This window comes from Caloenas nicobarica, chromosome 1, assembly GCF_036013445.1.
Source record: "Caloenas nicobarica isolate bCalNic1 chromosome 1, bCalNic1.hap1, whole genome shotgun sequence".
NCBI classification, from domain to species: domain Eukaryota; kingdom Metazoa; phylum Chordata; class Aves; order Columbiformes; family Columbidae; genus Caloenas; species Caloenas nicobarica.
The window spans coordinates 16,270,425-16,558,782 of NC_088245.1; the positions used below are offsets into that span (position 1 = coordinate 16,270,425).

Genomic DNA, 288,358 nt, shown 5'->3' on the forward strand with positions numbered 1-288,358 from the left:
AATTACGCTCAAAACATCTTGCAATTTTCACAGAAATAAAAAGTAATTAACAGCTTGCCATAGTGTTCTCATTACCTAAGTTCAGGACTCTTTTAGGGCTAGGATTTTAATTGGAAAATGATTGGAAAGCTTTCCCTTAAGAACTATTATTTTTTTTTTCTTTTTATCTCTCTCTTACATAAACAGATTTTATAGTATTTGTTTGTGATCCCACTGCTGGGGAAAACAGTTACATCTTTGCTTTATTGGAGTCAAACAAAGACAGCTAGGAGAGCTGCAAAAACCTGTACATTTTCATGATTAAACTGTTTAAAATTACCCATCAGCATGTGTAATTACTTTGTTTATCTTAGTATACATTTGTTTTGAAAATATATTAAGGGTACTAGCCAAGTACTTCTAGATAGAGCCTAAGCTTTGTATGCCATTAAATCAAAATGAGAGGGAATTTTTCTAACCCACCTTATTTTATGTTATTCTTCCTGGACTCTTAATTTCTTTGTAAAGCAAAATTTTACTGTAGTGAAGACTTACAAATGCTAAGTAATACTTTTGAAATAGCATAACGTTAATATTTACCAAAATCTTTATAAACACAAATATATTAAAATTTTAGGTGACAAAGCTGAAGCATGATGGCATGTTCAGCTTGGGAAGTTCTACTTATTCCTTGTGGAACTAGGGGACAGGTCATTACTGACCCTGCTCATATTAAAATTGCTTTTGGTTTGATGCAAAATCATGTTTTGGTGAAGTAACATTGTGGGCTTAAAGCTGGTGGAAATCTTGATAATCTTGAGCTTGATAAAAAGAACTGGCATTGCATTAGGGGCTTTGGGTGACAGTGTGCTAGAACTATCCAACTTTGGGAAACTGGGATGTTTTGGCAATTGAAATCAGCTGAAAGAAGAGAAGAAACTTGGAAAAGATTTGGTTTCTTGGAAGTGTTGACTATGGTTTTATCTCCTTGTAGGTGCAAATTGAGAATGTCTAGGTAATCAAGTGTATCACTCAAACACTTTCACTGTGAATTCATCATATTGAGCCACACTTTTCTATTTTCCTGTGTTCTTGTGAGAGCAGTTTTTAAAAGCACACAATAATTTAATCCTTGAGATAGCAGAGGATCCAGGGCTCTTGACAAGCCAGTGGACTCATTAAGACAATAGCAGATCACACTAATGAGTGGGGCACCAGCTGCCAAGTGCTGCGGCACCTGGTGCTGGAGGTGTGCATGGGATGGAGATTGCCTTTCATCAGATTTCAGCTCCTTATAAAATTGGTCTCACAGATCACTTGGGGGGTTTGTGCACTGCAAGGACCGTGCTTATGGCACCAAAACAGGCAACATGTTTTCAGACCCCATTACCTTTCTTGCTGCTGAAGAAGCACTGCACCGACCTAGAAACACTTTAGGTCGCTGTCATGGAGGCATCCCAAATATAAGTTTAGGTGGACTAGCACTCAGATAACATAAGATAGAGGTTTGGATATTAGGTTAGGAAATTATTTGGGGTGCAGCGAAATAAGAATGAGGATCCACAGCGTGCATACACGCACTCACAAGAAAAACAAACCAGAGCCCTCTCTGCCCTGTTTTGCTCGTAAAAGATAAACACTGGCCTACTGCAGCCAGGACTTTACACTCATCTGGCCCAGACGAGGAATTTACACTTGCCTACCAGGCAAGGACTTATTAAAGCATATATTCAGTAATTTATCACTCACCCACACACAGAGGTGAGGCGCTCCCCATCCCGGGAGGTTACCTCAGATGGCTTCTCTGTCTAAGGGGAGGGACTCGGGCAGCACGGCAGACCCGCAGCTCTGAGGAGACCACACAAAGGGAAGTCTCTGGCGGGAACCCCGTTTATAGTCTGCTCAGATCTGACTGTGGGCATTCCAGAAGCTTCTCGGCTTCTCTACACCCCGCCCCCCGAGTGTGGGCCTTCGAGAAGCTTCTCGGCTTCTCTGGGCTGTGGGTGCTCTTGGCCCCTCCTGTGCTGATGACCCTGCCCAGCGACTCTGGGTCTCACAAAGAGCCGTCAGCTGCCCCATTGAAGGCCCCAGTTCTGAGAGGGGTGATGGGCAGCTACCAGTGCAACCGCCACACCAGTTCTCAGGGCGTGGGGGGGGAAAGTGCAACTGCCAACACAGTCGCTATGATAAAACATTGCTTACCTAGGGGGATAAAGAATGGGAATTTGAGCCTTAACCTTTAAATGACATAAATTTTTTAAAAAATTATATTTTTATTATTTATTTTTCCACCCCCTTCAAGAGTCATTGAGTCACTCTTAGCCTTTGAAAGGAGCCCAAAGTTGCCCAGGATTACACAATCCTGGGGAAAAAAAAAAACAACGCAGTGAGAAGAGGAAGCATCTACTTTGCAAGTTAGTGCAGGGATGGCATCTTAAAAGTATTTTTCTCTGAGGTGTGAGTATCTGTCTGATGGTAGTGCTCAGAGCCAGGTACCTCAGAGTAGGATTCCTTTACTTGCCAAACTAACCTGTAATGAAACAACAGATTTATCACAAATAGAAGAGTTGACTGATAGGCAAGTGGTTTTGTTTCTCAAACTGACTTCACCAGGACAGCAAAGAAAACAAAAGATTCTTAATATTTTGTTTTATAGTATCTTCAGATCAACTGTCATTACTTTTTATGAGGAGGAGTAAGAGGTTTTCCGTTTGGGAAAATAGTTATGTATTTTTTTAGCATTTATTTAAAAAAAGAAAACTGAAAGCAAAAGTCCTTCTGAGCTGTTGCACTTGTTGCAAGAATTGACATGTGAATGATACTGTAGAATGGGTTGAACCCCACTGAATACAGATAGCTGGGGACTCCCACCCAGACACACCTCCAAGGTGCATGTGGGGTGTTTCAGTGTTGGGCTGGTTAAAATAACACTAATTTTGCTGCCTGGCTGTACTGGGCGTTGCAGGACGTATTGTCAGCTTCCTCCATACTGTCCCACCAGTGGAAGGAAGCTCTCAGTTTGTAACTGAAGCTCTTCAATCTCATTCAATGAGAAGCAGACAGGTCAAGTCCTGGTACACATCTACGCAATTTGTACCAACACAAAACTAAGAGAATTCCAGGTGATAACTTTTAATCTGTGGTTCCTTAAGTGAATTTGCACTTTGCCAATTGTGAAACTACCTATTAGCCAAGCCTTATTTGTCCTGTTAGGGTTAAAAGGCAGATTTTATTGTGACGTAGAGCACAGAAGGTATACTGCCTGAGCAATGAGCTGAGGAAAGCATCGTTATCATTACCAATTGCACTATTTGCATAGAAGATATCATTCCGTTTGGGTGAGTAAACAGAGATATTTCTGAACTGACTTGGACATAATTTTTGTAAGATATCATTTGGCTTGCAATAGTCTTATCTGCATCAACAATTGCAGCTGAAATTTGAACCATGTATCTTAAACAGACATTGGATTTCTGTATCTGTTGAATCTGAAGCTGTCACCATTCTAAACATTGTTATAGCCTTTTTTTTTGAATTGTGGTTGAATTCTGACCATTGTAAAAACAACCACTTCTGAGTAGATATAATTACAAGATTCCTAAATTTGGCTGCTTGACTCGCTCCTGTTTGCATTTTTGGGGGCTTTTTCTGTTTCCTTGGAAATTCAGGATTTCTGACTATTGCAACCTGAAATGTTTCTGGTGAATCTTGTCTCAGGTGTCACTTTTGAATAAGTGAATGGAAATAAATTTAAAAATTGACCTTCTGTTGTGAAACATTCCAGTACTTGTGGACATGTTACGTATGTTATGTTTAGAACGATGGGTTAAATATCAAAAGGAAAGCTACACTTTTCTATTTGAGGTGTTTTGCCATCAATTTAAGGTCTGGTTCAGGGATATTAAAAATATATGCACGGATGGATTTTTAGTTGCATACCATACAAGATGAAACTTGTTCTTTTGCAATGGGACTTGTTGGACAAGGAACAGCAAGGTGCTTATGATACATTAACACAAAATATTCTGAAATACAGTATTTCTTTCAGATGATTTTTGATTGCATGATTTAACTAATAGTCTCTTGGATCCTATGTAAATATTATTCTTGTCAGATCAAATTCAAATCATTTATAGTCACACTGATTTTTGGTTGTTGCTGTTAGGTTCAAGTGTTATCAACAAATTGTAAATCTGCTAAATGAATCATACTGTCAGAGCTCGGAGTGTGGCAGTTGTTATTCCTCAGACTTAGGTCAATTGCACACAATTACTTTTGCTGATGTACAGGTTATCTTGAACAATCCAATTAGATATTCAATTTTCATATTGTCATCCACTTGTAGCAGACAGAAAACTACCCATTTTTAGCATCTCATTCTATTATTACAAGATATTTTTACTGGACACACAAGAAGAAATATTAAAAGAAAAATGTATTGAAAGTATGTACTGAATATGTATGTATATGGATGTACTGAAATTTAGGTTCTAGTTCATTCCTTCCTTTCTTCCTCCTGTTCCCTGTCCTACACAGTTTCTGGTAGATGTTTTGATAAGACTTGTACAGTTTTTCTCAAAACCCTGTGATTTACAGCCATGCAAGCATCTCTCTTGTGGTCTTTTCTTCTGTCTTAACAAGCAGCATAGAGCCCTTATTTTCTTGGTGAATTGCATCTGTTCTGTAGTAGATGAGGAACTGGTAGAAAAATGGCTGGAGTAGTTACGAAGGTAAGAAAAAGCCAAAACAGATGAGTTATTCTACTATGACCAGTATTCCATGTTCCATATTATTTTCTTTCAGCTGTTACGTTGCTTTGCTGCTTTCAGTGTTCCTAAACCATTGCATTGAGAGGCACAAATGCACAAAACCCAGGTGTGACCTTACACCTGTCTCCATTAATGTGTAGCATAGACCTGGCTTTAGACCTGTCTCTATTAGTGTGTAGAATAACTTTATCATATTTTCTTTGCAACTCCTGCTGTCAAACTTATTTCTTAATAGCATTCTTTAGAGGTCTAAAATTCAAGTAATCTAAAACAACTGTCAGTGGCAGAAGAAAATCTATTAAACAACAGCAGGTGAAAATCTGAGAGCTGTCTTACGCTAAATGTTACCCACATCAGTTGGTATACCAGAAGTGTGAAACCTGGTTTTGAATCATCTTGCAGTCTTGATTAGAATTTTTTTCTTCTTTTTCTCATGTACTAATCTGTTCTGGACTGAGATGGAAAACACTTATGCTACACACAATTCCTCTACATTTAAACTAACTCAGGCTATGACTGTGCATTAAAAAGTAGGCAATGAAAATATTCTGTTTTCTTTGGTTTGCCATTCTAACTTAAATTTCTGAAAAGCTGACTGCTCTCTCACTAGCAAGCTAGCTTTTAAAAAAACTTTTGCTTTCTTGCATGACCATTTATGCAGCTTTATATGCTTAATTCATGTCTGCTATTCTTAAATGCCATGTGATTAAAATAGAGCCTTGAGTCTTTCTCAAAGCTAGTTGCTAACATCTGACAAATACCACAGTAGTGCGTAAATATAAAATGACTGGATTAACAGAATGTTAGTACCAAGAAACCTTGTGAAAGATGATTGAGAACCAAACTGTTTGCCACACTAAGCATTGTTCTGTCAGGACTTATGTCCACCTCTTGGTGACTAAACACACTTTCTTTCAGGACTGATCATTAACAGTCATTCCAAAGCTGGGTTTGCAGATGTGGCCACTATAACAACAGTAGAAAACAACTTCAGTAATAACTAACAGTATAGGCAACTTGGGTGGGCTTCCTGGGCAATTTGAAATAAATAATAACATTGGATTAAGGATCTAGGTTCTGTTTATTTACATTTTATTTCAGAGATTAGCTTTCCTTTGACTCTATCTTTATTACCTTTTATAGCATGTGTGCTTTATGAGATTTATAAAAGTTAGTGTTTTGTAAACATTACCAGAGTGTGAAATATAAATTCAGTTCAATATAGAATGTATTTATAATACATTACAATGTTTATAAACATATTTCTGTGACTCCAAATTCAGTTAAAAAGCCAGTCAAGTCTCTGGGCTCAAAGGAGATGCATCAGAGCATGAGCTGTCCTTATGAACTTGCAAATATGGTTGCATTAGGCTGAGCTAATCTCTGCTGAGGCGAATGAGCACCAGACTTGGAATACTAAAAGTAGCTTCTGGCCATAGCCTGTGGTTCAGCCAGGGAGAAATCGAGGTGGGAGAGGGCTATGGAAAAGTATCACGACAGGATCAGATGGAAAGGAAAAAGCAAAATAGTTTCTGTAGTTCAGACAGCGTACTTATTTGGGGTTGACAGGCCTTGGACCTGTGGATACTAAGGCTGAAAAAGGAGAAACAACTACTAAAAATTAGGAGTCAGAGAAAGAAATTTAAAAGAACCAAAAATAAAACCAAAACAAACCTTGCTGGATGATGAAAGGACTCATGGAACAATGTAAGTTTCATCTTGTTTTTATGTTAAGTCTTTGCTGAAGGCCCTGAAGGAGGTAGACTTGGTTGAAGGACCGTGTCAGCCATGTGCTTATGCTTAAACAAAAGAGGGCAAAGAGAAACTGATGCAGCAAACTGAGGTGGGGAGCCAGCAATGCCAGATAGTATATTTGGGGTGATGTTGCTATAGAATATTTTACAGTGGGATTAACATATCTTTTATTACTGTGTGGTGTTTTTTTTTTTCTTGAGCAGAGTAGGCAACCCTGGATGTCAGTTCAGTCTGTTTTTCTCGTTTTACAGATTAATTTCCTTCATGTAGTAATTTCAAAAACTGTTGAGTTCAAGAAAGCCACAAGCAACTATTTGAGGACTCGCTATTTGCCCTAATGCAGTATTTTCTTGGGTACTAAAAAACCAAAAAGTAGTGTTTTGCAAAACAACCCTGAATACAAGTGTTGTTGTCATACTGTGTACATCGCTGGTCCGTGGTTGGCAAGCAAGGTCAATGTTGTAAGCATGGTGGTAGTGCTCATATGATACCCTGGAAGACATAAGACTACAGAAAGAGCCAAAGTGCACAGGGAAAAGCTGTATCTCTATTAATTTATGTATTTATTTTGTTATCTTTATCTGAACCAATTAAAAGAAAATTGAAGCTGGGCCCAACTATCTGACTATACCACTAAGCATCATGCTTTATTCTGTTTCAAAGTATGACCACTTAGAGACTCATGTTTTAGTGCCCTCTCCAGCACCCTGCACAAGTCAAATACATAATTATCCCCCTAATCCTGCTCTTTGCTGAGCTTGTACCCCAGGCATTTTGGTGACTTTTCTTTGTAGAGTCCCTGAACTTGGCTGTTAGGAGCATATTCCTCTTCCACCAGTTACGAATATCTCAGCTTGTTCCTCAAGGTCTGCACCAGCAAAGGCTTTGCCTGTTTAGTAGATGCTGCTGTAGGAATCAGTTGAAGCCTGATGGAAATCTCATGGACATCTCATTGGGTTTCCAAGAATCTGAGAAATGGCCTGTGGGGTCAGACCAGTCTCTGCTGGTGGCAATCCAAAATGCTGCTTAGGGAGAACACACAAATCTAGCTGCTTTCTGCCATCCGTTCCACTTGTACTCCTCGAATACCCACATTCACTGTGCAAGGAATGTTAGAGGGGAAAGTCTTGGTCTGTTCCTTTGGATCTTTTTATGGACCTGTTGTCCGTCAATTGGTACAATACCCACTCGAACCTTTTGCCTTCCTCTTATGGCAACAGATTCCACAAATTCAGTACAACCCATAAAAAAAGCAGTTTATACATTTTAAACCGGTCCCCTGCTATTTTCAGTGACCTATAGTTCTGGTTTTTGAAGGATTTGGTGGATAAGTTGCACATTTAACTTTTTCTCCCCCTTCATGATTTTGTAAGCTTTGCTTGCATGCCCCCTCAGCATTTTTAGTTCTCCTTGCAAGGCAGCTGATCTCTCCCTTTCACTCTAGTTGTCCTTCAGTGTTCCTTCCCTATCTCTGCTCTTTCCTTCCTGGGCTGTGGAAAGTGGGGCTGCAAATAGTGCTTGAGATGAGAGCTCAGCAAGGTTTTGCACAGAGGCAGAATGGTGCTGTGTGTCTTGCTTTACTGCCCTTCTGGGTACAGAAGACAAATGGCATCATCGGCTGTTCAGTGCTGTGATGTGCAGACCCATGTCCCAGCTGTTTTCCTTTTGCATCTTCCTGATCTTGAGGCCATGTCTTGATGGTGCTCCCCAGAGGTGCAATGAGCATAGGCTTCTGAAATGCCCTGGGGATGATTCTGACATTCTGTGATTTCTTGCTCCTTTTGGATAGCTGCAAATAGGGTTTTCTCCTCCTGCCAACTAGAGGTTGACTGCCCTTCCCCCGGGGATGGTTAGTGGTGATCCCCCATGGGTTATGTTAGCAGCGGAGTGGGGAAAGACGCCCCAGAATCCTGTTTGTGGTGGCTTTTGCCTGGTGGCTGCTCATGCTGCTGAGTGGGGAGGGAAATGTCTCATTTCTGGCAATAAGGATTTGACTATACATCAACTCCCACCATTTATTTTGATTTCCACATTTTCTTTCATGAAATGTTTAATTCCTTTGCATCACAGGCTGTTTTCCACATTAGCAATTCACTTTAATACCAACTTCTTTTGGAACTCTCAGATTTTGAGAAACAACTACTAAGGCTGAAATAGTTTACGTGACCAGAAAGTGAAACGTAAAGATACTCGGTCATTTCTGTGAGAATTTAATTAACATTTATCCACAAATGGCTATGGATAGTTTATTTAGAAAAACATCTTACTCCCAGAACCGTATTACTGCAAAGCTGGAATACACTTTTTAGTGGGGCTGATAAGGAGTCCCTGAGACTCTTTGTCCCAAATTGTCCTTTACATTCTTTCTCTCCCACTCCCTGCCAGGGTCCAAGTCTGATCATGTTGGAAGCACAGAGGCAGATTCTGGGAATGGTCCTTTCTGGCTGGGAAAACAGGCTGAGGTATCAGCTGGGTTGGGGGGCTTGTGCTGCTTTTTAGCAAGTGGTTATTTGAAAAGTTGTTATTCATTTCATTGCAGGGATCACTGTGGAATTTCAGCCTACATGAATGTGATGGGAAGAGAGGGTATGAATGCATCTTAAAATGCATTGATTTGGTGCCAGTTTCTTTTGAGGATAAATGCTCAGAAGCCGTGCCTGTACTGGACCCCATGTAGTACCTCTGTGACAACACTATTATTAATATTTTTCATGTCACTTCAGTTCTACATTTCTCAAGTGATGCTATAGTTCCTCTCAGTTTGACAGGCCTCTGCGTCTGCCAGGTAAAAAGTGTGCTCTTGCCAATTGCTACCTACTAGCCAGGTTGTAGCTCATGATCCTGGGCTACAGCACACCTGGACGGGGTGATAGTAGTTCCTTCACGGAGCATGTACACGAGGCTGCGCTGGGAGGGCAGTATGTACATTAGCATTCATTAGAACAATTACCCTTCTTTGCACAGGCATTTCTAGCCCCATATCAAACCCAGCCTTTGCTGTCTCAGGATCCTTTGCACACAAATGCTCATTAATACAGCAAATGGCAGAAGACCAGACAGTACTGGGTCTTGGAAGATGTACTGCAAAGGAGAAGCGTGCAGGAGCATCCGGGCCCTGCGATGAAGATGCCTGGCTGATGTACTGCATATGTCCTCATAAATGCCTCCATGGGACATTTGCCTGGAGGAGATCAAGCACTGGCTCCTGTAAGACATTTATGGGCTGCCCTCACCAGCAAGTCTTCCTGGGTTTCCAGGTGTCTGGGACTTACGGCACAGGCGCCTTGTTGCCTCTGTTTCTCTGGGTTCCCAATGTTCAGAAGGTGAGGCAGTTAGAAAGCAGTGTACTATTTTTGGATGAAATGGGCAACCTGTATCTTGTGTGGCATACTTAAGAGCAAGCAATCTTTGAGTTTTCTTGTTGGTATTTTCTCCCTTGAAGAAAAACATTACATTGAAAATGGGAGAAGAAACAAGGCTTGTCTTTTGTACCTGCTATTTCTCTTTGTGTAGGTCACTATTCACAAACTGCGGATGCGTTACTTGAGAGCCTGTTTTTCTTCCTGAGACGTTTTTGTAGCTACGTGATGTGAGCAGTGTTTGTTCTATGAGCCCTGTGCAAATGGTGGAAACATATACAAAGGCACAAGGGAGCATCGGGATGTGTGGTAGGTGTTGGGCCTACACCTGAGGCTGACAAGGACTAATTGTCACTAGTGGCTGCCTTTGGGAAGCTGGGCGAGCCTAACAAGTGTGTGAACTATAAGTTCAGGAAAGTGCTGGCTCCAAACAACTGGAGAGAATGTAAACAAGACAGTGTTTCTCTGTGAAATCACCTTGTTTGAGATGTTTGATAAACCATGCTCAATAGTAGAGAGTTAGAAATTACCCGCTATAAAAGGGATTGAACAACAGCAGAGCGCTATGATTTGAAATAGATTCTTCATCTTGTTTGCAAAAGCCAGATCTCTGTGCCCTCAGAACATGTTGTAAAATCTCCTTTAGGAGGTTAGGAAGAGGGTTTATGTACCGTGAAGGTGCTTTTGTTTGTATTCTGTGGGTAGAGTTCTCTGATGTCTGAGTGTTTATTACTGAGGAGTCTTTGCTGAAGTGCTGGCTGGACAGGAAGATAATCCCAGTGACTTCAGTGTAAATGCAATGCTTTGTATGTTCAAGCACTGAACGTTTTAAGCCATTTATTAAGGAATGCAGAGGAAGAGGACTGAAGATGGGAAGACTGGTATCAGCAATAGATGTAAGTTCTAAGGGCTGTTGCTGCCTTATCTTTAAGAAGCTGTCATAACTCTTCAGTTTATAACAGGGTTTTGATGTTCAGCAGGGGAGATGCACTGGGCTTCAGGAGTGTCTCTTCTGCGTCACACAGAATTCTGATCAGCATTTGGGGAGCTATAAGCTGTTAATTGCTATTTCCATTCTGTCTCTTTCAGTCCTCCTGATAATTTTAACAACTGCACAGGAACGCTCCATTTCACACAAGTGCTCAGCATCCCTTGTTCCCAGCCTACCAGCCGCAGCAGCTGTACTGAATGAGGCAGAGGAAAAGGATACTGTGTGGAAGAGGTCATCTTTAAGGCAAACGGTAAAGATTATAGGCATAGTGTATCCTTTTTACCCCTAAAGCCAAGCCAAATTTAGAAATAGGCCCTAAGTCTGTGCCCTTGGGTGCTGTTCTGAGCTGTCTCACTCCAGGCTCCTGGAAGCAGCTGGAGCTCCATACTGAGCTGCTGGCTGGTTGTTAGCACAGCACAGCTATTAATAGTTTTGAAGGCTGTCAGTTGTGGTGGTAGAGGTTCAAGGCTTCAAATATTAGTGCTGATGCCTGGTAACAAAAATGTTGCCTCTGAACTCAGTTGACTATTTTTTTACTCTTTTATTCAAAATAATTGTTTCAAATGATTAAGTGAAGCACACAAGAGAAGGACTTACAGTCAGGTGCCTTTTATTGGTCATGGCAGTGTGATATTCAATGTCATGAGCACACCATTTTTTCAATAGGACATTCAAACTGCTGGATAGATGCTCCAGAATACCTATTCAGGGCATGTCTTAACTACTTCACAGTTAAATAATATTATTTTAAATGTTTGTTATAAGTACCTACCAATCCACAACTTCTTGGCTATACTGACTCCCAACATATTTTCAGTGCTTTAATTCCTATGTAAGTGGTGGAGAAACATCTGTACATGAAGAAATATATCCATGTGCATTGAGTGAAAGCTGTGTCATTGCCTGTGATTAAAGCCAGAAAAAATAAGAAGCTGTAAAATAAATCTTCTAATATGAAATTTAAGAAGTACTATCTCTTAAGCTTTGCAAGTGATTGATGATGTTGTATAAATGCTTAGATGTGGGAATGAGAAGTGACAAACATCTCAGTGTTTTAGACAAAAGCATAATAGCTTGTAGGTGAAGTTTCCAGCTGGAAGCTGCAATCTGGTAGATGGGGATTTCCACAGGTGAGGTAAATTGGCTGGCATGCCTTGAAAATGAGATCAGGCAGCTTTCTAAAAAATGATTTTATTCTGTCCTTTGTAAAAAGTTGTTTGACTGCTCTGTGCAAGGAAGCCTGGAAGAGCAGAGTTGTCTCTCTGTCATTCGTTTATGAATTCTGTAACTAAGGATGCTCAGTGTACCCACCATACCTGCACATGGTGTGTGTTAACCATCCAGGACTTGAAAGTCTCAGGGCTTTGCATTCCAAATTAATTATGTGTAAATAACATTTCAGAGTTCCATGGCATTTCTTTTAGCTAACTACTTCACCTGACACTTCTCATTCTCCATATGTTGCAATTTTCAATCAGCTTTTAATGCTTTTTCATTTACTAATATTCTATAAATTTCATCAGCGGCATACACTTGGTTAGTTTTCTTTTTAAAGTCAAAATCCCCATAAGGCGTGGACAGATGTTGGTATTAAAATAGCAGCTGTGGCACCACATTCTTCTATTGAACCAAGAAGAAATGTGTTGTTAAGGGTTAGTAGTACTTTAGTATCAACATTATTAGACAGAAAGATTTAACTCTTAACATTTAAATTAACTCTTAATGTTAAATTACATTAGGTTAGGGTTAGGTTAATTTAACATTAACTCTTACAGTCAAAACTTCATAACCACTTTTCTTCAAATTGATGTTGCTGTTTTCCAAGCCTTGGATGCAATGGATGGCAGCACACAGGATCTATAGCAGTTTCTGCATTCAAAACCTCTTATGAAACAGTTTCTAGAACTTAGCTGATAAAACTGCTGACACACTTTTGTATTTGTTTTAGTAGCCTGGAATGCTGGAGGATATTAGGTTTATATTTGGCCTGTAGCATTTTGTTCAGGTAAAGCTGATCCCAAAAGAGATTGACTTGCATTGAGACATAGTCTTGTTCAATAATAAAAAGTGGTAAATTTAAAACCACTGGTCAGATGAACTTCAGTTATAGTTTTGTTTTGGTGTTGTGGTTTTTTTTTTTTTAAGACGAATAGATGGGTTCAAGCACCAGATCATAACAGCAAGAATGCATTCAGGCCACCCTAGAGAACATAATTGGTACCTTCATCAGCTGACTTCCGTTAGAGAAAGCCTATCATATGCTACAACTAAAGGAATGTGCACTTGAATTGCAAAAACCGTCTCCACTTTACTCACTGTTTCCTCCTCTCTTGATCCTGGCACTTTGAGTCTCATCTGAAGGATATTTCAGCAGTTCTTTTTCCAGCTATATTTGAGAATATATGACAAATAGGGCATAAAACAGGCCAGTTACACTTTTTTTTTCATCTTGTTCTTTTCGTTGTCAGGCCCTTGAGCACACTCCCCACTTCTGGGTTGTCTGCCTGTGCTCAAGGTTGGTGCTGACATGGCGCTTCTGTGTAACCCTGGTTTGGGTTAATTGTGTCCAGGTGAGTTGTGTGAGAAAGCTGTGAGAAGCAGCTCCTTCACTCTGGAGCTGCATTTCAGCTCAGAGCTCTGCCCTTGTTTGTGCCTGAGTTATGTTGCAGCCATGTCCAGGTACCCTGCATCTGACCGCTTGGCATCACCTTGAATCAGCATCATTATTATGAGCTTGTCTGGCCACCAGTGACTCTTTGCTGCCCTGGTTACTGCCTCACTGGACCTGATCCTGACCTGTTGACTTGATTTTCCTATTTAACCTTGGACCAGCCTTATTGCCATGGACTTGCCTGGTGGATCTGTGGATACTGTGGACCTTTGGCTGACTGTGATTACCATCATTCAACCTGCTTTGCTCATCTTGCTCAAGTCCTGTGGGACAGCACTCCTGGCAATGATGTTACTGCCTGTGCCTGCATTGCTGTCCCACTCTGGGCCAATCTCCCCTTCCCCAAGGATCTGTTGCTATAATTTTTCTCCCAGTGTAAGAGTAATACTTTCATTTCTAGTTTCCTTTGGTGAATGTCTATGATAACTTAATACTTTCCTTTAATGCAGTATCTTCTTTGGCCCATTATTGTATCCAAGTGTATTAATGGATGTTTCCAAGCTTCACTGAAAAGCCCAGAGCTCTTTTCTTGCTGAATAGCAGGTATGAGCAAATCTAAAGCTTTAAATATTTATACATGTAAGTTGAACCCCTTGAAGCCACTGCAACTGCTTGGTTGTGGTGTGTTTTTTTTTTTTTTTTTTAAGGATCAGTCTCCAAGATAAATTCATGTTGCAGAACACAGCTGGTGTGGCAGTTTGCTGTTGTAAGATCACTGCTTTCAACAGATGTAGTCCATTCTACTATGCAAACTTTTCACCCTGTTTCATCAAATATAGACAGTTTGGGGACACAACATTCTTCATGACTGAATCAAAAGGAATTAGTAAATTATTCTCCTGGCACAGGAAAATTTGAAGACCAACTGTTACCATCTTCAGGCATGGTACTAATAGAAGGTAGGTTATATTGCCTGTATGAAGTTGCAGTGTGATGAGTGGCTTACACTAAGTGCAGCAAAATTGAAGGCCATAAACCAAATAACAGTGCAGCCACACTACTAAAAAATTTGGGGATTAAGTGGTACCTGGGCTACCTGTTCAACATAGCTTCATTAGTGCGATATTCAGCACTACTTTAATAAAACCTCTGAATGACAAATTAGCCCAAGCAGAGCTCTGTGCTGGGGTGGCCAGGTGTACCCTGCTCTAGTTCAGGTACAGATGCCTGAAGCTGCAGCATGTGGTACAGATGTACTCTCACTTCTTCAGATGCCAGTGTTTCCCACTAGAAATAAGGCACAGTTATAACTTTGTTAGACTGCAGTTTGTCATTTGTTTCAGTCTGGATTTTTCCTGAAAACGTCAGCAAAATTTTCCAAAGAGTAAATGATGGAAGAAAGATGTTGATTTGACCATGTCAGTAACCAAATATCCAGTTCTTACAACCTTGGGACTGAGAAGACCAGCTATGTCTTTGCTTTGGACTCAGGAGATGATGATTGCTGGGGAGAAAAGAGGACTTTAAATCAGCTATCTATTTTGTGATTTCTAAAAAGACCCATTAAAACCTTCTGGGGGGAAAAATAGTTGAGAAAAAGATTTCAATAGAGACTTGTGAGAGATTCTCAGCTGCTTCAGAAAATGAACCTGCTGTGAGTATGCCTCAGTCTGGAAAGTCTGGCCTCAAGCAGGCATTTGTATTGCTCCTCAGCATCAGATCTGCTTTAGTGCTTCTCATAAACTCATTTGTTTTCTCAGAGGGTTGGAAAAAGTCTCCCTAGAATAGGAAGTCCATCCCTTTCATCAGCAAAGTTACTTGCAAAGAGACTTTAAATCAATGGTCTAGCTCACCAAGGCAACCAGCAATTAGAAAATAAGACCAGAACAGGGTGTTGATTCTTAATGTTGTATAAGAAAGGGAGAGTGAGCAGAGGTGCCCAGAGAACAGCGGAGTAACCACACAGGTATCTCAGCACCTGGAAGTACCACCCACAAGAGTTCCAGCTGGATACCTGATGACATAGGCAATGGAAGCAGGTCCCATCACAGGGTACCAAACCCAAACATCTTTGCCTGGGTCTGATAAGCAGTGATCCTAGGCAGCGTCAGGAAAAGGCTGATGGTGGCAGCTTTCATGGTAAGACCTGTGAGGAAAGAACATAGCTCACTCATGATCTTCCCCCATACAACAAATCAATGATCTATTTTACAAGGTTTATTTTCTTTCATTAGTAATTTTTTTTCCTTGGGGATTTCACACATCCAGGAGGATCCTCTCATCTCCTCTCTTACCCTAAGTCTCAGATACTTTGATCTCTGCTGATGAACCCTATTTCCTAAGCAGTTATGAGAATTTGAGGAATAACAATTATTTTGTTTTTTGTCCTTTCACGTAACTCCCAAATACCTGATGCAGAAATTTCAAATGGCAGGCACTGATACATTAGTACTACAGAAAGTTCCAGTGTAATTTGCGGTGCTACAGTGCCCTGCCTGTCTCTTCCCTGTTCCCTTTTTATGAATGAATTTGAGGTATCAGCATGCCTGTAAGAAATAATCCATCTCACAGCCTGTCTACTTCCCCTTCTTTTTCCCTGGTGGGCAATAAGGAGGACAGTGTAGCTAACATAACTGCAAACCCTGTTCGCATTATATGCCAGCTCCATTTTCTCTATCTCTAGTTTTGTCTAAACTATACACTTTCAGGGCAGAATCTGTTTTTTAATATTGCTGTTAGCTCAAAACCCTAACATTGTTTTGGGGCTCTGTTGGCCCCAAAGCACAAAGTAATATACACAGTGCATCAAGATTATTGGGGAAAATGGAAAGATCACTGTGGTGCTGAAGTAATTTTTTGTGTTCAACCAGAACTTGTCAGCACACCAGTTTGTGTGAAGTGTGCTACTTGGAGGAACAGGAGAAACAGCACTGTCAGAGAGGTCATTTCTGTGTGGGGAGCAGCAGAGAGCCTGGTCTGCAGCAACCAATGCACATCTGGCTCGGAAGAGGTGAGCTGTAGTCACGGGAAGGTGTTTGTTGTGAGGCTGATCCCTGTAGAGGAGTCAGAGCCCGGTTCACCACCATCTTCATGAGGGACAAGCCGATCCTGGCTCCAGCTGTGTGTCCATGAGGAATGGCAGCAGCTGCAGAAACCTGAGCCTTCCCCAGGTTGCTGGTCCCTTCCCCTCTCCCAGCAGCAAGGGAGGGCTGGGAACGGCAGGTTGGATGCGCGGGAAGGAGATTTGCTGTATGGCCACAGGCTGGGTGGGCTGCCCTCTGCAATGGGCTCTGAACCTCACACCCACACTAAGGGCTGGTGCAAGAGCATCCAAGTCTTTACCCACAGGTGGCCGCTGGGATAGTTCATCTGCTCCTGTGTGCTCCGTATTGGCCCTGAGAAAGAAGGTACATGGGCACTGGGCCAGCAACTGCAGCCTTCAGGCACAGGTTGAAACCTCAAGCTGGCAGGGCACTAATAAACGCTTTTCCTGGGGCAGGCTGCTAGCTGAGTTGGTGAAGGCTGGTGATGCTTAGAGAAAGAAGGTTCCAAGTAGAAGGGAAATCCCATCCATTCCTCTTGTCCCTGCCTCATAGAAAGGCAGGATTCGGGTACAAGTCTAGGGAGCAAGCAGCAGTGTTGTGCCTCGCAAAGGGCCCAGCTCACAAGAAGGCTTGAAAAGGATCCTGCCAGAGAATCATGTGCAGGTCTGGGGCTGACACTTGGAGGCAGATCTAAACACCACCCGTCTGGAATACATCTTCCTGCTAAGAAACCAAGTAAAGGTCTGTCCTACACTTCAGCAGAAGTTCCTCTTAACAAATGCCAGCGTGGCAGCTCTGTGATACACAGCTTCACCATCTGATTACAAGTGAATGTGATTGGGCTTTTAAAGCACTGTCAATCCCAATAGCAAGAGGAGGCATAGGGAGGGATTCTGCCACAAATGATTGCTTATTTACTCTTCTTATTTTTCTTCAAATACTATTGACGTTCAGACTTTTCTTGCCTTAAAAGCTGCTGCTTGTTGATTGATTCTCCTGACCTAACCCAACCTAACTGGAACCGGTGTCTGAAACTTAGAATTACACCTGTTTACTCACAATTTTTTTTCCCTCCCCATGTCTCTCAAGTAGTGAAGATGGAGAAAAAGGAAAGTTTCCACAAGCTTATTTATTTGTTTAATTCTGACTTTCCCCTACTGTACTTCAAGATTTTGCTTCCTCTGCCATTTTTATCCTCTTCTGTTTCTCTTCATCTTTTCTTCTCTCACACTTCTATTTTATGCTATCTAGCATGATGATATCACACTCTGGTTCTCTCCCACTCTTTGTTCTCTGAAAGCCAGTTTTGGAGAGCTTAGTGTAAGAATAAAATGACAATGAATGAATAAAACCACTTTCTTGTTTGTCACTGGTTCTGAGCAATAACCACCCCATTGCTCACAGAATTGTATTTTTAATAACAGTGGTAAATACGTTCACCAAATCATGTTCCTTGAAGATTTCTTATTCACTTAGATGTTCCACCTGTCTACTGTTAGAAAAATATTGACCACTTAAATTTCCACTTCTTTATTAGGTGTTTCCCTCTGAAATTAGTTATCGTAAGGATTAGCATACAGCTGCAGAATTGCAACAAATACAATTTAAGTTTAGTACTCTTCAGTGTTGAAAGAATACACATTTCAGCATAGCCAGGCCCTTCACACTTTCTTAATATGTTTACAGTCTGGTGGTCTTGTTGTGAAGAGTATCAGTCTCATTGCCCAACTCAAGATGTAATTTTTAAAAGTGTTCTGTTATCTCTCTGAGCCCTTACATTTACATACCTCCATGTTTGGCTGTGTTCCCCTAGGATGTATTCAGGATACCTGTACTATTGATGAACAGTAGGTCCCTGCCCTTTCCTTGTTAACTGCACACTTAGTGTCACCTACATGTGCCATTGTCAGAGCAAGAAGTGCATGTACCCTAAACTCCATCGCTGAATATTAAACCATCCTTATTACCTTGTATATTTCAAATTAACACATTAATGCATAAAATGCATATTGCTTTATTCTCTACTGACAATACCAAATGTTGCTTTCTGTAAGCCAAGACCTCACATTTAGTCTATATCACACGTGGGGCTACACCTCTCAGGGACCTAGCTGTTTTCTGTAATAAAGGCTTTAGTACAGGCAGCACGCCCAGCCACCTACATCAAGGCTGGTATTCATGCCTTTGACTTTAACCACAGAAGAAGTGCTGAGGCAGGAGCTACCGCTCCCTAGGTTGTCAGCAGTGGGGGTCTTCTGATCCGCTAACTAAAACAACGCTAGTGAGCAAACTTGAGTGCTGATCCCTAATAGATTGAAGTGCAAAATTTCAGTTCACTCCAGCCTTCATTTTGGAGCAAACCAACTGGACCTGAGACAAAGCCTGGGAATGGGCCTCATCCATGCACTCTCCTTCATCAGGTGGTCTGTAGCAAACCCCCACTATCGTGTCATCTGTCCCTTCCTTCCCTTTAATCCTGACCTATAAATTTTCAGTTGGCTCCTCATCTATCTGCCGATGGAATGCCATGCACTCCAGCTGGTCATTGACATCGAGGGTGACACCCCCTCTTCATCTCCCCTGCCTGTCCTTCCTAAAGAGCCTGTATCCTTCCACTACAGCACTCCAGTCACAGCAGCCGTACCCCATCACTTCTCTGTGATGCTAGTAACATCAGAGCCCTGCAGGTGTGTGCACATCTCTAACTCCTCTTGTTTATTTCTCCTGTTACATGTGTTTTCATAGAGACATTTATCTGCCGACCCATGTGATACCTCTAGGTATACCTTTTTACCTTACAACCCTTTATGTCCCTCACTAATTTCAGTTCCAGATGGGCTTTAGCCTCCAAGGTTTTACCCTTCAGTGCCTCAGCAGTGCCTTTTGCTCCTGCTTCTCCTTCCTGTATATTCCCTCTCTGTATTTTAGTTCATTAGGATGGTCCTTGTTTAGCCAAATGGGCTGTCAGCTGAAGTTTCCTATGTTCCTGCACAAGGGGATAGCTCATGCACAAGGTCTCAGAAAGTTCTCTTTAAAAACCAATTAGTTCTTCTGCGGACTCTTCCCCTTCATGGCTGCTTCCCACAGGCTATATCCTGAGCCAGTCAGTCTGCTCACTGAGTCCTAACTCTGCTGCTTGCCTTCCTGGCTCTCCTCCGCATCTGTCACCTTGTGGCTGCTGCACCCCGAGTGGTGCCCTGCGACCACCTTCACCCCCACTTCTTCCCTGCCCCTCAGCAGGTCAAGCCACCATTAAGCAGAAGGCTGTGACTGGCCCCCTCTTGCATTCATATTAGGAAAATGTCACCGTTGCGGGCTAAGAACCTCCTGAATTGCCTGCCTGATGCTGTGCTGCTCTTCCAGCAGGCAATCAGGTGGCTGCAATCCCCAGCAAGGAAAAGGGCTCTAAGTTGGAGACTCCTGCTTTGCAGAAAGCCTCAGCCCCTGCCTCCTTATGGTCTGCAGTGCACACCTATCACAACATCCTCAGGTTCCTCCTCACCCTGATCTGACCCAAAAACTCTCAGCAGACATGTCTCCAGTTTGATACTGGGGCACTGTGAAGTCAAAGAGCTACTTAACATAAAACACGTCACTTGCTCTCTTCTGCTTGTCATTCCTAAATATCCCGTATCTGTCCGTGGCCTCACTCCAGCCACGTGCACCACCCCACAAAGTCTCTGCCACCACTGTGCCCGGCAGTGCAGCTGCTCCTCCTTGTTGCTGGGCGCTGTGCATCACTGTGCGGGCACCAGAGGGAAGCCTTTGAATCCCTGCCTTTTTAATGCAAGCAAAAATGGGGTGGGACCCAATCTGCCTTATTTAGGCATATGATTTGTAGCTGTAAAGGGAAGCAGGAATTTTCCATCATTAATGAGAACAGCCTGGTACCTTGGAAGGCCTCTAGCAAGAGACCTCCATGAGTTTAACTCCCACCCCTCTTTTTTCACCTAGAACACCAAGTCAGAAGTGTCTCCTAGATAAGTCCAGGATCATGCAGTAGTGTCAGAGTGTGAGCAAGAGTCCCCACTGGACTCACAGGGGCTTTTCACAAATCAGTGCCATTTCTTTGTGGTGAGTATCAACAACTGTTTAACACTTCCTACTGATGGCATTTACCTTCCCATGAGATCAGCACATACTCGTATCGATTGCTTCGAAGGGGTCAAGAGTCACTATTAATACCATTTTCAGGAGTGTTTAATGTTATCTTTGAAAATATACCTGTGACACGTGTGATGCTTGTCAGGGAATTTGTTAACATTTCTAGATGGAGTTCCATCAAACATTTCACAGAGGACCTATTTTAAAAATATATCAGATTTTAATACTCACAGGCTAACAAAACAGATTTTAAAAAGATGTCTACCTACAGTGGTGGAAATAGGACTTTTGAAGTACAGATATAGAAAGAAATAAGCAAGGAGGCAAATAAAAGTCGCAGCTTGCTGCTGCTCCATCCAGTTACCCAGCCATGGAAAACACTGGTTTTCATCTTCCACATGCCAGGATGACATCCTGGCACATACCAGTCGACTTCAGTCACTCTCTGTACATATTTTGCCTTTGCACAGGGAATTCATGTGGTCCAATTTCCCTTTCAAACTTGCTTATCCCTCATTGTACAGTTCTCTCCAAAAAAACACCAAACAAGTTTTGACAGATTCACCATCTGTCAGATCCAGAGGGTACGACCATAATGAGTCAGTAACTGAATTCTTCCCAGTCTGTTTCCAATTTCATTTGCAACCTCAGATAAAGCAATTCTGTATAATAGTGTTCTGCTCAGAGGCAACGCAATGTCAGGGCTGACAGCAAAGCCAGCTTTTAACCTGCTGCTTAAAACATATGGTTTCCACTTCTTGGGACTTCAATTTGATGGCTAGATTTTACTTTGATGAGGTGAGAGCTTATAAAACCAGTGAGCTCATGCTGGGTCGGCCATTACTTTTCTAGGGATGCAGAATAGCGTGTAGTCCTACATAAGCCTAAAAGCCTTTCCAATTTATTTTTTGGTTTTATTTCTTTAAATGATGGACAACTGATGTGCTGGTCTTACATAATCCATAGAAGGATTTGGTTTAGAAGTACTGTCTACCTTTTAGAGAAATGGAGTCTGATAAATTAAATTTGTTTAGTGAGCAATAGAATTAAGGGGTTTTGCACGTGGTTCTCTTCTTCCTGCGTGTGTATTTCATGTACACCAGATAATAGGTGTCTGAAGAGAGGGTTACCCATTGCTCCCAGGAATCTGAGCTGACGGAGAGATGACCTGTTGTTCTGGGCGTATCTGCAGCACCGCAGGAGGCTTCTGTTTGCAGACAGACACCCAGCTCTGTGCTGACAGACGTTTGTTTGAAGACACGGTGTATCAAGTGCAGTGTTTCCCTGGTATCTTGCCGGTAGTGTGGTGCCAAGTCCTTGATTTTTATGCCGCCAGGTGTTGTAGCTGAGTAATTATAACTTTAATAGGGTAGTAGTGGCTTGATAAGGATTGTAACCTGGCAAACCATCTTTACAAGTATACAAATGCAAAAATTCAAAACTGTAAAATAACAAGTCTTTTCCCCCCGCCCCGCTCCATTTTGCACCATCCCTGGCTTTCAGCAGATGCTGGGCCTTGATTTTTAAAGCAGAGCACTGAAATGGGCTGCCCAAATCTCACCTGCAGAAGCCCACACAAGGGTTAGTGCACAGCTGTGAATCAGTTTAGTGGCTGCAGACCCAGCCAAGGCACACTCGATTTTGCACAAGCTCTTACACATGTCGCTGCTGACTCTACCAGAGGCTCTGTTTCAGTCAAATCTTGTTAGTTCTTTCTTTTGACAGCCAAAAGCAGAAAGAAACTGTTCTCCTGCCAAAAACTGACTCCCTGCTCTAAAGCATGAAAAAGCCAGAGATCTTAAAAACAGAGGGAAGAATTTAACTTTAAAACCCACGTGTTTCCTGCAATTGCATTTTCAATGGGTCTGAAGTGTGTTTGCTGGAATTCATGTATTTAGCATGAGTGAGCAGTTATGCAAAATGTGAGCTCACATGATGACTTTGGTGAAGTTACATGGGATTAACACAGCTGTGCTGCTGCCAGCTCTGCCCGTCAGGCACGGAAGGCATGGTCCCACGGCTTTGTCAGCTTCTGTCTGCATCGCCACCACCTGCACCCTCTGCCAGCGCTAATGCTGCAACTCTTCCTACTCGTTAAACAGTTTAGCTCTTAACACTTGGCCAGCAGGATTAAATGCACGGTGTCGGTACGTTCCTTACTAACAAATTCCGATGTTACATTCAATTTGAAAGGGTTTTACAGAGGAGGTCAATAGCGTTGCCCCAGTTCACAGATTCAGACGACCAAGGCAGGAGGTAAATAACCAGCAAAAAGCCACCCTGCAGGCCAGGGCAGCCAGGAAATAAAGTCCCACATAACAGTGGGACCCACAATCGAGGTGGGTGACTTTTGTTGAGCTATTGGAGTAAGGTCCGGTCGGGGTCTGTACGTATAAAGGAGAACCCAAAGCAAACAGTGGAAGGATTACAAACAACTAATGCATTTCATTTTTTGAGAGCTAAGGGATAGATACATTCAGATAAGTGAACAAAGCAACTCTGCCAAGATAGTGAAAATGGCTGGGGAAGGAAAGTTATATGGAAACTGGAAAATTATGGAATTTATCTAAAAGTATCTTCTTCCCAAAGAAACCAAAACACGTTGCAAGAATAGGAGGGACTCTGGAACAAAATGGAGTTTTAAGGCAATATACAGCTCAAATTTGTTTTAGTCTTAATATAAATTCCTATTTACAGATTTATTTATTTTTTTTAAACTAGCGTGTTCCTTATAGTCCTAGCCTTATATTACCAATACATATTCGCAAACTCAACAAACCAATGTGATCCAGGACCAGGGTTTGTGTCTTTTCAGAGGTACCTAACCATATTCCTTGGCACACTGATAATGTATAACTTTGTGCAGAGAAAAGGTTTCTGAACCTTGAGAACTGCGTGCAAACTTAAGAAACTTAGTGAACTATCAGTGAATAAAAAATCAGTGCTTTTCCAAGGTCTCAGATACTACCTAAGCTGCTACTATAATCAGGATTTGCTGCTCCTTTTTTGCATATTCAGCCAGGGGATCTCCCTCAGCCTAGCACAGTGTTATATCTCAACTTACATAGCAACTCTGCTTGTGGCAAAATAACGTGAGTGACAGGGCAGGTTGCTTACCACAGTTTAAGGTATCGTAACACTAAAGGACAGAAAATCAGTTAAGGAGCCTAAAAACACAAGAGGCTGCACACCGTATTGCTAACGCTCACACGAGGATAAGGCCGACATGCCTACCCCCACAGCATCGACTGAGATGGGAAGAATTATTGGTTTGGGGATTTGCTCCTTGTATTATTCTCTTTTTTAATGCAACCATGGCTTCATGTAAAGAACATAACCAGCACTGACAAAACTGGACCTTCTTCTGCCACAGAGTCAGGTTGTTTTCTGCCTCACTGTCCATCTAGCCCCATGGCTCTTGCATTCTTGTCTGCACAGCAACCCAGTTTCCTTTAACCTGTTTTTTTTTCCCCAGTTTAACCTACAATCTTCTTGTGAGACAAGAGATTTCAATCCTGCTGGCCCGAAGGAAATCTGTGACTCCGGTGAGGCTATCAGCCACCAGGCTGACACATGGGAGACCTGCTGCACCTGTACCTACACCTGGGCTGGACTGGAGATTTAGGCACTTGTCCCAAAAGGTGGGGTCGTTACCTGGTGTGCAGATACCAATTCACAAACAGGGTCAAGGTATTTGCTTTGTTGACAGTTCTGCACAGAAAAGGGTGCTGGGCGATCTCTTGCAAAGCCAGCACACTAGAAGCAAACCGAGTTATGTGTTCATACATTTTAACTCTTAGCCACTCCTAACATCTTGTACATATTTATGCCTCCTCAAAGTTAATTGGTCTAAGCTTTGCTCCCTTCGGTTTAAATGGTAAACATGAAATCTTCTATGCATGTTCAGTGAGTAGGGGTGGTCTCCTGGAGGTGGGTAGCCTTCGACGAGGAGGTGTGTTTTTGTATTAAAATGACTGTATAATAAGCATAGATCACCGAAGTTCACAATATACCACTAGTCCTTGCCAAATTTCATGGTTTGTTACTATGTGTGTCTTCTTCAAGATTTATCTCTGGGTTTGTCCTTCAAGTTCCTCTCATAAGTAGCCAATTCCTGTTCTGTTTGAATCATATTCTTTGTTTTATGGTCTGCTTTGGCCTTCTGTAAAACTCCACTAAACTTAACAGAGACATCACAGCTGCTTCTGAGTGCCAGCACAGGGACAGGAGCTACCCCTGCTGCTCAGGTCCGGGGCAGTTCTGGGCACACGCACAAAGCATTCAGTTTTCCTGAAGATGTTTTCTGATGTATGCCATGTATCAACAATATAAAAGTAGTGAAATCCTGTAATTATTCCTGCCGTCTGCTGAAACACAAAAAATTGAGTTTCTTAAAGCTGGACGAGTTCTTTGATCTAGTTCACATCACCTGGCAAACAATTGTGCAAAGGAAAAAACGAGGCAGAGCTGCAAACCTAAACAGTGATTCAATTAAACATTTAATCTTTTGGAAGCATAATGTCATACCTAAAATCCACCCAAATGTTTCTTTGGATCTGGCTGCCCTGTTTTAGGTTACTAATCATACCTACAACAATTTGCATTATGTGAAATCATTTATAAGCGAGCTTTTATCATTAAATCCAGTACTCCGGAGAGATGATCACAGTAATGAAAATCTAAACATAAACCAAACAAATCCTCCCTCTTTCTCATGAAGTCAGTCTTCAGTGTAACATGTCCCACAGCTGAACTTCTATGTTGTTTCTTCAGGGAATCCTTTTAAGAGATAATCTTGACAGCATGATCTGATGAGAAATTATGTCTGCAAGTGATTGTGTTGGGCCAGCAGTGGAAAAAACCCTTTTTGTCAGCTCTCCTGAGTCTCTATTAACTGTAACATACAGAATGCCTCCAGCTTCTCTCATGGTTGTTGAAAAGACAGGTTGTTTTTGTGACAGCCAGCTGTTGTGACAATATTCTATGAAAGCACTCCTTCTGGCTGGCGAGGGATTTGGTGTGAATGCTTTCTGTTTAATGCGCTACATCCCACGTTTTTTTGTTTGGGGCTTGCATTTAAAAAGTATTGACTGGTGTGCAAGTCTGGAGACCTCTGGAACATGACAGATCTCCCTCCTGTGGTGTTGCTGAAGCGTAAGCCAGTCTGCTCATGGGGACCTGCCAGACCTGAGGGGACAGCTTCTTGTAGCACAACAGAACTTCATTCCTGATGCCACAGCCTGGAACTGATTCCTGCTCTAGTGCTGGGTCAGGCCTTAACAGCCTGTACAGGAATACGGAATGCTCTGTGCCAGTCACACCATATCATCCAAATCTTGATTAAAACCAACTGAATATTAACGTGCTTAATTTTTACCTAGTTCAGGCTTCTCACATGCTCAAACGTGACCTATTTTATTTATAAATGCACTGGCACATCTGTCACTAACTAGATTAACTACTTAGACATTGTAATTCATTATGAATTATAATTCACTGTAGTAGCTACAGCTCACTGTTTTATTTAGTTGGTATTATCTGGACCACAGAGAATCAGCAGTTGCCAGCTTGCTCTGAGGCAAACCAGCACAGAGGCTGTGCACAGCCGGCTGCCTTGGACTTTGCTCCCTCTTCTAATTGTTAAATTCATGTGACTGTGACCGAGTACTGCTCACTAGGTGTGGGCAGAGAACAGCTGATCCAATTAATTACTGAAATTCTTCATCTGCTGGCTGGCCTTAGTACGACGATCTTGACAGAAGACTGCCATGTCAGAAGGAAAATTTTGTTTAGTATGTGCCATTATATATGCAATAAAGCACAAATTATGATATTTTGGTGTGACTTCTTTTTTTCCCCACACTTTGCATCGTAGCCGGAGGGCCCTGCCGCGCGCACCGGCGGGCACGGGCTCCCCGATTTCCCGGGAAATGGGGCATTTCCCGCCAGCCGCTCCCGCCAGCAGGCGGCGCCGCTGTCCCGCAGCCGCTGACAGATCCCCGGCGCTGCCCGCGCCGCAGCTTCGTCCTCATCCCGGTCACAAGCCCGAACAAAAATGCCCCAAGTCGGAATTATCAAACCGCTATGCTCCGCTTTAGGTATAAACACGAGAACGAGCTCCGAACTTCTCCTGTATCCGGTAACAAACCAGCGCGCCCGGAGCTGCCGCCCGCCTCCCGCGCTGCCGCCAGCCCGCCGCTTGCCAGCACCTCCCGGCAGGGCGGCGTCGCGGCGCTCCGTGCGCAGGCGCGGCTGCGACGCATGCGCGGCAGTGCCCGCCACGGCGGAGCAGGGAGGGCGCCCGCGGGGCCGCGCTCGCCGCTGTGCCCGCCCCCCGCTCCGCCCGGGCGCTGGGAGCGGCGGCGGCAACTTCCCCTCAAGTCTGCGCGGCGGCGGGGGGGACGATGCGACCCGGCTGAGCGCTGCCCGAGAGGGGCGGGCGGGGCGAGGCGAGGACAGGCGGCGCCTGCAGCAGCAGCAGCCGCCCCGCCGCTGTAGCCAGAGCCGCCCGGCAGCCTCCCGCCTCAGCCCGCTGCCTTCCCCCGGCCGGGGCAGGAGCCGCCGCGGCCGTCCCATGTCCCGCAAGGCCGGCGACAATGTGGAGTACACGCTGCGGAGCCTGAGCAACCTGATGGGCGAGAAGCGGCGGCGGCAGGCGGACGGGTCCGCCGGCTCGGGCGCGGCGGCGGCGGGCGAGCGGAGCCTCATCGCCGCCGAGTCGTGCTCCAGCCTGAACAGCGCGGCGTCGGGCGGCGAGCTGGAGCGGGCGGCGCGGCGGCAGTTCCAGCAGGACGAGACCCCCGGCTTCGTCTACGTGGTGTCGGTCTTCTCCGCCCTGGGGGGCTTCCTCTTCGGCTACGACACCGGCGTGGTGTCGGGGGCCCTGCTCCTGCTCAAGAGGGAGCTCAACCTGGACGCCCTCTGGCAGGAGCTGCTCGTCTCCAGCACGGTGGGCGCCGCCGCCCTCTCCGCGCTGGCCGGCGGCGTCCTCAACGGGCTGTGCGGCCGGCGCCCCTGCATCCTGCTGGCCAGCGGCCTCTTCACGGCGGGGGCCGGCGTGCTGGCGGCCGCCCGCGACAAGGAGACCCTGCTGGGGGGACGCGTGGTGGTGGGGCTGGGCATCGGTGAGTGCCGCGCCGCCCCGCCGCGCCCCTCCGGCCGCTGCAGCCCGAGCCCGGCTCCCGGGGCCGCCCGGCTCCTGCCCCGGGCGGGGAGGCGCTCCCCCAGAGGCAGGTGTGACCGAGCCGAAAACCCGCGCGTCCCCAGCCCGTTCATGTGAGGCAGCCCGCAGACGAAGGGCGAACAGTGGCCCGCGGGCTGCAAGTGCTGGGCATGTGTGACCGGGCTGCGGTCAGGACGGGGTCTGCGGGGAAAGGAAGAGTGTGTGTGTGTGTGCTCTGCCCGCTTGTTACTGGCAGGTGCTGGTGTCCGAGTTGTGCGCTTTCTGTACTAGAATGGTCTCGCATCCTTTCCCCAAATTCGTCCTTGGGGTGGTCTGTCAGCGCCAGCAGCCCCCACCGCGAGCTTTGCGTTTGGGAGGGTGCTGGGGAGTCGGGAGCGAGGAGATCATGCCTTTCTGAATCGTGAGTTCCCTGCACGTTTTTGCTTTTCATTGGGCACTTCAGGATTGCTTTTGGGGCAAAACAAGGTAGCAATCTCTCTGGTCAAATGAGACGACAGTTGCTTTGGAAGGCTTTAGTTTTCATTAATAGCATCCTGCAGAACAGAATGTGCATTGCTGTTCTCAGGTCGCCTTCCTACATGCATTGCATAACTTGCAAGCAGTAGGATCTGGTAAAACTTTATAGTTGTCCCAAAAAACTTGAAGTGATGAGGAGTGTTTCCTCTGATCGTTGAGACTGGTTTCTGTTCTGACTATGTTCTAACTATCCCCAGAATTTTGGTTCCTCTTTAGCTGCCATCCTGTCAGGATAATTTGAATTATACTCATCCAAGATGGGGCTATTTGAGGTTGTTCAGAGTACTTGGACTATAGTATGTATTTAAAAAAAAAAAAGGTAAATATTTCTTATTGTGATCTTGCAACTCTTCCTATCTAAAAGCATGAGGATAAATTGAGGATTAGACTTGTTTACCTTTACATAGCAAAGTTCTGTCAGCCATTGATTGATTCTTTGAATTCTCTGGCTTGTTATAGAAACACTTGCTGTGATGCAATCTGTGGTCTTATTAAGGAAAAAAAGTTAGTGAGTCATAATAAGGGCTGTCAGAAATAAAATTGACTCCATTCTTGAAAGTGCTTGTGCTGGTTTTCCTGTACAGTAAGGAATATCTTCAGGTTGCAGTTTTCCTGCCCCCAGTTAGGTGGTTGTTTATTTTTTACATGCTACCTATCTGCATTTTTTTTTTAATCAAGACCTCAGATTGCAGAATGTTGATAATGTTCATTGCAACGTTTAGCAGACAAGAAAACTAAATTTGACTATGAGGTGGCAGAACAGGTATCTTGATGGCAATATGTAGTACATATGTTTAGTGGTAAATGCTAAAAATACCAAATTTGATGTCTTTTTGTGTTGTAAAGCTGCTCATGTTCTTTGTCCGTCATAACTGGTTACATTGTCAGCTTCAGGGGAAGAGAGGAAAGGGATGGATGGATTGGTTGACTCTTGTCTATGTGTCTTGTAGAGAGATGCATAGACATGCTGGAATTGTCTTACAGTGGTGCAGATAAATGACATTGCTATTGTTGGAGGAGTATGAGACTTGGGGCTTAATGTAATTAATATATAAAAGACAGAAATGGAAATTTGGAGCTGAGGGTTGTTCTGTACAGCTGTGGATCTCTTGTGTGGTCGGGGAGAGAGATCTCCCCTTGCCCTCTTTCCACATTGGAGATAAAGCTGGTGGTTCTGCTGGAGACCTGAAGTAAGGACTGAGAAATGTTCTGAGGATTTTGGAGCAACAAAGACAGTAATGTATGTTTTAAAAGCTGATATTTTCTCCTGTTTATCAAAGGTTGCAGCTTATGGCCAGAAACAAAGCATTACCTTAAATTGCTGTGACTGAAGCATCACAAGAGGCTCCAAGAATCGCAGAATCCAATCCTAACAAGGTTTATTTTACAAAAGGAAAAAAAATGTTGTGGTTCAAAAGTGTTCTCACACAGCAAACCGCAACAGTCTCTACATTAAATCCCCCACCAGAGGGAGCCTGAATAATTTCGTGAAGGCATTAGAAATCCGTTGAACTTTTAACCAGTTTCTTCCCTTTCATCTCTTGGAGCCCTATGACTATCACTTTACTGCCCATAGTGAGCAAGAACTTCCAGCGTTGGTGTAAGGAGGTCTCTTGGTAATGTGACACTTCAGTGACAGTGCAAACTGCTGAGATGTAAGGGTGCGATGGTGTAGGGTTATGAAATGCTTTCCTACCTGCAAACTGGTATAAACTTAACTGTGTATGATTTTATACATTTTTGAAATCTCTTTCCCGTAACTCTGCCAACAGCACATCAAGAGATCTACTCCAGGAAGTTGTGTGTGCTGGCATTAAATAGATGAGTTACTGTGTTATGGGCAGTACTGTGGTGCTGTAAGAGCAGATGCAGGGATGGTGACCTGCGGGACTTCATTCTGCCCTCCCTGGTGCAGCGCAGATCTGTGTTAATTGTGTCCATGTGAGAAAACACCATTTTTCTCATGACTGTGATTTATAAAGGGCTACGGTTAAACTTTCAAGGATGAAAACTGGAGGATATATGCTGAAATGAGGAACATCTCTCCCTTGGCTGTCTCGTCTGCTTCTTACCATTTGCTGTAGAGCTGTTTTGAGATAGAAATATTCTCCTTTTCTCCCCAGCAATTGCAGAAGGAGATGTTTGTGGAAATAAAGACCTTCTCTCAAGGACAAGCCAAAGTCCTCTCTTATTGCAAATGTTGAATAGATTTTTATGGTTGGAAACAGTTTTGTCCTCCCTCCTCTCCCCTCAATGTACATACAAAATATAGAGAATGCAAAAAAAAAGGGAAACCACATTCAGCATGAACTTAGAATATGCTTGGATATTTTTGATAGTTCATGACAACGACAGGCAAGATGACTTAAGAATAAGGTTATGGCCATCATTCCTTCTCCCATACTGCCCCTTCCTGAGCAGCTCTTGTGTCCCTGACTCTTCAGGAATTTGGCTGAGCCTGGTGTCATGAATGCAGCGTTTGGACGGATATTCATTACAGCAAATGTGGGCAAAATCCAGACATTGAAGAAACTGGTTCATGTGCTTGGTAGTGCTTTGTGTGAGCTTAGCTTGGAAAAACAAAGCACATTTGGACCTTTTGCTTCTGATAATACTAAAGGCCTTGGACTGCTGCCAAAGGGTGACCAGCCACACTTGGTACGGGATTGAGGGCCAAGATAGGTTTGCCTTGTGTTGGCTGCTGTATTTCGCACGCTTGGCAGGAAAGCCAGGTTCTTCACTTGGCTCATCTTTGGTCTGTCCTACCAAAGCCTGAGGACAGGCCAGAACTGAAACTCCAAAGGTTAGAGCTAGGCATGGCCGTAGATGAAAGCCAGTTCTACTGAAACGCTACTGCCATGAGAAGGGAGGTGAAGAGTGAGCAAACTAAGTGCTGGGGTTAAACGCAGTAGAGACTAGACAGGGTAACAATGAATAGCTGTGTTTGCAAAGTCACTCCTTTCTTAGGCTGTAGTCAGTCCGATGTCCTGACTCCACAGTCACTTTGTCTGAACCCATTGGCCAGATGTGTTTCTGTGGCTCTCCAGTCTGCAATGGGAGCAGTTTATCCTTCCGTCATCTGAGGATGCTGGAGGTTGCAAACCTGCAGCTGATGTACGTGGGTGGTGTTGTGGTGTTCCAGGTAGTGTGTCATTCAGGTCCCTTTTTGAGAACATTTTTGTACCAGCTGTGGAAGGAAAGCTGTTTGAGCTACGCAGAGTTCAGGAAGTGACAGGATTAAGCTTGTTCTGTGGAGTTGATCGTTGATCTCTATCTTAATGTACAGTCATTAGCTGGATGATTAGATTCTCCTGTCTTGTTCAGCATGCAGACTAGATGGTGCTCATTGATGAGCAGCTCTTCAGTGTTTTGTTTTCTTGCTCAGTGTGTGGCTTGTGCGTTGCTTAATGCACACGCTCCCCAAGCCCCTGTGACAGCAGAGTCACTTCTCAGGGCCACTGCGTGGGCACACGCTCTGTTCCTGGGTCTGCAGTGCGATGGAGACCTGACTGGTTGGGCGCGTTATCTTCTCTCTGACCCCTGTTTTTGCTGGTATGGAATGTATCTTCACAATGTGAGCCTGCTGCTCAGTGCTTGCTTTGTACTCAAAATGTCTAAAGGGTTTTGTTTTGGTTTTTTTTTTTAACGGCTGTATTCAAATGTGACATATGTAGTGTTCCTGTAGCGTCTTTTTACTGCATATGTAGGTCATTTTTTCAGTAGAGGAAACAAGATTGTACATGGAATTAGGCAGGAGTGAAAAGTGCTGGCATATGGTTCAGGGCTTCCCTAGTGGGACTGGCTTCTACTGACAGTAAGGTCCAGTAGCAAATAACAAATAATCAAATTTAACCAAAGGACTAGCATCATGTAGTACCAGCTCTGTATTATCTTTCCAGTGGTTAAGTAAAGGTCTACTATATCAGTTGGACTACCGTGTATGCTTTGAAAATATTGGAAAATAACCAGTATGAATTGTTGCCTATTAAAGATGAAGATATGAATGCTGAGGGTTGGTTTTTTTTTTTTACTATAATATTGAGCTTTTTCAGGTGTTGTGTATTTCATCTTGGAGAAAATTACAGATTAATCTCTCCCCCTCAGCCTCCCATGGGAAGCTCTAAAGCTTCAGTCTGTTTTCATAAGTGACTGTCCACCATTTTTTTAAAGGAGTTTGTACCTTAGCACATTTTTGAGGGGAAGGTGACCCTCAGCACCCAAATATTCTATGCTGCTTCTGGCAGATGCTTCTGATTTTCAATCCAGAGATTCATAGGGTGTTTTTTCCTCCAGAGACAAAGGTTTGTTAGCATAAGCTTGCAGTGGGGATGGAGGGACAAAGAACCACGTTGTTTTAATCGACTCTTGTTCTGCCGCTGCTGATGTTACTGTGGGTGCTCGGGGCTGGGTCCCTGCATCTGAAGAGCTTAATCTGTTCTTGTGCAAAAGCATCTGGGAGGACACGTTATTTTCTGACTGGAGCTCTGATCATGCAGGGTACCGGGGTCCATGGAGATGAAAAACTGTATCTTCTGAAGTGCTGTGATTTTGTGTGCATTGGACAGGGTGCACAGTGCTCTGCTCAGTTCACCTTGAGTCAACAAGCACCCACTCCATTATTGTTTTGTCCGATGGCGTAATGTAAAACGATCAGCTATTTATACATAAATATTGCTACCTTTGGCAAATATTTAACGACCTTTTCAAAATAAAGTATTAAGCACACAGAGTTATACCTGATAGAATTTTTGGACTTGTGATTCTGGAAACTGTTTAAAGCCATAAGAGTGGTGTTTCCTTTTTTTTTTTTTTTTTTTTAACCTTTGGTTTGGGCTTTTTGCTAGTTTTTTTTGTTTAACTTTAAAAAAAAATCCTGTTATTCATAAACCTTGACGTTGATTTTCTGTCTCTAAAACATGGGAATCTTGTAAAATAGTTTTCCCTGTCCTTGGTCAAACTGTTCTCTCAAAACATGATTCCTGTTGTGTGTTAAGTATTTTTGTTCATTTTGGAAAAATTGCAATGCATCCAGTTCATATGTGACATAAAATTGAAACTTTCATGATCCTCTTACTCCTTATAAAAAGGCAATTTGAAGGAATCTTGCCACGTTAAACACGAGTGTTTGGTTACCCATCGTGAAAAATTCATGTGGGCACCATAGGTGGGCTTATTTTCAAAATGCTGCCGGAACAAGAGACCAGTGGCATCCACCGACCATGACGTTAAAGGCAGTGCATCATTTTCCTGGAACTCTTGGATTTGAGTGACTTGTTTGGGTGGAGCTTGTACCTGTCCCATCGGCAGAGGTGTGAGGCAGGACACCTGAGGACAGTCCAGGCAGCAGATTCGAGGTGTCAGCTGCTGCCTCTGCTGTGCACTGTCACACTATGCTCTTAATTTTTATTCTGAGCGTGCTAGGATGTACTTTGCCAATTGCATCCTGAGAGGCAAAGAAAAAAGTGAAAACACTGAAAGTACATCCTGAAAAGTTGTTTTTTTAAATTATGTTTTTTCCTTATCTCATTATCAGTAGACTTCAAGATAATTAATTATAGCAGCTGTATGCTCTTAAGTGTTTTTTAATAGAATATATTGTATTTCTAAATACATTAATTTCTTTTAAGATGTAACATTCTAAGAATCTTAGGGATTATTCCATGAAAGTGTGGTAAGCTTTTGGGTTGCAAATCCTATCGCAATCCTGAAAACTGATGATTTCTACTTAAGATGGCTGGACTCAAATAGGATGACTGTGGCTGTTCTGCATACTGGTACCATGGAGGTTTAATGGGCCTGATGGATAGCTTTGTTTGCAGAATTGTTTTACGAGTCTTCATTGGTGAATAATTGAGTTTTGGCATCTGACCTGTACAGTCAGTGTTGCTGGTGTGAAGAGGCTGGGTGGACTGGGACAGTCATTGGAGCTGCTTAAAGCCTAAAACCACTGGCCACTGAAAATCAGGCGAGCAGAGTTCTCCCTTTAGTTTCTTTTTGCAGTGGTTACGCCTGTGAACAAATAGCACGAGAATCTGTTATTTCATGTGTTGCGGAGATCCCGTGCAACACAGCTCTGGATGTAGTGTGTGGTCATTTCACTACTTTAGCTAAACTATCTTTCTGTAGGTCTTATGATGCAACTTGAATGCAAACTCGTCTAAAATGTATTTTGCTTATGATAATTGAAGAAATGAAGCTTTAAAAACCACACTTTCTTTCCATTTCTGATCTTCGTCTGATTTGTTGGGGGTTTTAGACCCGTGGTTTTATTAAAGATTTATTCAAGCAAATGCCTGTTCTGAAGGTGAGTTTTTTTGTAGGTGGTTTCTCAATCTGTTTGCGTGCCCAGTCACTGAAGCTGGGTTTTGTGATCAGGGGGTCTGTCCCCTGTTCCCTTGCACGTCCTTTACAGACGTGCTGCCAGCGTGGATGAACCGTCACGCCGTGACCTCGGAGCCCCCACGCGTCCGGCTGGCTGTGGGTCGGCAAACGTGTCCCTGCCTCCCCCTTGGTTCAGTCTCTTACTTGGCTAAACAGCAAGAGTGCCTGCCTCTTCTGCAGCTGGGGACAGACCTCCTTCTCATGTTCCTCCCCTTCGAGCAGCAAATCCGTGTTTGAAGTTCCACACATGCCCTAGGGATTGCTCCTGGGTTCACTTTCCTGGGAGTTCAGCCATCTCTTCGTGTGGCTGTTGGGTTAATGAGCTCAGACACTGAAGCAGTTGTGTGGTCTGAAAAAAAAAAAAAAAGGAAAAAATGTATGTTTTTTTATACATGCAGCTTTTAACCTTGGGCTTGTGCTTTACTTGTCCCTCAGAGGTCTTCTCCCTGCTCCCCTAGAGATGGGTCTTCCAGTTGTGTATATTCAGGAGCTGTCACCCCAGCTTCTCTACTTGAACTTTTCTTCCTCACTCCCTGATTTTTCCAGTGTAATTCAGCAAGGGAGCAGCTGTCTGGAGGATGTTTGCCCTCCGTGGCTAATCTGAAAGGCTTCTCGGCTCCCATTAGAGCTGATGTTTTCCAGAAGCACCTGGCACCAACCTTGGGGCTCATCCTTTGCTAGTAAGTGTCTCACATCAATGGACGCATTCTACTCCTGAGTGATGAGGCAATTTCAAGGCAAAAAAAAATTTCCAGGCAGTGTGGAAAACCCTGGCGGTACCTGATGCTTTTAGCACGTGGGCTGACAGGCACTCTGCAAGGCTGAACGGTCTGAAGGGAGAAGCGGGGTTTCCCTGGGAGGCAATTGCCTCAGGCTGCAAATCTAGAACTTTCTGGTCTCTTTTCAACACTGTGTTTTTGGGAAGGTCTGAGTTTTCACAGGTCTCATGCCAGCTGGTAGCATTGAGGAGCTCTCTGATCTAATCAGCCAGCCAAGCACGTACAGCTGTGTCCTGGGTTGTCTCTGAGGCAGTAATGAAGTGATTGTTGATCTCCAGATGATAGACACAAAAATGGAAGATGGCAGAAATGGTGGAGGACCTGCTGTGTAAACAAAAACATGTATCCAAAATTAGATTCACCTGGCTTTCACCCATATTTTCATAGTCTAGACAAAATTAAATAGCTTTAGAAAACTATACCATAAGTGGTAGCCCTAAGGCAAGAGTTTTCCAGCCTTCTCCCAGGAGTGGGAGTTTCTGCAGGCTAACCTTTTCTGTCTTGGACAGAAACAAGGAATTACAGCCCTTCTGTTTCCCCTTTCTTTTGTTCAGGACCCTCATGTGCATGGTTTTCTCAGCTGTTGCTTCTCTTGCAAGTTGTCAGGGAAGTAAAACCAATAATTGTGGGTTTAATGTACCTGTGGACATAATCACTTTGGGAAAGGAAAGTTATTTTCCTGCAGTTGGAAGGAAGTATTAGGGATGTCTTGGTGTTTAGCCACAGCTCTTCTGCTTTCCCATCATACTCTGGAAGCCCAAGGAAATGCTTTCCAAGTTGGAAAGAGCAGAAGAGCCACAGGTGGTATTGCCCATGCTGTGGGATGTGGAGTGCAGTTGGGAGCCAAAGTTCTAGTGTAGGTGAGGGAGGGTGGTGTATGAGGATCCCAACATCAGATGCCTTGAGTCAGAGCTAGCACTCCTTTGGGATCTGCTCGTCCAACTTGTGACAGTAGGAGAGAAACACTGCTTATGGTATTTTTTTGTGTGATTAAGGTTCAGGTCGATGTACTATATTTTTTTTTTTCTCCTCGCTGTATCAGGACTTAATCTGCCTGACTGTTATTTTGAACTTAATTTTCTGTTTGTAGCTGCCCACCTAGGAAGTTTCTTTTAATTTGTGAGGTTAAGGAGATAAAATCAAAGAGACTCACCGCTAAGCACTTGCTCTCTTGATTTGGTTCATTAATTTTTTTAGGGTTGTTAGTTGGAGCTATGATGGAGCCTGGGGAGAGTCTCACATCTGAGAAAGTCAGCGTGGTAACAGGTGAACTAAAGCACAGCGAGCATGGAGGAAGTACTGGTTAAGACCTAAGCTGTGTGTACTTTAGCAAATGTTTGCATATAAGCGACCTTTTTTGTTTGTTCTCACATCCTTGATTATTGAAACGAGTGAGGTCAGTAGTAGCTGTGTCGCACAGGAATGGGGAATCTGCCTGAGGGGAAAAGGCAAATCTGGTTTTATTCACCATGGAATTCAGCAGTTAACTCTTGGCTCATAGACTCCTGCATTAATCACAGGTGCTGCTGACCTCCCCAGTCCAATTGACCTTGGAACACCCTTCTATGAATGGAAAGCCGGAGCCACCTGGACAAGTTCAGGATCACGAAGAAAGGGGTGGAAAAGACTAAATGTTGTACATAGGCATTCATGATGTTTTAACCTAGGAATTCAGTCACTGCAGTAATATTTTCAGCTGAACACTGGGGTCTGGTTTTGTGCTATAGGTAGTTCTTGGGTAGGAGGAAAAATAAGGATGTAGATCCTTTCTCTTGTAATGATTGACTAGCATGTTCCTGGAAAAAAAATCATTGGTGCATATATCAGAAATCTGGGCGCACATTGAGTAGAGCATTACACAAATAATGTCAACTTCCAGTGAGTGGGAATGTACTAAATTATTTGAAAGCTTGGGTGAGAAGGTATGATTTATCTTAAAATCTAGACTTTGGGGCAGGGCACAATAGTTGCCTACACCTGTGTGCATCTCTGTCCTTCAGGTTTAGGGCTTCCCTCCTCTCCTGGCCCCAGTTTGCAGTTTTATTAGCTAGGGTAAACAAAATATTATCATGTTCAACAGTGTGCATGCTTCTGAAAAAGCTGTAATTTCAAGGCATAATTATTAGGTCAGGCTCCGTTGTTGTTTTGCTTGCTTTTGTGCCTGCTGATGGTGACTTTAAAGTAAAAAAAAAAAAAAAAAAAAATGCAGCTTGTGTTTTGACTTTGATTCTGCCTGTCCCCACCTGTTTCTGACTCTTCTTTCCCTGGAGCCCAAAGCTGTCTGTAGTATCAGTCTGCAGGGCCTCTCCCTGATTCAAAGTTAATTGCTTTGCCTGACACCCAAGTACTATCTGGGCGATTAATCATTATCCTCTTAGATGTGGAGTGCTCCCTTGCACAGGAGGAAACAGTGCTCTGAGCTTACAGCTCAGCAGTGCAGAGGAGGTTTTTCCTCAGAGCTCAAGACCAGCAGGCCTGTCTCCTCTGTAGTACCTGTTGTATCTTTAATAAGATCTGAGCCACCTGTTAGGGATATTTATGCTTAGCCTCTTCAGAAGTTAATGCTCAGTAATTCACCCTGTAATGGTGAAACTAAGAGACTGCATGTGTGTTTTCTAGTTTTCTTTACCTAGAATCTTAACCTGTTTATGGCTGGCTGAAAAAGCCTCTGCTCATGGTCGTATGTTCCCCTGTACACTTCATCCCTGGGTGCAGGTTTGTGTGTGCGACTTTCGGGTGGGTTGCTGAGGCACAAATCCCTATGGCTGTGTGGGGCTGGATGAGGACAAGCCTGGCCTGCCTGTCAGCCTCCTGTCTCAAGTTTTGTATTAATGCTGCTTTTCTTCCTAGAGGCTCTTTCCAGGATACGCAAAGTGAAACTGTGCGTGCTAGGTGTGATGGGGACTTCTTATGGAGCACTTTGTTAGTGTCAAACTATTCAGTGTTTCAATTTCTCTGACTGCAATGGCTTCTTATCCCCAAGTTTCCCCTCTGAGGGAGCTTCATTTGGACTGGGATGTAGGGAAACCACGCTCCTTGTGCTGGTGCAAAGGCGGCGAACTGGAAGTGTCAGTGATAAATTAGCGGTACTTGAACCTCAGCAACTCGTCTGCCACACGTTGGTGAGAGGGAATGTCTGATCAGGCCTCCTACACAGTCGTGTTGGAAAGTGGGAATTCAGACATCTGGAGAACTGTGTGTGTGCATGTGCAGGAAGAATTGAGTAATGAAATAAAATTATATTAGTGGATATTTTAATTAGGAGTTGTTGTTTTTGTGGTGAGAAAAAAAAAAGTGAGTGGCTATGTGAGAAGATGCTGTAAACCAATTGTGCTGCTTTCCAAGACGAGTACGTTTGGAATGGTTTCCACAGCTGTGCTCTGGAGAGCAGGAGAAGGTACAAAGAACTGCTTTGAGCTATAGAGCTGTTCTTTCTACTTCTTGAAGGTTTGGTGGTTGTGGTTGTTTTTTGTTCATTTGTTTTGTTTTTTTTTCTTTTAAATCAAGTGGGAATATATAGTTCTTGCCTCGACTCTTCTTCATTCTCTTTTTATCAAGTAGGGATGTATATTTCTTGGCTTAGGTAATGTGGACTTGTATGGTCTAACACCTGCACGGCTAACTGTTACAGTTCTCTTCTGTGCTGTGGCAGAGAGAGAACTTCAAGAGGTCGATCCAAGCATTCTCTCACCAGTTTTAAGCCAGCGTGATTCCACTGACATTAAGGCAGAATTGTTTTCTTTACCTCACAATCTTGATACACTACTAATTAGTACAGTACTTTACAGGAGGTAATTTACCAGGTAATTGTAGGTTCATATAAAATTTAAGTCTCTAAGGTAGAGATGGATGTTGCACTGAGCTACAACTGAAAAACACTTCATGCAGATTTGTTAGAGAAGTTTATAAGACTTATAAGCTGGTATTTGAAGATGACAGACATAATATTTCTTTGCTAATCCTTGTATTCATCTTCCATGATATTTTGCTTACAGCAATGCTCTGTTTCTTGCTTATATCAAATGATTCAATTAGTTGTAGTAAAACATAAAAATGCCCACATGTATACTCCTCAGCCTTGTAAAATTGTATTCCCGATGTAGCTGAATCATCCAGAAGCAGCGCATGGCTCTCTTTGGTTTGTATTTGTTGTACATTATCAGTACTAAAATACATGTATCCCTAAAGCAATAATAGGTTGAGAAGTATTTGGTCTGCTGTATCTCCATTTCACGGTTGCTCTGTGTGTTCTTTTGTTTGGATTTCTATTTGTCATGCATTATCAGTCACTAAAATACATACATCCCTGAAGCAATAACAGACTGAGAAGTGTCTGGTCTGCTGTATTTCACTTTCACAATTGCTCTGTGTGTTCTCTACTCTGCAAATTTGTGCTCTTACAGGATGTGTAGCCATTGGTTTTCGAAGTCACAGTAAATTTTGCCAGTGCAAAAACCAGCTTGGGTTACCCGTCCTAGGAGCTGGAACCCACACAGTTCGCTTGTGTGCTGTGAAAGCAGTAGTAGCAGGGACACTATTGTGTTCTTGTACTAGCAAGAAAAAAACATTATTTCATGCTGATACAAGGGGCTAGAGACATATAGCCTGGAACTCATCTTGCTGTAACATGAAGTTGGTTGTGTCATGCAGTCCTGTTGTCTCAAGGCTTATGTTAAGCCTTATGTTAAGATGAGTTAAATATACGTGTGCAGTTGTTTTACTTTGGCGCTCACACTGCAATTTCTGTGAATGGACCTAATAGTCTGATTTTCAGTTTCTCAGATAATTTCCTCTACAATGAAATCTTTTCTATCCCTCCTTGCTGTGTGTTTGGTCTTCAGACAGGCTGTACTGTTGGTGATAGTAGTCAGAGAAGCCTGGGCTCAGGGGAGCCTCATGTTCAGATTTACTGAAATGCTGGTAAATTATTTGTTACAAATTACAATTAATGGCTGTTACGTAGTTCCCACTGGGCTTTGTAACTGTAGATAATTCTACTTAACTGGAAGCGCAAGCCATGTGTTAATAGATAAATATATACAAGTTGTCACATACTTGTCACTGCACAGAAAAATAGGGTTGCCTAAAATCGACCCAACGCTATAAAGCATTTTTAGCATGTATCTCAGTGGAGTAATGTGGATTTAACTTCCAGAATGTAATCTGACATGCTGTATCGCTAGCCATGCTTATTGTTCAATTACTCCCACGAGCCTTTTCTGTTCCTTACAAGCCGTTGGCACAAGAGTCATTAAAGGACTTTGCTGCTAAATGCATTTAGTAATTTATACCTAAGCTTGAGTTTTCTGATATGGTATATTAAGACACTACTCAACGGGTCTATGCATTTTAGCAATTAAAAAGTCCTTTAAACTGAGAGAGCAATGTAAACTCAGAGTGAGCAGATGAATGTGGATGTGAACTCAACAGTATTTGAAAGGTGGACCGTGCTGCACCTGAAGATAATGAGCAATGGACATTTGAATTGCTGAAAGCACACGGTGCATTGGAAGCACTGTCTGGGGGAAGCTTTTCTAGCTGTTATATTACTGCAGTATGGTAGGTCCTGAGTATTCAGGAAGGGAATTCTGCTATGAAGGAGGCCGTCTTTGGTGCCATGAAGAGTAGCATTCTGCTAGAATAGAGGCTTCTTCCTGACCTCATCTACATATAAAGCAGTTGTCAACGTGTGCTTTGCAATGGATTGTAAAAATACTGTGGTTTTATTATTTTTCTTACTGCATACAAGTATAAATGGTACTAACTGGGCAGGTGGGAGTGGGTAGTGAGTAATTCAGAGAGCCAGTCACCTATGAGCTGTTTAGTGCTTTGTTGCTGGTTCCTGGTGCTTTATTAGAAGCTATCACAACTGCTTTCTTTCCTACTCACAGTTACTCTATTAGTGCTCAGTTTAATGATTCTTGTCCAGTAGGTGATTAATTCTGACTCGTGATGCTGCCCTCCTGAAGTACTGTCAGCAACCCTTACCTTTCGTTTTGGGAAATATGGAAGAGGATGTAGACCAGAGATGTTTTAAAAATGTAAATAAAAGTAATTCTTTTTACTTTTGAGTGAAAATTCAATTATATGTAGCTAGGTTCTACTGTAATTGATATTTCAATTAGATCTTGCTTTATGAAAACTTAATTAAAAGATCAGGTGAAATGTGACCAGATTATAGGGAAAACAAGATGGGAGACAGTAATTACTTTGTAGGGTTCCTTTGGCAAGAGTGCTGTAAGGATTCAGAGCTCTCTCCCCACTCTGCTGTTAGGATTTTCAGTTGTCCTCAAATACGAAAATTTCTTTATACATTTTCTCGTGAAAGTAGAGCAATGCTGTAAGTGCAGAACTTGCAAAGTTTGCATTTACAGAGAGGTTCTGCATTTAGTTGTTTTTCTTGGTGGTAGCTTGTGCATGAATCTTTTCACTTAAAACTGGAACCTGACATGAGAATGTTTTGTCATGTTGAAAGGGCTTCATTTTTAACTTTAAATCTTTCTTTTTTAAGGACAGAATCCCCTTCTTAGTGGGAGCAGATATGAAGGAGTTAAATTAACTGGAGGCTGTGTGTAGCAGCTGTGCCTCAGAGTATGAAAAAGCTGGGGCACTTAGAGGCTGGGAGGCAGCAAGCTCAAGCAGCAAAATATTTCATTGCCTGGTTAATCTTCCCACTTAAAGTGATTTATTGGAACTGGTGCAGTGCAAGCCACAGGAAAAGCAGATTTTATCTTAACAAAGATATTTCCTGCATCTATGTTAATTAGAACGAGACTGTCAGATATGTCATTTTAAATGCCAGCTCCTAATTCTTCTTAAAATTTCTTGTTTTCACTGTTCTATTATTGGATAGGGCCAGTGCAGCGGACTGCCGGATGAGAGAATCAGCGCAGTGTGCTGAGTTGCAGCAGCGTGTTTCGGATACCCGTCTTTATTTCCTTTTAATCCTAAGGTTGTCTGGAGTTACCAGGGTCTTATATCGGTTAAGGAGATTTACGGAGGACATCTCAGTGTTTGCCCAGCTTTCTGTGCAGGCTGACCTGCAGATCCTCCTCCGTCCTCGCCTGCCGATGTGCCTGGAGAAGGAAAAGGGCGCAGGAAGGAGCTCTTGGGGACACCTTGGGAGCCGCGCTCCTCTCACCCACGGTTCTTGCACCTGTTCGCTCTGAGCGTTGTCATTAATAAGGAGGTCTGCAAAGTAAAAGGTGGAGTAAAGCAGCCCTGCTAGCAGAATTACATCTGCTGTTTGGAAGTTGGCTGCCCATTGCAGTGCGTCTAGAGGACTGCAAGTTGTCAAAAGCCGAAAGTCATGAGAGCAGCATCTCCCAGGTTTTCCTGGCATCTTCTGTCCTCCACCCATCTCTTCCCTGAGGCCCTGAGACTTGCAGCATTGTTTTAGGAAGCTCTTTGACAGTCTGTTTCCCTGATAAAATTTAGCAGTAGCTTCTTCTCACCTGCAGCAGCCACCCACTCCCTGTTAGCTGAGACTTTCCTCAGCTTTTTGTCCCTTAGATGTCGGTAATGGAGTAGTTGATCTGTTCCTTTTTTCCCTTTAGCGCTTGACAGCTACTGTCTTGGGTTTTTTCCACAGATGCAGCAGCCTTATTCTTCACTTATAACAATTCTTTTTTGTCAGTATAAGCAACTGATGGAAGTAAATACACAGCAAAATAGGTTAAAGTACCCTTGTATCCTTTGACAGCTTGAGTATTACACCGTGAATCCTGCAGTTGTGACTGCTGATCCAGACTATTGCAAGTCATTTCTAGGGGTAAACCTACATGGCACGAAGTTCAGCAATGGTTTGTCCCTTTACTAAGGACAGAGTAGCGCAAGATCTGGCTGATTCAGGCTGAGAGTTGGGGTTGTTCAGCCTGGAGAAGAGAAGGCTTCGGGGAGACCTTATTGTGGCCTTTCAGTACTTAAAAGATGCCTATAAGAAAGATGGGGACAGAGTTTTTAGAAGAATGTGTTACGACATGACAAGGGGTGATGGTTTTAAACTAGAAGAGAGGACATTCAGACTAGACATGAGGAAATTTTTTACGATGAGGGTGGTGAAACACTGGCCCAGGTTTCCCAGAGAGGTGGTGGATGCCCCATCCCTGGAGACATCCAAGGCCAGACTGGATGGGGCTCTGATCAACCTGATCTAGTGGAAGATGTCCCTGCTCATGGCGGGGGGGTTGGACTAGATGAGCTTTGAGGGTCCCTTCCAACCCAAACCATTCTATGATTCTACAATCCTTATCCTAATAGTCAAAACCCTTTCTGAGACTTAACCACTTTCCTTGAGAGATCCCTATCTGGGATTTCTCCATAGGGTGTTCTCTTATTAGAGTTGCATTTCACTGGCACCAAGCAGCTGTTACCGAAATGGTGATGAAGAAACCCCAGACCATGGGGAGGAGGTGCACGGAAGCTAGACACCTAACCTGAGCTGCTTCTCATAAAGCAAAGAAATGTGCAGCACTTGGACTATGGACTCAAGATGCTGACTTAACCCCCTGTGCACTGGGAAACCCTTACTGTTCCTATCATACAAAACATGCATGCCATGGAAGGTATTTTGAGAAAGAAGTACTATACTCCTTTCCACCACCACCCCCGTCCTCCAATAGTGCAAATACAGACACCCTCTATTTTCCCATACGGTCAAAAAATGTGTTTTATTATCTCTACATGGATGGATCATTTCTGTTTGTAGACTCTTTTGTGTATGAAACCACTAGTAGAGAAGGAAAACGAGCACTAACTGCTACTCGTATATTTTAATTATAATGATAGTTAGACTTGCACTACTGTCATGAGCGCATTATAATGATATAATTGAAACTTTTTTTTTAAAATCAGGCTTTAGGCTACAGAAGACTTACAGGGCTTTTGTTTGTTTTTTTAGAGCAATAGTTATAACACCATATAACTGGTACCTGTCTTCCTACAAATCATGCTGTTTCTTGCACAAGTGGGTAACTAAATGTAGTAATTCATGTCAAAATATAGTTTTTTGCATTGACGGATGCAATGTATTTACCCGTTGCAAGCATAAAATCACTGGGACTGCGAATTAGACATCAGTATTTTTATGAATGGCTTTCCAGAATAGTGAATTAACACATTCAATGTTATTCCGTAGGTTTTATCTAAACTACTAAGTTTTCAATGAGATTAGTCTTTCTAGATTAGTTTTTTTTAATTAATAACAAGTGGTAGGTAAGAAAATGCGTTCTTCTGCTTGCCTTCATCTTAAGCTGTATGTTTGGAGTCAGTTTCTGGACTTCTGGTTAATGAAACCTAAAGCAGTTGACAGAAAAGTTAACCAGGTTAACCATTTTAATAATTGCACTTGTAGAAAGAGGCACTGTTAAAACCAAGTTACTTCTTGGTTGAAGAGGGCTTCCAGGTATGAGTTGAAGGTGTGCTTTTAGCTGAGCTGTAGTTCAGCTTCTAAAGCTTGTTTGTGTTTGTTTAGATATCACTTCTCTTAGAATTAGTTTAAGGTGGGTAAAGCATCACTGCAGTAGGACTAGGGAAGAAAAAAATGCTTTCTGAACAAAAGTGCAACATTGGAAAGGAGTATTCATTTTATGGGTAGCTTTCAAAACATTAACTTGTCCTCTGAAGATATAATTTCTCTGCACAGAACACCTTTTCTAATCCTTGAAGCATTCAACTGTTGTTCTGGGTTTTTTTGGTGTGTGGGGGTTTTGTGGTTTTTGTTTGTTTGTTTAAAACCATGTAAAGATTGCATGGTGTTTGTAATGCTGGCTTTCTAGCATATATGGATGGTTACGCAGATGAGACCTGCCAGATCTTTCAGGGTCATTATAAAACCAGACTTCCCTGCGGGGAATGGCTGTTTGCTTGGCTGGGTCAGCAGAAGGAGCTGGGTGGCCACTCTGTTAGTGCTTGGTGTGACCTCGAGTTCACGTCAGTCGCCAGATCAAATATCTCGAATGGGAAAGGGAGCAGCCGAGATGCAGATCAGCATCCTGCTCTGCTGCTGTGCTGGAAGGGGACGAGCCCCTGGCTGGGGAGTGACTCTTTGTCTTTGGCCGTGACTGCCCCACGACCTGGCCAGGTTCATCTGCCTGTTTTTCCCAGGTGTAAGCAAGCAGCACATACAGTGCATGGTCTACATATGCTAAGAATGTCTATAGCAAAGCACTGCTGCTGTATAAATTACTGTTTATTTGAACTAAAAGCTTCACTTTTGAAGTAGATTAAGTCATGCTTGTCTTAAGTGTTTGTACAAGCTGTCATGAAGAAAACTACTATGTTGTATTTATCATTTTCAAGTGAAAGAAAAATAAAATGTCCTTATTTTCTGAAGTGAGAAGCTTTTGCAATACAGTGAATATAAAGGTTGCATTGAGTAGTATAAAAATCTGTTACTTCATTCTTCCACAATAAAAGATCTTCCGCAGCTTCTAAGTTCACAGAATCTTTGCAAATAGTGCTTGATCAAAATGAATTCAAAACCAAAGAAATAGGACTTTTTACTAGTTGCTTTTGGTAGCTTTTTGTCACTATTAGGGCTGATTGTTTATCTTGTGTTGTTATAATGGTTCAGAAGTGCACTTCACAATTCCTGGTGCTTTTCAAGCAGAGGGAGCCATAGCAAATGCAGTACTGAAAATGAGGGATACTCCCTCCCCTGCATGCCTGTGCACACACATGTACTTCCTGAGAAATAATTTTTCCTATTTAGGCTTTCTCAAAAATGCTGTTCCAGAAATAATTCATCTGCTGCTGCCTGGATCACTTCAGAAAAGGAGAAAATCCATTTCAAGGTTGACCGTTGCTGAATGCAAATAGATAGCTGTGTAGGTGACCCAACAAAAGACTTCTCAAGTCTTTTGTTTATTGAAAATGTAGGTACAGGTTAGCAACCTATTACTTTTCTTACATATTTTGAAGAAAAACTAGAACTGATAAGCTAGCTTGATTAATTACCAGTTCAATTGTTACAGTTTTATTATGCTGCCTTTTGGCTGGATTTCTTTGAGGAATGATTCAGACAATTATTCTGAAGTAATGTGAAACAGGGTAAATCTTAAAGCGAGATCTGTGGGTAGATTTGGGCAGCATAAAGGGAGTAACTTGTTAAAAGAGATATGTGCTGGCCATAAAGACAGACTGAATATGGGTAACTAATTCTGGGTTACTGGGAAGTGTAAACTGTGATCTGACATCTGTAGTGCTAGATGTGCACTTATGCTTTGGACACTTGTGAAGATTTTGCTGCAAATTTTCTGAATGTTTAACTTGATTATTTTGTCTCTGGTTAATTAAATCCCACTCTTTCCTTCTGACTTTGCCACTCAAAATACATTTTCTCTTGACATGTTTGTGGATTGCTGTAACCTTGAACAATCTTAAAATAACATTGGCTAGAAGAAATGCTTTTTTTTTTTTTTTTAAATTCTCTTCCCATAATGAGCTGTTCTATGTATAGTACTGAGGCTGAGGTTGAATAGGACGCTACAGTTATCACTTAAAATAGTTACTTTCGTCTGACCTTAAAAAGTTTTGCAGTTCTGGTTGCTTTCATGTAAAATTCTGTTCCTACTGCTTGGCAGTTTTCCATAGAAGTATTTTTCCACCCTCTAGCTCTATTACTTACTCTTTTGGTGTCCATAGATTGCGGCATGTTTTGCATCCCACTCTACATTGGGGTGTTATTAATATTTGGCAGAACTGAATGCCTGCAGCTTTGACTGTGCATAATACTTCTTAATATACTGCGTGTGTGTTATTAAGATTCCTGCAAATTCTTTGTATGTTTTCAAGTTTTTGCTAGACTAAGTTTTCTTATAATAAACTGAGTAGAATAGGTTTTATTTTGATAAACTTTCTCACTCTAGCCTGTACATGGTAGGTTCTTGTCTATCTCGTCTCAAAAGTCATGGCTTGCTTACTTTTTCCCATTTCATAACCATCCAGTTTCCCAGTTAAAAAGATTCTCTGGCTTGCAGAATTTCAGTGTAGGAAGACAAGTACTGTGATAAATAGTCCCTTCTTGATTACCCAATTTGTTGAATATTCATGTCTCTCTACTGTAATTTGTGGTTTCCTTATGCTCTCCTTGCAAGATATTGCTCTGGAGATGTCAGAGAAAGGTCTTAGTGCTTTCATTATGCAGGAATTGTACTCTCTGTTGGCATCCTTATTTTTTATGAGTTGGGTTTGCATCTCTATCTTTTGATCATGGGAGAGTTTGAAACTTGAAATTATTGTTGTGTGTAATGCAGTTCACAAAGGCTAATGCTATCTTTTGTAGGGTTTGCATTTACAATATGACAGTTGTGGTTGCTTCTAGTGGACATAATTTGAGGTTCTTTTAGGTGAAGAAGAATTTTGTGTTCTTACTATTACATAGAACAGTGAAAAACCTTCTCGTGGTCAACAGAAGGAATTATTCATCCAGGCTTATTAAGATATGATTGTTCTATAAATCTGAAACAATAACAACTAGCGAGGAGCTTCATTTATTTTTCTTCATATGCTTTTGGCCTTGGACTCCTTCATGGTTGGATGCCACAGAGTAACATAGATTTCTGGCACTGATTATAATATTGGTCACTCTGGTTTGGGCTAGTGGCTAGATAGGGAAATACAGATCTGCAATTACCTAGTGTGTTAGATATTCAGCAGTGCAGGTTCCTTAACTACAGTGAACCAGCTCACTCTGATTTAATAAATTAGTGTTTAAATAAAATACAGGACTTTAACGAAGTCTGCTGACTGTGGACCCCCAATAATAGAGGGGATGCACCTAAATCTGTCTGATAATGGGGGCTTAGTGCTAGAGGTTTGTCCCACGGCCCTTACGGATTTCAGGGCTCTGCTGCAGCCGAGTACAGTTGTACCACTGCTAAGAGAGGGACTTCTACTAATCTGATGGAGGGGAGAGTGAAATGGGGACGTGTGCTGCCAGTCATCCTTGGAATAACTTGTGGTAACTACTTACAAACTACTGATAATGCCTTTGCTAGATACGTGCAGCGGGTGGAAATCCTAGGTGTTAGAGGGGACTTGAGCTTTCCCCTGACGTTCCGACTCAAAGCTGTTTCAATGAAGGTTTTAGCTTCATGTGCTGGAGAGGTGGCTGGTGCACTGGAACAGTGCTCAAACACGCTGCTTGCTCAAGTGCTTCTTATTAGCGTGTTTAATGAAACACTCCAATATCCTCTTAGGTTGGCTGTCATCACAGAACTGTTAACCGTAAGAACAGAGAGGGACTCCACAAGACTATGGAAAGACTTAATTTTTGTTTAGATTGAGCCATATAATTAAAATATGTTGTGGATTTGTCGGTAGAGGTGGCCCCTTGGTGCAGCTCCTGTATTTGTGTTCGTGAAAGCTCATGGTTTTTCAAAATAAATGTGCTTTGTAGTTAGAACGTATCCAGGTTGTCAGTGATGATAGACATTCTTCTCTCCACAAACTTCCTGAATGGATTCTTCTGTAGATTGACAGTAAAGAGTATACAATTATTGTGGAACTTGTCACTCCTTTCAAAAAGTTAACCAGTGTGTTGCCCTTATCCTCTTGAATATTACTACTCAGATATGAGCAACGTTCTAAAATTATCGGTTGGCAAGAATGCTGTTCTTGTCAGAAATAAAGTAAAAAGAGTATAATTTGTGGTAACACAACTGAAAGAAAATACTTGATGTAAGTCTCTTTGTCTGAATAATCTGATGTACTTCTGGGATCAGTAGTGTTTCAAGGCACTAAATTTAGATTGCATGTCCAGCATCCAAGATGTAAGAAGTTTTATCAGATTTCCTGCAAAGTTGCTGGAAGAAAACATGAGCCTGGTGTTCAGCTGTATCTTGACAAGTTTTCCCTGCCCTCTTTGGAATTTTGTGTTTAATTACAAAAACTAACCAAACAAAAAACCACCAACCAGCAACCAAACCTCAAATTCATATTCAAGCTTTCTTGTAGCATAACAACCTCTATTGAACTATTTATTAATATTTAATTCTCGATTCTTTTTGCTATAAACTTGCTTATTTAGCAGGTTGCCTCCACAAATCCTCCTATTCTGGAATGACTTGGTAAAGCTGCTTGGAATCCTTACAAGTGGTACAAACCACTTATGGGCAGCTTCTTAATGAAGTGAACTTTAAAGCTGGTTGCATTAAAGTTTAACATTGTAATGTAAATTTGATCTAACAAGTTCATTCTGAGATATAGTAAAAAAACCCCAAACTATTACCTTGGTTAAGTATTTCAGTACAGCTTTACGTGTTAGTGAGGAATGCCTCCTTCCCATGAGTATTCTCCTGAAAGGAAATGCTTCAGTAATTCCTGTTCCTGCCTGTTCATTTGGAACTCCTAACAGTACAGATTTCTGTCATGAGCTGTGACTGTTCTTTGTTGTTAATGTGATTAATGGCTCAGTTGCTGTACTCTGAAATAGGACCAGGGTTGTGGTTTGGTGGTTTGTTTTTTTTTTTTTGTGGTGATTATTTCACATCCGGTTTTTAGTTTCCAACTGGATGGTCGGGAGTCCTGTGGCAGTTCAGGCCAGTCTCAGTTCTCATACATAGTCCTGCCTATGGGCCAGTACAGGCTTTTAGGCTTTTGATCTTATAGCGAGCTCATTGTGTTTAAGGGAACTGAGGGTACAAACCCCTTTACGGGCAGGTGGATATCCTCCCAGCTGGTTGCTTTCCCTGGTTCACCTGGTGTTGACACAAAGCATGAGCTGGAGGGAAGGAGGGAGACAACCATGACACTAAGAGACCCCAGCTCCTGGATGTGCCTCCTTAGCGCTTCTAGTGAGCCATCAGTCCTCTTCATTCCTAAGCATGAAGGGCTGGCTGGGTTGTCTGAGTCTTTTTTTTAAAGTTACCCAATTCTTGTCACTTGTTTCTTGTGTTTATGGACCTTTAGGGTAGTAATCTAAATAGCAACAACAAAAAATTGTTAGGAATGTTTTTGCTGCTCCTGACACTGGTTATTGGTTGACACCAGTGAAATGACTGACATGTCCCTGCTACCTTAGACCTTTTTTTATTACGCTAGGAGTAAAAGTACATCTTGTTCAATTTTCTGTCTTCAGCTTTTGTTGCTCTTATATTAGATTGAGCGGGGAAAAATTTAATGAAATATAACAAGGGGAAATGTAGAGTCTTGCATCTGGGCAGGAACAACCCCAGGTTCCAGTACAGGTTGGGGAATGACCTATTAGAGAGCAGTGCAGGGGAAAGGGACCTGGGGGTCCTGGTGGACAGCAGGATGACCATGAGCCAGCACTGTGCCCTTGTGGCCAAGAAGGCCAATGGCATCCTGGAGTGTATTAGAAGGGGAGTGGTTAGTAGGTCGAGAGAGGTTCTCCTTCCCCTCTATTCTGCCCTGGTGAGACCTCATCTGGAATATTGTGTCCAGTTCTGGGCCCCTCAGTTCAAGAAGGATAGGGAACTGCTGGAGAGAGTCCAGCGCAGGGCCACAAAGATGATTAAGGGAGTGGAGCATCTCCCTTATGAGGAAAGGCTGAGGGAGCTGGGTCTCTTTAGCTTGGAGAAGAGGAGACTGAGGGGTGACCTCATTAATGTTTATAAATATATAAAGGGTGGGTGTCACGAGGATGGAGCCAGGCTCTTCTCAGTGACAACCAACAGTAAGACAAGGGGTAATGGGTTCAAGCTGGAACACAAGAGGTTCCACTTAAATGTGAGAAGAAACTTCTTCTCAGTGAGGGTGACGGAACACTGGAACAGGCTGCCCAGGGGGGTTGTGGATTCTCCTTCTCTGGAGACATTCAAAACCCGCCTGGACGCCTTCCTGTGTAACCTCACCTAGGTGTTCCTGCTCTGGCAGGGGGATTGGACTAGATGATCTTTCGAGGTCCCTTCCAATCCCTAACATTCTGTGATTCTGTGATTCTGTGATATTGTTTTTATGATGCACCTTCTGTCATGTCTGCTGGACACACGACTGGAGCTGTAGTGGAAGTCCTGGTCTTTACAGAAGACCTGCACCTGATCTTGAAATAAAGTCTTTAAAATTATTCCATCTCTCTAGTATTTATTCCCAAGTGCTTTTTATAAACAAGAACTTGGATTCCTTCATTAGTCCTTTTGTTTTGCTACATTAATATAATTTCTTAAAGTATATTTTTCGTTCTTCTAATTATCATAGGGGTTCTCCTTCATGAATTTTTTCTCTCTCCTGTCAGTAGGTTTGTGGACTTCATTCCTGAACTACTTAATGAATTCTTTATAATGCTTACATGTTCATACTGAAAATACCTTTCTGGATGGTAACAGGATTCTAAGATGCCTTTTCACACCTGCTTTCTATTGATTGTCTTAAAATTGAGCTGTGCACTGTCTTGTCTCTGCTTTCCAATGGTAAGTCTGCAGACTATGGTACCAACTCCAGCAATTAGTCTCCTAAGTGATCTTAAAAGTGAAAAAAACATTTAATATAATTATTTCAGTCCATTGTGTCATCTGTTGCTTCCTGTATAATAATTAGATGCATCTTGTGGTCTAAATTTAAGAAACCTTCTATAATATTTTTTCTGAACTATATTCTTTAATGAGGGCAGAAGGTTAATGCTGTGGTTACTTGAGTCGATGAGGACTGGGCTTGCCTGCTCTCTCCTCTCAGATTTCATAGCTGTGGTGCACGATGTAGAGCTTAAACTTTCTCTGACAGATTTCCAGTTAATTGTTTTCATTTTCTTTTCCTCACATCTTGTCACTTATCAGCTTTATTAGTTAGTAATATACTTGCCTGCAGCAAGAATCTTTTATTCGATGTGAGCAGTTTAACAGTGAGAGCATATTAGAAAATGTCATCTAAGTGTAAATGAAAGCATTCTCATATGAAAGATTAAGAAAAGATTACATTGCAGCCATATTTATTTTGCTAGGAAAGCTGTTCTTTGTTTTCAAATTTCTTTAACATCTATCTATTAAAATAACTACATAACTAAAGCTGGTTATGTGTTTTAGAGATATTTATAGTTTATTAACATTTAATGCCTTGCTTCTGACTATACCTTTTCACAAGAACTTTATTCTCCTGTGTTCTAATGTGTCTGAAATTCAATCACAGGATCATAGAATGTCCTGAGCTGGAAGGGACCCACAAGGATCATCAAGTCCAACTCCTGTCCCAGCATATGGCAACCCCACAGTTCACACCATGTGTCTGAGGGCCTTGTCCAGTCTCTTCTTGAACACCGTCAGACTTGGGGCTGTGACACCTCCCTGGGGAGCCTGTTCCAGTGTCCAGCACCCTCTGGGGGAAGAACCTTTTCCTAATGTCCAACCTGAACCTCCCCTGGCACATCTTCCTGCCATTGCCTTGGGTTCTGCCATTGGTCACTAAAGAGAAGAGATCAGCGCCTGCCTCCCCTCCTCCCCTTGTGAGGAAGCTGTAGCCACAATGACGTCTCCCCTCAGTCTCCTCTTCTCCAGGTTGAACAAACCAAGTGACTTCAGCTGCTCCTGATATAGCTTCTTCTCCAAACCCTTCACCAACCTTGTAGCCCTAAATTGAAATTAGAGTAGGAAAATCTGCAGAACATTGATGCATTCTAGGGCAATTGGAGGCAAATCTGTAATGTGAAAAACATTATAGAATTTTAGCACTTTAAGGAAATAACATTTATTATTTTTTTCCCCTCAATTTGATCTGTTTCAGAATAGCTTTTTTTACTCCTGGTGAGATAGATAGATATATACACACATATATACATATACATATATATATATATTTTTTTTTTTTCTTTTTAGAAACACCTTTGCTTTCTTCTGTGAATGCTTACTGGGTGGCAGCCAGTCAAACTGGGGAGACTTTCCTAAATTGCCGCCTGCCGTTTCCTGACACCTTCTGCCACACGCTGTGTCAGGCTCAGAGCAGCAATGTCTGCGTTGTGATATCTAAATGATAACTGGAAATACAGAACATAACTTTTTCTTCTGAACTGAGGTTTTCGTTTGGATGTTTTGAACCTGTAGGTTTTTGGAAACCCAGCAGAGGAAGTAAGTTCTCAGTACAAAGCCAAAAAGGCTGTTTTTTGACAGCAACATGGTGAAAAGTCTCCGGGTGAGAAAGCTGACATGGCAGTCGCGGATGATCAGGACCTAACTGAGCATGGTCCTGGGCAACCTGCTCTAGCTGACCCTGCTTGAACAGGGGTTGGACCATATGATCTCCACGTGTCCCTGTCAATCTAAACAATTCTGTGCGATTTTGAACTAATACTCTAACTCTTTAGGTTTTTCCTAGGAAATCATGTACTGCTCGTTGCAGGTTTGATAATAAAAAAACAGCTGAACGATGTTTGCTGAACGCTGGCGATAGCTGTTGGTTTGGTCATTGGAATGGCTCTGATTTTTCCATGCCCGAGATCCAGCTTTGGCTGGCATGTTTTGAACAAGGTTTCTCTGCAGCTACTGTGTAAAATCAGCCTGCATTACGAGCTGAATGGTGGGGTTGAATGTAGCTTTTTTTGCAGTGTATATTGGTTTTGGTTTTGCACATCTTTCTAACTGCTTTTCAGTAAAATCCACGTACAGATGTTGCCATCTTTACCTCTCAAGTTAGCTTCACTAGATGATTGTCTTTTTCAAAGACACCTTTTTGGGAGTATAAGTTATTTTTCTAAGGCTTTTAACGGTATCTGTGTTTGCAGGGCTTGGGGGGGAGGATGAATGCTAGGGGCTGACTTTAAATAGCTTCCAAGAGAAAGATGGAAAGCCAGTTTTGTCTTTGTGTCCCCTGAAAGACAGAAACACAACCATTTCCCCCCCCCCCCCCCTCTGTATTTATTGCAAGACCGTGTTCTGTTTCTATACCTGTTGGCTCCTCGTTGGAGGGCTCGGTCTCTCATTTCATTCATGCTGTTCTGCATTCAATCATCTTCTCTCATTTCCATGTTGCTCTTGCAAACAGCAGGGAGGGTGTTTATGGGCCAAATGATAAAATAGCCTCTGGCAAGCAGACTTTTAAAATTTATTTTCTTTTTTTTTTTTTTTAAATCCCCTTCCCCCCGAGTCTTTGAGGTACCATGGCTTTTTAGTGATGATTGGTCTTAATAGAGCAGCAGGGAGCAGAGAGTGAATAGCCTCAAGAAAACCCTCCGGAGGTACCAGCGTCTGCTCCACCAAGTCACAAATTGCCAAACCTGGTGATTATTAGCAGCTTGTTTCAGGTTTTAACAGGGGAATTACTCCATGCTCGTTTTGCTGCTGAGCTTTTCCCAAGCCTCTGCTGCCCATGGCAGGCTGAGGTCATGACACGGGGCTTTGGGTGGATGTCCTGGCAGGGGGAAGATGGCCACACTGCCGGGGGGGAGCCAGCATGAGGGTGTGAGGTGGCAGCCCCAGGGCAGAGGGGAGGCCGGGGAAGCAGGGGGACCGGTGTCCCCAGAGCAGGGCCCTGCAGGGGTCCGGCCCGTCCCCTCTGCCCCGGCCTGGGCCGCTGCCTCATACGGGGCCTCAGCAGCCTCTGCGTGCAGAAAGCGGACATGCTCCTATGCTTTCCCATAAAGGCTTTTCCCTTATATATCTGCTACCTATGTTGCTTTAATTGTGATTAGTGCAAATGCTGATGTGAAAGATGTGAGAGAAATATCCCTAATGGTGGCCTGCTTCTGTATCAAATATGCAAAGGGCTATTTGAATGCATTTTTTTCCATGGTGCATTCTGGTTGGCTTTGAAAAATCGTTGAATTTTTTTTTTTTTCCCTGACAGTTTTATGGTTTTTTTTTTTTTTTTTTAAATTCTGTGTGGGTTGCTCAGTCAGGAGGAGGAGGAGGCGCTGGCATGTCCTGGGAGGCTCTGCCAGGAACTGGGTTATCGCGCTGAGCGGCTGCTGCGACCGTTTACCTATCGTAACAAAAGGTCTTCCGATGCCATTTTATTATTAAACAATCTATATTCCTCGCTCCAGCTTTTGGAGGCTCCCAGCGGTTCTGTCAGGCTAACCTTGTTGCTAAAGATGATTTTGTGCTCAGTTCGGTGAGTCAGCCAGGCAGTGGGGTGCCCGCTGAAGCCTCCGCCATTTACTGATGAAGTGTTTTTTGCTGTGACGTGAGCCGGGAACCATGGCTGTGTTTCAGGGGCCATGTGCGCACTTTAGATGACCCTCTTTCTTGTTGAGGGTATGGTGCTGGCCTGGGGCCCTTGGTGTGGACGTGGTGGAGCTGCCCCAGGCTGGGAGGTGTGGCGTCTCTGCTGTGGCGTCTCCGCTGTGGCGTCTCTGCTGTGGCTTGGCTGTGCTCACCGTGCTCAAGTTGTATCTCCACTGGCTTCAGTCAAAATGTGATTTTGTGTGTGTGCTGCCAACGTACTTCCAGTTTTAAGTACAAAAGAAATTGCTGTTGGTTGTCACTGTTGGTTCTCTTAAGGAAACCGGCATATAAATTTCCGTTAAATGGGAGCATGACTTGGTTGGTGGCTTTGAACCACCAAAGCATGTACTTCACCCAGATCTGCTCTTCATACACCGTTGAACTCCTGTTTTTACAGCTTGTGTGTGTGCTGCACACAGGCATTTCTGTCTTTTGCACAAATGGCTCATTTAGAGACATCACAGAATTCGTAGGAAATACTGCCAGTGTTAAAACAGAATGAAAGGCAGCTGTGCTTTAGCTTCAGTCCTTGCTTCCTTGTGGTAGAGTTGTTAACACTGCATATGGAATACTTATAAATCAAGTCAAGAAACAATCGGTTCTATATAAAAATAATGATATTACACAAGAATAATAATGAGAATAATAATGCTTGACCTTGCTTTTTCTTGGAGGTGGAAACCATGCTGAAGTTCTGTTTGAACTCAGAGCTGTGAATTCGTGGCATCTTCAGTTAGTCACTTTGACTTACGTGTGCTTACTTGGATCATGGCATCTCTTTTTTTCAAAACTTTTTATTCTTAGTATATGTATTCTTAGTATGCAGTGTGAATTGAAGTGAATTATTTCTTGTATCATTACATCAAACCTTGAACTTGCAGTGCAGCTGCTAGGAACCACTGTATGTGCCCATTTGCTCTGGGTATGCCTCTAGAGTTAATTAGGTGCATTTTCTTTCTTTTCTTCTTTTGGAACCTGGAAATAAAATTCTTCCAGCTTGTTCCATTTAAATAGTATAATATTTTATGATGAAAAGGTGATATAGTATCTCTTTCAATTTTATAACCATAGTTTGATTTATTCTTGTAGGTGTAGCATCTATGACTGTGCCAGTGTATATCGCAGAAGTTGCTCCACCGCACTTAAGAGGCAGATTAGTCACCATTAACACTCTGTTCATCACTGGAGGGCAGTTTTTTGCAAGTGTCGTCGATGGACTCTTCAGCTACCTCGCGAAGGATGGATGGAGGTTTGTGAGTCTTCCTTGCTGAAAGCAAAACTGGCATGGTCGTGATTGGGTTGACAGCTATTATAATTCTTGTTGGTAAAACAGACTTTACATATAAAGTGGTAAAACTGTATACTGACATGGAACTTTAGTAATGAAGTCTTACTAAATGATATACACACTGCTTTCACTTAGGCTTACTGTTCACAGTATCCTTAGATTTTTTGAATTTACTAAACTTTAAAATGGATGAGCAATAAATATGCACTATTAAGCTTGAATGATTGTCGTGATGTTTATGAAAGTAGCTTGCCTTTTGCATTTAGAATAATTACATGCTGATTTTTCAAAAGGCATATTTCCAACAAGTATGATGCTGTATGCACAAAATAGAGGTGTATTTTGAATAATCTTAATCTGAGCAGTAGTAATCCAATCAGAATTAAAGTGAAGGGGATTGCAGCATAACTTTATATGGGTTATAGAACAACATGAATCTCTTTTACTCTACTTTCTGGATATTGTTTTCTTCCTGTAGGCATCACTGGGTGTTTCTGGATTGTAGCTTTATACCTACTATCTTGATAGTGGTATGTCATTTGAGAGAGAGATGAGAAATTTCAGTAGCTCAGTATTTCACTTGCAGTGCTGAGTTGAAAAAAATAATTAACAGAAATGTGTGGGAGGAATAACTTACACTATGCATCCTGACTTCTGGAAACCTGTGCTTAATGATGTGTGCTTTTCTCTTGAAACACTCTTGAGAAAGGGATGCATGTTGTTGTAGGGCCTTTGATTTCTGTTGCTACAGCCTGGAATAATTTTGCTATTTGAGAATCCTAATTTGAAGGAGCCTTCCCCACCCACAAAAGCTTGCAACATAAGTATAATTACATTTTCTGGCTTCTGATGGAGCTAAATAGGGATTTCTAGGTGCACTGACGTTTGTGGTTTAAGTTAGGAGCAATTAATTTGGGACTTGGTACACAGAAGAACTTGGAAGCTGATCTTTTTATAGTATGTAAAGAAATCTGCATTAAAACAAAAAGTTAATGTTTTCTTAATGAATCTGTGGTTTAATTTGTGCATGTCTGAAGATTCAAGAAGTTTGAAGGTTTTATTTTTGTCCATATGATTGCTTCCTTTGCCTCTTTTGTAAAAAGGTGTCGTATTTTGACCTTAAAAAGTCACTTCATGCTGATTTTGCTTAATTCTAATTTAATATTAAGTTTTAGCTCTGCTTTGTGCTTTCTGGAAATGCATTAGTTACTTTAGCTCAAATGGAAATAGCATTTCACATTTTTATGTGAAGCTTTTTATGACCTTTTCATTTTAATGCAGCTGTATTCGCTGGCAGACTATACGTCCACTCATGGAGAATGGAGAAACAGCCACCACTGAAAGAAAAAGTTAGTTTTATAGGATTGCTAATGCCTTTCTGCAGCTAAAGGAATGTGCTCAATTTTGAGAAGTAATAATGGCATGCAGTAATGCTTTTCTAGGTAAAATACAAACTAAAGTATTTGATCCCCGATGCCAATTATTCAATAGTTGCTTTATTATTTTAAATTAACATTTAGCCTAAATAATTTGCTAATGTAGCGGCTCCCTGTGCATAGGGCTGGGTGGGAGGAATAGACAAGTAAAGACATTCACTTAGAAATGGAACTATGAGTCACTGTTACTGTTAGAGGCGTTGTGCACTTTCTGGTTAGGCAGATTTTTTGAGTTCAGTTTTCCTCAGTGGTGAGGGATTCAGCTGGGGGAAGCTTTTGTGGATGTAAGTCTGTGGGTTTTTTCCTTTTAGTGGGCTGACACATAGGAGGTGAGGATGTGTTTGTAATCTGTGTGTTTCAGTAAATAATAGTGTAGTGGAAGAAAAATACAAGCTAAGAAACTATTGATCTTATTGGAGCTGTGGCTTTTGTTTAATTGTTCAGATAAACTAAGGTATTGCCTAGCATGAATTTTTTGCAGCTCAAAAGCAAACTTGTAGGCTTCTTCGGAAAAGATCAGTCAAAGAGCTAACAGTGTAGTATAGGATGTGTCAGTTTTCCAATCAAGTGGTGATGTAGGATTGACAAGTACAGTTGTATGTAAACAATAATTTAACTGAAAAATATCATTCCAGATTGTTACACACACATATTACCATCTTTTGATGTGTTACTTTGTAAATCTCTTTAGCTAAAGTGGACGATTAAGTGGAAGGCAATAGTCATTGTCAAATGTAGACTTCATATTTTTGTAAAACGCTGATGTTTTATATGCCACTATACCTTAAAAAGGAATGAGGCCCCCACCCACTGAAATGCTGCACAACTGCTCTCAGAACTTCTACATTGGTGTAACTTATTCTTCTGTTTGGAACAAAAAAATAAACTGCCCTGGTAAATTCAGGCCTTTTAACCTGTCTGAACTGAAATAATTAAAATCTAGAACCTGGGGACTGAGTAAGACTAAGAGGTTCAGTGTTTGATTGCAGCCGTGTGAGATGCTGAATTTGGAAAATCTCCAACAATGGGCATTTTCACTTTGCAAGACAACTTGTTCACAGTGTGAGTGACTGAACATCTGAAGAATTGTTTTCCCTCATCTTTGAGTTTTTCTTGTTGCAACTTGTGACTGTTGACTCTTGTCCTTCCACAGTGTACATCTAGGAAGAGTCTGTCTCCATCTTGTCTATGAGCTCCTTCTCAGCTGTGAAAGATGCAGTTAGATCTCCTCTTGATCATTTCTTTTTCTGGACAGCAGAAACCCCATTCTCTTGGCCCCTTCTATGTCATACGCTCCAGTTGTGCAACTGCCTTAGTGACCCGTTGCTATTCCTGATCTGTAGTTCTCTCTCATGTTGGTGTTCCCAGTCTTTGTCTTCCAGGTTCAGCACAGTGTGTTGAGTAGAGAGGAGAATTGTTTCTCTTAGCCTGCTGGCTCATGCTGGATAATTTTGCTAATGCGGTAATGCTACGTTTTATGTACATGCCAAGTACTGATCTGCCAGATTGAGCCAATCGAAGCTGTTGACGATGCATTGGGCAGAAATTGAGGCTGTGCTAGTGGTGAAGTGTCCAAGGGTTCTTAGCAGCAGTGCTGGAGCTGTTAATTGGCAATAGCGCGCTTGTCTGTCCTCAGCAAGTTTTCTGCAACCTGAGACTGAGCAGGGAAGAGCACAGGTGGTCAGTCACCTGGGAAGAGTGGCCAATGAACACATGGGGAGAAATCACAGATGTTCACTCCTGAGTCATCGCCTACAGGAAGGAAAATTACATCAGTTATTGTAGCTCTTAGTGACTGAATGGTGAAGTATTGGAGTGCTACAAAAAACAACAGGGAACTTTCCTTTTTCTCAGCTCTGCTTGCCCTTGGAAATGCTGAATATTAAATTAAAAGTAAACCAAAGAAAACAAACATTTAACCTGACTCTTATGTCAGGTTAGCTTTATAAACCCTGCTAATGCCATCCTAATAGTATTGCAGCAGTGTGTCTGAGAAGGAGAAATGTTACAGCAGACTTATTAAATTTCGTGCTGGATTTTTTCAAGTCTGCTAGACATCTGGCTTCAAATGCAAAGTCTTGTACTCTGTATAGGAAAGAACTATATTAGATTTCTGAAAGCTGGCTCGCTGCATGAAATGTCTAAAATTGCCTGCCCTAACTCTAAATTGGTTATATCAAAGTTGCTTGATGGGCAAATTGCAACAACTCTTGAACTGGCAATGGCTGTATGCTCTTAACGGAACATTTTCCTTCTGGCCTGCTCCTTGTACTCAACTTTGACCAGAAACATGTCAATTGGAAACTGACTTTAGTGACCAAGCACTTTCTGTACATTTCTTTTTTATCTTGCCTGTGATAAACAATCCAATAGAGTCCAACTGGTTGCCTTGACAGGCTGGATCAGGCTTTCGGGAGTGTCAATTGATTTTGCCTCCTAAGATGATTGCAGGTACCCAACTGCTTAGTTCTGGAGGCTCTGCTGCATCTAAGGGACTGAAGGGCTTTGGAGGAGCAGAAATTTAGTAATCTGAGTGTAAAGGACTAAATTTGTTTATTTAGATGCATTAAAAGATCCTTTTGCTTACAGTTTGACAGAATAAAGTGATTGTGTTTTTAATTTCTGTGGTTTTCTTCTACTGTTAAATTGAAATAGAAAAAGCTTTCTAAATAGCGCTCTAATGCAGATACTGAATATACAATTTGGTGAGCTTCAATGGTGAATGTGTAAAGGTGATTCTGCATACAGCTACCAAAATATTTGTGGAGAGAGAAGAGTACAGGAAGAAAGGAGGACATTAATGAATGAGAACATTAGTGTGAGGAATGAGAACATTAGTGAATTAGTGACGCTTGTTAGATGTGTTGGCTGAAGATAAATCAACTAATAATCTTTCCACAAGCTTTGTGTTTTGAATTTATTGTCTTCCATCTGCTTTTCTTTTTTTAACTAATGATGAGCTATGCCATTCTTAAAGTGTTAGAAAATAAGAGCCTTGCCCACAGATTTCTTTCTAGACCAAGATTTGCTTTTACAACCTTTTGAAAATTTTTGTTTTAGGAAGAACTTGAGGGCTCAGTTTGGGGATAGCAAGACTGGCCTGCATGCATGTTGTCCCAGGATGGCCATCCTCTTTGCATCACCTTTTACATGTTCTTCTCCCCATTCTCCCGTTTTCTGCCCTGTTCATGTTTTGTGGGTTTTTTTAAATTAAATTTACAAATGCCTCTAAGAAAGTATTTTTCCATTTTCATCCAAAATGCATTTAGACTTGACAAATACATTTGGTTTATTGCCCCGAAACAAGGTTTCCATTAATGGTTGTGCTCTCTTTCCTACTCTGTCAGCCATCTTCTTTCATAGTGTGCTTTATAAAAGCATCCAGGTGAGAGACTGCCGAATTGTCCATGAAAGCGTGCATCCTGGGGGCTGAGCAGAGAGCAGCAAATCTGCTTCATCTCCTGAGTAATGTCAAGGTGTGAACCTGTTTGAGTACAGGCTACCTCAGTATTCAGTCTGAGGGCTAGTTTCCGCAGGTGTTTTAATGATTATAACCACTGATGTGAAACCCACAGTAGCTGCAATAACGTACAGGTGACATGAGCACTGTTTAAAGTCTTTAACGGAAGTGAAAAAAATCTCAGCGAGGCACAAATGGGAAAAGGTCAGATTTAAAAAGCAGAACAAAATTATACATTGTTCTGCGATTTTTGTTATTCTTAGTGTTTCTTAGTGTTTATTAAAGTAATATAAAAATGTGAAGTGTATAGACCAGAAGGACACATGAAAGTTGGTGGTATGCTTGTCTTCCACAATCCTTTCCCCCCACTTTAGCTGGAAACAGTATCTGTGATAATTCTCTGAATAGCTAGCTAGCCTTAATGCTGTAACCCCCTGGCATCTAAAATGCAGTTTTGATTTAAAACCTAACATTGCAGCTGGCTGAAGATTTAAGAACAAACTCTCTAAAAGATGTGGTGTAAATTGCCATGGTGGTGAAATGAACTTTTTTCAGGTTTTCTGCTTCTAGTAAAAAATTTTCTAAAGTAAACCAGGTATTTCCTTACACAAGAGCCATATTCCTTGGTCAAGTGTGTCTGTGCATACATATTACTGACCAAATTAAGCATTTTTGATTAGCTGGTTTGGGGTGTGTGTGTGTTGTGGTGTTTGTTGTTATTTTTTTTCTTAATGTCTGTGAAACAGCAGGGTTTTGGCCTCATTTTTTCCATCAGCAGTATTCATTTGTTCTCTCTGCCTTTGCTTTCTCTTTTTGTTCATTCTTTTCTTGTATCTTCACCAAAGGATTTATCAGTTTCCAAACTACTGGATTGTTTCAGGGTTTTTATTTAGTCTGACTTAGTGTCCTCAGGACCAGTGGCTGTAGGGTCAGTGGTGGCAGAAGAGTCAACATGTCCATGAAGTTTCCTGGAATTGAAAGTGAGGGTCCTGTTTTCTAAAATAACTCGCAGAATATGATTCTTGCCTGCTTAATTTCTGATGATAAAGAATACGAGGAGGGCTTGATTTATAAATTATAGCTTGAGGAGCTGTAGCTACATCTTCTCACAGCATGTTTTTGTACCCAAATATTAGATATTTATTTATTTATTTATTTGCTTATTTCCAGGTACATGCTGGGCCTGTCAGCTGTTCCAGCAGTTATACAATTTCTTGGATTTCTGTTTCTTCCCGAAAGTCCCCGCTGGCTCATTCAGAAAGGCCAGACTCAGAGAGCACGGAGAATTCTGTCTCAAATGCGTGGCAACCAGGCAATCGATGAGGAGTATGACAGTATCAAAAACAACATTGAAGAAGAGGAAAAAGAAGTTGGGGCAGGTATGCTGAGTGCTTGTTGGCCTCTCTATCAATGAGGAGATAAAAATCAACAGAAATGTTGAAATCGTAGCCTGTAGGAACCTGGTGTTTTGCTTGGTCTTGTCCATTTTGCTATTTGAAATATTTCATGTACTGGCAGCTTCAAAAATGAACAGATGTTTCTACAATCCTACACTTTTAAATTAAGTTCTGATTTCTTAAGTGAGGAAAAAGTAAAGTTGTGTAAGTTTCTAAGTTTATACCTCCCACACTTACTGAGAATTGCACTCAAAAAATTACTCAGTTTAAGAATGCACATCGTGAAGACTGGAAATAAATGAAATAAAGTTTTGTTTCTTGCATCAATGGAAAAGGCCAAACAGATACTAGGGAAGTCAGAAGGCATTTTATATGCCTGAATTATCTAAAGGCTGTATTCTGGCCCACCATATTCTAGACAAGCAGTCTTTGGAGAGATCTACAAAACTAGACATGTGATTCTTTTTCAGTAAAGACAGTTTCTGAAAGGGAATAAGGCATCTAAATCTAGTACCTATTTTACTCTCTTGAATCCTTACGCCATAATTACTCAAGACTTTCTGTGTACTTATAAAGCAATATTATCATTCCATTGACTTTCTGTCCACTACATATTTTTCCTTTGCTTTGTCCTGGAAGTGTTAACATGTGAATCTCTACTAATTCAGGCTCATCTTAATTCTTGCTTCCTTACACACTGATGGGAGAATACTGTGTCTCCTTAGATCTGATGGAAGGAAAAATGAAAGTTATTTTATGTCTGTGTACATTGACACTTAACATCTTATAATACATAATCTTGTTGCCTCAAGGAGTTTGGCTTTGAGCCTTACAATAAATAATTAAGTATCTGGAAAAAGTCATTTGCTACATGGTAGAGAAGGGATTTTCAAAATATTAATCACTGGAGTGAAGTAGGGCTGGATTTTTTTTTTTTTTTTTTTCCTCCCGTTGTGCCTTTGAGACTTTGGGTACTTTTTTTTCCAGTTCTTCAGTTTAGGTGGGGGAAATGAAGTTCATTGAAGCTGATTGATAAAAAGCTGAAGAGGATGTTCTTGGAACAGCTTGGGTTTAAGAGTCCTGTGCTGAGGTTCCTGATCCAAATTAGGGATTGAGCTGTTCAATTATGTGGAGAGCTGCTTAATGTCTACTGTTAAAGTTTTTATGCTTTGTAGAAATAAAAGGAGCAGGTGTTTGACCCATCCAGTCTGTTATTTTTAGTCTCTGGGCTATAGGGTATGACCTTGTTTATCTCTCTTAAACCTTTCCTCATGCTGCAGTTTCACTGTAAGCTAAATATGGTGGTGTAAGACTGCTGTAGGGCTGACTCCAGCCCGGTTGTTAAATCGGTCTTCTGTACATTTGTAACTTGGACTGGCACACTAATGATGAGGTTGTTGGCTTTCTGGGATGTGTAGGTCTCTTGACTCCACCCGCACACCTGCCTGATAACTTATTGTATTCCTGGACTTTAGTTAAATCAAGCACATTCTTAGGAGAAATCTTGGTTATAGAGAATCAGTGTTTCCCTCTCAGGTAATCCACAGCTTCAGGGTTGTCACCAAAGAGCATTAAAAAATCAGGGTAGTTACAAGAATATGCTGTCTCACTTACTATAAATGCTTAGCAAATAGGCATTAGATAGTTATGTTCACTCTTGGTTTTGATTATAACTTGGTAATAATTGCACTTCCTCTCATTTAACCCAAAGTCTTCGTTGTTATAAAAAGGTATGTTGTGTGTCAGCATCAAGACGTACTTAATTTTTGTTACCTTTCTATGACTTACAGGTGGTTCCACACTAAAAACTGCAATGTCTTTTGTAACTCTTTCATCACCTTTTCTTGTCATGGAAATAATGAATCATGGGGGAACTTCATCTGTGTTGTTTAACCTGCTTTCTTAAAGGTTTGGTTTTATTGTCATAAAACCAGAGAAGTTAATTGCATTTTCCATGTGATCATTAAACAGCTTCTGTCTGGAAAATAATTAAAATGCCTTCAGCAGCAAACTTCTGTTTCAGAAGTCTTTTGTATCAATGTGAGATATCTGTTAAGCAAAGGATTCACATTTCTTTATCCTTTCCAATGCATTCAGCCAAATCACTGCTGCTGATACTGCTTAGCAGCTTATATTTTAGCATTTTCAGACCAGTATCAGGAAAAGGATATATCTTTTTGAAAAACACTTTCCCCATGGCTGGTTATGCAAATGACATTTTTTCTGGCAGTCATGAATACTGCTTTTGCATGCCCCGTTCTGCACTTGCAGTGTGACTTGGTGTTGTAACCTTGCATTTTGAGGAGGGAAACGGAGAGCATTGCATTCTGCAGTAACATTACCAAGAATCAGCATCTTTTAACATGCAAAAGGGAGCTGATGGTAGGAAGGACTGATGAGGAAGATGTTAGACGGAAGAAAGCTCCCGAAGAGTTGTGGGAGCTGTAGTTTATAGGTGCAAGGTGGCCTTCACCTTCAAATAGGCTGTGGATCCCCAGTGCTTGGCTCACGCTCTGAAGCCTTAGAGGAGAGAAAAGGGGAAAGAATGGTCAGAAGGAGTTTGCAACCAATGGGAGGATTAAAGACCTTGCTAGGAGAGGGTTTGGGAGTGATTCTTCATAGCAAAACATGTCTGACTTGCACTGCTGCTGAATTGTAGTTTTTACTACAGTTAAGGCAGAGGTTCTGTACTGCACATTAGTTAAAAACAGGCAATCAAATCATAGCAATTCAGGTAAGCACGGGTACCGTGGCTTAATACACAGGTATGGATGAAGTAACTAGTGCTCCTAAGTGAATTAGAGAGTGGGATTTGTCATGTTAACTCTAAAGAGAACACTGGAGTGAATTTAACAGTGATGGTTTGGTGCATAACAATAAAGCTATCTAGTATACCTTTTACAAAAGTCTTACCAGCTGCCAGTGTAGTGGTCATTTCAGACTGGGAAGAAATTGTTACAGCATCCAAGAGAGACTTTTAAATAGATCATTAATTTTCTATATGTTTGACAGCACTCTAGTGTTCAAAGCAAATCACAGAAGAGTGTCACTTTGTACTATCTTTTTGCATGGAAGCATCTGCAAACTGCCTGGCTTTTCCTCGTGCCTGTCTTGTAGCAATACTGAGCTGTGGTGTGCCAGGATGCCTGGTATTTCACGTGAAATCACTAGTGATGAGTATAGTACTAACTTAACATCTTGACGAAATGAACATCATTTGCATTAAGACTAGACATTTATTTTTGTATAGATGAAGGATGTGTAACCATGAATCATAATTACACTAGGAGAGCAATGTAATCTCCTCCAGCCCTATTTATCCCACATTTCTCTACCCTGTGAATTAGGGTTGAGACTCTTGACCTTGTCTGCCATGCCCGTGGACCTTTACATTTTATTATCTGTTCTTATGCATGTATATGTGTGAACTTCTGATCATGATTATGTCTTTTTTGCACATTATGGTTAGTAATTCTGGCCATGTAAAACTGCCGAGGCTCAGTGGTGCGTGGAACCGTGCTGCTTCTATGAACTTCACTGAGTGATTTAGAAAATCATTCATGACACTGTAATATTTTTTTTTAACCTACTGTTCTGTGGCTGTACCAGAATGTCATGTAATGAGCACTGCTTCTAGATCAGACATTTCCTTGTGTTTATTTTAATAAATTTTTTTTTCAATACTCTAGTTTTTTTTTGCACGAGACCAAGAAAAATATATCCATGCCACTCTTTCACTCCTCTAGGCCTGACTCACTTCTTTGCTATTGGATCCTATTGGATCAGTGAATCAGCCTCCTTTTTTAAGTTTTGTATTTCCCTGTTGGAGATAAACATTACATGATATAAAGGTAAAATTGCCTCATTACCCTTAGATTTGAGCTCATAAATTTACCTAATTAGCTATTAGTTAAAAGAGGATATTATCAGGCAGGAGATCTGGACCCTCAGTCCTTCTTGATTCCAGTATATTTCCATTTCTTGCACATTTTCTTCTTAAGTACTATTTTAACTTGTCAGTATTCCTGGCTTTGGCTGGAACCATTTGACACGCATCTTTCTAGGGAGATACTGGAATCTTTCACTGTTTTTATTCTTAATCATAATTCTCCCCTTGCTTTGGGGAGTCCCTTTTATCTTAGACCATTGCCCAACATGCCTGGTGTTGAAAAAGATATAGACATGCTTATTATTATTGCACATCACTGAAATCTTATTTAATGAAACTCTGTAATCCTGTAATGCTGTGCTAGGGCTGTGCAGAACTCTGAATAGTTCTGCTTCCAGGCACTCAAGTCCTTATTTGAAGTTAATTCCTCTTTTATACTAATAAGCGGCTGTTGTTATCGATAACCATGAAATTAGATGGAAGTCTTTGGGACAAAAGGAAACAAAGGCATTGGGCCAAGGTTTCATTGAAGAAAACACCAAATCCAATATGGTTGGTAGTCATGTCAGCCTGAAATTCTTGCTTTTGGCAATACCAAATGCCACGGTCAGCTGCAGGTGGGTTTTCCCTTTGGATTTTGTGGGAAGTGTGGCCAATGCAAGAGGTACTTGAAAGGCATGTCTTCATTTCATTCTTGTATTTTAACCATTTGACTTGTAGGATTTTTTCTTTGTCTGTTTCCTTAAGAACAAAAATTCTTCCTGTGTATGTCTTCACTAGAATTTGTTTTGAGTTGAACCCATAAAAAAGCACTCTTCTGGATACTTTGAAATTCATGGAATGCAGGCAAATAAAACATGGAGACATTTGATCCTGAGAAAGTACGCTAACTCAAGTCAGTGCACAATCAGATAACAAGAAAAAGCCTTCCAGAAAACTTGGCAAGGAATAGGGAAAGTATGAATTACTGTATTAAACAATTGATAAAGAGAGATAAGAAGACTTTTGGTTCTCATTTTATCCTTGAAGTCTTTCAAAAGGATGACTGATTCTTGCAAATATCACCTTTGAGAAATACAGTGTATAAAGAACAACTGCTTTTTTCTGCCTTGTACAGAAATATGACTGCTATATTTTGAAAATAATAGTTTTTCTGGTGTCTTAGAGCTCTGCTTATACATTCAGTTTGGGCACCTAACCATGATTTTGGGAACGCCTGCATACTTCAGGAATCCTGGTGTTAGCATGTTTATCTGCCAGGGCGTTTCGAGTCGACCTTGCTTCAGTGGCTTATGACCAAAACCAATCCCTTAATCTTTCACCTTGGTTTTAAATGTGCTGACATAAATTGAATGTTTATCTGGAAATGGTGGTTAATTGCCTGTCTGAAGATCAGATTCTTTCAGGTAGACTGCTTCAGATGTATGTTTTGGAACAAACTCTTCTTTGCCTGAAGTCCAGACAGATTTAGTGCATAGTAGTCCTAAAGTGCAAGAAAAAGTGAAGCTCTGTAAAACTTCATGTAAGTATAGGGAAGCACTGTGAGGCAGGAGAGTTTGGTTTGGTTTTGCTTCTTTTGACCACTTCAGAATCCCTGTGAAGTTTCTGGAAGTAAATTAACTTTCCATTGTCAGCGTTATTAGCTTTATATTGGTTCACAGCTTCTGAAGCCTACAGAAAATTCCAGCTACAAGTCTGGAAAATAAAAGAAAACGTGAAAGTCTTCATTCTATATCAGTTCAAAGACTAATTTGGACATAATGATTTTGACTTAAGCCAAATGGCATTATTCAGATACTGATGTTGAATTTGCTGCTATTCGTCAGAGGTCGCTTGTGGGACTACCTGTCTAGTGTACCAATACTAGTGCATCACTGAACATTCAGCTACTCCCTGTGCTTTGTTTAGGAGCGGGTATCTGTTTTGTGAAAACCCGTGTTTTGGAGTGGAAAAAAATATTGGAACCATAAGACCAGCGATTGACATTCTTGCATGAGAGAATACGTTCTTCTAAAGCAAACTGTGACTGAAGGAGAGGCTGTGAATTAGGATAGTATGTTTTGTTTGTCATGTTCAGAGGAATAGGAATTTGTAACTTGTGCTTAAAAAACCAAACAAATCCCTACAAACCCTACCCTTGCAAATTTAACTAGAATAGTTTATTTTTCTTTCGTAATCTGAACAGCCAAAATTAGACATTTTTGGCTGGTTGTCCAGGTGTTATCATTCATTTCATTTCATGTTTATTATCTGTTAGGGCTTGCTACAGTGCTTCAAATTTATAGAAACACAAACTACTTGGGTTTGGGGTTTTTTGTATTTAAACAAGCTAGTCCAACTGACGTGGACTAGATCAGTTCCTAGAAGCTATCGGCTTCTGGCACTGATTTCCATACCTTCTGGGCACTCAGTTCAGTTCTAGAAAGTGGTAAGCTAGACACGTCTTGGATTTTCTAGTAGTGCTTAGTTGTATAACTTGGCCTGTTATTAAAAGTCTGCTATATAATAGCATCAACATTAAACAGCATTTTTAACTGTAGACATTTACAATAGTTCCTTCCCAGTTAGTCGAGGGGAAAAACAAAAATAATGTGGTGTGTGGGGAGATTTTTAGAAAAACTGGACTGAAGATTCCTGGTGGAAGTGAATTCGAAGGACTTCTACGGAATATTCTTGGTCAAGAATATTCTCTCTGAGAGAGAGAAGCCTGTGTTGGTAAAAGTTAGCCGCAGGATTTTAATGTCAGGATAGGAGTGAAAGGGCAGAATAGATCTGCTGAAAGGAAAGCTGTGGCTGGAGGCGTGTGTCTGCGGGCCAGGCCTGCCCGCCATGGCGCTGGCTGAACCTCCTGCCCTGCTGCTCCGGCCTCTGCGGCATCAACAGCCCAGAGCACGACTCCCAGCCCGGCTCTCCAGTCTGTGGAGAGCAGGTTCTGCTGCAGGTGGGATGCCTGGAGCACGGTCAGCCCGCTTGTGTCAGAAAGTGGAAATATAATTTTGAATTTCTTGCGTGCGCTTGTGTGAGAGATGAGCACATGCTGCCTTCCCAACAGAATTTGCTCTTTGGGCCTTTGCTTTTTTTCTAACGTGCTTACACTGATGTACTTGTTTCTCATCTGAAATTTCGTATCTGCTTTTTTATTTAGATATACTGTGCTTAAGAAGTAATAAAATTATGGTGCCTCTAGAGCTGCTAATTGTATTCAAGAACTCAGTTAATTAAAAAAAAAAAAAAGGCCCTGTTCTCCATCATTTCCCTGCTGGATCCAGCATCTGCACTGAATACACAATTCTAAGCCCATCGCTCCCACTTGAGCTGCCTGTTTACATGCAGCGGGGATTCAGACAAAATATACAGTGTTGTGTGAAAATGTTAATGGGCATGGGGGAAAATTTTTTTTAGACTACTGAGGAATAATTATAACACTTCACTAAGCTTAGTAATATGATTCATTATTTAGCTCTGAAAGCAGGTTCCGTGGCAAAAATTGGAGATAATCTTGCAGCTTCTTTGGTCTCTGACCTTGTGAAGATGACTGGAAACTCTAAAATGGATTTAAGCTTTTTAATAGTAATATTTATATGTAAATGTCACAGACAAGTAGCTGAGCAAACTTTACCTATTGATCCCATTTTAGCCTTTTCAGCATAATCATTAAAATTAAAAAAAAAATTTTTGTTTTGCCTTCCCCCCCTCCTCGCTGCCTTTAAATTCCTATTGCTTTGCAGTGTGGTGAGAACAAGGTCAGTGCGGAGCTGACTTCTGCTGCTGCAGAACTTGGTCTGCCCATCAAATGTTTATGATTCTTCCAGAGCAGTAGATTTTCGTCGGCTCTGTGGCCAGGTGAATACAGTGTTTATACAGCGTGTTTAGATCGAAGCACTTTGTTAGCAGGAAGAAACCATTAGGGTGGGAAAATGGTTTTAAACATGGTTTGCACTTATTTCTTTTACGTAAAGCCATGTTCTGCTGCTGCAATCTAGTCAGGCTTTATTTTTTCTGGAGACCTTCACCAAGGTACTGTCTGTCTGATTTTTGTCCAATGCTCATCTTTTTGTCTTGTCTTTTGGAATAACAGCGTTGTGGGGTGTTTTTAATTTTTTTTTTTCTCAAGACATTTCATTCTTCTAGCGAACCTGAAGGATTTTGTTCAGAATAAGCAGCTATCCTTGCTCACCTCCTGATAGTTAATCCAAAGTATTCATACACTGAGCATTTCAGCAAATCTTGTCAAGGAATTTGAAGTCTGTCACAATTGGCATGCTGCCATGTGTGGATTGTGTTTTGTTTGCCTGAAGATGGATTTGAAAAAAAAAAAAAAAAAAAGAAAAAGAAAAACAAAAAAGGAAAGAATACTTTAATGTAGTTTGCTGCTGAGCATGGTTCTGCTGTGACTCCCAAACTATGTGAATGCTCCATTACATAAATATTCTTGAGCTTTCCTTGTGCTAAGAATGCAAGGTGTTGGGATTTCTTCCTTTTGAAAGTAACTCAAAAATTGCTTAGTACTTCCATGTTGATTACTTGACCACAATATGTATTTAAATCTAGTGCTTTTATCTAGGGGATAAGAAATAGTTTGCTTCTTTAATTCTGTTTGACTATAATTTTTACAACTGGTGAACTGGTTCAGAATTTTGTTTTGTTTGTAGTTTTTTCATCAGCAAAAAGTTAGAATTCTGCTTTCCTTTTTTATTATTTTTTTTAATTTAATGGTATTCCTTAGGCCATAGTGATGCTCAATAGTTGTAGAAGTGTGCTAGTCTTGCTATAGAGCCAGATCCCTAGGAAAGAGCTTCCTCCTCCTGTTACTTCACTCCAGAATGGGAAGGGTGAGCACCCACTTTTCCTTTCATCATCTGAATGAATGTGTCGGTGGGCTTACGCTTTTTGTGTGGTGTTTCTGCAAGTGAAGTACTTTCTAGGAAGTTTATTATACTATTTTTGTATTGTAAAATATTACTGCTTTCCTGGAAAATGTCCATGTAGATTAGAGGGGGTTTGTATGGTTGAAGCAAGTGCGTGTGTGCAAGATAACTAATGCTGCATGAATAATTCACAATGAATAATTTATGTAATTAATTGAGACTTTCTTTCTGCTTGTCAGTTGTCTGTAGAGAAACTGCCATTTCCTTAGACATATTTGGTTTGGAAGTGTTAAAATGCTTTGGAATTTTTCTATGTGAAGCTGTAACAAATGCATCACAAACTTGAAATTTTTAATATGAACTCTTTGGAAATAGTGGCTTTCACAAATATTAAACAGTATTTCTAGAAATACCTGTACAAATAAAGCTCTGAATAGCTCAATTAACAGAATAAGAACATTTTAAAGGAATCAATTAGACTGGTCCATTCCACCCATGTTATCAGGTTTCCCTTTTGCTAAAAACCACCGAATCGATCCCTCCCAACAAACAAAGAAAAATTGCCACTAACAACAATTCTTCACCAAAACCTAGTTGTCATTTTTGGCACCTTTTTTTTTTTTTTTTTCCTCCCCCAGGAAACCTCTATTCTGTTAAATGTCTTTTTCCTATGAGAAGAGGATCGCTCCGCTGCTCTAGTAGTGGTCAATTCGTGTATGTTGTTTTTTCTGTGAACATAGAGGTAAATGCGGCATTTATGGATAATAATGGTTTTAAACTTTTTTTTCTGATTCTGCACGTAGTTGAATATTTCTATTGAAAAAGAAATAATGTTTTCAAAAGCAGTATAGTTCAGTGTATACAGATATTCAAATATTTACCAGAAGTCATATGGAAAGTGTTATCTAGTGAAAGTAAGTTATGATGCAGCCACGGTGATTTAGGAATGAAGAAATTTTTTTTTTTTCCAATATTGTCAGTTACATTTAGAATTATTCTGTAAGTAAAGGTTCTGAGGGCTTGAAAAATTTTTCCTTTTCCCTGCCGTACTTAGTGAGCATCCAGTTCCCCCCTTATAGAGTTGAATTCAGGCCAATATTTAGTGTTGGCAAAGCTGGCACATTATTTTTCCCCCCTTCCTTTGGAAGGAGCTTGGAGAATTGCGAAGAAACTGCCAAGAGTTCAAGTTGCTGTATTGCTTGTAACTGCTTAAATACGTTTAATTGAACATGCTGCATGTTTATTTTGTCCTTTTATAGTGAAATGACAGGTTTTATCGTAGGTTATGAAACAAGCATCTTGCTGCAACAGGCGATAGCCGGGCTCTGCCGGCCGGTCTGCAGTGGTGGGCAGGGGCTGCTGGAAGCCCGTGGCATTTGTGGGTGTCTGTGTGCCCAAACCTCTGCCAACTGGGGCTGTGGAGACTTCCAGGCACCCCTATGTCTTTTAGAACAGTACTTTAGGACAGAAAGAGTGTAGATCTTTCTTTTGGTACTAAAACTGCATGAATATATTGGGTTTTTTATCAGCACTGGACATCTTTAATTTTTATGTGTGTTCTTGGCCTCAGTGGCTACAAAGAGAACAAAAATACCATTTTCTTTGGTGTATTTTGATCTTTTTGTCATCACTTACTGAACATGGAAAGGTTTAATTACAAATATGTAACAATATGGTGCATGACTGCTCTAAACGTTAAATTACTATTGAAGTGAAAGTCAGCTTAAGTGTGTTTGGAATTGGATTGATTTAAAAGCATAAATAATTTTAAAGTAATTCTGTCCTTTTGTGGCTATATAGAGTAGATTGCACTAGGTGTTTTTTCATTTAAATATAAACATATAAATATCTTACATAATACAAACTGCATGTGATTTTCATTGTAGCTGAGGTGGATGGAGCTCACTTGAGAGTGCAAGTATGGATATATAAATGCATAAATTATGTCTTCTGTAGTGTATAATATGGAAAGTAGACAATTGGATATGAGCCAGGAGACTTCCTTTTTAGTTAAAGCAAACATACGTTTCTATGGCGATAAAAGCAGATTTAAAATGTAGGTGGTTCTGACTGTTGCTAGTCTAAAATAAAGGTGGCAGTTGCAGAGTAGTTAATTTCATACCCAAAGGAAAACAAGATTTTTATTAAAGAAAAATGCATCTAGATTGCCCCATACTTAATTTTTTAATTGTAAGCTCTCTCTGTTATTTATTTTTCCCTTCCTTTAATTTCTCCTTCTTGCTTTTCACTCTGTGTGGCAAAAATAGGAGTCTGTGTATAAATGCTATAAAAATATTTTGTTATTATCAAGTCATTTAAACTTTAATGGTGATTTATATTACCTTCGCATCTTTCATATTTTGTTGGGACTTTACATTTTCAATGTTTCATTAAGTGATTATTATTTTTAGTAGTACTTAGAGACAAGAGAGTCTTACAACAGAAAATGAATTAAAGCGGCATTAACCAAAGAACATGAGGTTGATGGGGTGGGCAGGGGATAACAGGTGGCAAATAAATAGGGTTGAATATAGTGAGAAGTGTTTATCCTACTCTAATTACAGCCTAGTATAACAATGGACGAGGTCTGAGACACCATTTCATCTTTATATTGGATTGTAGAGCTTTACGTCCCTTTGAATCACATTCCCAGAAGAATGATCTGTTATAGAAGACCCAAATACCACCTATTCGTAAATGAGTGGCTTCAAATTAATCATCCTGCCCCCATCTGTCATACTCGATATCCTTCAAACTGTTTACTTTTCTTGGTCTCCAAATCTTCCCCAAATCAGTAAGATAGATGGGGCACCCTATTTCATATATAAGATGATGTTCTGCCGCCAAAATTTGCTGTTACTTGAGCACAGTATATCCATACGTAAAAACCAAATGGTATGTTTTTGGCCACTTGTACACTTTGCTTTGTTGTGCCATTCCCTGACAGAGACGGAGCTTGACAGGTACCCAAAATGTTTGTTCATTTGGCAGGATGGGAACACGTGGTACCAATCCAAGGTTGAAACAGGGTCTTTCAGTTGACCTTAATGTCAGATTTCATGAAATCATCTTCTGCAGCAACAGTCAAGATTTTCTTGAAGTTATAACCTGAGAATAATTAATGTGAAAATACCAACCTAAATTTGCAGAGGTTCTGGTATTATCTTTGAGCTGCACACTCATTTCCCTCATCACAGTGGACGCTCACTTGTTTGTCCTAGATAATTCAGATAATCAGTGTTACCTCCTCAGTGTCAAAGGTGAGAGATGATACACCATGAAAAGACGTGGGGTCTGTGCCAGCTGAGAACTGCTTGTGCTGCTGGGATGGGGGTTTGAGGGTTCCAGTTCCCATCGACAGGAGAGTCGAGACTTGAAAAAAAGGGCTTTGGGTGTCTGAGCTGCCAGGAGCCAATGAAGCTGTTGGTGTCCAATGCTTTATTAGGGAAAAACTGCCCAGTTTTATGTGATATAAATCTGTGTATAAATGTACCAAATTATGGTTAATGAATAATGTTGTAAGCCTAGAAGTAACACATGTACTCCAGGGCTGCATAATGATAATGTTTTGATTTAAAATATTTCTTGAGATGCTGTATTAGATGTAATGCCTTAAAATAAACAGACACATTTTTCAAATGTAGCTTAATTTATTCCTCGTTTGAATGCAACTGTGGTTTAATCCAGCAGTATTACAGATAGGATTTATTTTTTTGTTTTTTAGTTATTTTGAGGCAAACGATTTTGTATTTTTCAAATTCGAGAAGTCATCGCTCAGTTTAGCATTCTGTTCTCATCTGACAAACATTCCCTTCCATCTGCAGCCACTTGTCTGTGGTGCTGTGCGAGCCTGGTCCAAAATACAAAATATCAGCTGGTCTGTATAGTGCTGTTTTTGACAACCCCTGCCTAGACTGTGACTGATCGAGGTCAAGATATTCTGTGTTCAGGTGCAGGCAGATCCTTTAAAAATGTGAATTCTGGGTAACATTCACAGGTCTTTCATGAATGTAGCTGCATTTTACTAGACCGTGCAACTTGTAATGAGTGTGTTAGGAGATACTATGTAACAAAAAGACTTTAAAATAAGGGCCTCTAGTATGCTTTGAGTTTGTATTTTTTTTTTTTCTTCTCGTCAGCTGAAGCTGGTTTTCAAAGTCAACTGAGAGCTATTTTGAAAGGTAGTTTTAATAAGCTTGCACTCTTCTGCCCTGCTGATAAACTTCTGTCCCTTTCTTCTCTAACTCCAGGAGGGAGAAATTAACCTGAAAAACCTGTTATATGCTTTTTCTCAACTTGTATTTGGGAACCTCATGAATCTGAAGAGCGGACTTCAATTTTAGCTCAGCAGTTGCAAAGATATTTTCTTTTATCATGACTTGGATAATTAAAAAAAAATCCTCTGCCTCCTATGGTGTTTCTTAAATATATTAATTTTATTTGGTGGTAAAATTTCTCCTCTACACTCTTAATGTTTTTGCAAATTTGAATATCATTTTATACTGATACCAGTATTAGGCCAAATTTTTGCTTACATTTTGTAATAATGATATGGAGACATTAGTGTTATAGTCGACAAAATTTGTGAATTCTAATTGTAAGACATAACCATTGAAAAATACTGATCAATTTTTGTGTAAATCCAATATGATATCATACTCAAAAGTGTAGTATTTTGTTGCTATGGTGCTAAATACTGTAGTTTTTTTTTTCAGGATTTTTTGCAGCAGCTTATCATAATTGAATTGGCTACAAAAAAAAGTATCATCTACAATTTGAATTCCGTTGAGAATATAAACCTTGAATGACATATAAACAGTTTTTACCATATAAGTTGCCTTTAGGGTCAGAGTTGTAGTAATGCATTATATCCAAACTCTACTTGCAGAATAAACTTGGATTTAAAACTTAGATTTGTTTAGAAGTTTTTTACATGTACTTGTTCAATTGGAAAAAAAAATTCCAAGTGATTTATGTGAAGGATTTGATTATATGAAGTGCAGACTCTTACTTGTCTTTACAGAGAGTCCGAATGTTTTTTTTTTTATCAGTGATTCACTTTCCTGTGTAGCTACAGCAGAGAACATTGGGTGTAGCCAGTAAGGGCTGTATATATTTTTACTGTGTTATATCTCTTAGTAAAAATGTACAAGAAGATCTATTACTACAGTAACCGAACCAGTCCTGTAACAATACATCAGAAAACTTCTTATGTGCTTGGTAAAGTAACTTGGAATTGTGGGCTAGTGGTGATCCTGAAAACTAAAAAATTTTACCTTCTCTTCTTATTTTAAAAAAAGCATTTATTGTTGAACTGAAAAATTGCACGGTGTTCATGAACTGTTGGGAAGCATGGAGCCAAACTCCTTAAAAGCTCAAGCAAACCACTTTCTCTTATTTTCCTTCATTTGAAGTATTTTGGAGAGGGGGTTTATAAAACAGGCTGGAAATAAAGGCTTCAGTTCCTCTTATAACTCTTCCACTACTAAGATTATAGGTACTGGATACCCTATAGGCTTCACTGATGAGAAATCAAGGTCAACCTGCTATTTTACAGAAAGAATAGTTGAAGCAGTGTGACTTAATTTCTGGTAGGACTGAGAATAGACCCCCAGGTATCAAGTGCTTTGACTACAGCAGCTTTCTGAGACCTAATATAGTTCACATACTGTACATGTCACCTATGAAATGTGCTTACACCATTTACTATTCACTGTTACATGGCATCTTCTAGAGGCAATAAGTCTGCTGCTATGTGATTATTCTTATCTCATTGACTAAAGATGATACATGGACTCCAGTGTCTGCAGGCAGATAATTGCACAATTTTTTTGACGAACGAAATGTGTGTGTTGGTAACACCAAAAGAGCACTCAGCAGTAATGTTAGCAGGACGTGCAGAAGTGAAGAGAAGCATTCACACGTTTATGGAAATGCAAGAATTAAATTACCTGTAATTCTGGTTATGTGTTTGTGTAGTCCCACTAGGCCAATCTTGATTCAGCAGTAGCCAACAGCAAACATCTAGGAAAGAGCAGAAGACCATGAGCATGTATGATATTTTACCCCAGCACTCTTACAGTTTGTGATGATTTTTGAATTTATTATCCATTAAATTGTCTGGCCTGGCCGTGGACACTTTTAGTACCTTACACATACTTAACATAGATTAACTAAAGTGTAGAATGTAAGTGATGGTTTTAATTCTGTAACTTTTATTTTTTAAATTTAAGGGTTTTTTCTAGCTTTTCAGTAGATGTTCTTATGTATTTAGATGTGAAATTTTTTTAAGGTAGTAGCTAAATGTTCCAAAAGCTTACAGCAACTAATTCAGGGTTTTTTTGAACTGATTTTTTTTTTTTTTTTGGTAGGATTTACCCCGTCTTAACAAAGTTCTTTAACCATTTTCAGGAAGAGTATTTGTTGTTTTGCAATCTGATTGGGAAATGCCTCTATATAAAAAGTATGCACCTCTTGATTTCTGAATAACTTCATTTTCAAAATCCTTAATGCAATGAAGTCCTACTAATCTCATGTTACAGAGAGAGAGCAGGCAAAGGCTTTGCACCAAGTTTCCAAGGGCTGCATGAGGCTTGTGATGGGATTAAGTTCCTACAACTACCCCTGGCAATACTAGACCATCCTCAAAATGTTATGTTCAAGTACATGAGCATGTATATGCACCTTGAAGGGAGGGCAGAAGGTGCATGAGAGCCGTGGGTGGAAGCCCTTTAGAAGGTCCAAGTGTGGCTGTTGACAAAGCTGGCTTAATGCTGACGCTTCTGTCAAATGTACCCAAGTGGGTGCTGCTAAACCAAGCAACTGTTCAGGCTCTTATTCCATTGCTCATGCACCTTGGTCCTTGAATTGAGGTGATATTCTCTTGTATATCCTTGTTTGGAGGTGGGTCTGGGTAATTTCTGTGCAGGTAACCAACAAATTATCACTGAGTTGTGGTGGGATTCCAGAAGCCTGTGAGGAAGATTTCTGTGTGGCCTGTAGATCTCACATAAGTGTAGAAAATTCAGATAGTGTGGACAAGGGCTGTTACAGACATCTTCCTCAGATGGCATTACTCTTGTATTTGAAGCCTGGTGCTTCACTCATGCTCTCTGACAAGCCTGAGTGCTGTAATGCTTTACTCAAGTGCTTTAGAAACCCAACGCCGTCAGTGGAGACTGGTCCTGTGCTCTTGTGTGAGCTGAGCTGCCACATATGGACATGGTGACACTCTTACAGACTCTTTAAAAATTAATACTAAGCAACGCAAACAAAAAACCTAAGTAATGATCACCAAAAATAGCATTAGATAGCTAACTCAGTCAATGCATCCCCAAAGATGGATGCAGACAGGCAATCCACATGCATTACACCTTGACTGGTTCACATTTGTATTAAAAGCTTTCTAGTTAAAACAGGGGTCACAAGTTAATCCTGGATGCATGTTTAAGTACAGACCTTCTGAACGATGAGCTCTGGGGAACACTTGTCCTATAGCTTTTAGTTGGTTTGTATTTTCTTCATTTCTTTAAGCTGTTTTTATTACTACTTTGTGATCTACCATTGTTTTTTGATTTCTTTAATTCTTGTGATACTATAGGGATAGATACTTCTTGTTTCTTCTACTGTTTCAATAACAATGGCCAATAAATTAATTTCTACAAGGAATGCTCAGGAAAAATTGAACTGAGACTTGCTGCTCACAACTGCAGGTTTTGCTGTAGTTGAGAGAAATCAGAACTTGAAATTTTGCCCGTGCTTACTCTTCATATCTGTCACGTCAACCTGCCTTAAATGAATTTTCTTTTCTTTTATAGCTTATTTACTAAGAATGTCACATCCAGAAGGATACAGAGTCTTGTGCATTAGTCCTTGGAAACAGTGCCCTAAACTTTGCCTTTGTGTCAGCAGGAGGCAGTGATCACCTCTGGGGCTAGGATGGGTGTTTAATACTTTCTGTCACGGCATTATGCCATCAGGTAACATTTTCAGTAAAACAATTTCCATTAGTGTAGTGCATCGTATGTGACTGAGTGCTGCAATGGTGCATCTCAGCAACATCCTACTCCGAGTTAATGTACTTCCAAAAGATCAGTGTGGGCACTTTGTGCATGCTATGCCAGTGTTGCCACACTGGAATGAAAATCGAGCTTGGGCTTGTAGAAACCACAGCTGAAGTCTCCCCAGTGATTCTGAAAAGTCTAGTGTTATTAACTTCTTTCTTTGATGCCATACCCCTGGTATCATTGTGGTGCTCTTTGAGAAAGCAAGAGCAAGTAAACAAATAAACATTTGTTCTCCTGTTATTAACTGAAAAGCTGTTGTCACGCTGTAGTTCATTTTGGTTTCCTGCTTTTTGGTATCTACATGTCTTTGAGACTTGCATTCCAGCATATACCAAATGTGAACAGCCAAAAGTCACTGTTTCAGTGACAGATTCATGTGTTTATTATGTTCTTAAATGTTTCCTCCCATCCTTGTAAAATACGGGAAGATGTTGGAGATGCAGGTGTTAGATCTGCATCACAGAGCTTGAGATTGGAATAACTTGTGTTGTTTTTAGTGTAAAGACTTTACTTGTTCAAAAGTTATACGGTATGTTTGTGGAAAATTTACCATCTATACAATGTTTCTAGTTGGTCCTTGTGGTGCAGTGTCATATGGAGTTAGTGTCATCCATAAACTTTGAGATTATAAAGCAAATACCTGGCCTTTGGGAGGAACACAGTATTAGTAGAGCGTGGTGTTAGGAAGGGTGTTACTTCTGCTTATTTCTGATTTTTTTGTGTATTGTTGTTCAGACTGTTTCTTAGTCAATATATTCTCTGGTGATACAGTTTCTGTTTTCATAGCTGGTCAGGCTGAAAATTAATACTGGACTTGAATAATTTCAGCTAGTACTTATACTAGAGGCAAATGTCATTGACCATTGTTACATACCTTTTCTGGTGATAAGGACACAGAATAGCATAATGCTTTATGCCACTTATTTCTATTCTGTAAGCAGCTTGGACCTATGCAAAGCCATTTGGAAAAGTGCAAAAAGTAATATGGGTCAGCAGCTGCCTTAGATAAACAGATTTCTTGAATCAAGAGCAAGCAGTAGCATACTGCAATGGTCTGGTTTCCAAGCTTAGGAAAGGCAAGGCAAGGTAAGGAAAGGCAAAGACCCAATTTACATGAAATGGGACAGCAAATGCTGAGTAGAGGATTGTTCTCCTACAGCAGTACATGTTGGTAGAGCTTCGTGGGCTGAAGTGTCAGGATGGTTCAGTGTCACCTTGCACAGAAGAAAGGGCACGCTGGTGCTCATTGTGTATGCTGGTAGTCTGAAATGGTTACTCAAATGTTTATGTCACTTTTCTAGACAGAACTATATGTTTTTACTATTGTTATATCACATCGTCTGCTTTTGAGAGCTTGTCTCTACCCGAGGCCCAGGAAGAAGTGTGTCACATAGGTGACATTTGTGATCATTGTCTTTGTCCACTGAGAACAGAAAAACCTCCCTTTTTAAATCAGTGTCATTGCAATGCCATCTCTCAGACATGAATGGTGAAGTGAAATACTGCTCTTCTCAATCACAGAATTGAGTTGCTGTCCTTTATTGAGGAAGGTCACTTGTTTAAAATCTGAATTCCTGTATTGTAGCACAGTGGGGTGACTAATTTCTTCTAGACTTATACTTGTAGGTTAGTTTACAGAGCGAATTATCTGGAAGAATCAATGTTAAAAAAAAAAAGTTAAGCCTCTCTTCTCATGTAAATAGCGTTATGTATCACATCTTTGAAGGCTTGCACTTCCTCCATAAAATACTATTTCTCTATAGCTGTGGTGGAAACTGGTGGAAGATGTGAGCACACGAGTGAGCTGCGTGGCAGGGGGTTGCTGTGTGGTTTTGAGGTAAGCACTTGGCTTCACAGTAGCATGGGACAGCAGGACATCTGTAGAGAGCACCGAAGAAAAAGCAGTTGCCTGGCCCAGCTGCAAAGCTCCCAGGTGCTGGAGCCAGATCTACCCTCCTGTGTCCTTTTCCAGTAAGGGCAACATGTGTTCGTCTCCTTTGCTGGTGTGTGTGTGTGTGTGTGTGTTCACTCCTCTGGATCTGTTCGTCTCACACAACCTGCTGCCTCCCCAGCTCCTGCTGTTGTTTTTTTGAGTTTTGGGTGTTTCTTGCTGAATAGAAATGTTGCTGGGTCCCACATCATCACTGCTTCTCCCATTGCCTGTGATGGTGAGCTGTAGCCTGGCCTCAGTATTTCTCAAGGGAAACTTGTGTGCTTTCCTTTGACGATAAGTGATATTGAACCACTTTCTTTCTCATATGTTATTTTAAAGATACAGAATGTAGTGTGTAGTGTTCCTACAAAATGCTCCATTCAGTCACCCGGGTTTCAGTGTTACCCGGATGACCCTGTCACCCAGCTGGTGCCCACCATACACAGTGGCCCAGGCAGAAACAGCCACGGGTGAAAACTCCCATGGCTGGACTGGAAGTAAAAGAGCCAGTATGCAACTTCAGAGGTCTGCGACGTGCCTGGAAGTGCCAGCTCTAAGTCAGTGTGGCAGAGATCAGTTGTATTTTTGTGGCACAAATAAACAATTTCTCCTAAGCCCTCTCATCTGAGAGCAGCAAATAGTTTTCTTCGAAACTACCTCTTTCAGAAGTTAGTGGGTTTTTTTTTCTTTCAATAAATTACAACTAGACTTAGAACCACAGGTTTCTGCTTTTCTTTGTCCCAATTCAGTCCCGGCTCTTGCTCAGCTTCTTTAAATGTATTGTGGGTTTTTATTAATACTGCAAAGGATGGTTTGAAATATGGAAAAACATAAAAGTATGTAGTCTTCAGTCAGCTGCTATCAATTAAGCTCATCGTTATCTAAAGCCAATACAAAATCCCCTTCCTGCGGTGTTTCCAAGCAACCGGCACGGCCAGCGAGAGAAATGGGAGATGCGAAGGGGCTGGGACCTGGGAAAAGGTGACGGCGTCTGCAGAGGGAGCTGGGACACACTGCAGGTCCCTGCTGGGATGGGACACCTGCCTTCAGACCGGTGTTTAGGTGCTCAGAAGGTGTGTGCAGGTCGGTCCGAAGGAATGGCACTGTAGTCATGGAGCAGCAGAAAGTGAAGTAATTTGTACTTGACGTGAAGGCTCGTATCTGAAACTGCTACATTTAAAATGCACTTAAATAGTGGCCTTCCCCGAAGCTGGAAGTATGGAGGCACGTTGCAGTGACATTGATAAGTTAATCTCTTTGGTGTTCACATTGCTGTTGGCTTAGTAACAATAATGCGTGCCTAAATTTGTTCTTAATGGACATGATTTGGTTTTTATTTGAATTGAAAGCATACTTCCAGTTTCCAACAACTTTCCCTAGCAATATCGTAAACATTTCTTTAAACTGATATTTAAAAGTGAAAGCCAACTTATTCAACCTTTCCATACCTTTTCTGATGGATCTATTCTAAAATTACAAATTCTTTTTCCATCGTTGTGTGTCGGTTGTCTCTGAAAATCCAGGCTGCACGAAGAGGGCATAGAACGTAACCAGCTCTCAAAACTTGCCTTTGTTTTTCCCCTGCTCAATCACCCAGCCCCTGTGGTTTTTATCATTATTTACTAAGCTTGTGTAGTAAAAAGGTGTACAGCCCTACTGGAGGGAATAAGACCTTATAATTCTGTCAAGAAAAAAAAATTATTCTACACTAAAAAAAAAAATCTTATTTTTCTTGTCAATAGCCATCAACAATAATGGCAAAAGACATGATGTTATTCTCAGGTTTTAGACTGAACTTGCAAAACTAGGAAGGAGGGGGGGGTAAGACAGAAAAAAATAATAAAACTCAAACCCATAGGGAGCTGCTGCACAATTGAGTGCATTGTGCCAGAGTTACAGACACTGAATTAATTTTGTCCTGTATTTCTTCTAAATTAATTTTAAATAAAACATAATAGTTCATAGGAGCAGCTCATATTGCTTTTTTCCTAGTGTGCTTTAATGCAGAACCGTTCCAGTTGCTGACAGCTATAAAAGATGCACGGACTGCATCTGCATTAGCGTTCTGGCTGCAACCAGCAGCGTAGCTCTCCTGTGAGTCTCTTCTCGTCTCCTGTTGTCACCCCCACGTACTGTTTGTTCAGAGCGCAAAGTGGTGTTAGCACCCACGGAGTAGCTTCCTTCAGGGGAAGCTAAACCAGGGCCCTGCTCCAGGGCTGGATTCAGTGTGCTCAGGCTCTTTTGCAGATGCGAAGGTTCAAATCAATGATAGAGTCTCAGGGTAGCTTCTCACAGCCCATGCATGGCAAAGTTCTGCTTAGGGGTCTGGGCTAAGTCTAGTCTGGCATAAAATCTACAAATAGCATGTTGTGTAATTCTAGGGACCTCGTCTTGAAACAGCTTCAACCTGGTGATCCCTGCCTACTGCACTGCTTTACATGCTGAGATTCACATGGTCATACTGCTTCCTAACCTGCATGTTGCCTAGGGGAATTGATTTTCTTCGTAAATGAGTGAGCTTCTGTGTTAAAATAAGTTGTATAACTTAGAGTACGAGCATATTGTTAAAGATAACTGGATGCAGGAGCTTATGTGCATCCTCCCCTTAACCCTTGTTGAAACCAGCACTTTTCCAAGGTGGGGAGGACTTTGTAGCATTTTCTGTCCTTAATGAAACTACTTTTCTTTGTGGTGGAATTGATCTCAAAGTTTCTAATGCTATGGCCAGTGTTTCCTTCTAGCTTGCACTTAGTGTATTACACTAAGTATGAATTTAGAGTTGAGTGATTTTTGATAATGCAAATGATTCATTTGTGTTTTAGTGTGTCAGATGCAGAGATTAAGTCAGATGACTGTTGCATCTCAGCATTACTCTGCAAGTTATACTATATTTGATCTTAAGCATCAGCCATTTCCATAGCATAGAAGGTGGTCAAACCCTGGAACAGGCTTCCCAGAGAGGTGGTCGATGCCCCAGGCCTGTCAGTGTTTAAGAGGCATTTGGACAATGCCCTTAAAAACACGTTTTGGTCAGCCCTGAAGTGGTCAGGCAGTTGGACCAGATGACCATTGTAGGTCCCTTCCAACTGAAATCTAGTCTATTGTCTGCTGGTGTCCCTGTCCTAGCCATGTAGGTGCAGAATGCATATAGGTGTATATAGGTGGAGAATGCATATAGCTGTGTATAGATAGAGAATGGAACTGAATTAGTTTCTCAGATTAGCTTCACAGCCTGCATGATCAGAAGCAGTGATTTCTCTCAGTGACTAAGTGGCAGCTCATAGAAAGCCAGCAAATACATGGTCAGTGAATGGAGATACTTGGATATCCACCCTGAAATGTAGGTGGCGTAAACACTGCAGCTTTCTTCCAGCTTTGCTCTCCCTCTGTTTTTGTTTACCAGTTTCCCCCGGACTTCCTGCCCAAGAATTTCTCCTTTCAGCCTGCTTAATAGGTTGGTGACAGTTGGCAGAAGGCACAGTTGGGCAATGATGCTCTTACTGAAAAACATGAAAATATTTTCCTGGTATCCATATAAAGATGCAGATGCTTCTTCTATCTGACACTGAAAATTGACTTTCATTGTTTCCTGACCCAATCCAGTGCCAACCAGGCTGTTGTAACTCGTGATGGTATGAAGCTGTTTTGTTGATGCCTTCAGCTCGTCAGCCTCTGCATGCAGCCTGACAAATTCTAAATGGTGTAATTACCCTCTCCTTTTTTTTTTTTTTTTTTTTTTTTTGTAAACAAGCGAGAGGACTGATACTATTTCTATTCTTTTTAGAGCTTATCCTTGAAACACCTATTTTGCAGAACAAGTTATTTTGCCTCTGGAAAGCAGTTAAACACCCTGGTAAAGTAGCTCCTGTGCATTAGAGAGGACATGCATGTCTGGGTAAAATTCTGCCCCTTCTCTGTGCCACAGCCAATCTTTCTGGCTGATCATAGGTGGGAAGTCTGCAGTTGGCCCTGAAACCAGGAAAGTTACCTGAAATTCCATCCACAATAGTGTTATTTTTTACTTTCAAACCTAGGAGAACCAGGAGCTCCTGGGGAAACTGAAATGCAATTTAGTAACCACTAGTTGCTGAGTGCATTCTTCCACTGGGATGTTGTGAGCTGCTACCTGAAGTTTGTCTTGCATCATGTTTGCCTTTAGGTATTGCACGTCTGCTTGTGAAGCCCTGGGTAAGACTTCATATTGGTCCTAAAAACAGTTTCTTCCCTTAATATAGTTTAGACTCTTACTGCATTTAAGAAAGGAATTTGAGTCCTTTTTTTGGAAATAGTGTTACAGCTGAGAATGCTTGCTACATTGATGCAGGTTGTAATGTTAAGCTGAAACCTTAAAAATGTCAACAAAGTGGTAATGCAGATTGTTTTTTCCCACATATTATTTCTTAACTCCAACAGGTTTGGCCTGGAATGTGATCAGGCAAAAAAAATATTTAAGTAATGGGTTCTAGCAGCATCTTCCATGTGCAACAATTAGCCTAATGTGTAAAGTTTCTTGTATATTTTACATATAGAAGTATATTTATTGATTTACCTGTACATGCCCTGGTGCTGCTGGTTCTGTTTCCGTTATTGCTCTTTTGTGTCCCTGCACAAATGAGCATTAGGAAACAAAACTGGGAAGACACTGAACGTGTTCTCGTGCAGCATCTTTAGGGACAGCTGGGCTGATCTGAAAGCAGGTTGCTGGCACAGATATATAGGCCCAGGGATGTAGCTTCAGACAGTTAGTAGTGCCTACACAACTTGAAGAATCTAAGAGAGTTCGTTTTTAGTAGATGGTTGCATTGATTCTATTGTAATAGTGATTTTCTGTTATACTCTGGAGGATATATGTAGACCAGCTCAAAGGAAAGAATCGTTTTGATACCAATCCAGTTTTTACTCATTTTTTATTTAGTTTTCATTTGGCAGCTAGGACACGTCCCCTCATGTTCTTCAGTGCTGCAGGGCAGTTTGAGATGCACTGTGGGTTTTTGCCCTTGTTCGGAGCTGAAAACCCAAGTACCTGTGCACGGGGTAGGCTGAGCCCTGATGGATTCTGCCCTGTATTGAAAATAAACCCATAATTTTGGCAAAAGTCGGAAGCTTCCATTCCTTAAAATAGTGTAGAAGTGAATCAAAACCATGTCTGTCCTAGGTGATCTTCTGGTATAGAAACAGTTGTGCCCCATACCGATACCCAGTGCTCGATGTGTCCTGGGGCTCTGCAGCAGCCTGGCTCTTGCCTGCCGGCAGGACCTCTGTGGTACCTGGTGATGACAGTGGTGGTAGGGGCGAGGGACAGCTGTGACAGCTCCTGTGGGACTACAGCCTTGAGAACGCAGGAGGATGGACTCTGCTGGTTTGGCATTGCTGTCCTGGTACCTGAAAAATGGGGGAAAAAAATCAACCCTTGCCAAACAAACAAGTTCAAACAATCCCTACTCCCAAAACTTGCTGGATTTTTGGTAGCATCTCTCCACGAGAGCTTCCTGCCAGCACACCAGTGCTATCTGAAATTGCATCCCCTCACGTCCTGGCAGACAACAATGTGCCAGTGAAAATCTGTGCTGTGAACGTTATCTAAAACCTTCCCTTCATCTTTTGGCGTGCAAGAGCTTTTTTAGTACTTTGTTCCCCTCTGGGAAAAAATTGATATTATTCTGTGATAAACTGTGTTTCTTTTCCCATGATCATAGAGTCATAGAATCATTTCAGTTGGAAGACTGTCAGGATCATCGAGTCCAAGCATAACCTAACCTGATACCGTATCACATTCTGTGCAGAGAGCCAACGTTGTGGTCCCGAGCAGCTCACTAGATCACCTCTGTGAGTGACGCAGGCGTGTGCAATTTTCCTTTAACGTGGGACTTTTTGAATACAAATTCTGACCTGTCCTGGCCCAGGGTGTATTTGGAGATCAGTTGATCTTTGTACATCTTCTAGTGTTTGTGTAGTAGTTTGACTCCATAGTTGCATCAAAATGTGTAATGCTTGTGTGGGTTTGTTTGTTTGTTTGTTTGTTTTAATATTCCAGTTTTCGTGTGAGCCTCGCTTTTGTTCTTACTGGCTTGCAGGCCAAAGCTTGCTGTGCTTCTTCTCACCTACCACATTGAAACTTTTTTGCTTTTACTCTTAAAACAAGAAATCCTGATGCTCCTTTTCATTCCGAGAGAATAGTCCTCTTGCAAGATTTTTAGAAGTGGTATTTTAAAAGTATTGTTAGTATCTATTGCCAAAGAAAGAAACGTATATGTGTTGACATGGAAATGGCTCATATCGCTGCAGGTATCTGAGAAATGACCGTTCACTGAAATAGTTTGATTTTAATATGGTCAAACACGGTGATGGAAGGGAAATGTGCCCCTTCAAAATGGTGGCTCTGGTGGGGCTTGGCTTCACTCTTAATGGTTCCATTTTCCTTGTGTTATTGTGGCCACTTTCTCTAATTAGGACCAGCTGTAAGATGCTGCATAAGAAACACAGGTTGAAAACATGATATCTGTCCAAAACTTAAAAATTTCTCTTTAAAAGTTTAAAACAGGTGGAGTTCAGTAGGGGAGCACAAGAGGAGACTGAGATGCATCATAAATACCAGTTTTTTAATATATATACCCAGGTTAGTGTCTTCTGAACAATGGCTGTCATTTGGATATTGTACTTTCCTTTAGATGGTGGATTAACTCGATAAGGGTATAAAATCATCATAAAAATCTACTTCCTGGAATGCATGAAAACATCTCTCAGAACTTCTGTATCTTTTTGAAAAATGAGCCTGAGCTCTCTAAGTAATTTAATACAGTCTTGATGATCTTCCTTTCTATCTGCTGGATCTTTGAGGTTGCACAGAAACATTGTAAAGATTCTTGTCCTGCATGCTTTTGTCCTGTAGCGCATACTTAACTAGGGGAAAAGAGATCAAGCATTATCTTACACTCTACTGGATTTTCAACAGCTATTTAAAGAATTGTCCTTTAAAATATTTCATATTTACAAAGAAACTGCTAATAAACATGGCATTTAGGCAATGCCATTCTGCCTTCATTATGCTGAAAGTGATCAGAAGGATTTCCCTTTGGTGTAAGGCAAGCAGCATGCAGATTAGATGTACTCCATAGTACAGGAGAGACCTTGAACTGTCCATTAGGGAGTATTAATTCCATTTTTCCTAAAGCCAGCATCATGACATGGGAAGATACCTTTTGTCTGCTGGTTTGTGCAGCATTATAGTATTTTTCGTTTAAATTCCATTTTAACTGGAGCTTTCGTTCACCAAGTTAGTCACAGCTAATGATACAGGACATCTGTGTGTCGGATTTTGAAATCGCTTTTAAAAAATTATTTAATGAAAAATGATTTAATGAAAGCAAGGCCTACTGTATGTTCTCTGTTAATCAACAGGCAAAAATATTTCAGCTGTACAAATAATTGTACATAGATCCAGCTACTTATTGTCAGTCTCACTGACACTAGCAAGAATTACTCTTGCAGAACTATCTGAAGTTTATGCAGAGACAGTTTCTGTCATTTCTGGAAACCAGTAAGACTTCATGGTGAAGGGACATTAAACACGGTCAGTGCATCTTGCTGGAGGCATTTTGTTGCTGCCACTGACAGCATTATGAAATAAATCAAAAGAGGTTACTGATCTGATTCTCCATAGGCTTTCTTCTTTGTGCAAATAAACTGGTTCCGTGCTGGTTTTGCATTGATGCTAATTATTATATCTGATACAAAATTGTGAAGAATCATACCTTATTGTGAAGTACTTGATTATGTCTGAAACTCCAGAGTGGCTGGAATGTAAAAATTCACGTAAGCTGTATGTGAATCCTCCAGAAATAGGAAGATTTTAAAACTGTTATGAACATCAACTTTTTATAACCTTCAGTTCTCATGGTAAAACACTTCTTAGGATCATAGCCCAAGAAATTATCATCAGTTCTCTGCATTTTCAAATTGTAAATTATTACTAGTTCAGCCAGTGATAATACTTTAAGCAGGTGGCTGATTTGGAATCAAGCAGGCGGTTGCTCCAGTGAGATATAATTTGCAGTAGCAAAAACTTGGCCCTTTATCTCTGTCCTCTGGACCACAGACAAGAACCAAATGTCCACTACACTGTGGATTTTTCACACTTTGACAAAAATGGCCATACTGTGTCAGACAAAGTCTATCTCACTGCCATTCTGTCTCAATAGCGGCCAACACATGCTGGATGATAGCTGCGCTTTAGGCTTTGCATTTGCCATTTTATACGGCTCTTTTTCTGTCTTATCTTGAAACAACCATGGACTCTACTCACCTTCATTGTGTCACTTGATTTTATGAAACTTTTGTTACATTTCCATCACCTAATCCAGCTCCTTTCCTCCAGCTTGAAGGATGATGTACTTGATTTGTTGCTTTCATCTGTAGCTAAAGCAGAGGCTGATTATACTAACAAAGGCAGAATCACACTGAAGAGACTGTTAATATTAGTTTGTAGTGAATCCAAACATAACTACACTAATATGGTATAATCATATATGCATTTTAGTACCCAGGGGCCTAGTAAAGATAATATTAGCACTGCTGTATATTGGAACCGTTCCATTAATTTGGTTGTTCTTTTTGCCTTTTTCTCAGTCTTTCCTCACGTCTCCCATATTCCTTTTTTGAGACGAGGGGGAGAAAGCAAAGGGGACCAGAACTTCGTACAGCTCTTAACAATCTTAGAATTGCAGGATGGTTTGGGTTGGACAGGACCTCTAAAGATCATATAGTCCAACCCCCCTGCCATGGGCAGGGTCACCTTCCACTAGACCAGGTTGCTCACAGCCCCGTTCAGCCTGGCTTTCAATATTTCCAGGGATGGAGCATCCACAGCTTCTCTGGGCAGCCTGTTCCAGTGCCCCACAACCTCATGGTAAAGAATTTCTTCCTTATATCCAATCTAATCTACTCTTTTAGTTTTAAACCATTACCTATTGTCCTGTCACTGTGGTCCCTGGTAAAGTCTCTCCTCATCTATCTTGTAAGCCCCTTTTGTATATTGAAAGGCCACAATAAGGTCTCCTTTATTGCTGTGTCGTGGTTCATACCAGCTATGCGAGTTGTCAGTTGAGTATTTTCACTTGCTGGTTTCAATACTGATTTGTATTCTCTACAGAGGTTATAAATTCAGGCTAAAAACTGTCAGTCTAGTGTGATTGACAGGTTCTTGATTAATGAAGCCTAGGACTGAAATTACAAAAAGGGGTGGATGTGCTGTTGGTGATATGGAGATGGCTGAGTTTTACAGGATCTGTATGTAGGGATGTTTTTCAGTAACTGTTGCTTGAGATGACTGTGAAAATAGTACTATTAATACATATTGGAAAGCCAGTAAGGTTTTAATAGAAGTAGAATGAAATGCACTGTCACAAAGTGTTGTGATAATCTGTTAATTCCTAATATTTGGTTTGATGGAGTTTTTTTTACTATTTTGAAGGACTAGACTTAGTTTTTCGTGGGGTTGTAACAACTGCTACCAGTACAAATCTGAGAATGATGTAGGTTTCATGTAAGAATCATGTAGATGACCTCTCAAGGTTGTCTAATCTCATCCCTAATCAAAGCAGGACAAGTCAGAGCAGGGTTCTCCTGAACTTCTTCTGAAATTTTGACCATGACCTGTCTGCATCTCTATGGTGCAAAATAAACACACAACAACCTCACATCTGGTCCAAATTTTCTGCATTCTAACTTGTCCTGCCCCTGCACACCTCTGGGGCGCCTGGGTCTCTCTCTGGCCCTCTGCTAGGTGGCCTTCTCTGCTGAAAAACATGCTGCCGTTGAGTGGAAATGGTTGTCTTAGAGCCTCTTGTGTTTCTGGTGGAATATGGTTAACACTAACATGTAGTAAATTAGCTGATACTTTAAGATGTGATTTTAGGATGCAGTTCAGTGAAATGTTTAAGTGTGTATCTGTTCTTCTGTCTTCAGTGTAAATCAGCTTTGTGCTCAAGTTTAAATGCTTCAGTTTTTTTAAAAAAAATGTTGAAGCAGTTTCTTAAGGCTTATTATTTTTAGCTCCAAACTAGCCTGCTGTGCTGTCTTTTTTTTTTTTCTCCTCTCTGATAGCTTTGGAACACAACTGATCTGTACTAAAATTATATTGATTTCAAAACAGATTTTTAAAATCTGTTTAAATGTGGACCTCATCTCTGATTTAACTTTTTTCTTTACTTTTAATAAAGCTCTCATGCTAATGGCATCTGGATTTTCAAAAGTGAGAGGAGTTTTACAGGCTCCCTAGATAAACTGGGTTTTTTTAAACATTTTTAAGGTGATGGTCTAAACTAAATGTGCTATTAATAAAGTAAAAAAAGGAAGTGAACGTTCAACAGATTGTATCCAAAAGTTCCCATGGAGACTTCTTTTGTTGACCTCCAGGCTCCTTTCTTGGTTCTATTGAATTTCCTTTTTTCCCCTTCCTACTGGGAATGTGTCCCTGTATCTCATTCTTTTGGGCAAGGAGTAGAAATATATTTTTACTGTTAAACCACTGACTCAGGGCAGGAACACAGATATTTCACTTGGCAACAAGAGATAGAAGGGAAAAAAGATATGGCTAAAGTAATACTTTTTGGCAGAAAAAAATGCAAAAATATGTAAGGCTGGAAGTATGTTGCCCAGGAATTAAAATACAATATTTGTACAAGTATTAATACAGTAACAGCTGGGCAGATCAGCTCGAGAGTAGGTTACTGACTGGGTTGGAGGGAACTCTGAGTCATCAGCTTTTTTAATGCCCTTTTAATTGAAAAACAAGAGAAACAACAACACCAAAAAAAAAAAAAAAGGCACTTTTGAACTGTCCTGACTGCAATTTTATTCTAATTATCTTTCTTCAATTTGCAATGAAAGAAAAAAAGCTTTCCAATTCCAGATTGCTAAATGCTCTGCACTTCATCACTTGATGAGAGATGGAGTGGGAAGCTCTTGAGGCTGTTACAACACCTGGCTTATTTTGGTTGTGCCTGTGCAATGTTGGCTACATCATCTTATCTTTCCTCATTGGCTTTCTCCATCTTTAACTGAGGGTCACGTTCCCGTCTCCTGTGTAAAGCGGTTCTAGAGCAGCCTGTGAAAAGAAACGCTTGTTTGCTAAAACCACAGGGCAGCCTGCAGATATGCACAAGTCCACCTTAATACCTATTGCTTTATTTCCGAGGTGCCTGCCACAGCTGGAACAGGAGCACGGTGCAATCTGTGCTTTTCTCGATCCTTACCCCAGTTTTCCTATCAAAGAACCAGGTGAACCTCCTACTCCTCAGCTGGGATGGTCCTGCACCAGGATCTCTTTTCCACCCACACAGAACCTCATCTGTCCTTGTGGCCACTTCTCTCAGCTTCTGCTGGCATCATGTAAATGGCCATTCTTCTCTGTTTGCTATCAGTTCTGTCACGGTTTCTCCAGTTTTAAAGGACTTCATTACAGTAATTTCTGTTTTCTCTAAAGAACATGTCATACACAGCCAAAACACCCTCCTTTTTTGCTTCCCTACTTGTCGGTCCTTCTTGTCCTATTCAAAGGTATTCTTAACTGCTGCCGCCTTTGTGCAAGTACTCAGTCATCGATTTTCTGTCACCAAAGCTTTATATCAAAGAATGTGATATCAAGGGATTTTTTTTTCCCTTTTACAGATAAAAGAAAGTTGCTTTGTTTTCAGGATTCCCAAAAGACCAACCTAACTTGCTGTCAAAACAGAACAAAAAAATTATTTATTGTTAGTGTTTCTGTTCTCAGTGTGTGGATTAAAAAGATCATTTGGAGGGACCAGTTATTTCAAATCTAGGTTTCCTGTGCAAACAAAAAAAAACCTCTTTCAGTTCAACTAGGTGTGGAAAAACTTCTTGCACTACTTAACTTTCTAGAACCAAAACAGTTATGTCTAAATAGCTTTTATTTGCTTTTAGAGCAGGCTGTCTTGTTATACCGTTGGATGTATTTGCTGTGGAAAATTAAAAATGCTACAACTCAGTTATTAGGCAATCTGATGGTCTTTTCTCATTCTTGGCTGGTGGTTTTTTTTCATTCTTGGCTGATGGGGGGGCTATACTGTAAAAAAAACCAAAAAAACCAAAAAACCAAAAAAGACCAAAAAAAAAAAGACCGAAGCAAGCAACGCTTTGGAGCTTTCTCAGCAGATTAGAGAATTATGTGAGGTAGCAAGCTTCCTCTATTGTTGAGAGTCTACTTAGGTAAAATCGTTTTGTACCTACTGAGGATAAATAATGCAATTTTGATCTTAAAGCTACTTCTATTTTCTTGTGATTTGGTAAATTTTACAGAAAGAAATTGTGAAAATGAATGAAGTTGATACTTCAAGAAAATAATCATGTAATAGGCTTGGAGAGGGAAAGGGTGTTTGCTTTATTGTATCATTCATTTGCAGAAAGTAATAGCTGGGTCTAAGAGGAGAAGTCTTAGGCAGAGGAATGTTCTGCAGATGATACGGAGAAAGCTGGGCTGGAAGCTGCTGTTTTGTGAGGAAAGGCAAAACAGAGAAATGGCTCCTGTGTCTGTCTTCTGTTATCCAGAGCACTATCCACAAGTTTCTCTTTTTTGTCCCATTTCTAACTGTAGACTTGTTCTTTGAAGTTTTATCTGGATGGAAGAGAGGGTATTGACTGGCTCTGGGACAAGAATGGGTCTGAGAAACTGGTCTGAAGGTTCAGTTTAATTGATGAGTGAGTGTCTCATTGCTTGGCTGAGCCTTTTTGGAAATGCTCGTCCACAGCAAGAACACAAAATGCTGGCAAGAGCCCTATGTAGTTTTAAGCTGTTGCTCCAAGCTGTCACCTAGATTAGCTGGCAAAAGAATGTTTGAACCTGCAAATGACTTTGGCAGAGCCCCGTCTCGAACCATAGTTGCCTGGCTGTGGAATTTTGCCTGGTATTGTACTAATAATTTGAGGGATGGGGGGATCACAAGGTTTCCGAGCAGCAGATGTCTGCCTGCATTTGCTGTGAGATTTTTTAGGTTGGCTTTATGTCTATCTACAATGTTTTTATTCCCTTGGAAGTGTATGCAGTATGTTTTCAGAGGGAGATGCTGAAGCATCATTAATACCCATTCTTCTGCTTTTTAGCTTTTGTTACTTGAACTCCTTTTAGAACTAGGGTTTGTTTTGTCATTTTTTGAAAAGTCTCTCTATCTTTTAGTTGGCAGTGTGTTACACTACTATGATTGCCACACAATCCATTTTACCTACAGAAGAAAATCAAAATGCCTTACCAGCTGATTCCCATTTCTACGCCTAACTTGTGGGTTATGCCTACTAACACGAACAGCAGCTAAAACATAGGAAGCTGTCATTAAAAGTTTCAGAGATCCCCTCGTAAAATGTAACATTTTGAAAGCATCACTCGCTTTCAGAAGTAAAGGTTTGCAAGAACAGGTCTTCCCCACCCTATTTAGCTCAGTATAAGCTAATAAGGCTTTTTGGATGTGAAGCCGAACTTCCAAATTCTAGTTTTGCCTTTTGCTTGTAAGGATGAATGTCTTGTTATACAGACAGGTTAGACCGGGCTGAGAAGGAGCCAGTTAGACCATGATGATCCATTTCATGTATCACCACTACATGTAATGTTGCCTTCTACAACAGCATTGTCCTTGTTTTTCCAGCGTTCTTTATTGCTGCCGTTTGCACTCTCACTACAACAAGATTCAGCCGCCCTTTACTGCAGCAGATTTTGAACCCTTGTAAACATATGCATTAAGGAAATTTACTTCAGATAAAGTAATTACCTGAATCCACAGCACAAAAAGTCTGAGTAAATCTAGTCTCATTAAATTATTCATGACATTAGGAAGTCTCATCCTTCGACTTCATTTTTGTTCATAGATTAGAAGGAGGAAAGCAAACATCGCTGTGGTTTCTCAAGTTCAAATGAAGTGGTTCAAATGCAGGAATGTTTCCAATCTAGCAGAAAAGAAAGCAACAGCAATTAAGGCAGAAATTTCATTAACAAAAAATATTGACTTTTGGTGACAAATACCTGTTTTTTCCATTGTGGAAACTGCGGAATTTTTGCTGTTTGTTTGTATGTGGGTTGTTTGTGTGTGGTGTTGTGTGTTTTTTTGGTGATATATCTTTTGCATCATCTGTTTCCCTCTAGTTCAGTGAGCAATTAAGTTGCTCCACTTTTTAAAGATTTAGTGATTTTATTGTTTTGTGCTATTTTAATCTATTCTGATAACTAACAGCAGATTTAACGGTTATCAGAAGCTCCTGAAGTATACTTTCAGTTTTCAGAAGACTTATTTTCAAAAGAAAAATGTATTGAATTCTCAAAACTTGTTTTGTTTTTTATTTTTTAGATTAGACTCATTCTCTGTAAGCAACCATATTTTGCCTACAGTCGTTTAGTTTTAAGGTTGTAATATAACAGAAGATGGATGGCAGAATTGAAGACAGGAAAATGCAGACAAAATATAATTCGTTTTAGGGCTAGATAATTTTAATAAAACATTTCAAACTCATTTTCTGTTTTAAAAACAGCCACCTCGCAGTCAAAGTCCTTTGGGTTTTTTAGTGGAGTTTTTAAAGCTCATTTAATATAGAGATTAACAACTTCTTTTATTTCTTTCATTCAGTTTTTTGGTTTGTAAACCTGAAGGCTGTGAATTTTATGAAAGAAAATCCTTTAATTTCGTGTATGCCTATTGATATGTGCAGTTGCCATGGTACAGATTTGGAGTGAACCTTTAAAATCTCTGACTTGAACCAGTATGATGATTTTTAGCATCATTTTTCTGATCCAATTAATCAGAAGTCTGAAAAATTACAAGTACTGAATTTAGCTGAGTGGATGCTCTAAAAGTCTGAAGTTCTAAAGCAAAGGTCTGGACTTTACTACGTGGCGTTAAAGCTTCTGCAGGGCCCCCCTTCAGGCGTACAAACTGATTTGTGCGATGAAGTTTTGTTGAGAGTTCACGACTCCCTCTGAGTCACAAGCCATTGTCTGGGAGCAGCTGCTTTAATTTCTAGCTATTCAGTTTAATGCCTTCTTTCCAACTGTTTTGTACAATGCTGTATTTGAATAGAGTTTTATATAACTTCCATCAAATAGCTGAGTGGATCAGGAATTGTTCAAAACTTTGCATCAGTTCCTTAGGACGTTTCTGCTTTCTTTCCTGGCAGCCCCTGCTGCTAGGGGCAGAGTTCCAGCTTATTAAATAAGTGTAGTCATTGATGGTGGACTGCAAGCTTTAGGCTGATTGTAAGGTCCTGTGGAGATAAAGATGGATCTTGAACTCTGTTAAGGACTTTATAGGAAGTTTGTGAGGAACGGAGGGCATCTCATCTGCATTCAGCAGCCTGGGTTCGTGACAGATGCTGCAGTTGCCAGATAAAGGTTTTTAAGCCCAAAGGCTCCGTGCTCAGGTGTGGTGCCGAGTATGAAAACCCAAAGGCTGTTTTTGTGGGCTGAGGTTCATGGTTGCATTTGTTAGTAAATTTTCTTTGTGAAGCTTGGAGTTGAAGAGAAACCCAAGGATATGTCTGAGCTCCAGGTTGCTCCTAGCTGACAGCCAGGGCTGGTTTTGGCGTTTTGTCTGCCGAGATGATGCCGCTTTGACCACTGGACCCTTTGGTATACTTGTCTATCCAGTGATATCATGTGTCTTGCTTGAGAATATCTAATCAGATATATAGATTGGCTCTATTCACTGTGTTCAGTTTTGAGCTCCTCATCATAAGAAGGACATTTTGGTACTAGAGAGAGTTCAGAGAAGGGCGACAAAGCTGATGAGGGGCCTGGAGCACAAGTCTGATGAGGAGCGGCTGAGGGAACTGGGGTCTTTAGCCTGGAGAACAGGAGGCTGAGGGAAGAACTTATCGCTGTCTACAACTACCTGAAAGGAGGCTGTAGCATGGAGGAGGTTGGTCTCTTCTCCCAAGTAGCAAGTGATAAGACAAGAGGAAATGGCCTCAAGTTGCACCGGGGAGGTTTAGATTGAATATTAGGAAAAATATCTTTACAGAAAGGGCTGTCAGACATTGGAACAGGCTGCCCAGGGTGGTGGAGTCACCATCCCTGGAGGTGTTTAAAAGGTGCATAGACAAGGTTCTTAGGGACATGGTTTAGTGCTAGAGTTAGGTGATGATTGGACTTGATGATTCTGGTAGTGCTGTGGCTCTGTGGCAGGGCAGGTGGGACTGTCTGAATGTTAATGGTACTTGGGAACCACCTGGAAAATTTCTCAGGCTCCATTCTGCTGTTAATAGTAAAGAAGCAAAGTTAAGTGGTGATACAACTGAGATGTGAATTAGAAATACCACAATTTTTAAATGAAAATAGGTTTTTCTTGGCAGGTCTGATTATGATTCAATGAAGAAAATGTTATTTAAACCCCCTTCTTGAGTTCCCCTATTAAAACTATTCACAGATTTTCACCTTTCTGAAGTTGAAGCTCTGTGCATATGTAAATTGTTCTTCTCTAACAGATCTATATAGGTTTTTTATACTGAATCAATACATTTAATATTTTCTGTATTTCAAGAAAGACTTTGAAAATGTAAAAATGTAGATCCTCCTCACTTTTTCTTTTTATGGCGACTATTTTGACTATTGTGATCTGTATTAGGTATTCTGGGTGGGTGTACCAGATATTATAAGATGTATAAAACATAGAATTTTTCACCAGACTATGTTCTGCCCTAAACACCACGCTGGACAGAAACAAGTTCAAGTAAATAAGGGAGTCAAGTATCTTAAATTTTTGTCTGATATCATATAGATTCCTGTATTACCTTTTTTTTTCCTAAAATAGGATACTTTGAAAATTTAAAATTACCAGAGAAGAAAACTTTCTCTGTTTGCCAGAATGTTGGGTTTTTTTTTCTTCATTGAGAAACTGTTTTCTGCTTTTTGAATGCAGCCTCATACCATTGCTGCCAAAGATGTGGAAAAAAAAAAATTAAATTATGCTTCCTCTGTTGGCCTTACAGCTGTGCAGAAGATTTATCTCGTACCTTCAAATTATCCACACTTGCAACTGGTTTGTGGAAACTGGCTCTTTGGGGGCCAAGTGAGAACACTTTATCTGCAAGATCCAGATCTGGGCAGTGAATAATGGCATTTCTGAAATAAGCTCTCAATAATAGTGGGAACTTTTAGAAAGAAAACAATGATATTTTTGTGATAACTTTGAGTACATTCAGCTGCTGCAGATGTACAGCCTGTTAGTATGATAGAGGAGAGCTGTATGTTTGTCACCAGGAGTATACACTGCCTGCAAAAACAGTTTCATTTTTTTGCCTAGACTTCCTTAAAATCATCTTTGTGGTACAGTGTGGAAAAGCAGAACTGAAATGATTAAATTGTTAAAAAATAATTGAAATAATCCAAGTTTGTTTGGAAGTAACGTGCAAATCCTGTTATGCCTGGGAACATTGTCTTGATAACGATCACTTAAGAACGATTAAAGAACTATTACGTATTCTTTTGTTGTTTGTTTTTTCTTTTTTTTTCTTTTTTTTTTAAGCTGGACCTGTGATCTGCAGAATGCTAACATACCCTCCAACTCGAAGAGCCTTAATTGTGGGTTGTGGTCTGCAGATGTTTCAACAACTGTCAGGGATTAACACCGTCATGTATGTATTTACTGCTTGCTTCTCTTTATAAAATATAAGAAAAAGACAATTAGACTAACAGCAATTATAGATGGGCTTCTGGACAAAATCTGAAATGTGAAAAATTGAGTGTGAAAGCTGGAATGCTGGTTTGAAATTCAGATACTGACATATTTGGCATCTCAGAAAACTGGTACAAAACTAGTATATAGAGATGAGAATGTAAACTATACTCTGGGAGATGTTATTATATGTTAGGGTTTACGATCAAACCTACCTATGTCTAGATAAGAAAGTACACTTAGTTTGATTTTGTGTGCAAATAGATCTAAATACTGCGAGGGTTAGATTACTGACCATGTAGATGAGATGGAAAATTACTGTGAAGTGCTAAAGGAGGTAAGATGCTGAGGGAAGAAGCATTTCTCATTATTACATGGTTCTGTTACACGTATGAAGACTTTTTAGTAAACGCAAAAGTGAAGAACAATATATTGGGTGTTGTGATGAGCTCTCAGCTCACAAGAGGAATAGCTCTTGGTAAATGTGCCATGCACGAGACTTAGTTGAAGATTAAATTACTGTGAGCTACCCTACAAAGTAAATATAATGAATATGATTTCAATATTGTTTGAAGAGGAAGTGTAAAATACGTTGCAGTCACATTTTATGGAGAGAACTACATCTAAGAGAGCAAGCTTATTAGGAAATAGTTGAAAGGAATGGCCAAAAGGATAAAGCCTTTTGTGGTATTAAGAGCTACCATATTAAATGTTAGAGTAAATATCTGCCATCTGTCACAAGGAGGGGAAAAAATCCAAACTCGTTGTTGTTAAACTGCAAAGAAGAGAGATCTGTAAGAGGTAAAGAGAGACTTTATGAAGTAGAAATTGCAACCAAATGTGGGAAACAGGAGAAGGCATAACTGGTAAGTTATGTGTGAAAACCAAAAGATAGGCACAGAAGGAGCTTGGAGAAATTCTTCAGGCACATCAGAAGCAAGAGACCTTGTAGTCTTCAGGTCCAGTAAGGATCAAGATGGTGTGAGAACACTAGCAGAACAAAAATCTTTAGCAGTAAATCTTACAAAGACTCTTTTTGCATCTGTGTTAATTATGGACTGTACATGAATGTTCTTGCACTGTAGCTTATTTAAGATGTCTCAGATGGTCTGTTTCAAATTGAAGTGTTAGGGGAACAACTTTTAGAACAAGCTGATTAAAATGAGTAATAACAAATTGCTTGGACTAATCCGGGTTCACTCAACAGGTCTGGAGTAATTTGAATACATGATCACTGAATTTGGAAATGCTGCATAATCTGCGTGAAGCTACAGCCCAGAAAGTTTTGTTTCTGTCCTCATCAAAATTAATTAAAACTGTGATAGAATCAAATGAGAAGATATGTTTATAAATATGAAAAATGAACATGGACCTGAAGAATATAAAATAATAAAGAAGAGCCAACATGATTGTTGTAGACAAATTATAGCTTGCAGATTGGATGTGAGTTCGTGGTCACATTAGAACTATATGTCCCATATGAACTAACCATCCTAGTCCATGACAGCTGCTGCCAAAGTTTCTTGAAGAAACCAGAGGGTCACAAAAGTAAGAGAGAAGCCCTCTCAGGTTAATAACTTTATAAGATGGGAAAAATGAAGATAAGAATAAAAGATCAGTTATCGCAAGCCAAGAATAGACTCCCACTTGGATCCTTGTGGAGATTTTGCTGTTCTAATAAGTCCATGAGAGGGGCTAAACAGCAAAATAACAGCTTACAGTTGAACACCATTCATGACATTAAGACCCCCAAATCTGTGAACATGAACAGTTGTGGGAAGATAGTACAAGATAACAAATTAATAAAATGGCAGGTGTATTCACTATACAATATTATACAATAATTCTTGCCGGAGAGAACTGGCTAACTAACATGCACAGCATGTTAAATTGTTCCTACTCAAGAGGTCTTGAAGTTGCATTATAGTTCTGTACAAACATGATGACTTCCATGACCAATCTGCAGTAGTACGAACATTGCAGATGTCTTTTCTTTTAGTAAGGATAAACCAACTTATATATGGGGAGAGAGATACTTGTATTTAAACAAGATGTTTAGGACTCTGCAACTTGGAAGAGAAATGAGTTCAGAAATGTAAGAGGCGTATAAAGCTACTAATGTATGGAGAAGATGAAGAGAGCATGATTATTTATCATATTTTATAACACAGTTTTGATGACTTCTAGCTCTTACCCAGCAGTAGGCTTAAAATAAATATTTTTTCATGCGACACATAATTACATAGTAGAAGTCATTGCCAATGGATCTTACAGATGACAAATGCAGAAATAAGTTTAGAAGTTAATTAGGGAAACTTATATAATAAACATTATTTAATAAACATTATTAAAATGTTATTAAACACCATGTGGATGCAACCTCTAGCCATGGACAGTCACATCTTGGTTCTTACTACTTTGGGATGCCTTATTAGGCTAGAACAAAAACTTGACAGTTCACAAGGTTTATGATGTTGGTAGGTTGACTTTGTTTATTTTAAACTTCATGTGTTTTAAAATCTCAAACTCCTTTCTGTGTAGGAGGTTTTACAAATAGTTTGACCTAATTTGCTTGTGGATGTGTAGGAGGACAGAATTATAACCATAAACCATAGTTGAATCTTAGTTTTAAAATAAGAAAATGCCTATAATAAACACATGAAGGCACTCTTGTTAAGGGACTGGCTTGTAAACTAATTGCAATATCCATTTTTTTTATAATAAACCAGTGTAACTAAATTTTTAGTTATCGAGTATTCAAGACATTCTATGTAAGGACATTTTACAAATATAAGTAAGCAGCTGTCTGTTGATGGTTTGCTTACATAAAAATTGGTGATTGCTTTAAATGCAGTAATTAAATTGTACCTTAAGGAACTGTCATGTTGTATTAACTCTCTAAGTACTATTTTCCTCTCCATCATGTTTGGTTGTGTTTTTCTGTGATTGCTGTTTTGTTGCATCAAGAAAACAGACATTGGTTATGTTTCAGGTTGTAGGATTGCCTGGACTTGCCTTCAGTGGTTTTGTAAACTCATCTACCAAAAACAGTCACAAAAAATGTTTTGATGGTTCACTGTAAGTTTGGTGCAGCTGTGAATCTTCTTCCCTTGGTGTATGCCCTTTTCTAGGCCATAGGAGAAGAGGCTGATGGCCGTGACTTGCTGTTGCCCATCTTTCCCTGGCAGAGAATTTAGGCTTTGGTTGCCCTCTTTTTCCTTATGTATTTCCATGGGACTCATTCTACGCTGTGACCAGTTAACTTAACATGGCAGCATCCATGATGACTCCTGACTTGTTCTAATCTTCTGGCTTGAGGATTTCCACTATTTCTGCTGTAAAATAATTTGTTGAATCTTGTATTTAGCTGTAAGAAAGTGAGGCCTCCCAACATAAAGCCTCCCAACATAATCAAACCACAAGGCAGGAAAGTGAAATGAAAATATAGGGAAGAAAACAGTTGTAGAATGATTTAATACTTCCCCAAGTTATATAAGTAAATCTTCTATTTAAGAAAACAGGAGTTTGAATCAAAAAGTATGGGTGTTAGAGGTAGGAGGTTATAGGAGTGTTTCAGGGGTCTAAATATAATCACTGAGTGCACCCAGCAGTAGAAGAGATCATAAAAAGCAGAAGAATACCTACAAGAAACACATGAAGACAACAACACTCTAGACCTTCAATATGTAAGCGTTCAGAAATCTGTTATACATTTTCTGGTTAAAAATTGTATATCAGTAGTGAAGCCAATGAGAGCAACAAAGTCCATGTGTAGTTGGATTTCTCTTGAGGATGGGGAGAGGAAACCTAGAAGAACTTTTGTAAGAGTTCACGCTGTTGTGCAATAAACTGATCTAGATTATGCACAGGAATAGTTTCATATTGTGTTTGAATCAGCCACGTATGTGGGGAACATTCAGCCCCAAGGAACCAGAAACTCTCGTCATGAACAGGATGTTACTGAGCTGGTGAGAACAGCATGTGGAACAACCTCTGCATTGAGGAGGTGGATCTGATAGAGAAACAAAATGTAAAAATAGGCAAAGGAGATTGTGATTCTCACAGGAACAAATTCTAGCATGCTAAATTTAGTCAGTAAAAGAATAAAGCTCACTGACCTATAGCTTTGATTCCCTTTTTGCCTAAGAACAAGGGTACCAGTGCTTTTTGATAGAGTGCCTGAAGTAGAAAAAATGTTTCCTTTTGTCATGGCTTTTGCTGGTTTAACTGACCTGTAAAAGATAAAGTAATACAATTTTAGACGGATATCTCTCACATTGGTCTGAGCAGGTCTGAAATGGTTTAACTTTTCGGTTTCTTATCATCCTCATATTTTCTCATCTTGAAAAGTGAAGCTCACTGTTTAAAGCCTGAAGTCTCAACTCTGGCTGATAGGAGACTGAAAAAGGCCCTGTGGAGGAAGTTATATTCCAGGATAGCAGTTACTACAATTCAGCTTTTTAATAGTAACATATCCCAGAATTTTGTTAAAACAGTGATATGTAGATATTTTCAAGCCCACAGTGGCTCATAGTTAAAACTTAGGGGAGGAGGACTATTTTAAGGTAAAACTTTAAGCTAATTTTTCCATCAGGTTTTTTTTTTTTTAAAAAAAGGAAGTTAAAAAAAACTGACACATTTTCTGGGGTGTGGGAGGAAGAGAGAGCTTCGAGGATTCGACTATTTCAGATTGTTTGGTGAAAAACATCAACAGCGTATATCAATATTTTAGCTATATGCTCATGTTCCTGCAGGACTAGGACTTCTGAAAACACTCTCAGTACTGTGCAGCTTCATTGCAGTAAAAAAAAAAAAAAAAAAACAAACATGAGGAAGGAAGCTTTTGGAAAAAATCCGAAGTTATCTTGAATACTAAGCAGTAATTTAGCCGTGATTGGAGGGAGTTCAGTATTGTCTTGTCAAAGCTGCACGCAGGTCTTGTGGCTTGTGCTGGAGTTTCTGCTGCTCTTCTGGGGGCTCGCTAGTTCTGAGCTGGCGGCCATTCACTCAGGCTGCCTGCGCCCTCAGGACTGTAAATCTGAGATAAGATTGAAGAGACAGCTGTATCATCTTGATTGTTCTTATTCTCAGGAAACTTTAGGCAGACTCGATGAAAGCCAGACATAATATTTGGTTCTGCAGTTGAAACACTAAGCTGGATGCGATGCTAATTTCGTAATTTGTCATTATCTTTTCACATTGTGTTAGAAGAGCTTTCTGCGACAGAAGAGTGGTATAATGTGTCAACAGGGAGAGCTTATGGCCTTCAGCATTTTTGTTAAGCTTGTATTTTTCCTGGTGTATGTGATCTGTTATTCCTAGTTAATAAAATGTCTTTTTATTGTTAAGATATCCTCGCATCTCCTAAAAGTTAAGTGAATCCACATGTAAAATGTATTGGTGTCCGGATTTGGTCCACAGATGCTTTTGAGCTCTAGCAGTCTTGCTTTTTAATGTGTGCAAGCAAACAAAAGAACAAAAAGAATGAGATGATAAAAAGAAGCGTCTTTTTCCAGCTGGCAAGAAATAGGGAGTGGAAGAAAATACTATATGGAGAAGGAAAAAAGCTCAGAGTAATGGGAGAGAAGAAAAAGCTGGATAAAGGAGAGAAGGAAAAGACAAAAGAGGACAAGAGGAGGTTATGTAACAAGCAGGAATTGAAGGTTTGAAGATAAGACTATTAAAACAACATGAAAAGTGAACTAATATCGCATTGAATGTAAATGAGAGAATGAAAGAGAACAGGAGTGGTACTGGAAAGAAGCCAGGATACTTCTTAAGTTGAATAGAGGCTAGAGAGGAGTTCAATGGAAGCAAAGCACATTTCCCAAGAGGTTTAATTGCTGGGTCTATTGTGCAGTAGTTGCAGAGCTGGAACCCACAAGGAGCTGTAAAAACCTTCTGTTGCTGAAGCGAGTGTGGGGCAGCACGCGCCCCTCTGTCCCCCTGGGACCCAGCAGGGCTGGTACCAGCATTTGGAACTTCTGCTCCTGGTGGCGGCGGCCGCGACACGGACGTGTGATTTAACCCCAGAGGGATGGTGAAAGCTAAGACTGAGAAACTTGCCTTTGAATTCTGTTTTTTAATCTTTTTTTGAAATCAAATACTGAATAGGTAGCATAGGACAGTGACTGCTGAAAAACCTTTTATTTTTTTGAAGATCATTGAATAAATACCTTGTTTTGTGAATTACAGCACAAGTAATCTGAACCTTCTCTACTCCTTCAGCATCAGCAGCCATAGAGAGATTTATAATTAATGGATGAATGTATTTTAAAATATTATACCAGATTTATAATGAGTAAGTTAGTCATAGAAATGAGACTTTGCTAGATCATTGACTGTTAGCTTAGATATGGGAAAATAGTTGTTGAGATCTGTAAACAAAAGTTCAACTGGCAAAAAGTAATTGCGGTTCACATTTTTCTTATGGTTTGTATACAAACATTGGTTTTTAAGGTTGTATTCGTTTCTATTGTGTTCTCTGGCTGTGCATTTTAAAACAAAGTCAACAAAATCCACAAAGCATACTTCACTAAAAAAAAAAAAAACCAAACCCAAAACCAAACAAAATGAAATCCAAAATTTACACAATGCTACAATGTCATCCAAGTTGCGCAGCAGTTACCAAAGAGCAATATATCTTCTATTGTAGTCTCCATGTAGGTTTAAATTGGGCCAAAGCAATTACCAAGCAGGCTGCCGTTATTTCTTTGTTTTTGCATGGCCAGTAACTTGTCACTTCAGTTGTTCTTGAATATTCTCAGACCCAACTGTGCTTTAAGTCTGACTGAAGGAGGAACAATTACGTTAATGTTTTTTTCTGATATGAACTTTGTAATGTTGTCAAGATAATTTTAAGATGTCTTGGCAATTAACAAGTCTAATTTTCTCTGACTCCAGAAGATAAAGGCTGCTGCCTGCTTAGGTTTTCATCCTTCAGTATGCTTTTATGAGTAAACTGTACAGTTTATATCTTTCTCTTAATTTTTCCATTTTCCTCTTGGCTTTAGAAGATGTTCAATAAAACAAAAAGAAACCCTATATTGCAGGTGCACTTGCTTTTCAGATAATAATTCATTAAATATTTCATTAGTTTTTAATAAATCCTTCCAATAACTCTTTTTGGAGAAGTGATCCTTAGTTTTACCGTATTATCCTTCCCTCATATTGCATAAAGATTTATATAGTACTGCATGCAAACTCATAACGTGAAAAACTTTAATGGAGAAAAGAGATGTATCTTTGGACATATATAGTATATAGATGCTTTTTAGATAGACTGTAAATATTTTTGGAAAAACAACTAAATGGAAGTCTAGTTTAGTCAAGCACACTAGGAAAGGTGACTCTCCTGTTATACCAAATGCCTCTGTTATATATGCTCTACAGAAATAATGTGATTAACTTCTAACAGCTTGAGAGGAACACATTGTAGCTAATAAATCATTTCATATTACTCAATGTAAAACATTCTAAATGAGACTTTATGGAAGTCACCTGCTTCAGTTTCGTAGTACTTGAAGGAAAACGAAACCCTAGCTCTGGTATTTTGGAAGTTTTGCACATTCAGCAACCATTTTTCCATAGGCAGCGTACTATTATCGCAGCTGAGATTGTTTCTTTTAAAATAGTGTAATAGAAATTAAAAAACAAATTAAAAAAGCTCTGAAGAGCTGATACCAACTTGCCCTTATTGGACACTAGTTTCTTGCATAGAAAACAGCCTCTGCTGTAAGTTTTCCAAGCCCTGGAACAGAGATTTTTTTTTTTTTTTTTTTTTTAAATCTTTTTTTTCCTTTCTACTTCCCCCCAGTACATTGATGGGTCTGAACAGTTAGTTTCTTTGTGGACATCTTTCCACTTTAATTTGGAAAATTATCACACAGCCTAACGAGAGAAGCAGTGGGTTTGGAACTCTGAGCAAGGACAAACTCCGATTTGGAGATGAAAGTGTTGTGTGAAGCACAGGCCTCAGGCTGGGCCGGAGCGGTTTTCAAGCTGGTGGTTCAGGTGCTGGTGGGGCAGGTTAGAGAAAACTTAAACACCCTTTCATCAAATGCTGTCTGCAGGAGCCATGGGTAGCGTTTGTTATACAACAGCTGGGAAATGGCCGCGTTGGCAGAGTCAAACCTTTCCATTTCCTCTTTTTCTTTGCCTTCACCGCCTGCTTGGGGCTGGTGAAGGAGGAATTTGACCATGGTTTCTCCAGACCCTGCTCCGATGTTGTTTCTTCTTCTCAGTCATTAGAAAATACAGACGTGGGAAGCGAGTGCTGCCTGGGAAGGGGAGTGGGCATTAGTCAATCTGCTAGGAAGTGGCTGAAACAGAAATGTGTTGATGTCAGGATGCCAAGAGCAGCATCCAGGAACTTAAACCAAACAAGCAAACAAAACATTAGCTGGCTAAGGAAAACTACAGCAGGTCTGAGAAAAAAAATTAACTCTGTTCCACAGGGAGGAAGCAGGCTGCTGACTGCTTCCATCGTGAATTAGAATCGTAGAATAGTTTGGGTTGGAAGGAACCTGCAAAGGTCACCTGGTCCAACTCCCCTGCAATGAGCAGGAACATCTTCAACTAGATCAGGTTGCTCAGAGCCCTGTCCAGCCTGGCCTTGAATGTTTCCAGAGATGAGGCATCTACCACCTCTCTGGGCAAACCTGTTGCAGTGTTTTACTGCCCTCATTGTAAAAAATGTCTTCCTCATGTCTAGCCTGAGAATTAATGTGACCTGCACAAATCCTGACCGTGGTAGGAGGTTGGGGGTGGTAGTGAGTATTGGGATTTAGAGTCACCGAGAGGGGTGGGGAGAGAAAATAGCACATCATACTGCCAGATGTATTAAATAGTTCTAAACCTTATCCTTTGTTTTGATTTTGTACTTAGCCAGCAAACTGCAAGACTCAGTGATGTAGATGGATGCATCTTGTGCTTGAGGCACAAGGAGGCAGCTCAGTAAATGTGAAGATTTGTAAGGCTGCCACAATATTGCTCAAGTTTATGTATCTATTTGCTATGTTTTAAAGATAACTTCTGTGCTTTAACAGTTTTGTTTAAAGAGTGAAATGTTTTTCTTAAATATTCTTGTGTGTGCTTGTTGGAGATGGCCTACAAAACCCTGAGCAGTTTAAGGGTTTAATGGTTTAGCTCCAAAGTCTGTAATTTATCAGTTGAAATAACTGAGAGAGCGTGTTTAGGATACAAGAAAAACAGTAAGTCTGTATTAAAAACATGTCACCTTTGTATCGGTGTTGCTATCAGTAAAACCACACTATGTTAAGTTTCCAATTAAAAAATAACATTAAAAAAAGTGGATCTTTCTTCTCCTGTTGTGCTGACATGGTGTGATAGCCAGAAATTAATGCGAGTCAGTTTGTAAGTATAGATTTGTAATTCACTGTAAACCACAAAACCAGAAATCTGTGGCTTGGGTTATTTGGGCAATGCCATACAGCAAACTTCAAGGTTTCCTCTCAGGCTGAAGCTTCTCACTGCTAAGGCCAGTTCTCTGCGCATTTCATGTTCTTGTTCCTTTTGAAACAGAAAATCACAGCTTTAATCCAGTTAGTAAAAAAAAAAAATGCAAACCAAGCCGCTGAATCATGATGTAATTGTTAACTAGATTAAAGCTATAAAATGTTCATCTTATTTAAGAAGATGCTTGCTTTGTCAGTCTAACTAGGCAGAGCTTTTGGAAGATGGTTATTACACACACAGCCTTGTCCTAAGTATTGGAGATCAAAGAATGGGTAATTCAGATATAAAAGTTTTGAAGGTTTAAGTACCAGGAAGATTGGGAAGGTAGTTCAAGATGTTATGCAGTGAGAGTAACGAAATGAAATTAAGTAAAATCTAGAATGATTATCAGAGCATAGTTAGTACTTAGAGATATTAGACTGAGTGTCTTGAGGGAAGTAGGAAGCACTCCTTGTTTCTAATTGCTTAAACTGTTACAACAGTAGAGAATGTATTAGAAATAATGTATTTGGGTTTCTTTGGTGTTGGAATTAGTAGACATACAATAGAAGATGAATGTAAGTTTAAAAGAAAGGGCTGATTTCCTTTAAGTTAAACTTTTACACCCCATCTATCTTCTGATAATTCTCATAATCTATCCATTTATTATTAAAAAAAACCACACCAAAACTTAACAACCCTCCCCTAAAACCAAGACAAACTTAAAAAATCCTAGACCGCCAAACACATAAAACGATATTGAGGTGGTTGTTTATTTGCATTATAATTTTCTTCAGGTTTAAAAATAAACAACAAAATACCACCTCAAATTGCAGAGGAAGCAGGTTCAGGGTGCTGATGTGAGGTACTGGAATGAACCCTTAACTGTAGACTCTCATTCTGTTTTGAAACACTGGATTTTTTTTCTATTTCATAAATCTTTAAATATTAGTCTTTTGCTTGTTTTTCTGGTCCTGAACTCTGGTTTGGTTGTGGGAGTTTTGTGGGGGTTTTTTGTGGGTGGTTTTTTTGCTTGTTTGGTTTTTTTTTTTTTTTTTTTTTTTTCTTCCCCAAACCTGAACCTTTGACTCAATGCATTGGAAAACTACCACATTAAATTTTTTTTTTCTTGTCTTTTTTGAGTTCTGTCTCAGGTTATTGGCTAGAAGAAAATATACTGAAGAGTGGAATAGCGTGAGTGGAAGTAAACCTCATGGTATGATGGCAGCAAATTATTAGCCACATTCTGCACACATATACTAGAGGGTTTGCTTGACGCTTTGGTTCATTATTTTAAAAATCTTGCAGATGTATTAAAAAAGATTCTTCTGAGTGTTAACTAATACTTCAATAATAATAATAATAATAATAATAATAATAATAATTATTATTATAATTATAATTATAATAATAAAACAACAACCAAACACAAACCAATCAAAAAGAAACCAAACCCAAAACTACAACAACAAAACCCAAAGTCAAGTGTCTTTAGTAAATATAACATGTTCAAAAGACACATGTTCAAAGAACTGTATAGGAGCAAACGCACCAAGTTATTTTGAAGCAAATACTGCTATCTGTCTTCTCACTTGGGACCTGTTTTATTTTTAATGAAATCTGATCAGCAGGGATAATGTGCACAAGTGTATTATTTTTACCCCCAGTTTTTCATACAAATTAATGTAATCTTCAGTGGTAAACCAGCCAGAATGCTGAGACATTTGTATTAAAACGTTGGAAAACAACCAACAGTCCTACTGATGGTACTTTTTTTTGTTTTGTTTCACTCAAATGTGATTTTTTTTTGTATTGGTAACTGATAAAATCTGTTCTATAGTTCTTCAGATTGTAAAAGCATATTTAAAGAAAGACTGTCATTTTGGAGATAACTTAAAGCCAAAGTATTTATTTAAAGACATTTATTCTAACCAGTATTTTCTACCACTTCTTTTGATATTATTGAAGGATTTGTGTCTTTAACAGAAATTTTTCCCAATTTTTAAAATATTTTTTTTAATTTTTTTTTTGTATTTGGCTTCTACTCTCCCTTTTGGCTGTAGTGGAATCATAATACTGTTTGATTTCTATCTGTTGCCTTGGTAATAACTCCCATGTCACAAATCCGGGATGAACTGCGCTGCAGGGCCATACAGGAGGAACTGTGTGAACTGCATGGGTGGGAGCAAAGTCTTTGCTGAAATGTATGGATTGGGTTATTATCAATTATGGTAAAGCAATTACGTAAAGTAAAACGTCTTTATATATAGTGTATGTACAATGTAGCTGTTAAGTCAGTTAAATGCATCTCATTCATGTTGTTCGTATGTAAAGCCAAGTAATGACATGAAGTCAGAGCAGTGATATTTATAAATCTTTGGTCAGTGATTGCTGGAGGAAGTTCCCTAAATAGCAATACTGGTTGGCTTGTTGTTTGTTTTAATGTATTGTTTGTCTAGACAGCTCCTGGAGCAGAGTTTGGTCTCAACAGTTTCTCTTGTGCTATTACCTTTCTAATCATCTTGTGAAAATTCCTTTCTTCTGCAGTTAATGTTTAATATTAATCATTTTGTTGAACTGTACTTTTTCATTATCTCTAGCAAAGGCCATTTTAAAAAAATTTCGAGACCTATCAGGAAATCAGATATCAATCAGTGACCAATTGATTTTATTTTTTTTTCTTAAGGTACAGTAGAGTAGTAAGGGGAGAGGGTTTTGTTTGTAATGTAGGTTTGCTCACTTGTGAAAACACAGAAGTATGTATTATCCAAATATTGGACTGTTTTCTCAGCATAAGGAAGTGTTTCCTCCTTAGATGAAAAACAAGGAATATATAAATGTGAAACGGTTCAGAGCTCACAATGTAACCAGTCTCAAGACACAAAATTGAAGTATAAAAGGTCACCTGGTTAGATGCTGCCTGATTCAGCAACATGGACAACCTCAGTGAAATATATTACTGATCCCATTCAAACAGAGAGTAAGAGATACGATGCCCTTTAGGTCTGTTTATTCACCTTTACTTTAAGGGCATAGAAAATGGTTCTGTAAATTGGATTCTTTGGAGTCTGTCAATAAAAGTTAAGCCACCGCAGGCTAGACAAAATGCCTTGTGCCACAGAGGTTGAGAGAGACCAAAAAAAGGTTGAAAGGTTAGATGCAATGCAAAGACTTACCATGAACCAAAGTAGTCCAGAAATGGGTCATAAATAAAACCTGGTGGCATCTAAAGGCTAATCAAGACTTTTTACCATGGGCAGTCTGCAAAACAGAGATCACTATGGTCAAAATAACCCAGATGGAAGGTGTGGTATGGAGTACAGTAACCAAATCAAAAGAAAATAAGAAATTGCTGAAGAGACTCTTATTTCCTCAGTGCAGCAAGAAAGCAAGCTGTCTGTAAGGCCTGTGAGGAGAATGAGTAGCCATGGGCAGAGTCCAGGGAAGGAGTGGGATACACCTAGAATGTAATTTTTTTACAGTGGAAATAAAAACAGGATACAGGCTGATTTTTTTTCTGATGCATGTAGGAATGGAGAATGACTTATTAGTGAAATAGGACAGCTCTTAAGGGATACATTTACTCATTCCAAGTAATTTTCCTTTTGTGTTTCATATAATGGTAAGGAAATAATCATCGTTTTAAAACATTTATAGTTTGAAAATTATCAAATACATTACAGTAGTCTTTTCTATCTTATATGCTTTATTAGAGTTTTGAATAAGTAAAAATAGCAAGACTTAGCTCATTGTATTTTCCAGGCTATGCAGTCCTATTTTAAATGCTTATATCTTACAGCAAAAAATGATTTTTCGATGATTCTTGTCACGTTGTGGCAAATGAACTCAGGCACTGACGGAATTCTGAACAGAGACAGAAACAGAATTTCTTGTAGTAATCTATGCATATCAAAAATACGATTGACTATACTGAGATCTGGAACACAGGCTCTGCAAGATACCGCTCAGGTCTCCACAGGTATTTGGATCTTACTGCTAATTGATTTATGACATTCATTAACTTAAACTAGCTAGAAAATAATTTAAACAAATTATCTCATTATCAAATTCCTCCTCTCTCTGCAAACTCTGGTCTGGTCACATCCTTTTTAAGCATCTCTGCAAAAGGTTGTGCTGCCCAGCTGTGTCTTCAGTTGTGCTTGAGCAACTTTGGTGACTTTTCCTTGCACAGGTGTAACTGATGCCACCACCTGTGCACACTCTTCAATGCAGAAATGCATATTGACCAAGCAGTAGATATAGGTAAGCGGTTTGAGATGGTGGACTTGTGTCCAGTTTCAGAAATCTTAATTCCCTTAATGGTGCAATCTGCTACTGCAAACAACTGGGCGATTAGACAATGCTAGAGAGGGAAATAAAAAAGGCAGCATAGAAACAGAGAAGAAAAATGCATTACCTGAGATGGACAGAGCTTTAAATTGTACTGGAAAGCTTTTGTTGGTAAAAGAAATTAATTCCTTGATTAGAAGCTTAGTTCACTTGCCCTTCCTCTCAGCAGAACCTAAGAGCCGTATTGAGGTTTTTGCCTTTTGAAAACTGAACAAGTAGCTCTTGGTCATCTGCGCTAACACTTGAGCCCTCATTTCTGCTGTATCTTATTAGGATACATTGAAGCAAATGGTTATGTAAAAGAAAAGGTACTGTTACATGACTTCTTTCTCAGGGTGCTCTGAAAGCTGTTTTTTCTTTTGACCATGAAGAAGTAAAAAATATTTTTTATTTTCCTGAAGGAGTTATTCCTGAAAATGATTCAGCCGAAGGACAAATGAAATCAGTAGATTCCTGCAAGGAACATATTATCTTGCCTCCAGTCCTTCTTACAAGGACTGACAAACACCACACTGGTCTGCATGCTTGCAAGCAGCTTTAAGCATGTTATCTAACTCCAGCTAGCGATTTACTGCCCTTAAGTGACACGTTTTAGCTTCCTGTGGTGTGTTTGTAGTGTGCATATGACAATAGTTTTCACACAGTGATACGATTTCATACTTGTGAGCTTCTCTTGACTCAGGAGACTCATTTGGGCTATTAGCTTGGAAGAAATTGTAGTTTAGCTCATCTAAAGCTCTTGGCTCTTCCAGCATTCAGAGCTGTATGTGCAGGGTCACACAGGGTGGCTGGAGCCACAGGACTGTCATCGGCCGGGGCTGCTCCAAGGTCTGTTTTTCGTCTTCTCTTGCAGTATCAAAGCTGATCTGTGTCTCATCTTTTCAGTAAATCACCTTTTGGCTTTTGCTAACAACATAATCTTGCAGTGATTCCATGCTTGCTGCACAGTAAACTATTGTGTACAGAAGCACTGAAGTAAATTGACGTACACATTTTAACATTTTTATTGATGTAGACGTGTCTTAGGTTCTTTGCATAGTTTTTTAGTTTTTATTCTATCTAAATATAGTTATGAAGAGGTTATAAGCAACTGTTGTTTATGATATTTTTCTAAACTAGACATTCTCCGTAGAATTGAAATAATTTACTTATTTGGGGATTTATCCTGGTTTCATAAAAGACATTTTCCTTTCCTAACAGCAAGATTCTCTGTCTGGAACAAATTAACAGCCATCCAAGGAGTAATTTCTTCCTCCATTGCAGAAATTTCTTCCTCTGTGGTGGTGCTCTTCAGACTGACTGCCACAGTCACTGTCACAGACACTCCCCAGAGGTTTCAGATCAGAATCACAGCTGCTGCTCTGAGTCACAACTTCATCCTATCTGGTGGGGTTTCAGTGTTCATTAGACTAATTATATGATTAAGTACAGCAATGTGACATGGCTTGCCTGTTTGCTTTTGTTAGCGTTCTCAAAAATTCAAGTTATTGGCTATTTTCTGTGTCTAAATAAATGTTTGATTATATGCAAGATTTTAAACAAGCAGCTTTTTTCATGTTGTCATTGAAGTCAGAAAAAGTACGTTGCTGCCTGTTATAATCTTGCTTGAGCTGTATAGAGGTAACTAAACCCAGCAAAACCTGTGTTTGTGGAAAACAATGGCCAGACAGAATCCACTCTATACGGGTGCTCTTTCTCTGTGTAAAATTAGAGGTATTATGAGATGAGAGGGATGGAAGGGGGAGAATGGGAGCAAAATGTAGTGCTGCGATTAGTTGCTCTCCTTAATAAAGTAGAACAACACAAAGCACTGAATCTGCTGGTGCTTCATGATGGTGCTGTGGTTTTCACTTGCCAGAAAAGACTCCCCACCAGTTTGTCCTCACCCCTGCGTAGGTACCTTTGCTGCTTTTCCAGGTTTTTGAAGGAAGGTGCTGAGATAGACTCATCTTGTAATTCTTCTCAGGATAACAATACCTAACTATGTCATGTGTGTAAGTAATTATTGTTTATATGCATTATAAATCTAACAATGGATAAATGTTAAAATTATGTTAGTTCTTATGTATCCACAATTGTGTACATCATGTGTCTAAAATCTGTAGGCTTTTCCCTTCTCTGGGCAATTCTAGAAATTTGAGGAAAGGATGGGAAATTTTAGGTTAAAGATAAATGAGAAGTACGTTTAGTCTTTCTAGATAGAGAAAGGTTGAAGACATGACAGTTTTAAAAAAGTGTTGTTCAAGTATATAGAAATAGGTAGAATTCACTTTGTTTTATTTCTGCAATGTGTGGGTAGGAACACAAACATGTAAAATATTCATGTCTTACGTATTATTGATACTGACAAAGGTGTTTTGTGTGTTTAACTGCCTGCAGTGCTTGCAAATAAAACGTATTTACAAAATATATGTTAGACAGTGTAAACACAGGAATCTTAGTGACCACTGAGCCAACTTGAATGGATGGATGATAGTATGGCACTGTCTTCATTGAAGAAATCAGAGAGATGACACTGATGACTGATATAGCGTAGAGTTACTAGTGTTTGAAGAATATTGAAAAATTGTGTGACCAGGTGGCGAGGCGGCTTTAGAGCAAGTATTTATCTATCCATCACTGTTCAAGGGTTTTGACCCTGCAGTCTTCTAAACCCATGTTCTCTGTCCATCATGCTTGGAGACTGACTTGACTGAGAGCATGACCTTTGCTTCAGGAGATGCCACCTCACTTGTGGGATCAGATTTCCCCAGTAGCATTGAGGAAGGCTTGGTTTCTAATCCTCTGGCTAGATACTGGCTGCCAAAGGGCAATAATACATCAAATAGTAGTAATCTTCTGTTACTTGCCCAACAAAGTATACTATTTTTTCTGTGAATTATGCAGTAATTCATTTGATGTTCTTGTGACACCGCCTTTGAGGAAATTTTCTTTCATGGCATGTCTGCAAATATCTATGAAGAATAATGGAGAGAGGCATACTCTAATGCTAAAGGCTGCGATGATTTGCTATATGCATATTACAATTTGACATCATTTAAATGCTGTGAATTTTTTGAACTTGCAGCCTACATAGACAGGTCTTCCAGATAAGTAATGTTTAAGATTTTTTTCAATCTATTTTTCATATATGTTGTCTCTGATTTTTTCCATGCCACCCCATGTGAGAGTATAATTATCAAAAGCTAATATTCTTTCAGTATTCCTTGTTCAGAAACTGTATCATACACTTTTCTCTCATCTCAAAACTATACACGTTCTGATTTTCTCCAGTCTCCCATTATGTGGCAGTCCCTTTATGCCTGTAATATATGTCGACAACTCCCAGCTCAACAGTTGTTCCCATCAAATGCAGACTGTTGTGTCACTCAGATTTCTGAGTACCAGCCTGAGAGAAAGACTTGAATGAAAAGGCAGCTGGCTCAAGGTTTGTGTCCAGAGAAGACGTTTCCAAGCCTGGTAAGGGGCAGCAGCAGTCTAAAGCAAGAGCAGCATGTCAGCCTTATCCTTCAGGGGATGCCCAAATCTCCAGCATTCAAGGACAAAACATGTCTCCTTTTGGCTTCTCTCAGAAGTATTTCTGATCAAAATTGTTGTGAGCCGGTGAGAAGTGCGGCTTGCGTCTTTCCAACATCATGATGCCATGATGATCGAGGCTTTCAGCTCCTCTAAACTAGGCTGCTCCAGTGCGTTTTGATTGAGAACTGTATGTTGAGCTCTGGCTTATTCAACACAGGTCTCTGCCCGCTCAACTTGTCCCCATGGGCAGAGCAGCTTACTGTAGCCAGTAGACTAGGTGTAAAGAGCTTAACATAGCTTTATTCTTTGTAATTTCTCCATACTCCTTAAAGGACTAACTTGTCAGGTAGATACGCTGTGCAGTTGTACAGTTGACCACTCAGGAAAATTGATGTTTCCTTTCTCTGCTGTATCAGTCTTGCATTTCCCCGATGCAGGTGTTTTAGCTGTGTTATCTACTGAAAGCTATTCACCTTTCATTTCCTTTTCCCCTGCAATGCAAGTTTTCTCCTTGAACCTGGTGCTTAAAAAAAAAAAAAGGCAATCTTCTCAAAGCAAAATGTCCATGAGCAGTAGAGATGCATGGTGTTGGTGTGCTGACATTGTCACAAGTCAGGGACTACTGGTGCTTCCTCGTTATCTAGCCCCATCTGTCAGCACCCATTTGTTTTTTTGCCTTGTGTTTGCACTGCAAGCTTTCTGAGAGAGGTCATTTAATTGTTCTGTATTTGTACAGCACTTAGCACACCAAGTCCTTCCCAGTGGTGGAGACAGATATTTCAGTAATGCTGTCAACCTTTAGGAATGAGGCTATGTGATGTTTTGCTTCCGACAGTGTAATTTTGCAGACAGTTCTCTTCAAAGTAATTGTTTTTATGCCAGTGTGGAATCCAAAGATCTGGTTTCCCCCCTTCTCCTTCCCCCCTAATGTTCACTGATGGAAAACTTGCTCAGTCCTTATGCAGCCTTCCCTTCCAGGAGGAAGGTCGTAGCCTGGCACTGCCGAACGGTCACAGGCAGCAGTGTCTGCATGGGCCGTAAGTATCTCATTTCTCTAACAAAAGTAGTCTTTCTTTTTAAAGGAAAAAAACCCAAACAAACCACCTAGATAATCCTTTCTATCTATTACAATGAAAGGAGCTTTATTCATGATATATGACAACCCTTTTATTAAGTCAAGCTGAGATTTTTAAATTCTTTGTGAGAAAATGGTTAGATGTCACCCTTTTTTTTTTTTGCTTGTGCAAGAAGAATCTGGCAGTTGTAATGTCAGTGTTGGTGTTTGAGGGTACAATAGCTACCAGAACTTAACTTTGTAAGCCCAGAATGTTTGTATCTTATATTGCAGCATGCTTTATTTTACAGTGGAATATTTAAAGGAAGAACATACGTGACTGTTTAGTATTAGATTTGAGAATCTGACCATTCTGGTATGACAGTGATTTCCCAATCTCTCTAGTATGCTGTCTTAAGTTAAATACTATGCACTTCCTATAAAACCTTGGTAATCTGAGTTGTTTGCCAGACAGTGCTAAGTATGCCGGTAGCTGCAGAAGTGCCCTCGCTCTTATCTTCCAATGTTGAAACAATGTGCAAATCAACAAGTCAGTCTTCTTCAAAGAGCACCAGGCTTTTCCCTGCTCAGGAGCTGTGGGCCTGCTGAAGCCCCAGTGGCCACAGTGAGACGACAATAACAAGACCAAGTTTTGCGTGATGTGGAGAAGCGTGGAGAGCCCTGTCTGAGGCTGGAGGTCAGACTGAGAGGAAAAGGTAAAATTTTAAACAAAAAAACGCATTTTTAGTGCGTGTATTGTAGAACTAGAAAATAAAATAGCAACTTAGCTCTAAGAGATCACAGTTGCAGAAGTTTTATTTTAAGAAGTGTGTTAACATCTCTGTACTTCAAATATGTAACTCAAATATGGAAATAAAATATGTTGTTGCAGGTATGTGGTATTATTAGAAGCACTGTTACGAGGGGCAGTGAAACTGCACATGTGTAGGGAGGTCTTGCTACTGTATTTACATGTGTTGTTCTTCTCTTGGCAAGGATCCTCAAACAAACTTTGGTTTGAGAAAATCGGTCTGTGTCTGTCTTATACAGAGCTTGCTTTGGTTTATCCTGCTTGTTTTTCTTGATGTGTTAAGTAGATTCTGGGATGAAATTAAGACCAAATAAAAAGAGTGAAGACAAAGGCAGCGGTCAGCAGGGAAACTGGGCAGAAGCACAAGGAAGAGTTCAGATGAATAGTGGATTTTTAGCTGGTGTATCTGTTAACTTCTGTTATATTGGCAGGGGAAATATTCAGAACAAATAAGAACAGAAGCTGTATGTTATTAAATGTTTCTTTATATCAGGTAGCAAGCAACATACCATCAGATTTTTGAAGGATGTTTTATAGCCCACATTTTGCTAACTTTTTAGCGCTTTTTTTTCAGCTGGTCAGTGTTTGGTAGTGTCTTGGTTTTGGCTGGGATAGAGTTAATTTTTTCCTAGTAGTTGGATTTAGAATTAGAATAATGTTGATAATACACTGATGTTTTAAGTTGTTGTTAAGCAGTCAAGGACTTTTCAGCTTCTCGTGCCATGCCAGGTGCACAAGAAGCTGGGAGGGGCACAGCAAGGACAGCTGACCCCAACTGGCCAAAGGGATACTCCACACCATATGACATCATGCTCAGGGTATATTGTGGGGGAAGCTAGCTGGGGGAACCACTGCCCGGGAATGGGCTGAGCATCACCAGATGGTGAGCAATTGCATTGTGCATCACTCATATTATATATTCTACTAGTATTGGTGTTTCCTTTTCTGTCCTATTAAACTGTCTTTATCTTAACCCACAAGGTTTACCTGTTTTTCTGATTCTCTCCTCCATCCCACTGGGGGTGGGATTGAGTGAACAGCCATGTCGTGTTTCACTGCCTGATGGGTTAAACCATAACAGGCTGACTCTATGTGCGACTAATCTGTTGCCATCCATCTGAATGTACTTCTTAAAATCTTCTGAAACGCTCCAAATCACAAAAAGTGGGTTATGACAAAACAACAGCATTCAGATGGAATGAATGGGAATGCAGAGGTAACAAGAAGATCCAGATTTCCTATATGCATTCCCACTTTGCTCTGAGTAGGAATGAACAGGACAAAGGCAGCATCATCCCACTAGTCATTCAGAATCACCTGCTGGCAAATTTAGTTCTGACCTTAAAAAAAGAGAATGAGGGGAAAAAAGTAAATGAGTGGGAAGCTAAATTACTTGATCCTAATCCATACTGGCATTTACATCTAAAAAATGTAGCACACAGTTTCACAAGATGTAGTTTGCTCCAAATGTTTTAGACAATACTTGAGGAAGTTAATATGGCATGGACAATTGGTGCAAAATGTGGATTACCTCCAGTTGGGATTTTTCCCTCAAAAAGAGGAGAACCCTATTCATGAACAGCTTTGCTTGATGGGATTTTTACTCTTCCCTTGCCTCATATGTCAGGTGTGTCCACTCAGTGAACTGCTGCTGCTTTGTATTTTTGTAGATATCCATCTTCCATTTGCCTTTTACTTCTCCTTTTGTAAATGAAAACTTTTTTTCGGGACTGCTGATTTGAATGTCCTCAGGCAAGAAGACCTTTCCTTTGTGCCAGTGAAACTCATAGAATTTTCATTTATGTGATGGGTTTTCTCCTCTCAGTTTCACTGTTTCTGCCCCTCTGGGATTAATTTATCTTGGCCACGTTGAGAAGAAAAGGACTTTTATTCCAGTGCTGTTTCTAGACTCCTGCTTAGCAGGCCAGCAAAGCCAGTTCAATGAGGATACGTAGTCATAGTCCTCAATTGTCCGATGCAGAATATTTTGTGAAACAGTAAATGATATGTCTTGCACGCCGTGAAGGCAGTCATCTTCCATCAACGGGGCTGTCAGGCCAAGATGCAGGTTTTATTCAAGGCTGCTATTTCTAAAAGGACCCTTGGGGAGAATTTACTTTGTCTGAAAGATGATGCCTGTTGCCCTGTAATTGCTACTTCATTAAAATATTTCAGTTCAAATTATTATATGCCCCTAAGTTCTCTAGATACCTGTCATGAAAATTCTCAAACGTAAATTTTTGTTCAATGTGACATTTTCGAGCAAAATCCCAGTTGCAGGATTTAAATTAAAGTTGTCAAGAAGTCTGGCTTTCTTCAGAGACCTTAACAAGGTGCCTGATAACAGAACTTCATCCATGTTCTCACTTGAGTTTTCATACAGTTTTATTATTTCATCTTAATAAAACTTTCATTCTGATTTCCATGCAACCTGTTCTAATAAGAAACGAGGAATATTCACCAGATAGTCGGTTCAGTAGAACCTACTGGATGAAGTGTAAATATAAACCAAAAGGAGTTTGTTTAGACATTTCAGTCTACAAGCAGTAACACAGGTCATGGTAATAATAGTACTAAAGAGAAGAATCAAAGTTATTCTCTGCACTTTTGGTAATACATTTTTGCTGTTCATTTTCCTAGATTATAATCAAACAGGTAGAGTCATTACTCTTCTAAAAGTACTAGAGCTGAATTACCTTTGCCTGCACAAGAGAACTCTGGCGATACTACACCGTTTGGTATTTACTATGTTATTGACATAAAACCATGAAGGTTGTTCTAAACAAACCTTGTGTAGGTTGCCATGAGTTTTTACCCTTGGAGCGTGGTTGAGTGATGAAAAATCTGTATAAAAACCAATTTTTGTGTGAAACACAATTCATCATATGAACAAGGTGATGGCACAGTCATCTTCATTGTTCATTCTGTAGCATGCATTGTGTTGCATTTTACATACTTTACATTGTTTGGAAAAAAAAAAAAAAAGAAGAAAAAAGATAGCAATAACTAGTGTGTCATTTACTAGGAATCTTGAAAGTGTGCTTTTTTTTTTCTTCTCCACCCCAGTAACAGCTGAATCATAGCAAATTTCAGAAAGAGAGAGAACATTATGTCCATTAGCAGCAAGCTTTACTATTGGCATATGAACACAGGAAAACATAGAATTGTTTCATTAAATGGTGGGAAAACCAGGTAATTTTGTCATAACCAGCCTCAAACCTAATAAAATGTATTTGTATTACTGTTGAATTTTAAAGGCTTATTTGTGGATCAGGACAGTGCTGCACTAAGTCATGCAGGAGTATAGAGCAGAAGGACAGCTCTCGTTTTGAGAGATTACAGTTCAAAATTACAAATGAATGGTAGCTGAACACAGAAGGAGTGCAAGCAAATTAAAAAAAATATTTAAGTATGAAAAATAATTGGATAAAGTAAAATGGGATAAATAGGATACCATGATCAGACATCTTAGATTTAAGAAAGAAAAGATTTAAGAAAGAAAATCAAGCTGTAGACTAACCAAGTATTATTCTTTGAACAAATAAGTGGCTTTGCTGGAACAATAAATTGTTGAAAATTTCATTTATCTATTAAGTTTTAATTTCTTTTTTTCGCATGAAAAATTTTTAGTTCAGCTTTATTTCGAGAATAGCTGGGATTGCTCGAGGACCATAAGATGAGTAAAGGTCTAAGCAAAGATGATGTGACAGAAGGTTGTGAGAAAAGGAAAGACTAATTAATCTTGCCTTATGTAGTATTCTTGTTATAGACCTGGCTGCAAAAGGTTTCCTCTTGCTAATAAAATTGAAACAAAGTTAGAATTCATTGCTATTGCTGGTAAAGATGGGCTCAAAATCAGATGAGAGTTTGTAACTGCTAGAGGAGGATAGTTATGGAGCATAATTTAAGGTGGAGCTGAACTGATTTTACAAAGTATATTGTGGTTTCCTGCAATAGTGCAGGAATGATTTGGGAGTTTCATCTTCATCCTTTCTTTTAGATGAATATCAAGAATGGTAGAAATTATCTTCGCTTCTCTAAGATGTCCGATCGTGGAAACGACTGAGTAGCCTTTAGCTATTGAGTTAATTTGTGGTTAGGAGGACCATCTAGAGATCATTTGGTCCACTTTGCTGTTCCAAACAGAGCTACCTTCAAAGTTAGATGAGGTTGCTCAGGGTTTTACTAAGCTGAGATTTTAAAATCTTGAAGGATAGATTCAGCCTCCCCAGGTAACCTGGTTTGATACTTAACCACTTTTCATGGCAAAGAACATTTTTTTCCTGATTTTCAGTTGGAATTTCACTTCTTCCAGCTTGTGACAATTGTGACTGAGACTGACTCCATTAGTAGCCCCACTTAGGTTGTGGAAAATACCTGTGGTCTTTACAGACTACTGCTGACATGCAGTATCCCTTTCACCATGATCCTGTTCAGGACTCTGGTTTGGTTTGATGTGATCAGAAATCACATCTTTCATGTTTTAAAATGATGTTAGAGCTCAAAGAGGATAACTCCTTACAATAATATGCAGCAGGCTACCTGCTTTTCCCAGTTTTTATTTTCGACACTGTTAAATCTTGTTATTGCTGTAAATGTACACCTGATACGGTGGAGCAGAAGTAACATGGGAAATCCCAGGGTCCTGTCGTCATACTAAGGTATGTGTAATAAATCTTATAGCTCCGTATTCTGCTTAACTCCCACAGAGGCCCCTTGTTCTGTAACTAGCTGAGAATTGTGTAACCCGAGGTATTACTGTTTGGTACATTAAATTGATTTCCAGTAAAACAGTGCATTGGTGAATATAAAATAGAATCTGGATTGAGGTTATGGTTAGATTAATTTTTCATTAAATTGTGGAATTAATACACAATTACAGAAATGTAATTAGTCTTCCTCCTATCTTCTTTTCATTTCTTTAATTAAAAAGAACACCTTAGTTTTTTTTCACACTGCTTTTGTGATTAGTGTTTGCCAAGTGCAGGGCTTAGTGCTGATGTTACTACTGTCCCCTTGTGAAGTGTTTTTCAAGTGCTCCTCACTGGAGCACTTCAGTCCTAAAGTTTTGTTGAGGATTGTTGCGTGTTATCTTCAAAACAGAACCAGTCCCTCCAGCCATTCTTTGCAGAAGAGGCTCCTCATATGAAGTGGAAGATGATCTTGACAGTTCTCTGGTATTGGAGTCTGAAAGGCAGTGAAAGACAATTTTTAGCTTCTTAACAATTTAAGAGGAAGATCCAGATTTTGTTTCCATTGCTTTGAAAAACAACCTCACTCTTCACCTCCTCCTTTTCGAGATTGCTGCTGTTCAGCACATTCCTGAGCTGTGATGCAGACCTCCATGGGGTCCTTCTGGTGAGCATTGGGAGAACTGATCAACACCTACCTTTGTCTCCCTTCTCTTTTCCAGTTATTTTCAAGTACTATCCACATATGAATCTTCCTGTGAGAAGTGTGGAAAAGATACTCAAAAAGCTTTTGCAGAGGAGGAACAAATACGGAGGAATGAGATGACATTCACAGGGTTACAAAGTCATAGAACTGGGATTATAGCTTACATTTTTGATCTTGGCCTTGAGTTCACAGGATGAACTCTGAAGGACAGAGAACATAAATTGTATGTAGTCAAGCTGTCCTTGCATGTAGAATAATTGGTCTGAATAGTATAAGCTGCTGGGGATTTAAAACTTGGGAGCTTCATTAGCTGAAACAAGGAAATGGTAAACATGAAAGTGATCTTTACCCAGAGGCGACACAGGAAAACAGACAGCTGATATAGAAAGTATTTGTTTGAAGCAGTTAAACACAAATACCATTCTGTATCTATCCTCTGCTAGGTGTTCACAAGTGATTGTTTCAGAGAGAAGTTAAAATGTTGTTTCTAAAGGTACTCTTAAAAATATCTAGCATAGAATCTTTTAATCTGTTTACTGACTTTGTGGTAGAAATTTTCATGCAATTCTATCTTAAACTTATATGTATTTTCTAGCAGCTTCACTGAATTTTAAATTCAAAGTATATGTAAATATTATACATAACATATAGCGGTAAACGGTGCATGCGCACTTAATGCTGAACTGTATACATAGTATAAACAGTAAGTTCTCTCCTATGTGGTTAAATCATATATAAGAACATTTAATAACTTGTCTATATAAATTTAGAACAAATTGCCCTATTGAATAGAAGTATACAGTGTATAACACACTCTAGAGATTATCAAACAAATCTGTTGCCCAGTATGTGGTTCATAGATTAAAAGGCTACTACAAATCTATTGCCTATCATATGGTTCATAGATTAAAAGGCTACTATTCTGCACTGTGGAGAATCTAACTCTTTATTACATTAGCCTTTAATTCTTTATTTTATTAGTCTTCACAGTGCTTTGTATAGCTCTAATAATTTTGATGTCGTGCTAATTGCTACGTTTTGTATTGAAGAAAAGGGCAATTTTGTCCTTTTAAACAGGTAGCACATTCACAACACTCTGCTTCCATTGTGCAGGCCATGTTGAAACATACATTCCCAAAATAGCCATTCAGTGCTTTTCTAAGTACAGATTTATTTTTCATGGTGCATTAGAAACGTAGTGGAGTCCTCTGCTAGAGGTCTATTTCGTAGCTGCTTTAACTTTCTCATTGGATCCAAAGAGTGGTGATAATTTTGCTTAGTCTTTATGAATGGCAACTGGTGCAGAAGTCACAAACTTCACAGCAGTGGCGAAACACGATTGCACTCACATAACAATGAAGAAAGTACGAGCTAAAAGCTAAATCCGTGGAGCAATGAGTAAATTCACTTTGCTCAGGTAAAATTCCCGAGGTCTTCACCTAGAACGTGAGTGGACTGAGGTGTCTGTGAGCGGCTTTCACAAGGGCTGGGGACTTGACCAGAGGACCAGCAAGCCATGCTGTAGGAGGTGGCAACGGGAGAAATAGCTCCCTCTGGAGCGGGGCGATACCTGCCTCCTCTTGCATTTTCAGCCATCGATCTCCTAGAGCAAGGTGCCTAAGTGAGGGGAGGTCTTTCTCAAAAGAAGGCAGAGGAGTTGCCTTAAGGTGCAGCAGGGCTTGGTGATTTGGGCACCCAGCGCGTCAGGTGAGGCACACTTGTTGAAAGGAGCTCAGCTTGTGCAAGTGATTCTCTAGATTTGGTACTAAAACCTTGTTCTGAGTCTTTCCATCTGATGGTGTTACATTCTTGTATTGACATTTTTGGACTGGGAATTAGAATCCAGTTTTTCTCAGCTCTGCTGTGAGTAGAGCATCCCCACAAAGCATATTCAGGGCACGGAGTGAAACAACGTGAGTAGGAAGAGGTCTGACTTGAGAATCTCAGGTCAGAGCATCAGAATGTGAGACTGATGCTTTGTTTATTGACAGAAAAGCAGAACTGCGTACTTGGGATACTTGCAGATCACTTTGTAGTAAATGAAAGGCAAAGAACTAATCCGTTCAGGCAATTTCTACTGTTGAAAGTGAAGAGAAAATTTCAAAAGCAGCAGCTCGATGCTGCATTCAGGTGGATTAATCATTCAAACAACCAGAAATCAAACCCTTTGGTTTTCTGATTGTCATTTATATGCTATGTTAAAATTACTTCTACAGTTTTAAACATCCTGAACATGAAACGAAAAAAAATCTGTGTACATTGGTGATATTGCTCTAAGGAATTTTTTCGGTCTGCCATGATTTTTTCCTTTCTCTGATGGAACAGATGGGACGAAAGACAACAGAAAAGACTGTGTGTAATAGAAGCAGACACTGCCAAATTAATATTCACACTGCACGCCTTTAAGTTTGCTGTGCAATTAATTTTGTTTTCTAAGGAAGGAGAAAATACAAGTCTGTTGAGATCTACTCTAAGTGCAGTGTATGTCTGAAATGTATTGCAAGGGTAATTTTTGATTATATGAATATTAAAACCTGAGATTGGATTTAGAAATCTCAATTAAATCCCTACAAGTGAGTGGCATGAATTTGAAAGACACTGAACGGTTGCCATTTCTTGGTATTTGGTGCCAGAAACATCTAAAAATATGCATTTCTTAATGCAGATTTAGAGTGGTCAGTTGAGGTTGCCAACTTAGAATGTTTTTGCCAAAACCAGTGCTCCAAAAAAGGATCTCATCTGCCACCACAAATAATGAGCTCAGATGGTGTCATTCCAGAATTACTCTTTTGGGTTTGTTTTTTTAAACAGTCCTGAAATTACTGTTGATAATGTGGCTGCATCTGTGCGTTTGAGCCTGGGGAAGACTTTTGTGCCAGTTATTTCCCACAACTATTTTATTTTTTTTTCTTACATAGGACATATGCTTGAAATTGTTACTAGTAAGGGCATTGTGCCCGGTAGTGACTGCAGCTATGGCATACTCATACGCACATATGCATGTTGTTATTCCTCATTGCTCATCATGGGGTTTTCCCTGAGTGACTGTGGAATTGGTGCCAGTAGATTTTTTTTTTTCTTAATATGGTGCCGTAATAGACTTATTCAGAATGAGAAGAAAATTTATATTTACTGCAAGTAGGCTTCCACCATTTATTCCAGCATCATTGGGGGGTGTGTCAGGGTCACCACAGCTGCCCTGGCTCTGTCAGACTCACCTCACAGATGAGCTTTGACTTTCTCATTTCTGCTGTTCTTTGTCCAACCTTATGTCCCCAGCAAAAAATTCTGCTATTGGTTATATCTTTCTCTGTTTTCTGTTCTTTTAATTGCTGGAATCCCTCAACAGTCAGTTGTCTCAGTAGCCTAACTTCTGGTTAAATTAGTTTATTTCCCTGGTGCATCCTCTTGCCTTTCCAGAAGTGCAGCCTGCTGTCTGGCTTGAAACTTGCTCTTCTAGGGGAACAGGGATGTTTTATTCAAGTATTTGAAACCTGATCCAAAGAAATCCAAAGCTTTTAAGACAGCAGAGGACTTTCTGTTGGTTTGGAGCTGTCTAGCGGCTCCATTCTTAAGAGCAGCGTTGTCTCTGGCCGCTTGGCTTTGACAACGGTGGCATTGGGACAAGTAGGAAGGAGCTGAAGGGCAGCTGCAGACTTCCTGGGTTTTAAAATTGACAGTAGCGCGTAGTTCAGCAACCTAAGAAAGGAGGCTTGACAGAGCAGTTAATGATTGAGTTCTATAAAATAGGCAAGACTCGGATTTAAAAGTTGTTAGGACATCTGTATTAGAATGTCAGTCAGTATCTTAAAATAAAGAAACATATAGCTTGATAGCCAGAAGGCTTTCTTATATCTCTATTCAGTTGCTCTTGGTGATCAGAAGATACTACGATGACCTATTCATTATTTTAGACCAATTTTGTGGAATGGATTCTTAGTAATAATTCATTGCAATTATTCTCGTGCGTTGAGCTCTAAAAATGCTAAGCTGTGCAAGATAAACATTATTAATGCAACATCTTCTAATTGAAATTGAAAAGGATAGAATAGTAATAAGATTTCACATATGAATTAGTATTTGTAGTGTCGCTGGAATATTAACTAGTTTTTATATGCCATAGACAAATTATTTTGATAATTTGTATTATATCAATATGGAAATAAAGTTCTGTATGTGAAAGACTGAGTATTTAGTAAGTTACAGATTTGGGAGATTCACAAAGATCTTTTTCCTGGTTTTGTGTGGACATTTAAAACTCTGTAAACTTTAAATTTGTAATAGTATGTTGTCTGTAAGTGAACTTGCTCATTTAAAATAGAATAAAGTGTGGTTTCATGGAAGGAAGTATTTTTCTTTACTCTCCTATGCTTAGCTGTGGAGCTTTCATAAGATACCCCTTACTTAAAAATACAAGAATCGGGGGAGTGAAGGAGGGGATTGTGGGGTTTGTTTGCTTGCAAGGTGGAGAAGGTTGGTTGTTTTTTAAATCACATTTTTAAAAAGTTGTTAAGTGAACAGCAGGAGTACAAGATGAAGCATCTAGAAACGTGGATTTATCAGAAATAATGTACTCTGTGCAGAAAATGTTAGAGATATCATTTGTGGGCTATTAATCCTAGCTAATCACTCTGAACTAGCTGCGTTCTCCCGGGTAGTTGTGCAGGGCTCGTGTCCTTCTGCAGGAAGATAGCTGTGTGTATAGTCGTGAATTTGTTGCTGAAGGGAGCGGTGGGGCTAATGCTCTCAGGATTGAGTCACGTATCTTTGCCATGAAAAGGGCTATTTTTAAATGGACATTTTAATGGAGTTCCCATTTGTATATGTTGAAATTATTATTCTAAATACATATGTGTGTTTTTCTATGTTTATAATTAGGAAAACTGTAAACAAAGCTCAGGTACTCCAGTGGAAGGTGATGTTATGGTACCTTTAAGCAGTTTTTTCAGTGCTGTCTAATAACATGTGAAATGGTTTCCCCAGGGAGCTCCACCAACGGGGTTACTCAAAGATGTCCTAAAGCTCCACAGAGCGTATGTGGGGAATCTGACCCTGCTGGGGGAATAAAAGAACTATATTTTGAAGATGTACTATCTGAAAAGAGGCGCTGGCAAACTGAATAACACTGCATTGCTGTGCATGAAAAAAATACGTTTTTTTCTTAACTGAAGAATGGCTGAAAGATCAGATCCTGTAAGGAACACTGAAATTATATTTTTTTAATACTTCATAGTGCATTTATTAACGTATGATTTTCTTTCTGCCTGCCCAGAAGGGAAGCTTGGGACAATGAGCATGATTCTGTTCAGATATTAAACCATGGTTGGAAAGTTGGGGCTTAATTGTGATGTTATCTTTTTTGCTTACTATTCGTAAGCAAAAATTAGAAGTAGTACATTTTTTCCCAAAAGACAAATAAATATTTAGCACAGACACTTACTCTTTCTTGAAAAAGCATCCCTGAACATGGTTCAAAAGAAAGCTTGTTTCATTTTTTTTCATTACTTTTCAAGATCCCATAACTCCCAAGTTGCTAACTCCTGGCTCTTAGAGTGAGACTATCGTGTACGGAGTCCCTTTGTTTGCTGCTGGCCTTGGCTTAAACAAAGGGACTGCTTGATTTTTTTTAATGCTACATACATTTAGCAAGTCTGTTGATTTTAATGAGGGCTGATTTCATTTTTTGGGATTCCAGACAGCTTATGGCAGGCATTAGCGCTTTCCAGCATTAGAATGCCCTGGAATATGAAACAATTTAAACTAAACTGAAGTTGTAAGAATAAGTGGATAACTGAGCAAGGTATATTTTGCGAAACACCTGGAGGATTTTCTTTCCCTGCTTTATACTTATTAATTTGCAGAGAGCACTTATCTGCAGTGAGACTCTGCAGTGTCATCATTATGCTGCAGGTAGTTCTGGTGGGTAACTGTTAATGGTCGTCTGTCACCCTCCTCTTCCCAAAAGCCTCCCTCATCTTCATTTATGAAATAGGGATCATAATGGTGATTTTCTTTCATAAATGTTCTATTGAAGAGTTAGGCACTTGTTTTCAGTGTCTTCATTGAATATATAAGGTGAAAAAGTTGACATTACTTTGCTTTTTGTTGCAGTGCTGAGCATATAGGTGTTACCGATTCCAGCCTGTTCTGTGCTAGAAACTTCATCTCTGTTTTGGGACGAGGAGGAGGATGGTCAAGACTTTATTCCTTCCAGTGCTTTAATTTAATTACCAGCTCTGTCTGGTACTTTTCCATTTAACTCTGCAGTTAAATTTGACCTTCTTCAATGGATTTAACTACAGGATTATGTCTTTGAATTTACAGAGTTCTAACTCCTCCTTGTGTTTTATCATTTTTCTATTATGAAGAAGAAAACAATTTCTCTCCCCCATAGTTTCAGGTGACACCTGTGAAGGACCCACATAAATGGGTGAAATGACTGAGTGTGGAAAGCGCTCTGGCTGTGTGCGAAGATATATATGGTACCAAGTGAATAAGAAAAAGAAAAAAGGATTTTTTTCTCCAGTCTCATAGCTGATACTGCAACAGTATTTTCAAATGACTGAATACCTGTGTGACAGTATCCCATTAAATTAGGGAAGTGAATTCCTTTGTGTATCTTGGTGATCTTAAGCCTTTAAAGGTATTTTTAATCCCTGTCAAACACTGGTACACTTACTTTGCTTAATAGCTATAGAATTTAGTCTCTTTGGACACTAAAAAAAATTCCAGCATTTTCTTAACATAATTAAATGATAATCCTTAAAACCTTTTAACGTGCCTTGCACGTGGATAACGTGTGGTCAATCAGAGAGCATATTGGGTGTAAAGAATTATCTGCCAAACAGTACTCAGTGCTTAGGGTTTTATTATCAAAATATACCTATTGTAATAAATGACATTCACTGTCATTTCAATCTATCCTGAAAGCATTTACGACGCAATACATTATTACTGATAAATGGGGAATTTGAAGGTATAATTACAGGAGGGAAGCGTAGAATGGAGCTCCCCCGCCTTGCCTCCCAGGCACTCTTTTTGAAAAATCCAGTATAGACTTTGAGATGATCCAGCAACCTTTTCCTCAGAGAGCTCTTCAGGACTTCAAAAGTGGAAATATAGGAAAGAATATTTAACTGTTGGTCTTAAATTGGAGTCCTGTAAAGCAGCAGAGTCTGCTTCAGTAAGATTTCAGGATCTAGTCCTTAGATATTTTGCCTTATTAGCCTGAAAATAATGGTACATGCACCCAGTGGTCCTCTTTTGTAGTCCAGTTGCCTTTGGAGCTAATGAGCTGAAAGGGTCTTACTGACGTCCAGTGGATAGAAGACAAAAGACGTTTTGTTTGTACAGTGTCATACAAGCACGTCTCATCTGTGCCACAAGAGATGCCACTGACGTGCACAAAGACGAACATCTTATAATTAATTAAACTTATTGTTAAATATCTTTTGGAAGACAACAGGAGGTATGACAGAATGTCTCCTGCTGCCCTGCTGAAGCAATTCATCAGATGAAGTAAAACGAGATGCATTGTGTTTAACAGAATGGTATTATCCACAACGTTTGCTTGTATATGTGTGTGTATATAATTGCACGTGGAGTAATATATATTTAAATATAAAATATTTTCTTGTGTAAGTATCGTTGTTCATGTTCTCTGTGAGTTTTAAATACATAAGGTGAAACCAGGTTTACTAGTATTTTTGAAACATCACTTTGGTGTGCAGGACATAAAGTTCAACCACAGTATCCAACACTCCAATTCTATCATCAAATGCTGCTATATTGCTCTGCAGTTCTTGTTTCAAACAAGTCTAACCAAGGGATATTTTTACTTTGGTGCTCCTGCAGCACCTTGCCAATGTGCCTGTTTCCCTTCCCCAGGCTTCACATGGTGCTTAGCAGGGCCATAGCATCCCTCCTATCGGAGAACCTCTGCACCTGGAGCATCTGCTGTGTTTGGCTTCTTCCAGATATATCAGCTTCTTCCTGGCTTGTTTTCATTTCCAGTACTTTGGCATCTAATTTCCCATACGCTGCTCTTGCTTTCTCCTGCTGTTTCTGTGAATTCATCAACACAGATGAGTTGCCACAGTTTAACATCTTAGTGAAGCCATGGTAATTCTCCAGGCCCTTAGTGATGAAAGTGTCAACTTAAACTTTCCTGATTAAATCCCTTTCATAACATAGGTGCAAATGGGTGTGACAGGCAGATGCAAGTTTGCTCTGTCTACAAGCCCGCTTTGCTCTAGGTGTTCTCAAGTTTATATAGTCCATCTTTCAGTGAACTGCAGTTTCTCGATGTACCTGGCCTCTTTCCAGCAGTAGTAATACCAATGGGAGTTTCCTGGCTTGTGCTTCTTGTTTCTTCAGCATGTCTGGATCTTCAGAAATGCCAAACACAGTAAGATTGTTGTGTTTAAGCTGCAAACAAAAGACTAAAGAGGAAGGTGTGTACATCTGCATGGTTAAAACCAGTTAATAGCAATAGTACTATTATACAAATCCATTTTCAGTTCTCAGCAAAACTGTATCATGTGCAAATTCACTTCAGACCTTTGATTAGGTGGAATGATTCGGGACCGGTATGTAGGAGCGTGGGGTCTTTCCCCAAGCCCTCCTGCAGTGAGTGGGACCTGGTGAGCTAAGCCAGCACCGCCAAGCCTTGTGCTGCTGCCGCAGTTCTGTATTCCACACCGTGGCAATGCCATTTGCTGGGCTGTTGCTGCTCAGGTTAGTAAGATGTAAAACCAATATGATTTTTTTTATCACCCAAGGTAAAATTTGAAGGCTGGCTTAACCTGTTCACCCTCATCGTTGTTGTAATTTATATATTCAAAGCCTGTGTCAGAACAACAAGCTATTTTGGAGAATGTTATAATTGTATTTACAGGGATGTGGGATAGTTTGCAAAAGGAGGGAAACATGAAACAAATTAGAAGTCTTGTAAGTTGAGTGGGACACTTTTGTTCAAATCGATGTGTAATTTGAATTAGCTTTAGGCCCTCAGATTTTTTTACAAGACAGTATCTGTCTAAATGATCCAGCTTCCTGGTCGGGGTTGTCATAGTCTCATACTAATGCAGCTGCCTGGCTTGGCAGGTGGCCCCATGGCCAGCCTGCAAGCATCCGTACCTGAAAACGTGGACTTGCTGCTTCTCAGCTAAACCTTTCACCACTTCAAAAGTGATCTGAGGGACGAGATGCTAAAGTCCATGTGTATATAGTCTGTAGTATATTGCTGTTTTTAAAATACCTATGCTTTGTCTCAGGCTTGGTTGCAGGAGTCACTCTGGTCAGGGCTGCGGGCAGGAGGTTGTGGCTCCCTGGGCTGCGGCAGCTGCAGCACCCGCGGTACCTCAGCTGGGGAACGCGGCACACCAGGCCCAGCCCGGACACATCTCCTGCAGTTCCCGTGCTGGAAATCACCAAACTCGATGGGAATAAGCTTTAGTAATTCCTGAAGAAGCAGGGAAACAGGTCGAAGGTGCAAATGAAATGCAGTTTTTTGGATGTGGAGCGCGTTTTGTTATGAATGCTTTTGTCTTAGTCCAATAATTGTAACATAAAATAAACTGATAGAGCAGAAGGAAAGGATCTTTGTTCATGCACAGTTGCAGAAAAAGAACATGTAAATTTGTTGAAGTTGCCACCATTTTGGATTTTCTTCAATATTTCATCATTTACTTCTTGGCTGTTGTACTGCTTGCCATTACACTTTGCACTATTTCAGTTGATTTGAGAAAAAAAGGTAGAGGGTTTCATGATCTCTAGGGACTGATTTTCTTGGACTGAGTAGTTTGAGTAGTTGGACAGTGATTTCCAAAGTATTGTGCTAGAAAATGTTAACAAACCCTTACAAAGCAGTGCCAGAGTACTCTGGTTTTGTTTTCTGAAAAGCAAAAATATAAATGTTTTCAAGATGTGAAAGGTACTTCTGAGTTACTTATATGTGTTCATTAATTTTACAAGAATTACAAATTCTGTCCGAAAAGGTTGGCATCTTTACACAGAAACTATGTTGGAGTAGGCTTGATATAACGGATGGGCTGGAGCAGCCCCTTCTGAAAGATGGGGGTGACCAAAGCTGTGATGGCAGCTTATTGACCGTCATCGTTTTTTAATTGAGAGCTACAAAGCTTGGCATGGTGGGCTGCTGTCTGCTGCTGAATGAGCTAACTTGGCAGCCCAGATGCATCTGGAATTATCTGTAACACCTGCTTGAAGGGGGGGAATTCTCCTTTTCTATAAACATTGGATGTTGTTGCTTTAAAAAAATACTGACTCTTAAAGGAGAAGAGAGGTTTGGGGTGCCTTATTTTCTCCAACACTATGCATTTTCAGCATATAGTCAAATGATTAATCTGAGGATTCTTAAATGTGGAAACGCTTCTGGGTTTTTTTTAAATGTACAGCAGCTCTTGATAGGATTTCATGATTTTGACCTCCTCATAAATGATCAATATGAAAATATTTCTGTATATATCTGACTCAGTCACTTTGTGTGGCTTTGTAATTGTCTGTATTTATTTGCTTTCTAAGATACAATACTTGCTTAAAAATTCCAAGGATACACATGTTCTTTTTTCATTTTCTTTACATTTTAGAAAATAAGCTAGAGCTGCACAGCTTTGTCACTGAAATTGCATTCCCTGCAGGAGCTGCAATATTCATTGTGATTGTATAATATCACAACTTGACCTTTTTTTGCCACATAGATTTTTTTTCCTTGTCAGAAAGAAGTTAAAGAGACCTGCTATCTTATTACATTAATAGACAGTTAGGGCTGCACAGGTTGGTATAAAAAATGAGCATACTAAAATAGAGAAACGTAAGCAAATGGATTTAGTAGTTATCGTAAACCATGCAAGTCGTCTTCTACATTTTCGATATTAGATTGCTATGCCATAATAAACGTGTATGTCATTGCCTAGCACCCAGGCTTTGGTAGCTTGGCATTTGGATTCACAGAATCTAAATTTCGCTGATTTGTTTTCCATAGAAGTGAAATATGTTGTTTATTTATGGATAAACAGCAAGCTTCTAGTTGAGAATATATAGCCAATGAGTGGAATAAGTCACCAGAAGGAATGTTGGGCGCAGAAGGTGCCTGTTTGCATATATCAGGCAGTAGACATGTACATGTTTTATGTGATTCTTTATTCTTTGCCTTTTTAACCATGTAGAATCAGTATGCTATAAATTGCTGCTGACAAATGGCAATTTCTGACTTGCCAGTAGAACTGAATTTTGAGAAGATTTAGATGTGTAGAGTTAAACCTGGTTTCCTGAAGCCTTGTCTGGCGGAAGCAAGTAGGGGTTTCATAGTAGGTGTCAGCAGGCCAACACTTGACATTCACTGTTATTTTCCTACCCTTAAGAAGAAAAAGAAAGGTGTATTGGGAGATCAGAGAGTGTCTGGGTGATTTTGATGACCAGAACAGTGCAGTACGATGTAAGTTTTGCCAGGAAGTTTGCAATTTAATTTAGAGAGAAGTGAGGACACGTTAACATGAGTGTTTTAATTCAGATGTTGTCTGTCCTTCCTGAATCTTCATCTCTCCAAGACTCGCACCCTTGCTGGTATCTCAGAGTGTGCAGCTCTTTCCGACTGCCGAGCCTGGACGAGGCGTTGCAGTTGGTAATGGGCAGGCAGGCCTCAGAGCCCGGCTCAGGCCCCATGTGCGTGTAGATACGGGCTCCTCAGCACCAACAGTTTCACCCGCAGGTCCTCTCCTGCTGCACCACGAGCTGGTTCTGTAGGCATGGCCTCCAGTGGCTGTACCGGTGGGGAACAGCAGCTGGGAGGATCTAAATGCCTTGTCCTGGCCAACGAATGAGGCGGCAACATGCAGCCATACATGCCATCATTTGTGGTTGGTAGTGTTTTCAATGGCTCGAGCACTTTTGCCAGTAGTCAGATGAGTGTTTTGTCCATTGTGGATCATTGATTTGAACAAAAAAATGTTTTATGCTTTGAACAGAAAAATGTGGACCACTCAAATTTCTGAGGATAACACATCTGGGCATTAAGACAACAAGGGAATATTTAAAGCAAGCTGCATTTTGACCAGAAAGAATAAAAAGTCAGCTTTGACATTTTTGATGGTTATTACTGTGTGAAAGTCTATAGGCTGCTGGGTATTTGAGGGCTTGAATATTCAGTATTCGAGTAGCACAAATTAATAGAATAAGATGAAAAGTGCTTCTGCAGCATGAACAAAATTACTCGTGTTTTCTTGGAGGTTTATTTAGCTCTCTCTGAGAACATAGACACAATATTTGATCTCTGTGAAAAATGGCAGAAGGCTTCTTTTTTTTCCCTTTTCATTTTGCTGGATTGATTTATTTATGAGTTTCTGTTTGTGTGGAATGTTTTATTTGTTCTAGAGAGAAGTGGAAACTTCTGTCAAATGCTCCTGTTTGGTGTAGATTCACATCCCTGCAATGTGGTGCTAAAGGCATTTCAAAGCAATCGTATTCTGGTTAAGATGAAAGTAAGACAGCAGAGAAGGTTTCAGATGCTTCAATGGCAGTGAAATAAAACTGCAAAACCTAAACCAGGAGGTTGCAAGTGTCACTTGCAACGGGTTGGATGCCATAGATTAATTCTGTATGACCTTTAGCAGGAGTGAAAACATATTTGATTTTTGAGCTATCTTTCCCTAGACAGTAGGCAGAATGCTAAAATCCTGCATGTTTTGGCAGAAAAAAGATAGAACACAAAAGAACAGCTGGATTTGAAAGCTGGATTTATTTAAATTCAAAATGCAAACCCCATTTCTAGCAGAATATGATGGACCATTGAAAATGTAAACAGCCAAGGGAACAGCAATTCATCTCTTGATGTCTTCCAGTCCGAAGTTTAGTCAAGCACAAGTCATGCCTTGGTTATGCCGGATTTCCCAGGGTAATCGAGTGTCAGTCTGTGGCTGCATTATGCAGGAGGTCACACTTGATATTTTTATGATCTTTTTCAATTTAAAACAGAAACACTAACATAAGCCAAATTGAAATCAGCGCTGTTTGTATTTGTCTCTCCCTCTGCTCGCAGGTACTACAGTGCTACCATTTTGCAGATGTCGGGAGTTGAAGATGACAGGCTGGCAATCTGGCTGGCTGCACTGACAGCGTTTATAAACTTCATTTTTACTCTTGTGGGAGTCTGGCTTGTTGAAAGAATGGGGCGCCGGAAACTTACACTTGGTAGCTTAACAGGTGAGTGCTTAATTAGTGTATTGTATATTCCTCATAATTACTAATAAAATGAAAATAGAATTTCAAGTGATAATTTTATCACAGTAATCCTCTTTAAAATAAGTGTTGACCTTATCTTCTTCCTGAAATCATATAGCTTTTCAAGACTAGTAGGATAGAAACACAGCTAAAGGCTAATTTAAAAACCAGAGGTTTAGCATGTTATGTTTTCAGATGCGGTTTCTCCTTCAAGTCATGATTCACAATGTTTTCATTTAGCTTTTTAAGCTTTTTTTCTTCAGTATAAGGAATCAAGTGCTTGGAACTTCACAGCTGGTTAGTTTTTAAATCTCATATGTGTATACGCAGTATGTAGTTTCTGGCTCATTAACGTGAATTCAGAACATCTTATCAACAACTACTGGAGAAAGCGTAGTGCATAGCCATTGCGGCACTTTTTAAAAACTAATGCAGTTCTTTGCATAGTTATCTCCTATACAATACAGTAAATACGTTCCCTACAGTAATGTGATCTTAATTAATCTCCTATATGAGATACTAAAAGACAGAATTCTGGATTTGTACATTTTTTCCAAATATTCCAACACCACAACTCATCACGTAGCGATCTCTTGGATGAGGAAAAGGCAGAGCAAGCAGCCTTGCCTACGCTCAGCTGCCTCCTGCCCTTTACCCAGTAAGTCCCCGCTTGCTCCCGCGTTACGTGCTCGTTCTGGCTGAAGTGACCTGTGACCAATACCTGCCTCTGGCTGAACGTCTGAAAGGTTCAGGTGCTTCCGAGAACAGGGTTTGGAAGAGAGAAACAGTTCCCGCTCCTCTTGAAATAACATTCACAAGTGTTTAGCTGGGAAGGTTTAGTGTCTCCATATTTTGTTCCGTTGTCGCTGTCAGGGATCCAAACTTGTAGTTAATGCAGCACAGCAGAGCAGGGACCACCTGCCAAGTCACTGGCCATTTGCAGTTCCCAGGGGACAGGAGTTAATCTACGCTCACAGTATTTGAATGCATTTATATAGGCAGCACAGTGCCGCGTCTGGTTTGATACAGTTACCCAAATCTGTTAATTAAAACATGCAGTTTGAGGCAATTTGGTATTCCAAGTTATAATAAAAATGTATTTGGTGTGTTACTATTTGGATTTGGAGTCAAGAAACCTGAAGCATATTTCATGATCCAAAGTCAGAAATGTGGGAGTGACAGAGGATATTGGAGGAGCACATTCCTCATGTCTTAACAAAAGTCAACAAAAATCTCAAATTGCTACTTTTATCAGAGTCTACCTCCAGATCAATTGAAATACACCTTCTGTATAAGTTCTTTTATGTCTTCAGCCATTGCCCAGTCTTTCAGAGAGGGACGACCTGGTTCTGTACCATTCCCTGTGCTCAATACCTTATTTCCACTGTGGTACTGGTCAGTTTTCTTGTCTTTCCACAAAGTGGATCTCTTCTGGTACTGCACCCATACATCTGGTTCTTGGGTGCTGCCTCTCCTTTATACTCTATTGGAATGGAGTATTTGTATGTTCATATATTTGGCCTTGATACCTCATACATCTGTTCAGGCCCCCGGGAGTTATTGCTTGTGTGGACCCAGCTGTATAGGTGTCATTCCTGCGTGGACTTTTCATACAATCACAGAACTAGAGAGCTTTTGGCTCTGATTTACATATTCAAAGGTCATACATTTGAAACGTAGATATAAATGTCTCTTACAAAGCATATTAGTCATAGAATGGGGAAGAATATGGAAATAAGACAGATTTGTTTATGATGTTTGGACACAAAGTAATTGTTTGGTAAAAACAATTCTGTGGTCAGTGGCCAGTCTGCAGCATCACTTGATCGATGCTGCATTACTTGCTGTGTCCTTTATCACACAGTCCCTCCTTAAGGAAAATACAAATACTGACAGTAATGAAATAATATGTTATCTCTCTGTACTATTTAGATTTATTTTATGCAATGTTTGGCACTTTGATTTAGGTAGTGGTGGATATGATGTGTTTTCCTTACCGAGAAGCCTGTTTAATAAAATGAAAATTGCTAAATCTGCTGATGCATTTGTTTCCCATTATGAGTTTTCTCATGGGATAAGCTTATATTTTAGTGCTCTACTTCGGTTTGCATTTCTAAGGACATTGACTTTCACGCAGAGTTATCCCTGCCTGCTTCTTTGGTCTTCAGAGAAGCCAGGTGTGCCCCAGCCTCCCATTACATAAAATGAAGACAAAACTACTACTTCTTGCTGCAAGAGTGTAGGGGGTTTTTTTGGTAAAGGTTAATTGATTTGATGTTTCTTAGACGATAACCTACAAGAATAATCAGTAGAGAGATAGTAACATTAATATTTTTATTAAAAGCCAACATACTGTAGTTTACTTTTGTAACTTCTAAAAAATGGAACCTTTCAGATAGATTCAAATGTATTAGGGAAACTACAAAATACTGCTTCTGAAAAAGAAAAAAGAAGAATAAATCACACTTTCTTAATCCTCTTTACTATGGTTACTGATTCATTTTATTTTCCCATTCATTTTATATCTGGGCATCATTTCTTTATCTTTCTTTTGATCTTTTTCTTTGGTTAATTTCTTGCTTCAAAACTGTTAATTTGGAAACATGCAGGAATTTTGACAAGAGCCTTACTCATTTTATTTGTGTTTTCCTTTTTCCACTTCAGTTTATTTGGAAACATGCAGGAATTTTGACAAGACCGTTACTCATTTTATTCCCGTTTTCCTTTTTCCCCTTCAGAAAATGTCAGTTTGAAAGCATGGTGGTAGTTGGGCATTGGACAATTTCTATCTGTTTTTGTAACAGAGAGAATCTAAAATATCTTCAGGATACTTTTTCTTTTTTCATAGACAAACTTCCCAAAGAATGAATATATCATAAACTTGATTTGCCCAATTTACATTATCAGTACTTTTCCAAAGAAATAAGACATTTGCAGAGGTACTGGAAGTGAGTGGGTAGTGTATTTGGTTAACTTAAAAGACAGACAAAGCATATTTAGAATGAATATAAATAGGATTACAGGCCCTGTCTAAAGATATTTGCTGTCTGGTTTATGGCATTTTGAAAGTACAGTAAATCTAGTGCAATATCCAGCCAGCCCAGAAAGCTGGGATTATTAGTGTACCTACCAGCCATAGCAGTACAAAGCCAAGTGTGGAATACACTTAAATCACATTTTATGGTGGGTAGGTGCTTTCTCCACATATAGTCTGTGATTGAATTTAAGGTTTGAGTTGCTCAGTTCAGGTGGTCCAATCATCTCCAGTTTGTGCATATTCATGTCTTTTAGCCATGGCTGCTGCACAGCTACATTCATGAATAATTTTATTACACTGATCTTGGTCCTTAAGTTATTATTTATATCTCAGAAAAAGTTTCTCACATACTTGGTGGGTTTGCCTCCTAGGAAACTCTTGCTCTTCTCTGTAAAAACACCGTTAAACCCATGCCCAAAACTGCCAAAACATCCCCTCTGCCCACCAAAATTAAATTAACTCCAAAATACAAACCAGATAATGTGTAATTTCTTAAAGATGACCAGAGAGACATGTGAAGGTTTTTAAGGTACTGGCTTTTCTAAAGGTTTGCACAGAGGCATTTCTGAGAAAATTACTTACGTGCCTCCAGCACACAGAGCAAAGGGATGATGAGGAGCACTTGGAGCTGAATTAAGAATTGCGCTCAACCGCTAAGCTGTATCATTGCACACCTGCAAACGTGTGCTGCTGACTCCCTGGGAGGTGCTTCAGTGCTTTGTGAGTCTGTTTTGTGTGCTATGCATAGTGGTAGTAGATCATTAGTAACTAACTCACAAATAAAGTTATCACTAGGTTTATCTGCAGATCAGGCTATACGTGTTCTATGCAACCTCCCCAACATGCCACATAAATAGTGACTATACAAATAGGTATATAGGGTATTTTATGCAACATAGATGCCTTGTCGAGTAGCAAGATGTAAATGTTTTGTAAGTCTGAGTTTGGAACAGTTGCCATAGTATCATGTGTTGTGAAGTATATGAATTTTCATAAAAACGATGCAGCATATTGTGTGTGTGTGACAAAGAAGGTAGGAGAACTATGGGTTATGTTCTAGTAATGGCCTGTTGTACAAAGTATGAACATTTTTGCCATCTTCCTCCTTATCATTTTGCCCAGCTTGTGCACAAGGAATTTGTTGGGGGAGACAGGAGCAAATAGATGGAAAGGAAGTTTTTCCTAGCAGGTGGTATGTGTGCTCTTTGGAACAAGATCAAAAATTGCAGTTGCGGTTTTTGGTGGTATTTTAATGAAAAGTCAAATTTCTCTCATTTCACAAAGAGAAGCGGAGTCAATGAAAAAGCTGATGCTATTTTCTGTTTCACAGAAAGCCTGCAAGTTTGCGTGTGTGAGTGGGAAGAAATGTGGTGCTTTCAAAGTCACTATTAAATTTTACCTTTACAGCATTATTTTCAACATCAAAAAGAATATGTCTGTTCATTCATCCAGTCTTCAATTCCATGTATTAAAAAAATGTCTAAACCTATTAATTTAATATCTGGACATTAAACCCAATGCACTTGACTTTAACATCTAACCTGATTCAAGATGTGGATGTAGCAAAGGGTATTTTTCTTAGGTTCTCATCATGACTCCTTAGACAATGCTGTGTGCATAGTAATGGGGTGCCTTGTTTTCCCAAGCATAGTTCATTTCAATAGGGAATTATTTCATGTACTCTGGAGAAAAGTGTCACATTGTTCTTTATCTGTATTTTTAGGTACTGCTGTAGCACTCATTATCCTAGCTTCGGGATTTTTGCTATCAGCTCAGGTCTCGCCAAGAATCACACTTAATCCACCGGATCCTTCACATCAAAACTCTACCTGCACAAAATACAGGTGAGATTTCGATTGTTCATCCAATCTTCTTGAAGATTATTTTGAATTGAGTTTACAACCTAGTATAAGTAATAGGCAATTATTCACAAAGTCTAGTACAAGGAGCTACACTAGATACCTCAAGTTAAAATTTTAACTTCCCTCAATAGAGAAAATTAGATTATTTTCTTAAAAGTTCTGAATAATCCTTTGAAAATTTTTGGACTAAATAAGATGGTTAAACAGCAAACTCCACACTTGAGATCTCCTCGTTTATATCACACCTGCTGCAATTTACAGTGGGTACAAAGTTATGAGTATTTTAAAAGTGATTTGTAAATATGCTTGCTGTTATTTGTCTGCTTTGTAGATTTGTCATGTATAACAGCTGTAAACTCTTCAAGAAGATGTGCTCCTTGCCTTTTGTCTTCCTGCATGGAAAAAAAAAAACAACAAACCAACCCTTCAGATAATTACAGATCAAGTGACAATTAAAACAAATGTGATTTTTTTTTTTTAACCTTTTTTTCTATAGTGGGCAGAAGATGCACTTTCATATGCAATAGTTTCAGATAAAGTTACTTCTTAACAAAGAATGTGTAAATTTTTGTATTTTGAGGTTTTTATTCACGTGCAAGTGCTCTTCAGTTCATTTAGCTGGCAGAGCAGAAAATTCCCTAGTTAAATGGCTGAAGAAATTCTTACTTATGTTCAAAATCTGGTTTACGTGTATTTGCAATAGAAATATGGTTCATGGCTTTTCATATGCCAGCACAAGATTCTGAGGATCTGAAGCTTTATAGGTCCCTGGGAAGGGGACAGAGGGTCTTGAGAAGAGTGTAAACAGAGGCTAATAACTGCGACATTAGATACTACCAGATGTGAGGATCCCTACATGCAAAACCCGTATTTTTCCTTTTTTTCTACTGCAGAATGAACTATGTTTTGCAAGTTTTGAGATGTGCCTATACAGCTTTTTTCAAATGGCAAGTCATCCAGTTAAAAGATGTAAAGAGGGGAAAAGCTTGCAGAGTAAGATAACTTTAATAGCAGGATGTCAGAAGGATTTGCCTAGGACTTAACTATTTGGAAAAGATGTCTGGAGGGCATAGATGCACTGGTGGCAGAACTTATTATTTGTTATCTAATAAAGCTAGATGATTGTATAACCAGAAACATAACAAAATCTGTGTAGAAGAAATATGGTTAATCCACCTTAAGAAGTAATGAAAAATTATTCAACACAGTGTTCATTTTCCAGTTAACCACAGCTAGTCAGGAGGGAAATTTAGACTTGATGTGGCTTGCTTGGTGTGAACTTCTGGGCAAAAGCATGAAAAAAGAAAGCAGCTACTTCTAGTAAAAGCATATTGTTTCATGAATTATTGGAATATTTTAATCTGTCATAATTTCAGTTTCTGACCTGAAGCGAGCAAACGCAGATATAATAAAAATTCAAAGGGTCTAGAAAAGAGCAATAAAATAATAGAATTATTTTCTTCTGGGAATATTTTGAAATAGGAGGATCTCTCTTAGTCTGCAGATAAAAGTGAACATGTAGAGGGGTATGTGAAATAATGAGCAACACAGGAGAAAGCTTTAGTTGCTTCTGGTTTAGTCTGATAGTATACCTTGGTAAGGAGACACAAAAGCCAGGAGAGTTGAAACTAATAAATGGATGCAGTTGCCCACAGATCACAGAATTAGGCTACAGCACCCATTATTTAAAATGTTTTTAAAAAATAGGCATTTATATGGTTAATAACGACTTTCACACTTGTGTATCTAAAACTATATCAATTTTCGTGCTTCAAAACATCACCAAACCCTGACCTTGCTAGAGCCAGAGGAGGAATATTCCATCAGCATCATGAACATTAGTGTCCATTTTGGGAGGTGATATCATCCACTGACTCTGTACCAGGAAGCTTCAAAATTCCAGGTGTCTTCAGCCAAGGGAGCAAGAAGTACAAGAAATGTTCTTCGTTTTCAGCATGGATCAAGGGAAGAAGACCATTTTAAAGATTTTACTTCCCGTGATGTTTCCAGAGGAGCTTAATTTCAGCATGCCTTTCTGCCAAGCTCTTGTACATAGGAAATATACGTTAATTTATCGCTTTATCTAAATTATTTCTGGAGGAGGTATCATACAGGCATACATTATATTCCACTTGGAAATGCGGCTGTTTGAGATGCAGCTGTGTTCTGTGCACATGGTCAATAAGCTGAATGAAATTTAAAGAAATGATTTTATCATGAGAAAGTACATGGTATCTTCACCATTCCACTCGGGTTAGAAGAACTGCAGCTTAAACAAGCACGGTCATGGAAAGAAGAGGAGGTGGGGGCTGCAAACCAAAGAGAAGCTAAAGACTGGGCTGTGTTTTGTGGGGATCACCTCTCTCCTTTTGGGCCCTGAAATTATCCCCATGGCAGTTATGGAGTTGAGTCAAAGAGATTCTCAAACCTGAGGGTTTGGAAGTAAAAGTCTACTCTGCATAACGCCAGTTTTGGGTATTTTCTACACTGCTCTGAGACTAATGGCATTAAAGGAGCTATACAGATAGCCACCACATCGGGTGGCAAATGTTACTGTAGGAATAGTTACAAATAAGTTACCCAATCAAAGTAAAATGCAGCAACTTAATGGCAGTGGTCTCTTGCTGTTTAATCTGTATAGTAGCTTGCTTTAGTATAACTGCTGGTATCTCATGTTGCTTAGCATTGTATCTTGCAAGCCTTAAAGAGGTCTCAGAAATTTTGGAAAAGCAAAAAGACAGCAGGACTTCAGATGATCCACATGTAATGCCATCTCCCTGTTGCCACCGTAACCCCTTTAAAATATGTGTGCCTACACAAGTGCAGCTCATAGTCTCCTTCATGTAATGGTGATGCAGTGCTTCTCTGAGGTGAGATACGCTTAGCTGGAGTCTAAACCTCTTTGCAGCTTGGCCATCTCAGAGTATGAGAGTGTTCCTAAATATAACTTTAATTTTCTCTGCCAAAATGTATTTACAAGTTATAAAATCATTGGTAAAACATATTTTTCTGACAAAAGTTTCACTGATACTGTGCGGAGTGAAAATGCTTTTTATGTTTGCAAATGTGTTGTGCTAGAGTAAGTGCGAGTGTCCATTATGGAAGCCTTAGAGCTACTACAAACAGTCTGTTTGTTTGTTGTTCCCTCAGATCCATATTCCTCTGCACAGATTAATTCCTGCTGCTAGAATAACAGTGAAGACAGAACAAACTAGCAGATAAAGAACACAGTCACAGTCCTGATTAAAAAAAGCACCTTGAATACTACTTTCTGAAAGAGTGATGTTGTGCAAGAGAAGTACAGGTTACCTGTACGTGCTTGCAGAAAACAAACCAGTAAGATAGGCTGCAAATATAAAATAAAACATTTTCATTTGGTGTAGAGATATATAATATCATTGTTGATCAACAGCCAAAAATAATCTGTAAATCAGTGAAAAAAAAAAAAGAATGCAATCCTCATTCACAAGGACATCGTGGAAGTAATGCAAACCCAGTAGAACACTGAAATTCTCTTTGCCTCCTCACAGGTGGAAGTGGGTGGGTGTCTCACTGAGGAAGGGTAAGGTGAATGCTCATCTCTGTGCCATCCTTAAATCAAACTCCATTTTCACACTCAATCTGTTTAAGATTGTACTGATGTTTGCAGTGTGACCACTTCTCTTCTTTGAAATGTTATAATCTCTTCAGTAGCTGTGATCCGTTGCTTATCATCAAGGCCACGGAGAAGCTCAGAGGTAAATTTAAGTGTACAGAAGAACAGCATCGTTCCAAAGTTTATAACCTTAAAAATAAAAATATAAGCTAGCCATTCCTATTAATATTTTGACTATTCAAAACTCTATAAACATGTTCCCATTTTTAATGGGGACTTGCCTGGTTCTGGATGGAGTTCAAGGTTAGGTCATATGCACTATCATAGAGTCATAAAATCATCATGGAATAACAGAATGTCCTGAGTTGGAAGGGACCCACAAGGATTGTCAAGTCCAACTCCTGTCCCAGCATACGACAACCCCACAGTTCACACCATGTGTCTGAGGGCCTTGTCCAGTCTCTCCTTGAACACTGTCAGGCTTGGGGCCGGGACACCTCCCTGGGGAGCCTGTTCCAGTGTCCAGCACCCTCTGGGGGAATTTTTCTAATGTCCAGCCTCCCCTGGCATATCTTCCTGCTGTTCCCTCAGGTCCTAAGTAGCTACCCTACTGCCTTTTCCCAATCTTTGAAGCATCAAAGGTGTCACCGTCCCACCTCTCCTGTTGCCTTGTATTCTTGGCTGTTTTGTCTCATTTTATGCATGTCTCTGTCTCTTTTACTGTACTTCTTGAGACATGGTCAGCTATAGAAGACCTAATGTGAACTTGTTCTACTTAAGCAATATTTTTCACGTCAGCTACTATATGAAAATGGTAACTTCTGTGTTAAGCTTAGGTTAACCCTGAAGCTCGTATTCTAGGGAAATATTTGTGCGCAAGAACTTTTTCAAGTTTCTTCCCAAATCAATTGTCCTCAGAGTTTGATTAAAATAATACAGGCTGTGCCAGCTGTGCTGAGCACACAAGGACTCTGTTGTTCATCTTTGAATTAGTCACCCTCACATGGTTAATGTTCCTAAGCTCATTGTACAAATACACACCACTGAGATGAAGGCACCAATATTTAGTACTCTTACATAGAAATTTTACAAGATAGCTAATAGGCAGAAATATAAATTTTCTTCATGAATTTAGCAAAGTATATAATTGGGATCAGTCCTGAAAAACTCAGCTAACCTAGTAACTGAAGCTGGTTTTATTGTATTTAATAGCTTTAGGATGCATATAGGAAGTATATTAGCTATCATACTTTGTTTTGTTGAGTTAAGTCTTGGACAATCTGATTTATCTGCAAACTAGATGTCAGTATTCTTTGTACTGTCACTGTATCACAGAACCTGTATTTTTAAAAAATATTCTTTATGTTTCTAATGTCAAAGTGACTAAGCTGCTGGTCATCTGATAACTGAGAATTGCAGTAATAAATACAGTAATGTGTTTCTGCTATTAAGGTCCGAAAATTATGAGTATGTAAAGAGATAAACATGTTTGAGAATACTTTTGGCAGCTCTTATGAAATGTAATTAAAATTCTGAGAGGCAGTGTATGTTGTAGAACTGTTAGTTGACCTCAAAATGTCTTGAAATTTATTAAGGAGATACTATAAGGATCTATCACTTGGTAATAATGTTCCACCTGCTGGCATGTTGCTCCTTTTCAATCAAAGCTTGTAATTTAATTAAAAATCATAAGGGACAAGAAGGAATATGTCAGTTCCACATAGTAAGCATCTTTAATGTGATTGAGGAAAAACTCCTGTCATCAATTTGAACATGAAGATCTGAAAAGTGACTTACTTGAACTATAATGTCTGTCAGCGTAATGCAGACCCTGTAACCATTGTTAACATTTCCACTTTGTCTTTGGATCAAACCCCCCATTACTGAGGGACCTATTAACACTTCATATCTCCGCTAATACTTCTAAAACTTTGCTGTTAAACAAAAAGTTTGAACAAGGCTTGTATCTGATCTGCCCAGAAACTGGCAGTATAGTATAATACCTCCGCGTAGAGTCTCTTTGGAAGAGTAGTTTTAAAAGCAAAGTATTCTACAGAGACTGCCATTACACTCAAAAGAAAGGTACGTGTAAGACAGTTGTTTCTGTTATTTATTGTCTGTGTTGCTCAGTTCCAGGCATAAATCAGGAAGCTGTTGTGCTGGGGGCTGTATAAATTCAGAAAAAAAGATCGTCAAGGACAAGAGACAATTGATACCTATGCGCGAGTAGGTCAGGACATTTTTCATGTGGTGTTGGCGTTCCAGCGCAGTCTGCTGTCAAGGTGGTTATAGCAGTAGTGGTATAACCGTGATGACTTCAGCAAAGCAATTTTGTAGATAGTAGTTCCCTTGTAGGACTATCATAGGTAGGAATAGTGGATGAGCCATTGGGGTCCTCTTCAGGTCTAAACCAGAAGTAGCAAACACCAAGACACCAAAAACAGTTGCTCTGAGTGTGTATAAATTGTGTTGCTTAGCTGAGGCATGTGAGTCTTTGGAAAAGAGAGTTTAAGGGAAGTTTGAAGAGAGCTAATGTGTTCATATGTGGCTGGCATATCAGGAAGGATAAGGATTCAGTACTGGTCTGGAACTTACCTATGAATGAGACACTGAAGAACAGTGTCAGTGGACTAGATGGAGCTTGATTGGAATATGAGGAAGAGCTGATCATACTTGAATATGACCATGATTTAGACCTGTTGGAATAGCTGCATGGTAAATTACGGAACTGCAGGTAGCATATGAGTACTGTGATTATAAATAGTAGCTTGTCTTTACGAAAATCACTGAGTGGATACATGTGTTACGTAACGAACTGCCAGGAGACCTCAGCAAATAAACTTCTGTCTCCCGTAATAGCAGGAAAGTGCTCTTGAAGTCCAAATAGGTTTTTCTCATTCTTTGTTAAGTATTGTATTTTATGTGTCCCAGATATGACAGCTTGGAGTGGTATCTTGCAGTTACCATGCATTTAACTACTTAAAGCATCCCCTATGGCCAGTGATATTTAATCAGAATTTAATAGTTAGCTTTTGGAAGCAACACAGGAATCATCAAAGTATCACAAAGTGCTTAAATTCTTGCCTGAGGTGCGGTGAAGCATTTGCAAACAGCACAAGACCTCAGACACAAGCATCAGGCAGTTTTAAAAAAGGTCCTAGTACCTGACTGAAATGAGTTTGTATGAAAATGAAGTAAGCCATTTACCAAAAAACCTTAAATTCTTTAATTGTGTAGCTGGCTGAAAGCCAAATGCACCAATCTTCTCACGTGTCAACAGAGCTAATAAATATACTGCATTATTTGTCCAAAAGTCCTATATTTTTGTTGAGGTAAATATCTTTGCTGTTTTTCTCGTTTCGATTCATCAGTTGCCCATGTCCCTTGCTGAATCCAGTTGGGTAGGCATGCTCGGACTGGTGATGCTCAGCTCAGATATCCTGGCCATTTTCTTTCAGCTGGGGCTGGAGGAAGAGGCATTCTCTGGTTGTAGAGCAGAGAATACAAGCACAGAAGCAAGGAAAGCTTGATTCCAGTCTCACCAGCAGGACTAGAGAAGTGATCGTCCCCCTGTACTCGGTGCTGGTGAGGCCCCACCTCAAATCCTGTGTTCAGTTTTGGGCCCCTCATGGCAAGAAAGACATTGAGGTGCTGGAGAGAGTGCAGAGGAGGCAACGAAACTGGTGGCGGGTCTGGAGCCCAAGTGTGATGAGGAGCGGCTGAGGGAACTGGGGCTGTTCAGCCTGGAGAACAGGAGGCTGAGGGGAGACCTGATCGCTGTCTGCAACTGCCTGAAAGGAGGTTGTAGCATGGAGGGTGTTGGTCTCTTCTTTCAAGTAGCAAGTGATAGAACAAGAGAAAATGGCCTCCAGTGGCACCAGGGAAGATTCAGACTGGATATTAGGGAAAAATTCTTTGTGGAAAGGGCTGTCAGACATTGGAATAGGCTGCCCAGGGAAGTGGTGGAGTCACCATCCCTGGAGGTGTTTAAAAGGTGCATAGACAAGGTTCTTAGGGACATGGTTTAGTGCTAGAGTTAGGTGATGGTTGGACTGAATGATCTTGAGGGTCTCTTACAACCAAAATGATTCTGTGATTCTACGTTATTTTTCTGTAAAGAGCTGGAAAGCAACTACACCACGTGCTAAGGGAGGTAGAGGATTGTGTACGTAACCAGTCTTGAGAGCAAAGAGTAAACCTCAGGGCATACCAGGTAGGATGAAAGATCCACCTAGCCTAGGATCATGTCTCCAGTATAGCAAACAGCAAGCAGCACAATCAAAGTGACATTCCAGCCTGAGGTAATTTGCAGCTTATGTTCTCTTTGAGGGGGGGGCGGTATGTGCTAATCCTCAGTAGATATTGCAAGACCCTCCTGTCCCTACATCGAGGTTTTCCTGCCTGAGATTTTTTTTGATATTGTTCCTACAGCTCTGTGAGGAAAATCTTGTTCAGCAATATGAGCATCATGCAGAGCAGGAGCAGTGGGTTCAACAGATGCACAACAGTGGAGTTTATTCTGTGAAGAAGACAGGGCATGACCAAAATGTCTTGTGTGTTGTGGGTGTATCAGATTTTTGCATATAGCTACTTCTTCACATACACGGGCTGATTGTGCAGTGTATGCTCAGGGGGACTGATGAATCCAAAACAAGTAGCAAGAGTCCATGCCCAAGAAATGTCCATATTTGTGGACATTTTGATACTCTGAGAGGCTGTTCATGCTACCCATGTAGTAGAATATTATGAAATGAGGTGTTACTGGAAAAGTAATCAAATGCTATTCTGGAAAAGAACTACACAGTCCATAATATAATACCAAGCTCAGTTTGTATTTCTCTAACTGGATGGTAGTAACATGTTAATATAGTTTTATGATTGGCTAACAGAATATGGAAGGCAAAGTTGATAGTTTTATGATTGGCTAACAGAATATGGAAGGCAAAGTTGAAAGTTCCTTACAATGTGGCAAAAGTGAAAATTGATGAAATATTTTGAAATGAATAGTTCAGAAACGGAGGTTCAGCTTGAAAAAGGCAAAATAATCTGACAAAGAAATAGCCCTTGCAGAACAAGGGCACTGGGCAAAGGTCTTACTGCTAAATCACTCAACAAAAAGTGGCAAGGTACAATTTGCAGCTCAAATTAAGAGGCTCCTGAGAATTATAGGAAAGTCACACTTACAAGGTCATTTTACAAATTTTAAAGCACAAAATATAATGACAAACCAAATGTAAGTATGAAGTATTCTAAGCAGTGGGGAAAAAAGCAGGGGAAGAAACAATTGTGAACCTTTCATTGGTATCTGGAGGGTCGCTTTAGCAGATCAGAGATGTTATTCAATCTTTTTAGAAACTGCACTAGAGGCTGGTAGACTACACTGTTAGGAAGAAAGAAAACAGTAATTTTGTTATCAAGAAAAATGTGCACAGCTAATCCTTTAATAATTAATCTATATACGTTAAGATCGTTGTGAAAGGGGAAGGAATTGTGATCTTTGGGACCAACCTGCGACCTCAGGAGCAGTTAGTGGGGCAGGCTGCTCCAGAACAGAGCATCCAGAAAGCTGGTGGTGCTCAGGCTGGCAAGAAATTGCTAGCAAGGGACCTTGGGGTTAGTGCAGTCAGGCTTTCTGAACATCAGATATTCCCATTTGATCAGATGACGAGAACATAAGAGCATGGAAACCTTGACTATGTTGGCGGAATCAGAGTGTGGAATTGCAGGTTTGGGGATATCTAGTCTCCTAAAGGTCCATCAGCTTGTCAGTAAATGTGCTCTGACAATGAAGCAGGAACTCAGAAATCCCATTCCCTGGCAGTTCCCAGTAGACTGAGGGGCCAGGCTACTGGGACTTCTGTTCTGTAGGCTTCATGCCACTGAGCTGCCAAGAAATTGGGCATCTTTGGACTTCTGAGGCCTGACATTCCTGGTGGTGGTTGTTCTGCTACATAAGCTGAAGCATCTGAAGTCTAGATACTTGCTGCCTTGTTGGGTTGCCCGAGAGCCCAGCCGGTACACAGGGAGGGACCTAGACACGTTGTAGAACCTTCGTGCTGAAATGCTGCCTGGTTTCATCAAAATCAAACAATCTCTCTCAGGTATTTCAGTCTTGGTGAGTTGTCAGTCTGACTGAAAACCACCCTGCCTGGGAATTTAACTGGCTCTTTGTGGAGGAACCTGTTTCCAAGACACTTGCTCATAACCTTAGCATGAATAGAAATATTTTAGGATAAAGTACAGGAAACAGGTTTCACATTTATAATTGGATGCGGATTTCCTTTCCTACATAGACATCCTGGAGTGTTCTGGTGTAGAGCTGTTCAGGCCATAACTGATCTGTGGTATAGATTTGAAGAAGTATGAGTATTTTTATAGATTTATACTCTGACATATATTTCAATGTGTCTGGATAGGGCTGATAAGAAGGTACATTGAAGGACAGGAAGGAGATCTGTAGTAGATATATGTCAATAAGTATTATATTGTGCATTTATTTTCCTGGTATACTGTGTGTCCTAATTTATTTACACTATGAGCATGTATGTAAGAATATGTGCTCAATTTCAAATTGTTTAAATATTTTTGTTTAGCAAATAGTAAAGCGGCTAGAGTGAAGAAGAGCATAAGCCTGAAACTACTATATATTTTATTTCCATTTTTTGAGACAGAAATTCGGAGTAAACAGCCTCAGCACATTATATATTTAGTTGTTTTTAAATTGCTTCTTTAAAAAAAAAATCTTTTCTTGTTTCATGCTGCATCTTCAGTGATCATTAGTCTTTGTTAATACCGATTTCTTTATTGTGTATAAAACAGTTGTAATGTGCATATGTTGGAATTTTTGAAGAAAAAGAAGTCTGTCATCGTAGAAAAGGAGATGACTATCTACCTGATCAAAGTCAACGTAAAGGTTTTATATCAATGATAAAACAGAGCACAGAAGAATGGTAGATGGTCTGAACAGCAGCCGCCTACCTGAAGTCTGCTGGGAGTTAGATTTGAAAGGCCTTGTATATTGAATTTCCAGGTTTCCTCTGACATAAATTGGTCTTGTCTGTAAAACCTAAAGTCAAAGCCTGACTGTATAAACTCACTGCATAGCTAATGGCAAAAAAAATCCTAACCCAAAGGTAAAGGATTTTAAAATATTTGTTATTTAACTTTTCAGCCTGAAAGACAAGCTGCAGAAAAGCTGTGGAAAATAATAATTTTAAATTATTTAAACTGTTATGAGTGACTATAACCTCTGATATTTAGCATGACATGAAATCTAGCAGCCTTTATGATGTTGAACGCCGACTGGAAGACACAGTTGTGCATTCCCAATAAAGCCCGAGGAACAGCTGAATTAACAGCCGTGTAGGCAGACACCGGAATCAATAATCAAATTTCTTGTGTTTTTTCTGGGCTGCTGGATGGAGGGGGAGGAATAAATAAGACACCTTCTGCTTCCCAATTGACTGGTTACTGATACCCGCTGCCTGCTGAGGTTGTGTGGAGTTTTCCGTAGCAGGAGCCCAGTAGAACAGAACAGACAATGGACGGTTCTGTTCTGTCATTTGTCTCATGCATCGATTTTTGTGAGGACATTGAGGGAAATGAGGAGGCGTCCAGTCCCCATCCTGTCCTCTGCTGGCAACGCTCTAAAGACGACGCTCATCGCTGTGTCTAATTGTCATTCCTCTGCATTCCTGTGTCCTGCTGATGGTCTGGCTGGTGTTGGTTATTTGACTACATTTCTGCTTGAAATAAAACCTAAAAAAGGATAAATTTAGTGGAACCTTGAATCCTGAAATTTTCTGAAGGGAATTGTTGCCTAAAGACCACTTTATTGTGTTAGATTTTGCACATGGTATTCACAATGAATATGATTGGCATATAGTTGACTTAAAAATCCACTTCTGCACTTAATAGCATGGAACATTTGGAAATGTCTGCTTTCTGTGCCAGGCTGCCGTGCTGGATGTGTTAGCACCGTGGGTGATCTTATAAATTCATGTTGTTAAAAGGTACTTTGATAGATAAAATAATTTGAGTGGAAAGTGTTCTACAATTTGAAAATCACGTATCAGAATCCTGTTTGATATCATAGGATTATTTTCACTAGAAGATGCTATAATTTTATAGTTATTTTCAATATTGCTATCACATCCTTAAACACACTTGTGATTTATAAAATATTTTTGTTCATCTGCAGTTCTCTCTTCCTGTCAGCTCTTTTTATTGCTACCCGTTGCTGTCCTCATATTAATTAACAAAATCTAACCAAGTCTCACTAATGTAATATTGGAATCGTCCTTTCCTTTCATAATTGATAATTGCAGAGTTATCTTTTTCTCATTTATATTTGCAAGAGAAGAAATGTTTACTACAGTTAAATGATTGACTTCTACCTGAAAGTTTTGTTTAATCTCCATTCTAAAAATCTTTTCTGCAGTTTATATGTCTGTTTAAAGAGCTAATTTAATGCAGTTTACCTAATATAAAAAAAAGAAAAAGCTGTTCAAACCTGAATTTGACATATCAGTTATTTTCTAAAAAGTAGACAACATGGAAATTCTGCAGTAATTTGATAAATTAGGAAGCACACGATAACAAAGAGCACAAATTTGTGAAATTTGGGAGAAGCAGGAAAATGCAAATGAATACATTGTTTTTAACACTTTCCTAGCTCTCTTTTTTTTGCTGACTACCATATGAATTGACCTCACTATAACTCTTTTAGAAATATCATAGTAAGAAAAGTTTGAATTACTAGATTTTAAGTATTTACTTTCAGACTTTTAAAATCCACATAATCTGCTTTACAGATTTAGTTTCTTGGACTTCGTTATACACTTTTACCTTTTCTCATAATGATATAGTAGTTTAAGCAGATTATTTTTTCATTCACTAAGTCATTGTTATGATAAAGATACACACTCAGAAGGGATTATTTCCTTGGTTTTGTTGTTACAGGGATATATGTTGAAGCTGTTTTAGTCACCTTAATAATACATTTCCAGATGTTACATTTTGAAGTCTAATTTTAATTTCAAATTTCCAGACTTACTTGGTGTTCAGAAGTTTTTCATTCTCCTGTTTTTGAGTCCTAAAGTTATCCGTTAGAATATATCAGGGGCTCTACTCATGAGAACGTGTCTCTGAATCTGAGATGGCTTCCAAGGAAGGTAAACACCACCACAGCAATGTTCTTGAGCGCTTGCAAGATCTGGGGAAGCTTGTGCCAGCAGCTTTCCAATAACTTGCACTGCATGAAGGGTTCTGGAATTCCTGCATAGCTCACGTACCCAAATCCAAGCATCTCTTGTTCTTTGAGCCTATCAAGGAACTGGGAGGTGTCCATACGGAGCTGGCAAGTGTGCTGCGCAGGAATGGTCTGCGCGAGCACCACACGCTCTGCCGTGCCAGGTGAAGAGCAAGCGGGATATTTTTGGGCTCTAGATGCCAGTATGTCAACTGGCTCCACTGACATATGGACTCCATCCATCGAATATCATGGGAACTCAGGTGCCGAGTTCCCACACGCAAACGGTATGGTGAGCTCAGACTGACCGCCTCATCTGTATGTGCCCAAATCCGAGTTTGGTTATTAGGTATGACGTATCGTTCTTTCTTTTCAACCTCAATCTATCTTTTTTTTTTAATGAAAATTAATTCCATGAGTAAATTCTCCTACGGCCTGATCAGGTGTCACTGGGAGATTTCCGACTGGGCCACCAAAATGTGGAACAGAAAAAGGCGAAAACAGTCTGTATTAGTTTTTGGGCAGTTTCTATTATCTTGTCTCCAACACTGACAACTTGACTACGTGCATCCCAAGACTGATTAGGAGATGCTGTTGGTTTTGATATGTACAAATGAATAAAGTGTGGCTTCAGTATTTCTTTCTTTCTCTTTCAGTTATTGTAATGGATGTATGTTAGATCCAGACTGTGGTCTCTGCTACAAATTGAATAAATCAAGTGTTGTTGAGTCCTCATGCATTCCTGTTGATAAAGACTCTACAATGAAAGCAGCGTGGGGCAGGTATGTCACTTTTCAAGATTTTCTGATCTTGTGCTCTACCGATGGTTTATTTTATGCTAATGAAAGCACTTTTGCTTTTACATAAAATGTTACTCTTATGATGTTCAGGAAGAAAAAAATAACTTGATGTTGTCAAAAGTGGGCTATTACATTCTAACAACTGTTCTAAATAAAAGCCGTGATCCTGATGTGTGCAGTCAGTTCGGTGTGGTCTGCCACCTAGGAAGTGTGGCAAAAGTACAGTAGCAATTAGGAAAATTACTTCTCCTTGATGTCTTCATTCATTTGAGGGGCATATTCCCTAGGTATACACTTAAAGCCCTCTGAATTAATTGTCTTTTTAAATGCTTTAATTAAACCACATTTTAATATTGGCCTACTAAAGAAACCAAGTTGCTCAGCTGCATAACCTAAAATGCTAAAATTCTGAAAAGTCCAAATTGTCAAAAGCGTGGTTTGTGGCCACTGATTTCTCTGTGCTTAAAAGCCATCTCATGCCACACATTGTGCTTCGGATGTAAAACTGTGTGCGTTCATAGAAAAGTCCCAAGGCAACTGTAAAATCTATCACACTTTCTTAAGGAGCACAAAGATTCCCTGTGAAGTCACAGCAAACTTCAAGTTTTATTAAGTATTGACTGTTCTTAAGGAATGGCTTTATGAGTTGGAACAATGTCCCATAAGGGCTTTATCAATACTTTAATGGTGATTAGGGCTTGGATTAGAGTTTAGAATGGTTCAGTGCCATGAGGGAATTCTATCATTACTGCTGATAAAATGTGTAATTACTGCTGGTAAAACCTCCTTGCCATAACTCATCTATGCCACCCACACACCATAAACATACTCGGGAAATATGGAAAGGGTTGTGTGGTGGTTTCAGCTTGTTTATTCGTATATTTTTTAACTTTCTGTCTATTTCTCAGAATTTAAAACCAAGAGCCATAGTGGCAGTGAGTCATACTGTACCAAGGTTGGAAGTTATGAAAATATCTACTAATTGTAAAATCATTAATTTAAAATGACTCTGAAATTGTCCTTCTTTTGATTTCAGTACTATTAGAATATTATGCCTAGTGGTTTCTTCCAGATGCCAAGAGGGTAGCTTATATGCTTTGTAATCCTAATTTAAAAGCACTGTGATCATTTGGGGTTTATTACTGTTTATTAATAAATAACTGTGAAAACTACAAAATCTCATCCCTCTTGCTTTTTCTGTGACTATAGCGCTTTATACAACATACTTTGCAAATTACCTAATGTCCTGATGTGCTCTCCAGCGCTTGGACTCTCATATTTCTAAATTAACAGATCTGTCTTTGTATTCCGAATCAACATTCATTTTATATATGATGTAGTTTTAAGTAGCACATCTGTAGTTACCAAAATCGTGCTAACACGCAGGCAGCCATAAATGGAAACATAAACTTGTTACAAGTAGTTGATATATAAAATCAGACTTACTTATTAGGCAGTCTTATTGTATAATGGAAACATAAACTTGTTACGAGTAGTTGATAGATAAAATCAGACTTATTTAGTTAGGCAATCTTATTGTATAACGTAGTAAATGTGGGCATCAGTAATCCTTTTATATTCACTTTCACATAACCCTCCTTGCTGTACAGCCTGTTGGAGCAAATCAGATAGAAAAGGAGAAATATTTCCATATTGCAAAATACAATATTTCCGTAGTGTACAATAATTCCATAGCATAAATACCCTGTTCAAAATCTTTCAAGAGAAAACTGCACGATGTTAATATTGGTCGTCATTAGAATGAAAGTTCTGCCTTAAGAAAGAAAAACACTGAAATTCCACATTTCTTTTTCCAAAGATTGTACATTCATCCCCATTTCTAGTGTTCATTAATTTCTAATCTCATCTCCACCTGGTCTATGTAATCAGGCAGTTTTCTAAAAGCCGATCCTCCAATGTAAAATGTCAGGTGGCCGCTTCTGTGCCTTCCAAGTCCTTCGGGACACACAAGTGTTTCACCTCCTCCTCCTCCTTGCAGATCAGTGTGTTTCTGCATCCCAGTCCAAAGGGTATCCCCACCGATTTTGACTTCCAAGGGTTCACGTTCATGTACCTCCCCCCCACCCCGCTCTCCTTCCTCAAATCCTGAGTCTGCTTTACAGCAAAGCCGGTCCCACAAAGCTGTAGGATTTTCTCTCCAAATGGGCAGATTGCTGCAGTCAAAACATTGTAGTTACATCCCTGGTTGTCTCAGAGCAGCAGAATCATCCGTATCTTCTGGCAGCACAGGGAGAACAAGTGCCCAAGACAAACTAACAGCACTGGTGAAGGAATCACACTTGTGCTGATGCTTGAAATTGCCTCTCTTTGCTTCATAAAATTATTTCGCCATGTGCTGGGTGTACAGTGGCAGTTATTTTAAAAATATGTGGCATTTTTATGATCAGAAGCTGGTTTAACAATTTGAAAGACGATTTTGTGATCTATGGACATCGAATAACCACAATTATCACATGCAACCTGTTTGTAACTCCTGTATATTCTGATTGCTTTGTGCCATCCCGTATTGGCTGAATGGGTTTAAATGGCTTAAAACCTCCAGAGTTACAGTGGCCTCATATGGCCATTTTATTTTTCCATTAATTTTGCTTAGGAGAGTAGGAGGACACGAGCGATTTGTTTGGGACTCATTGGACTTCAGTTTGCTCGACTGTAGCAAAAGCAGCAGCTCTGACTTCCTTGCCTGATGCAGGAGGTTCAGAGAAAGGGTTTCTGCTGGGCTCGGAGTGCAGGTGCTGTGCAGAGCCTTTCACTGCTGCTGCAGTCATGTCGTCTTCATGATTTTCCTGCTGGGAAGCTGGGAGCTGCAGCCGGGAGAGGTGCCCACGGTCACAGCACATGATGTACATGGAACCACGTGGCTCCGCAGCCATCCCAACCCCAGCTGTCCTGACACTCGCTCAGGGGCTTCTCTGTTCCTGATGTGCAACCTGCCAACGAGGTGAGAGGTGCTTAGGGGCACCAACAGAGAAGGCCTTGTCATATATTTTTTTAAAGCTCTCTGCAGCCACACAGGCTGACATAGAAAAGCCTCCTGTTCATATATTTATACCTTTGCACTGTTCTTCACAGTGGATCCCAAGGTACTTTGGTAACACTGATGTAACAGGCAGTGCTCTGACTATTATCATAAAATACTGTAATGTATTTTTATTTGCAAGAAGTTTCCCCAGTGCCAGCCTGGTGTACTAGATACCACCTCTATGTTTATTGTTAATCGTATTTATTTGGTTACAGTACGTACTACATTGAGAAGTTCCAGGGAAGGGAGGGAAGAGAGCAGAGATTTCAGTCTCCTGTGGCTGCCAGCAAGGCTGTTTATGTTGCTGTGGTTGTCATAGAAACCTAGGGAGACAATTAGAGCGTCTAAATGTTTTTCAAGAAGAATATGGCATTTTGGTTCTTTTGAATATAGGGAACTCTGTGGCTCGCAGTGGCTCTAGGGGATGTAGACCCTGTGAAAATAAATCTGACAAGGTCCAAGCAGCATGGGTAATGTGCAATGGGTACGCTTGTGAGATTATAAATGTAAGACAAAGAATAGAGATGTATTTATTTTTTTATTTATCCAGTTACATAAGCCTGACTCTGATATTCGAATAACAGAGGGAGGAGAGTCCTGCCCAGGGCACCAGCACAGTCAGGTGCTTTGCTGCCCTTGGTATTATCGAACCAGTGAAAAAAACCAAACCAGCTGTTGACATGCAAACCTTGCTGCCTCCAGCTCTGCCCAGGGACGTATAAAGGATGGTTTCAAGACAGTGAGCAAGAATATTCTTAAATTATTCACTTTGTAATAAAGGAAGAAGAGCTGTGTCTTCTCTCTCATTGTGGTCTGGGGGTTCTGTGTTAGGACTCTGCTCTCCAAGATTATGGGAAGTTTCGCATTCAGCAATAGCACAGAAAGGCTTGCAGTTCTGTTCTCTTCATGTGCATCAAATTATAAAATCCCCATAAAGTTGATAAAAAGCGCTATCTTGCTTTTACAGATGGGGCCGCAATGGGAAAGTTCCAATATGAAGCTCAGGTGGCACGAAAGAGGTCACGGGCAGGGTCCATCTCTCAGCCAGGACTGAATGTGGAGGTGATTGTTTTCAGAGCGAAACCCAAAATCTAGTTTTTCCCCACAATTGCAATTACTCCCACAATACTCTCGGAAGCCTTGGAACTTTCGTCTGTGTAATTGCAATAACCCACAAGGCCAGCCAAGAACGCTCTAGAAGTAACTTTAAATTGCATTAATATTCTTACAGTTGAAAATATAACCGCACAAGGAAAGGAGCTACTAATAGTGCTGTGACATGACATTAACCTTGACATGAGTATGTTGTCAAGACCACAGCAGGCCACAACTGTGAGCTGAAAGGCTCTCAGGAGTGACTCTGAGCAATCTCCCTCTGGAGAGAAAGATGTTGACTTTATACAGTAAACAATTATGAAGAAATAATAACATTATCTGCAGATCAGAGACAAGCCTAGAAGCCATCTTGTCCACAAAATTAGCTGGCAGGTCTTCACAGTCCCTGAAGGAGGACAATTGGGAACAAAAATCTATAAAGGGAGAGGAACTGAGTGATTTGCTTTCTTCAGCCATTTTTATGAACTTCATTAGAGGAACATCTCCCTGCCATGAGAGTTCAATGCTTCATGGAGAATCCTGCTTTTGTCAGTATAAAGAAGCTTTCTCCTCTCTAAGGGCATTCCGTGCAAAGGCGGGTGCAGCAGAGGCACTTGGGAAGCTCTTCATTTCCCCCGGCCAGTGCTCTCCTGTGCTCCTTCCTGCCCTGTAAAATTAAGGGCAAGTTTACAGATGCTCGGTAATGCTGTTACGTGTCACTGGGTGCCTGTTGCTCATATCTGTCAGTTTGCTGAGGATTTTAGCTGTGTCTCAGAAACCTGTTCTGGGGAAAAGTGGGTTTGAATTACCTGGGCAGCGCGAGGAATCAGGTCAGGCAGGCAGACCCTGGTTCCCAGCTGCAGGAGAGTTCCCACCACAGGAATGCGCCTAACGACCTTGGCATTCGAGCCTGGATGCTAACTAGATTCCAGTGGTTAAAAAAAAACCAATGGGAGTTCATTAGCTGGATTCTCAGACAACAGCCTGGTTTATGTCCAACGGGAGACATGCCAGTGTCTGTCACAGCCCCGGGAGTGTTCTGGGGAGCTTTACATTCACACAGTGCTGCCTGTTGTCTAATGCATAGCAGATGAGACTGTTAAAATTATTAGAATACTTTTTCTTTGTAGCAACGTTAGATTTTTCTAGAAATGTCAGGTTCCTTTTCCTGCTTGTACATACAGACAGACATAAATAAGCCCATTACACTTGTTTTGCTAGTCAGTCTTATAAAGATGCTTTTGCAATATGACAAGTACATTTGTAAAAGTTGCTGTGACTGCTTTACTAATGCCAAAAAATGTATGTGCGTATTCATACGTTTAAAGACTGAGAATCTATTTTCAGTTCATCATGGGGAATGGGTGTACAGACCTTTCCTGTTACCACAGAAAGGCTCACAGCACAGCAGCCTTCCAGGAATGAAGTACTCCTCTGTCCGCAGGTAGACGTTGCTTGTTTTGTCATGCAGGAGCTATTGGTAGAAGATTTTATTGCTGAAATGTTGATTTGGAATCTTTCTACAAGAGCCTGCATTGAAAAGTGCTGCTCAATTCAGCAGCAGTTAGCGGAGAAACCAGTACTTCTCTTACTAAGTCTTCAGATCAATAGATGAAGATTATACATAGGATTATGGTACTCATATTTGCAAATTCGAAAAGTAGTGGAGGGAGTAAATAATTTAGGAAAGTAGCAGGATCTAGAATATTTACATCTGCATGTATATCGGCAGCACTCAGAAGAGCTGCAGTTACAAACAATAGTCTTAGAGAAATACCTTTCTGGACAATATGCTAAATATTTTCTAATCACAGAATGTCGGGGATTGGAAGGGACCTCGAAAGATCATCCAGTCCAATCCCCCTGCCAGAGCAGGAACACCCAGATGAGGTTACACAGGAAGGCGTCCAGGTGGGTTTTGAATGTCTCCAGAGAAGGAGACTCCACAACCTCCCTGGGCAGCCTGTTCCAGTGTCTGTCACCCTCACTGAGAAGAAGTTTCTTCTCAAATTTAAATGGAACCTCCTGTGTTCCAGTTTATACCCATTGCCCCTTGTCCTGTCATTGGTTGTCACCGAGAAGAGCCTGGCTCCATCCTCGTGACACTCACCCTTTACATATTTATAAACATTGATGAGGTCACCCCTCAGTCTCCTCTTCTCCAAGCTAAAGAGCCCCAGCTCCCTCAGCCTTTCCTCATAAGGGAGATGCTCCACTCCCTTCAGCATCTTCATGGCTCTAAATTGAAATATTCATTACTTCAGTAGGAACCAGAACATAGAATCCCCCCTCTTCCCTCTGGGATCATTTAGGAAAGAAAACTAAAACGTATGCAGTGTCCAACAGAATTGAGTTCTGATTATCTTCACCGCTGCCAGTAAGTATGGAAGCCTGGAGCAGCCGGATGGCAGTACACAATGCTGGTTGTCCTGTTCGATTAGGAGTATGTACCTCAGCATAATAATATCTAATACATGTTAGTGAGGTGGGCAAAAACAGAAATGAAAAAAAAAGTCTGAAGCTTATTACAGTCTTTGTCAGCCTAAAATCTAAGCCACAAGGTCTTTTCTGGGAGGAGGACATTTGTGTAATCTCAGTCTAATGGTTGCACATACTGATGGCTTCTGGAGAGCTGGGGAGGTAGAGGAGGAACTTAAGAAATCTCATATGCATATTTTGATGCCATCTCTGCTAACTGGTAAGAGCTAATAGGAAGAACAGAAGGATGAAGGGATGCAGAAAATCGTGTCCTCGATTGTAGGTGAAGCCTGTGTTATTGGTGATGCAGGAGTAGGTAGCAAAGCAAGTGCAATTTTAATGTTCTGATCCTTCCAGCCACTCTTCCTGCTCAGGTCTTTGAGACATCCTGGTTTTAAGTTGTTTTAAAAGGGAATTATTTCATGGTGGACCTGATAACCGTAAGACCTCTTTAAGCATTTAAAAATATGGCAAGATCTATATATGTACTTAAACAATTTAAACTGAGGGCGGAATTTTGTTGTAACTTTAACAGAAGATACAGTCTCTTCATTTTTTTTAATGTTCAAGAGGATAAAAACTTTTTTTGGTATTTTATTTTTTACTGAATCTGATGCTCGAACAATTAATGTCCTTTGTGTATTTTATCCACATTTTAGGTCTAAAATAATGAGCAGAGCAACATGATAATCTAAACTGAAACTATTTACATTTCTTTAGAGTAATTACTTAAGAATTACTGTTAATAGCTCTAACTCATTATGTCTATTCAACCAATGGCAAATTCTGGATGCTTAAAAAGGACAAAATATACTCCTTGTCAGTCCTGTTATGAAGTGAATGTAAAAGTTTAGTTTATATGCTGAAGGCAAAATTTATTTCTTGGAGACACCCAGCACAAAATAGGATTTTAAAGCAGGCCTGGTTAGTTTGAAACATTGTCTGTCTGTCTGCTCTCTACCTGTTTGTTTGTATTGCACTTTGCTGCTGAACACTGCTTCCAGATCTTACTCTAAGTGACCATTTAAGAAGCATCCTGGTAGAGAATGATGAAGAGACACATGTTGATGGTTATTTGGGTTACTTGTTGTAACAACTGCTTCAGATGCTATAGCATTGATGTAACTAGAATAGGAGAACAAAAGTGGCCCTTGAGCTAAAACTTTCCCAACTGCTGGCTTGTGTTGGGAAAAAATTGTGTTGTTTAAATGGAAAACTGTTTGAGTCAGTGCTCCTCACCACTTAAAAGTGGCCCAAGGAAGATGATGCTGTGGTGTTTAAACTTGGAATTGACATCCCGTTGAAGGACAAACCTTTCTGCTCATGTCAGGCATTCTCTTGTCAGCTGAAATGTGACTAGAATAAACTGATCTTGTTTCCTACTTAAAAGGCTTGTTTGCTTCTAGATGACGAGGGAGATAGGCAGGAAAGCAAAGGAAAAAATTGCCAACATGCATGAGAGAGCTGGCAGTCTCTTGTCAGTGTGCTTAGGCTACGTGGATAATTCCTGCAGCTTTTCTCTCCCTCTCTTACAAAATGTACCTTGGAGAAAAGAGTCTGTTGTTGCTTCTCCAGCTGCTCATCTTTTCGGGGACGGACTGAAAGGCCCCCGTGCCTGCCCAGGGCAGCTCTCCCGGGGCCGTGGGGCATCCAGGCTGTGCTCGCCTCCCCGGCCCAGGGGACCGGGATGATGCTGTGCAGGGGGCTGGGACAGAGCTGGGGGTTTCCCCTTCTGCCTTCCAGCCAAAGCAAGAGGAACTGACTCATCTATGGGAGCGTGTGCATTTTTTTCTTTTTTTCCTGAGAGAGGAATACTTCCAATAGTTGTTTTTCACGTGTATTCAGTTATTGGCTCTGAGGTTCAGATTTAAATTAAAATCCTCAGTGAAAATTGCCTCAGCAGATTCCTTTAGTTTTTTGCACTCTGAAATGAATATACTAAATCAAAATTTTCTCTGCTTTGAGGGCAGAAAATATTTTTGAAAGATGCTTGTGGTTGGGGATTTTTATGGATAAAGAACATTCAGCAGGGTGGAACCCAGCCCTCTGTACACCAGCTTGTACCTTTAACAGCATCTCTAATCCAAATCTTACACACTTTTACTCCGTAATAAGCAACTCTTCAATAATCACATCATCTGATATAATAAAATTGTGATCTCTTCCCTTCTTAAAAGGATGAAGTTTTCACAGTATTTTTTTCCTTTTTGAGGGAAAATAAATTAACACATTTCTGCATTAGCCCTGTTGAATAATTCAATACGTTTGATGAGTTTAATTCATATAAATTATTGTGTGTGCTGTCTGCACGTGTAGTTCATTTCCTTGACAATGGAGGCAGTAAGATCAATCCCTCACTGGTACAAGATGAGCTGGAATTATTGATTCATTTGATTTAGAGTCATGACCTTATTTTAACTCAGCTCGTGGGTTAGTACAGGCTAGGAAATGGGCAGTCTGGTAGATGGCAGGTCGTACTTCTGAACAGCAGCACTGTGGGCATTTCTTCTGGCTTGTAGGATCCGAAGACTTTCTTTTTTCCTGTAGCTTTGCACAGCTGTCACATTAGCTTTGCATAGATGATAATGAGAGAAAAGTTTGAGGCTCTGCATGATTATTTATTTCTTCAAACCTGTGATTCAGATGATGTATCTTCCCATTTGGCATATTTTTCTTGGCAAAATAAGTATTGTTAAAAAGCACTTATTTATGTAAAGTTCCTTTGTAGTTGTCAGAGGCCATGGAAAATAGATGATTATTTTGATTTCTGCTGAGTTCTTCTACTGCCAGTTCCCAAACTTTGAGTCTCATGTAACAATGGAGACTTTGGTAGCCAGTGTTTATAAGTGTCATAAACTAGAGATAGTATAACCACTTATCATTTCTGAATGTTAGAAAAATCCTTGGATTTGGCATAGGTATTGCACCTGCATGCACAAACCAAAGCAGAGCAACACTCCATGTTAAGTGCTCACTCTCACAAATCAGGCATGAAATAATTATCTTGTTATAAGCGATCTTAGAGTATTACTTAAATCTCCTTGGGGCTCCATTTTCGGTTACGACGTTAACGATTTCCAGTGGATTTTAGGGCTGGCAGTGGAGGAATCCTCCTTTGTGTGGCTCTGTCGGTTGATGGGGTGCAGAGCCTCCCCAGGACAGCTGTGTGGGCAGGGATGCACCTTCTTTCCCCTTCCCAAACACCACTTTCTCTGAGCTTTTTAGGGCAGAGCTATTGCCACCTACTGGAATTAGAGAAAAGCTCCTATTAAAAAAAAAATTCTCTTCCATCATCTATTTAAAACTGTGAATGCAAGATCCTAAATGTGTAGTCTGGATAGATTTCAGTTGTAATGGCAAAAAGACGGTTGCTGGCAATAGTTAAAAATGTAGTTTTTGTGTCTAAATTGCTGTTACGGAAACTGAATGTCACAGTTCACTACTTCAGATGGAAGGTTAAGTTGGCCAAAAGGTTATTGTTAGAACTATTAAAATATAAACCTTATATGCATGTCAATAACTAGAAATTAAATAGAGCAGGGAAGCGCTAAAAAAAGGTACGCTGATACATGTAATATTGATCTATATTTTAAACTCCTTGTCCTTCGAGGTTTTTTGTATAAGTTCAACAAAAAAGCAAATTCAGAAAATTATTTTTACACCCCCACACTTTCCTTTTGATTTCAGTGGAAATTTCAGAAGTATAAATATTTTGTTCTCTCTTCACTTCCTACTGAAATATGTGTATCGTATACACTGGTATTTGATTCTTCATCTTAGAATTATGACTTATTGCTGTTGGTGTCCCTGAATTTTACAGTTTCAGACCCCAAAGTAGTCTTCCGGGTATACATAATAAACCCATCTTTGTCATGACTTCTTAACAGCATCTAATTTTTACATCTATGATTTCAACCCCTTCGCTGGGTGTTAAACAAGTCATCATCTGCCGGCTGGTTGTTGAGTATAGGCTTAGACTTGGATATAAGTGGATATAGAATGGACCTCTGTGCACTCAGTTTGTGCAGTAATATATTTAGATATTTGAGGATTTTATTTAAAGTGCTTTTTAAAAATGTTCATTTTATTTAAATATATCTGTAAATATTTTTAGTAATCCTTTCCCACACAAAATGCAAAAGATATTTTTTAAACAAAACCAAAACAATTTTTATTTTATGATATTTCTGTTACTTTTTTATAATTTCATTTTTTATTGAAAATTAGGGCAATTTTGAAGCTTCTCATAGAAAAATGAAAGAGATGCACCATTTTCCTTCATTGTTTTTGCTTCCTGAACAGCTACATTTGTACTGTTAACTATACCATATTTTGATACTTTGACCTATTGTCTAATGATTGAAGTAGTTAAAATGATCATAGGTAGAAATTCGTTAGGAACAGTGATATTAAGCTAAGATGCTTATTCTCAAAACTAATTAAGATTTTGCGTTTTGATTAGGTTTTAATTTGAATTCTGCCCATTAAAATTCTGGAGGCGTGACTGCTAGCTGTTTAAGTGAACAGATAATTATTTTTCTTAGTTGTTGTATGACCACTCACAAGTTTACACATTATTAATATATTATAATACTTAAATTAGCTATGATTTGCTCCTGATTTTGAAATCCTACAATTTAATTATTACTAGTTAATTTTAATTTGTACTGGGGTAAACACAGTGTGTCAAGTTGGGATCAGAATTAGAATTCTGTAGGGCACAGATACATCAGATGTTTCCTGATATTTTTATTAGCTTCTGATACTTTGGAAGACTAGGAAAAAGCTTGGGAAGAAAAATAACTCAATCTAAGTCTTGTGTGATTAAGGTAATTGTATGTCCCGTAACAAAAACCAGGTATTTGCTTATTTCTGCTCCCAGTTTTCAAGTGTGCTGTAGCTGGGACTGGTGTACCTGTGTACCTAACGGGTGCTGTCAGCTGCCGTGAAATCTCCGAGGGTTGGGCTTTAACACCAGGTATCAATGTTATTCTGCCTTTTCCTGGTGTCAGTCCATTTCTCAAGGGGAGGAGACTGCAAAAGACAATGAGAGAAGCTTGTAGGATGGTGCTCTGGTAGTAGCAGAGATTTGTTTCTCTCCATTCCTGGTAGAAATGATGGAAAGTGAAGCTTGAAACACTGGTGGTGTGACAGCAGAGTGGGAAGTTGTAGCCTGGAGGTGGCCAGCAGGACTTGGAAGGCACCAGGGTAGGATAAAACAAGTCTAACGGAGCAGCAGGCTGAACCTGGAGAGGACAGGAAGAGGGTACAGCAATATGAGAGAGAACCTTCAGTCCAGAAACAAATCCAAAACTGAATGTGTTTCACTGGGACGTTAGAGTTGTCTAATCAGACAGGGCAGCCTGTTCCAATGCTTGACAACCCTTTCTGTGAAGAAATTTTTCCTAATATGCAATTTAAACCTCCCCTGGTGCAACTCGGAGCCATTTCCTCTTGTCCTATCACTTGCTACTTGGGAGAAGAGACCAACCTCCTCCACACTACAACCTCCTTTCAGGCAGTCGCAGACAGCGATAAGGTCTCCCCTCAGCCTCCTGTTCTCCAGGCTGAACAGCCCCAGTTCCCTCAGCCGCTCCTCATAAGATGTCTTCTCTAGACCCCTCACCAGTTTCGTTGCCTTCTCTGAACTCTCTCCAGCACCTCAGTGTCTTTCTTGTCATGAGTGGCCCAAAACTGAACACGCGATTCAAGGTGCGGCCTCACCAGTGCTGAGTACAGAGGTCAATCACTTCTCTAGTCCTGCTGGCCACACCATTCCTGATACAAGCCAGGATGCTGTTGGCCTTTCTGGCCACCTGGGCACACTGCTGGCTCCTGTTCAGCCACTGTTGATCAACACCCCCAGGTCCTTTTCCCCCAGGCACTTTCCAGCCGCTCTTCCCCAGCCTGTAGCGCTGCCTGGGGTTGTTGTGACCCAAGTGCAGGACCCGGCACTTGGCCTTGGTGAACCTCAGACAACTGGGCTCAGCCCAACGATCCAGCTGGTCCAGATCCCTCTGTATGGCCTTCCTACCCTCCAGCAGATCAGCACTCCCACCCAACTTGGTCTCATCTGCAAATTTACTGAGGGTGCACTCAATCCCTTTGTCCAGATCATTGGTGAAGAGATTAAACAGAACTGGCCCCAGTACTGAGCCCTGGGGAACACCACTTGTGACCGGCCGCCAGCTGGATTTACTCCATTCACCACAACTCTGGAGCCGGCCATCCAGACAGTTGTTTACCCCGCAAAGAGTATGCCCGTCCAAGCATGACAGAAGGCAGTTATGTCTTAGAGATAGGTATTTCTATGTAGTAATCCTTTCAGTAAGGTCTTCTGCTTGGGTAAATGAAATATTAAGTAGTTTTTTTAATTCAGTAGTGTGTATGAGTGATGGTGAAATATTAGTTGTGATTGATTTCAGGAGATTTTAGCAGTCTGTAGAGTCTCTGTTTCTTTTGTAAGAAAGAAGGTAAAAGAGAGATCAGAAGATAAGAGCCAGTAAGGGAAAAGATGCTCAGTGTGAATAATTGAGTTATTTCTATATATGTTACATTCTGCCTCCAAGCACATCTGCAAGAAATGCTGATTTAAATGTAAAATCTTATTAGAAATTGAGTTCTTACCCTGCAGCACACGCTAAAGAAGGTACCTCTAAACTCTTTAGCTCTGTAATGGGCAAAACAACTAAGGTTCTGTTTGTTTGGAGTTTTTTTGTTGTTATTTATTTGTTTGTTTGTTTGTTTGTAGTTATCTTTGAATATGTGCTTTCAGTTTCCCAGATGCAGAGTACGCAGTACCAGTCATTCAGCTTGAGAAGCATCATTTTCCTGTTGGTATTGTTCTAGCCCTAGTAGCTGCTACTAAACTTACTTGGCATGGGAAGTGTCGCATCAAGAAAGGAAATGGCTTTGTCTCTTTAGTTTAAGATTTTTTTAAATATTTTGGACAGTGGCAGTTAGTATAGCTGTTATGCATTAAAGTGCCCTGGTTTCTGTTCTTTGTGCAGGCTATCACCCACAGCTCTATAGATATAATGGATAGATCCTATGGCAGGGGGCCTCAGCATCATAAAGACTTTTCCTGTCGTGTGCAAATGCATCAGCAATCTGCTGAGGTACAATTTGCTTTCTTGTTGTGAATGAAACTATTTTTCCAAGTTTTTGAAGTGCATGCTAATATATTAAAAACTCTTTGCCGGCTATAGCAGAAGGCTTCAGTAAGTGTCCCGAAACGCTGCTGGTATTTTTATGTAATGAAGGTTAAGCAATGTCTAGCTGAACACTGTGAAATTTTATGAGTACATTTTTTTTTCGAAGCTGCATCTGTTTGTTCTTTTCAGTTTTTTTCAATTGCCATCATCTGGTGCAAGAAGCTTCATCTGCATATTTTTAGCAACACCTGGTTTAATGGATGAGTTATTTCTCTGTATAAACTACAAAGTCAAAGCGGTAGATGCAAACTTCTCTAGAGAGCTCATCTTCTCTGAGGCACAGAAGCCAGTAGCTAGGGAATTGTGAGAAAGCTTAGGAAGTATTGATTTAGACATTAGTCACGTTTAAATTAATCTGTTCGCCTTCAGGGAAAAAGTTACACTTTCCTCAGTCCTTCAGATAGCATCTTACAGTATGTATATATAAAAAATTAAGCACTGAAAACAGCGGAGATTTTTCTTTAAATCAGAATATACTGATTTATAGTGATACTGTACCTTGTGGTTTCACTAGTTTCTATGGGTTGTGCTGATGTAACTATTTCGAATGTATATGGCTGGATTAGAGAGGCCACTTGATAGACAGGATAGATCAGGGGTGTCAGACTCATTTTCACCAGGGGCCACATCAGCCTCGCGGTCGCCTTCAAAGTAGTTACATTTCATACATGTATAATATATACATGTATAAAATGTACATGTATAAAATATACATGTATAAAATGTATAAAATGTAACTACTCCTACATTGATACAGTCCTAAAATTACACTTGGCCCTTTGAAGGCGACCGCGAGGCTGATGTGGCCCCTGGTGAAAATGAGTCTGACACCCCTGGGATAAGAGACAGTTTCCAGTGTTCTCCTTAGTTCCGTGTCTGACTACCACTGTTACTACACAGTTAATCTGATACCTTACTAAATTAGTTAGGGGTCTGTTCAGACAACTAAACATCTTTAGCAGAAAAAGAGGGACTTGAAGTTGTGAGAACTAACCCAAATGTCAAGGTCCAGATTCTTCCACAGGATGAGTAATTGCTTGTGAATAAATAATCTTAGCTGTTCCCAAGCACCTTCCACAAAAACCTTTCTCAGCAGCTACTCTAAATGGTGTCTGTTTGGTCCTCTGACCTTTCCATGCCCAGGCTTCAGGTGAAAAGATGAGCCAATAAGCTTGGCATAAATTTATATTGTTTGGTTGAATTGGTGTGATATAAAAGTCAGCATTCTACACAGGAGACTTCAAAAATCTCTTTAAAGGAAATTTTTAAAAAATCCAATATATTTCTGTTACACTGCAGACTAAGTAAATTGTAGATTATAATCATCTTGATAACCCAGACACAAAAGTCTGGCATAAGAACAGTCCTTAAGTAGTTTTACTCTTGTTAGAACAAAGAAATGGGGGATTAGTGAAACTGTGAATTGGGTCTAAAATCTTTCTGTACCTTCAACACCTGATGTTAAAGTTTATCTTGGAGCAGAATGTGTAATTTTGAAATATGCCTGTTCTAACAAGCATTTTAAGAAGATGGATGATCACATTAGTGATTTTCTTTAGAAGTAATTTATTTCCTTAGCCTGATTTGATTTGAATTTTGACCTTTTAAGACTTTTGATCTAAATCCATTTAAGATGCTTATGAAGGGCTTAAAAGACAATGAGAAGTCAGCAGCTTTCATACTAAAAATATGTGAACTGCTCAGAATGAAACATTTAATTCCCAGAAAAGCCGTATCTTTAGGGCTACAGAGTCTTCATTCTACAGCAAAGCAAAAATTAATGGAAATCTGAGGTCTCTGTCTTGTGCTGCGCTCACTTGCCTGTGCTATGTACTCTCCAGCCATTTCCCTATCTGCAGTTTTCAGTGTTGCACTTGAGAATTATTCCACAGCCAAATTGGCTCAAGTATTAGGAAAATTTAGATTGATTATCAAGGAAATGGTCTTATCCTGTTTCATCCTCTTGTTATTTGCAAGAACATTCAGACCATCCTCACCAGCTCTTCTTCTCTTACCTTCTTTTACGTGCCCTGTGAAGGTAATTTAAGGAGGTGAGGGGCAAAGCTTTAGGTCTTCTGAACTACAGACCATATCTGCTAAAGGATGGATTCTGTGATTATGAAACTAAGCATATAATGGCTGTAATTTAGAAATCTACTGCTGTTCTGATTTATTTCCAGTCAGTTGAATTGTTCGCATCAACTGTTGGAAGGTCAGGTTTTCACAAATTAGATCAAATGTGTGTCTTAAATTATCTGTGGAAAATACATATCAAAAGAAATTAACAGTAAAGATTTTCAGTGTAGCACTGTCATGTTTTCACTTTGGCAGTAATTTCAGAGGAAATGATGTGATGTGTCTTCACTGTTTATACTGATATGACGATTACCCAGCATATTGGTATTTACAAACTCTGCACTGGTACCTGAGTGCAGCATTTCACTTGTAAGTGTTTTACAGGGCATTTTCCTCTGTGTGTTTCAGCTTGTGAAGCGACGGGTTGCTGCTCCTTTGCCTTCCATTATAGATGTTTTCGTCATGCGGGACAAAATCCAGAGTTTTTATCTGATAGTACATTATACAGTAATTATTAATATATTCCTCAGCAAAATAACAGATAGCAGTAGAATTAGCACAGTAACAGAGCTCGAACAAATCTCTAGCCTCAAAGGAGACTTATTTTTGAATGTACCCAGCACTGCAAGATGCCAGCAAATACAGATATCTTTGCTTTTACTCTGTGTACCATGCTGGTTTACTACTGCAGGATAAGCAAAACTCAATTTATTACTGCAAAGTTTCTGTTAAATCTAGTCTCCAGTGCTATTTTTCCCCTTTCAGTGCACTGAATCTGCTTTCTTGAAACAGAATTTCCTCTCAGTTACGGGCAGAGAGCGGAGAATTGATGAGCAGCTTCAGCCATGGCAGGTTCCAGAGACATCTGGTTTTCCCGTGTATCATTTGTGTTCCACTCTATCAAAAGTAGGACACATCTGGGGAAAGATGGCGGGGGAAGGAAACATCCAGACCTCCCAGCGGTTGTGTCTGTATGAGTCAGCAGGGTGGTTTGTGCTGATGGAGATGGATTCAAGATAATAAAGCAAGTAAGTCTTTGTTTACAGCAGCGTTGGAGAGAAAGCATGAGGCTCCTCTCTGAGGAGCTGCTGATCTGGCTGGGCAGATTGGAGAAACCGATCTCAGCACTGAGATGTTTTAAAATGCTAATCAGTTGTATTCATTACCAAACACCTGCAAATGAAATTAGAGTAACAGCAAAAGAAGCAAATGTGATGTTGTTAAAACAGCGTGGATCTGAGCAATCCTGCGATCTCGCCGTGGCGTGGATGCAGAGCGGGCAGCTACGTGGGGCTCGGCAGGAGATGGCAACGGGATCACCAGGTCTTCAGTAATTAATCTTTCAAACACTATTTCCTTAATGTATAAGGAACGGCCAGTTTAAGCATCTGGATAGTTCTCCAGCAGAGTTCAGTCTTCTGTATGTCTTGTACCTGGGACGTAGCTCAACCTTGATTTAATTTTCACATGGTGATGTGCGCTCAGAGCAGTAGGGAAGTGTCAAGGTAGACGCTAACAGGGAATAACCCGTCATGTGCTTTTAACATAGAAATGCTGAGCTGAGCTGTGAAAGAGCAAAGTGACAGAAGAAGGAACCTTGGGTAATGCTTAGAAGCAAGATGAAGAAGTGGCAAGGATGGCGACAGTACTTTTCACTGAGAAAAGGTGAAAAATCTCTGTCATAGAAGCTGCTGGTGTCTTAGGCTGACGGGTGCTCCAGTGGCCAGGCAGCAGCTAAGGCCGTGAGCCGGTCATATCCAGGCAGGAGGGATGTATCTTTGAGAAAAATGTCCATTTGGCCTGTTTTCTGTGTGCTTCTCACTTCAAGACTGAACGAGAAGCTGTATGGGCCGGATGAGAGGGGCTTTCAGGGGCAGCTTGGCCGGGCAGGGTGGAAGGGAAGGGCGCTCGCCGGTGCCGGCTGCTCTGCCGCGGCACGTCCAGGGCTCGGCGTTTCTCTGGGGAGCACCAGCTGCTCAGGCACGGCTCAGGTGCCAGGTGGAACTGCAAACCTCGAGGTTTACGACCTTTAAGGCAGCGTCAGGGTTTGACTGGGGTTTCAAATGTGCACTTTTCCAGGATTTGTTTGGTTAGCCTCTCTCTTTTAAATGAATTTGAATTTTGGATTTCCAGCTGTCCTGAAATGGGGTTTGGGGCTTCACAGTGTTATGTTGCCTTAAGTGTTGTCCTGTTGGTACATCCATGCCAGCACAAGGAAGATCGCTGCCCCAGGACTGGTGGGTTGGCCACTGGTGCTCAGCACATTCCTGTTCGGCCTGGGCCTGCCTGGTCATTTCTCAACAGGAAAGTTAGAGGAGAAATGTTTTGTTGGAAGTTGCTTTTGAAAGTCAGCTGCAGTGGCTGTAGGTGCTCTGAAATGTTTCGGAGTGTCTGTTGCTCCACCATCTCTCCGCTCATTGCCCAGCTATGATTTATCACCCATTGCAGGCATCTTCATTCTGGTTTTCCTACTGTCAAGAGGGTCATGTCTGTCACATAAGTGCTCAGTTGATCTGGAAATCATAACCCGGACAGATGTTCAGCTCTGTGATTCCTTCTTTCCAAGTAAATAACATTGTCTGCATATGAAAGGGTGGTGTCTGCCTAAGTCTTCTCTTTCAAAAGTACACAGTTATTCAACTGTAGCAACTGATGTGGTTGCAGCTGAAAAATTTCTCTAGCTACAGTTATGACTTGCTGTCACTTTAAACAAAAGCTAAATTTTAAAAATAAGATTTATAACAAAAAATAAGTTACCAGTATTCCTTTAAAATATATTGTTGACAGTCAGATGAAGATACCTGGCATTATACGTATTCCTATAAATACGCGATTTCCACATAGCCCTTGGAATAGAGTCACTTTTTCTTTCATTACTGCAGGCATGGCTTACCTCTGGTCTGATTCTTATTTTTACTGTCTAATTAGAAACGCTGCCTTCTTCTAAATTATTTTACTGCATAGAAAATAAAGTGTACGTCTCTTTTCCTTGTAACTTGACTTGGCCATGGCACACTCCATAGGCATTACTGATTGCACAAAAAGTGTGCAGCATGTAGTTCATCAGTGACTGAAGGACTAACTTCGATTTGACCATAAATCCTTGTGTGCAACCTCTTTAGCTCAAAAGTTCTGCTGCTGCAGCTCTTTCTGCGCTGTGCGATATTCATGTGAATGGTCTCATTGGCTTTGGTGTGACCACTTGCATAGCAAAGACTGTTCATTTGAAGAAGATCTGTAAATACAAGGGAAGTGTTTAAATTCAGGAGTGTTCTGCTGGTTACTTTTCCTAAGACCAGGCTTGGGAAAAAGCACATTTCTGAATGTAGGACTTGGCTCAAAGATCTTGATAAATTAACAAGGATGGAACTCCTTTATCTTAATTTTACATTTGTCAGCTTTTCATAAGGCATTATGTGCCTTGTTTATATTGAGATGTCACCCATTTCCCTGAAAATTCTTTAATACTAAGTTATATTGTTATTTTTCAGATGTTCAAATGAAACAGTATTCAAAAAGGAGGATTTGTTCTGGGCATACAATTTCTGCCCCACTCCATACTCTTGGACAGCACTTCTGGGCCTTATTTTATACTTGGTTTTCTTTGCACCTGGTAAGCAAATGTTTGTTTATGCATATAAGTTAAAAAATTGTAAAGGTAAAATGTCAAATAGTGAGGCTACCTGATAAATTTACTTTTGAGTCCAGCCATTAAACTGAGATTGATCTTTTTTCTTCATTCTTAGGGATGGGTCCTATGCCTTGGACTGTCAATTCTGAAATTTACCCACTTTGGGCTAGAAGTACAGGAAACGCGTGTTCCTCTGGAGTCAACTGGGTTTTCAATGTGCTCGTGTCGCTGACGTTTCTGCATACGGCCGAATATCTGACATACTATGGTAAGAAACAGTATGTGTCTGTGTGTGCAATACTGCCATTAGCATATAGATTTTCTACCAATTCTGGGTCACTCGGTTGGTTTTGCTGTGAAATGTCAGCTGTGAATGAGGTGTTCTCAACACACCATGGTTCAGTAAGACTAGAGACCTGATACGACCTGCCTGGATCATAGAGTTTGGTCCAGCTTTCATAAGAAATATTTCTTTCTGTCCTTAACTGAGAAGCTAGACAGTCGATTAAAACAGGGAAGGTGGAAAAAAAAAAAAACACTTTTGATGTAGTGAAAGATGCTGATTCCCACTTAAGGAGACAGCACCTGCAATTTTCGAGTTTGTGATGGCATCCAAGGCCAATATCAGATGGTCCTTGCAGAAATAGCTATGTAAGACGCTACTGCCCCACTCCCAGCTGTTAAGTCCTGTCTGCTGGAGCCTGTGGGGAGTTTGTTAGATTACTGCTCAGCCACTCCGGTATAAGTCATGTAAATTACATTAAGCTGCTAGGGAGTTGTTGTGACCTTCACATCATTATTAGTACAGAGCTTTTCAGCTCTACTTGTCATTGCTTTGAGTCATCAGTCTTGAAACACATCTCAGGTAAATGTTTGTTGGTCCTTTGGTGCCTTCTGTGCCCCCCTAGGTAAGGCAGGAGGGAGAGCGGGGGCGGAACAAGCTCTTTCTCACTGCTAATTGTCTCTGCAGAGGTCTTTTAAATAATAATAAGGTATAAGAGTCACAAGCGCTATTTTAATCCTTACTCTTTTTTGCTGAAGTTTCTCATTCTGGGGGTTTGTCTTAGTGCATCCTTAGCTGTTATGGTAGACTAAGAAAGTTCTCGCCTTTCACATCTGCTTTTCTTATTGGGTATGCAACCGTTTAATTGCTGTTTATTTTAACAGCAGAACAACTTGCCCAAAAAGGACATGTATTGTCTTCCATGTGAAATTAAATTGCTTTTGTTAATTTACTCCATTGCAGAGCCACGCAACAAAGCAGCCTTCTCCTACACCCACAGCCCCCAGCTCGGTGTTGTAACGATGCTGCTCCAAACTTTGATTTTACGCGCTCCTTCGATGCGGGCAGGCGGCTGCCTCTGCCGCTCGTCTGCGCTCGAGCAGAGACAGGACAAGAACTTCTGTAACCGACTGTGTGTGTTGTTTTCTGTTGCAGGAGCCTTCTTCCTCTACGCAGGGTTTGCCGGCTTGGGACTGGTTTTCATCTACGGCTGCCTTCCTGAGACAAAAGGGAAAAAACTAGAGGAAATCGAATCTTTGTTTGAAAGCAGGCTATGTACGTGCGGCGTGTCAGATTCTGATGAAGGGAGGTATATCGAGTATATTCGGGTGAAGGGAAGTAATTACCATCTTTCTGACAATGATGCTTCTGATGTGGAATAATTTTCAGCTGCTGATGTATTTAATCATTTAAAAGCCTTCTGGGGGAAAAGCAGCTCTCTGATGACCTCACTGCCCTGCTTCTGGTCTGGTTCTCCTTTCTACTGCCTAGTTTAAAATGCCTTCATGTTCAAAAATTCTCCATTGGGGAGGAAATTCAATATGCTAGTGTTTTCTTGATAACTAAAAGCAATGGCTTCCAAAAGAGATTGAATTCCGCGATTACGTGAATTCACCAAGTGTGCACAACACTGCGCTGTCCCAAGGTACATAGTAGGGTGCACTGTACCAGATGAATACAGAAGGCTATCCTAGATGGTCAGTGATTGTCCTTATCTTCAGTACTGACAAAAAACCAAAATAACAGAGTAGCTAATCAGAAAGCAGCCAACATCTGTCAGATCCCCATCCCATAGTAGCCTAGCTAATAGCTCTGCTGTGCAGTACAATGAATGACGAATGCATAAGCTGCTGTAGTGGTAGCCATTTAAAAAGGTTTAACCGATTAGGAAAATACAAATATCCGCTATATCTATTGGAGGGAACGTGTCCCAAACTTTCCCTAAGAGAATTTCCATTTTTATTTATTTGAGATGACAAGTGGAGAGCCACACTCACCTGGGTGGAGGTTCCCTAGGGTGGCGTACGTCTGTGTTACACTATGTTACCTGTCCACTGCTCCCCTGGAGTACACACTGCGGTCGGGAGTTGGTGCTCGTGAGAGAAACCGCCACAATTAACTACCTGAGAGCAGAAAAACACAACTGACCATGTAGCCACAGGCACAAATGCACTAGTATACATTGCTGGGTGCAATGTAGAGGCTTCAGTTAGTTGGAAAAAAGTGACTTTTGTTTTCCTTTTTTTGCATTTGAACATTTGGGTTTGTGCCTACTTGTGAACACAAAATATCAGAAGAAAGAAAAAGGAGGGGAGAGGTTTTGTGCTCCTAAACGCACAGTGGTCATCCCTCCTGCGCCTTTTGCGTGTGAATAATCATGTTGCCTTCAGTTTATCTCCGTATGTGCAGAGTAAATGAATCCCAGCACATTTTTCCTTCAAATGCCCTTAGTCAACCAGTGTCTTGCTCGATCTAAAGAGAATTATTAGCAGTGGGCAGAAGCCTACATCTCATGTTAATTGCCTTACTGAAGCATTGCAAAATTGTCAAGAAAATGTCAGGCACAAAAATCAACTTGGCTGCCTTTAGCATGGTAATTAAAATATGAATGGTATTTTATTCACCTGCCATGATTGCTTGCCTTGGCAAATTGAATTTTACGCAGCGACATAAAAATACTATGTTATTTTTTTCCTTGCCCTGTCCTCGCTGCTTTAAGTCTTCAGAGATAAGAGTTTGAAAGCATCAGCAATTCAAATTCTTATCTTTGAAACATTTGCTTCATGAAAGAATGTGAAAAACCTCCTCTACCTGCGGGCTGCCCACCATTTATTTGGTAGAAATACATTTATTTTTCATTGTGTAAAAATTAAAGAAATTGTTGGGTTCATTAAGTTTTATAGATTTGCTTTGTGGGATTTTCTTAGGTTGAAAAATACTTTGAATGTAGGGTTACTATCAAAACTGAGACTAAACATTTGTTACTAAATTATTTTTATTGGGTAACGTGGGGATTTGTTGTTGTGAAGAATCCTGCCAACATGTTATCTGATCTTCTGTGGGGGGAGTTCGTACTCCCCAATTACTGACCTTCAGTGATTGGGTGTATTTTGCATTATTTTATTTTTTACTTAATTAATCAAAGAAATATTTTTGGAAAGAAAACATTCTAAAACATCCTTCCATGACTTGACTGAGACTAAAGGGGCAAGCATAGTGGACAGAGGGAATTTCAAACAAATCATTGTGAAGAGTGGCCCAACATTGAGTATCCCCCTGCGCGGTGAGACGGCTGGATTCTCACACCTTCCATGTTGCCTCCCCTTCAAGTGCACAATGTTTTCATGCTTGAAAGCACCAGCTGATAAATGCTGGGGTCTCCAGACCTACCTACGAATGCCCCCGCTGTGGGGTGTCTCCCGTAGGCTGTCACCCTTTGAGACCTTCACCGAAGGTGCAGTACCCAAAATGAGAAAAAGGGATACTGGGCACAGAGGAGAACAAAATAGTTTTAAGGGCAAAGTGGTTTCTTCCTGAAACCAGGAAATGTGTGTTTGAAGACCCTCATTTGGAACAGTTTTGTTACCCAGAGCAGCATGTGAATAGGTGTGTAACGCCCAACCCGTGCTGACGGTTCATCAGTTTAAGTGGGTATTTACTGGCTTTTAAGAAGAGGGACTTTTGGTTCTGATCCCCCCAATGCGTGACCCCACACCCAGCGTTACACCCACGAACGTCCCCTCGCCTGAGGCTGTGCTGGAGCGGGGGTAGGACAAGGGGTGTCCCCGCGCCGGCTCCGTGTCGCTGCCGACCTCCCGCTTGGTCCACGGGGAGAGGAAACTGCCGCATTTATTGGGCACAACCAAAGCGAAGTCGCTGGAGATCGTGTCACAAGCTCAGCGCCGCGTTTTGCAGGCGGTGCCGGGGTGTTGAGCAGCACCAGCCCACCCCGCTCTGCCCGCCTGGTTTCACGGCCGCTCTCCAAGTGACGCTGCCCTGGGCTCATGTCCTCGCACGGCCAGTTCCATCCGACTGACAGCACTTTGCTGAAGGTTTGCATCCCGTGCGCTGCTTCTTGAGGCTAAACAGTTGAAACACGTGTGTTTGATTCATCACTGCTGCCGGCTATGAGGGTGCAAAATGTATCGGCTTCTTTATTGTCACTCCCCCTCCTCCCCCTGCAGAGAGTTGGGTTTAAGTCTTCCTTTTAGGCTTGCTTTACACCAGGATAACATTCCGTATCTTAGAAACACTGAACCTAGTACCAAGCATCATGTGTATTAAAAATAAGATCAAATACTTGAAATCAATCTTACACAATTAGGGTTTTATTTTTAGAGTCTGCGAACATTTATAATGTATGAAGAACATTAAATAAATGTTTCTATTTTGCAAAGATTTTTTATATTTGTGCATATTATAAGTTTTAAGAGATTTTTGCTAAGGGTAGACTTAGTAACATATCAGATAAAAGAATAAAAATACAGTGTAGCTGAAAAATTTCTTATGACAGGATTTTAATTTATGAAGTAGCATAAATAGTATGTCTAAGCACAATATCGTTTTATTGAAAGCTTTCTGCAGAAGATGTGAGATAATTTCTTCACAAGGACTGCACACTTAATTCAGGTATTCTGTGCATCAGGAATGCTAGAGCAATATAGCTGGTAGAGTTGGGCATGAATCACATACTGATTATACACAACAATTTGAGATATTTTAATTCTGATTAATCTACCAACTCTACATGTTTTGGTCTAAGAGCAAGTATAGAAGAAACAAGTCCTGATGCATTTTTAATCTTTTTAAATTTAAGTCACATTTAGCAGTTTGTTCACCATGTTGCAAATTGCAAATCTAAAGTGTCAGAGAGGTTGAGATAATTTGCCACTTGTTTCTTCCCCTTGTCACTTTATTGATCAAAAGTTTTTAACGCGAGAAGCAAACCTGTTTGGAAAATGGGCACAAAAGCGAAGCGAGGCCTCAGGACTGGTCTGAGGGCTGGTGTTTCGTTGCTCCATGTGCACCGTAGGTAGATCGCTGTCAGAGACGTTGCTACCAGCCGTGTCAGAAATTTTGGGACGAGAGAGGGTACATCTCAAGGATCGTTGTTCCGACGCCAACTTACTTTTGCATGAGTTGCTAAACGCCAACATTTCACTGGTGTAGGAGTTAGGGTAAGCAGAAAAAAATGGTGCGTGAAAGCCCCGGGAAGTCATGCTTCAGTCGAGAGGTGTGGCAGCCGGCAGGAGCGGCGTCTGACCGCTCTCCTGGCTGGGAGGAGGATGGTGGGACCAAGGGCCTGTGCTTGGCCCTGCGGATGGGAACGGGGGGCTGGCAGACCAAAGCGGGAGAAGCACACGAGTGCTCCTCTCCCGTACCCACGCGGGGGTGAGAACACGGCAACAGAGTTTGCAAAGCGGGTGCTTTTCTCCTCAGCACAACCTCTTTTGCCCTTCTTAGTCACTCAGGTTGAGCACTGGGGAGAAGTTTTGACTTCCAGGGGCTGTGCGGGCCCTGAGCAAGGGTCTTTCCTTCAGCCAGGGGGGAGTTGGGTGCAGTCCCACGAGCACGCAGGGGGCTGATAAAAGATAGACCCTGTTCTTCTCAGCTTTATACCCAGCTTTTGACTTCTCAACAGCAACGCTCTTCTAATATGATCTTGAAATTGTACTCGGCTTTGTTAGCTGAACATCACAAGAAAGAGGCAGAGTCTTCACAGCATAGAGAGATCTCGGGGTAGAAATCAGGGCAGAAGAGACAGTTCTGCAAAGCACTTTAAAGAGTAAGATACTTGTGCACTTTTTTCTGAGGGAGTCAAGCTAACCAAACCCATTCCTCTGCATTGGGAAGAAAATCGAGCTTTGCGTACCAGGCCAGAAGCAGATAATGCCACAATATGTGCTTTATGGCAAAATGTGTTTTTATTGCGGGTAACATTTACAGCTTACATGTAGCTGCTGCCTATAAAGTGACTCAGTCATTCTCTGGATTTTAACAAGTCACATTTTTGTGCAGAAACCTTAGTGGTTTTCTATCAATCTTCATCGCCTTGTGTACAGTGCAGTTAAGCATCATCCACAAAGTGGTCTAGGTTGTGGCAGTGTTACAAATGTCAGCACAGTAAAATCTAAGTGAACATTGTTAAAGAAATATTGTTGTTTGTGATACTGGGGGTTAAAACTCCTTAAAGGCAACTATATATAGATTTTAAAAGTCTGAAAAAATGGCGGTTCTTATCTATTTTGTGTATGTTTTCATATAGAGAAGGAGTTTTTTATGTGCCAATAACCATCACTGTAGTGTTTTGTAAATGAGTGTTAATGGTGTTCCAGAGTTCTGTATATGAGAATATACTTTAGCCACAATGACCTGTTAGTGTGAACCAGCAGCATGTTTTTAATCTTACTCACACCTCTCATCAGAGGTGCTCACTCATCGGCTTCAGCAGAGCTCTCTCACGCCAGGGGAAGTTTGACCAGCATCAGGCCTCAAGAATACAGAGTTTTTCTAAATTCCCGCTTTTTCACAATGTCCCTAGACAGTATGTTACATGTGAATTATCTGGCATGTGTAATTATAAAGCTCCAACTCTGGTTCAGTTACGCTCCTCGATTCTGTTGAGACACAATTTGTCAAAATTTGGTTTGAACTTTCATGCATTTATATAAATAAGGGGCGTGCTGATTAATTATGGATAAAGTCCGCCTGTTTCTAAAGGAAACACCAAAGTGTTAAAATCAAGGCAAATTTCTCTTGCTGCCTTAAACATTACACAGACTTTGGAGAGGACTGAATGCATGACCGTCATCGTGACTTCTGCAGGAGAAACTTCATGGATCCTCAGCAGGTGTGAAACGAGGTGGTTTTATGGTGCTGGGATGCTGCGGTACAGCGCAGGCCCTGCCTAGGGCACGCCTGCCGTCTGTTCGATTTTAAGTGTCGAGTAGTCCCCGTGAAATCGATAGGATTATTGACGTGCTGGAAATTCTCCACGTGCTGAGTGTCCTGCTGGTCCAGGGCATGGCTGGGAAGTGGCACGAGTCACATCTCCGCGTTCCATCCTGAATCTCACGCCCCTACAAAACCGTTAACCAGATTTTTCTGTGATGACTTCCATTTAGAATATTTGAGACATTATTGGGACCAAATTGATAGTAATACTTCTGTGTTGAATAATAACATGCACATGATGCCATCGGGCATACTGTCATCCCTGGGCATGTATTATGGTATTCAGTACAAAACAGGTTTTGGCAAAACTAATTGTCAGGTTGTCCAAGTTAACCATGTCAAACACGTGCCATTTCCTTTTGCAACCAGTCAAGCCTATAATGTATGAAAGTGTTGTACATTTTCTGAAACTTAAGTGATGTAAAATTATTTAATTGACTTCTGATTGCTTTAATGAAGTTTGGTCTTTACATAAAAATAAATATCTTCAAAGACTTGTCAGTGCCAGAAGTGTAAATGAACAAATAAAAGATGAGATACTTAATTACAGACTCTTTCTCAAGGTTCCCTTTGTTCAGGTGTTCGGGTTGCCTTCGAGTATTGCAAAATCGCACTGATCAGCAAAATGAGCTCAAGTAGCCCATGGGCTTGTCCGAAATAAGGGTAACTTTGAATATGGTCTTAAGATTGCATTTTTCAGATCAGAGAGCATTTCTGTGGTGATGTCACCCAGGATGAGTGTCCCTTTGTTCCTGAGGGTTACGTTTGAAGAGCTGAACACAGCAACGCAGAGCTGCCAGTGGTCTCCATGTCCCCCCATGGGTTTTCAGTGTCCTCTGCCCAAACACAGGCCAGTTTTGTGACAGCAATTTATGCCTTCAGGCTTGATTATTGACTGGAGAAAGGGCAGAAGTTGCTATTTTCTAATGGCGAAGTGTCCTAACTCTCTCTGTTTTATGAAGAAAATTGCTTAAACTGGTTTGGTGATTAACACTGAGCAGCAGGACCGTGGCCGCGCGGAGCCGGGGCTGCCCCGGCTGCAATCCCCGCGCAGCAGAGGAATCGCACCCGCTACACCGAGTGGAAACGGGTCCCGTTACCTCCGCCTGCCGCAGGTACCGCGACCAAACCCTGGCAAGATCCAGAGCTGCCTCTGACAGAGCTGCAGCCTTTTGATCCGGGATGCAGAGGGATCCCAGCGGGCGGCAGCACAGCTGATGGGGAGGTGCTGGCAGCAGGAGTCTGCTCGGCCAGGCTGTGTCTGTGGCAGAGCTGATCTCTGGGAGGGGAGAGAGGGAGCCTATCATTTTGCACTGACAGGTTGTGGTTTTAGGTTTCTGGCTGATAGTGCTTATGAAAGTGATGAGTGGCTGCAGTTCAGATTACTTGTCACCAAAACCACAGGGCGGCTTTGTATGATAATGAAAAGCTGGTGGCTCTGCTGTCAAACGCCCCATTTTTTTTACCTTCCCCTATTCCCATCTATGCCAGCTGCCGTCACAAAACAACTACTGATGGATTGATTTCTGCTGAAGAGATTCTGCCACCTGCAGAACTGAACTACAGGCAGTAGCAGTACTTGCTCCCAAATCTTTATGAGCGTTTTCAGGATCAGAGGTATCAAGGTACCAGGTATCAAGGCTGGATGGTGTCGCATCCACACCAAAGTCACCCTTACAGTCCTGCACGGCCTTTGCTTTGTGCGCGGCATGAAGTGCTTTCTTTAAAGGCTGCTACGGTTTGTAAGAAGTAGGCGGAGAAGTTAAAGGTAAGCTTAAAAAAAATAGTCTGTTTCCTCTGATCTCAGTGGTCTCCTGCTGAGCTGTGCTGAGCTGGTTGAAGAGACCTGATGCTGACCTTTCCTCCAGCCGCCCCTGCCCACGCAGAGCTCCCCACACAAACCTGCCGGGGCTCTTCAGCTGCTGCGCTTCTACCGCCAGCACATTCGCTTGACCCAAAATGAATGGCAGGATAAGGATTCAACCTGTTCAACTTATCAAGTACGTGCATTTGCCATGAGCGGTTCCACCAGTCTCATCGTGATACCCGTGCGTGTGATCAACACAGAAACTCTGCATAGAGCTGAAATTTGGAAAGCTTTTGCCTTTTGAGAGTTAACTGCAGAACTACCAGAGATGTTTTCTGCATCTTGATTTTGATAGAAAAAAGGCAACAAATCCCCTCTGAGACCTGGGGAGGTGGTGCTTTTGGTTGATTAGTTGGTTTTATAGGAGATCTTTGGGTCTGGGTTTCAGGAGGATACATGTGTGTGTCTGTTTTTCACACAAGTGAGACCTCTGCCTTAGCTAGCACATTCTGATGTTTGGGAATATGATATCCCATTGAAGTGCTAATGGAATCCATAATGCTGAAAAGAAAAGCAGAGTGTCTTACGGAGCAGTATGATATGTATTGTATGAAGGAAGAAAGAGGAGCATGCATCCAAAATGACCTATAAACTGTTAAGACCATCACCATGCAGGGATGGGCTCAGGTGCCTTTAATTGCAACAAGAAAAGGGGACAGGGAGATTAAAAACTTCCAAGCAAGCCTTATTTTGTGGATTATTTGCCAGAAAAAGATCACATTGCGTAAACAGATCTGTATAAGGATGCAGGAGTTGCACACAGTGTAAGGAGAGTAGGAGCTGCTGCGCACTGGTGCTGGGGAGCATATCCCTTGGCGGGGCTCAGGTGTGAGAAGGAAAAATTAAGCCCTCCCCTTCAGCAAAGTGGTGAACCACGTGCACATCCCTGTTGGATAAAGGAGTTTATGCATTTGCTAAAATTTCATCAAAGGTGGTGAAAGGGAGATGGAGAGGTGTAGACAATCCATGCCTGAAGGATCATTGAGGGTTTTGGGGAGGCGGTCGGAGATGCATGAGCAGTTCGAGGGCATACAGGGCTGAAATAGCTAAACTTCTTCATGAATATGATACCTGAAGCTGAGATGGGATCGGGTTGCCAAGGAAACACTGGCAGAAGGAGCAAGGAGTAAATCCCTAGCAGGGCCTGGAGGAAGGAAGCAGAGCATAAGGTATGGGGGCCGGCTAGTGAGGTGAGAGTGGGGGGACCTCTGCTACACCATCGCTTGACGGCAGGGGACACGTCAAACCGTGCCGGGTGGAAGGAAGCAAAGATGGGCGCTGGGCTGAGGATGCAGCAGCTTCTGCACGGGCACCTCAGCATGGATCGCAGCAGCCAGGCAAGCGGGGATGCAGTGTGACTGTCCAGAGCCAGTCCCGCCGTGCCCACTGGGCACTAAGTCAGGAGAGAACTGGGACGTCTCACCCTGCAAGCCAGCGGTGGTCGTTCACTGTCCCCTCTGAGGGCAGGGGGACAGGTCCTGGGCGCTGTCACCCTTGGGTAGATCAACCACGCTGGAGTCCTTTAGTGCCTGCATTTGCTCCCCGAGTGCTACCTCTGTGCAGTAACGGGGTTTCCTTTTGACCTTTAGATAAGCAGATTGAATGATCTAAATCTCTCTCTAAAAGGTGAGGTTTTTTGCAGGATCTCAGATATTCATAGGCTTGTTCTTCAATTATTATTATTACTTCACATTTCCTGGGTGCTGCATTGCAGTTTGTTCACTGCTTAATCTATCAAGACCACATATAGTGAGAGATTTACCCCTGGTCCCCATCGCCAGCTCTGTTTGCCCGTTCACACATGGTGACAAGGCGCAGGTGCAGGACGAGCCCTCGGCACCGCGCTCCAGGCCGAGCCTTGCCCTGCCAGCGCGTCCCGTCCTTCTCAACAGGGCACCGCACGCTTGAGGATATTTGGGTGCATTTTGCTGAAACGGACCCAATTGCTGATCATTTGCTCGTAGCCCCTGTCAGCGTTGCTCCTCGCCATCTCCCTGATTTTGTGTTACTGGCGCAGTTCACCCGCCAGTCTCCTGGGGAAGAGGTGCCCACCAGGAGCCTCACGCAAAGCATCTCCCCAGCTGCTGCAGTGGCCATGGGTGCCCTGAGGGAGGGACATGGTGAAGTTCCCGGAGCGTGGGAGGGGACAGCAGCACCCCAGCAGTGTGACACAGGCTCCCAGTATGCTCAGAAACCCCACTGAGGGGCACGGACTGGGTTGATCGGACTCCATCAGGCAAAGCCTGAAGCATGGGTGCTGACCAGGCAGCCGTAGCGCAGCTGACCTGCATTTGTTTTAGTCCTGTTCTCCAAAATCGTGCAGGGGTTTGTACTACAATGCTCAGGGCTGATGCTGCCCCACCTGACCTGTCTTATGCGCGTCTCTGGTCCCCTTGGACAGTGCTGTGGCATTTGCAGCCTTCCCACCTCCCCTCGCTCCTCCGTGTTCTCAAAGCCATTTCCACAGCTGGGGCTGGTGAAACCCCACGTCCCCAGCCAGCTGTCACCAAGTGCCACGCTCGGGTTGCCCATCTGAAGCCTTCACTCAGCGTCACTCAGCGTCACTGCGGTTGCCGGAGGGGAGGTTGTCAGCAGTCACATAAGATGCTGTCCTGCGAACACCAGGTGACGTCTCTATCCCCAGCGTGGCAGTTGTGGCCGCGGTCCCTGCTGGGGAGTGGTGCTTTGGAGTAAGCCTTGCTGCATGGCATGATGGCTCAAACCCTGTCTGACTGCTCCCAATTAACTTTGTTTTGTCAAGAATATGACAGCGTGCCCTGTCACTGGACTGTCACAAGATGTGACCGTGGTAAGAGCTGGTCTCTGGTGCTCTGTGGCTTTTCCTGTGCTCTCCCTGGCACTGGGGTACCTGGGGCCCCCAGGCTGCCTCTTCTCGTGGGTGGCTAAAACTGATGGAAAAAAAATCAAGAGCAAGCCAAGTTTTTGTAAGCTGGGTGGTGGATGACTGCTGCCCCCAGCCTGGTGCTGGCTGAGGTAGCTGTTACATTATCTCTGTAATGTAAGTCAGGTTTCGTTATGGTGCGTGGGATTCACAGGGAGATGCTGAGGGCACTGGGACACCCAGGTCCTTAGTGGGACAGTGATCGGTGCCCGCTGTTAGCTCAGCCCCGAGGCGCTGCTGCAGGGTCAAGGTGTGGAGGATGCAGTGCTCAAGGACAAGCTGCTGTTGAGCTCAAACACCGCTGCTCTTCGTTGCTGCAGTGAAATGTGGGTGAGCTGAGACAGATGCGGGCCAAGGAGAGCAGGCAGAGCAGGGCAGCAGCACCCAGCCTCGTTCCTCACGCACCCCCAGCTCCCCGTCCTCCAGCCCCAGCTGGATGGAGCCCCTGCCTTGCTCGCAGCACAGGGGGAAATGCCGCCTCCATCTGCAGCAGCTGCTGTGAGCAGGCACAGCCTCCCGGGGGCCACCTACCTGGGGTGGTTTGTGCCCCCAGCCCAGGTGTGTGCTGACAGTGGCTGCCGCAGCCTGGAGCATCCTGCTCTGAGCAAGGCTCGGCCTGAGCAAGCTCAGAGATCCCCGCCAGCTTTAGCTGCTCTGGGGTTCTCCAGAAATTCACTCATTTGCAGGGAGTGCAGCTTCTCTTGAGAGTAAATCTCCTTACAGGGCTCCTGTTCTCTGAGAATTACTCTAGCCTGGGGAACAGAGTAAATCTTTTGCAATATGATATATTGGCATATCTCACAAATGGCCACAGTTCTGGGTCCTGTGGCCTGGCCAGGGCCCATGTGCTGAGTGTGACACAGCGGCAGTAAATCACGGCCCTCCCCTCTGCGTGCGTGCACAGGCACAGTTGATTGGGAAATATTTAATCCCAGCTCTATTAAATAACACAACAGGCCTCTTGCAGCCTCCTGCCTTGTCTTCACCGACTCTCCACCCCTGTTTTGTGTCCAGAGGTTCCCCATCACCTCATGCGGAGCTGGTGTATCAGCATCCTCTGCAGCCATCCGGGCACTGCGCAGGAGCTCACTGCTCCTGGTTTCCCTCGGGTTTCACGTCCAGAGAGCTGCAGCGGCCAGAGCGAGCACCGTCGAGGTGTAGGGTGTGAGGTGAGGCTAGCTGAGAGGGAGAGTGTTTAGTATTTGGCTCACAGACGTACAAGACCTTGTTGTAGTTCGATGTCGCCAGCCCTGGAGAAGCAAGCTCTGATTCAGGTGACTGGGACTGTCACCTGTAACCCACCGGAGGCTGTCAGTGAGAAGGGGCTGCACAAGGGTTACAGGAGGGTCATTCACTTTTGTGGGGACAGATGAGGCATTGGATGCAGAGAGTTCCGTATTTTTTTTTCCAGGAAACCTCATCCTTCCTGAATCTGCTCTTTGTTAAAAACCATTAAAAAGTCGATTCACAAATAGTTTCTGTTGGAGAAATAATCACTCACATGAAGACTTCTAATTTCCCCCAACAATAATCCTTTGTGAAAATGAAATAAGGATTTCTACAAACTTCATGGAGGCTCTTGGCATAATAACATCCAGCAATAACCTGTCCCATTAATAAAACAAAACATGTGTCAGTGCTTGCCCAGAAAACTTTGCCCAAATCCTTACCTTGCAGGTTCCTGTAATTAGAGCTGATTTTATAGCAAAAGGATACAGGTGCATATGAAAACTGCTTCTGACTGGAGGTTAGGGTAACATTTTCAGTGAGAGTGTTTCTTTCCATTTATATGTAGAAGTATTCAAATGCCAACAATAAACCAATGCTCCTGAGTTTTGGTTAATTACAGGTACCCTTCTGACCTTTTCCCTAGCAAAACTCAACTTATAACTTATTCTCACCAAACACAGTTTAAAAGGTACGTATTTCTGTGGCTTTCCCAGAGGCTTAGCACACTTCCAGGAAGTTTAACATGGATGAACGAGGAGTGTTTCTGCCTCTGCTGTTGCCTCAGAGGAAGCTGGTGGTGCCTGGATATGTATAGTGGGGTGATGGTCATTACTGCAGGTTACAAATACCAGCAGCTTAAAAAGCATCATCTGTTGAAGTATCAGGTGAAGAAAGCACGATTTGAGGCTACCACCGAGGGAAGAGATTCCTATAAACCAAACTCAGCTCTTCCCAAAAATCACAATAAAATCAAGTGAAAGAAAACACCTCAGCAGCGAGCGAGACTGGCACTGAGATAAGGAGGGAGCATGGTTCTCTGCCAAGGCAATGATAGTAATGTAAATACTTTAGTAGAGTTCTCTAGTGGCTAAAAAGAGCATGTTGCCTTATTTGTCATCATTGCCACTACAAAGATAATTTTCTTTCTTCTGATTGCTTTGCAATTACAAGTAAAAAATTGTAAGGTAATTGGATTTTATATGCTGCCATCCAAAGGCTTTGCAACATGATTATGCACAGTGATTGACATATCCCAAGTACTGAATTATTGCATTAGAGATATGTATCCAGCTCTTACGTACAGCCAGTCAGAAAAATGTGTGTCTGGCACTGAGCTACGTAATTTCAGTCCTTACTGGGAAATGGTGCAATCTAGACTGAAACCTGGCTGGAACCGAACAGATTTTGAAAGCAACCGTGTTAGTGGCTGAAGCAAAATAAGCTATACCCTCTGAATGGCTCTAAATGATGGGAGATATGAGAGATAACAAAGCTGTATTTCTTTATTTGAAACCCCTACACACATATGTCCATACAGTGCAACTGGCTCTCTTTTCCCAGTGCTGTCCTGCGTGCCTGGTCCCATGGGTTCACGGGAGCAGAGTGGGAACATGTCCCACTCAGGGGCTGGCTCTGTGGATCAGGACTATCTGCCTGGACCTGGGAGCTCACTTCACTCTGAACCAAAACGAAATGTAAAAGTCCCAGGAGCGATGCCACTCCCGCAGAGATCAGGAGCGTAACTTGCGTTGCAAGCTAATGGCAGTTTACCTGGGGCTGAGTCACGTCAGCGTCTCCCTAAGCACAGCCGCCACTGGACGTGCGGTAATTTCACATCTGCCAGTCTGGTCAGAAACTCAAGTATAAAATATCCAACGCTGGAGATTTCAGCAGTAACGTGCCGTTCACTGGCCCCTGCCCCAGCGTGCTCTGGGAGGTTGGCGGAGCAGGTGAGCTGGAGCAGCCTGGCCGTGGGGAGGCCGTGGGGAGGCCGTGGAGCTGGACCCGCGCCGCTGGAAAGGCTGGGGGGTACGTGCCAGGTACGGGGGATGGCTGGGGGACACGCGCCTTGGAGATGTCCTAGCTCGGGCTGAGTAGGCTTACTAGAGCTGAGCGAACAATTCGGCCTTACAGACCACCAGTAATGGTTGAGCTTTCAGCAAATCATAGCTGTTAGCCAAATAAATTATAGCTCCTGTGGAGAAAATGAACATTGCAGTTTCAGATTAAAAAAAAATGACTAGGGAGCTTGCTTTGACCATAAATTGAGGCAACCTAAAAAAGAAAATCTGCTTGTGTCAGGCCTTAGGAAGTGGGCAGTGAATTGGCTAAATGATAGTTACACATTTCAGAAGTCTGGCTGTGCAAAGCGCTGCCCATGTATGCAGTTCATATAAAAGGCAACGCTATTTTCTTCCAAGTACTGAAAAGTCCACTGAAATTTTTTAAAACAGCATAGCCAGAAACTGGCAAACTGTTGAGCAATGTAAACCTTTAAAAAATGGCTCTTTTAGCTTCAAAAATAAAAGCTGGTAGAAAACACAGCCACTAGTTTGATGGTGAGAACAAAGAATGGTGGTAGGTCTCATCAGGGCTGGGTGACACACATCCCTTCACGCACAAAACCTTTTATTACAAAATGTAGAAATGAAATAAAATAAAATGACCTGGTGGGAATAAGGGCAGTGAATTTTTAACAGTTGTCACAAAAGGTGAAGGCACAATGTACTAACCTCATAAAAGCAAATCTCTCCAGTGTTTGGGGAATGGCCTCCAGTACATCTTTTGCCCAAGCCCAGTTTGTAATGAATGGGCTCCTGCACGTGGCCAGCTGGTTAACGCCAGTGTACATACACACACTTTTATATATATAAATATAAATATATATATATATATATATATATATATATATATACACACATGCGGGGAAGAACCCCACCAGGGATTCAGACCTGAGAAGGCGGAGGAAGAAATGCAGCCGAGTCAGTATGAGTGATAAAGCATACTTCAATTTATTAATAAGTTGCACACACTTATATAGTCCCTTAGATAATTATGCCTACTAGTCATTCAATAATTGGAGAGAATACATAAGTAGCCCAACCCACCTTGCGGTTTCTCTGGTATGCAAGCTCCTCTTCTTCCCAGAGCTAGTCCCTCAAGGTCGTTTACTGAAACTCCTCTTTGCCCGTAAATAACCCAGATTACCCTCGGTCAGTACTTTTCCATCAGCAGTTTCTGACTCTTGCTCACCGAGGCCTACCGAGGCCTACTCATGCTGACTAGAACAAGCTTTCCTGATACAGCAGATCACTGGACCCATGCCCCTTTTCCCGTAGCCATTCCCCAACACACACACACACACGTATATAAGGTATACAGACGTATATGTAAGTAAAGGTGCATGGATGTGTAAGTAGGAGATGTCAGTAACAGAGTGAGTCTCCCTGCCACTTCTACTAGGAACTTTTCTAGAAGGAAAGAATATAACCCAGAAACAATACTATCAGAAACTTTTATTTCTTGTGATTTGTAGCTTCACACAAATACTGAAATGAAGAGGAAAGCATTTCAGATTTTTAATCTGTGGACAAAATACAGAAATACATAAAAGATTTGTCAGTATTAATAGCCAGAGAATTAATGTGCTAAAACAGATCTGCTATAGAAGGAAAAATAAACTCGCCTTTTTTTTTGGTAAAAATTAATAAATGAGTTCTTTATCAATTACATTTTATTCTGTGTGTGATGTACATTTTCTGTTTCCATTTTTGTATTTAGTACAAACATATGGCAAAGGCTAATTGTCTGCTAAAATGGCTAAGAATCAGACAATAGTTCTGAACTAAGAGCCACATCAAATATGTTTTGAAGTGAAACAGAATCTTTCCATTACCTTCAAGAGAAGCAAAATCAATCTCAAACTACAGAATCCTATGGATATATGGTGGGGAAGCCAATCTAATTCCTAAGGTGTATTATTTACTAGGCTATTGTAAAATCCTATTTTAACAGTTGGCGATCTATAGAAATCTATAGTTAGAGGTAGCAGTAGGTAGAGATCCATAGTTAGTAACAATTTAAAGGAAACAAACAGGAAAAAAAAAATTTGTCTAACCAGGCTGGAAAAATCAAAAGATGCCAACTAAATGAAGCATACTGAGAACAGGACAAAACTTCTGAATTCCTTATGACCCATCCTAGGTGGTCACTGCTTCTCTCTCTCCTTCATTATATCGATGTAGTTCAGCACCTCCAGAGTCCTTTGGCCAGCCACGCTCAGATATTCGGCTTCAGAAGAAAAGGCGGCCATTCCGGCTGTGCTGCCCACGCCCGCAGGCGCCAGCACCCCATGCGCTGGCACTTTGTGAGCTCCAGGAGCCCCGGGCATGCTGGAAGGAGTGGTCCGCCCCGGGCTGCGGGCAGAGGGGAGGGAGCTCCCGCAGCTGCACACCTGCGTGGTGCCACACTGGGTGGCAACATCCACCTTCTCTGCTTCTGTGACAGAGAGCTCAGTCTGTGACCAACCGTCACGCGTGGCACTGCGAGTGACGTGCTCCCTTTGGAGGGCTCGCTCTAACAAGCTGCCCTCAGCTGGGGCAGTGTGGTTTTTATTTTCCTCCTCTGTGACACATAAAATAGAGTCTCTCCCCTGAAGATGGATTGCTGCTTCTCTGGTCAAACTCTTGCTGGGCTGGAGAGGCACGGTGCTGGTGTTAGAGGCCTTGGGCGGCTCTGTGCTTGCTGGGGCTGGGACTGTGTTGGCATCATCTCTCTTCGAGGACCGTTCTTTGAGATATTCCTTCTTTTGGACTGTGTCTTCCTCTTCAGACTGTTTGAACAGAATCATGTGAATGCAACTGTTTAAATATTCAGTAACTAAGGATTACGTTAACAACTAAATAATAACTACGTTAATGATACAAACAGAGGCCAGAACTGTCTGGTTTTGGTTGTTTGTTTGTTTTTTCATCCAAAGGTGTACTCTGGCCTTTGCTGAAGAGAAGGTGGGTAAGGCGGACTTTCACTCTCACATAGAATTGATATTCTTACGTTGTGGCATTTTTATGTCCAAGCATGGCTGAAAACACACAGTGTGTCAAAAGTCAGCTATACAGCAGCTATACAGCAAGGAGGAGAGCAGAAGCCTGCTTAGCATCTTCCCACAGTCATGTTACTGTAATTCCACAAGACTTGGTATTATCAGGAGACCAGACCATGTGTCTGTTAAGATACTTAGGAAAATTTGCAGCTAATCATTTCTTGACTTCCTCACACACAAAGTTGCCTTGTACAAAACAAAACCATAAATAAGATACCAGCTACATCCACTCTCAGACGCACTCAGGCATACAGACGTCATTCAAAGGAACCTCTGCCCACCCATGAAGGGGCAGTACGCACTGTGTCGGGACTGGGGCTGAAACAGCTCTCTGTCTGCCTTGGAGAGTAACTGGGAGACTGGCTGCTGAGTGATGAGTCCACATCTGAAAAATCACATGAAAAGGAAAGACATGTTACCCACCAAAAATTCCCCAAACATCCAACTCTCAAGTACAGCATGTAGAATTAAACATTACTGCTTCCGATGCAGGTTTAAGATACTGTCTAAAGTGTTAGCAAGGTCAATGTAGATCATGGCAACAGCCAATTCCTCTCTTCTCAGGAAAACACGTCTTAACAGAAGGTGTGAGACAGGTGCCCCAGAGCTTCAGCTCTGCTGTGAATCAGCAGCCTGCGCCAGGAGCAGAACTGATACCAACAGGAGGGAGGACTCTGCAGAGTGAGGGCGGGGAGAGAAGGCAGCAAACTCCCCGTGCGCACTGGCTGCCATACAAGTGACATGTTTTTCTCTTGAAGGCACTTGGGAGACGTTCTGTTCTGAAATGCAGCCAGCACAGCTGATCCCCACAGCTACTGAGGGAGCAGAAAGGATGTGGGATCTCCCTGCTGCCTCCCCTCACCCCGTCCACATGTGGAATGACATCATATAGTCTCATGAAAGAGAATAAAGATCAGTAAAGCCTGGACCAGTAAAATGGCACATGTCAAAAATCTAAAAAATATATTAATTAATACAGAAAACTTGTCCAAGACTTTTTTCCAATCAGCAGAGGTCTGCAGGAATAGAAAGAAAGAAAGAAAGAAAGAGAGAGAGAGAGAAAGGGAGAAAGAGAAGGAAAGAAAGAAAGAAAGAGAGAAAGAAAGAGAGAAAGAGAGAAGGAGAGAAAGAGAGAGAGAAAGAAAGAGAGAGAGAGAGAAAGAAAGATAACTACTGGCACTTACTTGGCACTTTTAGTGATGTTAGTAAACTTGAGTTGTGGTGTTCAGATTAATACTATTGACCCCTCTGCTGGATTTTTTTTTAAGCAGCTACCACTACTTTCACGGCTGGCTTTTCAGTTTAGGGAACAACTTTGGAGGAAATGGGACAATGAAAAATATGTGTGTAATACTTACCAGAGAGAAGTTAACCTGAGTTTATCTCTTCAGAGAAAAGCAAACACAGATAGTTCTTAGTTACCTAGTAATGCTAGTCTTCTTCATACAGTGCTGCGTGAATCAAAAATACAAGCCCTCATCAAATGTAACATCCCAAAAAAATCAAAACACTTCTCCCTGGCTTTAAAAGGACCTGTTTCAGTTTTGCTTGTAGAGAACAAACAGATTTTTTTTTTAATTAATAACGTTTAAAATGTACTAACCCTTGTCCATCTCACGAAGATTTGAACTCACTCCAAACTTATACTCTTTCTCTTGTGCTGTTGTGAACTTATGAAAAAATTAAGTGTTAATAATGAGGGTTCAGCTGGACCAGGTTAAGTGAAGAACATTCAGTTTCTGTATTATATAAAGGAGTCACTGCACTGACCTGCTAATTATTTTAAGAGATACAAAACCCCTGAGTGTTATTGTGTACCTGGGTGACTTCTACAGGAAAAATATCTAAAAGATTCTTTATATGTATACTGGCATAAAGCTCCTTTATAATAGTGAAGTGTCCTGCATATTGTGTCTGGTCACTGCCGGCAGAATCTGATCGTAAGGGCTAATGGGTGACTTACACAATGTATTTCAGGCATCAGTTTAGGTGTGAATCAAACCATGTAAGTTACAGACCTGAAAGGACTACCCAAACCAGTTAACTAGGAGCAGGTTTTTTTCTGGATTCCTTATATAAACCATGATGGAAAAACCTTCCATAGAAGTTAATTTAGTGAAGCTAAATTCGGTTTCTAACCGGTGTGGATATTCCTTCTCCACCTCAAACGAATGGTGCAAACAGTAGGTTTGACAAAAAATATGTCTCTTTAAAAAGTTACCTCTTCAAATCCAAAGAGCTGGTTCTGTCTCCAGACTGATTCTTTCACAGACTCGTCGTCACTGAGGGATGCAAACATAGAGTTCTCTGATAAGTGATTTCCTCTCCTGTACTTTTATTTTCTTTCTGAGTTAAAGTAATTACCTGTGACTTTTTAGTCTTCAATTTTTATTTTGTCTTCAGTAACCATCAAATGCTTCCCACTATTGAGAGCATTGAACTTATTTCTGAATCTGAGATTTAACACCAAGAATCTGTTTTTCACAAACTTTACTTTTGTTGAAATGCAAAATGTAACATGAGAGCTGACAGAAGATAGTGTTTCTTTGTAAAATAAAAGGTGTCGTGGATCAGCGTCTTTCATAAAACTGTCTTTTGTAAAATGTGGGGCACTTACACGTGCTAACATTAGCCCAGGGATGACACCAGCTTCCTCTGTGGTCAGTGGAAGGAGACAGAGTCTTTTACAGGGCAAGCCAGACAACAGCTTAACTTCAGGGACTCAGAACTGTCCCGTGGTGCAGACTTTCCCTGTACTCATTAGAGGCAGAAGAACAATGGTACAAATGGCTTACATGTGCATACATTTATTAATATAATTCACTACTATTTTCACTGGGAAAACCTGAGTCCTTAGTAATACTGTCTAGAACTTTGCTTTCCTGTCCTCTGAGCAGGATTTCTCAAATTCAGCAAGGCCTCCTCAGTTGTCACTAGTTAATTCTATGGCACTCACCTTTTTTTTCTAGAATAGTTCTGTATATTCTCCCTGAAGTTAATTGGATAAGCATGGTGATAAGCAAATGTCTCTAAAACAAAAAAGTAAACCTTGATTTTAAAATGTAATAGCACAAATGCAATTTGAAAATAAATGCTTCTGTCAACTTTAAAAAATAATTTAAATAATTTGATTTTAAATTAAATTACTACATTTTGAAGATCCATGATGTTTTCAGTCAGGGCAGATACACTTCTGGTTATAGAAGCATGTGTCTTTTAAAGGAGAATAAAACCAGAATATATGTGCTTGAAATATTGACACTCACCAATTCTTTCCAAGTTTGCAGGTTTTTCTTTTTTTTCAGAGGGTAGGAAGTAGAGCTGTCCCTCGTGACAGTCCTGCAGGTGGGTTTTATGAAGTCCATTGGTTTTCTTGTAGCTTGCACTTGAGGCACTGTTACTTTTAAGTAAAACCTGTTCTGGATCCGTGAAAATGCCTTCAAGGCGTCTGTCAACGGAACTTTTTTTTGCACTGATTGCAGAATAAGCCTCTCTAGTATCATAAGGGTAATTTCTGTTGGTCATTTGATTTCTATCATCAGGATCAATGGAAAAAATGTCAGTACTGCTCGGGCCAACAAAAGGATTAAAATGCTTTGTGGAAGGATTATTATGAATTGGTTGGCTCTCATCTTCAAACAGTGCCAGAAAGGAACAATGACTTCCATCTTGGGGAGCTTTCAGTTCTGCAGTTTCTTTCACAACATCAAACAATGGTTCTTTTATTCCTTCACTGTTTTCTAATTCGTTACTGGTCATTATCACTGGATTTTTCCTGGCAGAATTCATATAGTCTAGCCTGAGGTTGGGGGGCCAGGGGTAGAAAGGAAAAACCAGTTTGCACAATACATAAATAGGCAAAATACTAACTTCTAACACAACAAATTATGATAACTGGATGATAAAAATCTGAACGATTTTACTCATGACACTTGCTTTTGTCCCAAATGTACATTATTTCAACTTAAAAAGTGTTCTGTATTTTATTTCCACTTCGTAGTAAAATTTAAAAGAGGTTCAGTTTCATGTCTCCAAACATACCAAGACATGGAGCACAGCCTCCTGAACAGGGAACTGTGATTTATAAAATCAGCCACAGTATGTCACTGCTGCTCCACCAGCTGACCAAAGAAGTCCACTTCAGGGGAAAAAAAAAAAAAAAAAAAAGGAAGCCAGCTGCTTGTGTTCATAAAAACTGTTTGTTCTTCAAGATTACAGTTATCTCCTGTACTGAAATCTCCTAATAAGCTCTGTGTACTGCTGAATTAATGGTCTCTTTAGCAAGTAACTGCCATTTGTATTTGAGGTCAGTAATCCTAATTCAGCACAGAATTTTTCTATTCCACCGTCAGGAGGCCAGTCAGACATTTTGTTCTGCCCACACCTGCCTACCGCATTTCTGATAGCAGTGGTTTGGAGACTGCCGTTACGCCAGCATCATTGGCATGAAAGCTATCATGCTTTTGCCTACTTGGCTCTTAATCAAACATTTTTGCTGCTTTTTTTCTAGGCTTGATCTGCTGACTGAACTTTCAGAAAATCTGAGCGAAAAGTTGAGAGGCTTCTGAAGCACAGAGAATTGGCAAAAGTCATTCAAAAAATGCCCTTTCTTTAAAAAAATTTAAGCAACATTATCAGTGGAACTTAATAGTAGTACAGAAAACTCTTACTGGAGGAAATTCTGTAATGTTTTGATCAGCAAATACTTGGAATTGGATAAAGATCCTAAAGAACTTAAAGGAGAAAGTAGTGTCCTTACAGGAACCCCCTCGAATAATTTTAAAAGGCTAAACACACTAGAGTTTGTTTCTGGAGAAACTTGGATAGATCTATGAGGGGAAGGTAAAAACATCTTGTGAAACAGTTCAGAGGGTCCTTCTTCACTCCAGCTGAACATTTTGTAATGCTAAATAAAAGTTAATAGTAGATGAGGAAATAGCTAGGCACTATTCAGAATGAAAGACATCTCTTTTTATAAGACATCTAAATTTTTTAGTTAATATTTCATGATCTTGACGTGCCACAGCTCTCAGATGTATGGACATCGATTACATCATCATGTTACAATTACATTAAACAATTTAATAAATTTATACTCTGCTTTTCATATACAGCAAAAGAAACACCCAGCTCCTGAGATATAAGAATTTATGGCTTATAATGGATGAAAACAAACCAAGCACAATACAAAGAAATGGATTTGAAGAACAGATGGAAAGGAGATGTTGTTAGTGAGCTGTGAATGGGCAGAGGACTAAGGGAGGTGCCATAAGCACAGGAGTGCAGGTCTGAGAGCCTGGGGAAAAATGAAACGGGAGATGTAGGTGAGATAAGGTTAGGCAGGGCTTTAATGTAAAGATACTAATCATGAGTTCACCAAGATATACAGCAAGGTGAACGTTATCCTCATGTTACGGTTTGCTGGAGAAAACCAGGAGAAGATAGGAGAAGAGAGAAAGTTAAGGTGTCAAGTACTGGAAGCTGACATGTTCATCCAGTCATCTTGTGGTCAGTGCACTCTTCGGTCACTTGACTTGCAGGCAAACAGGCTGTAGGTACCTTAGGAATAGCAAAATAATACATGGCTCCATCTAGCCAAAGCTAGAGACTGATAGGAACTTTCAACCATCTGGCAGACTTACAGAATAAAAAGAATACAGGAAGATTAGCCCTGTAAGACCCCTAGATCCAAGGCAAGAGCCCCTGGAAAGAAAATGAAATAAAATGTTCAGTATAGATGAGTCTGGCCCTAAATCCTCTGTGATTAAAAATATTTTAAATCAGCACATACAAAAAGAAATATATTCTAGATTTCTATTCATTCTTTTAAAAACAAAATGTACCTTCTCATAACAGTATTATTGTACCAATTAAAAAAAAAAAAAGCTACAGCTACAGAGAAGGAATGAAAATGCTTTGTTCCTGGAATTCCAAATACAAACAATGTAGGTGAAGTTGCTCAATTGCTACAGCATCAAGGTCATCAGAAAAGCACTTGCAACAGTGACCAGAACTAGTGAGAGCTGTGGCCTCTTAGTAAATACACGTTTCTCAGGGTTAATTCTGTAACACCATCATGTTTGTGACGTTGCGAAAAAATAGATCATGGTTCCAAGCGCTCATACTTTGCTGCCTTTCAGCAAGTTTATAACTTGGTATGCTCAGTCGTTGCATTTAATTTCAATTTCTATTTGAACAGCACCAAAAATCAGTAAAAAATCAAGTAGCAATAAGCTTCAGATTATCTTAGTATCTGTCTTACTTAAACTTGACTGTTATTTCTCTCTTTAATGTAAAATCACTGCCTACCTATGCAGTGGCTTAAACAGTTCCTGAGGCACTATATCAGGCTTCCTGAAAACACACTGGCTTGGAGGTTTTGTAATCCAAGGGTCTTGATCAAAACTGTTTCCTAGCTGAGAAAACAGTAGAAGCTGTTAAACTCTGAATATGTATATAAAAATAATAGTTACAGTGTTTAAGACTTCAAAGGTGGGTTTGCAAACAATATACGTTTTCCCACTATTTCTACTTCTTTTTATCTTTACACTAAAAGCCCAAACCTCTTACAGCCCAACTGAGTTCTGTATAATTCATATGTTTCCATATTTGCGTATCACTGTTGATATGCAAAATGTCCTTTTAGCACCCCATCCTCCCACAGTAGGAATGAGCTTGATAGACTGCAACAAGCTGAAGTTCCATCCCTGTAGCCTTGTCCTTCCCAGCCTATGAAGCCCTCTTCGCTCAGTCTCTCTGCATTCATCATGTGCTCCAAGCCCCTAAAAATTCCTGTGGCACTTTGCTGGTCTTGCTACAGTTTGTTGATCTCTCTCTTGTACTGGGGGTCCTGAAACCGGACACAGGTGATGCTTACATTTTTGCAGACAGGGACAACATTTGTGTACCTCTTGTCACTGAGAAGGCTTCCTGATCACCACCTTCTTTCAAAGATGAGAGACATCTGCCCTGCAGTGATGGCATCCTCCTCCCTCAATATACTTATACGTACCCTGTCCAGCCCCATGTATTTCTGTCTGTCCATGTTACTAAGAATTCCCTAACTTGTTCCTTCACTACTGTTTTATACCACTCTCCCCCAAACTCTCTACTGAGCTTGCAGATGTGCTAGAGAGCAGACCTTGCCAGAAAAGCCTGAAGCAAAGTAGATCTCCACTGTCTAAAACTTCTCTATGTCCTTTGTCACTAGGTCTCAACTCTATTTAGCAGTGCACAGCATTTTCCTTGGTTTCCTTTTGCTGATGACACAGCTGTGGAAGTCCTCCCTTGCTGCCCTTCTCACCCCTTGCGAGTTTCAGCTCTTCTCATCCTAATGCTGCCCCTTCCAGCTCAGGGGACACTTCTGTGATCTTCCTGGGCTGCCAGGCCCTCCTTCCACACTTCCCTTTTGCATTTGACCACAGTCAGGAGTTCCCTGATTCAGCCAAACTGGCCTCCAGGACCTACTCATTCTCTTTCATGCTGAGGCTGACTGTCCTTGTGTTTTGAAAACATCTTTTTGGGGATCCTTTGCCCATCAGGTCAGCTTCCTGTGGCTTTCTGCGTACTCATTCCCAAACAACCCAATATGTCATGATTCTTTAAGAACCCCAAAATTAACAAAAAGAATAAAATAGTAACATACACCAGAACAAATAACTTTCAATCATTTCTTGAATTTAAGTTAAACTGCAGGCTTTTCTCAATCCTTTTAGGAGCATTGAGAATACTGTAGGAACTATGTTACTTACTGAGACGCTGCATGATTACAAACAAGGTCACGATGATCACCAGGGATCATGCGATAGCCAGTTATACTAACTGTACATTTAAGAAAGCTGTATTTATAACTGAAATGTATTTCAGCTCTCTTTAACCAACTTCACAGGCCAGAAAAAAAAAAGCAAGCCAGTGGTATGTGACTAACTCTCTTCCTCAGATATCAGTGATGCTGAGAGCTCAGTGAACAAAAGTTCAAGTTAAGTGTATTTCATAACAATAAAAGAAATGCTCTTTCATATATGGAATATTCATTGCCACCAGCCTACACGATAATTATCTTCACAATCACACTAATTCTACACCCCAAATAAATGAAAGTTAGTTTAAAAAAATACTGTGGAAATGACAAAATATTAATCAAACCTGGTTTTGCATCTTCTCTTCACAAGTCTGTTCCCAAGCGTTGCCCATCAGGCTCGTGTTGAAGTTTTCTTCTGGAAGTTGTGTACAGTTAGAAGACCAAAAACCAGAAGAGGATGATGGACAGGCACTAAAAGCTCTTGCTATGTTGTCTTCATGTTCCATACTAGAGTCAGCATACCTTGATTCTGTTACTTGTGATAACTAGACAAAACACAGCATAGAGACATTTTATTTATCTTAAACTGTTTTGATGTAAGCATAAAGTTCAAAGTAATCAAACATTTCTATATCTTTTACATGTCTGCACACATACAACATGAAAGAGAAAATTTTCATGTATTCTGGTATTATGTTTTCAAGAAAAACATACGATAATAAGGGCTTATTTCAGGGAAAGACATACGTAACTACTTACGTTGAAGCATGCACACTAATGTTATCCTGAGGAGAGATGGGTATAAATACATTTTTAGCTTTAGACGTGTAGGTAAACGATCTGCTGACTTGGTTCTTAAGTAGTAAAATGAAAAATATTTTACTTCATCGAGAACTCCAGCATGTTGTGATACCAACAATGCAATCTTGAGCAAATCAGGACACAAGGAGACCTTTGAAGGCAAAACTCATGAAATGTCACTGTATCCACAGTTACGTGGAGGTAATGCCTGTAATCCAGCTTATCCGGTGAAAGCAGCACAAACTGCTAATGGAGTGCAAAAGCCTTGTACACTAATTGCACAAAATCTTGTACCTCAAAACTATAGGTTTCCAGAAATCTGAAAATTATGAATTTTATAAGCCACTCTTTCTGCTTAATAAAGTAGATATATCTTAATTACTTAACTTGGATATACTTCAACTTATGAAGATTTTAGAAACAGTTCTTTGCAACATACATTTTTAGCTTTACATCAGTGAGAACAATAAAGTTACTTACATTATACTGGTAGTTGACTTTCTCTGAGAGATGCTGCCTTCTTCTGTCCAATACTTGCTTTTGTAACCTTGTAAAATGAATAAAAACACCCTATGAAATACAAGATGTAAGATCTATAAGATTAAAAACATTCTGAGTATTTATTTCAAAATAATTTAAGAATATTTTTCCACACATCTTAAAAAGGTCTGATTCTTAAGCAGTTATGAGCAGCCAGTGTGTGAGTCAGTAACTTTAGGGTGTCTGCATTTGGATGGGAAAACAGTGTAAGTGGAAAATGCTGTTTGAACAGCCTGCTGTGTGAGATAAATTTAGTGTATGTACCCAACGTGAATAAAGAAACATTTAAAAAAAAGAAAAATTTCAGCTGTGTGTACAGTTTTTTTATGTAGAATACATTTATTTACGCTCTCATAGTAAGAATATCACTGGAATGCCAGGAGTGATTGTGAAGCTTCTTTGTCATAGAATGCTATATTAATGCTTACTTAATACCCCAAGTAGAAGACCATCATGAGATACCTTTTCCAGAATGTCCTTAAAGCTAACTCCTGCCTGTTTTAGACAAGTACCTGTTCTGGATGTCATCCAAGTTTGACATATGTTGTGTACGTAGTGGTGACATGGGAAGCTCTATATTGTGCCGCCTAATGGGTATTTTTACATCTTCAGTGATATCAATGTGGACTGGCTTCCTCTTGTTCTCTGCAATGAAAATATTTGGAATGTCAGTGCTGGGCTTAGAGAAAGTTTTGAGCTTCCTGAATTTTCGTTGGAGTACAAAGCCTGTTGGTTTATGTTTCTTAATCCATTTAAAGCCATATTTTTTGTTTTCTTTATGGCTAGCAATGCAAGAGCTCTATTCTAAATGACATTATAGTATAAAATTATTTATGGTCAGCTGCTGTGTGTAGACAGGCTCTGTTGCCCTCCTCAATCACCTTCTAATCTTCCTGAGCACAGGACAACAAATTTTCCACAATATGGTTTACGAATATGTCACAAAGGATAAGAGTTAGGAGTCAAGTTGTAGAGATGATTTTTAGGAGCTTAATGATAGATTTTAAGAAAGATACTCTGGGTAGAACTGACAGGCTATTCCAAATGCCCCCAAAAGTTATGAAAAAGGAAGTGGAACACTAATGGACCCATTCAATGGCAAAGGGAAAATGAGATGGATGTAGGAAGGTTCATAAGTGTGCAAGGCTTTAAAGGTGAAGCAGGCAGTAGCCAAGGTTATTTGTTTCCTTTCATGTCCTGATTTTTTATTCAATCATAATTTTTGTATTTACTTACAATTTTTTATTTTAGAAATAAATTATAAAAACACTTATTTGAGCATGAAGTTATAAGTGGAAGAACAACAACTGAAACAATCACAGTAATAGTTACAGACAACTGAATCTGTTGTCTGTGAAGTCAGAACACTGTTACACTGAACTCACCGTTGTCCTTTTTGGTTGATATCTGGTTGACAACGTATAGATTGAGGAGATCTAAACTGACTGCTGAACTTTTAGGTGATGTTACTCCCAGAAGCTTCATCTTGGATTTAAGTTTCTTCTTTTCAAAGAATTCCTAATTTTTTTAAAAGTGAGAATAAACTTTTGACAGAAGCTTCAACAACACGTTAGCAGCATATACAATTTTTAGTAAAAAATTCCTAATAATAAAAGTACATGATTAAATGTCCCTGAATTCTTACACCCTGTCTACTGTTATTTAGTTTATTGTTATTGCCTTGAAAAAGACTACAACTATAATTTGGTTATCACATTCAAAATAAATCACTGGTCTCTTGATGCTAAAAAATTAGTCCTTAAACAGTCATGCTTCAAACTTGTGTATGATAATTTAAAATATTTCTTTAAATAAAAGACATACAAAAATGCTGCAAGGAAAAAGTCTTTAAAAAATTTAAACTTGGGCTTTTTTAGGCAGCTTATAAACTATTAGCCAAATAAATCAGCAAGATTACATACACACAGCCATCTATAATGACACAAAGAGTTTATTGCTCTCCAGTTTTTGTTTCTTGACATAGAAAATACTCTTGTGACCAAAAAAAAAAGAGAAAAGAGTAAAGAAGAAAAATCTCTAAGACTGGGACTTCAGAAAGGCTTTTTCTTGCAAGAAACGAAAGGAAATATGAGTGGCACTTCAACTATATCAAGCAGATAATTTTGGAAAATTTAGGAAACAAAAAATCTCCATTTTGTAGGAGACCATTAATAATCATCCTAAAATCATTAGTATCAAGCACAGCAGATGAATAAATAAAAATAGTAAGATTTCTTTATTTTTAACCACAAGAAGGATACTGAAAACTGAAGGCGGTGCCAAAACACAAAATAGCATTGGCTTTTCTTCTGAAATGTAATTCCTCCCATGATTGTGGGTTACATGTAACTACTATACCCAACACGTTCGTTGGTAACTATTTTCTAGTATAGTTGATTATATCACAATCTTTAGCTTTCTAGGATGTTATCATCTACAGAAAACCCCTGTTCTTCAGCTAAGAATATCTGCAGTAAGGTAAATTCAGCCCGCGTACAAATCAACACTTCAGAATTCATATTGCTTTGGAGTCCACACCTTCAAAATATATCCATGTCCCTTCAGCAGCCCAGATACTTTCTTCCCATCACCTCTGAATTACTAAATTACTACTAATTTTGTAACAGCAATTACAAAATTACCACTGCGTTTAGTAATTTAGTACTAAATTACTAAAAGCAATCCTATCTTGGACCCTTTCCTGTTTTCTCTCCTCCACTGAAGCAAATTACACAGTTGTAACATAAATTATGTGGCTTAGACCAATAAAACCTTGAGAAAACAGATGTTTTGAGAACTCAGAGGCCTCCGGGAGACTGGGAAAGCAATGGGGGCAACAAGCTGCTGGTTGCTCCCATATTCCCTTAGGTAAAGCTTTTCATTTCAGAGTGTCTCCATATTGACAGCCTGTTTTTCCTCCTCCTGTACGTGCCAGTGTGTCTGCTCTGGGCATTGGGGGGTACCAGCTTCAGTGGTGGAGCTTCCCTACAGTGTCTCTTTTTTCCCAGCTGCTAAGGAGGAAATTGACTTATTTTACTATGGTTATAACTGTCTTCTGCTATTGTTTTCTTTCTTGTTCTTGTTTGAAATGTCTTCTGCTATGCCAAGGAAAAATGTAATTCTATTATTTCACTTTCAGATTCAAAACGCAAATAAGCTGGCCTACTTTTGCAAAAGCCAGATTAAAGTACTTCAATAAGCCTAACATTCTTTCGTGTAGCCCAGGAAAATAGCTGTGTATATGTGTGTTAGGCTAGCTGAGCACGTGGTTGTCGCTGTGAGGCTTCAAGCAATCCCGTGTGTCAGCACATACCAACAAAACATAGTAACAGAAGTAATTCAGTAAAACTTAAATCGGTCACATTCATTCATTCATGCTTTCTCCTACTCCCTCCTCTGCTTGCTGGAATTCAGTGTAGTAAACCTTGAACAAGACTTCTGCCCTAAAAATACATCCAGTCAGGCAAACGCATTACAACTGTTACGGTACAGTTTTGAGTCTCACTCCAAATGCTTTGAAAGCTTTTCCTAAGTGAATCAACTAAAGCATTTATGTAACACTATAAAATCCTGGATGGCTAGAACCGTTTACCTTCTGCTTTCTCCTTTCTTGCTTTAATATAATTCTGCTCCTGAAAGATGCAAATAATTATTGTTTTAATTGTAAAAGTACAATCTTGAGTCATGGTTTGAATTTCTTATCAATGGTATTGGGAATTTAGGGCACAAATTGTTATGTTATGTTACGTTACGTTATGTCATGTCATGTCATGCTATGCTATAATGGATCAAATGTTCAGGGAGCAAAGTCAACATATCTCTGTTGAAGTCACGTTGATCCTGGTTTACTCAGGTAAGGATAGGACTACATTCTATCTTAGGGTTACCAAATACATTGAACATTCAGAAGGAAAAGCTTCTAGGCGTTTGACCTGTCATGCAACTTTTCATCAATTCTTAATTTCTTAAAACATTATAAGAAATCTTTATCAATATATTCATTTATCCTAATTTTCTTTGTCAGACTGCAACACAGTTGCGAAACTATATTAGCAAAGAAAACAAAGGAGCATGGTACAAGTTTCTACTTTTTGGGACTTTACGGAATGTTGTGAACATGTAAAAAATATAAGAAAAATAAATTGTCACTCCAAGTTTTATCAAGCTGCTGTTGCTTGTGCAATGTAGGGGACAGTTATACCTTAAACTACATTTCTCACTTGTTAAACATAGTCTTAAATGGGTTATCTACAGGATATGGTGCATAAAATTGGAGCTCTGAATCACAACTGTGAGCAGGGTGAGCATGGCTGCAGTCCCTGGGTAAGAGATTAGGACATGTTTTTTCAGAGTTAGAAATATAGAGTATCCCCTTAGAATTACTTTTTTTATGGTGCTTAAAGTTAGAACACACTTTCTAAACATGTGCATATAACAATTGCCCTTGCAATGGGTAGAGTCCCCAGTAAAATGATACAAATGATAGTTTTTCTGACAACTAAAATGCAAATCTCAGACTCACGCAAGGAATCCTGACAGATGATTAACAGCAGCAGAAAGCAGCAGGATTATCTGCTATTTGCTCTGTGAGTCCAGTACTCCTACATGCTGCTTTTTCTGACAGAATAATATGACAGACAAGACATTTAGGATGAAGTTGAGGTTGTGGGTTTCATTCTTTTTCCAAACCGCAGCTCTCCCTTCTCCCTGCTTCACATCGGCAACTTTCAGAAACCTCATTTTCCTGGGAAGACTTCCAGATGGGTAAGGCATTATTTTAGTTTGATTCTGCAAAGAGCCAGGATGACTATAAAGCTCTGTTTAGCAAAGTTACTTTCAAAAGGCTGACAAAATCTGTGGGGTTTAAATTTCTGGTAGATATGCAGGTGGCACAGCACCTAAAGAAACTGAGTATTTTCCTTTTATTTAATGTTACAATTGGTGATTATTCTGCTATTTCAGTGAATCTCAGTAACTATACGTATTTTTCCCCAAATGGCAATCCCTGCCATTTGTGAGGGCGTGAGGAAAGGCCCAGGCGGGAGCCTCAGCCAGTCCCGGCCTGCAGAGAGACATTAGGCCCAAACGTGACCCGTCCTGCCTGGTCTGTGAGGGCCTCGGCGTCTCCTCGCAGTCTGGTTCAGGAGGGGACACTGGGACTGTCACACACACCATGGCTGTGCCGAGTCTGTGAGGGGACACCAAGGCTGTCACACACACCATGGCTGTGCCGAGTCTGTGAGGGGACACCAAAGCTGTCACACACACCATGGCTGTGCCGAGTCTGTGAGGGGACACTGGGGCTGTCACACACACCATGGCTGTACCCTGTCTGTGAGGGGACACCGGGGCTGTCACACACACCATGGCTGTGCCGAGTCTGTGAGGGGACACCAAGGCTGTCACACACACCATGGCTGTGCCGAGTCTGTGAGGGGACACTGGGGCTGTCACACACACCATGGCTGTACCCTGTCTGTGAGGGGACACCAGGGCTGTCACACACACCATTGCCCTGCTGGGTCTGTGATGGACACTGGCTCAGCATACAGCCATTTCTGGCAGCCTTAGAAGAGTTTCACTCACCGGCTTCCACCGACCCAGTTCATTTTCTGCCTCTGGGGAAGGAGGGAGGGCTGGGAGCGCTGCCGTGTGTGGTGCTGGGGACAGAGAGGAGAGGCAATGGCCGCCACAGGGACAGCCTGCCGCCTCCCAGCAGGGCCAGCGCCAGGGCAGCTGCTCTCCATGCCCTGGGCTGCCCAGTGCTGGCAGAGAGGAGGCAGAAGGTGGTACAAGGACAGAGAGCAAAAGAAGAGGAATACAGAAAGCCAAGTGGGGCAGGCTGATGGGGAGGAGACGATGCTCCGGTTGCTGCCAGCTTTCCTCTACCACCAGCATTTCCACACAGGCTGCTGCCAGAAGCTATTGCTCTTTTGCAAGGGAATCACAAGGTTCTTGCTGTCCCAAGTGAATCAAATCCAGAGTTATTGGAGGGGGTTACACAGTTGTAGACGTTCTGTCTTTCAGGCCCAGCTCGTCACTGCTATAATAAGCATAATTTTTAGGGAACGAGAGAAGCACCTTCTTCCCCATCCTGCTCTTCCTCAGATATTTTAAGGGCAAGGGAGGAATCAATGAGCATTTTTTACTATTAGGCATTGTTGCCCTTGGAGCTGCCTGATGAGCTTTTGTGTGTAAATGGTGACAAACCCTTGAGGAGGGACACAGAGCTGGGGAGGCTCCCTGTGCAGCTCCCTGGCTGCCTTCCCTGTGACTCTGCCATCCCTGCAGCAAGTGAAGGCGCCTGTTTACAAAACAACCATTAAAATTCTATATAAATCCCTCCCTGCAGTGTTCCCTTACCTGAAGTATCTTTACCCTAACATTTTTCAGGGTACCAATGCTCTATTGTCATTAGTACAACGATGTGGAGAGCGCTCAGGGCAGATATTAACAGCCTAATATTAAAAATGACCCAAGTTTTTTTTCTTTCTAATAGTTTTAATTTTGCTAGGGTGTTTATAGGATCTACAGCTAAAAGATTATAAAGTGAGAAGATCTGCTTCTGTAAAATATCAATAATTACACTGAATAAACTTATTAGACAGAATGTTTTACCATTGATATATCCCTGGTATTTCTGATTAGTATGCATAATTGTTTCTTGTAACAACACTAGATTAAAATCTTCATAGTAAAATATATCTGTATTTTAAGCGTGTGTGCCTCTACAGCTTACATGACAGATAACAGACTGAAAGATTAACTCATTTCATGACTTGAAGTAATCCTTTCTATTTTGTTTGCATTCCCATCTAGTGTAAATGTTTAACTTGTTAATACTATGCCTAAAATGTAGTTTCAGGCATGACATAATCCAATCCCTTTTACTTTTGTTTTTCCAATACAGTATTGATATTTTCTGTACCACCCTTAATCTTACTCTTCTATGGCAGTATCTGGATATAAAGGAAAAAAACTGCACTTTTTAAAATGTTTGATTTATTGAATCTGGTAGATAGAAGTAGCTCATAGAATCAAGAAAAAGTGGCATGGCGGCTTCAATAAATTATTTTTCAATATAAGAAAACTTACCTTCCTCAAATTATTTTCTGCAGATAAAGCTAAAATATCTTTCAAATGGTCATAAAATAAAGAATCAGTTCTTTCTTCACTGAAGGCAAAGTAAACAGTGAAATAAGACCTGAGATACATGTGACTCTAGATTTCTAGTGTCTAAATATTGCACCTTGACGGTCAACATTGAAATAATTGATTTAAATTTTTGGGAGTTGCTATACTTTCAAAGAATTACATGACATTATAATTACTTTTCAAAAGGTCATGAGAATGAGTTCCATTGAACTTAGTTGCATCTCTGGGAAGTGAAGTAAGTATAGAACAAGACTTCCTCCATGCATCAGAAACTGAAGTTTAAAGAAGAAAAAAGCCTTGAAGATTTCCCTTTTTTGTAAGTTTTTAACAGCCGCTCTTCAGAATAACTACGTCTTGTGTCCCTTTGTTAAGAAAGTATTATACAGGATCTTCTTCAGCTTTCTAACTGTTGCTAAAATAACTGCTGCAGCTGTAGTCCTTCGGCACTTGAGTCTTCCCCTCCAACACACTTCATTATCAGATCAGCTCTAGGTCTGATGCTGCAAAGCAGTCCAAAGCAGTGGACTATCGATCTGGGGTAAGACTACATTTCTCCAGGAAGGCTGGTATTGAAATGTTGACCATGCAACTTTTGGCACCCAGCTTTGAGTAAGTCCTTACAGAACTCCTATATAATTAATTAAGAGAGATGGGTGACTCAGAGCACCTAAGTGAGGCTCCTACTCTATGTCCCCGCACCCAGAGAGGAAGCAGGTAAATTAGGTAACTGAAACTGCATAAACTGAAAGTGTATGTCGCTGTCTGCAGCATTATTGTACCCTGAAGATTTGCACACCCTTCTTTACCCAAGCAGGATGGTCTTTCCCTTGAGTGAACTGACACTGCTTACGTAAAATCTTGTGCTCACTGGATACAGTGAGAGAGAAAGAGAGAAAATATGTGTTTCCAAATAATTTCTTAGAACTAACTGCAAATGGTTCTCATGTTTCTTAATTAATCTTCCATTGTAACATTACTTCCCAGCAAGTGTCCTCCTCTAATGCTCTTTATAACAAAAGAAGGGATTACTAAGCAGATGAAACCCAAACCCAAACAAACAATCAAAAACCCCAAAAACAAGCAACCAAACCAAACTCTAGGGATTCTCACAGTTGGGTTTAACTATTTCACAACATTACCCTTTTTTGTTGTTGTTGTTGTTAATTTCACATATTTTTACTTCAATTTTTGCTCAAAATGTTTCACCTTGATATCTAGCATTAGGTAACTAAATCCATCTGTAGATAACTATGTATGAGGCCTCAGCATTAGATTAGAAAAATGACAGTAAATTCCTATATGAGAAGTGTAGCATTCCTTTGGTATTCACAAGATACAAAAGGACTGCAAGATACCCTGGAAGAATATGTGGTGAGAATGAAAATCAACCTCAGTTTAAACACTTATATATTGAAATCAATGACTACCTATGCATACAAGGCAAGATAGTTTTGGCCCTGCCCTATTTGAAATAGTGCGATGAGAGATCACCTCTTCTACTTGTTTCTCCTGATATGCACTCTGTGCTGAGCTGGATCCATTACATGAGGTTTGAAGGAGTCAGGAGTGAGCAGCAATGGAAAGGGATAATGCCATTAGTCCAAAGACTAGAGAGTAAAGAGCCTGGATAGTTTCCAAACACATCAAACCAGACCCCTTAGGGAGAAGCACATCATCTACATGGGTTGAAATTCAAAGCCCAGTTGGGAAGAACATGGGATTGTGTCTACATGTCAGACCACCGGCCACGACAGTATCACTGACAGCGGTATATTCACACATTGCTATATGAAGCAGAGATTATATTATTAGACGGTATTATCTAGATGGAATTATTTTTCACAGAATGAGCCCTCAAGATGAAGTGCAGTCCTTGGCTTGATGGAGAACAATGTACAAGATCTGGTTCAGAATCTTGCACTGAAATCCCCACTTCACAAAAACAGTATTTCTACAAAGAACAACGAAGACCAAAGAATCCTCTATAGTTGGGCTAAACTCCAGTAAGGGAACAATGAGAGACTTGTTGAAAACAAATTAGGAGAGGGAACTAAAAGGGAGCTGAAATACTTACATGTGGCTAGGAGAAAGCTGATGGATACCAGACTTGAAGGAAAGAGTCAGTCTGAACCACAGCAAAAAGCTGTACAGCATTCAAAAGAAGATAACAGAAAGGAACACAAACTTTGATAAACATAAAAATACAATTAGATAGGCCAAAAAGAATTTGGGAAATGACTAGGCAAAGAAACCAAACCACTAAAACTTTCTTCTTACACATGAACCAGGAGCAAAAGCCTGCTAGAAAGTCTATACGGCCAGTTGGTGACCAAGGTGCAACATCAGTGCTCAGAGGAGACACGGCTGTTACACAAAAGATAAGTTAGTTTTTTTGCATCAGTATTCATTGATGAGGAAACTGGGGAGAATTTTATGCAGGAATCCTTTCTGAGGAACTCAGCAGAGGATCTGTCTGAAGAGAAAATAACACCAGATGAGGTCAAAATGACATTACCAAGACAGGAGGCACATGAGCACAGCACCAACACTAAATGGTATTCACTGGAGAGTTCTATAATGCAGCAGTATGGAAAGGATCACTTAAAACTCCTTTGTTTTGGAGACTAGAGGGTAGCAAATGTGACACAATTTAAAAATATATCCTGTGGCAATCCACAAAGCCTAATTTTGTAGAACAAAAAATAGCAGGAACTATAATAAGGGCCAGTACGTGAAGAGGCAGCATAGCTTCTGACAATGGAAGGGCTGCCCCATAAGCTTGTAGAAAAGAGTGATTGCTGTAGTCTTGATAGATTTAATTACAGCTGTTGAAAACATCTGTTACTGAAAGCTTTAGGGAAACTAAGCCATGAAATAAAAGGGAAGTTCCTGCCATTGGCTAAAACTCAAGAGAGAGTCGAGACAATATTTAGTTCTTGTATCCATGCACTCAGGGGCTGCTATGGAGCAGAGGCTGACAAACTCTGGAGTGGTACAGGAAAGCTGCAGGCAGGGGGAGAGGCAGAGAGGGCGAGTGAGAGAGAGCTCCCTTGTTGGACACCTCTTCCAGAACAGCCATAAGTGGCCATAAAGTGGAACTTGTGGGAGCCATGGTCAAAGCAAGCAGAAAGGAGTGGTTCTTCACATACGGGATGGTACATCTGAGGAACTGCTTGCCGAAGGATGTTATTATTTATGTAAGAGTTTACATGATTTCAAAAGAGGCTCGACAAGTACTTGTAAGAGTGGAATATTTCACAGAAAAACCTCTCAGTCTCATGAAATTCTCACAGCTGAAAATGCCCAGAAGTTGGGACAGTACGAAGCTACAGCAGGGAAGGTAACGTCATACGTAATTACCATTCTTTTTCTTCCTTGGGTATCTGCTTAGAGCAGGGGTGTCAAATTCATTTTCACCGGTGCCCACATCAGCCTCGTGGTTGCCTTCAAAGGGCCAGACAAATGTACATTTAGGGCTGTACATTTAGGACCGTACATTTGGCCCTTTGAAGGCAACCTCGGTGAAAACGAGTTTGACACCCCTGGCTTAGACCTATTGTTAGAGGCAGAATACTGTGCTTGGCGAACATTGGCCTAAACCAGCTTGCTTGTTCTTAAAGTCTCTCAAATAAGAGTTAATGAATAAATTGCAGCAGATGATCTTTTTGTTGTGGTACCTACCAGCTGCAAACCCCCAAATAAATTCTTGAGGCATGACGAAAGGATGGCAGCAGATCTTGTGTCTGGGGTGCATGAGTAGGATGGATTATTTTTGTGGATTTATTCCTGCCTGCACTTTCGCAGGGCAGAACACTGGCTCTGCTGCAGGCAGTACCAATATAACCATAGCTAATTGATACCAGCTATGTGATTTTACCACTTATACCTGTATTATTTCACTTGGCATGTAGCTTGTTTAAGTGTTTACAATGCACTTTAGTGAAGGATTAATAAAGAAATGTTCGCATTTTCTTCAGATGATCTGCGAACAGAAATCCTTACAGATTTAAAGCAAAACCCACAAACAATAGCATATTTGAGACTTCTGAAGGCCTAAAATAGACACATTTTCCATAATTGTATTTTACTGGAATTGATGGGTTCAGCTGAATTTTCTGTATGAAATAAGAAATAAATTTAACAACAGAAATATTTCTTTAAAATACAGATATGAAAGTTTTTAAGTATTAAAGCCTGAACATTAAAAGTGTAAATCTTTATCTGAGATCATTAGTCAGCATTTCACTGTGGCTGGTGCAGCTGACACTGACCTTCTGTATCCTTGGCTTCTTCCCCTCTCCCTCTCTCTCTGTGAAGGGAAAACAACTTGTTTACACTGCTCTCTAGAGCCATATTTGGCCTAGAAGCACATTGTTCTGAGAAATTAGAAGTCTGTGATCGGGCTGCTATTGATTGTACCATCAGTCAGACTACTCAAATCCTGTATGGGTATGTTCTCATAACCTGTAAGACACGCAGGATTTAAATTTACAGAAGGCAGAATCAGGGGAAGAGGACTACTGGTGTAAGAATAGCTCCCATTGACACCATCTCCGTGGTGTCTACACTCAGGAGCCAAACAACAGAGCAGGACCTTCCCAGTTCCCCTCTCCTCTCTGCCCTCTTGCCGTGACACATCCCTGCCCAGTCTGAGCGCCACACAGCCTCATTAGGACCAAAACACTTGGAACCAACCACTTGGTGGGATCAGGTCAGTCTCACCACAGTGACACTTCTTCAACGAGCTTCCATACCTGTCCCGTTAAAAATGAAGCTTCTGGCTTGGCTTAGATCTCCAGATCCTAAATGAACTATAGCGTCTGGCTCTTCTGCTGAGATGTGTGGTTACAGCCAATGGCTCCTCTAAAACAGGCAGAACAAGCAATTTCTGCTGCTATGAATTTGAAATCAAAGGTCAGATTCCTCATCACCCTTTTCTGATGAAAAAGTCTAATTTGTCATTGGTTTGCCTCAATGTTTCAAACTAATTCTGTGGGTGTATTTCTGTACTTTTATAAGTGATTATATTAAAGTCAGTAGAAACTTTGGAAGTCATTCAGAGTGAGGTACTTACTTGATTAAGGGCTTGTATGATTCTCCTCTGTTGAATTCGGCTCAGATCAAGGCCTACTATTCCCACACCAGTATGTAAACATACAGCTCAAAATTAAAGAAAAAACCCAGAAATTCCTAGCTCACCATATTACAATACATAATTTCTTAGGAATTATTTACCGTTCAGTATTAGTATGTAATTGAAAAAACAGGCACCATGTGGATTCATATTTTATGTATTTCACATATACTTCATCCACATATAAAGTTACGTACTTTATGCATTATATACACGTATATAAAATGTTAAATATCCCAAATAGCAGTGATACAAAAGGCCTCATTTGTATCTATTTTTCAGGACTTTTACTTTTTATTTGGTATGTTTGTATGGCACAGTGTACGCCATACATGCTACACACAGTGTACGCAGTAAGGAAATTCTAGTTTTCTGCAAAGACTGATGTTACAGCCTTTGGATTCTATGTTATGAGCATCAGGTAAGTAGCCTTTTGCTTCAAAAACATTTTATTGTTTCAAGCATTACATCAAAAGGTTGTAAAAAGTGATAATCGATAAGTCTGACAGGTATCTTTTACATAACCTATATGTTCCAATTCCACTATCTCCATCACAGTCACAAAGTTTGCGCAAGGACGAAGTGCTGGAGTGGGAGCCAGTGGGCATAAAAAGAAGAGAAAAAAGAGGCATCAGTGTTGCCATGATTAAAATTCAGCTCCTACATGTTCAAACATTCATGGAGTTCAGTCAGCCTGATAGTCATTGTTTCTCTTTCTGCTTTGTGGTTGTATCCAAGTGCAAATCATTTCTATAGACAGCGATTCTGTTACTTCAGTCATCAGAGAAGCACAGTTTGAATAAACAATTTTATATTTAAAGTTGGGAGCAGAATTATGGCATTCTGTAGTGCTTGAATACTGACTTAAAATAGTGAAAAATTACTACAGAATATTAAGTAATTATAAAAATAGGATAAGCTCCTCTTACTCTTCCTCCACAGTTATTGCTTCCTATACTCAGAAAATACACAAAAGTTATTCTAATGTGTTTGAGGAAAATTAACTATATGATTTAAAACCAATCACTTAGCACTAAAGAAAAAAAAAAAAGTAACTGGTTCTCCTTAAGAGAAGATAAACCCCAAAACATTCTGGTTCTACTACCAACATCCCCTGACTCCAAACCCTCAGTTACTTGAACTATTGATTGCACTTATCTTCAGAATTTTATTAAAATAAAGTCAGTAGAAATTGCGGAGACAACAGAGCACTGAAGACTACATCAAAATTATTGCAGCCTTAGTAATTATTTTTCCAGTAATATTGAGAAATTTTATTGTGACTAAATGTAGTAAAACTGCTGCCTTTGCCACTAAAAAAAAAAAAAAAAATCTATCACCTAAGGCCATGTTCCACAAAGAGGAGTTTGTGCAATGATTACAGAGCAGGACTGGCAGAGCAAAACTCTCGAGGCTGCAAGAACAGAAGAAAGGGTGTATTTAAAACAATGGTTTAGGCTTTTCTCCATACTTTCAAAGGAAGAAAACACACTGCTTTTATTGACTGAAACACTACATGGTCGGATTTGCTTTACTTACATGTTCCCACAGATCTGACTGTGGGGTGTGCGTCTGCTCTTACTGCCAAGTCACCAGGAACTTCAGTCCTCCAGCATCTCGTGAAGCCAAAGGTCAGCCAGACATGCAGAACTGAAAGAGATCTGTGAACTTTCCCCTTGGTAAGAAAATGCTAGAGTAATGGAATACTACAAATAACTGTGGTTTGGCAAAATCTAAGAGTATGCTGTGATACACATAAGCCAGAATGGGAAGTATCCAACTGGAGATCATGATTTAAAAACAACAAACCCTAAGCAAAGCAATTTCTTAGCCAGTGTATCTCATCAGTGTCTTCGCGGGCTGAAATACCTTTCTATTTTACTGACAAAATAATCTGCAGCAAAACCAGGCCTACCAAGTAACTAAACATTAGCTGCACTGCTCTAGGTCAGATTTTGACAACATTTTCCTGGCTTTGAGTTATGTATTAAAAAAAAAATGCTAGAAGGGCCTCTGTCCAGATCTCTGTCCTGTCCTCACTGGCAGAAAGTCTACTAAGCTCCAGGATTACCCCACATCTTCTCTACATACTGTCCAGCCCACTGTGGACACAATTTGTGCAACATTCCAGGAAGAGGTAAGAAACAGACCTTACTTGTTCTTGCCCTGCTGGTCTTGGCTTACTGGGCTTTTTGGAAGGCACACGGATGTTTTGATAAGTGGTGCCTGATATTTAAAAGCAAAGCTGTCTCTCTCTCAAATCAGATATATTATTTCTTCATCTCGAGGCTTGTGTTGCTATCTAAACATCATTGCACGCTGTCCAAAGAGGACTGTTTTGAAACAGTAATGTGACTTGATTTAACTCGCATGTGGCACGTTACAGCGAGGTAGGTGGCCTCATCCTCTACTTTTGGGGGTCGGCTGGACTCCTCAGCACTCCTGTAAATGCCTAGTAACACATTTTCCCATCTGTTTATACACACACATCCTAAACTAATGCTTTTATATATACCAGCTGATGCAGCTACCTTATTACTTCATTTCAAAGTGTGAAAGGACCCACAGTCTTTTCTTAAGTATTCTGATCCTCCCCGTCAATTCTAATACTTTTTCCAAACAAGTGAAGAAGCAGAAACAAGAAACTGGAAAAAAGAGAAAAAGCAGCAAGACAACAGCCTTTGCCGTTATTTCCTTTGTGCGGATTTAGCCGGGCTTTGTTGCAGGGACTGCGCGAATCAGCGGGGTTGTTTTCGTCTAAAACCGCTGCAAGAGCAAAATACCCGTTTCCTTTTGACGAGAGGAGAGGAAATAAATGACGCGTACTTGGAAAGCGCTGCCCAGGAGACGCCGCGCTGCCGGGTCACTCCCGCGGCCGCCCGGCCGCACTTCCGCGCCGAGGCCGCCCCGAGGCCCCCGGCCCCGCCTGCGCGCTGCCCCGCACCGGCCGCGCCGCTCCAGGCCCCCCGCCCCGGGGCAGGGCTCGGCCGGGCGCCGGGGGTGACGCGTTCCCCGCCGGCCCTGTCCCCCCCCGCGCCGCTGGCGGGGCCGGAGGCGGTGCCTGCTCCGCGGGGCAGGCGGAAGGAAAGGGCCGGCCGCAGCCTGAGGCGCCGGGCTGAGCTGAGGGGGTCAACGCTGCAGCCGAGGCCGAGCTCCGGCGGACCCGCTGCGAGCCCGGGGCCGAGCGCCGGGAGCCCTGAGCGAGCGGCCGCGGCGCGGTGCGGGGCAGGCGGGGCAGCCGGGCCGCTGCCGGAGCCGCTACCGGGGCCGCCCCGCCCCGCGCAGCCAATGGTGGTCGGCGGGGCGGGCTGCGCGGCGCCGGGCTGCGTTGTGCAACGCGCCGCGCTTTGAAGGCAACCATCACCCCGCGGAGGCTGGGCTCATTCGGCGTCTGTCGCGACAAGGCGTTCGGCGGGGAGCTGGGGCCGCTGGCGGCCCGATGAAGACCCGGTGGGGCCGCCCCCGCTAGGACCGGCGCGCAGCGGTGCCTCCGGCGGGGCAGGATGACCCACATGCTGCAGGCGGCGGCCCGGCGGGTGCAATGGAGCAGGGCGAGCACCGCCAGGAGGGCTGCGTGCCTGCTGGCTGCGGCGTACGGGCTCAGAATCCTCTACCCCGTGGTCCGCAGGCGCTTGAGGCGGGCGGGCGCAGAGGGCGGCTCGCAGGGAGCCGGCCGGGCTGGAGGGGACCAGGGGCCGCCGCACGGCGCCGGCAGCCCGGGCAGAGCCTCCCCGGCCGTGGACGCGGAATTTTTCAAGCAGCTGCTGGAACTTCGCAAGCTGTTCTTCCCAAAGCTGGTGAGCGGCGAGTTGGGCTTGCTCTGCCTCCACTCGGTCGCCCTGGTTTCCAGGACCTTCCTCTCCATCTACGTGGCCGCCCTCGATGGGAAGATTGTGAAAAGCATCGTCGAAAAACAGCCCAGGAGCTTTGTCTTCAAATTAATCAAATGGCTGATGATTGCGATCCCGGCCACTTTCGTGAACAGCACCATACGGTACCTGGAGTGCAAGTTGGCCCTCGCGTTCCGCACGCGCTTGGTGGATCACGCCTATGAGACCTACTTTGCCAACCAGACGTACTACAGAGTGATCAGCATGGACGGGCGGCTGGCCAACCCCGACCAATCCCTCACCGAGGACATCATGATGTTCTCACAGTCCGTGGCACATCTCTACTCCAACCTCACCAAGCCCATCCTGGATGTCGTGCTCACCTCCTACACCCTCATCCGCACAGCACGGTCCCGGGGGGCGAACCCCATTGGGCCCACGCTCCTGGCCGGGCTCGTCGTCTACGCTACAGCCCGGGTGCTCAAAGCCTGCTCGCCCAAGTTTGGCAAGCTGGTGGCTGAGGAGGCGCACAAGAAGGGCTATCTGCGCTTCATGCATTCACGCATCATTGCCAACGTGGAAGAGATCGCCTTTTACCGAGGGCACAAGGTAAGGGGGAGAGCAATCGGAGGGTGTTGGCATTGCTTCTGCAGTGCCAGAGCTGGCCTGTGTTCCTCCTGCTGCCCTCCCTTAGCACTCTGGGTCCCTCTGACATTTAAACCTGTTTTCAGCCAGCACTTCCCGTTTCCTAGGAAAATGCCGTCTCACAGGCGTTATCTGGGGGGAATGGACCATGGTTCCCTTGTGCTCTGACAATAGTCCTGTTTTGTAGCTGGATCCTATGCTTTTCTAGACAGCTAATCTCCGTTCTTATTTTTCCCCCACCCAGTCTGTTCTGCTTAACTTTTCCAGGCTTTTTTTTTTTTTTTTTCCCCACCCATGTTTATGGGCTACCAAATTTAATGCTGCAGAAATAGCAACCAGGGCACACCAGAAAGTCTAGGGGAAAATTCTGTGATAGCACAGGGAGCACTACAACCTTTGACACTGTTTTACATAGCTAAGCAAAGATGCAGTCATCAGTCTTAAAATAGCTTAAGTACAGTACTTCAGCAGTCACAGTTACATAAACTAATGTCTTGTTTTAAAGCCACTTTATTAAGGAACTCTTCATATTTTTATTAGAAGTGAATTTTGCCTGCAACGCCTTTCAAACACAATTTGGAAAAAAAGTTGTTTCATGAAAGGTGAAAATGAAAGCTTCAAACCAGCCTGAACCATTACTCTTTCAGTCCAAGAAATGATTATATAATGAAAATGGTTTTATTTTTGTAGAAGCAATCATTCTCAAGAGCTGCCTATGGTAATGTTTTAAGTGCATCTAAACTGAATATTTTTTTCAGTTCCCACATACACTGGTTTGAACTGAATGCATTATATCATATTGACTTGCAACTGTCTTTGACTTGTTGAACCACTTGGGATAGGTCTCTCTTCCTCCAGACTGCTTGCAAAAACAAGCAGCACTGCATTTGGGGGATCAGCTCTGCAGCTTTAAGTCATTGGAGATAATTGATCCCTAAACACTTTCCAATATGAGGAGTTTCAGTTGCTGTGAAACTCAGCAGCTGCAGCTTCATTAAAAGGATACGGAATCAATCAATCTTTGGTTTTTACAATCAGCTGTTCTTACTGCCTTGTTTGTTGTTCTTGTATATATCAGAGATCTTAAAAAAGCTGAAAACCTGCTGATGTGCTATCAAGGGACGATGGCCTAAATAAAAACCAGCTCCACTGGCTTCCATAAAGCCGTGCACTTTCTCTGTGAGGCTGCCACACTGTGAGAGTAAAGTACCGTGCAGCAGATGTGACTCAGAAGTCACAGCTCTGGGTACCAAATTAGTTCATACTCGTACATGAATGTATCTTGTATGACATGTGCATCTTTGTTACGTTTTATAAATGTTTTATTTTTTAACTGTAGGTAGAAATGAAACAACTGCAAAAAAGCTACAAGGCTTTGGCAGATCAGATGAATCTCATTTTGTCCAAACGTTTGTGGTACATCATGATAGAACAGTTCCTGATGAAGTATGTCTGGAGTAGCTGTGGGATGATTATGGTCGCTGTGCCCATCATCACTGCAACAGGATTTGCAGATGGCGGTAATAACATTTTTTTATGTAATTTCTAAATGTTTCTTTAAAGTTACATCCTCAATGCCGTTCATATTTGTTTATTATTAACAGACTTTATTACAGCCTCTGTGTTTTGCATGTAACTTTCAAGCATAGTGAGGCAGCTGAGGAAAGAGCAAAACAAAAGATCCAACTTTGAATATAAGCCTGATAAACAGCGTGAATTCAGGAGTTAGAGGATCCTTGTGTCACATGGGATTACAATGATAATTTCAGTCCTCTTTCACTTTTTCAGGCCAATTTTTGTAGCATATCCTGCTACTTTACGAAATTATGCTATTAACTTTCCTAGAGTGCTTATCTCCTTCTTCCATAAACCATAGTGTAATTATAGGTAATTATTCTCTTATATGTTGACCTGTTAGGAATCGCTGTTTTTCCCTGACTCCCTGGGAGACGAGAAGGTGAAATTCAGATTGCAGGTTTGGATGGTACCATTTTTGACATCCTATCACAACTTTCCAGGAAGTGAAACAAGACTCAAGTAGTGTTGTTATTGCAGATGCTATTAAAAAAAAAAAACAGAAAAAAAAACCAGAAAGGTAATTAAGGAGGGGTAGTGAAAGACAAATGGGGAAGTTTGCCTCAACAGGCTTCCTTATACGCAATTAGAACCATAGGATAAATTACAAATCCCACAGGATTCTTTAAGCCTTTAAATCCTACAATGTCTGTGGAAGGATCAGTTCTAATTTGAGTACATTTAATCAGGAATGAGTGAATTTGTTTCAGTGCGGGTTGTGGTAATTTTATTCCAAATCAGGGCTGTGCAGCTGGACAAACTTAGTTTGTCCTGTAGGATGAGTTTGTGCAGGCCCTATATGAGTGTTCGATTTTTTTCTGAGCTGCTGCCCGTCACGTGGCTCAGGAGGGTACTAAATCAGGACCCTGGCTGGCATCCTGGTAACAGCTTCAAAAATACCAGGAGGTCCTATTCCAAACAGGAGAGTCTGTACAAAGCCATTTCACCTCATTGTGAAGGTTGTCAGCACAACAGAAAAAGTGGTAGAAGTCTTTCTGCTAAGACAGGAATGAGGGCAGTCAAGAAAAAGATCGTTTAACCACACATCATAAATATCTCCCTGGTATTACAACATGAATAAAAAAAAAGGACTTGTATTAACGCTAAACTAAATAATATTCCTGTTACAAATATTCTTTTGATAAATACTTTTCAAATGTGGGAGAAAACAGAGTGATGGCTCATGTTATAAAGTGGAAGAATATTTGCCACCAGCAACTTAAAATGTTAAAGCACGGGGCTTATTATGGAGACCTGAGGCATATCATAATGATGGATTGCGAACATAGTACTGACAAATCAACACTGTCAAGACCAGTTTGAAGTATAACAGGTATTTAAAGAATCTACCTGACTTGAACTTACCATTGATCTGCTTGGGAAAACACTGCTTTGTGCCTCAGCAGGTCAGATGCAAGTTTGTTCATATCTGAAAGAACAGATAGTAGATTTATTACTTTAGGATAAATCACCAGAATCAGGGATGTGCACAAACCTGGTACCATGACCAGACCTGAGATTAGAGGTGTAAAGCAGTAGATTTTGAACACTTCTTTGGGTGGGGCAGGGAAAGTTAAAAAAAAAAAAATCCTTCAATAAAAAGCAAAAAGAATGTTCTATGATGTTGATATTTCTGACTAAAATTTGCTAATTCTGTTAAATATTTTGGGGAAGAAATTAACTGGCAAGGCCAAGATTTCCGTTTGATAACATTTCTCATTCTTTTTGTATTAAACAATTGGTGTTCCAAATGTCATGTTTCTCATCAGTTTCTGGAAAGTGACTATTTTTGGAAGCAAGACTTTGATTTCTGTAGACACGGTGAACACTTATCTTTGTTTATAAAAGAAGTATGACTATCAATGACATAAATGAAGACGAAAAGGGAAATGTGTGTGGAACAGAGACAGCCTGTCTGCCCTGTTACAATGCACCACTTCTTCAAACAGAGGAGGCCCAGCCATATGAAAGATGTTTTTGACGACAAGTTCAAGGAAAGTAATCCTGGCGGGTTAGGCATGTGACATAGGAGCTTGTGTTTTGGAATGGTGAAATGCTCATAAATTCTATATAATTTTAATTTTTAACATTAAAAGTATGCCTGAAATGAGTGTCGCAGCGGTTTGTGGGGGTCTCCCAGCTCCGGCCGGCTGAGCTGGCCTGGGTGCTGGAACCAGCTGTGGGGAAATCCTGCGTTTGCACACAGGAGGAACGCTGCCCTAGTGTAGTTAAACCATACCTCATTCCTCAGGGATTTCATTTTGGTGGTTCTACACAGCGTGAGCTGCATGGGCCATAATCCCAAGAAGAGAAGAAACAATTTTCAATTTAGTTTTTACTGATGATTAACTGAATTCTCTCTATCCCGTCAGTTTATTTTTCCTGGAGTGGAAACGACTTTTTAAAATAAATGACGACTACGTGAGCAAGCATTTTGTAATCCCTCCCTTTGCAAGATGCTTTCTGTCTTTTTTTTTTTTTTTTTTTTTTTTTTAATAAAAGCATACCTCTCATGTCCTAGGTGGCTAGATTACATACAACCAGTTGACAGTGTACTGATGTTTATAATTTAAACTAAAAAATTTGAACGTGAATCTCAGTTAATTAAAATTGTTATTAAAAACATCTGAGGACAGAAAGAGTAACATATAGATGCTGTGTATATATGTATATATACACAAAAATATGATATAAGAATTTTTAAAAGATTTTCCTAAATTATCCATAGTGTATTTCAGTGATTCAGATGTAGTTATGCAGGGATACCTTTATGGATGTGTAAATTGAAACCAAATAGCATTTAGATTTAACTAATAAAGACAGAAAGATACATCTGGCTTTGGTACTACATGTAGATTTCTAGACACTGGGTTTCTAGAATCTGGTCTTGTCAGGAAGGTGGGACAGTTACCAATAAAAAAACTATTGTTTGCTGTACTCTTGCATTGTTTGACCTAGCCCATTACATTTACAGTCGCATCACATCTGCAGGGGAATCCTCCTAGATTTTCTTGGCTATAAGCACTGTGCAAACATCACACAGGTTGTCAATAACAATTGCTAATCCAGGAGTTGCCACACTAGATCCACCTGTTATCCTGCCTAGCCTGATGCCTGGCAGCAACTCAGCTTAAAAAAGAATCTTTAAAAAAACTTTATGAACTTAAGAAAAAAAATAATATCCAGACCCAGTTCTGCAGCAGACTTAAGCGGTATATAAAGATATATATCAAGTTATGTGATGCAGAAAACCCTTGAGACCTTTCATTCTAAATCTTGTACGTGAAAAATCCTTAAGAGTGGTTTACTACACATTGTTGTCTTCTTTTCTGTAGAGGCAGTTATTAACACTGAAACAACATTCAGTCTTAAAATATTCAGCCACTTTTAAAATCTTGATTGCTTCAGGAAGCAAACATTGCATGTTGAATATGCTGTATAAATGTGTAGGCCACATGGTAGCAGGAGCATATGTAGATATGTTAAATATAGGCGTATCTATTTATCGTCTATCTTCTGTAATTTCTGCTGCTGTTTTCTCCTTGCTTGTTGCTGCTGACATGTTCTTACGAGACAACTCCTTTCCTTGGAAAAAGGATTTTTTTGCCAGTAGGATGCAGTGTCATAAACAAAGCATCACAGCTTTGTTCTGGGGTCAGATGAAGAGAAACTGTTGTGAGAGAGAGGTATCCTACTTAAACCATGCCTTTGATAATAAAAGAGCCTGTTGCTTTCTTTTAGAAACATAATCATGTTGCTAAATTTCCTGCAATATGAATGTTTCATTTTACATGAAGTCAATAAATAAGGAAGGCTGAAAATGGATAATTGCAAAAGTAGTAAAAATACTATCTGTTTCAGATAATTGCTTAGGTTTCGCTTTTTTCATATTTTGAAAAAATAGGTTGAATAATGATATATTAAAAGGAAAATTTCCTATGTAGACAAGTAGTATAAAAGAATAGGATGTTTTGCATACGAAGATGAATTCTGTGTACTCCCACTTACTCTTCGTTACCAAGCTATCTATGCTAGTTACATTCACCAATTATTTTCGAACAGTTGTCTTTGTAGAGTTAACTTTTTCTTAATTTAAAAGCTGATGTAGAATGGTTAACATTCTAATAATAATTTAATTATAGAGGTAATTTTCAGAAGAGTGTTTTAACAGAAAACTTTTTTACTTTTAGAAATGGAAGATGGCCAGAAACAGGCAATGGTTAGTGAAAGAACAGAAGCTTTTACTACATCACGAAACCTGTTGATCTCTGCAGCAGATGCTATTGAAAGGATTATGTCTTCATATAAAGAGGTACTGTATATCAGTCATCAACAAAACAAAATAAAAAAAAACCCCTGACTTTACATTTAATGTAAAATGTAACAAAAAAAAAGTAATTTTTTAAGGCAAATTCTATTGCAACTAAGTCCAAAGAGGTCTTTGAACTGATAGGTTGATCTTTAGAGCTAAGTCCAAAAAGAGTCTAAAGTGCACAACTGCCAGTATGGTGCAACATGTAGATTTCATTTTTATACCTGTGTTCAGGTGCCACCAGAGAGCAATAGAACTTCCAGGAATGTGAGTGATAAAGGTTCAAATTCCTCCTGTCTTTGGAGCACAAACCTGAATTCACGTTGTCTCTCTCTAGTGTTCTGGACTCTTCTGTTGGAATTGTCATGTTTTCTATAAAATACAAGGAGAATTGAATACTTATTTCCTGGCAGCCTAAACTGTAGAGCTCTTTTCAGTATCTTGTGTGCTTCTTAAATTGTAAGTAATTTTGCAAAGTAGAGAAATTTTAGCAGGAAAAAAAATCCACCTTGAGACAGCAGATAGTCTGGAAGTACAGGATGTTCATCTGGAATATCAGAGATGTTGTTCCAGGTTTTTACCCAAATTCCAGTGAAGTTGGGCTCTAGGTGCTGGCTGTTAAGCTAAAGGAAAGTGAGGCAGCGCTGTTATTCTCAAGATTTCCTTCTGAATGTTGGTTCTGCATTCGTTTAATTGGTTTATGCTCATCCTTTTGGTGAGGGCCCCCTTTCCCAGTGCGGTGTGAGGAGGCACACATTAGCTAGGGAAATAATCAAAGACTATGGATTCCATTACTTGGAATCCAGCCGTAATAGCTACAGCTTTGTAAATTGGAGGAGGAGTAGTTTGGCACCTTCAGATATGGACTCTGACAAAGCCAAAGTCTGTGTTTTCTCAGAAGGAGTTCTTCCAATGGGCTGTGATCCTAACCTATGCTGCTTTAGCTGTTCCCCTGCTTGGCCTCTGCTCTAAAGATACTGCCAGATAACACTGATGTAATTTTATTTTCAACATTTAAATCATCTATATAATGTACTTGGGGACTTAAAAAAATTGTGGTTTTATTTTTCTGGAAACTAAAGTACCCACAAAATAGTAGGAACAACTGAACAAACTCGCTTGGTTTATAACATGCTGAGATTTTAATTGAGACAGCATGAGATCAAAGATTGGTTCTATGAATTTCCATTTTAATTTTATATTTATACTTCTCTTGAAGAGGCACTGTGGTACTTTAACCACATTGTCATTCCCATTTCATAATTCAGGCAATTTCCAAAGAAGTACAGTGTACTTCAAGTATTAGTGAAGTTCCACCAAAGTGATCTCCTTCTAGTCAGTGTAATTCACCATGCAGATGAGGTGGACTCAACTCTTCTTTGTAGGTCAATAGTTTAGATGGTGGTATTTCGTGTTTTGACAAGGTGAGTTTGTAGGGTCATGGTTCAGTAGCTTACTAAAAGTTGTGTTTCTTCTGTTGGTACAAGTTTCGTTCATCACATGCGGGATTCTGTCAATCAGATGCCACTGCCGACGCTGTGCGGAGCGCTCAATCCTGGCACCAGCTCCTGCTGAAGTTGTTAGAAAGACTCCAGTGTGAAGAATGAGGTTACAGCTCCTGTGTGCTACCTGCTGCCCCAAGTGCTGTTAGCCCAGTGATTTTCACAGCTGTTAATGCCATTACCAGAAGCGCAAAGCAAAGTACAGCTGGTGGAGTTGAAATGTTGAGTGATTACTCTTTTTAAATTGAGTTTTTTGAGACATTGTGTACTTGTTAACCTCCATGGAGTGATGGCCACGTGGCTAGAACAAGCACTCACTTCTGAATCTGGCACAAGTAGTGAAATTTATAGAGGATTTTATATTGGAATTATGTACGGCCATAGCAGATGAGCTCAGTCACGGGGTGTATGTGTTTAACGACAGCAAGCTAGTGATTTTGTAATCTTGAACTCATTTTCTTGTTATTCTTGTCTTGCTCTCTGCATTTAGTATAAAAAATCATCCCTTTAAAGCCATCTAAGAATAAATTTATAAGATGCCTGGGCTTAATTCTTTGCTGCCAGCAGATGGAGTCCGTTCTTTGGGAGCTTTTGGTGGTGTTGTTGCCCATGAAAAGGAAGTTACTAGGTCCAGAGATAGGTTTTTTGTGTCTTTACCAGTTGGAAATTGTGACAAAAGAGCTCCCCCAAAAAGGAGAAAGCCTTTTAAGAGACCTCACCACCTTAAAAATGCCCAGTTCTAATCTAAGGTCTCAGATTTGGCTCTGGTACTCTAGCATGCAGTGACAGAAGAGTCATTTCTTTCTTGTACCATATTTTAGATTAGGATGCCCTAGTGCTGCCTGTTTTACACAGAAAAGCACACCTTTCCCACAGGAGGTTTCAGGAATACAGAGACATAAGCATAAATAATTATAGATGACAATTTTTCTGACTTCTGTGGACCTTTATTTTGCTGGCAAATGCAGAGGTTTCATTTGGTATGATAGGCTCTCTATTTTCAGATTTGCTAATAGTTATTCTCTGCCAGTTGAAGACTCTACTGATCTAGAGAAAAGAGCAGTCCCTGCAACCTCCTCATTTACTGGAGCTGTCACGGCTTACACTGTCTGAAATCTGTCCCCCTCCGATGCTCTCTGCTGGCTGGTAGGAGCTGTGGGTGGCATATGGGTTAGCACAGAATCTCAGGGAATGAAAATTGACAGGCATCGAAAGATGCATCAAGATCCTTCCAGAGTAACATGCGAGAAGCACTGACTCAGAATAGCTGGGAATGTTTTTCCTGAATCTTTGGCCAGCCATTTGTTTTGTAGAATTATGAAGTCTAACTGAAATGAGGCATTTGTTGTTCCTCAGGTTACTGAGCTAGCAGGCTACACCGCCCGTGTCCACAACATGTTTTCGGTCTTTGATGAGGTGAAGAGAGGCATCTACAAGAGAACTGCTGTTATTCAAGGGTCTGAAAACAGCAGCAAGAATGAAGATAAAGCAGAATTACACATTGATGGGCCCTTAGAAATCAAAGGTAATTAATTCATATTTGTATGTATTCCCCTGTCTGTGGGGCCAGTTCAGTGGGACAGGAGGTGAACAGAGGCTTTTTTTTCTACAGCAAATGAGCCTCTCAGCCCTAATACCCCAGAGACCATGATGCCTTCCATTTTAATGCTATTTTGTAACTCTGGGCTTATGCAGTGCTTTTCTAATACACAAAATTGATCAGATGTTTTCTCTGAAAACTTTCGATGAAAAAGGCATTTCAATGATACTGTTATTTGTTGTGGTACTATTATTCTTACACAGACAGTGCCTGCTGTCCTTAGACACTTAATTTTTTCAGAAAACTGAGACACTAACATTTTCATCTTCAAACACCACATTATTTTGTTTGGGGTAGGAGGGGAAGATGGTCTGGTTCAATAGTTTCCCAGTTTTCCCAGCAGAACCCTTCTGCTTCTCTGTGCTATTGAAAAGCCTCATTCCCTCCCTTTGGCCTCTGAAAACTTAAACCTCGCTAGAGTTGAAGGTACTGCAGTGCTCATTATGAAATATCTTCTTTCACCAATTTCAACAGTGCTGCCCTTCGGCACGGATTTCTCAAAGATCTGCCGACAAGATTCTTCATAACAAACAGTCTGATGTAGCGTGGTGGATAGCTGTGGAAATAGCTGATGTCTTAATCTTGTAGATCTTGGCAATATTTGGCTGACATTAAAAGCAATGGCATTTTTATAGCTGTTAGATTTTGTTACGTGCAAGAGAAAATGTTTGTAGTTCCTGGAGCAACAAGGGATTTTGGGGCTCTTTTTAGATAACTGTGTTTTAAAAACAAAAGCACATACAGCTCGCATATGAAAGCATGCTATTCACGTTCCCTTTTGGTCTAGTAAACTTACACCCCACTCCTGTGTTCTCTGCAGCCTTTTCCCAAGATGTCATTCCACTACAGTAACACATTTCAACCAGCCTGAATTCCTGCTAAGTCGCGGGCCTGGCTCCTGAGGGCTTGTAGGCTCTCAGAGGCAGTTTGCCAATACCAAACATTGTGCGCAAGAACTTGAATGGAATTCAGGCCAGAAGAAACTAGGCCACAGGCTCCACACTTTTTATGACAAGTCCCATTGTAATACTGTTTTTCCTCCTTTCTTTTGGTCTTGATACTTCAGAAATCCCTGCAGAGTGGATTTGTGTATGGATAAAAGCACATGTGCTCACAGATGTATGTGTGTCTGCATTGTTAAAAAGGAAAAACCTTAATATTCAGCTTCCCGAAAGGCCCCTTGAACACGTACTACTTGTTTCCTTTTGAATCATCCAATATAAGTTTATGTAAATAAGGGATGTCTGGTTTGTGCTTTGTGTTTACTGTTGTCGGTAAGAGCATTGTGAAAATATTAAAACTATTTTTAGCAGATAATAATATTGCCTTATACATAGTGTATCTAATAATTCAGAATTTTAAAGTTGAAATTGAATTTTGTGCATCTTGTGCAAATACTGTCAAATTGTATTTCTGATTACATATAAATATGCTTTTAAAGCATGCTAAAGTTGCCATCAAACACTGCAAATTTAGGAAATGTGAATTAAGTTTACTTATTACTTGCTTAGATTACTATTTTTTATCATAGATTTATTTTAACTAGAATTTCTCCACTGTATCCAAGTGCTTCAAAAAACCTGAAAAAATTTCAGAATTTCTTGGATATTTTCTGTGGAGACATAATCAGATTAATGCCAAGTCCTTCACAAGTATTCCTGTGATTGGAGTGACCAGTATGGCCCTTTTTCACAAAAGTATGTCTTGGACAAATTTGTTAGTATTTTTGTGAACCCATCAAAACCCACATGCCTGACATGGCTGATCTGCCAGTTGCATTTCAGGTGCATTTGTAAGAGTCTGGAGGCAGCAGAGTGTGATGAGAAGGCTGCAATCTTTTTTTTTTTTTTAACAGCAAACCACTTTCATTTTCTGTAATCTCATGCTGGACACCACGGAACTGTTTTATTTAAAACTTATTTTAGGAAAAGAAGAATACTTGGGCTGATACATAGCACAGAAATTTTTGCCCAGGTTGTTACAGTTTGGCAAAGTCAGAAGCAATTGAACAAAGAGACTCTTAATGGAAAACGTAAAACTAACCTGAACTGAAGGAAATGCTACCAAATCCTTTTATAATAAACTCAGCTTTTCCTTTGTTCCATTTTTCTTTGTTCAGATTAGTCTAAAATATAAAATAAGCAGCCTTCTAATACGAAGATAAATCTCTTTCCTTTGCATCTTGTCTGTAAAAGTAACTTCTGGTATTTCTCTAGAAGCCCAGCTCTTTGGGTTCTGTTAGAGAAGCCCATTAACAGGCAACTGAGAAGCTAGAGTTGATTTCATTTTTTTATTGTTTCCAGAAGAATTTATTTCTAAATTCTTGTGATACGGAGTATCCAAGTGTCCGATTGAGATTGTATATTTAAATTTGCCAGAAATCCAAAGAGTAAGTGTTGCTACTGGAGTGAATTATGTTATATGGGTTTCCACAAATACTTACAAGACACGTTTACAGTGTCTGTGGTTTCGCAAAGAGATGGAACCAAGCCATTAAATGTTTTCTTCTTTGCTCTCGTTGCTGGAGGAGACAGAACTGGGGTCAGAGTTTCAGAGCTGGTAGTGAAAGCAGATTCCATTTTCTAAAGAAATCCTCAAGAGAAGGTAAACTGGTCTGCCTGTGGCTAAGGCTGTCCTTGAACTGTTTTACTGGTTGATATTGACCACCTATTTAAAAGAAAATGCAGTAAATATAGGTTGGACGTGAATAAACATGTATTTATACTGCATTATATAGTTATGACGCATATTGTGAGTTATATTTATGATCAAATTTGCGATTCATTGCACACTCTTGGCGACTGCTGATAGCGTCTTTGGGACTAGCTAAGGTTTGTTATGCAGATTTTCCACTAGGGCAACCTGGAGCACATTAAAAAGTTGTTTGAAACTCTCAGCCATGCACAGAGACTGTGGCATAGATACCAGTGAAAGGTTTCACAAACTTTTTTTTTTTTTTTCCCTAGGAAAAGTTATTGATGTTGAACATGGAATTATTTGTGAAGATGTTCCTATTATTACTCCGAATGGCGATGTGGTGGTTTCCGGACTAAACTTCAAAGTAAGATGATATGCAAGAATCTTCTGATAGTTGCCATCACATTAACATAAGCAGCACAGAATTCATGTACCTTATGTTAAGTACTTGGAGGAGCATATGGATAAAAGGGGAAGTCCAGAAAGGTAGGCATAGTAGCTCAATAGAGGCAGACATATGTAGTTTATCCTGCTCAAATAAAGAGAAGAGAGGATTTCTGGTGCTGTTGCCAGGTGAAAAACGGAGCTGAGATTTTCAAATGTGTATATGGGAGGTCTGCATCCATCTTAATTGCAATGAAATTGGGATGCTTTGCTCACATAGGCTCATTTCAATGTCTGAATTCACAGCAACACTGTAAAAATTGAGTCTGTGGTTTTGCTTGATTACCACAAAGAGTAGTACGGACAGTTGATGGCACAGTTCACAGGGCCAACTGTGCAGTCTTTCTTCAGTAAAAACTTGTGTTTAAAAAGCTGTTCCAGATACCACTTGGTACGTGCTCACAGTTTTAATGGATGATGTTTATTGAATTACTCCCAAATATATCCTGATCTTATGTTCCAGTGCAGATGTTGTTATTTTTAAAAATAGTTGAAGTTATCAGAGCACTAACATGAATAATTCCAGCAGGTTCTTTAATTTAGTTAAAGCAGTGTGTTCCTCTTGTCACCTCTATTGGCCTAGGAATTAGCAACTAGGAGGACAGGGTCCTAGCTATAGTGAAATTTGCAATGGCTTCAGTATAGGAATTTCAGATTTGTAAAATCACACTTTTATGGTCAAGGAGACAGTTATAGTTATTCATTTGGCTCAAGAGACAAAAATAATAGAAAATATAACATAGTCAATATATTTGTATAAAGCATAGACAATGACATTGTGATTATGCATAAGTATACACTCATATATACACAGGGTAATATTCAAATGAATAAAACCAAGTGCATCATGGCCAAAATAACACTGGTAATTAAGTGGGAAAGGGCAATGTGAAGTAAATTCTCCAAATAATTCGATCGGGCTCCCATAGCTTAAATTAATATCTCTGATGGGTGTAACACTGCTCTGTGTGTCGTTAACACCTTTGGACCCAATCTGCATTAGAATAATTTATTTTTACTGTGGTATATTGACATTGTGATATAATCAGTGTAGTTTGTAGAAGTACTCAGACATTATAGAAATTATTTTGATTATTTCAGCCCACATATTACATCTAATGCCACTGTTTTCAGTATAGTTGCATAAGTATGTGCAAGTAATCAATGTGATGGGTTGATAATTTGATATAAATGCTCATGTAACTCCCCGTAGGGGTCTTAGGCTGTCTGTGCCATATATACTGCGTAGTAACATCTTTGCATTTTCATTGCTATTGTAGGTTGAGGAGGGGATGAATCTTTTAATCACTGGACCCAATGGCTGTGGAAAGAGTTCACTCTTCAGAATTTTAAGTGGTTTGTGGCCCGTGTATGGAGGAGTTCTCTATAAACCCCCTCCACAGCACATGTTTTATATACCACAAAGGTATGTGTTTTGCTCAAGGTGATGCCTTTTTTCTGGTTACATGAATTTTGACCCTGCTTCTCTCATTTTTAATCTGTGATATGTACAGCCAAGTTAAAAGGTGGTAAGCACAACTTCAGCTGTGTGGAGAGTGCTAAAAAAAAAAAGATCCCTTCTTGTTGGTGATGTAAATCTTCAGTCACTGGAAAGGGCTCACACACCCTTGTGATGTGCTCCCCTGATGGCTCAAGTCCCAGATGGTTGGGATCATGGGAACAGACTATTATCTAAAAAATTTTTGAAATAGACCTGATAGATCTTAATTCTAATTTCACTTTAAAACCAAAGATCAAAACAACTGAGAGTGTTTTGGTTCCTAAATGTTGATTTACTCAAAATAATTTTCAAAACTTCAAATTTTACACAAGACCAGAATCCAATCCACTATTAAATGCAAATTGCCTTTTTAACAATATGTGCTCATTTCACTAAGGGAAACATGTTTTTTTTGTGCTTTGTTTTTATTCTGACTTGCTGTTGGACTCTCAGAACATAATTTAATGCAATTGATTCTCGAATATCTCCTTAGAGATTTCTAACTAGGTTGTTTTGCAAAAGCAAAATCAAACACTGAGAATCTTTGATTGCTTTCTGTAGTTCATTTCTTCCCATGGGCAAAAGAAGTGTTCATGGTACAGTCTGTAGTCATGTTTAAAAGGTACAAGCTATTAAGCTGAATGGAAAATATTAACTGATGAGTAGCTTTTACTTGCTGCAGGTAAAGGTAACAAAGAACATTTATCTGTAATTATTTCAAATATATTTATAATTTATTGCTAGCCATTGTAATTTTTCTGAGCCACTCAAGGGTTTCATTCAGGCATTTGGAGCAAAAGGGTTTATTAAATGTTTTTCAAAACAATGTTTCAGAATTCCCTTTGTGCAGGACATTCTTAAAATCAATTTCATTTTTAGGCACGGCAAAAGCTATTCTGATTTTTTTTTCTTGCACAAAATTTTGAATTTCAGCCACTTCTGTCCCCGGTGTGATCCCAGCCCCTTCTCAGATCAACATCTGAGGCTGGCTTGCCCACAGCTCTTCCCCTTTACTGATGTCGCCTTTTTTCTGTGAAGGCAAACGGACTCACATTGCATTCAGGCAGATTTGCGAGGGTGCTGCTTGAAGGAATTGAATCACATCTGCTGGGGTTTCATTTCCATGAACATTGTTCTTTGTTAGCTGTTTCCCCTAACTTTGCAGTGCTCGGGGAGTTTGTCCAGCAGACCTCTCTACTTTGGGACATTTCAAAACTTTTGGTCAGAAACTGAGATTCAAGCAGCATCTTTGCAGCCCTCTGTGACTGAAGCCACGTAGGGACTGACATACAACCTTTGCAGTGTACCCTGAATGTACCACTCGTCCGCAGTCCGTCCTAATAGCATCCACCACGAGAAAGGGTGCCACTATGGTGTCTTTGGAACACCTAAGTGACATTGCCATGGCTTGGCTCTGTGGCTGGTAAATGGGGCAGCAGTGAGTGACAGAGAGGGCTCTTCTGCAAGAGTGCTGCACCTGGGTTGTGGCTGAAGATTCTGAAGTCCACTTTGGGGGACAGTTCAGCTGTGTCATTGTGGGTTCTGTAGACTCAGAAGCATGGCCTGTCACTCGTAAGTGTCTTGTATTTGGAAAGGGACTGTGAGGCTGAGTCTTGTAGGGATTTGTAAGTGAATGTGGCTGAAGGGGTTGGTATAGGACAGTGATCAGTCAGATTTGTTAGGATGTCTTTGAAGATCCTGAGTTGCTTTTTTGCTCAGTGTATTTGTTCTTTGGGCTTACAGAGTCTTAGATGAATATCTGAGGCACCAAGAATAACTTGAAGGAGATTAAGTTTTAAATGGAAGTTTATACATTTCTGGACCATATTTGCAACACATCTGCTGGGTTTTTAGGGCTTTTGTGTGGATTGCCTTGTGTGGTCCAGACTTTATTTTTTTTCCTGCTTCCATTCCATTTCTGAGTCTATTAACCATTCATTTATTTATGGCCTAAATAAATTATACATTCAGTTGGGTTTTTTGTCTATCCCTGGCTCTAGAATACATTTAGAATTTCTGTAGCGGTTTATAAATTGTTCTGAAGTCCTGAAATTAAAGCAGCTTGTTTTGGAAGGTCCTGCTGGTTCAACTATTTTGCTTATTAACCCCGTGTGAATTGCTGCTTGTTCAGGATTAGCTTCTGTTTATTTTTTTAGACATTAATTCTAAAACTGCAGACTGGAAGAGATAGCGCCCTGCCTACATTTCATCATGCATATATTTCAGTATAACTTTAGAGAAAATTTGTGTTCTGGACTGAGAGGATTTGGGAGGTGGTAGAACAGTATCACCGAGATTCAGCCTACCTCAGTCTTTCGTTTGGTGGGTAGGTGAAAACTGTAGTATAGCAAAAGGCTCTTGAGTTGGTGGATGTCTGTCAGAACAGTAAATTGGAATTATATCGTTGTGTTTAAGTGTATACATTACATCTCTGGTCTAAGAACATGGGAGATGGAGTGGACACAGTTACCATTGAGCCTGGCAAGAGCTTACTCCTGTGGCTGAATTTAATTCTGCATCAGCCCTCTGTGAGTCAAATGTAGGAACCTCATCTCCACACAGGGGATGGTGGAGAATACAGTGACTACTATGTAACGAAATACTTCACAGTAAATAGAAGCTCACTGAAAAGATTATTTTTTTCGTCTCTGTTTGTAATGTTCCAGCATAGTATTCCAGAAATGCATGGGAAATTGTGTGTCTTTGCTGAGTTCAAAAGCGGCATGCAAAAGTATGATTTATTAAAAAGTGCATTATCTCATTGTATACTCCAAATTTCGTCAGCACTGCAAACGCTTTGTAGTTAGCTTTACTTTGCAGTCTGTAGGTTTTAAAACAGACCCTTAAGATTCCCTATCTTTTTGTATTTTTAGATTGCTTAGCATCATTATGCTGCTTTTTTTAGGTTTTACTTCTGTGAATCGTCAGATTTTTTTTCTCCCCTTATATAAGGCCAGGCCGTGCAGAATTTGTCTTTAATCAGTCACAGTTCTGGTGGATGCTGGTGGGACAAACTGCCCTTTTTGGAGGCAGGGAGAGAGAAGCGCAGGGATTTCTGCGAGTGTGGCTCTGCTGCTGTGACAGGCCTGTAAAAGAGGAGGGTGGGCAGAAGAGAGGGAGGCTTTAAGCAGTCCAGCATCATATCGGTGCCAAAAGCAGCTTGTTTTCTAGGATGGATCAGTGCTAGGAACTGGTCACAGATCAACAAGTTGTCGCATCTCATTGGAACTGTCAGAGTGTGTGTTCTTACCCCTCCTTCTACTTCTCTGTCCCTCTTCTCTGTCCCTCTTTTGCAAAGTAAAATTCAATTGCATTAGCCACCTCTTTGCGTTCCTCTTTTAATTAACCGGTCAAGAAGGCAGCATGAATGAAAAGATAAATGCTTGTGGGTGCTCTAGTTGGTAAATTCAAATCACAATTCAGAAACATAATTTTAAATAATAATTTACAAAAATATGTAGTGGGTAGCATGAGTACCAATGCTAAAGATGTGACCACAGGATGTATGTGTAGCACTTAGGGAATTAAAGAAGCGGTCTGTCCTTTGATAGTATATTAGCAGTGTATCTGAAGGTAGCCTGATTTCTCCAGACTCTGCCCTATTCCTACTCTATTGGTCTTAACCACGGGAGGAGACTTCATCTCTGTGGAATGAGTGAACTCCAGTGTACAATTTCTCCTCACATTTACTCGAGCTCTTTTTGCTCTCCAACTAAATGCCTCAGCTTTTTCAGTTGTAAGGAAACACAGATTCTGTACATGTTGGCTCTCATTTCCTTAGTTCCCCCTCGTCTGATATAAACACCAGCAGAGCTGCACACCTACATAACTTGCAGGTTACCTTGACAACACCACAGGAATATTCCTGAATGTCTCTGCACCGTAAAGCTGTAATCACCACTGGGTTATTCATATAAATTATTAATCATTTTCTGCCAGCTGTGTCTTATTGTCTTATCTGCATCAAGGAGTGTCTCCTGCAGTCCTTGCTGGTTCCATAACCTTCTGTCACCACTCTCCAGTCTTCCTAGCACAGCATGTACCTAAAAGGTCCATCAACATTTTCTCTGTCTTTCTTGAGGATTGATTCACTGATTCACATTCGTAGAGCTCAGAGTAGTTCTTAATCCACTACACTTCTTTGTCCGTGTCCATTGTTACTGTTTTACCTCTCCAGCTTGCTTCTACTGCAATTTGGGTATTTTTGTGAGAGGGGCGTGTTTCTCCAGTAATATGCATAGTTTCTCCATAATTCTGTGTGCCATTCTGGTAGAAGACCAACCCTGACCACTTTCTCAGCGGTCACAGTGACAGACCAACTCTGTATTCTCTCTCCCTTTCTATTGCTCATTCAAGTAGACCTCTAATATTTCTTTCCTTTGACACTAGGCTTGTCAGATGCTAAAGTGAAGGCAACCGAAGAGGCACCAGTATCACATGTTGTTTGTTCTTCATCATTTAAGATTTATAGACCTATATCTTGCTGCGTTCTTATTAATGGTAGGACAGTATGGGACATAACAGTTTAAAGATTTTTCTGGTCCTCCTAAGCTGTTTCGTTTTGCATATGTCTGCTTTATTTCTGATGTTTTATCTGGGGTTCCTTTGCAAGTCTTTTCTTGTCTGGTGTTTTTCCTTCTATATTCTAAAAATGTCCTTGGCTACTAAACAAAATTGCATCAGCTAGGAAGATGTATTTCCTCTCTTTAGCTCTATTGAGTAATCCAAATGTCTGATGTGATTTGCCTCAAGTAGTCCAAGGATATTTATCATGTGGATGAAACCAAGCAAGAATATTTTGGTTCTAAGTGACATAAACAATAAAGTGATAAAATAAAAGTAATTTTTACATTATAAGCACATGAAACTTTGAAGATTATAGCATGATTCAAAAGTTATCTTAAGCACATAGGTAGTGGCCACTGTCATTAAAATATTATTGTTTCCTAAGGCAATTCTTCATTACCTAAACAATTTAGTCTTGCAAAATTTTTGGATTCACTTTCAAATACCCTATATTATGTATGAAAGTATGTGCCTATATAGTACGCATATATATGGTTCTTCTGTATTGGACTACATCCTCTTTAGCGTTTGGTCTGTTAGAAAAGTACCCCAAGTGAAGTGCTGTGCAAATACGCCTGCGTGAGTTCTGTTGCCTCAGCTCATTTAGACTGGCTCACGTGTCTCTGTGCTATGTTGTATTTTGCACATGCTGATTTCTTGTCAGCTCATGCTGCTCTGTCTTTAACTTTGATCCCTTTAGTTGGGCCAGCTGGTGTTAAACCGTACTCTGCGTATGCCAACACCGCACTGGCAATGGTCGTTGCCCTTCAGCATTTTGGTGATAGTACACGGCCACATCGCCTTGTTCCTTCAGTACTTTGCCATCAGTTCATGTCATGCCATACAGATATCTACTCCCTTGCACACTGCATCTGTTTGTCATACTTACTGTTATCAAGTTCGTGGAGCTCCTTTCAAATATGTTTATTTCCAAAGTTCACCACTTATCTGAGAGATGAGAAAAAGGTCTGTGGCAGATAGTGTTTACACGAAACATAACGTTCTTCAGTTATGCATACTATTCTGGTAGAAGCTTTCTTTAACAAATTTGCTGCTACTTTTGTGTCGTCTTCTCTTTTTTGAGATGAGTCAAGACAGGTTTAGTCAGTATTCTGCTGTTCATTAAGAACTGCGGCCTTGCATCTGAGAGGTTCGTTAGGCTATCCCTCAGCCAGGGCACAGCTTTTCCCATTTCATTTTACTAGGGCTTGTATAGAAATGCTTGCCCTTCTCCTTCCTGATTGAAGGAAGTCCTGCCTTGTCTCACCTTGAACAGAAAAGTTCTTGCTGCCCTGTGGATCAGCTGAAGCTTTGGCTGCCAGGATCACTGGGAGACCTCTCTGTTTCTGCTGAAGGCTCACGCACAGCTGTAAAGTTTGAAGGTCTTTAGTTAGGTCTGTGTGCTGACCGATCACAAGTAATGGCAGTGCCTTTTGGTAGCACATTGTGAACAATATTCACCTGTGCTAATAGTCAGAGGTGGAAAATGGCTTTATGGATTAACTTCTGCTCCCTCTCAAGCCGTGCAACGTGCCTTCCTTACCAGCCAGACACAGAGTCAGCTAATTAAAGCACAGCTTAAAAGTCTTTTCTGTTATTAAGCAAAGTGTTGCAGAAATCCCAGGCTGAAGCTTCTAGTCAGCTTGCTGCATTGGGGTGTAGTTTAGATTTTCAATGTATTTACATAAATCCAACACTGGTCTTAAAGTCCGCAGCTGAACTGGTGTTTGTGAAGGACTTCAGCGTTCTCTAGGGTTTTGGTGTCTCAGTCCCTTCAGACTGGGGGCCTGTCTGGAGCAAGGTCTGGCTATGGGAGATACCAGGAACACTAACCATGGGTGAGGAATTGAGTTGTGTTGATACGTACTCAACTTTTACTCCATATGGAGACAAGTGCTTTTCCTAGTGGGCAGTTGTCTGGAGCACAGAAGGCAGTAGCACACTGAATACAGCTGTTGACCAGTTTGAATCAGTAGGAAAGTCCAGCCTTGATTTGATACAGGGATTTGAGTATTGTCTCTTATCTACTGAGAGTCTTTCCAGCTGAAGCAGATGCTGTTATTACTGCCTTCTGTATATATGGATGGAGAAACTTCATTCTCCAGACTCATGGAGGTGGCTCACTTAAAGCACAATGTGGTCACTTGGCGCAAGCCAAGTCCTTTTTATTTGTGATCCATAAAAGAACATTCAGAGGATTAAGATCCGTTCAGTAACTCATTGCATTCCTACCAAGTCACAGATACACAGAGGTATAAAGTGCTGTCAGTTGCATGGCTGATTAAATACCATGGTATGTATGCAACTAAAAGGTGAAATCCATTCTTGTAATCAAAGCAGCTTCCCTCTTATTTTGAATATTGTTTCAGTACTAAGCACAAATATTGTTTTGGCTCCTGCACAAAAGTGAGTGTCACTAATATGCAGAATTTGCTCCATTTACATTCTTTTGAGTTGTTTTCCTCCATGTTACAGAGGAGCTAAGTTTTTGTCTGTGAGGACTCCCAGTTGCAGGATGATTTCTACTAGGATATCTGGCAATTGCCTGCTCTGTGTTTCATCACATATTTTGGATATCGTGTTCTTGCCGGCATGAGCTTGCCATGCTTCCACCCTTCACTTTCTTCTTTTGATGGGATTTTAAATATCAAAAATTCTCATTCAGCACCATTACAGGTTGCCTGTACCACCTTTCCAGGCATCCATATATGTGCCTGTTTATGGAATTTCATTTAAAAGCTGGGAAAACTAGGCTTTGAAATTCTTTTAAAGTACATTGTCGGATTAAGCTTGACGAATGTTTTATAAATGTGAAGTCACTAAAGAGATTACTTGGCTGGTATTTATAGGACCCATTCAGCAAAGCAACTGACAATTTATTTAATCTGTGCTAGGTTCACTTTGCTCAGACAGAGAGATCACTTGTCTTTAAAATTTAGTTTTGATAGAAGTACCAGGGAAACAAGTTCACCTACAGGTTAACCGAGGTCACTCGGTTAGCAGTGGTATGGACAAACTTGCATGACAGAGAGTAATCTGGTGGCTGCATTTACATGACCTAGTTTCTGCAGAGAAGTGCCATTCCTGTGTCCAGCTTGGGCAGTTGCCTCCAGATTAATGCCCCACGTTGCAACTGTGCAACAAAGGATCTTTGACAGATGAACAGCATGGCAAATGTTTACTATTTCAATAGTATTTTACCTAGGAATGTCAAAAAACATGCTTCAAGTGCCTTATGCATATCAAATTATGAGAAGCAACTTGGCAACATAACACTGAGAAGGACTGGGAAAGCCTGACATAAAACACTTGACATGAAAAGACAGAAAGGATGCTTTTGTCAGGGAAGGACAGCTGAAAGCTCCAGTAGCAACTGTGTCATCTTCCCTGAGAAGAAGTCCTTTCTCCGCCTTCTTACTATAGTTTTCAATCAGAAACTCTCATTACAGTGTCCTGTGCTTTAAAATATCCACATAATAGACGTAGCCAACACCTCCCTCTTGAGGAGAAGGTGGTGGTCCTTCCCATGTGCTAAAGGCTCTGCCTTTTGCCTGCCCCTGTGTCCTGGGCTCTAGACTGTGTCCTAGCTCCAAGGTGAATGAGGCCTTCAGCCCTCTTCAGCCTCTCCATGGTCTGCACACTCTAGACTCCTGTCCCTCCTCCCACTGTGGTTTCCAAGGTAAATGGAAATTTTATTCAGCATGGTGGTTCCATTCTGCATTTCTCGGAGACAATGCAGTGTTCACTAATAACTACCAGCCTTCCAGAGAGAAGACTATTAGCTATTTTTGTGTACAAGTGTTCAGCCCCCACCCCTGACAGATTAAAACAGTAAACTTGTCAACTCATGCACCAAAGGTAGAATTTATCTGTGTTCATTTAGGCAGCTAAAAGTTAAGACGTCCTTGTGTGAGCTTCGCACTGAGCGAACTGTCTGCCTCAGGAGCGTGATTCACTGTTGCAGTGCACCCATGAACGTGGTCATTGTCAATCCCAGTGAGAAAGGTTTTTGAACTCTGTAATGCGTTAATTAAAATTCCTTTAATTAGAGATAAGGAGTAAATTGATAGCATGGGTAATCACAAGAACATGGAATGGTTGAGGTTGGAAGGGACCTCTGGAGGTCATCTGGTCCAACCCCCTGCTCAAGCAGGTCACCTAGAGCTGGTTGCCCAGGACTGTGTCCAGATGGCTTTTGAGTATCTACAAGGATGGAGACCTCACAACCTCCCTGGGCAACCTGTGCCAGTGCTCGGTCACCCTCACAGTGAAATAGTGTTTCCTGGTGTTCAGAGGGAACCTCGTGTTTCAGTTTGTGCCCGTGGCCTCTGGTCCTGTCGCTGGGCATTGCTGAGAAGAGCCGGGCTCCAGCTTCTCTGCACCCTCCCTTCAGGTATTTATGTACATTGATGAGATCCCCCTGAGCCACCTTTTCTCCAGGCTGCACAGTCCCAGCTCTCTCAGCCTTCTTCAGTCCCTTCATTATCTTTGTGGCATTTATGTACCATCAGATGCTAGGAACTCAGCATTGTGTGGCATCAGGTGGACCTCTAGTCACAGCATTGCATGCTGCACTGATCCCATCCACATTAAGGTTAGTTGGCATTATGGTCTTTAGCGCTCTGATAGGATTTTCTTAGAAGTAAACAATTCCATTTATCATTTCTGCTGTCAAGCAAAAGGATGTTAGCATGAGAACATGCTGTTTCACTTCAAGATAAGGACAAGGATGCACAGGTGGAGTAGTTGCCGATGCCAAGAGGGAGCTGCCTGCAGGCTCCTCTGTTATGATTAGCCAGCAAAGTTTATCCCGTGGCCAAGTGATAAGTGCAGCACAGCCCAGGCCTGAAGGCCAGTTCCTGTGTGCAGCACAGCCCAGCAGGGTAGAGCACAGCCCTGTGCTCACTCAGGTCAGCTGTTACCTGGGTCACTAACTCCTCGATTCACAATAGTTTTCCAGTTCTGACCGCTGCAGCTGTTCGTCTTGTGTCCTAGGACAAACGTCTAAGACACAGGAGACCTGCTGGAGGTACCAGTTCACTGGAGGACTCCAGTGACCACGAAGAGGCCCTGGGGTGACTGTCTCAGACTTGCATGAGTAATATTTAGGTGAGATGAATCTCTTCTGCAAACAATGCTGAGTAGTCCCCAGAACAGTGGATTTTCAGTTCTTTGTTCTCAAGCCATTATGTCATGTTCTTGTGGGAGCCCGTAGCAGGTGGGTCCCTTTCTGCAGCTCAGTCTGTGTGCACTAGCCTGGCTTGGGTGGGAGCGCGTCTTTCCCAAGAGGAAAGGCTCTTGCAGACTTGTTTATCTACCTAGGGTTTTGCATTAATTATACCCTATCAGTTTTAGTTTCTGCTAAAGATTACTACAGCTCCCTTGTGGCCACTTCGGGTACCTATAACGTTTATACAACGGCTACGATAACGTTGCATGTACGTGGTGCATCTCTGTATTCTGCGCTGTTGTGTTCGGTCCTGTGTAATGCGGTGTTTCAGAGGATTAGAGAGGGAACCAGGGCGGTGTGTCTCACTGGTGACACACTATTGCTTTACTAGTACTTGCATACTCCTATCCCAGTGCATGCAAAAAATGTTGCTGTGGACAATTAAGCATTGTAGAAACCCAGAGCTAAAGCAGCGTCTGCTCGAGAGGCTTCACTGTCTGCACTTCCTCATCTCTGGGGAGTAAGGTGTCACTTCTCATCCGCAAAACCACGAATAATTTGGGATCTTTCTAAAAGAGGGAAACTGCCTTTCTTGTTGTGTGACACAGAATGTTAGGGATTGGAAGGGACCTCGAAAGATCATCTAGTCCAATCACCCCGCCGAAGCAGGAGCACCTAGATCAGGTTAGAAACACCTCTCAGGCTGGGGTACGCCTGGTGGAACTGGCAGGCTAGACTCTTGTCCAGAATAGCTCACTGTTATTTCTTCAATTCATTGATATTCGTGATCATCCATCCAAATAATCCTTTTATCATCAGGACTGCCAGAGACATGAAAAGACTGGGACTGCAACAATTGGATATTTAAGAAAAGAGGAGTCTTTTTCCTTCATTTGTCTGGCTGGTTGATTTGATTCATTGCAGGAGGTATAATTATTTCAGATTGCATTAGCTGTTTGTATTTTGTAGCAATTGTCTGGGTTTTGTTTTTAATTATACATATATTTTTGTGTTCTTTCTGTTGCCTCTGCCTATCATAAGATACAAATAGACTGAGCTGGATAATTTTGTGAATTGTTCACTGTAAACTTTTATGCCATCTAACCAGTTCTAGTTATATTGTAAGTGATCTTGGTTGAATAAGTAAATCGTGAGATGAGATGAGATGATACCTGAGCATGAATAGCGTTTTAAATTAAAGGCTTCTTTTACCTTTCTCGTTATTATTTTGTCCCAGATTATTTTCATGCAGAGATGTGCATAGCTGCTTTGCAAAGACAGCCACAGAGTGATTAGTGTGATTTTTTTTTTTTTTCAGCCTTCGATATCAGATTCTAACTATATGCATTGAGAATTCATTCTTTCATACTGTGCTTTTCATTTCCTGTTAGCTGTGTTAATGGCTATAAGCTGATTACATTCCACTCTGGTAACTGATCTGTCTGAAATATTTAGAGGATGTTCATGGCTAGTTCTATATGAGCGGCGAGGAGAGTTCACTGTAGGGTATTTTAGAGAGATCAGTTATTTATATCTTTAGAAGGGTTGCTGAAACTTTACCTGGTCCTAAAATCCTTTGAATCAGATACAATGCAATAAACTAACCCTGTTCCATTTTTAGCATTTTGCTGAATCTTATATTATTTATTATTTTTTAACTCTTTGCTGATAACCATCTTCTGTGTGAGAGCAGTGGTTACAACACTACTTAAAAATGACTTAATTCACATTCATTCAAGACGTTTTATTTTCTCAAAGTTGTCATGGTGGTGCCATCGTTAGCTTTTTGCTGTTTATTTTATTAATGTCATCGAAGAACTACTGGGAATCCAGATCACTTTACTTAGTGGAGGCTGGTATTTCTTGAGCATCACTGTTGATCAAGCTTTGCTGCTGTGGAAAAACCGTGGGTTTTTTACTATTGACCTAAATCAGGAGTGTGGCAAGAGCTGGAGTTCTGCTGAGGTGATTCCAGCCGAGGTATTACAACACCTAAAAATGAGGATCTTGGTGCCAGCAAGGTGATGGAAAGGTCTAAATATAGGTGGATTCCCTAGATAGTCAGGCAGAGATCTAGGGCTTTTGGAAAATTATCAAAATATTTGTGTAGTAGGTAAAGGGAGCCACCTAGAGTTAATCCATAGGAATCTCTAAATATAGATATGTGTCTGAACTCCTACCTCTTACTCAAGTTTAGGTACCAAACTGAGAGCTAAACATTAAACCCCTTTATCTATAACAAGCCCTCTTCTAAGAGCAGGCACCTAAATAAGATTAGAACCCCCTTTAATATGTTTTTACAATGCTACTGAAGGATTAAGATAGTTACTGCATTTTAAATAAAAGTGTATTGGGAAAAAAAATATAAATCGTATATGGCACAAAAACTGGTACTAAAGTCTCCCTCCGTCCAACTGCCGGCTCTGACTGGTATAGTATAGAATTAGGCTCTTTCCAATAACTCTTTTTTCAGACACATGATTCCTGCCTTTTAGCAGCAGTTTCCTTGCTTCAGTGGGAGGATAATAAGGTGCCCTCCCTTTGACTCCTCCTTAGCCTGGACACTGCCCTAGAAAAATGGGAATTGGATGCCCTGCAAGCTGAGAAGAACTTAGTCTGAACCCAATTCTTGGAAGAGATTTGCCAACTGTTAGCTTGTCATACACCCCCTCATTGATGCTTTCCTATTCCATGCTATACTGGACCTTCTGGGGAATTAGACACCAATTGGGCACATCTGTAGGTGTGAGCTGTGCCCTTGGCTTTCTGAACGGGAGATTCTTCAGTGCAGCCTTAAGATCTTTTCAGGTTTCTTAGGAAGATACATCCATGTCTGGAGCTTGGGCTCCAGTATCATCATCTTGAATAGAGGTGCCTAAATTTGGGATACATTTTGGTTTAGATGTCAAAGCAGGCACTCTGGATTGCACTTTGAAACCATCTCCTTTGAAAATCCAAGCTGCAGTTCATCTGAAATGGGGAATTGCAGGTGTAGTGTTCCCCTTTCTCTCTCCATCTTGGGTATATTAGGGAGACATCTTGTCAGAGACAGAAACTTAAAAGATGGGTCAGTCAAGAGTTTGTAGTTGCATTACACATAATTTTCTAGAAGATAAAGCTTTTCCCACATAACTTTGCATGTCTGTAAGAATAATAGTGCAATAATAACTGCAGACACACTTGGACAGCAAATGACAAGTCAGGTCCTGATTGCTCAGTCACGTGTGGCTTGTGATTCTGGAAACCACCATGTATGTGGGTGTTTTTAGACTTTACTTTCCATGGGGGAAGCGTTGATCGCAGCCTGCGCCGAGGAAGGCGAGGTGAGCTTCAGACTGTACCTGGAAGCAGTTCCTTGGGCACTTACGTTGGACAAATCTCACTCAACTTCTGACACCAGCCACCTAATTAAGATATATTTTTCATCCCTTTGTTATTCAAGTTGCTTATAATTAAGACTCTGGTCATTGAGATTGCTTTATAAACTCTTGACGTACATATTGGTTAGTTGCTATAATTCTTTAAAATAAGTTGGTGCAGCTTCTCCTTCAGTACTTTGAGCAGTTCTGGGCCCCACAATTTAAGAAGGATGTTCAGGTCCTTGAATGTGCCCAGAGGAGGACAACAGAGCCGGTGACAGGGCTGAAAGGAATGACCTGTGAGGAGCAGCTGAGGACTCTGTGTTTGTCTGGTTTGGAGAACAGGAGGCTGAGGAGTGACCCCATTGCTCTCTACAGCTTCCTGAGGAGGGGCTGTGGGGAAGGGGGTGCTGAGCTCTTCTCCCTGGTACCCAGTGAGAGGACACGCGGCAGTGGTTCAAAGCTGTGCCACGGGAGGTCTAAACTGGACATTAGGAAGCATTTCTGTACTGAGAGGGTGGTCAAACCCTGGAACAGGCTTCCTAGGGAGGTGGTCGATGCCCCAAGCCTGTCTGTGTTTAAAAGGTGTTTTGAACAGTGCCCTTAACACACTAACTTTTGGTCAGCCCTGAAGTGGTCAGGCGGTTGGACTAGATGATCTTTGTAGGTCGCTTCCAACTGAAATATTCCATTATTTCATTCCATTCTTACGATGTCAGAGTAGGTTATCAGTTCTGTCAGCACACTTTATTTTGCATGGAAGATGAAAACACTTTTGAATACATTCAGAAAGTATTTGTAAACGCTTAAAGTGGATATGGTTTGTTCTGACTTTGGAACAGAAATTTCTTGACATCTAAGCAAGCCATCTTCTTTAGCTTGCTACCCAAGACAGTAAAGCGCTTTGCTCTTCAAGGCATCAGTGAATTACTAGATGTTGGTGCTGCCTGGCTGCAGTGTGCAGTGTTAATTTGCAGTCCCTTGGAATTGGCATGGTACCTTTCTCTTTGTGCCTAACAGCTCCAGTGTGTAAGTCTTCTGTTTGGGAAGATGAGTGGTATGTACTCCAATATGTTTTGTATCATCTGCTCCCTCCCCGCTCCCCAGAGTTAACTGCAATAAAGGGACCATGTCATCAGCAACACTTGCCCTTCCTCCCCCTGTGATTTCTCTAATATTTTGCCAACATTGTACACAACGTCACGTGTCAATAGGGCACTGGGGAATTGTCCACACCACAGGCTTCAGATTGCAGCAAGTCTTGATATCATCTGTCTTTAAAGCCTGCTGCTCTGCAAGCGGGAAGTCATGAGCCTAAGGGATAACAGCTTGTTACTAGCTCAATGAAGTTACACGTCTGCAAAGTGAAGCACTAAGAGCACCAAACAGGAATTGGCGATGCAATAAACCCATCAAACTGACTGAAACAAGATCAGTTTGTGGGAACTGAAAGTATCTCTTCCAATGAGTGCCTTGAAATTCCAGAAAACCAGGCAAGAATCAGCAAGTTTTATTAGGTTTCTGGAGGTTCGATACCAAAGATTTTTAAAAAAGGATTACTGATCTTAAATCCTCTCTCTCAAAACCAGTGTAGAAATCTCATTTCAGACAGCAGAGAAAGAAAGAAAACAATTGCAGAGCTGTTACCGTCAAAGACGTGACCTCCGCACAGCAGAGGAGTTGCTTTCAGAGTCCGTAAGAGTGCTTTCTTTGAGACTGGGACCCAGACACTCTGGCTGAAAGGAAAAACTCCATCAGAAATCAATTATGTTCAGTTAAAGTTGAGTATTAATTCAGGACAAAAAGACTGTTTTGTTGTTTGAACTGCTAAAAATGTAATGAAAACAGTATTTTAACAAGGAGCTTACTGGCAAAGCCAAAATTTCACTGTTGCTGTATCCAGTTACCCACACTTCTTATTACTTAATGTCTAGCTTTCACACACATGTAAACTCAATCACAATAACATCTGATGTTTAACAGGTTTTAGTGTGTTTGACTTTGTGGCACCCATGTTAGGTAAGGCGGTTATTGTCTTCAAGTTTCGGACAGGGAAATCTGTTTTAGTATAAGATTATGAGAGTATGAGTTAGATGAGATCTCACCTAACTTTAGCACTTTAGAAGTTAGATAACTAAGTTTTCTGGGCTCTGTCCCCCACTGAGGGAGAAGACACGCTCTGGAGGCAATCCATCCCTTCCCTAAAATCAATGGGATAAACCAATCACAAGGATGCCTCTCTTTGTTATCAAGAGTTGGAGCCCCAAACGGGACATCTCATGCCAGGCAAGATGAAGTGTCCCCTCAGGGACAGGAGTGGCTTCCTATAGGATGGGGGCAGCAGAACGTGCTCTCCCACCTCCCAGACAGACCCATAACCACAAGCCATTCTTCCTCTCTGCTACTTAGTCAGTAATTGCTGGGGTTTGCTATTCCACTGCAGGCTGGACTTTTCTTTCATTTTCACAAACTAGGTGGGGAGAGGCGTGCTTGGTAGTACCGGTGTGTTTAGCTGGGAGGCCACAGGGAAAATCCAGTTGTACCAGGGAGCGGTGCTGGTGACTCAGGGAACAGCATGGCAGCGAGTGTCCTGGCGCGGTGTTTTTGAGCATTGCCTTCCCAGTTGTGCTGTAGGTTAAATCTCAGAGCTGTTAGTCATTACATTACATAGTCGTGCTTCGCAAGAGTAAGGTATTAAATGCCAGACAAATTGTATGATAGGTAACTCTGTCCTCCTTGCCCTTACCTGCAGCTTCACCTAAATTACGAAGTCTTATGCATAACCTGATCACAAGTTTTCTGAGCCCAGGTGGAGCTGCTGTCTTTTCTCCCAGAGATGGCAGCACTCTGAAGCGAGTGAAGTGATTTCTACATACGTAAGAAGTAAAGCCCTTTGGGATTTTAGATGGAGAGCACTATGGAAATGTAACGAATCATTACTTCATGAAGTTACATAATTTTTAGAGTTGAGATTTTGCAATATCCCCATTAATGTAAATGGCTCACTGCACTTGATGCTAGCGTTCATGCAGCAGCCCAGAGCAGCACCCTTCCCACAGTAAGCACAAAGCGGAACAAAGAGCAAAGAGGAGCAGCAATGCTTTCATTTGACTTGTGGTTCTGGTTTTGCTCCATCTGGGTGCCCACCCACAGAAGGAAAGTGACCAAGTATTTGCGAGCAGCTCAGAGCCCCTGCCCTGCCATCCTCACCCAGCTGGTGGAGAAAGTAGTTTAACTATGGGTGGGTACAGACAATTCACAATGGATGTTTGCAGCACTAAGACCAATGTGTCTGATGCCGGCTTAAATGTGACTTTCAGTTCATGTTGCAGCTTTAGTTCTGTAATTCTACATCTGTTGTATTATGAATTCCTTCAGACTACTCTGCTGTATTTTAGGGACCCTCAGAATAACAATGAGTAGATCCACCCCTTCTGCAGAGACACCTCCAAGGGAAGGGAAGAAATCTGCTAAGTGTTACGCTTCTCTGTCAGGAAAACCATGTCTGAGACCTTCCTACCTCGCAGGTCCAGAGCTCTTCAGGGAAGAAAACTGAGCCCTTGCCAATGTGCTGGGAAGCTGTTGGGAGCAGTTCTCTGTGGCAGGGGCAAGCTGCCTCGAAGCCTCCTCATTGCTGGCCCAATTTTAACTGCTCCTCTGTGTCATCATCCCCTGGCACCACAGCTTTAATAAGACTGGTATTGTTTTGGCAGATGAACCCACAGGGAGTTAGTGTAACTCTTGGCACAGAAAGCAGGACAGAGTCTGGAGCTTGACTGTTCTTTGGCTCAGGCCTTCCCCTCCAAACTCAAAATCTCACAGATCATTCCTGGGGTGCTTCCACCTTCCAAGAGCTATCAGCAGTGTCTGTGGGACAGGGTGGATGTTTGTCCATCTAAAGAAATCCTTAGAACAAGAGCGAAAGAGATTGTCAAACAGATATGTCTTAGATGGCCTTCGCTATCCCAGCCTGAGTGGCGTGGTGTCTTTTAGAGAGATGTAAAACTGTTCTTTGAGCCGACTTTGTTTAGAGACAAGGAGGATTTTTAGGGCTTGGGCTGTACCAGCAGCTGGGCACAGCTCATGACATTGTGGAGACTGTCCATAGCCATTCCAGGGGCACAGCCGTGATTGAGCGCTCTGGCTTCGAAGTGGAGACATCTTGTTCTAGTAAGGTGGGTGGTATTACCTGGTCTGGGACTGTGGTGATTCAGAAGCAGCTTCACATACAGCTCAGCCTTGTGTTTGGCAATGGGAGGCTGTTAAGCTGATCAACTTCTCTAATGTATGCCTTTTTTTGCAATTCAGAAGCGTTACACTGACTTCTAGAGCCAGCTAAGTTAAGCCTGGGCCCAGTTCTTCAGTCCTGAATAGTGGTGTGCAAAGGAGGCTTTTGGTGCCCTCCTGCTTGATTTGAGTGTCTCCTGCTGCACCATGGAAGCGTTTCCCAGTTAGAGCTGCAAAGTTTTTGTTACAATTCACTTTTAACATGTGAGTGTTTGATTCCATTTCTAAATCTCGAAGCGTATCCAACCTTGAATACAGCGTAGAGTTTCCCTGATTCCAAGTGAAAGCATTCTGAATGGGCTATGAAGTGGGTGTTTATTCTGCCTGATCTGTCATTTTGTTTTTATGCTAATACTACCCCTGTTGCTATGCTGTAATCGCTGTTATAAAAACAATACATTGTCCCTAGGGTAAGTTTAGAAAATCGTTCACCCACAATGCACCCGCAGATGAATCCAGTTTTAGCAACATGGTGTTTAAAGTATTATACTCTGCTCATAAAGCATCAGCAAGATGCACTTGCTTGGAGCCAGCCCCAGATTACCCGTTTCTCTGTATCATTTTTCAGACCCTACATGTCCATTGGAACGTTACGTGATCAAGTCATCTATCCAGACTCAGTGGATGACATGCATGAGAAAGGCTACCAAGATCAAGATCTGGAGTGTATCCTGCATGTGGTTCATCTGTACCACATAGTTCAAAGAGAAGGAGGTAATTTGCATGTTTTTGTAAAAAGCTTTACAAAATCTGTTCCTCGCTTGTGTGTCTTAGTGTGACCAACCTTTACTTACTAATTTGGCAAAACTGCATCCAGACCCTTTGGTTGTGGGAGCTGCACAGCCACGTTGTTTTTTCTCCTGATGCTAATGGATGTAGAAGAGCTAAGTGCTTCTCTCCTCCCTAGTAAATCCATGCCCAAGCAGAACATCCTTGTTCTCTTGTAATGGCCAGTCTTTTCGTGGTATTGTGCGATCTGTGACTTTCCTTCATTTTCTTAGAAAACGTAACCGTCAAAAACCTTGTGATGTCACTGAGTACATTAACTTGAAAGCACGTGAATGAAAGGAGAGTCAGGTCTACTTTCACCTCTGTGGTCTGTGGGATCAGTGGGACTGTGTGCCGTGGGAAGGAGTATCTGGTGCCACACCACCAGGGGGAACAAGTTAAAAGTAACCAAATGGCACTGGCTGACAGTGAAGTGTTGCCATCCACCACTTGCTGTTTAAGTTGCCGTGTGTTCTCAGTGTTGTTTGCCCTAATAGTAAGGGACAGTGTAAATACACTGGCACAGTGTCAGGATGCTAAAGGCTTCTCTTGTGTCTAGGGAACTGGAGCATTTCATGGCTTTTTTTCCCAAGCACAGTAATAATTTTCATCCTTTTGTTCCCACCGGCCACTAATCTCTAGTTTGAATTTCCTCCCCATCATTATGCTTTTAAAACAGACAGAGAACAAAGTTGGTAACATTCAGAGATAAGAAGGAGGATTTTCAAACCCCTCTAAGGAGCTGTTATTCTGAGTGCTGGATGTACCCTGCCTCTCCCTGCCAGCTGTCAGTGCTCCTTTTTGAGAGGGTGCTTTGGGTGCATCGCCTTGTAATGTGCCTGCTTGGCATCTCCCAGGATCGTTCTGACAATAGAGAGAAACGCCTCGGCCATTGGGAATCCCAAGGTAACGTCTGAATTCCCATTCCTGGATGACAGCCTGTTGCTCTGTTCAAAAGGCAGAAAGTGCATTGTATTTTTTAATTGTGCACAGACACTCATCTGGTTTCCTTTCTGCATATTTTAGAGTGGGGAGTAGTAATCATTTACAGCAGCAATTGTATACCTACCGATACTTTTCTGCCTCACAGTCCTGTTGATAGACTATTATCTTTCCATGGGTTAATGCTTCTTTGTTAAGAATGTAATAATGACTGTTGGCCCTTAAGTTGCAATAGAAGATAAGAATCTGCCATCATTCTGATTCGTATTGTTATTCAGATCTGATATGATGACACAAGGATTGAAAAAGTGGGCAGAGAGCTAAACTCAGTGACCGGAATAATTGCAGAGAAGGCCTCTATTCCCTACAGGGATGTTATAACTATTCCTATTAGTATTCCTGAGTCACTTCACTAAGTGAAGTGCCCAGATTGCAGAAGAACAAGCAGATGTATTGGAATGAGGAGCTGGAAAAGGAGGAGCAGTTAAATTGTCCATGGCAAGAGGCCACTGTGGAATGTGCATTCATAGCCTGCTGGTGCTTGTAGATGTACTGAACAACACATGACCCTCAGTGGCCGAAACCATCTCCCCAGAAGTCCCTGAGTGCACATCATTGTGGTTTATAACCCTGCAGCTGGAGCATGGAACTGGTGATGGAGCAGTTACTGCGCTCCACGTACGAGATGCCGCTGGCCAGGGTCAGTGTTCAGTATTGCCAAACCGAAACCCCAGGTTTGGATCAGTCTTGCTCTGCTTTCTGTGCCAAAGAAAGTATTTCTTGCTGACCTCATTCTTGCTCTTCTGCCTGCCCGACTGCACATGTGGGGCACACACAATCTGTAAAATGTCTAGAAGACACAGTTAGTGTTCAGTGGTGCTGTATTGAAACTCCACTCAGGATAAGGGCACACTGTGCAGAAGTCTGCACAAACAAATGTTTAAAAAAAAGTATCTTAGGGACGTTGCACAGAAGTGGGCAAAGCCGGAAAACAAGGGAGAGATTACTGCAGACCAGGAAGTTTTTACGACCATAATACACTTACTTGTTCCCATTACTCCTTGAGCATTTGCAGGAGGTAAGTGCCAAGGTAGAAGCAGAGAGGAAATCCATGAAATATGATTTGACACATTATATGGATTTCACATGCTTACATATTATTTAGAGCTTCCCCGCTCTGGGCTGAAGAATCATATTCTGGTTTTTTGAACCAGCAAGCCAGAGGAATCCTTGTTGAAAGTGAATAGCTGAAATTTTTGTTTATACATAGCTGAATTATTTTTTAATTCCAATTTTTATTTTATTCTTTTGGTTAAAAACATATTTTTAAACTAAAATTATTTGTATTAAAAATTTAATTTTTTTTCTTTGCAAAATAATGAAAAATCCCATACAAAGCTTTATAGAACAAGGGGTTTTCCCCAAACCATCCTTTTCCTTTTTGCAAACTGCTTTGATGGTTGCCAAACACTGGCATTTTCCAATAGAAAAAAAGTTTTGCTGAAAAATTCCCATCAAGTTTCCCTTTATATATTATATGCACATGTAGTATATGTAAAATATACTACATCTGAAAAAAAATCAATGAAACCATTTTTAGTTATTCAGATTCTTGTGGATATATGGGATATGTCCATGCTATTTTGAACTGTTTCCGTAAACCGTTCTAAGAATGGAGATATGTGTCAGCCATTAAGTTATAGAAATCTAATATAATTCCTCAATATTTTTTTCTGTAGATCCTCTTCTCCTTCAGAGCCTTACCTCTGTCTCTTCCCCTTTCGCCTACCCCCTGCAGTGTTAAGCCTCTACAAGACAGCAAGCTCCTTAGGGCATGACCCTGCTCTGTTTTAATTGACCACCAGTGGCACACATGTGTAATAGGATGTTTTGTGGTGTTGAGTTCTGCTCCCTGTGGGCACTTATGAAAAAGCCAGATGGAGCCAAAAGTACGCAACTCTTACTCAATTTATTTATCCCAGCATAACTTTATTGTCTTTAGCTGAATTGCTTCCACGTTGCATCAGTACAAGGGTCACCGGATTCCAAGTGTAAAGTAGCCAAGAAGAGCCTGACATTGTTCTTGTTGCTGCCAATGGCAGAAATTCCTCATTTTCCTACTATAATGTTTGACCCAGTTAGAAGTAAATAGAATGGTTACAAGAATAAGTAACCCAGTTTGGCATTTAGCTTCTGCGTTACCCTCGTGAACCTTTTCTCAGTCAGTAGCAACAGAATACACCAGAATGCCAGTCCTCTGCCCCACCACAACCCTTCCTGATGTCCCTGAGGCCAAGCCCTAGAAGAACTCCGTGCAGATGCTGCTGACCGTTGTCCCTCTTGGTGCCAGGGACAGAATTTCTGCCCCACCGAGGCCCACACCGATGCTTTTCTCAGCTGCTGGATATTAGAGAGATGCCGTTTTGTTGCTTTCCTTTCTATTATCAATAAGGTGCCCTCATCAACACCTGCAAAGTTACTAGCTCTACCAGAAAAATAATATCATACAACATGAGGGTAGCAAAGAAGGTTGTACTAGACATGGGCGGTGAAAAGACATGTCCAGATGTCATGGGTAATAGTGCGGAGATGTGCAGTAGATACCCATAAAGGGGTCACTTTTTGACCTGCCTTGAAAATCTGTGCATATTTAGCAAGTGTCAATCGTGATGCAGCCTTAGGCTGCCGATAGCCTGTCACATGAGAGAGTACGTGTAGCAGCATGCTGAATGCATGACCAGACCCGTCGGGTTGGGGCTGATGACATTACTGAACAAGTTCAACCTGTTTATGGTTTCTCAGCACCCCAGATTATAATTATTCCTCATTATTTTGCACATTTGTCATATCTTTGGGTCTTGTCCAGGGAACCTTTGTGCTAGGCCACATACGAACACAGAGACAAGCACGTTTCCCCTCTCTGAGATTTTTTTCATCTCATCGTTTTAGCCCTGGATTTGCTTTTGTTACTGGAACCAGCAGGAGCTCTGGAGCACTCTGCCGGCTTTTCCAGTGGCTCTGAAATCCAGAGACACAAATCCCTGCAGTGTCATGCTGAGCTGAGGCTCAGCCAGTTGATGGTCTCTTTGTTCCTCAGCTAAGGATTGTCCTTGCATATTCATCCTGCTCAGCACCCGGGCTCTCTTCCATTTTGACAACTGCCTGGGGACATACGCTGTGCAAGAGGCCTCCATGTTCAAACGCTCACCAGGGGCGGACTCTGGCTGTAGTTTGCTGCCTTCCTTCTGTCATGAAGCTGTAACACTCCAGTCCATGTCTGAAGAGCTGTATTGGAAGGTAGATCTGGAAAAGGAACTTTCAAGCCTATTTTTTTATGGCAGCTGAATGCTCTGTCTTGCATCTAATTGTGAGGATACACAAGGATGAAGGATGCACAGGGCTATAGACCCCAGGTGTAACCCTTTTTTTGTTGTCAAATGTAGCTTGCTTTTTCCTTCAGAAATTTGAGGTAAAAGGAATTATAAAAGAAACCATGCAAGAAAATAAAATGCTGGCATGAGGCTATCACTAGTTTCTGCTGACAGCTGTATATATTTCTTCTGCTGTTACTCTGTCCCAGCACAGTACACATGCTCTCTTTTACTGATTGCAAAAGGCATTTTGTGACATCCAGTGTTCATCACATCTACATCATACCATGTGCAATAAAAGGCTACGTGTAACAAGAAGCTGGGCAAGGAATTTGGACTTTGAAAGCCAGGATTAAGTTTGTACCTGCTGAGAGATTTGTGCTGTGTTCACGGACGGACAAGCCATTCCATTTCTTCATTTGTAAAGTGGATGTAACTATGGGTGGCGTAAGCCACAGACTTGGCTGATATTTTCAGAACACTGACGACCTTCACTGACCTGTGCCGTGTCAGCAGGAAGAGAACCAAGTAGGTGCCTTATTGTTAGTGCACAGTAGTGAGTCAGTTTATTGTGAGTTACAATTTCAGAGGAAATTGTTCAGCATTAGAAAATAATTTTTAAAAGAGAATATTAAAACAGATCCTTCCTTATCTGTTGTTTGAGATATTCCAGGTGGCAAATAGGAAAGTTAAGCCAGAGGGCTAGGAAGGGACGAGACACTTTTAATATTCAGTGAGAATCTTAAGTTGAAGTGACCACGGAGATGACCATTTTATCCTGGTAAACAGAGGCTAAATCTTACACCTTTTAGAGGAAATAATAGCATGATTTTGCTGACAGGGTGATGCTACTTCTTGAACTTCATTCCCTTTTTGTCTTTTAATAAGTATTTATAAACCAGCTGATCTAGAAGCAGCTGTATGGTTGTAGGCACAGCTTCCCCAGGCACTGCACACCCACCCACACCCTAGTGCAGATCCAGGTCCCTGGAGCTCATCTATATTCTCAGCTTAAAAATAACAGAATATAAGCAGCAGCCTGGATATTGTCTTCAGAAGCTTGGTTGTTTCTACAGCTTTCATGAAGGACCATTCCCATCCCTTGCCCTTAGCACTGGTTGCCAAAATGAGTGCTCCAGATGCTTTACTGGCCTTTTTGGAAGCTGGAGGTGTCAGTGGAGCAGCACTCCAGCAATCTGTATGGTCCTGGCACCTGGGCTGCTCAGCAGCAGCAGCCTCTGTGGATCTGTTCCCTTTACCGGAGTTCATCCATGGGGTGATTCAGTTAATCGTTACACAACTCCGTCTCTGCTAGGAGCCCGCCATAGAGAGCCCTGTGTGTGCCCCCGGGGGGTGCCCACTGGGATCCTTAAACCAGAATGGAAGGAAACTAAGGAAAAACAATGGGACGAGTAAAGGTGATGTATTCCTGCTGTGTGCATGCCTGTGTTTTAAATCTGACTATATACACATATATTAAAAAATCTTGATGTTATATTTTACAATTTTGCGTATCGAAAATTGTTGAAATTCAGTCGCTAGCATTATCAGTGCCTGTTTTCAGTCACAGAACGTCTCACTAGATGCTTCGCTGAGGTTTTGTTCAGACTGACCGAGCCCTGGTGTAGCGCCAAGCACTCCCCAGCCGCCTGCACCTTCACAAGCCTCACGCGTCTCACCTTTGGCCAGATGTCAGAAGTGACACAGCCCTCCCGCTCGCTTGACCTTCTTTGTAGTCTTTTCTGGCAAATGTTTGTTTTCAGTCAGGCAGTGGCAGAAAAGGGGAGTTGGTTGTGTTGTTCATTTTTTTAGTTACAGTGCTTCTGGGCTGATTTGGAAAAACGTTCTGTTCCTCACTTGGCCCCACTCCAGCTGCCTGTCTCAGGAACAGATGATCTATAGAGACAAACCTCACGTATTTTTCTGTATCCACATCCTTCATTTTCAAAGTTCATATATCTTGCTACTCTATCCATCTGAATTGTTTGATTGAAAACTTATTTTCAATGGGGTGATTTGGTATTTGAAGTTTTTCATTAATGGGCATGAATCACTCTGGAGTACTCACAAGAAACACCAGTTCGCTGTAAGATCGCAGATAAAATGCATCACGCTACCGTTGCATGTATCTGGAAGTGATGAATTAAAAAATCAACTAGAAGCCATGTAGAAAATTAAATGATAGCCAGCATTACAATAATTGTGGGTCATTTCTAAATACAAGGTAGCAGGAAGTTTGTGGAAAATGCTCCTGTCTGTATGCAGTTCTGTATGTTGGCTGCTTGTACGTGCACACAGAACGCATCATGTGTCTGCATTTGTTTCTGTTGAGTTTGCTGACAGTCACTCTTTGCCTACAGTAGTGAGCGGAGTCCAGTGCTCCTCTTTATGGTTTTTGCAATTTGTTTCTTTGAATTTGTTTTAAAATTTCCACTGACACTTTTCAAGAAAGAATAGCAAATTCTTCTATAAAACAAACAGGTAAGAGATATTTTTTCAAATAGATGGTAAGTGAGGTTTTTTAGCAATACCTACATGACCAAGGAGGTTAAATTCTGCTTTCAAACTTGACATGATATTTGGGACATTTTTCCAGTTGAGTGCTACTCGAAAGGCACTGGGTATTTCAGAAGACGTGATCCAGAACCCTGAGCTGTCTCTTCTGCAGTAGAAATGCTCTTTATGATTTTGGTTGCAAATTGCAGAGATGTTGCAAGTGAAGTTGCATTTCCCTCGTAAACTTACATTGTCTTGATGTGTTTTGTTTGCATTTTTTTTAAAGGCTGGGATGCCATAATGGATTGGAAAGATGTCTTGTCAGGAGGAGAAAAACAAAGGATGGGCATGGCTCGGATGTTTTACCATAAGTAAGCATATTGTTTTGTTCTTTAATTAGCATCTGAAAATCAGGAAGAGTTTTGCAGGTTTGCTGTAATAATTTGAGCGGTAGTAGACTACAATCTCCATGCAATGTGCGATATTGCTAAACAGTTGCATGGGACCACGGGCCTTGTAGTTAATTCATACAAGCTCTGCTTTTAGTTTGAGAAATGCTTTTTACTTTGCTTTTGGCAACACAGCATTACGTTTTCCACATGTTCCTTTCTTTAACATCCTGGGCACAAACACCTTCCCTGCATCTGTCCTACAAATATTGCAGAAGTCTGGTGGACCGTTGCGGAGACTGTGGAAGTTTGAGCACCAAGCTCCAAACCTTTTGGTTTTGGAGGCTGCAGGCATGCGAAGGCAGCCCAGCCCATACACAGCAGTGGATAGTAATTTCCCGAGCTGGCTGTAGCTACCGCATGACTTGTTGACAGGACAGAATAATACTAGATCAAACTAGAATTATAGAAGTTAGATCACTGTGTACTCAGAGGGACCAGGAAATAAGACCCATTTTTCCTGGAAGCTGGTTCTGCACCTGGATAATGCACGGAAGCTCCAGCCGTACGTGAGAGACAGCTGTCTGGCAAAAATAGCTTTCTCCTTTCTGTTGTTCTTTCAATTAAACATCGTACATGGGAATACTGTCCAAAACATAGAACAGTAATGTTATTTATCTGCTTTTGAAAGGCCGAAATATGCATTGCTGGATGAATGCACGAGTGCTGTAAGCATTGACGTTGAAGGAAAGATATTCCAAGCTGCAAAAGCCGCTGGGATATCCCTGCTATCTATAACACACAGACCTTCACTTTGGTAAGTATGGTCAGGGATTTATCATGGTCCTTGCTTTTAGCTTTTTGACAGGGAGTGAACTGGCCTTTATTCTTTGTACTAGAGCAGTTCTTTAATCTATATCTACCATACCTTCTAAGATAACTTATCTACAATAACAGTGATGTAAATGCATTTAGCATTGATTTATTTCATTATTTGTCACATATTTATTCCTCCCTCTTTTTTTTTTTAAATGTGTTTCAGTTATGAACTATTAATAGCAACATGCAGGTATCTAAGAGGCAATTAATTAGTCCACCACACCACAGCCTCAACAGATGTCACCAGATTATTCTGTAAAGGTAACAAATATATGAGGTAACCTGGACAAGCTTACCAGTACTTGGGAGAAGATGAGAAATATGGCAAGTGGTTAAACTGCTCTTTGTTCTTCATAGGAATAAGACATCTGGTAATTTAACTTCAGTCGTGTCTATCTGCAGGGTTTGTAAGCTTTCAAAATTTGACTGTCTATTAAAAAAAAGCAATATTGGAATTCTAATAAACATAATTCTAGTGAAGGAGTACTAAATATGGAAGAGTGTCTCAAAGGAAATAAATGTAGTTACTGAATACATAAAAAACCCAAACACTTTAAAGGGCAAAAGGAGATGAAGAAGGTATAAGCTGACATTAGCAGAGACTATTTGTTCTGAATTCATTGATCGCTACTGTCAGATTGTTTGCTTTTTTTAAACGGATGACAAAAAATCCGTTACCAGTCTGTTGCCTTTCAGGAAAATTGTATCAGTGTCTGCTTCTCTGAAAAAAAACCCAATTTCCTCAGCATTCCTCCTTCCTCTGTGTAGATTGTGACAGTGGAAATGGCTTTTGTGATAGGAAAAAAATGTCACATAGACATTTGGTTTTAAAATAATTTAAGTTACACTTAAAAAGAAAGTTGTATTTAATTTTTTTAAAGTTTGGCTGTATTTTAAAACCACTGCTCAAGAAAACAGTTATTTGAGAGCATCTCATCTATAAATAATGATGATGAAGCAGAGGAAAGTTATACAAAAGCACTTGTGAGAAAGATCTTTTGAGTTCAGTTTCCTATTGACATTTCTTGTTTCCCAGTACAAGGGCTATTCGCAAGGTTTGGAACTGTTCTTTTAACCTGCACAGTATTACTGAAATTATCAGAAATCTGGTGATTTGTGGGGTTCTGGGGAAGTAAACAGAAGTGCTGAGTATTTAGAAATAAGCATCAAATGCCTTTAACTTAGGTATACATCCACAAGGACTGTAGTGCATTAACAAAAACCGGCTTCACATGCTGTTTTATCCTCCTCGAGATTATACCAGGAAATATTTGCTCTTTTAATCAAAAGACCGAAAACACTAGGTGTCTCAATCATCTATCTTAGCGTCCTAATTTTTTGGGTTTTGGTGAGGGGAAAAACAGAGAGATAGGCCGAGCAGTTGTTGTCACAAAGAATAATGTGCAAGAAGTGGTGAATATAAGCCTGGAGTTGAATCCCTTTTGAGTCCCATGTCATATGCTGTTGAGTTTATTAAACTGTCACATTCCTTGAATGGGATTTATAATCACTGTTTTATGATGCGTTTCATCTTCTGTAATTTATAGTGATAAATTACACAGTCATACCAGCAGCTCTGAGGGAGCTTTGCGCTTCCTCTTGCACCTCCTGATAAATGTCTTGTCAGATCTTGACAAACTCCACATGTACACCTTTGAATATTTTCGGTGCGCACACCCTGATACTCACTGAAAGATCTGTGACTTCTACACAGACCTTTTTGTTTTGGCCCCTTGCAAACTGAACCACGTTTTTGGTCTGGAGGTTTCTTTAGCCAACCTTATAAGATGCAGAGGAACAAACTGAGGTGCAATTTGAACAAACTGGAGTTTTATCAGTAGCATCAGGTGCACCGTGCTTGCCTGAATGTACTTTCTGCTAAGGAGGTAAAACGTCTCTCAGAAATTCAGGTAAATAAAATAAACTGGGATTAGCATTCCAGGGGTAGAAGGAAGCCTTGTCTGCTGGATGGACCTAGGTGGCCTGAGGAGCTCCTGGTGTCAGGCTTTGAAATACCCAAATTCCCTACAAAAGAGTGTCCTGGGATTGAGAGTCACTGCAAAAAAGTCTTACCCAGTGATCCAAAACTGGAGAACTCTCAACTTCCTGAAAGGCGCCATTGAAAAGAGATGCAGACATCCAAATTTGCGTCCAAAAATGAAGCATCTGTTCCCTGAGCCATTACTAATGTTTTAATTTCTGCTGCAGGAAGTACCACAGTCACCTGCTGCAGTTTGATGGCCAAGGCGGCTGGCGTTTCGAGCAGTTGGACACCGCTATCCGTTTGACACTGAGTGAGGAAAAACAGAGACTGGAATCCCAGCTTGCAGGAATTCCTAAAATGCAGCAGAGACTGAATGAACTGTGTAAAATCTTGGGAGAAGACTCGGTGCTTAAAACAATGGACAAAGAGGAATAGATAATTTATGTTTTATGTTTTAAAAAGTATTTTTTTAGTTAAAAGCATTACAAATTCAGCCATTATCCTTTGCATGCATTGTGATAGCAGCTTAGAGCATAGAGAAACACAGCCAGCAGAAAATAGGGCTCTGAATGCTATGTAAGACTTTAGCATTTTAGTATTGAGGAAGAAAGTGGTTGAACTGTGAAAAGAAAATAAGCAAGTGCACAGAGTATAAGATTAGTCATTGCAGCTTATGTTAATTCCTAGTGAAAGCCCGATTCACTGCAAAAAAACTACCAACACACTTAGGTTTTGTAGGTGAATTTTTGCCTGAGACTTGGCCTGCAGAATGTGCTCTTGTACCAGGTCTCTGTGTGCGTATGATATGCCTGCTACGCAGAGCAAACCTGGCATGAAACTCGGGCATGGAGCACGGCAGAGGCAGCGTCTGGGTGAGTATGCAGACGCATACAAAAATCTCATTTGGGTAGAAGAAACATTCTTTCGGCCCACGTAAAACCAGATCCCTGTTCCACTACTGAGTCGCATACACACCTTTACCTGCATTTCCATAGGGAATAACGTAATAGGCTGACCAGAAGACAACCGTCCGAGCAACCCACTGCCCTCACGACAGAGAAGCAGAGATAGAGCTAAACATGTAATATACTTGTGCTGTACTTTATGCCTTTATGTGTAGCTTCAGAGGCTCTTTGCACTTCATGATACATCCGTTGCTTTGGGGGATTGTTATGTCCCCTATTTAATAACCTCTGGTGCGGGGAATGGAGCACTGGGCCTGGCACCAAGTGACTCAGTCTCTGCTTGACTAAGTCGTTCATGTGATCCAGCCTGTGTCCATCTCTGACCCAGTTCCTCCCTTGGTAAAGTCACAATGTAGACACTTGTTTGTTCCATGGGACACTTTGTGACCGAAGGACTGTAGGAGAGGAAAATGTCAGTTTCTCACAATACAGTGAATTCTCAGGCATGGCTGTCCTGCCAATTGAAGTGCTCAGCACTTACAAAGGTCTGTGAAAAGCTAAAGGATTTTGTAACCACTAATTAATATGCCTGCCCTATTTTGGTAGAGTGGCTGAACCCTGCTCTACCTGTGAGTAAACGCAGCAGTTAACAGCTTTGCTTTCAGGTGCATTCACTGATGGTCCCATGTGCATTTCAGTTCAGTAGGAACCTGGTCCCCAGTCAGTCAGATGGGGCTTTAAACAGCAACCTCTAAGACAGTGCTGGCCTGAGTGCCCTGCCGGAGGCAAAAACCGGTGAATTAGAAATAAAGATGTGAATGGATTTAAGAGCTCCTGGTCTGCTCTCTCTGACTGCAAGTGCACAGCAAATGGGGCAGCTCAGGAGTGAAGATCAGGAGCTTTCAGATGATAAATGAGCCTTAGCAGAGATGTAGCAGTCCTGAAGTTTGTTGGTTCTTTTTTCCCTAGAAGTGTGATTTGTTAGAAGATGTCTGTCTGGTGTGCTTAGTCTGAGAGAGGCAATGCATAAGCTGCTGAGAACTATTAAGAGAGGAGAAATATTTTGGGGGTATTTGCTGAGCTGGTAATGTTGGAGCACCTTGAATAGAAATAGTTTCCTTTTTCTCATTGCTTCAAGAACAAGGCTAAGGTGAATTAACTCCATCTGCCAATTCCCATTCCATTGCACTAACCAATCAGCCCATCTTCCTTCTCACTGTGTGCTCATCTTGCTGCTTGGTATGGCACTTCCACCAGAAAATGGAATAAGTCTGCTCCTGGTCCTGCTCCTCCAGAGTCTGTGGCTTAAATGTAACCCTGTAACTTGTCCGGGTTACAAGAGTTTGTTCCTCGCATTAGTTTTCTCTGTAGAGTCCCGTGGGACATCTCGCTGACCCAGAAAGGAATGCTCTTGGGAACCTTTGAAAGGGATGAGAAATTAAGGTTCAAGATAATAAGATGTTGTGTTGTAAAGTGCAGACTGGAGGTCACTGCTGTGGTGGATGATGTGTGCATGCATTTTAATTTGCAATTGTCTCTGCTTGTCCCTCTCCCTGAAGGCTAACTTTCCTCCTTCTCATCTTCAAAGAAAAAATAAGAACTGCTAAGGAAAAAAAGAAGTCAGCCAAGAATCTGTTCTTGGTGAGCATAAATGAGATGACTGATGATTTTAAAGGCTTGCACATTTCTGAGTTACGTTTCTCTGAGATGGTGATGAATCAGTCACGCAGTGTGTGCTTGCCCTTGTCCCAGCTGCAGCGTGTCCTGCCAGCACAACGCAGCGACACCGCCACCTTGCCACAGGGCTCTCGTGAGGCTGGAGCTGAGGGCGAGGAAGGGGCATCAGTGTTCCCTGCCCCCCCGTTAGGCACTGTACCACGGGGCTGGGAGCTAAACAAGGGTTGTCCAGTCCCCGAATGAGGAGGACACTGAAAAGTGCTGAACAGCTGGCCCAATTCGGCACAGCTCCAGGTGTGGCCCCGCATGCGCTCGGCCTCCCACCAAGGCGAGCGCCACGGCAGAGCCGTGCAGCACCTGGAATCCGCTGCACCACCTCACGGAGATCAAAGCTGGCCATCCCTCATGGCACAATAGAAACACTTCTTCTGAGGAAACTGTGTTTAGAAGAAGGAAGTTTGTTCACTGCTTTTTAAATGAGATTATGCAAAAAATATAGAAAATATATGTACATTACTCATGAAATATTAATGAAAACCGAAATCACACCAGGATCAATGTAATAGTGTTTTCCTTGAAGTTTGATACATGTTTCTTGGATCCAGTAACAGAGTTAACCATTCCCATGCAGTAATATATCGTAAAATATCCTAGCATCTCACTCAGCTATTTACATTCTTGTAGACATGACAAGAGCATTGGAGGCCAGTATGAGAAGAAACTTTAAATAGAAGCTTTCTGAATAATACCGAGCCAGTTGTAGAAGGATTTTCTGTATTGGTGGCTCATTATTTTTACTGTTAGTTTTGTGGCTGGAAGAGAAGCTGCCCTGGAGATATTCTCTGCAAACTTTCTAACTTGTTCCAAGGTCCAATTGAATCGGGAGTCTCCTTCTGGAGAGTTTTACCTCTGGTGTAATACAGGGCAGAAGCCAGATCGCTTGGTGCTGCTTCGGACGAAGGCGGGCAGCAGAGCAGCGCTGCACGCTCCCTGCTCACGGGATGCTCTGGAGCTGAGGCACGGGAACACTTGGCCCTTGCAGTGCGAGAGGGGCAGAGCAGGTCTGGATACCTTGGGGCAATCCTTTTTCTTGGTGCAACGAGAGCTGCTCATCCATGTTCATTCCCTTTCTGGCCTTCAGGAGCTGTGACTCCCCCGAATGCTGAGAGAGTGGCTTTTTGGCCTCCCTTCTGCTGGAGCTAGCAGGATCCAGCTCGTTGTGTCACAGCATCTATGGATTCAGGGCTGCATATGGGCAATGTGCTTTGTGCACCCAGCCTCCGGTGAGCACCCCCTCGCCCCCCAGGACTTGAGGCAGACAGGACTTGCAGGGATCCTAGAGGATCCTGCATCCTAGAGGAGTACAGGGGCTGACCGAAATTCATACCAGTATCAGGCGTGGAGTAGCTATACAATAAAAATATGAAGTATCCACATCAGTTCATTCAGATAACATCGGGATTTTTTGCAAGAATCTCAGCATGGGAGGAAATATTTTTTGTGCATGGGATTTCAGTATTTTGGTGTAGGAGGAGTTTCTTTTTCACTTAGTTTTGGGACCAGACTCATTCCTGTTTTAGACTTGGAAGCCCTCCTTCTGCAGAGGTAGAAAACCTCACATATCTTTTAAAGTAGTTTTTTGAAACCAGTGGGATTTGTATTTGAGTGAAGAATGAATGGATATTCAATGGGATATTTTAGGGAAAATTGAAATAAAAATTATATCCTAAAGGAAATTAACACATCTACAGTCCCCTCAACATGTCTGAATGATGATAATGCATGTCAAAGTCAAGTTTATGAGCCTGTGATCAGAGATTTCAATCACATATAGAATGAAATTCCCCTACTGAGCTGTTCATGAAGCTTAAGAGAACTGAACTGCTAATCAAATGTGTCTTTGTTTTGTTTATGTTTGATATTAATGCCTTTTAAGAGCAGACAATTTATAAAGCAATAAATTATGCTTTACAGTTGTAATTTATTTCAACCTCAAATAAACCATGTTGCATTTACTTTGAGTTTACAGTGTTCCTTATGAATCATTCAGGAAGCAGTCAGGACCTGCCTGCCTGTGCTCTGGGAGCCCCTTCCCATCCCTGGTGTCTGTGGGGGGTTCAAAAAGCTTGGGGTGGATGTTGTGTGTTTGCAAGTTAAAACATGTGTTTCGTTCCTAGATCAGGCTGGTGTCAAAGCTGTGAGGTTTCTCATGTCCTGTGCACATCTAGTTCAGCGTGGACCTGATTCATGACAAGAAGGTGACAAGAGCTGCCACCACTTGCTGGGGAGTTCTGCAGGGACTTCTGCAGCGTGCCAGGGGACAGTGTTGTGGCAGTTGCACTTTCCCCCCCCACGCCCTGAGAACTGGTGTGGCGGTTGCACTGGTAGCTGCCCATCACCCCTCTCAGAACTGGGGCCTTCAATGGGGCAGCTGACGGCTCTTTGTGAGACCCAGAGTCGGTGGGCAGGGTCGTCAGCACAGGAGGGGCCAAGAGCACCCACAGCCCAGAGAAGCCGAGAAGCTTCTCGAAGGCCCACACTCGGGGGGCGGGGTGTAGAGAAGCCGAGAAGCTTCTGGAATGCCCACAGTCAGATCTGAGCAGACTATAAATGGGGTTCCCGCCAGAGATGCCCTTTGTGTGGTCTCCTCAGAGCTGCGGGTCTGCCGTGCTGCCCGAGTCCCTCCCCTTAGACGGAGAAGCCATCTGAGGTGACCTCCCGGGATGGGGAGCGCCTCACCTCTGTGTGTGGGTGAGTGATAAATTACTGAATATATGCTTCAATAAGTCCTTGCCTGGCAGGCGAGTGTAAATTCCTCGTCTGGGCCAGACGAGTGTAAAGTCCTGGCCGCAGTAGGCCAGTGTTTATCTTTTACGGGCAAAACGGGGCAGAGAGGGCTCTGGTTTGTTTTTCTTGTGAGTGCGTGTATGCACGCTGTGGATCCTCATTCTTATTTCTCTGCACCCCAAATAATTTCCTAACCTAATATCCAAACGTGTATCTTACGTTAGCGGAGTGCTAACTAATTGTATAAACCCCGTTTCTAATTGGTTTATCAGTGGTACTTTTCCGGCCAGAAGTTTGGTTTGGACCTTGTTGTCCGCCTAAACTTATGTTGGGGTGCCTCTGTGGCAAGTGTCAACATCAGGTGGCCTCACCAGCATTCCTCACAAAGGTTGTCGTTATGGTCTTTGTAGGATAAAGTTATGCATAAAGCATCCATGTCACAAATGTCATAAGCAAGTGCCCATGTTGCCCTAGAATAGCAGAGATTTTTTTTCTTTTTTTCTTAGGGATTAAGATCCACAAATACAGTGTCTAGCCCTGCAGACTACCAGGAGTATGGGGACTCTATGGACACCAGTTGACTCCTTATCACCCAGAACTGGCTTGTGTCTAGCCACGTCCCGGTGTGGCTGGGGATGGTGAGGTACCGTGTGATGGCACAGGACCTGGGTTATGCAGCTGAGGAGCCCTTGGCGATGGTAGTCACTTGAGAACTAGATCCTCATGAGTGACTGAAGGTCTGTCCCCTGTGCCTCACTTTCACCTACTGCACCCACTCAGAGGAAGAGCACTGACAGAGAGCAAAGTCCGGGTACAAGCCATGAGAAATGCATTTTTGGGGTTTCTGGGGCACTGCAGGACCACACTGGGCCTCATGCATCAGACCAGGGGGAGACAAGCTATATTGTAGCGTGGCAGGTGAGACGAGAGCTGTGAGGCTGCACTTGAGGTTCACTTTTTTTGGTAAGACATGCTTTGTTGTCAGCTCTTTGGAGAGTGTTCCTGCCTTCTGATCAGGCCACCAGAGGACTGGCGCTGTGTGTCCGCTGTGAAGTGCTGGAGCCCTGAGCCCGTGCCCGGGGTGAGGTATTCCCAGAGGAGACGGGACAGCAGGGCTGCTGTCACACGCAAAACAGACTCGGGGAAATATTCAGAGCAGAGGTGTTCAAAGGCTTCTCACAGCTGAAATTTTCTGGTAAGTGGAGAATATCTGGAAGAATACCTTACACTGTCTCGCTATGGCCTTATTTCTGATCATGGCTCATTTTGCAGCATCTGCTTTGTTGGGGTTTTTTTGTTTGGTTGGTTGTTGTTATTTGTTTTGTTTTAAATTAACTTCTTTAACCTCATGTAAATTAGACCATCTACAAGAGGGTAACAGAGATGTATTAAAAGTGCTGCACCCACCCAGTGCAAGTTTGATGCATGTGAACAGGTCATTAAAAAAAGAGAGAAAGAGATTGCGACGGGTGGCTGATGCAGGGCTGAGGAGCCAGATGGGTCCTGGGGCTGAGCCCCCAGTGAGAAACCAGACTGGGATGAGGTCTGGGAAAAACCAGTCCAAGAGAGCCCATGGGAGGATCCAGGTGTTGGGAAAAAGGAATAATTAAACCTGTCTCGGACATAAAATAATTATGCAATGGCACATTACTTTTCTTCTGTTGTCACCAAACATACGAAGACAAGCTGGCCCGGACACAGCATTTGTAGGATAACGCAAACAACAAAAGAAACAAAAATGTTCATTTATGGATCAATTTTAGCATGAAAATTGTCATAAAAGTTATTCAGATTGAAATGTCTTTGAAAGAGAGTTTATATGTGTCGTGTTTTAGAGCTGCATTTCCAATAGATCAGATTCATAATGCTTTTCATAAAGATTTGGGTCTTTGGGAAGTAGAAATTATTCTCACCATAAATGATAAGCAAGATATGGAAGCAACCAAAAAAAATGCACTCAGTAATTCTAATACTCTTGCCCTCTGTATCTCAGTTAAAAATGCTTTTTCTGCTCAATTACAGCACACTATAAACACATTAAGTTTATGAGAGACTTCTCTATCAGTTGGTGTTTCCTGTGCTGGTGTGTTTGCAGATCTCTGTCTTTATGATACGGGTTGCACCAAGTCTTCCTCCCCACCGTTTTTGCCTGTTTTCTGTCCCCACTGGGTTGGCTGCAATGCTGAGATGATAGTCAGCAAACACCTTTAGGAAAATTCTTAAGAAATAATATCTTCACAACTAAAATGAGCAAACATTTCCCAGGATCGGTTTATACCTGCAATGCCAGAGTGGTTTAAAACTTATACAGCTCATACTTGTGAAAAATAAATAATTTTATTTTAATCCTAGCAAGCGGCCATCAGAAGCACACAATTGCCTTTCATCATGTCCTTTGGAGTATTTCTAGGCAACCCATAAATATAATCAGTTCTTAAATAGTGGCATGCCATGTCTGAGCTCTGCTGTTCAACCAAAAATTCCTTTATATCCAGTATGAAGTGGTGGCCACAGAAGCAAAATTGTGAAAATCCCCATTCCTTGCTAGTGCAAAATGAGCATGCAAGGAGGGGTGGTTGCAGTCTCTTGCTAGCCTATTTTTGTACTCTAATCATGTTACAGAGAATTCAACCCCTGTCTAATCGCTAATCTTCCCTGATGTGTGTGCCATATGGCTCATTGCTGAGCATCAGAAGATGAGGACTGTTTATTAGGCACTTCTTGCTTACATTATTATGGGTGAAAAAAAAGAGCGATTAATGCATTTCATGCCAAGATGAAAGCTGAGGCAAGGTGCTCCAGCCTGGGAGAACAACTGCCCTTCCTTTGTAAGGACTTCCAGGGACTTCTGAAAGAATGTTCAATTCCTCTTTCAAGTCATGGGCTGAAAGCTGCTTCTGTCTGAGAGAGGTTTTAATTAACAACCAGGAAAAAAAAAAACAACCTGGTCACATCATCAGTTTTAAAGATATTAAAGAACATCTGTTTCTAAAAAATTATTCTGCTAGACGTTCCCTTAGTTAATCTGATCTGACATTGTCAATCTCCTGTGACCTGCTCGCCCTGGCCGAGGCTGGGCTGCTCTGTGAGGATGGAGCTGAGCTGGTGAGGTTGGAGCTGAGCTGGTGAGGATGAGGCTGAGCTGGTGAGGACGGAGCTGAGCTGGTGAGGATGGAGCTGAGCTGGTGAGGATGAGGCTGAGCTGGTGAGGATGGAACTGAGCTGGTGAGGTTGGAGCTGAGCTGGTGAGGACGGAGCTGAGCTGGTGAGGATGAGGCTGAGCTGGTGAGGATGAGGCTGAGCTGATGAGGATGGAACTGAGCTGGTGAGGTTGGAGCTGAGCTGGTGAGGACGGAGCTGAGCTGGTGAGGATGGAGCTGTGCTGATGAGGATGGAGCTGAGCTGGTGAGGTTGGAGCTGAGCTGGTGAGGACGGAGCTGAGCTGGTGAGGATGGAGCTGTGCTGATGAGGATGGAGCTGAGCTGGTGAGGTTGGAGCTGAGCTGGTGAGGACGGAGCTGAGCTGGTGAGGATGAGGCTGAGCTGGTGAGGATGGAGCTGAGCCGGTGAGGTTGGAGCTGAGCCGGTGAGGACGGAGCTGAGCCGGTGAGGACGGAGCTGAGCTGGTGAGGATGAGGCTGAGCTGGTGAGGTTGGAGCTGAGCTGGTGAGGATGGAGCTGTGCTGATGAGGATGGAGCTGAGCTGGTGAGGTTGGAGCTGAGCTGGTGAGGATGAAGCTGTGCTGATGAGGATGGAGCTGAGCTGGTGAGGATGGAGCTGAGCTGGTGAGGTTGGAGCTGAGCTGGTGAGGATGAAGCTGTGCTGATGAGGATGGAGCTGAGCTGGTGAGGATGGAGCTGAGCTGGTGAGGATGGAGCTGCACTGATGAGGGCTGTGCCCGGCTCTCATAGGACACCACTGAAGCACCTGCTCCTCCACCCCATGGAGTGCCTCTGGGAAACCCAATTTTACTATACCAATGTGGGCTCCAACCTTTCCAAACCCTTCCCCCTCCAACCAAGGATTATTTCCTGAAAAATAATCTTCTCACTCTCCTGGCTTTAACTCCTGTCCCACCTGTCAAATTTTCCGGTGAAGGCTGAAGTTGCCAGGGGCATGTTGAAGACAAACCAAATCAGATGGGCCAAAGCGTGCTCTTACCTAGGACATAGTTCAGGGGTGTATCATCAAATACCTGCCTAGCCTGCCATGAACTGTAAGGCCGTGTTCAAAGTGTTTTGGTTTGTTTTGTTAAAGCCATGCTCAAAGATGTGTGTTTACTTTGCTAATTTAGAGTCTTAGGCTGCTGCGAAAGGCATAAATGAGATGCAGAAGTTGGAAGTCGACAAATTCAGGCTCAAATGAAACCAGGACAGGTTTTGCTTCTGCTGGGTGCTGGGGTGCTCCAGCAGAAAGTGCCTGTTTGGCACAGGGCGTTGTTCAATGGCATCTATGGCTTGTGTTAGTTGGTGCCAAAACTGCCCCTCCTGGCCAAGGGGTAATTATGAAAGTGGAAACTCCAGTGCTGCTGGAGTCACCAGGGCTGCGGCACCCCCCTGCTTTCATGGACAACTCAACCAGCATGCTGAATATCACTGCTGAGGAAAAGCTACTTGTGAGTTTGGGAGGAAAGGACTGAAGACCTGGAGCCATGAAGGACAAGTGTCTCCAGTTCTTTTGCTGAGTTCATGGGTGGGCAAGTACAGACAGACCCAAGCTGCCTTGCCCCAGCACCCCCGAAAGCACATTTAGCCAGCACTGCCCACCTCGAAAAGGCAGGAACTGCTCCGTGTTACCCAGCGCTGGGCTGGACACAGGACTGGGCTGCCATGCCAGCCTGGAGCATGAGCAGAAGGCCTCTGCTGTCTGCATCCACTTGCCCAAACAGGTTTTAAAGTGGCCATAGTCTGGGTTTGTGCTCTAATCCCATCTGACCGTCATGGTCTTTTCAAGTGTTTTTTTGATTTCTTGTGGGTGGAGGCAGAAGAGGCATGACCACAGTCTCCTGAAGAATGAGGTGTGTGTGAACAGAAACTATTTGCTTTCTTGCACTTAAAGCTGAGTCCTCATCCACAGCGGGCTTGGGTGGGGGCAAGAACACAGCTCTATCATGTGCTGTGGAGACCTTGTGGTCTTAGAGTTTCACTACAAATAATAGAATCATAGAATACCAGGTTGGAAGGGACCACAAGTATCATCCAATCCAGCCTTTCTCGGCAAAAGCACGTTCTAGACAAGATGGCCCAGCACCTCATCCATCTGAATCTTAAAACTGTCCAATGTTGGGGAATCCACCACTTCTCTGGAGAGATTATTCCAATGGCGGATTGTTCTCATTGTGAAAAATTTCCCTCGTGTCCAACTGGAATGTCCCCAGGAGTAACTTGCGCCCATTGCCCCTCATCTTTTCCATGTGACTCCTTGTAAAAAGGGAGTCTCCATCTTCTTTGTAGCCACCCTTTAAATACTGGAACAAAGTGATGAGGTCTCCCCTAAGCCTTCTTTTCTTAAGGCTGAACAAGCCCAGTCTTCTCAGCCTTTCCTCATATTGCAGCTTCCCAGTCCTTTGATCATCTTTGTGGCCCTTCTCTGGACATTCTCCACCCTGTCCACATCTTTTTTGTATAGCAGGGACCAAAACTGAAGACTGTGTTCCAGGTGTGGCCCGATGAGCTCTGAGTAGAGCAGCATAATGACTTCTTTGTCTCTGCTGGTGATGCCCTTGCTAATGCAGCCCAGCACCCCCTTGGCCTTTTTTGCCGCAGCAGCACGGTGTTCACTCCTATTGAGCTTGTTGTCCACCAGGCCCTCCAGGTTCATCAGCATGCAGGAATTCTTAAGAGCTGGAGGAGCTCTTCATAACCTATGTCTTGTTCCATTTGCCTCAATCAGTTTCTCCTGCAGCTGGCTATGCACCAGATTCAGGCAAAAATACAGAAGATTGTTTGCAGTTGTACAGAGGTGGATTTCCTGTTCCATGTGTAATGCTAAGCCTCAGGAATCCTGCTTGGAAAGTGCTGCTGAAACTCCAATCCAGTGGGCTTCTGATGGGAAAGAAAGGTGACACCGAGTTGAACACCGCGTTGAGTAGTGGAGCCAAATTTATTCCTGGTTAAACACAGGGCATGTCAGGGAAACTAAAGCCAAATGTTTGGTCCATTTAAAGTCACCAGGTATCTCTCTAGCTGTTCTTAAAACGTTTCCTTAATGATGCTGATTAGATTATTAGAGAGGAACTTGCAAGAATCCACGTCACTGCTGAGTTTGCAGACACATATCAGCGTGGCATTGCCGAGGTTTGCTCCTGAGCCAGGCTTGCTCCCTTTGCAGGATAGCTGGAGTAGTTTCATTGGCAAGTGTCTCCTCTCTAAACATTATTGATAGTGAGTGTGTTCTCGTGATGACACGTGCAACTCCTTTTGCTACTAGTGGGCTAAGAAATTGCCATTACTTTCAGGTACAACACATAAAATAACAACTGCATTCATGACCCTTAACCTTATAAAAGCACTTAAGGGTTTGTTTCGTATGAATATGATTTTAAGGTGCTCAGCAACTCTGGGAGTAACTGGCTGTGCAATACACTGTGGAATATATAATTGGTGAGAGTTGAAGTCAAAATTGTTCACAGATCCTAAATTCCTTCCCAGATTCTTTTCCTCATTGTTTGCATGCTGCTTTACTTAATTGGAGCAGATCTGCATCCCGATCAGTGCTGCTATGGGCACAGTTCACTAACCACAGCATTTCCCAAGAGTTTCATGACTTTATCTCTGCCAGGCTAATGTTTTACTAGCCAAATACTTGTCTGCCACACTTAGGAAGCCTTCAGTGAAGATGATATAAGCTTTGCAGGTGTAGATGAAAGCTGAATTGAATTTGGCTTTTAGTTATTCCTTGTTGGGCAGGACTGACATGACTGATACGCTGAGGGGGGAAAATATTGGGAAAAAAAGAAACATGTTAAGTTTCCTTCCAGTCAATCCCAGCACTTGAACCTGTGCTGTCTGCCTTTGCAGAAACCAGCTGCAGTAGGCTGGGAAGTACTGTCTCTCACATTGCCCAGGGCATGGCTTTGATCAAACAACCTCAGCTTGTCTTTCACAAAGCTTTCTTCATGCACCTGATATGGGATCCTGCCTGAGATAATGAATCATGATGCATTTAAACAAAATTAAAGGATTCATGTCAAACTCTGCCTCTAATCCAAACCAGCGCCTTGGTTGTTCGTCCCATGTGCAGTATGGCAGGACAGCAGCAATCCCGGGCATCCACTCGTGGGCTGAGCACCCGCAAATGTAGGTCACTGTCATCTGAGAGGCAGAATCAATATTTCAAGGTGCATCGCTCCCTCTAGCTTATGAGTTTAATTGAAGGGGCAGGAGAGCTAAAATTAATTTTTAAACAACCTGACTGGAGGGCACAATCATCTTAATTAAATCTCATTTACTCTTCCTCTGATCCAGCAGGCAGATGGTGCTTCCCTCCTGCACTTTGAAGAGGTGAGCCCAGAAAGGCTGCCAGGGAAAGCAGATCTGAGACTGTCAGAGCTCACTTTCAAGCAGGTTTCCACTGCAAGGATCACTGACATTGCCCGTCTGCCCACAGACCAGAGAATTTGAAGATGACAGGCAGAGTTAGAGGAACATGCTCCCAACCCTATCATTCCATGGTAAAATAAGGGAGTCACATCTTTGGGAAAATTTTAGGTTTTTTTCCCCTTGTGCTTGTGCTTCTATGTATTCACTGAGTTTTGAGTACAATTGCTTACACTCCAGGCTGGCTTTCTCAAGAGGACATGCTGGGGAAGGCCCACAGGGCAGGGGGCTCCCGTACAACGCTGGCAGCACCTGGCTGGCATATGCACCCACGGCACCGCTTTGCATTTGGCTTCACCTGTGGTTCATATTTTCAGGCTTTACTCTCTGATCGTGAAGCTAGAGATAGGTTGTTTGGTGGTTTTTTGTTTGTTTCGTTGTTGGTGGGTTTTTTTTAAAAAAAAAAAAAAAAGCTGTGGCTTTCTTCTCTTTACTTACCTCCACAGAACTGGAATTCCAGGAGGATGGGGTGGGGTGGAAATGCAACTGTTAGGAGACTGTGATAAAAAAGGTAAAAATTTGCTTTTCTCAGAAAACAGCTTAGTTCCCCCCACTCCTTTCAGCTTAAACATTTGTTCTGTGTTGCAAACACAGCTGGCAGCCTGGCTTCCCCAAATGCCGTGTGCTCCAGACCCCAGGGTAGCAGCAGGGCAGAGGCCAGCAGCAATAGCGGGGTGTCCCCCAGGGCTTCGGGGCCAGGAGAGCTTGCCAATGCTCCCTGCCTCTCTGCTGAAGCCTCCTGCTGTGGTGGAGATGACTGGGGAAGGAGGAACACGTCAGTCCCTGCCTCACACTGGTGAGGTGAGGCCCAAAGGGCAGCCGCACACCAGAGGAGGGCCAGGCGAGCAGAGCAGCAGAGACACGGAAGGCCGGGCGGAGGGAAGCCGGAATGCTTCCCCTCGGGGGCAGCAGCAACTTTCTTTTGAAGACCTGAAGCAACGCGTCTTTGAAGTTTGTTTCAAGCTGAGTACATAAGAGCTCTGGAGGTGTTCACATAGCAGAGATGCCTGGCAGTAGTTCCAGGGGTTGTGCAAGGGCTGCCATGAAGCCAACCAAGAATGAGACTACGGAGCCGCTCCCCAGCTGGAGCAGAGGGGTGGGACTGCCAGCCAGGGACTCACTCCCTAACCAGCTGCAAGGGTGAGGTGGAACAGCTGGAAAACCACTCCTCCCACTGCGGAGAGACCTTGTTCCCACCATGAAAGAGCCTGCCCACAGCCGGGGGAGTTGCCGTCCACCTCTAGCAAATCATTAGAGCCAGGCTGACTTAGGCCACTGGAACATGGGATGTTAGCCAGCATTGCAAGGGCCCAAGACAGTTTAAATGTTGCTTTTTTAACCCATTTGTAGAACATCTTTAAACCCCTGCTCTTTATGGAACACCAGATGCCTGCAGGAACCCCTGGCCACATCCAGCCATGACCACGGGAATGCCTTTCTGGCATGCTACGGTTTCTGTGCCTGGACACGAGCACTTCCACCATCGTTCTCTAGCACTAGAACACACTCATCCCAGGCCACCCACCTGGGACCTGTGATAAACATGATGAGCATGTGGGGCACAGGGACAGACTGGAAGGGCCACTTAATGCTTTGTGTGTGGCATACACTGACACAAGTACCCACAGCAGCCAGACCCCCATCTCCCTGAGGAGGAGGATCTGTCCCCAGAGTAGGAGAAAAGCCAAATTGGGTGTCTGTTGTGTGGGTGAGACACAAAGCAGTGTGTGAAAGATCTTGGCAGACCACCAGCCAGCTCACATGGATGTGAAATTACTCTTTATTTTCACTATGATCAAGATTTTTGAGAGCTATGTTATGCCTCATGTGGATTCAGCACCACTCAACGTTGCCAGCACTGAGTTACGCCCACATACATTTTTGGGTGTCTCCCCTGATGATTATCAAACATGTGTCCTGAATGCAATGGCAAGACCAGAATGTTCCTAAACTGCTGGTTGCTGCAGCCCAGGAAATACATGGGTGAAGTTTTGTGGCACATAGTCTTCCTTCTGCATCCGATAGACACCGCCTTGATGATATGGCTGTCAAGGCATGTCACATGTGTTGCGTAAATAAACGTGGAAAATGTGTTTTCTGAGGAGCACTACTGCATGTGCCACAGCCAGCTGGACCTATGAGTTACGGAACATGATGAAATGTTTTCCTGCCTATTGTTACCCAGAGATATTTTAGTACCATTTCCCTGGCGATTCAAAACCTGTTTCTTCATGCTTCAAAACTACATGCTATGTGTGGGACACTTGCATAATCTGTTTCCAGTGACAGAATTCAAACATTTCTGATGCTTGCATGAAGAAGAATGGAGCAAGGTTTCATGTTTGCTAACACCACACCTCAAGCAGCTGTGCTTAAAAATGGTGATATTTTTGCAAAACAACAAATATTGGATTCTTGTTATTTTTGTGCTCCTGATTTATTAGTCTTTAGGATATGGCTACTCTAGATTTTCCTATTTTCTTTGCAAATAGGAGCACTGGATACTTTCTTATTTAGAAATCAAGAAGGATTTTACTCCTGCATAATTATGGGTGTACAGGAGCTCAGGCATTATGGAAAACATCAAATCCTTGAAATTCTTAATCAAATTAAAAAAACTGACAATACCGATGTTTTATAAAATTAAAAAAAATCTTTTATCTTTATGTCATCTAACAAAAATAAATTATTTTTATATATATATTTTTTTTCTTTTACATGCACACCTTTGAACTAAGCCCAGCATGGAAAATTTCAGTCCTCCCAGAAAAGACTTCATAAGATTTTATTAGTAAATAAAAAGAGGGGAGAGCGTGTATCATGGTACATTTATCACAGTATTTGCTACCCAAAAATCAATTTATAAAACATGTTGGGTAACAGTAGATGGTTCAGGTTGCCCTGGTGAAAGTAACATAGGTTAAAGTTCAGATTCATATGAAAGAGCAAGAACCACAGCTTAAAAGAAACACTATAAGTAGCGGTTCAGTTAGAAAACATACAGGAAGGCCAGACCACTTAATTGAATATTCTAGAGAAATATATATAGTTATCCTAAAGACTGAACACTGAATTAGATAGTGGTGGATATTAATGTGTATCAGTATGTAGGCAAATCCTGTCTTTCTAATGCAATGGCTGCCCACATCACTGACTGGCCAAGGCAAGGCAGGAATTGCTTCCTAAGCTAAAAGCAGTATTATGTAAATTCTTTTGGTTTCTACTCAACTTCAGACTAAACTTTCCATGGATCTCAAGTTGGTTTGCTGGCTGAATGAGCTGCTGCACTGAATTTAGTCAATGTCTGAGTGGTTTACTTTGAGTTTGAAAGACAGTTCAGAAGCTGCGCGGACAAGTACCCGTAGTGGACAATTTTAGAAAAATTTGCCTTAGGGGAAGCTTCCTTTAATACCAGTTATTCGCTACGTGGCTTGGACTTTGGAATGCAAAGGTTTTATTTATCATTATTCATTATCACTTTGCATTGCAAAGTGCAGGCCACTAGCACCACTTGGCTGCTTGTGTTATATAACCCAGGAGCACCTTGCACAAGGACACAAAAATATCTTGGTCTCTTGTAAACGTCACTGGGAGTTTTGGCCTGATGGTATCTCATGGCAGGGAGCTTCACATTTCAGTTGGACGTGTTTCCCATTTCCAGGCCTGTGTGTACCTCTTGCACTTCAGCTTGAACAAACAGGGAAGTGAGGAAGGACTTTGTTTCACAGTAAAATGTGGTCACTGTTTGAGCAGGTAAATAGGCTAATTCAGGGCACAAAAACCGACTTAAGGTCTTTAATCTGAAAACCTTAACTCCAGTAGTGAAAGATACTGTAGTTGAAATCAGTTTGGAAATCCTATATGTGCAGCCCTGGGCTTTCTTCATGTTCTGCCCTCATCTACCACCTGAGCTAATAGCAGCATGGGTAGCAGGCTGGATTTGCTGTGTTTTGCTTTGTCAGCAAGGAGCACAAATAGTAACCATAACAAGTTCTCAGACAGATTTCTGAATCACTGCTGTATCAGCCTAACTGGGAAATTTGAGCAGGTGTATGCAGAAATAAGTAAACAGGAACACTAAATATCAACATATATTCCCTATATATTTTAGTCCTGTGCCTATAATGATAATCAGGTACCTCTTATTTTGGCTTCAGCAACAGCACTGATTTCCACCCTACCAGCGTGCTCTGCTACTGAGCATTTCAGTCAATGATTTGCTCTTTGCTTTAGTTTTCATAGCATCATCATTTTAAAATCACCTTGCATGTTGAAGCCTTCAGGATGCCTTCATGAAAGACTTTTGTAACAGAATAATCTAAGGGCAAAACTGAAATACAGTGATGGCTCAAAATCTGCAAGATGGGTACTTTCCCTGCCCAAACATGAAAAGAAGGATTTATTAGATGCCTCCTGAAAATGGTTGACAGTTAATATCTCTATCTGCATTAATGTAATTCTTATTTGTGAGCTCCAACGTTTTTGTGTTTGCTATAAGGAGGGGCTATGGTTGGTTAATTCAAGAGCTATGGAGTGCACTGTCAATGTTACAGGAGGTACGATATGTCACTTTTTAAAGTTTTAAACCGAGACAGTTTTCCACACAGGCCTCCCAGACTGTGGGTTTGGGAGCGGTGCTTGGGAAACAGCACCTCTCAAGCCATTGCTCAAGCCACTGAGAACCAACTTGTCCAAGGCGTGCCTTATACACACCCTGTTCTGCTATATAATTCATGGTAATTGTATGCTCGCTGAAAACAGAACAAAACCATAACTAGGAACAAATAGACAGTCTGTGAAAAAAATCTTTGATCTGTAACAGTTTTTAAATAGATGTCATTTGTTTGCTCCTGCAAACACTGTCCTTCAAGCACAGCTGGACTCCCGTTTCTTGCCTGTAACAAGCCTCACCCTCGCTGAACTTTCCCGAGAGTGGGCACAGTGTCAGCATGTGGGAGGAGAAAGAGGTCCCTGGGGAAACCTGGACCTCCCAAACTGGCATTAACACAAGTATATTTTTTAAGAGATGGGGGTTTGCTTCCCTAGACCCTGGCGACATCTCCGGTTTGACATGTGGAGCAAGCAGGTGAAGGAGGCTTGAAGAGCTGCCAAGCAGAGCTGAGTGGGGCTTGATCTCTCCTTGTGCTGGTATAGAGGGAGCCCAACAGCACGCAGTGTGAAGGACAGAGTTGGTGACTTCTGCTTCATTCTAAAACAAAAAGCCAAGGTGCCAGAGTGGGGAGGGCAGAGCACTCAGTGCCAGCAGGGATCTTACCTGCTGCTGGGTGCCACGAACACATGGCTGCACACTCTCCTCCTTGCATGAGGCCATAAATCTGACCTTTATGCAGTTGCCAGAGTCTCTTATTGCTCCTCGTTTAGTCATAGTGAAGTATAAATTTGCTTTGAATTGCTAGGTTTGGTTTTATTTCTCGGGAGTTTGTTTCCTAAGAGAAAAAGGACAGACTCATAACTCTCCCAGTTAGAAGTACACAGGCTATTTAATTTACTGAAGTTGCAATACTGTCTCTTTAACAATTAGTGCCTACTAATTAGTTAATTACACTGTTACTAGTGTAGCTATGAGTAGATGTTAAATTCTATTGCTGAGTGTGATGACAGAAGAGACAACGAGATAACACTCCCTACAGACTCTCCCACACTCCTCACAGTTGTTACTGCAGAAAAGATGCAATACTAAAGTGAGCCTCTTCCAAAGCATTTTGTATGATGACATCATACTGAAATCGTACCCCTTGCAGAGCTCCGATGACACCGGCTGGTGACCCACAGTAAGCAGTGCAGCCCCAGGAGTGTTCCTTCAGCAGCCCCCAGCCCAGCTGGGGATGTTCAGCTCTGCACAGCTCCTGGATCACAGCAGTGTCAGCTCTTGGGCGTCCCTTTGCATGTCCCGTGTGTGTGTTCATGGAGGGAGCGGTGCATCCTTGGGAATGCGGTACAGCGTGCCAGGCTGGTGGTTCCCATGAACCAGAATCTGATGCACATGGCTACAGGTGTAGGTCCTGTGTATCCATGCTCAGACGAACACGTATTCACGCACTGTCATGTTTTTACTTCAGAGCAATGGGATCTTGACATGACGAGGGTGTCTTTCATATGATAGTACTTTCAAGAGACTGGGAGGAGAAAGTTCCTTCGTCTGCTGAGGTCCGTAGATGGTGCAGATGAGACTCTCATCCCAAGAGCCAGAGAGCAGAAGCTGTACAGCAGTTTTACGTCTCCACCACGAAGCAGATAAGTTCTGTCCAGTAGGATGGGGAGCCAGCATGGTTGCAGATGTTCTGAATCAGGGGTTTTTGTCAGTCTCCGTGTTGTTGCCCCATGCAGCCCTGGCAGGAGCTGGTCACAGTCCTGCCACGTCCCTGGCAGACAAGAGCAGCAGCAGGCCCCAGGCCGCAGCCTTTGCAGCTGCACCGGTAACAGTCTGCACCCCTGGAGCTTTAGGGTGAATTAGAAACCTACAGTCATGTGGCCTTTGAAGTATTGGTGCACGTCAACCACATATCACACACAGGCACCGTGGTCATCTTAATGGTACCCACACTCTGTACCACCCTTATTCAACAGCCTGTGCGTATATTCACGTATATGTATTCATACAGGGAAATCCTGCTGTCTTTTCTAGGTAAAGGGCATAAATGAGTAAGAATAAGTCAAGATCCTACTCACTAAAAAAAACCAACCAACCAACCAAAAACACACAAAACCCAACCAAACAAAAAACCCACAACCCACCACTACGAAAAAAACCCCAAAAACCCAAGAACAACAACAAAACACAAAACAGCAAAACATTCCTACAAAGAAAAACATCCCAAACAAATCACCACATGTTTTAGAAAGGAAAATAATATTCCAAGTTGGAAATGGTCATTAGTAGGAGGCAATAGTTGAAACAGTGAAGCTACAGATACAATATGGCAGAAACAGCTGCAGATAACCCAGAATATTTCTTTTTGGTTGAAGAATATGCTTTGTGAAGACTGTTTGGCAGGGTAAAAATCTAGAAGGACTATAAAGGACAGAAATAAAATGCTCTATGGGCTAAACTGTGTTTTGCAAATCAGAGGATGTAGAAGGAAATTGAATAGCTGAGTTTCATCATCTTCCAGTTGGAAGAGTGGTGCAATGATGAATAATTTCAAGGGGAGAAAAACTAATTCCATTATTAGAGAAATTTAACCTAGCCATGGTAGCATGGTGTCACGGAAGATCACTAAGGGAACTCACAAATTTAAATGGAGTAAGACATTTAAATGACATTTTACTATGCACATCTATATGTAGATTAACCCACATAACCAATGCTACGTGTATCTTCAAGTCTGAAGCTATTTAAATAAAACATAACGATAGCTGATGCAGAGTAATTCTAAGTTGATTTACCTGTTTCTTGCCTTCTTTTGAAATTTTAATTACATCATGACAGAAAACTCAATTCTGTGAGACAAAGTAGAAGGATTTGAAGACCAAAAATATGAACACTAATACAATGTGGACTGATAATCAGAAGAGAACAAAGCTAGTGGATTTAAAATAGTGGATTTAAACCATAAATGCTTTCATATTTGTAAGAAAAACTTGAAAAATTGATGTGAGTGTAGAATCAGAAGGTAAATGCAATGAATCCCCATTTTTAAAAGTGCAAGCATTTGAAGTTTCGTCTTCTTGTTTCTTAGGCCTGTCCTATATGAGGTGATTAATTTTCACCCCAGTGACAGCAGTGAGACTTATCTGTGAAGCACAAAACTCCACTCGGTGACTAAAGGTAGCAGAATCTGGCCCGAATGAATCAGACAAATAACCATAATTATGTTAACTAGGTGCTTAAGGCATTAATCTTAGTGTGCACAGAACTCTTATAGAAGTTGAGCTCTAGATGAACCAGCTGCTCTTACCGGGAGGCGGGATGCTCCTTGCTACTGAGGATTAATTCCTCTGTGGCTGGATAAATTGTAGGAAAACACTAAAATCAAGACAACCAGAAGACAGAGCATATGGAGACACTTCAGTATCAACAAGTAGCATTTAGCACTAGGTGGTGCTCTTTTCTCTACTAAATTACTATTCAATGGCTGCAAGAGGAATGTTGGGTTTTTTTCCCCCACAACACTGTGCCCCAGTTGTTATTGTAGCACTTCATTCAAAGAACAGAAAACTCAAAAACAAAAATGTAAAGCCAAGTAGAATGCTTTCCTGTGTTGATTAGCTCATAAGCCCAGAGATACCTATCAGGTCATGCAGCCCATTTCTGCGAGTGCTCACTGTCGTTGCTCCTGGTCCTTTTTTTCCCAGTATTATTTGCAGTGTCATCATGGTGAGGGATTTCTTATATCCCTAAAGAGATTGTCTTGGATCTACGCACAGGTCACTGTAATTAAATTTATTTTTCAGATCTGTCATATTCCCTTTACTTTTATATTCTTCTCAATCACAGACTGTTCCACCCTAAGTCATTCGTCATTTATTCCCTCCATATATTTATGTTCTTTTGTTATGTGTTCTGTGGCTGTTACTTAGCCAGGGATACATATATATATTTAATGAGTTATTTTAAGTCTTGTCATTTGTATCAGTCTATCAGTCATAACAAGTCTTCCTCATACTTGTTATTTTTCTACAATGTCAAATTCATCAATGCTTTTATTAGCAGAGCCTCATAAGAATCTTTGCTAAGATCTAGTTTTCCATGAAAAGCCAGACAATGAGATAGTAACTTTAATAGTTACGAGAAGATCTAGAAGAATCTCCTAACACGAAATGACTCAGTGATAACAAGTGGTAAATGAAATTCAGAGCACAAAAATAGAGGAGAAAATGGTCTTTCATTTTGTGGGGAAAAAAAAAATCATTATTATCATGCAGAAAGAAGATGTTAGATGGTGGATAACAAATGTCAGCTCGGTGCCTGTCAAGCAGACGAACAAAATCTCAGGAAAAATGGGAATAATAGAGAATACCCTTGTGCTATGGTAAGAATCCATGGTGCAGCCTAATCTTGAGTGCAGCTTCCAGTCCAGTTGCCTGATGTCAGGCAAGAGGTAACAGAGGTGGAAGAGGCCCTGAGAATGGCTGTACAAGTGCTCAGAAATGGTATGAGGAGAAATCAGATGGAGTTAGAGCCTTCAGCTGGAAAAAGAGACAGCTGGAAAGTCATGGCTAGTTTGCTGTCCACTCTTCCTTTCTGTTTCACCCCTGGAATTAAGGAATACCTATTTTCATGTACTTTCTTTTGGAGAGTGAGCCCTTTTGGTGCTATCCCAAGCAATTATCAAACTCACACTGTATTAACATAATCTTCTGTCTTCCTCCATCTCTAATTTTCTGGGCCTCAGTGAATGGCTGGTTAAAGCCAATTCCTTTTTGTTCTTTATAACTCCATTCCAAGTCCACCATGCTGGCCGCTGACCCCATTGGTGGCAGCAGGACCACTTCATCCATCAGAGCACTAAGAAAGGCCCTGCTGGGTCAGACCAACAGCCACAAACACTGTTGCTGCCCAACACCCATGATGGCACTGGGGTAGCTGCATGGGTGCTGGCCATCTGCCCTGATCAAGCCATGGCTTTGGAAGGCCCCAGCAGACCCTGCAAAGTTCTCCAGGCTCCCAGCACAGCATCACATGAGACAGGGCAGGCAAATCCAGATAGCAAAGGAGGGATGATAGGAGATGTTGTTCGAGGAGAGCACATGTACTTGGCCTCTTCCTCTTGTCCAGGCTCCTAAGATCACAGTCATTGGAACTGCCTGTTCCGTTTACTATCTGTTAATAGAGGCATTGTTCTCAAACCTCATCTAATCCCTTTTTATGCTTGCTAATAGCCTGTTTCCCCAACCTTGTGTGGCAACAAACTCCGGAAGTTCATTACCCGCTGTGCAAAGTGCTCTTTCTTTTCAGAAGCAAACTGTATCTATCCTCCCGTCTATAAATGCAAATTTATATAAGATTCAGCCTGTCACTGTTCCGAGTATTACCTTTTGGCCTAAGTGTTCCCAAGCGATACATGCACAATAAGTGTTAGGAAAATGACTTCAAATAAATATTAAGGAAAACAATGCTCAGTTTGTTGCATTTTTCCAGGGGAAGGTGAGAAATGGTTGTTTAGCCACGGCTGCTGCCCGAATAAGTGAACGCCTCTTCTGCATCTACATGTGGCCCAGCACAGACCTACGATCACATTTTCTTGGGGAAAGGGGAGGCAAGGCTTGCAGCCTGCTACTGCAGCCATGGTACAGCCCGTGGTACAGCAGTGGTCCTGCTGCAAATCCTGTTTGGGAGCTCCTGCTTCTTGCATCTCCCACCTCATTATATCACCATTTTGACTACCCCTTTTTTTTTTTCATGGGTCCATGTGACAGTGCCAAGTCAGGCTGCACACACAGAGAGTAAAGCAACTTGTACCATGCTTAATCTACAGCTGTCATCCCTTAATTTATAAATGCCTTGATGCTATCAAAATAAAGACTCTCAGTTCTGTCTTGCAAGACCCGCCCAACCCTCTGCTACGCAGATGACTCTCCACCCACTTGCTCTTCCCCAGGCTCTAGTGCTGCCTGTGGCTTGTGGTCCCAGTATTGTTTAGGTAATTAGTCATGTCTTCACCCAACTTCCATCCTTATTTTTTTGTTATTACTATTTATTGTTTTCATTGCGGTAATGCCTAAGGATGCCAATTAGGAAACAGGACTTAATTGTAAAAAACTGTACAACAAGCTCTAATCCCAAGAACTCACCATCTGGGGCTTAGGCACACCATAGACAAGTGGGAGGAAGCCTCAGAGAACAACAGAAGAGGACAAGGTGTTTACACAGAGTAATCACAAAGCTGGTCACCAACTAACCTCTACTAATAGTCATTAGCAGACTCTGCAAGGAAACAGAAAATTTCCTCACCTCATTGGAACTGATTTAATCTGAGTATTTTACCAGAGATGGGGAAGCTTAATTACATTTCATCTGGAATGTGCCAGGGTTTTGACACTTGTTTAAATATGTAAACTCATTTTTTTCTGTCTTGTCTAGGGCAGATTGGTGGGGCTGCCCACAGGCGGCTGCTGATGCTATGCTCAGCACATGCACACAGGACTCCCCCCATTCAGTACCTTCCACAAGGCTGCACCACAAATTGGAAGTGTGGTGGTGATGGGGAAAGGGTGAAGGACAGAGGAAGGATGAGGATACTATTAGGAAGGACATGATGAAAAATCCATCATGTTGGGTAACTGTATCTTTAAGGCAAAATTTGTGTTGTGCAACTGTGACACATTCAAGTCTGAACAGCTGGTTCTGGTGAGAGGCTGCAGAAATAAATTTCCCGTGCAGCTTTTGTTTTAATAATTCATCTCATTAAGGTGTGGTCTAATGGTGTTTGCACAGGGAGTCAGCCCTAATATTAGTTCTGACAGCCATTTTTTCTACAGACATCTGCAAATCTCATATCCTTCTTGCCTCAGTTTCCTAGTACGAGAAAGAGGAAGAGCTGTACTTGTGTTGGTTCAGATCTGTAGAACAGTTGGCCTACTACTCTGTTCCTTTGGAGATATTTTGTAGTCTTTTGCAATAGGACAAAGGACGCATAACATTCAGTCATCCTGATCTAGCAGCATTTTGGGTTTATTTCAAGGCATTAGTGAATCAGGCCCAAGGATCACATTTAGAAACACAAGTTTCTGACCCATGGGACAGAGCCCTTTGCAAAAAACTACAGGACCTTGGTACACCTCAAGAGATGTTTAATAACCTAATGCCACTATAAGGTCTCATCCTGCTAAGACTTATTTTCTTCTTCTTACTCGGCTAGATTTGAATAGTATTATCATAAATGATTGAGCTACATTATGCTATTGTAAAGACCACTTCCCACCCCTCATCTCCATTTTTTGTATTCTTCCTGTAATACCTGAAGGCACTTCCAGTTGCCAGGGTGAATTTGCAAGATTTTGCTGCAAAACAGCTGACCACAACTTTCAGTTAATTGACAAGTTCTTAAAACACAGTGACATAAAAGGCCTGTTCATCCGTACTGTAAATCCACTGATTTGAGTCTTGAGTCTGTTAAGATCATATAGGGGAGGTTTTCCCCTGAGATTTTTAGCCCTGTTCTCTTTCTTACACTTTCTTCTAGTCTAGCGGTGTTGGTTTGGTGGGGATCTAATGTATATGTGTACCATATGTGATTTAATACAATGTGTATGTTTATCTTAAAATATTTATCCTCATATAACAATTTTAGTGTAGACAGCAGTAACAGTAAGACAAACTACAGCAGTCCTTAGGCCCAGAAAAAAAAAAAAAGAGTGTACGGGTATAAGCACATTTTTGTCATATAACACAAAAGCTCTGAGCTTCCAGGAGCAGAGGAAAACTGTACTGCTTTGTTAACAGTGGTATAGTTAACACAGTACGATTTTTGTGAGTAAAAATAATTAGTACATAAAGAAATCATTTATTTTTTCATCAAGCGTAGTGGTGTATCTAGCAGCTCTATTCCCATTGAATCCTCTGCTCGGCTCCAGATATGATCCCTTAGTCATGTGTTTCTTTCCATTATATTTTCTCCTTTACAGTTCATTCATTTTCCGGAGGGTGGATGGAAAAGCCCCATGTCCTTTCTTCTCACTTTGCAGGGGCCTGGTGCTGCTTTTCCTCTTGTGCTCACCAGAAAGGACCCTACAGAGCTGTTGCTTGGCTTTGACTCCAGAGATCCCTCTTCCTTCTCCACCCTGTGCTTTCTGGTTTCTCTACCATCTTCTCTCCACAGTCATCTGTACGAAACCAGCCTGTTTCCTTTCTTTATCTGGTGTTATTCTGATTATATAAACATCTTTTTGCCTTCCTTTCTTCCTCTCAACTTTGAATCACCTTCTCCCATCCCATCACAAGCCAAGCGATCATTTCCTTCAGCAGCCTGCTTTCTTATCCACAGTTACTGGAAGCAATGGCTCCCCTGTTGTACTTTTTATCCTGCCAGTTTAGAGTGGCTTAACACTTTTCTTTCCTCATTGTTATTTAATCAAAAGTCTCAGTGAGTGTTGGGAAGAAAATGGAAAGCACGTGAAATGTCTTTTATAAGCTTGACTGCTTTCCAAGACCTGCAGTTAAAAAAGAGAAGCCAGTCAGAGAAGAAAAAACCTACTTCTAGAAAGTCCTTAAAAATCAAGATGCAACTGTTGTTAGAAGTTTAGTTCAGTGTGTGGTGAAGAATTTTCAAAAGACGACTACGGAAAAGCCTTAGGTTCATGTAAGTCCAAAGCATTTATACAGAAAATGCAAACAGAAGTTTCATTTTGCCAAGTAGAAACCGGGAAACCTGTATACATTAATGTTGAAGAATTTAGTGTTCATTAGATAAAATGGAGTGATTATTGCTGATGAGTGAATGTTGCTGACTTAATTTCCATCAGCAACAGCTCATGAAACCACAGGAGTCCAGTTACCCTTCCTGCGTCAGAAGATACTGGATGGAATACAAGGAGCTATTGGGTCACAGAGATCATAGAATTACAACAGACATGGACAAGAAAAAAACTATAGAGCAAATCTGTGATTACTTACATGAGCAAAAATCTCCATATTTTTCAAACTGTTACATGAATGAATCTGAAACAAAATTTGCTCATTAGAATGTATATATTTTATCATATTTGCATATACATTTAGGCTTCATGGTGTCTCATTCCAAAATCACTGAATAAATTGTGACTTGTGTATGGCTAAAAAGAGTTTATTCAGTATATATATTCAAGAGAAAAATAGTTGCTAATGAAGTTATATGGTAGCTGTTTATTTCATGTGT

The 288,358-nt window shown here is 41.1% G+C and overlaps 3 protein-coding genes and 1 long non-coding RNA gene across 4 annotated transcripts; 2 read left to right on the forward strand and 2 right to left on the reverse strand.

Annotated features, from left to right (window-relative positions):
• Window positions 1-27,023: 27,023 nt before the first annotated feature.
• On the forward strand, window positions 27,024-180,111 carry SLC2A13 (solute carrier family 2 member 13). Its single transcript, XM_065640239.1, has 10 exons — window positions 27,024-27,736; window positions 56,669-56,828; window positions 62,934-63,142; window positions 99,433-99,541; window positions 137,227-137,390; window positions 142,169-142,289; window positions 155,809-155,934; window positions 175,350-175,471; window positions 175,605-175,757; window positions 176,928-180,111. The coding sequence occupies exons 1-10, from the start codon at window positions 27,187-27,189 to the stop codon at window positions 177,152-177,154; spliced, it is 1,941 nt and encodes a 646-aa protein (XP_065496311.1). The 5' UTR covers window positions 27,024-27,186; the 3' UTR covers window positions 177,155-180,111.
• Window positions 180,112-192,932: 12,821 nt separating this feature from the next.
• REDIC1 (regulator of DNA class I crossover intermediates 1) lies at window positions 192,933-204,453 on the reverse strand. The gene is made up of 11 exons (XM_065658611.1): window positions 204,337-204,453; window positions 203,481-203,611; window positions 202,909-202,975; window positions 201,972-202,172; window positions 200,136-200,242; window positions 197,093-197,625; window positions 196,783-196,855; window positions 196,048-196,108; window positions 195,430-195,496; window positions 194,129-194,211; window positions 192,933-193,556 (listed from the first exon to the last, which is right to left on the reverse strand). Exons 1-11 carry the CDS (start codon window positions 204,451-204,453, stop codon window positions 192,933-192,935), a joined length of 2,064 nt encoding a protein of 687 aa, XP_065514683.1.
• An 11,857-nt stretch (window positions 204,454-216,310) lies between these two features.
• Window positions 216,311-218,172, reverse strand: LOC135984812 (uncharacterized). Its single transcript, XR_010605712.1, has 3 exons — window positions 218,084-218,172; window positions 216,797-216,918; window positions 216,311-216,671 (listed from the first exon to the last, which is right to left on the reverse strand). It is a non-coding gene; the product is annotated as an uncharacterized LOC135984812 (long non-coding RNA).
• A 29-nt stretch (window positions 218,173-218,201) lies between these two features.
• ABCD2 (ATP binding cassette subfamily D member 2) lies at window positions 218,202-266,171 on the forward strand. Its single transcript, XM_065627407.1, has 10 exons — window positions 218,202-219,696; window positions 221,072-221,252; window positions 225,498-225,619; window positions 228,478-228,646; window positions 231,688-231,782; window positions 233,143-233,288; window positions 251,314-251,459; window positions 258,609-258,693; window positions 259,403-259,528; window positions 261,799-266,171. The coding sequence occupies exons 1-10, from the start codon at window positions 218,761-218,763 to the stop codon at window positions 262,007-262,009; spliced, it is 2,217 nt and encodes a 738-aa protein (XP_065483479.1). The 5' UTR covers window positions 218,202-218,760; the 3' UTR covers window positions 262,010-266,171.
• The last annotated feature ends 22,187 nt before the right edge of the window (window positions 266,172-288,358 follow it).

Excerpts from the sequence above, each read along its gene's own strand:
- ABCD2 (XM_065627407.1), top strand. The coding sequence starts at position 218,761 with ATGACCCACATGCTGCAGGCGGCGGCCCGGCGGGTGCAATGGAGCAGG. Across the intron at positions 258,694-259,402 it reads GCTCGGATGTTTTACCATAA|GCCGAAATATGCATTGCTGG; the intron begins GTAAGCATATTG and ends TGCTTTTGAAAG. Across the intron at positions 259,529-261,798 it reads ACACACAGACCTTCACTTTG|GAAGTACCACAGTCACCTGC; the intron begins GTAAGTATGGTC and ends TTTCTGCTGCAG.
- REDIC1 (XM_065658611.1), bottom strand. The coding sequence starts at position 204,453 with ATGAAGCTTCTGGGAGTAACATCACCTAAAAGTTCAGCAGTCAGTTTA. Across the intron at positions 196,109-196,782 it reads AACTATTCTAGAAAAAAAAG|TGACGACGAGTCTGTGAAAG; the intron begins GTGAGTGCCATA and ends TGCATCCCTCAG. Across the intron at positions 194,212-195,429 it reads TCTTCGTGAGATGGACAAGG|ATGTGGACTCATCACTCAGC; the intron begins GTTAGTACATTT and ends GTGATTTTTCAG.
- SLC2A13 (XM_065640239.1), top strand. The coding sequence starts at position 27,187 with ATGTCCCGCAAGGCCGGCGACAATGTGGAGTACACGCTGCGGAGCCTG. Across the intron at positions 56,829-62,933 it reads CTCGCGAAGGATGGATGGAG|GTACATGCTGGGCCTGTCAG; the intron begins GTTTGTGAGTCT and ends GCTTATTTCCAG. Across the intron at positions 175,472-175,604 it reads CTTGGTTTTCTTTGCACCTG|GGATGGGTCCTATGCCTTGG; the intron begins GTAAGCAAATGT and ends CTTCATTCTTAG.